The sequence below is a fragment of the Trachypithecus francoisi genome, unplaced genomic scaffold (assembly GCF_009764315.1).
Source record: "Trachypithecus francoisi isolate TF-2019V2 unplaced genomic scaffold, Tfra_2.0 Lachesis_group15, whole genome shotgun sequence".
NCBI lineage: Eukaryota > Metazoa > Chordata > Mammalia > Primates > Cercopithecidae > Trachypithecus > Trachypithecus francoisi.
Genome location: NW_022681460.1, coordinates 110,918,119 through 111,165,953, shown reverse-complemented (window position 1 = coordinate 111,165,953; position 247,835 = coordinate 110,918,119). Strand labels below are relative to the sequence as shown.

General features: G+C 48.1%; 1 protein-coding gene across 2 annotated transcripts; it reads right to left on the bottom strand.

Moving 5' to 3' along the window:
- Positions 1-9,428: 9,428 nt before the first annotated feature.
- ADCY9 (adenylate cyclase 9) lies at positions 9,429-168,234 on the bottom strand. Of its 2 annotated transcripts, none has more exons than XM_033235915.1 (11): positions 167,523-168,234; positions 165,585-167,320; positions 57,027-57,217; positions 40,883-40,987; positions 39,644-39,861; positions 35,879-35,981; positions 29,962-30,170; positions 25,538-25,697; positions 23,615-23,763; positions 20,535-20,576; positions 9,429-13,729 (listed from the first exon to the last, which is right to left on the bottom strand). In XM_033235915.1, the coding sequence occupies exons 2-11, from the start codon at positions 167,275-167,277 to the stop codon at positions 12,538-12,540; spliced, it is 4,062 nt and encodes a 1,353-aa protein (XP_033091806.1). In that variant the 5' UTR covers positions 167,278-167,320; positions 167,523-168,234; the 3' UTR covers positions 9,429-12,537. The 2 variants fall into 2 exon arrangements, with proteins under 2 accessions (XP_033091806.1, XP_033091805.1); XM_033235914.1 differs by having other exon boundaries at positions 40,826-40,987; positions 167,523-167,881.
- Positions 168,235-247,835: the final 79,601 nt, after the last annotated feature.

The window sequence follows — 247,835 nt, the reverse complement described above, 5'->3', positions numbered from 1 at the left end:
GCAGAGCTGCGGGATGGGGGTTGCCGAGCTGGCCGGGGCAGGCTGGGAGCTGAGCTCTGCAGACACTGGGTGCTGGTGAACAACGACACTTCCACATCCACTCTTCTGGGCATTCCCAGCCTGGTTCTCTGCTCTGTCCCTCCCCAGCCCTCCCCTAATTCCTATTGGTAGGATTGGGTGGGGCTCTCTGGGCCCCACACTGGCCTGGGAGCCTGGCGTGCTGCTGCTGGGCCAGCCCAGGAGTGAATGGATGAAGTTCCTCCTTCTGAGCTGGGATCAGGCCCAGAACTCCCAGCTCACAGTTTGGGCAGCTGCCTGGTGCTGAAACTAGAAGGGACCTCTGGGACTTAGTGGCAGCTTACGGGGAATGGATGGCTAGGAGTGTCTCCCTCTGGGCCAGTGTGTAAGTTCCAGACCAGGAAAAGCGTCAGAAACGGAACCCGAGGTTCACCAAGAAGCCAAGGGGGCAGGCTGGGGGGCAGGCTGAGGGCCAGCATCGCAGGTTGATGCTGGGAGGTTGCTGCCTGTGGCAGTAAGGAAAGGAAGAGGCCGCAACACTGCCGTCCACACAGGGGAGCTCTTGGCAGGAGTCATCCACAGGGACGATTGCTGTGGACACGGATGGGGAGGTCCTGTGTGTGAGGCAGTGACAGAGCCACTGGTTGGGAACACAGTTTTGGAGTTCTGTTAACTATCCCAAGGTAGAGGCCGAGGGGACACACATACATGTCATGCCACAAGGTTAGCGTATTAGAACATGCTAGATTTTCTCTCAAAGCATGCAGGTCTGACCCGTCATCATTCTGCCAATAAAATAGACAGGTGACTGAAGAGACGGGGGAACTGGGAAATGAGGAGCTGAAAAGGAGAGAAACTGGTCCCTGGTGCTGGCTGTGTAAGAAAAGTAAATAGTGACCCAGAAGAATTTGGGTCACTGTCTGATTCACACAATAAAATCATTTCGTCTCATTTGAAATATTTTAGGAAAAAGGCATGCTTTTATCCAAAATTATCTGGAAAATTGCCTCAAATGTCTCTCATTTAAAAAAAAAAAAAAGTCGTTGGACCAGGCGAGGTGGCTGAGGCCTGTAATCCCAGCACTTTGGGAGGTGGAGGAGAGAGGATCACCTGAGACCAGGAGTTTGGGACCAGCCTGAGCAACATAGTGAGATGTCATCTCTATAAAATAAATACATAAAATAGTTGCACCTTACCTTCTTAGGTCTTACTTGAATTAATGTCCTGAAAGTTCACATAAATGACATTCTTCAATATTTTTTTAAAAAAAGCCAAAACAAAACCCAAACGGTCTCCAGGCAGCAGGTTGGATGAGGACTTTAGAAGTCTATGGATTTCCTTTATTTAGGTTTGTTTGTTTTAGACAGAGTCTTGTCTGTTGCCCAGGCTGGAGTGCAGTGGTGCGATCTCCGGGCTCACTGCAACCTCTGCTTCCCAGAGGTTCCAAGCAATTTTCCTATCTCAACCTCCGGAGTAATTGGGATTACAGGCATGTGCCACCATACCCAGCTAATTTTTTTTTGTATTTTTAGTAGAGATGGGGTTTCATCATATTGGCCAGGCTGGTCTCAAACTCCTGACCTTGTGATTCACCTGCCTCGGCCTCCCAAAGTGCTGGGATTACAGGTGTGAGCCACTGCACCCGGCCAAAATTTATTTATTTTTTAATTAAAGTTAAAAAAAATGTTTTGGGGTCTTGCTCTGTTGCCTAGGCTGGAGGGCAGTGGTGAGAACATAGCTCACTGCAGCTTTGACCTCCTGCGCTCAAGCGATCCTCTCAACTCAGCCTCCCAAGTAGCTGGGATCACATGTGTACACCACCGTGCCTGGTTAATTTTGAAAAATGTTTTGTAGAAAAATCTATAGAGATGAGGTCTCACTATGTTGCCCAGGTCTCAAACTCCTGGGCTCAAGTGATCTTCCCATCTCAACCTTGCGAATGCTGGGATTACAGGCATGAGCAACTGCACCCAGGGCAAAGTCAGATTTTTTTCACCTGAGATCTCCAATTGCCACGAACACCTCAAATTATATTGTATGATAATTCAAGTTAAATGGGCAAGTAATATTTCTTTTCTTTCCTTCTAAGTGCCTGAAATACTGGAAATACACAATAAGGGCTTTTTAAAAAGTACCTAACACAATAAAGAGTTGTGAAAGAATTTATGGTGTAATGAACAAGTTAGGGAAAACCTTGATTTTGCATTAAAAGTACATCTTCTGTTTCTGTTAAATAGCAGGAAGGACAAGATGCCAAAGCGATGAGCTTTTTTTTTTTTTCCTTCTGAGATGGAGTCTCCCTCTGTCTCCCAGGCTGGAGTGCAGTGGCGTGATCTTGGCTCACTGCAACCTCTGTCTCCCAGGTTCAGGCAAGTCTTCTGCCTCAGCCTCCCAAGTAGCTGGGATTATAGGTGTGTGCCACCACACCCAGCTAATCTTTTTTTTTTTTAGTCGAGGTGGGATTTCACCATGTTGGCCAGGCTGGACTCAAACTCCTGGCCTCAAGTGATCTGCCTGCCTTGGCCTCCCAAAGTGCCGAGACTACAGGTCTGAGCCACCGCGCCCGGCCAGCAATCTATCTTTTCCATGGAGGCACAAATGTGCAGCAAACCTTGCCTCTCTCCTGTGACTGTCTGGATAATTTGGTTACTCTATGGACACCAAGTTTATGATTTTCAGAGATCAGGCTTATTTGAGCAATTTAAACATTTCTCCATTCTAAGCATACACTAGATAATAAATATTCCACACATAATTTAAGCAATGAGTCTTATGAAAAGAGTGACAGAGGGAAAAGGGGGAAAATACATTTTTCCTCGTGGTCACTTGATGAATGACCGGCTAATCCTGCCATTAAACTCACACCGTCCACGTCCCCCTGGATTTCGTTCTTTCCTTGAAAAGGAGGAAGGAAAAGAAAGTGCTTGGATGTAACAGTGTACTCTGTTTCTGGCTCTGCAACCAGCAGAAAGACTGCGGTCAATGAAGCTCAGGTTAGAACCTGAGCTTTCTAACCTGTTAAACAGAAAAGGCTTCTGCCAACACTTCAGTGGGGCATCTTGAAGCCAGATGAGGCTCCAGGGGTTTTGAGCTCGTTGGCAGAAAAGCATCGCATAACAGGAGACTACCTTCCAGGCAGGGGCATATTTACGAATGTGAAAACAGAATTTACCGGTGGAAAAGGCATTCTCTTGCAGTCAAAGCAGTGCCTGATAATCTTGTTGCTGAAGGTTTATCTATAGTCCTAGAGTCAGGGAGGGAGGACGACGCGGGAGGGGAGGACGATGGCCGAATGGGGGTGGAGGCCACAGGTGGAGTGGAGAACCCTGGCGTCCTGGGGCTTGAGGAAGGCAGGTGTGTCCCTGGAGAGGAATAAGTGTCCCTGCAGAACCAAAGCTGGAGCTGGGCTGAGCTGAGACCTGAGAGTTCCCACAGGCCGGTTCTGGAGGGGACAGAGAAGGCTAGAAAGCCGTGGAGACTACGGGATGGAGGGCCTGGGAGGGCAGGGCTGGGGAGCAGTTCAGGTGCGTCTTGGCACAAGCATGTCTGTGCCCCCGGGTGTCCTGAGCAGAGCGGGGTATCAGGGCGGGGCGGGGGTGCATTTCGCTCCTCTCTCCCTGAACCCTTTCACATCCTTCTTGATCCTGTTTGCATTCTCCCAGAATCACATGCACAAATCCAGACTCCTTCTGGTCCCGTTCATCTCCCTCCCATCCTAGAGGGCACGGATTTTGTTTGATGAGAAAATAAAGAAGGTCAGAGGGAGACTGGACACAGAAAGAGCAGCTCTCGGGAGGCCTGCTGGAGGCCGAGCCAGCGCTGCCTCCACTGTGCCTGGGCTGGGGGTGATTGGCAGAGATGAGTGGGTCATCAACCATCAGCTCTTCCCTCAAAGAGCAGCCGGGGCCCTGTGGGAGGGTACACTACCCTGAAAGGCTCTCACCAGCCAACCCAAGCCAGTGTTTGTTCTGCCTGGCTCTGGGACCCTCCTGCCGGAACCCCAAACACTGCTGGGGGAGGAGTTTTATTTTTTTTATTTTTATTTTATTTTATTTTTTTTTGAGACGGAGTCTCGCTCTGTCGCCCAGGCTGGAGTGCTGTGGCCGGATCTCGGCTCACTGCAAGCTCCGCCTCCCGGGTTCACGCCATTCTCCTGCCTCAGCCTCCCGAGCAGCTGGGACTACAGGCGCCCACCACCTCGCCCGGCTAGTTTTTTGTATTTTTTAGTAGAGACGGGGTTTCACCGTGTTAGCCAGGATGGTCTCGATCTCCTGACCTCGTGATCCACCCGACTCGGCCTCCCAAAGTGCTGGGATTACAGGCTTGAGCCACCGCGCCCGGCCGGGAGGAGTTTTAAAAATAAAATGGATGGGCTGTGGTGGCTCACGCCTGTAATCCCAGCACTTTGGGAGGCCGAGGTGGGTGGATCACGAGGTCAGGAGATTGAGACCATCCTGGATAACACCGTGAAACCCCGTCTCTAGTAAAAATACAAAAAGCCGGCGTGGTAGTGGGTGCCTGTAGTCCCAGCTACTCGGGAGGCTGAGGCAGGAGAACGGCATGAACCCGGGAGGCAGAGCTTGCAGTGAGCTGAGATTGCGCCACTGCACTCCAGCCTGGGTGACAGAGCAAGAATCCATCTCAAAAAAATAAAAAAATAAAAAAAATAAAATAAAATGGATGGGCTGGGCACAGTGGCTCACGCCTGTAATCTCAGCACTCTGGTAGGCTGAGGCAGGTGGATCACCTGAGGTCAGGAGTTCAAGACCAGCCTGGCCATGGTGAAACCCCATCTCTACTAAAAATACAAAAAATTAGCCAGATGTGGTGGTGCATACCTGTAATCCCAGCTACTTGGGAGGCTGAGGTGGAGAATCACTTGAACCTGGGAGGCAGAGGTTGCAGTGAGCCGAGATTGCGCCATTGCACTCCAGCCTGGGCAACAAGAGTGAAACTCCGTCTCAAAAAAAAAAAAACAAAACAAAACAGATGATCTTATGGGCAGCAGCTGGAATGAGCTCCTTCATCGAGGAATAAACACAGAAGTGGTGCAGTTGTTTTCTCTGAATCTTTCTCGTCGGTTACTTTTTTTTTTTTTTGAGAGAGTCTCGCTCTGTTGCCCAGAGTGCAGTGGTACAATCCTGACTCACTGCAACCTCTGCCTCCTGGGTTCAAGCGATTCTCGTGCCTTAGTCTCCCAAGTAGCTGGGACCACAGGCGCGCACCACCACGCCTGGCTGATTTGACTTTTGTATTTTTAGTAGAGACAGGGTTTCGCCATGTTGGCCAGGGTGGTCTTGAGCTCCTGACCTCAGGAGATCCTCCCGCCTCGGCCTCCCAAAGTGCTGGGACTACAGGCGGGAGCCACCGTGCCTGGCCCCAGTTACTTTTTATTCAGAGTTTGAATTCTCCATAAAGTCATGGACAAGAAAATCATCTCGCACGGCATTAGAGTTGACACTGAGAGCCCTATTTACAAATGTCAGCCAGGCATGGTGGCTCACGCCTGTAATCCCAGCACTTTGGGAGGCTGAGGTGGGTGGATCACTTGAGCCCAGGAGTTTGAGACCCGCCTGAGCAACATGGTGACCCATCTCCACAAAAAATACAAAAACTAGCAGGGCGTACGTAGTGGCACGCACTTGTAGTCCCAGCTACCTGGGAGGCAGAGATAGGAGGATCGCTTGAGCCCGGGGAGGTTGAGGCTTCCGTGAGCTGTGATTGAGCCAATGCATTCCAGCTTGGATGACAAAGACTCTAATCTCAAAAAAAAAAAAAAAAAAAAAAAAAAAAGTCACTCGATTCCTCGTATCTGGAAAGTCGCTTCAGTTTACTAGTGGAATTCATAGTGGTAAAGCCACCGGGAAAAGCACAGCTTCTAATCACAGCTGTTTCTCAAATGCTCTCATGTATTGCAGCAAATTTAACAACCTAGGTAAATTAAAAAACCTAAGTAAAGGGAGTTTAGGGCATTATTTGGCACACAATAGGCACTTACTGAATACTGGCTGGATGTTACTTATCTGTTGGAAACAATTCAGCTAATATTGTGTGTACTGAAATGTTTTTTAAGCAGCTCTTCAAATATATTTAGATAACTCACACATTAAATTCTAAAATATAATTTTGATTAAAAATGCATGTATCAAGGCTGGGCACAGTGGCTCATGGCTGTAATCCTAGCACTCTGGGAGGCTGAGGCGGGTGGATCACCTGAAGTCAGGAGTTCGAGACCAGCCTGGCCAACATGGTGAAACCCTGTCTCTATTAAAAAAACAAAATTTATCTGGGCGTGGTGGCACATGCCTGTAATCCCAGCTACTCAGGAGGCTGAGGCAGGAGAATTGTTTGAACCCAGGAGATGGAGGTTGTGGTGAGCTGAGATCGCGCCACTGCACTCCAGCCTAGGCAACAGAGTGAGGCTTTGTCTCAAAACAATAAATGAATAAAATAAAAATGCATGTATCAATGAGTAGCATTAACACGCCGAATCAAGTTTCCAACGGGGAGTTCAGAAACGCTAGGAAACCTCATCTGCAGAGAGTTGAAATGAAAAGTCATCCTTCTCTGGTTGCTGTGGATTAGGGACACTTTATTTGCATTCGTGGACTCCTGAAATTATATATAAAACCAAAAGATTTGGCCGGGCATGGTGGCTCATGCCTGTAATCCCAGCACTTTGGGAAGCTGAGGCAGGCGGATCCCCTGAGGTCTGGAGTTCGAGACCAGCCTGGCTAACATGGTGAAACCTCGTCTCTACTAAAAATATAAAAGTTAGCCAGGACTGGTGGCACGAGTGTATAGTCCCAGCTACTCGGGAAACTGAGGCAGGAGAATCACTTGAACCTGAGAGGCGGAGGTTGCAGTGAGCCGAGATCCCACCACTGCACTCCAGCCTGGGCGAGAGAGCCACACTCTGTCTCAAAAATAAAACAAAACAAAGAAAGAAAAAAAATCAAGAGTTGATTTTATGTGCATTTTTTTCTGGATAAAGGAACCATAACCTTCATCAAATTATCAAAGCCTTTGTGAGCCAAACCTCTCCTCCTGAAAAAAAAAAAAACAAAAAACAGAAAACAATTAAGAATGCCTGCTGTTGAACGAGATTCTAACAGGCACGTGGATTACTTAATTCACAGCTCCTTCAGACTTTCAGGCCCAGCAGGGATACGAGAACTCCCCAAGCTTAAATTACTCTAATATTCTAAATGACTCTTTAGAGTCATGTTATTTAAAAAACAACTTTTACAAAGGAATTTTGTATAAAAATAGACACTTGGGAAGATTTTATTTTTTTTTTTTTTTTTTTTTTTTTTTTTTTTTTTTTTTTTTTTTTTTTTTTTTTTTTTTTGAGGCGGAGTCTCGCTCTGTCGCCCGGACTGGAGTGCAGTGGCCGGATCTCAGCTCACTGCAAGCTCCGCCTCCCGGGTTTTTACGCCATTCTCCTGCCTCAGCCTCCCGAGTAGCTGGGACTACAGGCGCCCGCCACCTCACCCGGCTAGTTTTTTGTATTTTTAGTAGAGACGGGGTTTCACCGTGTTAGCCAGGATGGTCTCGATCTCCTGACCTCGTGATCCGCCCGTCTCGGCCTCCCATAGTGCTGGGATTACAGGCTTGAGCCACCGCGCCCGGCCAAGGAAGATTTTAAATGTACACATCCATCGCGTGCAAGTGTGTACTTTTTCTTGATCGCTTCCTCTTGGCTTTCTCCAGTTAGTTTCACTTTCCGAGTCCGCGGGATCTATTCCAGGTGGCCACGGCAGTAGATTCCCACCGTGGGGAAAAGCAACCATGTGGACAAGATTTCAGACGAAAGAGAAACCGCAAATGATCAGTTCTGGGGCTGACTGCAAAAACTAGAGGCTGCCTTTCTTGGCTGTTTGAGAAATCCTCTAAGTCCCTGGGTACCCTTTCCAGCAGAAAGACCCACGTTCTGGCTGGATGCGGTGGCTCACGCCTGTAATCCCAGCACTTTGGAAGGCTGAGGAGGACGGAGTACTTGAATCCAGGAGTTCGAGACCAGCCTGGCCAACATGGCAAGACCCTGTCTCTGCAAAAAACACAAAAATTAGCTGGGCATGGTGTTGCGCACCTGTAGTGCCAGCTACTCAGGAGGCTGAGGTGGGAGGATCACCTGAGCCAGGGGAGGTCAAGGCTGCACTGAGCCCTGATGGTCACTGTACTTCGGCCTGGGTGACAAAATGAGACCCTGTCTCCAAAAAAACCAACCAAACAAAACTTCCATTCTTACAAGACCCTCAAGGCAGCAAGGACGGTTATTCCCTGAACTGGGAAGGCGGCCAGGGAGGCCTTCAGTGACGACTCGGAGGGGAGTGACCTCATCCGATAGCATCTTCATTGGCCCGGGCTTCAGCAGAGGATCACCTGGAGGCTGCACCCCCGCAAGTCCGTGAGCAACCACCGGCATCCGTGAATTCAGCTCCCTCTGCGGAGTCTACAAGAGAATCTCTGTGCCCTGAAGTTGGTCATAAATACTTAACTCACGAGGCCGGGCACAGTAGCTCACACCTGTAATCCTAGCAGTTTGGGAGGTTGAGGCACACGGATCACTTGAGGCCAGGAGTTCGAGACTGGTCTGGCCAACATGGTGAAACCCTGTCTCTACTAAAAAAAACAAAAATTACCCGGGTGTGATGGTGTGTGCCTGTAATCCCAGCTGCTAGGGAGGCTGAGGCACAAGAATTGCTTGAACCCAGGAGGCAGAGGTTGCAGTGAGCTGAGATCGCACCACTGCACTCCAGCCTGGGTGACAGAGACTCTAAACAAACAAACAAACAAACAAACAAACTCATCAGGAAAACCCCTACAGGGGGAGAGGCTCTAACCCCTAGAAGGTCCATAGTTTGGCCTCAGATTTGGGAATGTGGTGAACACCCAAGAGGCGCAGAAAATGGCACGCGTGTTTTTCTGGGAAAAGGCTGTGTGACTTTAAACAGATTCTGAAGTGGCATTGTGACTTCCTCAAAACCCGGGGGACCCCAGTGATCTGTGTACCTGAAATCACTCTTTCCTATTCAGAAAACCTACTTTTTTTTCCTCCCCTCAATTCCTTCTCTAAAGATGTTGCAGAAAACTATTTAGAAGGCCTGACAGGGAAAATCTCACAAGCAGAACTTGTCCTGCAACCTTATTTTTATGGTTTAAAAAATTCTGTGTAAAAATACTTTTCAACTCAAGTTAACTGCAGCAAATATATCCTATTAAAAAAAAATAACATACACACAAACAGGGTTTTTCACTTGCCCTGTTTCTGGAGTCATGATGTGAAGGAGAGGCAAACCCACCCAGGCAGCCACAAATCGCAGAAAACACGAGATGTCCAAGGAAGACGGCCCTCCTCTCTGAAGCAGCGCTCATCTTTTCAATAAGAAAATACCAGGCATCAAATATTTAAATTTTAGAATATTTTAATGTCCATTTCTTCAGTGAATGCATTTTGAAATTATTAGAATTAACAATTTAAAAAGAGCAGATCAAAGGAAATATGGAAAATGCAAACAGTCGGTTCTTGCTAATTCAATTTCAGATTCTAGGCATGATGTGATTTTCCAAACAACCAATTTAAAAAAAACAAAATAAAACAACTCCTTACCTCGTAAATCTAGAAATTCAAATGCAGACGTGTCTTTGGAAACTACAAATGATTGCAGCCCATGTAACAGGAAGCACGCGGCCTTTGGCTCTCCGGAACGTGTGCAAATGTGCAGGTGGGGCCCCCGCGGGTGACATCGGTGTGGATGGAGTCACAGGTGTGGCAGAGCCCGTGGGACTCTCAAGCTATTCGAGGGTTTTGTAACTGATGCTCTACATTTGTTTGCATTGGATAAAATTGTGTGTGCTTGTTTACCATATATATATATGGATATATAATTCCATCTGAGCTGGGGCTGAGAAGAAAATAGCAATTGCAACTCAAAGCAACTATTTACACACATTCAATGCTGAAGTATTGCTTCCTGCCCTAAGTTCCTAAGAGGTATTGCCACCCTGAAGCACGACCCATGCCGTCAGCAGCCCTCGTGCCAGCTGCTTAGAAACTCGTGTCTCCAGCACGATGTGCTCACTGCCAACAGACGGAGATGCACGGCATTTCTGCTGCAGAGAGTCTGCGGTTCTGCACTGAGGTATGCTTCAGAGCAGGGGACGGGGAGGACCCGAGGGGCTTCGTGGCCCAGAGAGAACGTCTGCACTGGCTGGTTAGGAAGGCTCAGGGTGTTTTTAAAGACAACGTTAAGCTCTGGGTGAGTTTGCACGGGGCTGAACCAGATTCCACTTTGTAGCTCCTTGGGTTCCCGGGCTGAGGAATCACAAAGACCTTTGTGGTAGGGGAAGGAAAAGGGCTTGATGGGGACGTGTGTGCAGAGAAGAACTTTGCAGAGCATGTTCTGAGCGAGAGAGCAAGGACATGAGCGAACGCCGAGCCCCTCAAAGCTACACAGCCCGGAGGGGAAAGGGGTGGGGAGGACATTCAAATACACACCTTAATACTGATGCAGAAAGAGCTTCATGTGACCACAATCCCCACGAACAAGGAAAGCATCAGGTAGTGTTTTTTAAGGAAAAAAAAAATCTGCCGTGTTTCATAATATACATTCTTTAGAAGCAAGAGGTATTGTCACAACCACCCTTTCTTCGGTATTGGAAGACCAGCAAACTGACAGTCACACCTGACGGAAAACCTTACAGCTAATGGGGGTGCCCTGGACCCCCTGGACGCCGGGACCCCGGCTCTGGCTGTCCTGCTAGGTGGCTGTCCCGGGCACCGCCCCTGGAGAGGCGGTGGGTCAGAACTGTGACTTCTTCATGCCGGAGATGAGGGCAATCTGTATGTCTTTGGGGAGGAGGAGTGATGATGGGATGGGGACTGATGCGGTGTGAGAATGAGACAGTGAGATTTGACAGTGGAAAGCAAAATGCATAGGGACATCGGGCAAGAATGACAAGAAGCGTGCCCAGGGCCTCCTTAGCATCGCCGGGGTCCCCTGAAAGAGTGGCTACGACTCCGACCGGACAACTCGGGTGAGTTCACTTCCACATAAACTTCAGACTCAATGCGGCAAAACATAATCAGACAGGACCAGCAGCTGAGCGCCTGGAAGGAGCTCCCCTGGGTCTCTCACACCACCCTTGGGATTCCGCCCCCCACAAACCCCGCGTTTGCACCCAGATGACTCTGTCCCTAGATACGGTGTAAGAACTCCGTCTCAGAGGCTGGAATTCGCTCCCCAGATTAAATCCTGCCACAGATAGGCCCTGTGCCATCTGAGAGCGGGAGGGAGCCAAGAAACTTCTTGAATTTGTGGAAGCCAAGATGGTACTAGTGCTGCTGGCCCAGACCCCCGTGGTACTGAGCTGGACCCCGGCAGGGAGGAGCCACCGTGGGCGGCAGGGGCAGCTGCTGAGCTTCTATTCCCCTAGCCTCAAAATCGCACTGGCCATGCTTTGGGGTCTCACTCAGACCCCCCTTGGGGTGGTGAGGTTGGGGGTGGCCCCAGGTGGCCAACACACAAGAGAGACCTCTGGTTATCTTCCTGGGAACTGCCCTCCCTGTGGCTACGTCCCCCTACCCTGAGGACCCAGCACCCCTGCCCGGGAGCGCACATGCTTCTGGATAAATAAATAAATAAATAAATGCAACCTCGGATGTTTATTTGGTGTTCCCCTCTCCAATGAGTCAGCTTCCGGGACCAACGCCTCCATTCCCGACGGGAAGACCCCTTGGGTGGAGGGTCGGGGGTGAGCAGCGGCTCTGAGACCCCGAGGCCTGGCCACACAGGCATTGTGCCCGGCTGGCATTTGCTGTCTTGGCCTGCATGCATGTGGGGGAGCCCCTGAACTCGCTCAGTGCAGGGAGTGTGGATCACCCACAGCCCACGGGGCCCGGTGCTCCGGGAAAGTGCGGGTGGGCAATGGGGGGTGGCAGAGCTGTCATGATGCGCCCCCTTCGCGCCCCCTCTTGGTGGATTACTGGCACTTTATATCAGATTCACGAATGCAAGTGTGTGCGCATGTGTGCTTACATAGAGAGGTCAGGTCGCTGGGGAACACTGCGACGGAGACAGAAACAAAATAAACTCAAAAACAGGGTATTAGCCAGGGAACCGAAAACAGAGTCTCACGGGACGTCGGAAAAAGCAATAAAAATGAGATCTTAACCACAGCTTTTGTTCTTAAAAGTCAAATAATACCTAAAGCCATGATCTCCACTGGCGGCCTCTGTCCTGAAACTCGAGGCTGGGGCCAGCCCTGAAGGCACTTGTTCTCCACCACGTGCTGAACGGATGACCCAGAGGCAGCAGGGTTTCCAGGGAACGGGGCGAAAGAAATGGATGAAAATGAACCCTGAATAACTGTGATCCACACAGAAGTTAGGGCTGAAATGACCACATAACACCACGTCCAGGGAGGGGAAGTGTGGCACTTTGAAAGCACAACAGCCAAATACAAATATTATTGTGTTTCGACAAACAGCACCTCGGGCAGCGGGTGGGCGCCGCCTCACACACTCTTTGAAACGTTGAGCTTGGTGAGTTCGTTGGCTTCTTCTATTCCCGGTTCGTCGCAGTCGTCTTTCTCTATGGCTCTGCCAAATCGACCCCTTTCTTCGGCTTTGACGGGCTCCTTCCAGGGTCTCTTGGGGGACAGGTGGGCGTCCTTGGCCTGCGTGCTGCTGTCAGAACCCAGAGATGTCTTGTCCACATACTGGACAGAAGGCACCAGGTTGGCAATCTCGTCTGTGGGAGACCGTCCGATGCTACCATCCACCTGGACGCGGATGTCTGGGGAGATGGACAGCTGGTGCTGCGGGAAGACCCCGTGGTCCGTGCACTTTGGGTACAAGTAGGTTTTCATCTGGCCCTTCCCCTTGACGTTCACGGTCCCTCTGTAGTCGAAGTCGTAGCCCATCTTACTCAAGACACGGTAGCTCTCTTCGCTCACCTGGATGCGGCACTCCACGCCGGTGGTGTCCATCCTGCTGGCGATGTTGACGGTGTCTCCCCAGATGTCATACAGCAGCTTGGTGGTGCCGATGACCCCGGCCGTGAGGGGCCCGTGGTTGAAGCCGACGCGGAGCTTGAAGTTGAACCACAGCATGTTGCTGTTGAAGTCGTCCACCACCCGCATCATCTCCTTGGCGAACTCGAACAGGATCTGCAGATGCTCCTGGGGGTGGCTGCCATCCTGGGCCTGCGCAGTGTTCAGCCCTGACGCCGCCATGTACGTGGCTCCGATGGTCTTGATCTTCTCGATGCTGCTGTAGTCCGGCTTGCTTAGGAGCTCATCGAAGTCCCCGATGAGCTCGTTGAGGACCCGGTAGCACTCCTTGCCACCCTCGTAGTTCTCCTCGTAGAACTCGCTGAAGTTGACGATGCTGGCGAAGATCACCCCTCCGCTGTCGTGGTTCTTGGAGTAGGTCTGGGACACCTTCAGCTGCTCAGCCACGTGGTAGGGGATGATGTTTCTCAGCAGCCAGTCCGCCTGATCCCGCATGCTCTGGATCTTGGTGCGGTGAAGATCCGCTTCCACGTCCCCATGGTAGTGGAGACGGTAGCTGACTTCGAATTCGCGATTCAGGAACCAGACCAACAAGAGCAGGAGAAAGAAGACGAGAACCACCTCCTGGCCGATGAGGCTGGCCGGCCGCCGGAGGTCATGCGGCACCGAGCTATTGCACGGGTTCCTCCCGGAACTGGAGAGCAAAGACACGGGAAAGGGAGAGGTTACTGCTCGGCGCTTCCAAGTTCAGAACAGCCCCGCTAGCTATGCAAAGCCTTGTTGAGTCCAGGCCTTCAACAACCTGAAGCTGTGAAGTTGCCCATTTCTGGTTCGGGCTGGCTGAAGGTGTGGAGGAATAAAGACTAACTTTTGAAACTGATTTATTTGATTTTCTTAAATAGAGGTGGGGTCTCACCGTGTTGCCCAGGTGGGTCTTGCACTCCTGGGCTCCTCCTGCCTTGGCCTCCGAAAGTGCTGGAATTACAGGCATATGCTGCTGTGCCCAGCCCTGTAACTAACTTCTTTAATAAGTGTTTGGTAATTGTTTTTCTTTTTTTTTTTTAAGAAGTCTTTAGCTTCTTTTAAAAATCTTTTCTTTTCTCTCTCTCGTTTTTTTAGAGACACGGTCTCTGCTGTCCAGGCTGGAGTGCAATGGCACAGTCATGGCTCACTGCAGCCTTAAACTCCTGGGCTCAAACGATCCTCCTGCCTCAGCCTCCTAAGTAGCTGGGATTACAGGCATGCACCACCACACCTGGCTAATTAAAAAAAATTTTTTTGAAGAGACAGGGTCTTGCTTGTTGCCAAGGCTGGACTGAAACTCCTAACTTCAAGCCATCCTCCCACCTTGGCCTTCCAAAGTGCTGGGATGACAGACTTCAACTGTGCCTGGCCTACCATCTTTTTTTTTTTTTTTTTTTTTTAAGATTGAATCTTGCTCTGTTGCCCAGGCTGGAGTGCCGTGGTACGATCTTGGCTCACTGCAACCTCCACTTCCTGAGTTCAAGTGATCCTCCTGCCTCAGCCTCCCTCAGCTGGGACTATAGGCATGTGCCACCATGCCTGGCTAATTTTTGTATTTTTAGTAGAGACAGGGTTTCATCATGTTGGCCAGGCTGGTCTCAAACTCCTGACCTCAACGTGATCTGCCTGCCTCAAAGTGCTGGGAGGACAGGTGTGAGCCACTGTAGCCGGCTTTTTGCTGAATGAACATTTTGAAAATAAGTTGCTGACATGACACTTCGGCTCTAAATAGTTCATATATATCTCCCAAGAATAAGGATGTTTTCCTGTGTAACTACAATATCATCATCATACCCAAGAAATTTAACATTCTCTGATATATTTGGTTCTTAGATTTCTTTTCTTTTTTTTTTTTTGAGACGCAGTTTTGCTCTTGTTTACCAGGCTGGAGTGCAATGGCAAGATCTTGGCTCACTACAACCTCTGCCTCCCGGGTTCAAACGATTCTCCTGCCTCAGCCTCCTGAGTAGCTGAGTTTGCAGGCGTGTGCCACCATGCCTGGCTAATTTTGTATTTTTAGTAGAGACGGGGTTTCTCCATGTTGGTCAGGCTGGTCTCGAACTCCCGACCTCAGGTGACCCGCCCACCTCAGCCTCCCAAAGTGCTGGGATTACACGCGTGAGCCACCATGCCTGGCCTTGGTTCTTAAAGATTTCTAATCCAATAAACTTGTCATTTTACAAACAGCTTTTATGAGTTCTATACTCTCTACCTATATAAAAAAGTTTGACAAGACACCATTTCCCCGATTCTGGGTTAATTCTTTTTGCCGAAATCACTCAGGGCAATGCTAACATCTTACCCGGTGCCATTATTTCCTCACGGCTGTGCGGTGTTCTAGCACTCGGAAATTCTGTAATTTAACCAGATTCCTCCTGATGCAACTGGGCCCGAGTCTGTCTTTTTCTACCACAAACAGTGTCACAGGGAATATTCCTCTACCCCTATCTTTGTGCGTATGGAAGTGCTGAGGCATTTTAAATATTGCACATTTGGAATGTCCTTAGAAATTTCCAAATTGCCCTTCTAAACAAGGCTGACCCAGTTTCTGCCCCCCCCTCTTTTTTTTTGAGAAGGAGTCTTGCTCTGTCACAGGTTAAAGTGCAGTGGTGTGATCCCATCTCACCGCAAACTCTGCCTCCTGGGTTCAAGCAATTCTCCTGCCTCAGCCTTCTGCGTAGCTCGGACGACAGGTGCACATCACCATGCCCAGATTATTATTATTATTATTTTTTTGGTAGAAATGGGGTTTCACCACGTTGGCTGGGCTGGTCTCAAACTCCTGACCTCAAATGATCTGCCTGCCTTGGCCTCCCAAAGTGCTGGGATTATACGTGTGAGCCACCACACCTGGCTGAGTAGCATAATTTCTTAAAGTTTGTTTGGTATATATACACACACACACACACACACACACACACGTGTATGTATATGTATACACACACATATACACACATATATACATATATATATAATTTTTTTTTTTTTTTAAAAGAGGGTCTTTCTCTGTCACCCAAGTTGGACTGCAGTGGTGCGATCCTAGCTCACTGCAGCTTGGACCTCCCAGGCTAAAGTGATCCTCCCGCCTCAGTCTCCAGATTAGCTGGGCCTACAGGCATGCACCACCACACCTGGCTAATTTTTTGAAACTTCTGTAGAGATGAGGCCTTACTATGTTGCCCAGGCTGGTCTCAAAGTCTTGGGTTCAAACAATTCTGCTTCTGCCTCCCCAGTGTGCTGGAATACATTTTTTCCCATTTAAAAATACTATACACTCATCATAGGAAATGTAGAAATAAAACAGAAAAAAAAGATTCGTCCAACGTCCTGCCATCCAGAGGCAATCACTATTAACATTTGTTGAACTGCCTTCTAGTCTTTTTCTTTTTTACAACAACGTGACTGTTCTGTTCATGCAAACGTTGTATCCTGATGCATTCCTCCCATGCACAGAGTAGGCCACTTGATTTGATGCAATAATGGGCTTGGTCACTATATACTTCTATATGCAATAGGCGGATCCACAGTTTAGACAGCTCCATCACACTGGAAAGCTCAATTCTTTTTCTTTTAGAGACAGGGTCTCACCATATTGTCCAGGCTGGTCGTGAACTCCTGAGCTCAAGCAATCTGCCTGCCTTGGCCTCCCAAAGTGCTGGGATTACGGGGATGAGCCACCGCATCCGGCCAAAACTCATGTTTTTTTTTTTCTTGCTCTGTTGCCCTGGCTAGAGTGCAGTGGTGCAATCTTGGCTCACTGCAACCTCTGCCTCCAGGTTCAAGCGATTCTCCTGCCTCAGTCTCCCAAGTAGCTGGGGCTACAGGTGTGCACCAGCATAGCCTGGCTAATTTTTCTATTTTCAGTAGAAATGGGGTTTCACCATGTTGGCCAGGCTGGTCTTGAACTCCTGACCTCAGGTGATCCACCTGCCTTGGCCTCCCAAAGTGCTGGGATTACAGGCACGAGCCACCATGCCTGGCCAAAAGCTCAATTCTTTAATCAAAGGGTTTAATGAGTTTTACTAACTGTGACTTGGGATATTAAAAAACAATGAGCTTGACCTGTGTGGTCATCATGGTCCTCTGTGAAGCACAACCGTAAAAGCCCTGGCTGTGGGTGGAACAGAATCCCTGGGCTCCAGCCAGGCTCCACCCTGGCTGGACCACGGTGCAGTGCGGTTGGCTAGGCCAAGATTCTGGGTCTCGGTTTCCTTGCATGTGAGCTGTGAAGATGGACTGGAGTGTGGCTACCTCCCTTCTGGCCTAAGGTTCTGTGCAGGAAAGGCCTGCCTGCAAAGGTGGTGGCTGGCACCGGGGAGCTGAGATTTGGGGAGGGTTCCCGCCATTCTTTGACAAGAGTGGCTCACGATGCCTACGCTGCATGAACAAGGAGGTTTACACTGAATACCTGCTTTCCTGCTGGAAGTCTGGAATTTAGGCACATGCTAGGCAGAGGCTGCCGACCTGAACGGCCCCTAATACGAGCCTGGACACCGAGTCTTTAATGAGCTTCCCTGGTAGATAGCATGTTACAAGTGTTGTCACCACTTACTGCTGGAGGAAGTAAGCCCATCCCGTATGACTCCACGAAAACACTGTTGGAAGCTGGTGCTGGCTTCCTCCAAACATCAACCCAGACACCCTTCCCTTTGCTGATTCTGCTTTATGTCTTTTTACTGTAATAAATCACAGCCACGAGAGAGCGGATTGCGGAGTCCTGAGTCCACCCGGGGCTGGTCTTGGGAGCCCTGATACGACTTCTCTGACCCAATGCCTATGACCAGGAACCAAGAGTCCTCCGCGGGAAGACACCGTGTGCCTCACTGACTCATTTCGCGAACTGTTATTGAAACAAATGACACTACGTATCCTACATCTCAAGTACTAAGCAAAACAACCGTTTGTCATGATGATGACTCAAACATATTTCTGTCCAGCTCCTTGAGCCCTCTGGTTGGTTTTAAATAGAGCAGGAAGAGAATGTGGACTAGGGGGAAGGTTTTGTGAGCCCGTCTTGTTGGATTAGGAGTTGACCTTTGATTTCTCAAAGTGGTGACACCGAGAACAGTCCCCTTCAGGAGCAGGTGTCACCAAGGTCTCACAGCCCCATTACACGCAGGGGGGTGTTTCCAGTCTCTGTGGTGGAAACGGGAGACTGCGTCTGGGCTTCTCAATCGGTTATCGCTTGTGCGGCCTGCTCTAATCTGTGGGAGCTGGAGCCAGCAGCACGGCCAACTCTGGAGACGGGCGCAGGCCAGGCCCTTCCAGGCAGAGGAGGGACAGCCGCACATGGGCTGCTGCCAGAGGGAGAGGGAGGCAGAGCATGGCGTCTGCTTTCCACCTTTGCTTCCAAGGAGGAAAAGTTATCATCCACAGGACGTGCACTCAGAAACCAAGGGAGCTGCCTTGTCGCAGAAGGCATCTGTAACAAACAGGTACGAGGGAAGCTTCCCAGCTAGAACCTGCGTTTCCTGTTCTAATACCAAAGGAACAAACGAGCTGATCCTATTCCTCAATTCAAATAGCAAAGGTCCATTTCAAAAGAGGGATTTTTTTTTTTTTTTTTTTTGAGACGGAGTCTTGCTCTGTCCCCCAGGCTGGAGCGCAATGGTGCCATCTCAGCTCACTGCATCCTCTGCCTCCCGGGTTCTAGTGCTTCTCCTGCCTCAGCCTCCCGAGTAGCTGGGACTACAGGCGCCCGCCACCTCACCCGGCTAGTTTTTTGTATTTTTTTTTTAGTAGAGACGGGGTTTCACCGTGTTAGCCAGGATGGTCTCGATCTCCTGACCTCAATGATCCGCCCGTCTCGGCCTCCCGAAGTGCTGGGATTACGGGCTTGAGCCACCGCACCCAGCCACAGTGCCATTTAAAATCTACCCTAGGGATGTGGTCAGGTCAGGGGAGAGGGAGTCACCAGCGGTGGGGTTAGGGGCTTCTGGGGTGCTGGTAATGCTTTACTTCTTGGTGTGGGTTGTAGCTAAATGGGTGTGTTCTCTGGTGAAAATGTACTGAGCTATCCTTTTATGATCAGGTACTCTTCTGTGCATACTGACATATACATCAATAAAAGGTTAAAAAAAAGATGCTAGGTGCTTTACTTTTAAATACTACAGCTGTAATCATTACTCATTCATTATACCCTACGTATTACATCTCATACAAATCTCTACTATATATAAATACCTAGTTGTACCTACAGTACATAATTTCACCTAGTAAATGAAAATCTTACATGTTTTCCGTATTTGCTGCATTTTCACAGTTGTAATATTGGAATAAATGTAGAATCAATTTATTTATTATTATTGACAACTGTAGTTGCTAATGAATCTTTTTTTTTTTTTTTTTTTTTTGAGACAGACTCTCACTCTGTTGCCCAGGCTGGAGTGCAGTGGCCAATCTCGGCTCACTGCTACCTCCGCATCCCAGGTTCAAGCAATTCTCATGCCTCAGCCTCCCAAGTGGCTAGGATTCCAGATGCCCCCCCACCACCCCAGCTAATTTTTGTATTTTTAGTAGAGACGGGTTTTGCCATGTTGGCCAGGCTGGTCTTGAACTCCTGACCTCAGGTGATCCACCCACCTCAGCCTCCCAAAGTGCTGGGATTACAGGCGTGAGCCAGCATGCCTGGCCGTTTTCTTTTTTGAGACGGAGTCTTGCTGTGATAACCAGGCTGGGATGCAAGGGCACCATCACAGCTCAATACAGCCTCGAATTCCTGGCCTCAAGCCCACCTTAGCCTCCCGAGTAGCTGGGACTACACGTGCATACCACCACACCTGGCTAATTTTTTAATTTTTTTGCAGAAACAAGATTTTGCTATGCTGTCCAGCCTGGTCTAGAACTCCAGGCATCAAGTAATCTTCCCGCCTTGGCCTCCCAAAGTGCTGGGATTACAGGCGTGAGTTCCCACGTCCGGTCTTTTCCTGTTTGCTTTGTTTTTCTCTCCCTTCCTCTCAAATCTGTCCATCTTTTTTCTGTGGTACTAGTTAGTATTTGTAAGCCTGGAAAGTTATCTCAGTTTTAGGGGCTTGAAAACTATTGAATTTTACTTTTTCTAGATTTTATATCATTTGATTTTTATTTCCGACTCTTCGATTTATTTAGAATTTATTCTGATGTTTACAGTAAAGCAAGGTTCAAACATTTCGTATTCTGAATTTCAAGTCAGTTATTTTAAAATATTTTACAAAATAACTTTTTTCTTTGATTTGCGAGATTTCCTTTGTTGCATGTGAAAGTCTTACATAAAATTACTATGTCTTATTAAAATAATAAAACAAATTTTATTTTCCCCATTAGACATTATAACTATGATATATTTCAACAAGGAGATACTTTGCACTTTCTATTATAAGAATGCACATATTGTTCATTTTATTCAAGATCCCACTGTTTTCAGGAAGCTTAGAAATGGGTGGGGTAATATAGTCACTCTCGTTTATTCAGACAGAAGCACAATATTAAAAGCTTACCTGAAATTCTGTACTGCGTCAAGGGGCGAAGTTAATACAGAACTGAAATTAAAATGCAGAAAAATGTTATTATAAAGAGCAAAGAAGACATTCTACAAGACAACCTGAGGCGTCTGAACAAACTACGTTCCTGTTTTAGACGCGATTGTGACATCGACATAAAGCCACCTGCTTCTACCTCTTCCTTCACGCCTGCGTCTCCCAACGTGGGGCAGTTCCCTGGGTAAAGTTGAGTTGATGTCTTTGTTTACCATCCAGCATCCTCTCTATCCTTGTAAGGCTCAGCAACAGTGATGGGATTAGGGCCTCTGGGGGTCTCACGTGGATGGAGGAGTTCTGGGCCGAGGGGAACTTCAACCACCATCTCTATCCCAGATCTGCTATTTGAACTCTGGGCGCAAGGGCGGCAGAGGGGTCCCCCATCACTGTGGCTCTCCAGCTCCACGTGGAAAAGCCCCGCAGCCACGACTAAAGGCCCGACGAGGGACCTGTGATGGATTTAAAAGGTAACAAGCAGTTTGCTGGATTTCATACTCTCGAGAAAGAGCTTATCGTGACCATCGTTCTAGATGGCCACACCGTCAGAAAAATCCAAGTCTGCTTTATTTTGCTTAATCTATTCATTAAAGTTTCAAGTACTGAATGACAGTCCTATTTCAAATTCCCCTTTTGATCTCAATATGCAGGGAATTTAAATGTCTTCCATATTGTGATTCTTGAGTAAACTGAGGACGGATGCTCACGCGGCCCATGGCTGGACTGCTTAACCAAAGGTACCCACGCCTACTCCATCTGATACTGACAATACTGCGGCAAATGGAATCATTTTGTGCTTTTGAATTTATTCAAGCAGAGGTCCTTGGTGACAGTAATGCCACTCCAAGGGGGCATTTTGGAAATGCCAGGGGTCCCTCTGGTTCTCTTAATAACTCAGGGAGCCAGAATGTTAAATCTCCTGCAAGGACAAGGAAGAAATATCCCATGTGACTTCAAAATATTCTGTGCATCTAAACCCTCCGTAATTGTAAACAGGCGGTTCTTCAATACACACTAATAGTGAAACATTTTTATAAGCAGTTACAGAAAAAGCCTAATATTTGGGAGAAGTTTATTACATGAATGGAAGCTTAATGGGTTTAAGATATCACAAAATATTTGAATAAACTGTTTACTGCTTACACTCTGCTATCCAAGGTATTACTGGATTTCCAACAACATATTTAGTTGAAAAGGCCTAAAATACCCTGAAACCAGTTGCAAGTGTGCAATAGGCAATTTGGGACTTATTTTTTACTTTTATTTTTGGAGACAGAGTCTCGCTGTGTCACCCAGGCTGGAGTGCAGTGGCACGATCTCGGTTCACTGCAACCTCCACCTCCTGGGGTCAAGCAATTCTCCTGCCTCAGCCCCCCGAGTAGCTGGGATTACAGGTGCACAATGCCACACCTGGCTAATTTTTTATATTTTTAGTAGAGACAGGGTTTCACCATGTTGTCCAGGCTGGTCTTGAACTCCCGAGCTCAGACAATCCACCTGCTTCAGCCTCCCAAAAGTGCTACGATTATAGGTGTGAGCACCTTGACTGGCTGGGACTTATTTTTAACAAATCAATTAGTGTAACACATGAAAGATAGGGATCTTACTGGATGTCAGTAATGGAAAATATTTTAAATGCAGCACCTCCTATCACTGCCATCCTATATGTTTTTACTTTTTTCTTTTTTTTTTTTTTGAGACGGAGTCTTGCACTGTCACCCAGGCTGGAGTGCAGCGGCGTGATCTCGGCTCACTGCAAGCTCCGCCTCCTGGGTTCACGCCATTCTCCTGCCTCAGTCTCCCGAGTAGCTGGGACTACAGGCGCCCATCACCATGCCCGGCTAATTTTTTGTACTTTTTTTATTAGAGACGGGATTTCACCGTGTTAGCCAGGATGGTCTCGATCCCTTGACCTCATGATTCGCCTGCCTCGGCCTCCCAAAGTGCTGGGATTACAGGCGTGAGCCACCACACCCGGCCGTTTTTACATTTTTTGTAGTACAATGATCAGAACTGGGCTTGTCCCCAGAGATCTACCAGCCTCCCTGACTCCTGTTTCTGTGTCTGCGCCATTCCATTCCTCAGCATCTATCAGTGATATGGTTTTGAAGGCCAATGTCCTCCTCGGTATACAGAGGATTTCAAAATAAAACACCTATGTTCAATGACTGGTCATTGATCCTATGTCTCATGACATCATACGGGGAATCGTTTTGACCTATTTATTATTATTTGTTTTTGATATGGAATCTCACTCTTGTCACCCAGGCTGGAGTGCAGTGGCGCAATCTCATCTCACTGCAACCTCCGCCTCCTGGGTTCAACCAGTTCTCCTACCTTAGCCTCCCAAGTAGCTGGGATTACAGGTGCTCGCCATCATGCCCGACTAATTGTTGTATTTTTAGTAGAGATGGGGTTTCACCACGTTGGCCAGGCTGGTCTTGAACTCCTGAGCTCAGATGATCTGCCTGCCTCAGCCTCCTAAAGTACTGGGATTACAGGTGTGAGCCACTGTGCCCAGCCTGACATAATATTTAGAAATGAGGCCCAGGTGACTTGCCAGATCATCCTGCGTCTTCACTCCTCCTTCCAGGCTGTGACCTGTCCTGGTTCACGAACCCTACCCTACTCAAGGCAAGTCAGCACCAGCTTCCTGTCCGCCTTCACGTCCGCCTGTACCTCTGCCCTTTCGTGGCCTTGACCATCTTCTCTGAAATCCTTCAGGCCCCACTTTCTTAGATTTCATCCCATTCATCAGAAGTCACCTCACACCTGTAATGGCGGCATTACGTTTTTCAGGACGTCTACATTCAAACATCCAGAGTGCTGTTCTAAATGACACTCCTTTTCTTTCTTTTGCATATTATTCTAAGGGCATCTCATTAGCTCTTTGACGTGGTATGTGCTGAAAGCTATTTTGGGTCATGATGGGAAACATCTCCATCTAGATGTGAGAAGCAATGTGCAAATGCAGCGAGGCCCTAAGCGACTTCAGGAAAGATGGTCACGCACCCTGCTGCCCGCACACAGTGCTGGCCGCGTACCTGTCTGGGCACAGGGAGACGTAGAGCAGGAGCAGCGGCCCGGCCCCCACCACGGTGGCGAGAGAGGACCTCATCCAGGAGCTGAGCTGGCAGAAGTTACAGTAGTGCACGACGGCAATCAGCGCGGCAGAGCCTGTGAACACTGGGAACTGCAAGAGGGGAAGGGTTAGGACAGCCGCCCAGGGCTCCCCAACCACCACCGCTATACCTGGGCTGCCAAAACATTCGCCACTAATCCATGTTTCCTTTTTTTTGAGAAAGAGTCTCGCTCTGTCGCCCAGGCTGGAGTACGGCAGTGTGATCTCAGCTCACTGCAAACTCTGCCTCCCGGGTTCAAGTGATTCTCCTGCCTCAGCTTCCTGAGTAGCTGGGATGACAGGCTCCTGGCGCCATGCCTGCCTAATTTTTGTATTTTTAGTAGAGATGGGTTTTCACCATGTTGGCCAGGCTGGTCTCGAACTCCTGTCCTCAGGTGATCCACCTGCCTTGGCCTCCCAAAGTGTCTAGGATTACAGGCGTGAGCCACCGCGCCCGGCCTAATCCATGTTTCTGTGTAATCTAAAAATATCAGCGATACCATCTGATTGCTTACTATCCCCAGTCAGTCTTACTTTTGCTAGTGGGCAGTGTCAAGGACAGATCAAGCCTCTAGGTTCACTAGCCAGCATGAGGCTCCCTGTTCACACGGTACCACGCGCCTCTGCAGGCATGGGAAACGCCACATATCTCCATGGAAAGGGAAGGGAGGCCTCCCCGTTCGAGAACCACTGTGTGATCAGCTTCCTTCAAAAAGCTTTTCCTAGGGGCCCAATGAGATGTGATGTGGGGCTAAAGTGCCAAACACCATCAGCCCGCCCGGAAGCCCAAGCACCAGAAGCATCATCTCCCACGGCCGCGCTGGTTCCCTCTCCACGGAGTTGAGCAAAGGTCCCTTCCTGACCAGCAGCAGCCGATCCAGGCACAAGTCAATTCTGTCTGCCAGTTATGCTTCTCACATGGTTAGGAAACGTGGGGCAGACGCTTGTTTGTAAAGTGTAAAGGAAAATGACTGATTTGGAACTTGATGAAGAACAAGGCACATTGGCGGGGACCCATGTCCACTGGGGACTCCCTAGCCCGGCCACTGCCAGCGCATGAGCATCTGGGCAGCCCGGTGTTAAGTCGGCTCAGGACAGCAAAAGAGTTCGTGCCTCTTCGTGGGTTTATTTTTATTTTATTTTGCTTTTAATTTTATTTTTATTTTGTTTTGAGATGGAGTCTCACTCTGTCACCCAGGCTGGATGCAGTGGCGTGATCTCTGCTCACTGCAAGCTCCGCCTTCTGGGTTCAGGTCATTCTCCTGCCTCAGCCTCCCAAGTGGCTGGGACTACAGGCACCCGCCACCACGCCTGGCTAATTTTTTGTATTTTTAGTAGAGACTGGGTCTCACCGTGTTAGCCAGATGGTCTCGATCTCCTGACCTGGTGATCCACCCGCCTTGGCCTCCCAAAGTGCTAGGATTACAGGTGTGAGCCACTGTGCCCAGCCCCATTTTATTTTATTTAGTGACGGAGTCTCACTCTGTCACCCAGGCTGGAGTGCGGTGGTGCAATCTCAGCTCACTGCAACCTCCGCCTCCCGGGTTCAAGAGATTCTCCTGCCTCAGCCTCCTGAGTAACTGGGATTAAAGGTGAGCACCACAACGCCCAGCTAATTGTTTGTATTTTTTGTAGAAACAGGGTTTCACCATGTTGACCAGGATGGTCTCAATCTCTTGACCTCATGATCCGCCCGCCTTGGCCTCCCAAAGTGCTGGGATTACAGGTGTGAGACACTGTGCCCAGCCAAAGGGTTTATTTTTAAATTGCTATCCCAAGTGATTTAAAGAGAGAGATTAGGGAGTCCAGGAGAACGTGGAAATAAAACAGCTGAGCCTTTACTTACGTGTATGTTTGTCTCAAATTCGGAGGTAACATGGGAGTAGACGGCCAGTGCGGGGAGCGACACCAGGATGGCCCCGATGCAGTGACGCGGTAGCCAGCCGGCGATCCACTCCAGCAGGCGCTTGGTGCAGGCCATGACATCCTCCAGGAAGAACACCATCCTGCGAGACGGACAGGGGTTAGGGACATCACTCCCTGCAGGAGTGATGGGGCCTCGGGTGGGTCATGGGCCTGGAGACAGGCGCAAGGCTGCGGCCAGCACTGCCCTCCGCACTCTCCCATGCTGCCCCTGGGACGGGCATGGAAGCAGGCGTGGGGTAGGGGGTCTGCCTCCCTCACTTTTGGTAGAAGGCGAGGAAGCTGGGCTCAGCTCATTGTACCTGAGTCTAGGGTCACATGTTGCCTTCTGATAAAATATGCTTGTGCAAAGCACACGCTTTGCTTGTCTCAGAGAGCACGTGACAGTATTACAGGCCCCAAGGAGAGTCTCCTGGGGGTCACCACGCTGCCGTCACCTGCTCCCATCAGCTTCTGAGGCAGGAGGTCTTGATGGGGGTAGCTCTGGAGGCACCCCGGAATTCTGTGGAGCCCCTGCAGTTGTCGCAGCAGGAGAGATGGTCCTGGCATCTGGTGGGAAGGCACCAGGGACAGAGGCGTCCTGCATGTGGGCAGATGCCACCCAGGGAGGTTCTGCCCTGCACCCCACACAGCAGCCACGCCCCGGGCACCCACAAAGGCGGAAGGCTCTGACAGCATCTTAGCCCAGAGCCTGTCCCATCTACAAACAGAGAGTGCTCTGCGGTGACGCTGACACACTGGATTTCCTGGAGGGCAGCTCCTGTGGAAACTGAGTGGCGGTCATTTCTGCTCTGTTTGGTGCATCACCAAGGCCTGTTCCGTGTTTCGGAAAATCACATCCTAGGCCGAACCCGGCTCGTGGCGCCTGGACCACTAAACCCGCACACGCGTGCCGTCTGCATCTGGACTGTCACGTTCATCATGCGTGTGCAGCTTCAGGACTTCAGGCAGCGGGGCCCTGTCATACGTGAGGTCCAGCACCACGTATTTCATGTTAAAAGACTTCGTCCTTCTGAGTAGAGCGACGGTATGCACTGACTCGTTTTGCAGGTGTGTGTCTAGGCAGGCTCCATTTCAGGAGTGTGATGTTGACACAATAAAAAGTTCTGTATAAAGAAGCAGCGGAGCGTGTGGGCCAAGAACCATTGTGAGGAGGAGGAACAGGTCTTGGCTGAGCCCAGGGACCCCTGGGCCAATAGAGGGGGGCACATGGGGATATGAGAGGGTGTGGGGTCCTCGTGGGGAGAGAGTCCTTCTCTCAAGGTTGCTGCCAGGGAACTGGGGATGGGCCTGCTGTCCCTGCCTCAGGAGAGGCTGGGCGGGGGCCGCTGTTGTGAAGAGCCTCTGGCACAAAGCCCCTGCCCCGCCCGGTGGCCCGGCCTTCCGGCCTGAACACCTACCATGCCTCTGCCTCTTGGCTGCGTGGTGTGGCCAGGTGAGGAAACGCTCACTCTCCAGCCATTCCCCACACGGACGCAGGCACAGTCTCACCCTTTTAGGGTACTGGACAGCCCTGGTTTCCTGATATTTAAAGGATAATGAAGGCTTTGGAATATTTCCAAGAATAACCACAAATATGCAGAATACAGAGGCCCCAGGAGAGGGGACAGAGGGAACCGAGTTCCCAGTCAGGAGTAGGAAAGATGTGAGGTGGCGAGGGGCCTTCATGCTGGTCCCCGAGACTGCAGGGATCTGAAAACAAGACCTGCCATCCTCACGCCTGCCGGGGCAGAGTAGAGAGGGAGACGCAGGAAGCCTCCTGGAGGCGGCAGGCGGGGCCTGGGCCAGTCACTGAGAAGGCACCTGGCTTCCCTCCTGTACAGGAAAGGGATGGGGCGCCCGTACACCCCACAGCGCAGGCTCCCGTCACGCTGGGGTCAAAAACACGGCCCTCAGAGGGGCCAGGGAAGGCTTTCAGGGTCTGGGCCTCTCCCAGGCTTGACGATTCCTGGTAAATGGAACTAAATCCCACCAGAGGCCTGTTTAGGGGTGCAGCAGCCAGCACCTTCACCAGAGGTTTGGGGAGTGCGTCCGTGCAGGCGGGTCCAGCAACCTCACCCCAGCCCTCGGCAGTCTAGACCGGGGTTGGCCTCAATGCTTTAGAATTGGGTCTGAAGGAGTAGGGAATAACGGCTAAAGGGTGCAAGTAAAAAGGCGTGGAGACAATGCTGGCCTCAGAGCCCTCAAGACACCACAACCACCCATATTAGAGGAAAGCCTGGTGGTGGGCCAGGGAGGGCAGACCTGGGGGAGTGCCTGCCATGGGGACGGGTTTCTTTTTGGGGTGATGGAGGTGCCCGATAGTTACATAGTGGTGATATTCATACAATTCTTCAAATTTACTAAAAATCACTGAGTTTTGCCCACTTGCATGACTTTATTGTATGTAAATCATGTCACAATAAAGCTGATCCTGTTTTCTTTTTTGAGATGGAGTCACGCAGGCTGGAGTGCACTGGTGTGATCTCGGCTCACTGCAACCTCCACCTCCTGGGTTCAAGTGATTCTCCTGCCTTAGCCTCCCGAGTAGCTGGAATTACAAGCACCCACCACCAAGACTGGCTTTTTTGTGTGTGTGTATTTTTAGTAAAGACAGGGTTTCGCCATGTTGACCAGGCTGATCTCGAACTCCCAGCCTCGGGTGATCCACCTGCCTCGGCCTCCCAAAGTGCTGGGATTACAGGTATGAGTCACCACACCTGGCCTAAAGCTGATCTTTTTGGCCGGGTGCGGTGGCTCATGCCTGTAATCCCAGCACTTTGGGAGGCCGAGGCGGGTGGATCATGAGGTCAGGAGATCAAGACCATCCTGGCTAACACGGTGAAACCCCGTCTCTACTAAAAATACAAAAAATTAGCCAGGCGTGGTGGCGGGTGCCTGTAGTCCCAGCCACTTGGGAGGCTGAGGCAGGAGAATGACCTGAATCCAGAAGGTGGAGCTTGCAGTGAGCAGAGATCGTCCCACTGCACTCCAGCCTGGGCGACAGAGCGAGACTCCGTCTCAAAAAAAAAAAAAAAAAAAAAAAAAGCTGATCTTTTTAAAGAGGAAAAACAAACCAACCAGGGGCCTGAGGATGTCTGGTTTGGGTTCTGGGGAAGCAGGCCCTGGAAGGGCCTTCGGACGACGGCTCCTTTGGGAGGGGTCCCCAGAAGCACAAGAGGGCACTGAGGCAGGACGGGAGGCTGTGCCAGGAAGAGGGCTGCTCGCTGTAGGCGATGGGACGTGAGCCCAGAGAGGTCTGGGAAACAGTGAGCACGTGCCACAGAGAGCAGGACCCATGGCGAAAGGGTCCTGGGTACAGCACAGGTGGGAGAGAGGAGGCAGGAATCCCGGCCTGCCCACCTCAGATGGGAGAAGCCAGCATTCCGGAGCTTCGGGCCAGACTCAAAGCCATTCGTCTCTGCCCTGGGATGTTGGATAAGGGCAGCAGATACTCAAGGTCAGGGCTGCCTCCCCGTGTCTGTTTGAAGCCCAGCTCCTGCGCACAGTTGCGAGTGGGACTCTGCTAGGCTGGCAGCCGTCCTGTTGAGGGTGACAGGACCACGAAAGGGGCTTGTGGTGCCCAGGATGGGGACCACGCAGGGCCACGTGCCTGCTCAGGAATGCTGAGACACTGCAAGCCCCCTCAGGGAGCCGGCTTGGTCCCAAGGGCCCGGCTTCCCCAAGACGCACCTGTGGTCTGTTCGGAGCCTCTGTCCCCTTTAAAGTGAGCTTTTTATTATTGGGCTGTATGAGTTCTTTATCCATTCTAGATGTTAGACCTTGTCCGAGGCCTGATCTGCAAATGTTCCCTCCCATTCTGCGGGTTCTTTTGCTTTCCTGACGTTCTTTGTAGCACAACGGCTTAACTTTTGATGAAGTTGAGCTTGTCTCTTCTTTCTTCTGCTGGCATCATACCCAAGAGACCACCGCCTGAGGCAAGCACACGGAGATGCTGCTATGGGTCTATGTTTGGCTCCTGCACTCTGAAGAGGCGCCTGCTGACCCAGCCCCGCCTATCATCTGCCCCGACTCATGTCTTTTCCTCTCCTTCCTCCAGATCATTTCCTATCTTCTCACCTTCTCCTCTGCAGTCTCTCACCCTGGAGATCCGGGGACAAGCTGGCAGCGGTCGGGGCTGTGGGGCACTGCCCCCTCCAGTGAGGTGGTCCGCCCGCATCTAGGCCAATGTGAGGGAAGGAGGATGCCGGGGCACAGGGCCGGGGGAGGACACGGGGCCCCATCTCCAGAAATCAGCCAGCAGGGACAGCTGGCTGGAGACCAGTCCAACTGCTCAGCCATAAGCCATAGAGCCAGAAGAGGGAGCTAACGGCTCAGAGCTGAAGACCCAGCCCACATGGTGCTTACCTGATGGACACTGCGAGGGACAGCACCTCCAGCAGCAGGGCCGCGCTGAAGACAGCCAGGGCGGCGGGTGGGGGAGGCGTGGTGGCCGCCTCGTACTTCAGGAAGCAGGTGGTGGACAGCGTCAGAAACACTGTGGTCGACAGAAACACATCCAGGAGGGAGCTGAAGGTGGGACTAGCAAACGTCTTCACGGGGGAGTTCTTTATGACCTGTTTGGAGCAGGAGTGGAGCAGAATGACTGGGTGGCCACGGGTGGCCAGGAGTGCAGTTCGGATGGAGAAACAGGCAACACATTCTGAGCACTGCTGCTCCGGGCCAGGCACGGGGCGGGAAGGCTCTCGGAGGGCTGTCTCCCTCTACTACCCCATTTAATACTAGGGAGTCCAAGGCACAGAGATGTTAAACTTGTCCAGGGGGCTGGGCACGGTGGCTCACGCCTATAATCCCCACACTTTGGGAGACTGAGGCAGGAGGGTCGTTGGAGCCCAGGAGTTCAACGCCAGCCTGAGTAACACAGTGACACCCCATCTCTACAAAAAACGTTAAAATTAGCCAGGCATGGTAGTGCGTGACTGTGGTCCCAGCCACTCAGGAGGCTGAGGCAGGAGGATCGTGTGAACCCAGGAGTTTGAGGCTGCAGTGAGCTATAATCATGCCACAGCACTCCAGCCTGGGCAACAGAGAGAGACTCCGTCTACCAAAAAGAAAATGATTAGCCGGGCCTAGTGGTTTGTGCCTGTAGTCCCACGTACTTGAGGGGCTGAGGTGGGAGGATTGCTTGAGCCCAGGAGTTTGAAGCTGCAGTGAACTATGATCACACCACTGCAGAATGATACCCTGTTTCCAAAAAACAAACAAACAAAAAAACTCTGCCAGGGTCACAGAGCAATTGATTATGACCCAGCACATTCTCACAGACACGCTACATATGTAGCTGAAAGATGAGTTACTGACTGGCGCAGGTGAGGTCTCTACATCTGTAAGCCGTTGTGCGACAGCAATGTGCACGGAGGTCCTGCTGCGTGGCGGAGTCCTAGCTTCAGCAGGCGTGAAAGGGGGCTTCACGGCGGAACTGGCTGAGGGGGAGTTAAGCGGCACACCGTTGCCTGGGAACCTATGGGGCCTGGCTCTGTGCTTGGGGCCAGGACCTACACGAAATGATGCCCTTGGGCAGCTCACAGCGGGAGGTGGGAGGGTCAGGGAGAGGAAACACAGGCAGGTGTGCCAAGTACACTAGAGAGGACTGCACCAGTGTTCGGCAGTTGAGGGGGAGAAATAATGATGCTGACATGTCCAAGAGGTGTACCAGGCCCAGGCCCGGCAGGGCTCTGGGGGGGTGCGATCTCCACTGAGGCTCACAACACCCCACAGGCAGGAACCACCACCCATCTCGGGGTATAGATTGGGAGGCCAAGGCCAGGGGCTACCCCGAGGGCACACAGTGAACGAGGAGCCAGGCCAGGACTTGGTGTGGACCGGTTGACTCCTGAGTGTGCCCCTAACCTAGAGGAAGGAGCAGGACCCAAAGGCAGAGGCTGTGGTTGGGAGAGGGAGGGATGCAGAAAGTTCAGCTCCTTTCCATTTGGCCTTGCAACCTTCTGGCAACCCAAGAGGCCATGGGTGTTCACTTAGCATCCCAGCCGGGCTCGGGGCTGGGGCTGGAGACACAGGGAGCGGAAAGGTCTCATTGCAGCCCTGGGTGCACTGTGTGTTCCATGGCACAAACCAGCTCCAGGTGTCTTGACCACTCCCAGGAACTAGGCGGGAGGGGAGGAGGGGGAGTTTGGACGGTGGGAGCAAGGCTGCCAGTCAGCCCTGATGCCAGGCTGGACCCTGCCAGGGCAACCTGGGGGTGGGGTTTGGTTCCAAATTCCCTCCAAGGAACCTAGAGGCTCTGTAGGTGTCCATGTGCCCCGGAAGGGCAAGTCTGCTCCCAACCCTGGAATTCCCTCAGAAGGTGTGGGAATTTCTTTTTTTTTCGGGGGTGGCGGGGACAGAGACTCACTGTCGCCAGGCTGGAGTGCAGTGGCACGATCTCGGCTCACTGCAACCTCCGCCCCCCGGGTTCAAGCAATTCTCCTGCCTCAACCTCCAGAGTAGCTGGAACTGCAGGCGTGCGGTACCACGCCTGGCTAGTTTTTGTACTATTAGTAGAGACGGGGTTTCACCAAGTTGGCCAGAACGGTCTCTATTTCTTGACCTCGTGATCTGCCTGCCTCAGCCTCCCAAAGTGCTGGGATTACAGGTGTGAGCCACCGCGCCCGGCCAGTTGTGGGAATTTCAGGGGTGACACTGCCCATGCCCACCCGCCTTGGCAGAGGCACACACACGTCCCCTTTCTCTGGGGCTCCATCTAGTGCCCATCAGAGGTCCCAGTCAGGGCTGGGTGCACGCATGTCCCCCGAGACCTCACTGCCTTGCCTACGTGAGGCCAGAAGGTTTCCACACAGGCTGCTGTACTTCCGGGAGCCCACACCTCCCACCTTCCAAGCCAAGGGCTCGGGTGCAGGGCCTTTCCGTCTTGGGGCTACCATCTCCTCTGCAGAACTGCCCCATCCATGGACGCTGGCAGAGGCCCCGCTCCTCCCTCCACCTCCCTTGTGGTCTCTCCTGCCTGCCCTGCTGCCTCCCAGAGACACCTGTCCCGGCCCCAGCCTCTCCCTCTGGGCCACCCCCGGCCCTGATGCCAGAGGCTCCCCAGGCCCACCTGCCCTACCCCTGTGCATCCCGGCAGTGCCGCCTGTCCCAGTCCCACTGAGAACGATGCTCCTCCACGTCATGACACTCTTTCGCCCTCTCTCCCCATGGGCTCCAAACCAAGGGACAGTGCCACTGGCTCTGCCCTGCTCACTGCCCACATCCCAGGGCCTCCGGGTGTGGCCGTCCCACCATCCTCAGAGCACAGGCTCTGCAGCAGGGCTGCCAGGGCTCAAGTCACTCCACCATAACTAGTTGTGATACCCACCCAGCCATGCCTCAGTCTCTTTATCCAAAACCAGGGATAAACCAGTACTTGCATCTTGTGGGCGGTGGGATGTTAGGCTAGGAACGCACCCATGTGGAGCCCTCAGCACGATGAGTCCCCACATGCAGGCCAGCTGGGAGCCTCCCTGTCTCAGTGTCTGTCCTTTCCTACCCACCGGGACCCTGTGGCCACCTGCCCTGAGTTTCAGTAACAGCCTCCCACCTGTCATGTGGCCTCCTGTCTTGTCCACACTCTTATCACCCTCCAAAACTCAGCTGATACATGTTTTTCTTTTTTTTTCTTTTTTTGAGACAGAGTTTCACTCTTCTTGCCCAGGCTAGAGAGCAATAGTACAATGGTGTGGTCTTGGCTCACTGCAACCTCCGCCACCCAGGTTCAAGCGGTTCTCCTGTCTCGGTTTCCCAAGTAGCTGGGATTACAGGCACCCACCACCATATCTGGCTAAGTTTTGTGTTTTCAGTAGAGACGGGGTTTCACCATGTTGTCCAGGCTGGTCTCAAACTCCTGACCTCAGGCAATCCGCCCACCTCAGCCTCCCAAAGTGCTGAGAAACAGGCGTGAGCCACCGCGCCCGGCCATGTTTTTTTTCCTTTTGTTGGAAGAGACAGGGTCTCACTATGTTGCTCAGGCTGGTCTGTCTCCTGGCCTCAAGGGATCCTCCTGCCTCCGCTTCCTGAGTAATTGGGATTACAGGTGTGAGCTGTGTGATCTTAAAACACAACCTGTTCCAGATCCTTCAACAGCTCCCCGTGGCCTTTGGCATAAAGTCCATGGTGTGGGAGCCATAAACTAGCCCCTGCCACCTCCTGCCACTCCCGCCCTGGATGCACCTGCAACTCCCTGGACGCACCGGGCTCTTTGGTATCTCTAACGTTTGTGGATGCTTGCCCCACTCTCCAGAATGTTCTCTCATTCCTACATTCCATTAATTCCTAGTCTTCCCACCAAGGCAAGCTCAGGAGGTCCCCCCTTGGGGCCCCCAGCCTGGGCTTGGTGCCTCGCCGTGCGCTGGGAGGGCATTTACAGACCTCCAGCTTCGGATGTTGTTTCTAATTCCTCCTCCCTATCAGGCCACATCTTTCCCCCTTCCCCAGCACCAAGAACAGTCCCTGGCAGAGCAGAGGCTGAGCGTACATTTGGTGCCTTTAGAAGGGATGGCAGAGGTGTCTGCTGTTTGGGAGGTTCAGCAGTGCAGGGCGAGAAGCGGCCAGACGCCTGGCTTGGCAGCCAGACTGCTCGTGTCCAACCGTGGCTATGGGACCACGGCCACCTGTTCAGCCTTTCTCAGCCTCAGCTTTTTCTTTGGTAAATTGAGGATAATCATCAGCTTCCCTACAGCATTGCTATGAGGATTAAATGAGATGATATTGTGCCTTACAGGCCACCAACCAGCCAACTTGCAAGTCCACTCCAGGTGTCTGGGACATTATTCTGGGGTGTCTGGGACATTAATGGATATTCACTGTCCCTTGGAGGCTGACAGAAGGGGGCATCTGCCACCCCACGAGGCATAAACCGGCTCTACCAGGCTCACCAGGGTCTTTCTAGAGCCCAGGCCAGGACACCACAGAGTTTAATGAAGATCTGCTGGAGGAACCAAGGGAATCAGAATGAGAAATCCCTTTTGTTCTGGGTGGGGAGGGCACCCACTCTTGAGTTGGGAACACTCAGAGGTTAGGTTTGGGCCTGGAGGAGAGAATGCAGTCAGGAGGCCACCAGGATTCAAACCAGGCTCTACGTTCTTGTATTATTCCTTCCAGCAAGTCCCTACAGAGCACTGTGAGCGTTAGGACTGTGCTGGAGGCTGTGAGAAGGGGCTGCAGGAGAGAGACCGGGGTCCTACCTCACAGAGCTGAGCATCTAGGGAGGGAGGAACACGAATCCAGAACCACACAAGATTCCAAAATGGGGCACACATAGAGAAGGAAGTGTATGAAGGGAAGTACAATCCAGTATGGGGTCAGGGAGAGCTTCTTGGAGGAAGTGGAATTGGGTGAAGGTGGTGGGGGCAGGGGAGGAAACGTGGAGCTGGAGTTACAGAGGTGAAGGCCTCCTGGGTCCTTCTCAGGGCAAGAATGCAGGGAGGGCAACAGGTAGTAGAGAAGAGCCTCACCCAAGACTCCAGGACAGGTGCGGCGGGGGCTCCCTTTCCAGGACAGTGGGGCGGGGGCTCCCTTTCCAGGACAGGTTGGGGGGCCCTTCCAGGGTAGGTGGGGATCCCCTTTCCAGGGCAGGTGGGGGGCCTCCTTTCCAGGGCAGGTTGGGGGGGGTCCCTTCCAGGGCAGGTGTGGGGGGGTTCCCTTTCAGGAGAGGTGGGGGCGGTCCCTTCCAAGACTGGGGATAGCCACAGAGTCCTGGAGACGCCACCGCAGAGGAAAGGGTCTACGAATGGCGAAGTTGCACTTTAAGACAAAGGGCTAAAGAAAGGTTTTTTTCCTCCTTTGCAAAGAGACATTTCTTTTTTTTTTTTTTTTTTTTTTTGAGACAGAGTCTTGCTCTGTCGCCCAGGCTGGAGTGCAGTGGCCGGATCTCAGCTCACTGCAAGCTCCGCCTCCCGAGTTTACGCCATTCTCCTACCTCAGCCTCCGGAGTAGCTGGGACTACAGGTGCCTGCCACCTCGCCCGGCTAGTTTTTTATATTTTTTTAGTAGAGACGGGGTTTCACTGTGTTAGCCAGGATGGTCTCGATCTCCTGACCTCGTGATCCGCCCGTCTCGGCCTCCCAAAGTGCTGGGATTACAGGCTTGAGCCACCGCGCCCGGCCGCAAAGAGACATTTCACGTACAGTTGCCACTCAGGATTTACAGAGTGTGGGAAATGAATGTTAGCCTTCATGTTCCCATCCCTTGCTAAAGCACAAAACTAACAGTGAATGACCCCGTGAGAACAAGACACATCCTTCAGTAAAAGCACAAGGAAACACGAACACACCTCTTCTTGATAGCTGGTCCTGTAGGATCGCTCCAGCTCCTGATCCAGGAAGTTCAGGCTGAACTGATTAATGGGTGGCTTAAAAAAATAATCTTTCATCAGGCTGGAAGACACAACAAATGCAGTTGATCAGTTCCCAGCACCATCACTGTACTGATGTTTTCAGATCACAATTAGCAGCCAAAACGCTGCTCATTACCTCACTACAACAGCTGCGTCTCAAAGTGTCCGCAGACCAGACGCCGCTCAGCTGCCCCTTGTTCAAACAGATCTCTGGAAAGTCCTCTGTGCCTCTAAGCATAATCATATTTTGTGTTCCACCTCCATTAAAGAATGACCATCCACCATGATTACAACACACATCATTGGAACCTTGGGTTTTTGGGGTTTTTTTTGAGGCAGGGTCTCACTCCGTCGCCCAGGCTGGAGTGCAGTGGCACGGCAATCTCGGTTCACTGCAACCTCGGCCTCCCAGCTTCAAGCGATTCTCCTGCCTCAGGCTCCCGAGTAGCTGGGATTACAGGCGCCCGCCACCACACCTGGCTAATTTTTGTTTTTTTTTTTTTTTTTTTTTTGAGACGGAGTCTCGCTCTGTCACCTGGGCTGGAGTGCAGTGGCCAGATCTCAGCTCACTGCAAGCTCCGCCTCCCGGGTTTACGCCATTCTCCTGCCTCAGACTCCCGAGTAGCTGGGACTACAGGCGCCCGCCACCTCGCCTGGCTAGTTTTCTGTATTTTTTTTAGTAGAGACGGGGTTTCACCGTGTTAGCCAGGATGGTCTCGATCTCCTGACCTCGTGATCCGCCCGCCTCGGCCTCCCAAAGTACTGGGATTACAGGCTTGAGCCACCGCGCCCAGCCAATTTTTGTATTTTTTAGTAGACGCAGGGTTTCACCAGGTTGGTTAGGCTGGTCTTGAACTCCTGGGCTTAAGAGATCTCCCCGTCTTGGCCTCCCAAAGTGCTGGGGTGACAGACATGAGCCGCTGAGGTTTGTTTTTGAAAACACATTCCTCATGTCCAGGATTTGGAGATGAAGGCAGCTTTTCTGTTCTGTGAAACAGTCTTTCGTGAAGAACACGCAGATCACTGTGCTGAGAGTACTTACGCGGATTTGGAGGCTTCAAATGAAACCGTAATTCAGACCCGGCGGTCCTGTCATTCAGAGTACTGACAGTAATTGCCACCATACAAGCTAACAGGTTGTTATCACAAAATTGTGTTTATAGTTAGCGTAATTTTGGTGTTATTGTCACATATGCAGACTGCATGTGAAACCTGCAAAATGATAAAGCTCAGTGATTTTAATAGCAGGGAAATCAAACCCGCTTTCCATGACTCTTTCGTTCATTTATGAATTGCCAGCAAATAGTAATATCCTTTCTATACTGCAGAAAATTACTAGAAACTAAGGGAATGTTAACATGATTTCAGAAAGCAAATATAGCTGTGTTAGCCTCTCTGCCTCACACAGTCACTATCAGAAGTTAGATGAGGTTGGGCGTGTGGGCTCATCTTTGTAATCCCCAGCCCTTTGGGAGGCCGAGGCAGACGGATCACCTGAGGTCAGGAGTTTCAGACCAGCCTGACCAACATGGTGAAACCCCATTTCTACTAAAAACACAAAAATTAGCCGGGCGTGGTGGCAGGTGCCTGTAATTCCAGCTACTCGGGCGGCTGAGGCAGGAGAATCGCTTGAACCTGGGAGATGGAGGGTGCAGTGAGCCGAGATGGCGCCACTGTACTCCAGCCTGGGCAACAGAGCAAGACTACATTGCAAAAAAAAAAAAAAAAAAAAAGAAAAAATGAAGTAAATCAGGTGAAATACGTCAAGCGCCTCATGTGCACCCAACACAAAGTAGAGCTCATCACGTGTGCCCCGTCCTCTCCTTGCAGCACAGTGGGCACTCTCCTTTCTGTGACACGTATTCAGTAACTTCCTACATCCTCATACTCAGAAGAGAAATAATTCTGTGCCGGGACATTGACCCTCTCTCCTCCCGACTCAGGGACTGTGGATGGAGAGAAGAGCCACCACACTGCTGCAGAGAGGACATGCACAAGGCCACATTTTAGCAGCCAAGTGGCAGAAGTGGCCCTGCTATAAGCTGTGCTGCTCCATTTATTTATTTATTATTTATTTTTTGAGACAGAGTCTCGCTCTGTTGTCCAGGCTGGAGCGCAGTGGCGCAATCTTGGCTCACTGCAGCCTCTGCCTCCCAGGTTCAAGCGATTCTCCTAGCTCAGTCTCCTGAGTAGCTGGGATTACAGGCACCTGCCACCATACTCGGCTAATTTTTGTATTTTCAGTTGAGATGGGGGTTTCACCTTGTTGGCCAGGCTGGTCTTGAACTCCTGATTTCAGGTGATCTACCTGCCTCGGCCTCCCAAAGTGCTGGGATTACAGGCGTGAGCCACCGCACCTGGCTGAAAATCACCCTTTGAGGCATCATAGTGAAGACTGAGGCAAGAATCATCCGTGAATGCTAAATCTAGGGAATTCTGATGGGGAATGAAATCTTTACAAGATCTTCAAGTATCTTCCCACAGATTGCTTATTAGTCATAAGAGGAAGATAATAACCTTAGATCAGAGAACCTGGCACCACTTTGCCTAATTAATCAAAATTAGTATCACTAATGAGGAACACACGGGCACTGCGTGTCCCTGGAAAGGACACCCTGAGAAGGACACGGCATCCCTTCTGCAGTCTCTGCCTGGCCAGAGGGACAGCCTGAATCCAACCAACCCAACTTCAGGAATATTTGATAAAAGGACTGGGCCTGTATATTTCAAAATGTAAACATTAGGCCGGGCGGCCGGGCGCGGTGGCTCAAGCCTGTAATCCCAGCACTTTGGGAGGCCGAGACGGGCGGATCACAAGGTCGGGAGATCGAGACCATCCTGGCTAACACGGTGAAACCCCGTCTCTACTAAAAAAATACAAAAAACTAGCCAGGCAAGGTGGCGGGCACCTGTAGTCCCAGCTACTCGGGAGGCTGAGGCAGGAGAATGGCGGGAACCCGGGAGGCGAAGCTTGCAGTGAGCCGAGATCCGGCCACTGCACTCCAGCCTGGGCAACAGAGCGAGACTCCATCTCAAAAAAAAAAAAAAAAAAAAAAAACATTAGGCCGGACACAGATTCACACCTGTAATCCCAGCACTTTGGTAGCCAAGGTGGGCAGATCACCTGAGGCCAAGAGTTCAAGACCTGCCTGGCCAACATGTTAAAAATCTACCTCTACTAAAAACACAAAAATTAGCTGGGCATGGTTGTGTGTACCTGTAGTCCCAGCCACCTGAGAGGCTGATGCAGGAGAATCACTTGAACTCGGGAGGCAGAGGTTGCAGTGAGCTGATATTGAGCCACTGCACTACAGCCTGGGCAACACAGAAAAAAAAAAAAAAAAAGCCAGGTGTGGTGGCTTATGCCTGTAATCCCAGCTCTCTGGGAGGCTGGGGTAGGTGGATCACCTAGGTCAGGAGTTGGGAGACCAGCCTGGCCCACGGGTGAAATTCCGTCTCTATACTAAAAATACAAAAATTAGCCAGGCATGGTGGTGGGTGCCAGTAATCCCAGTTACTCAGGAGGCTGAGGCAGGAGAATCACTTGAACCTGGGAGGTGGAGGCTTCAGTGAGCTAAGATCGTGCCACTGCACTCCAGCCTGGGCGACAGAGGGAGACTCTGTCTTAAAAAAAAAGAAAAAAGAAAAAGGCAGAGTCTTCTGCCTGCAACCTTTGCTTTTTCCCAGATGGCCCCATCGTACCTGTCTTCTTTGATAACGTCCACAAAGTGGGCGTCCGTTCTCTCCCGGATGTTCTTGAACCTCAGCGGAAGGAGAGCCGACTGGTCCAGGCTCACCCCTGCCCACCTTCCCTTCTCCTGCAAGATCTCACACAGAGAGGTCTGACTGTTGGTGAGCTTCTCCTCTTGGGGAGGGCTCAGAAGCCCGTTCTGAGTTTTGGGATTAGGTCCTCCAGAAGCCTGCCTCGAGACAAAGAGGACGCAGACACGGCAAGTGAAGTGGCACCGGGCATGCATGCCAGTCCCACCCTGACCTCTGCTGCGGGCCCCCACTGCACTGGGCGTAGGACCTTCTGCCCTGCAGGGGCCCCCCAACCCCCTGCGCCTGCAGACCTGCTCCAATCCCAGCCCTGACTACCCGTCTGCTCCTCCCTGTTATCCAATAGCGCCCAGTGGTAATGCTGGGTGTTCACGCCGCCAGGAAAGTGAGACATGGGAAGCGTTGGTGAGGAGGTGGAGGGGAAGGGAGGAAAGTGAGGAGCCGAGGCCTCCAGAGTCTGCTTAGGCCAGTACCAGGGTTCCGGGGACAGGGTGCATGGGTTGGGGGGCCAGAAGTGTGACAAGGGGTCCAGGGCTGTCAGGGCATAGGAAAGGTGGATGGAAACAGGGGCTTGTGTCGGGGGTGTCTACTGTGGCTGTGGGAAGACACGGGGTGACCTGCGCCCACAATCCTTTGGCAGATGGAGGATGAGAGCCTGGGCCCCAGGGGAGCCGCCTGCATGAGCCCCCGACAGGCTCTCATGGGTGGGCTCAGTCCTGACCCTGCTGTCCAAGCCTGCTTTTCCTGGCAGCCTTCCTGCCGCCTGCCCTAACTCCTACCCTCTCTCTTCACTGAGCCTTTCTCACCGTGAAGACCCCCTCTTGTCTCCGCCCGTCTATATTCTATCATAAATTGAGTCCAGCTTCCAGTACCACAAATTTCCCCCAAAACACTCGAATCCACGCGTTTTAAACCCTTATTCGCCTTTAAGGGAGTCCCGCCCAGCTCCGCCCCTGAGCGCTGGATTCCACGTGGGTTTCTGCTGACCCTCCCACAAGCTCCCTGCCGGTCTCTTCAACACCCAGAGGACCCGTGGGTGCAGAGTGGTGTTACCCAAGAGGAGTTACTCTCAGAACTAAGAAGCCGACAAGACAGGAATGTCACCTTGGGTGGATGCGCCAGGAGAGGAACTGACAGGAACAACAGCCATGAGCTTGTTACCTTGGTGCTGTTTTTAGGCTCGTCTTGGCAGCCGTTTTGAGGTGCTCCTCCCTCGGCGCCGGCTTCAGATTTGGGAGCAAATGTGATTCCGCATGAAGGGCAGGTCTAGAGGAAAAACACAGACTGTGGGGACACACCCAGAAACCACGACTGCCCCCACGAATTCAGGCAGGCCCCGCTGTTGCAATCTGCCGTCACGCAGCATGGTGGTGAGCAAGGGGAAGGCGCGCAGAACCACTCGGGGAAGAGCTGAAAGCCACCTGTGACAATGAAAACACACAGAAACCCGTGCACGAACACAACATGACCTGAAACGTGGAACCGGGAATGTTCACTGCCTGCACAATGGATCAACCAACTGTGGTCTATTCGAACAAGGGGCTGTTAGCCACGAAAAAGATGGAAGCACTGACGCCTGCTGCAGCACAGTGAGGGAGGCCAGACACAGCACAGATACTACGTGATCCCATCTACGTGAAATATTCAGAAAAGGTGAATCCTCAGAGGGAAAAGGCAGATTCACGGTGACCAGGCGGGATGGGAGCAGGAAGGGTGAGTGGCTGCTAAGGGGTGTGGGGTTTGCTACGGTTCGAATGTTTGTGTCTCCTCAAAAGTCACATGCGGAAATCCTAATTCCCAAGGGGATGGCATTGGGGGGACAAGGCCTTGGGAGGTAATTAGGTCATGGGGGACAAGTCTTCAAAATGGGATTAGTGCCCTCATAAAGGAGGCCCCAGAGAAATCCCTCGTCCCTCCCACCCTGGGAGAAGGCACCATCCGGGAAACAGGAACGGGTCCTCACTGGACACCCAATCTTCTGGGACCTTGATCTCGGACTTCCCAGCCTCCAGAACTGTGAGAAATATATTTATGTTGTTTAAAAGCCACCTGGTTTGTGGTATTTCAACAGGGTTTCTCTTTGGGATGATAAAAATGTTCTAAAATTGACCATGGTGATGGTTGTACAACCTTTTGCTAAATATACTAAAAACCATTGAACTGTACACTTTAAAAAGATTGATTTTTTAATTTTTTTTGAGATGGAGTTTCACTCTTGTCACCCAGGCTGGAGTACAGTGGCATGATCTTGGCTCACTGCAACCTCCGCCTCCTGGGTTCAAGTGATTCTCCTGCCTCAGCCTCCCAAGTAGTTGGGATTACAGGCGCCTGCCACCACGCCTGACTAATTTTTTTGTATTTTTAGTAGAAACAGGGTTTTGCCATGTTGGCCAGGCTGGTCTTGAGCTCCTGACCTCAGTTGATCCACCCATCTCGGCCTCCCAAAGTGCTGGGATTACAGGCACGAGCCACCGTGCCTGGCCAAAAAGATCCACGTTATAGTATGTGAATTATATCTCAACAAAGCTGTTATTAAGTAAATAAACTGGTCACCAACCATGCTAGGACACAAACCCAAGGTTCTTAAGCTCCGTGTGATGGTGAGCTAGTCTCCTAAGATGGGCGGAATAATCAGAGGTACATGATTTCCAGATCTAGGAGTAATTAAAAGTTGATAGGAATTAATGGACCTAGAAAAGAGAAGGCAAGATTTAATACAGGTACACTAAAAAGAGCAAAGCCTTTATTTCTCACAAACTAGGATTCAAACCCTAGTCAAGTCCTTACTAGCTAGGAGACTGTTCAAATCACTTTACCTCAGTTCCCTCATCTATAAAACAAGAGTGAAGACATGTTGCTAAGAATGAAATGAAATTAACTGAAATTGGCCGGGTGTGGTGGCTCACATCTGTAATCCCAGCACTTTGGGAGGCTGGAGTGGGAGGATGGCTTGAGTCCAGGAATTTGAGGCCAGCCTGGGCAACATGGCAAAACCTTGCCTCAACAAAAAGTATAAAAATGAGCCTGGACTGGTGGCGTGTGCCTGTAGTCCCAGCTACTTGCGGGGCTGAGATGGGAGAGCTGTTTGAGTCTGGGAGGTCAAGGCTGCAGTGAGCTTTGATGGTGCTACTGCACTCCAGCCTGGGGCAAGAGAGAAAGATCCTGTCTTAAAAATAATAATAATAGGACGGGCGTGGTGGCTCAAGCCTGTAATCCCAGCACTTTGGGAGGCCGAGCTGGGCGGATCACGAGGTCAGGAGATCGAGATCATCCTGGCTAACACGGTGAAACCCCGTCTCTACTAAAAATAAAATACAAAAAACTAGCCGGGCGAGGTGGCGGCGCCTGTAGTCCCAGCTACTCGGGAGGCTGAGGCAGGAGAATGGCGGGAACCCGGGAGGCGGAGCTTGCAGTGAGCTGAGATCCGGCCACTGCACTCCAGTCCGGGTGACAGAGCGAGACTCCGTCTCAAAAAAAAAAAAAAAAAAAAAAAAATAATAATAATAATAGGACGGGCGTGGTGGCTCAAGCCTGTAATCCCAGCACTTTGGGAGGCCGAGACGGGCGGATCACGAGGTCAGGAGATCGAGACCATCCTGGCGAACACAGTGAAACCCCATCTCAACTAAAAAAAATACAAAAAACTAGCCGGGCGAGGTGGCGGGCGCCTGTAGTCCCAGCTACTTAGGAGGCGCAGGCAGGAGAATGGCTTAAACGCGGGAGGCGGAGCTTGCAATGAGCTGAGATCTGGCCACTGCACTCCAGCCCGGGTGACAGAGCGAAACTCCGTCTCAACAACAACAACAACAAAATAATAATAATAATAATTAAATAAGTATATATACAGCCTAGCACAGTTCCTGGCATACAGTATACCCTTAATAAACTCATTATTATTATTAATGTGACCCAGTAACCTAGGAACTGTCTAAGAAAGCAACTAACAGCTTCCAATGAAGAAGACAACTGTGGCAAGAAAGATTTTTTTTTTTTTTTAGGACTCAAAAGCAATTTCCTTGCAGCAAGAACTGTAAAACACTGAAATAAACTATGGGAGGCCACACATTATTTTGGAAATTCAAAATAAGTGTCACTACCTAAGGGCAAAGATATGACCCAGGTTGTATTTTAAGTCAAGCTGCAGGCCTGTACTATATTAAATAAAAGAAACAAAGATTCTACAGAGTTGTATAGTTTGGGAATCTGATGTAACACACAAGCTAAATTTGAACATTTGTATGCATTCAAAAAATGAAAATATACATGCCAAAACAGCTAGCGAAATCATTAACTAACCTATCTGAGCAAATAATGGCATCCACATAACATTTGCTTATAGCTCTTTAAAAACTGACATTAACAGAGGTCAAATGTTCTAGTTGTCAATAACATACAGTGAGTCTATCTGAAAGCATCTCTTGGTATTGACTGGCAGAGTTAAACTTCTAAACATTTTGCTGGCGTGCTGGCTCACACCTGTAATCCCAGAACTTTGGGAGGCTGAGGCGGGAGGATCGCTTGAGGACAGGAGTTCAAGACCAGCCTGGGCAACATAGGGAGACCTTGTCTCTATCAAAAGTAAAACAAATTAGCTGAGCGTGATGGCACATGCCTGTGGCCCTAGTTACTTGGGAGGCTGAGGCAGGAGGATTGCTTGAGCCCAGGAAGTCAAGGCTGCAGTGAACTGTGACTGTGCCACTGCACTCCAGCGTGGGTGACAGAGCAAACTCATTCTCAAAAATATATATATATATATGTGTGTGTGTATGTGTGTGTGTATATATGTGTGTGTATATATGTGTGTGTGTATATATGTGTATGTGTGTATATATGGGTAGGTGTATGTGTGGGTGTATGTGTGTGTATATATGTGTGTATATGTGTATGTGTGTGTGTATATGTGTATATATTTGTGTGTATATATGCGTGTGTATATATGTGTATATATATGTGTGTGTGTATGTGTGTGTATATGTGTGTATGTGTGTATATGTGTATATATGTGTGTGTATATATGTGTGTGTGTATATGTGTGTGTGTATATATGTGTATGTGTGTATATATGGGTAGGTGTATGTGTGGGTGTATGTGTGTGTATATATGTGTGTATATGTGTATGTGTGTGTATATGTGTATATATTTGTGTGTATATATGCGTGTGTATATATGTGTATATATGTGTGTGTGTATGTGTGTGTATATGTGTGTATGTGTGTATATGTGTATATATGTGTGTGTATATATGTGTGTGTGTATATGTGTGTGTGTATATATGTGTGTGTATGTGTGTATGTGTATATATGTGTGTATAAATATGTGTGTATATATGTGTGTATATATGTGTGTGTATATGTGTATATGTGTGTGTGTATATGTGTGTGTGTATATATATACACATACTTGCCAATGAGACCACTGATTTTATTAAATGAAAAAAAATCTAATACCAAGAGAAGAATAAAGTAGGCGTGCCTGATACCATGTGTAAACGATGCCTGAGGGAACTCTCTGGTGTGGCTAAGGTGGGGTGCTTGGTGCTTGATGGGGCACAGCAGCCATTTTGGGGGCCAACTGGTAGACCAGGAAAGGAAGCCGGAGGTGTGGAAGCATTTGCCACACTTGGCTCAGCCGAAGCCTGAAGTGTAAGTGAGTGCTTGGTAAATGCTGGCAGTGAATATGAAAACTTCTGTTAACTATGCTGTCTGGTCATTAAAGAGCTCATCTGGTAATTCAGTGTCCTTGATTACACACAGAACATCCCTTGGTATCATTCTTCTGTAGCCATTTAGTCACAGGAATCTCCTGGTAGGTATCAGTCTGTTTCAGGTATTTTTCTTGCCTCAAGTTTATCTGCTGTGCTTTTCTCTTTTTTTTCTTTTTTTTTGAGACTGAGTCTCCCTCTGTCACCCAGGCTGGAGTGCAGTGGGGCGATCTCGGCTCACTGCAACCTCCACCTCTACGGGTTCAAGCAGTTCTGCTGCCTCAGCCTCCTGAGTAGCTGGGATTACAGGCGCGCACCAACACGCCTGGCTATTTTTTGTATTTTCAGTAGAGATGGGGTTTCACCACGTTGGTCAGGCTGGTCTCAACTCCTGGCCTCAAGTGATCTGCCTGCCTCAGCCTCCCGAAGTGCTGGGATTACAGGTGTGAGCCACCATGCCCGGCCAAGCCTGCTGTGCTTTACGATGAGGCCACCTGCTTCTTCAGTGCCCCCCATGGCACACTGGCCTTCCTGGCTTTATGAGATTTTCTATGCATTTAGAGCCATGAATATGCCACTGTGACAGTCAAACCAACTTGGCACCAGAGGGCACACTGAGGACAGCGGGGGCTCCATGCCCTCTGCAGGGACTTCCCTCGGAGGGGCTGGAAAGCCGGTGGAGCCCGGGAGTGCCCATTGGGATGAAGTTGCTCTCTGGGGAGCCTGGGGCAGTGGTCTCTACAGGTGGGGAACTCAGTGCTTTGCTTACAATCCCCTTGAACGGAGGCCGAGGCCTGCACCCTGCGGTGATAAGAAGTTCTGATACAGAAGTGAGGTCTTGCAGAGCTGCCCACAAACGGCAAAAGAGGTTGTGCTTGCAGAAGGAAAAGGCTGTCTGGGTCACATGGCCAGCTGTAAACACCCAGGCTCCGGCCTCCTGAGGGCCAGGATAGTGCTCACTGCCTATTCCATTTCCAACAGGTTTGTCCAGGAAGTGGGGGTATGGGAAGTGCAGGGAGAGCCAGGTACAGACTCCAGGCCACATTGGGTGGCGCAGCCTCACGGACCTGTGTCACCCGGACCCAGCAGCTATCATTTTACTGCACTTTGAAAATGCGGATTTTGGCTGGGCGCGGTGGCTCATTCCTGTAATCCCAGCCTTTTGGGAGGCTGAGGTGGGTGGATCACCTGAGGTCAGGAGTTCAAGACCAGCCTGGTCAACATGGGAAAACCCTGTCTCTACTAAAAATACAAAAATTAGCTGGGCATGGTGGCACATGCCTGTAATCCCAGCTACTGGGAAGACGGAGGCAGGAGAGTCGTTTGGACCCGGGAGGCGGAGGTTGCAGTGAGCTCAGATTGTGCCATTGCACTCCAGCCTGGGCAACAGAGCAAGACTCCAGCTCAAAAAAAAAAAAAGTGGATTTCTGTTGTTCTGTTTCTTCCTCAGCTGCTTTCCTTTTGGGGGATAAATTTTCTAGATAAAAACTTTAAAACAAATGAAACAAAAGAAATCTTAGAGCTGGGTGTGATGGCTTGCTTGAGCCCAGGAGTTTGAGATCAACCTGGGCAATGCAGCAATACCCCATCTCTACAAAAGCTTTTTAAAAATTTTACAAATTAGCTGGGCATAGTGGTGTGTGCCTATAGTCCCAGCTACTCAGGAGGCTGAGGTGGGAGGGTCGCTTGAGCCCAGGAGGGAGAGGCTGCAGTGAGCTATGGTTGTGCCACTCCACTGCAAACTGGGTCACAGAGCAAGACCCTGTCTCTTTAAAAAAAAAAAAAAAAAGAGGCCGAGGGCGGTGTCTCACACCTGTAATCCCAGCACTTTGGAAGGCCAAGGTGGGTGGATCACGAGGTCAGGAGATTGAGACCATCCTGGTTAACATAGTGAAACCCTGTCTCTACTAAAATACAAAAAATTAGCCAGGCGTGGTGGTGCGCACCTGTAGTTTTAACTACTGGGGAGGCTGAGGCAGGGGAATCGCTTGAACCCGGGAGGTAGAGGTTGCCATGAGCCGAGATCACGCCACTGCACTCCAGCCTGGGCAACAAGAGCAAAACTCCATCTCAAAAAAAAAAAAAAGAAGAAAAAAGAGACGGACATCCATCTATCCAACGGAGAGATTCTCACATTTCAACATCCCCTTCTGAGCAGTAGTTAGAGGCCTCTTATGTACCAGGGGGGTCCTACCATGCAACGGTGGGTGGGTTTATTTCCCTCCCCTGGCCTCCTATCTCCCATCCCCCACAGCAATTTTCCTTGAGCAATCCGCTAGCTTAATTTTAATCTGGATTAAGACATTTCACGAACTGTTTTTTGCCAAATACAGATGCCTCTGTGAAACGTTTCCCAGCCGGCTAAACATCGTCTCCCCCTGCATAGCTGCAGGCCTCTCCACCCCTGCTGAGCCCTCCCTGAGAAGAGTATTTCCGACTCCAGGAAGCTCCAGGCATGGATGCACCTCACTGCCTTGGGAGACAAATGCTAGCGGCTGGCTCACAGGGAGCCGCACGGGCAGGCACATTAGAGAAAAAGCAGCGTCATAATGACAGCAGCTACTATGACTTAGGAATGTCTATGTGCCAAGGTCCTACCCAGGAACCAGTCGGGCCCCCATTCACGGGGTATCTGCAGTCTCGACTGTGTGATCTTGTCCTTTGCAGCGACACTGCGAGGCAGCGATGATCGCTCTGCAGACGGCCACAGGCTCCAGGGCCCTGGGACCCGGACCACCGTCATACGGCTCTGGCCCCCTTTCCTGGCACAAGGAGGACCCAGGAATAATCCTGGCACCTTGCTCTCCTGGGCCTTGTTCCCCTAGAGTGACCTGAGCAGCTATGCCTGTCCTCTTGGTTCTTCCAAGCAGCACCCTGGGCCCTTGGGCACCAAGGGAAGTTTCAAGACTTCTAAGATCCTCCCAGCAGCGCGCTTAGCGGGCCGAGGAGTTTGCTGGCTGTTGCCTGGGTAACCTGAGATTCCCTGGAGAACGCCCAAGCGCAAACTCTGCATTTTCCCGGATTATCTTTGCTCCTTCCCCCATGTGGACGTGGGCTTTGGAGGGAAGAGTGTAGCCATTTCTCTAACACACTTGGGCACATTTGCATTTGTTTTTAACACATTTCAGGACGTGCACCCTACATTCCGGTCAAAATATATGGCACAAAGCTATAAAACCGTTTTTTCTTCAAGGTTATTTCTCATCACAAGATAAATCATTTCTCAGCCAACAGCTGTCCCTTTTCAAAACTGTCAAGGGAGGGAGTGGGGAAACCTCTTTTCTCAGAAATGAGGAGGATACACCACTAGAAGAGCCCTGGCTTTGCCTGCTTCATCTTCTCAACAGGACTGTTTTGCAAGATGTCATGTTATCAGAAACATCCTTTGCTCCCAAACTCAAAATGATGTTGAACATGGCGAACAGGAATAGTCATGACATTGCAACCACAATAACCACAAATACAATTTCCTGAGGTGTTCTTTGAAACTCCTTGTATCTACTTAGCCCTCGCAAGCACCCACGATGCAGGTACTAGGATCGGTGCCATTTTACAGATGAGGACATTGAGACAGAGCAGGCACTGGCCCAGACCCACATGGTACGGCTGGAACCGCATAAAGAGGACGGCGAGCCCAGGCAGCAGAGGTCCCGGCCCTGGAAATCTCCAGGTGAACGGGGCAGCCCATCAGTGTGCAGAGCCACCAGGCTCACTCTATGTCCCTGGCATTGCTGTTTAAGCTAACGGGTTAGGTACAGGCATAAGTACTTCAAAATAGAGCATTTCTGCTAACGAAACATTAGGGAAAAATAGAAGTAGAATATTAGAAGAAAAGATAAGCAGTAATTATCACAGAAAAAGAAATTTTCTTACATCCCCAAAGCGGTAAGAACAGACAGCAGATGGCCTGAGAATACCAGACAACGCACCACACGGACACACACGTGTGAAAACACACACACGATCTCAGAACCACACGGGGCGGAGCCCTAAAGGACCACTAGGTTCAATAACCAGGCTGGTGATGACGACCCGAGTCAAAAATAGATGAAAATATACTCGGCAGACTGTCAGGCAGGAAGACTGTTACCAGCTGCGGCAAGAGTCCTTCATGAAGTCAAAATAAGAAACGATTTGGCATTTGGAGAAACTTCATGGAAGTGCAATATTTCACTCTCGGGCAATGCCAGTTCGATGATTCTGCACATCCATTTCCATCCCTCTCTCTACACAGATATATAATTTCTTACTTGGAAATAATTTTAGACTTGCAGAGAGTGGGAAAGACAGTTCAGGGACTCTGCGTATATTCTTCGTACAGACCCGCAGTACAGTTATCAAGACCAAAGCAACTCATGCTGCAGCGATACTGTTACCTAAGCTGCAGGCTTTATTCTGATGTCCCCGGTTTCCCCGATGTCCCTTTGCTGTTCAGGGTCTCCTCTAGGTCCCGCGTTGCATTTAGTCCTCACACCTCCTGCTCACCCCCAGCATATTGAGGGGGGGGGGGTCCTCTATCCTTCCCTGTCTCTCCTGGCCCTGCTGCGTTTGAAGTCCCAGCCAGGTATTTTGTCAGATGTCCAGATCTGGACCTGCCTGGTGCTTTCTCAGAGCAGACTGAGGTTTGGGGTTTGCGGAAAGAATGCCGCAGAGGTGACATGCCCTTCTCAGGACACCACACTGGGGTACAGGATGGCCATGTGTCTTCCTAGCAGGGAGGCTCACCTGGATCATTTGGTGAATGATCCAGGTGAGCCTGGTTTGTCCACTGTGTTTCTGCCTGGTTTGTTCACTGTGAAGTTCCTATTCCTCCCCCACCCCTTTCTTTTTTGAGACGAGGTCTCATTCTAGTGCCCAGGCTAGAGTGCAATGGTGCGCTCTTGGCTCACTGCAGCTTCTGCCTCCCAGGCTCAAGAGATCCTCCCACCTCAGCCTCCCAGGTAGCTAGGACTACAGGTGGATACCAACGTGCCTGGCTAATTTTTATAGTTTTTGTAGAGATGGGTTTTTTTTTTTTTAATTGTTTTTGTTTTTTGAGATGGAATCTCACTCTGTTGCCCAGGCTAGAGGGCAGTGACGTGATCTCAGATCACTGCAACCTCCGCCTCCAGGTTCAAGAGTCTTCTGCCTCAGTCTCCCAAGTAGCTGGGATTACAGGTGTGCGCCACCATACCTGGCTGATTTTTTATTTTTTTTATTTTTATTTTTATTTTTTTTGAGACGGAGTCTTGCTCTGTCGTCCGGGCTGGAGTGCAGTGGCCGGATCTCAGCTCACTGCAAGCTCCGCCTCCCAGGTTTACGCCATTCTCCTGCCTCAGCCTCCCGTGTAGCTGGGACTACAGGTGCCTGCCACCTCGCCCAGCTAGTTTTTTGTATTTTTTTTTTTTTTTTAGTAGAGACAGGGTTTCACCGTGTTAGCCAGGATGGTCTCGGTCTCCTGACCTCGTGATCCGCCCATCTTGGCCTCCCAAAGTGCTGGGATTACAGGCTTGAGCCACCGCGCCCGGCCTAATTTTTTATTTTTAGTAGACTTGGGGTTTCACCCTGTTGGCCAGGTTGGCCTTGAACTCCTGACCTCAGGTGATCCGTCTACCTTGGCCTCCCAAAGTGCTGGGATTATAGGCGTGATCACCTCACCTGGCAGAGACTACCCTTTAGTTTTACAACAGCTTTATTAAGATGTAATTCACATAGCGTATAATGTACCTATTTAAACTATATAACTCCAGGGTTTTTAGCATATTCACAGGGATGTGCAAGCATCACCACTATCAATTCAGACTACCGCTTATAATACATACCTATTTAATTTCTAAGCTGTATATAGTTATATATGTATGTGTCTATAAAATATAAAATCATTTTTTCAATTTCTATAATGAATGAAAAGCCCCTTCCTTCCTCAAATCGGGCTGGCTGAGCCTATTCATAATGACTTGACACACAGAAAACAAGTAGATAAAAGAAGTGATCATTTATTGAGGGTCATTTTCAAAATTCACTGTCACAAAAGGATGGTTCCTGAGGTGAGTGGCCTCAAAGGGGAAGGAGAAAGCTTTTGAAAGCAGGACAGGTCCTCTCTGAATCATCCCTGTATGGGTAAATACACATCATTAGCTTTGTTACTGACTGGTCCATGTAGAAACACCCAGTGGCCAAGCAGCCTGGGGTTCTGAATAATAGATGAAGGTAAACTTAGGAAGACCAGCCACGCAGGTGCGCTCCCAGGGAGGCCTTTCAGAGATGAACTAAGACGCTTTCACGACTCAAATGGTTCACTGATCAGAACTAATGTGATAAAAGTAATTCAATTTTGGGTTTTCTTTTCTTTTCAAGATGGAGTCTCACTCTGTTGTCCAGGCTGGAGTGCAGTGGCATGGTCTCGGCTCACTGCAACCTTCACCTCCTAGGTTCAAGGGATCCTCCTGCCTCAGCCTCCTGAGTAGCTAGGACTACAGGCATATGTCACCACACCTGGCTAATTTTTGTATTTTTAGTAGAGATGGGGTTTTACCATGTTGGCCAGGCTGGTCTTGAACTCCTGACCTCAGGTGATCTGTCTGCCTTGGCCTCCCAAAGTGCTGGGATTACAGGTGTGAGCCACGGAGCCCAGCTCGGTTTTCTTTTTCTTCATGAAGATGTTGGAAAAGCTGTTTTTATTGTCATATGGCAACTAGATCCACTCACCACCCACAGGGTTCATGAGAAAATGGAAAGCAAACGCCCGCTGGAGTGCTGACGTCACATTCAACAGGCCGAGGCACATACGCTCCCGTGTCATACGAGTGACTTGGTTATGGCCGAGAGCATCCAACCCACAGCAATGGTCAGCCACAATCACTGTGAGAATCTCTCTTGAATCGGAACCGCGGAGAAGATGGGACCTTCCCCAGAAAGTCAGTGACCTCTTGCAGGCGAGCCGGGACCGTCTCTTGGCCTCTCCCAGCCCTCCATGGCCCCGTCTGTGGTTACTGTCCCTGCTCTGCATAGAGTGAAGGAGTGCCGAGTGCGAGCAGGGCTGCTTCTCAGCCCTAGCATCTGCAGGCGCCACTCCAGCTAATTTCCCAGCAATCCCGAGAGGTCCCTTCCTCATCACCACTGCACTGATGAGGAAAACTCTTGCTTAGAGGAATTAAGTGTGTGTTTTCTCTTCCTTTTTTTCTTTCTTTCTTTTTTTTTTTTTTGAGACAGCATCTGGTTCTGTCACCCCAGTTGGAGTGTGGTGGCACCATCATATAGCTTACTGCAGCCTCAAACTCCCGGGCTCAAGCGATCCTCCCGCCTCAGCCATCTGAGTGGCTAGGACTACAGGCGTGAGCCACGGCACCTGGCTGCAATTTCTTCACAGTGGCAAAGCCAAGGCTTTGAGAAGGGTCTTGTTTCAAATTGTGGCCCTTCCCACCATGCTCCGCCTCCCCTCTGCAACGCTGACAGTAGCGTCCTCGCCTCTAATGCTCACTCCTTGGTTTCCTTCTTGACCCCTCCCTCCTTCACTTGGGCAGAATCTGTCCCCCACATTATGCAATATCAGGGCCCTTCGGGTAAGGATCTCTCACTGCTGGTCACTTCAAGAACCCAAGGGGCCAGACGCGGTGGCTCACGCCTGTAATCCCAGCACTTTGGGAGGCAGGCGGATCACAAGGTCAGGAGATTGAGACCATCCTGGCTAAGACGGTGAAACCCTGTCTCTACTAAAAATACAAAAAATTAGCCAGGCGTGGTGGCGGGCGCCTGTAGTCCCAGCTACTCGGGAGGTTGAGGCTGGAGAATGGTGTGAACCCGGGAGACGGAGCTTGAAGTGAGCAGAGATCGCGCCACTGCACTCCAGCCTGGGCGACAGAGTGAGACTCTGTCTCAAAAAAAAAAAAAAAAAAGAACTCAAGGCTAGGCACAGTGGTTCATGCCTGTAATCCCAGCATTTTAAGAGGCCAAGACAGGAAGATGGTATGACCCCAGGAGTTTGCAACCATCCCGGGCAATATAGCAAAAAAAGTTTAAAAATCAGCTAGGCATGGTGGCACATACCTGTGGCCCTAGCTACTCAGGAGGTTGACTTGGGAGGATCACTTGAGCCCGGGAGTCTGAGCTGCAGTGAGCTAAGATCATGCCACTGGTACTTTGGCCTGGGCAACAGAGCGAGACCCCATCTCTTAAACAAACAAAAAGAAGCCAACAGTTGGGTTCCCTTGGAGCTATGACGTCGGGACCGAAGTTCTGGTTTTTGACATCACTACCATTTCCTGGTAGGTCGTTACAGTACACAGCTTATGTCACATTAGGTAAGAATTTTCCAGCTATGACCTGGGAGATGACTTAAGGTCACAGAGGACACACATTCATGGAGGCTGCCCTGGTTCTACACAGTTCTGCTTGGGCTTCTGACTTCAGTCCTTCGCCTGGCTCTGCAGAGCTGCATCGCTCTGTGTGTTTAATTAAAGAATTAAAAACTTAAGCCAAAAAGAAACTGTTAATTACTACATGCCAGGCACCATGCTCGACACTTGGGAAATATTTAAGTTATTTAACACACAGTCTCTGAATGCAAAGAGCTCACAGGAAGGCGCATAGGAAACAAAGATTTAAGATCGTGTATGTTACAGCCAAGTGGGACAGACTGAAGGGACTGAGAATTTGGAGACGAGGGAACAGCGTTATTGGCTGGGGAGGCACACAGGAAAGCGTGGTGGAGCTGAACAGTGAATGCAGCCAGGAGTTCAGAGGGAAAGCGAAGCCATGTGTATCGCAAGTGAGCAGCAGCACGAACAGGACACAGACGAAAATCTACGCGTGTTCCTTCAGCGAACGCTTCCTGAACACCTTTTCTCTAACGTATTGGTCCTTGGCATGAAACTCCTTTTACTACATGAGCATTTCCCCAAAAGGTGAGACCACATTAGCCCTGCAAGGTGCAGCTTGAAGAAAACAACTGTGCTCAAAGAGGCCTGAGAGTGCGGCATACACCACGTCCTCCTCCGAAGGCCTAGATACTGTCTACTAGCGTAGTGAAGGCTCTGAGAAGTCCTGCAGTAAAGAAACCCTTTCTGTGTTGAATATCCAGAGTTTCTCGAATTTACTTTACCACTGAGTGCCACTCCCCCTCCTTTTTTTTGAGACAGGGCAAGGTCTCACTCCGTGGCCCAGGCTGGAGTGCAGCAGTACAATCACAGCTCCCTGCAGCCTTAAATTCCTGGGCTCAAGTGATCCTCTTGGCTCAGCCTCCCGAGTAGCTGGGATGGCAGGCACATGTCACCAAGCCCAGTTAATTAAAAAAATTTTTTTGTAGAGATGATGTCTTGCTACGATAACCAAGTTGGTCTCAAAATCCTAGCCTCAGCCGTTCCTCCCACCTCGGCCGCCCAAAGTGCCAGGATTACAGGCGTGAGCCACCCTGCCTGGCCTTCTGTCAACCTGAGATAGATTACAGGATTCTCAGAAACTTTCAACGATGTTTGGAAAATCTCCACATGCCAAGGAGACATGCTAAATGGTTTTTGCTCATTCCAAGCAAAACAAATACACAGATGAGTACAAAGCAGTGTAGCATCGCCATGGCTAAACCCGTGGCCACTAAACCCGTGGCCACTAAACCCGTGGCCACTAAACCCGTGGTCACTAAACCCGTGGCCACTAAACCCGTGAGTGTGTGATATGGGGAACTCTGCGACCACATCCCCTAACGGACAGAAACACACCTATGTGGACGCTAAAATGGCAGACACAACAAATTATTTATTTTTGGCTTGGGCTGTCTTTCACTACTTCAATACAGCTCAGTGTGCAGGCTGGAGGAAACCATTTTTCCCCAAATAGCAAAACCATTCCCGATTCCTCCCCATGCCAGCCCCTCCCTGCCCGGGTCCGCTGTCTAGGAGCCCAGAGCTCCATTTTCTGACTCCTGCAAAATGTCAGCCCAGGCAAGACGGCTGTCTCTGAAGTTTGCAGGCATGCAGGGAATCTTAGATACGTGAGCTTTACGCGTGTGCCAAGAGTACAGGGAAGAGAGGGTCCAACACCACTGTCCCGGTGGGTTTCACTCAGGGATGACTCTGCACCCCCAGGGGACACTGGGCCATGTCTGGAGACATTTTTGGTTGGCACAGTTGGGGAGTAGGGTACGGGTGGGTATGCTGGCATCTGGCAGGTGGAGGCTAGGGATGCTGCCAGCCATCTGACAGTGCACAGGACAGCCCCACCACACAGGACTACCTGGTCCAAAATGCCAGCAGTGCCAAGGCGAGAAGCCCTGCATCACACTAACAAAGCACCCAACCAACATGATCCATGAGCGCGGTTGACAGAACCCAGGTGTCAATCGTTACAGGTAACTGGGTGACAGGCACTACGTATCCTGACCCAGTAAATAATCTGGATACCCCGGCTGACTGCCACATAACGAAGGCTGTTCATCATAAACACCAACAGCAGCTTTCAAGCCTGTGAATGAACGTGGAGAGGCAGGGACACACTGGGTGAAGCCGTAACCACTGGCCACCATCCTCACGCATACCCCACTGTGTTATCTGACAACACGAAGCAGCGCAGGGGAGCTGTTTTGATTCTCTCTCTCTCATTTTAAGAATGGAGACAGGAGGCCGGGCGCGGTGGCTCAAGCCTGTAATCCCAGTACTTTGGGAGGCCGAGACGGGCGGATCATGAGGTCAGGAGATCGAGACCATCCTGGCTAACACGGTGAAATCCCTTCTCTACTAAAAAAATACAACAAACTAGCCAGGCGCGGTGGCGGGCGCCTGTAGTCCCAGCTACCCAGTGGCTGAGGCAGGAGAATGGCGTAAACCCGGGAGGCGGAGCTTGCAGTGAGCTGAGATCCGGCCATTGCACTCCAGCCTGGGCGACAGAGCGAGACTCCGTCTCAAAAAAAAAAAAAGAATGGAGACAGGAGATGTGTAAACTATAAAAATAAACAGAAGGTAACAGTGGGGAAACTAAATCAAACGTGAAAGCGGAGGAACAGCTCATGAACTGAAATGATTTCACACACCCAAGGTCGACCGCGCCAGTTCCTTGGTAATTTATGATGACAGGACAGTCCAGAAACAGGCACTTCTAGGCGGCCACCAGGAAATCCCCGTTCCAATAATGAAATACTACAATGTTCTCGGCAGCCTGTCCTCTCCGTGAGCTGTGTCCTAGGATTTACCCACACCAACATCATTTCAAACAATCATAAAATAATGGATTTCAAGAGACGTAGAAGTATTTGAGAAAGTGGGCTCTGAAATCAGATTATCAACTAGCTCTCCATCCAAGGTGCCAAGGACAGCCACCTTTACTGTCATTTATCACTAGCTTCTAGAAATGCCAAAACACCACAGGTCCCAGGAGGAGAAAATAACTCATAATTCAAATGAGAAGCATCCTTATGCAATGGAAAGGAAATGGAGGTGCGTAATATGTCAAAAAGCAAGGATATTAAAAATACAAAATGCTACTAACTTTAGACTAAATATTAAAATCACGAAAACCAAATAGAAGGTTATTCCAAGTTGTCTGCCTCAGACCTGGAGGCTGTTTATTATTTCACGTGCTCTACTGCAGAATTAATAGAAAGTTTTAGAAGTAGGAAAAAAAAAAAAAAAAACTAACCTTAAGGTTATCAAAGGTTTTGACAGTCTGCGCCAAGTCACTGACATTCCCTGATGACGCTGTCCCCTGTCCCCTAGGGCCTGAGGACACCTGTGAGCCGTCAATGATCTCAAAGCCAGAAAGCAAGGCCTCTGCACAGCTGCAGCGAGACTCCTTGGCTCTCTGACCCGATATCAGGTATGTCTTCAAACCTATGATGGATAAAAGTTACAGTCAGCACAGATTGAAAGCACCGTCTGTTGAAACGCAGCTCCATCTTGCTCTCTGGGGAGGACTCACTCCTGGAAAGTTGAGAGTAAAGTGAAAATGTGAACAGCTCATAGTTTACGACGGATGTCCACGATCTCTCCGGAGAGATGTGGCCTCAGGGAGACCGTGGGCCCCCGAGACACTCCAGTTACCCACATTACGTTTTCTTGGAGTAACGGCTGCATGTTTCCTGTTTCACCTTCAGGGTTAACATAAGCATTAAAAACTTCCTCCATAAAAGGGTCCCAGGACCTCCCTGTGAAGGCAGCAAAGCAGACTGGTTGACCCTAGACCCTGCTTGGGTTTATTTCTCTCTGTAAATACCAGTCCGGTGAGTACCTTCACAACGGTCAGTGTAGACGTCATGGCAGCCTTCGGCACTGACCATCTTACCTGTGTCAGAGATTGCAAAACTACCCCGAAAAACGAGACCCTACCATGCACCAACAGACCATGAAAACCTCCCCTGACTCAGAGTCGTCGAGCATCTATTTCCTGCTGGATTCAAACACTCACCCCAGGAACATTCAGCTTTTGTTAAGCTGAGGTCCACATGTGTATTATTCTCTCACAAAATCCCCCCATAGAAAAAAAAAAAAGGTGGTCAAAAGGACACTGGACATATATCTTTACAATTCTCCTTGGAGGCCGTGAATACCTGGACCCACGCCTCACCGGAAGGAGCTGTGAACAGGCGGGTGGATCCCGCCCCGGGAATCTGCTGGGAAGATGGCAAAGGAGCAGCTTTTCCGGGAGGAGCCCAAGGAATTTTTGAAAAAGAAGCAAACTTTATTTAAACAAATCCATCCTTTGTCTTCACTGGAATGTAACCAGATGGCAAGTGTATCGGAAGGAGGGACAATGTAAGTTAACATTTAAATAACATTTATTTCAGGCCTGGTGTATGCCACGCACTGAGAATAAAATCATGAACAAAGCAGGGTCCCTTCTTTGTTTCTTTAATTGAGATGGAGTCTCACTCTGTTGCCCAGGCTGGAGTGCCATGGTGCGATCTCAGTTCACTGCATCCTCCACCTCCTGGGTTCAAGCCATTCTCCTGACTCAGCCTCCTGAGCAGCGGGGATTACAGGTGTGCACCACTATGCCTGGCTAATTTGTGTATTTTTAGTAGAGATAGGGTTTCTCCATGTCGGCCAGACTGGTCTAGAACTCCTGACCTCAAGTGATCTGCCCACCTTGGCCTCCCAAAGATTACAGGTGCGAGCCACTGCACCCGGCTGCAGGGACCCTTCTTGAAGGGCTGAAGCTGCAGCTTCAGGTTGTAAAGCGTGTGGCACGGAAAGATTCCATCAAGAGGCCACGTGTCTATGACACAGATCGACTCTGGCTTCTTACACTGGGTACCTATTTGGTCAGTGCTTTAAAATTAATTCATCAGAAACCCAGGGACTACTTCATCAATGATCCCGAATGATTTTATAAGTATGGCCCCATCTCATCATTTCACCTCCCTCTCTACTTGTAAAAATACTACATGGCTTATCTTTTTAAGTCAAGTGTTCTGAGAATTTGCCAAGAGTCCTGGAAACATGTAAAGACATCTTAGAGCGTAGCCAGGTCATAGCTGAGAATCAAAAGACTTAGATATTTTTAGATGCCAACTGGCCCCAAGAAATCCTTCATGGTTTTTTTTTTTTTTTCCCTTTAGAGGTGGGGTCTTGCTCTGTTGCCCAGGCTGGAGAGCAGTGGTGCAACCATGGCTCCCTACAGCCTCCACCTCCTATAGCCTCAGCCTCCTGAGTAGCTGGGACTACAGACGTGTGCCACTATGCCTAGCTATTTCTTCTTTTTTTTTTTTTTGAGACGGGGTCTCACTGTGTTGGCCAGGCTGGTCTTGAACTCCTAGACTCAAGTGATCTGCCCACTTTGGCCTCCCAAAGTGCTGGGATTACAGGTGTGAGCCACCGCACCTGGTCAATGGAAATCTTTCACTCTTAGGTCCCGAACTTTTGTGCATTTTTTTCTCCAACAAAAACCCACATCCCAATTGATGTACAAGATCAACCACGGCTATAACATGTACACACTGAAATGGAAACGTGAACTGGAATATGATGTAGGAGTGAAGGCATCTTTATACCAATTTCTCAGACCTGTCCCAGGCAACACTGGACTGACTCTGCCATTTCACTTTGCCAGAGTTAAAAAATGCAACCGATGCGGACTCAAGAGAGGACAACGAGCTGGCAGGGCTTATTCCCGCCTTCCTCAAAGAAGTACACGCGAGAACTTCTGTCCCAGAACTGCTCTAAGGGTCTCCTTCCCGTGACTCCTGAGTGTGGCCCACAAGTCGCCAGGTGGCAGGGTGGTGACAGGAGCCACTGACAGCCAATGTGACGGTGGATGGCAGTCCACAGGGCACACGCAGCAGGGAGCACCCCGTAGTAGCATGGAGCAGTGGCGGCCACCTCTGCTCACAAGCTGGGCATGTGCCTCATGCACATCTCCAACGTCTGCTGTTGCTTGTTTGAACTGGGGTTACTGAGTCACTCTTAATTCATCAAACATTTATTAAGCACTTCCTGTTTACTAAACACTGATAGGTACAGGGACGATGTGTGACTCTTTTGGCCAAGATCATGACCTGTGTGGAGCCCGTCACCTGAAGAGGGGCCAAGAGGACAAGCAGGTGTGACTCTGGTCAGGCACGCCAAGTCCCAGGACGAGGAAGGACGGGTGCTCCAGGAAGCACAGGAGGGGGCATCTCAAGAAGCCTCGGGAAGGAAGGGGCTGTGGCTCGAATGTGTCCTCTCCAAATTTCAGGCGTTGTGGAGTGACAGTCTTAAGGAAGCAGGGCTTTAAGAGGTGACGAGGCCAGGAGGGCTCCTCCCCTGCAATGGGATCAAGCACCTGCATAAAGCGGCTTGCTGCAAGGGGTTCTCTCGCTTGCCCTCCCGTTTCTTCTCCCTTCCAGAAGATGCAGCCCTCTCCAGACACCTGAACCTGCTGGTGCCTTGATCTTGGACTTCCCAGCCTCCAGAAGCATGAGGACATACATTCCCGTGCTGTATTGATTACTCAGCCTGTGCTGTTCTGTTACTGCTTCCCAAGCAGATGGAGACAGATGGATCAGCGCCCTCCACACGGAGAACTGAAAGACGTGGGGAGGTCAGCCTGGCAACAGCAAACTGGGCTAGGGGCAGGGGTGGCTGATGCCAGGCAGGAGGGTTACTAGAACGGGTCATGAAAGGTCCTCTACAGAGGGGGCCTGCAGCAGGTACAGCTAAAGGATGGCTTTTAACTCAGTGTGGCTGGAACAGAGAATGTGTGCAGGGAATGGCCAGGGCTGAGCCGCAGCACCTGTGCAGGGCACTGTGTGGGCCATCCCGGGAAGCCTCCATCCTGGGGCCACCAGCGGCAGGGGCGCGGGAGCAGGAGGAAGAGCCACATAGGAGGCATGAGGCAGAGGACAAGCCAGGGAGCCGGTGGAAATGCCAGCCACAGCAGGTGGGAAGTTGGGAGGCACGGGAGTCAGAAAATAACGGTGGAAATGGGAAACCTACTCCTCGCAAACTGGCGGCGAGAGGCAAGGCTCCGATTACAAGCAATCAAGCGTGATGGGTGGAGACCTGGCTGCTGGAGGGGGCCTCGGAGTCAGGTCCAGGTCTGCCCCCTAATCCCGTGACCTAAGTGAGCTGCTTCATCTCTGCCTCTCAGTTTCCTCATCTCCAAGGCGAGGACAGGAGCAGGGCTTACCCCACGGCTCACATGTGAGGCTTAGATGACCAACACGCACACAGCCTCTACAACTGCCCGGCATGCAGCAAGCACTAGACATTAGCTGTGATTATCGACACGGTGTTTGATCTGCGTGTCACTAGAATCTTTTTCATGCACCTTCTGTGTACAAAAGCATTTGCAAAACTGTTAAATCAATAATTGCTCCTGACTTGAGTTTTTCTTTAGGAAGCACTGCTTTTATCAGCTTAATTTTACAAAGGCTACAGAGAGAGGCGGGCATTTCCTAATGGTTTCCTGTATGCGTGCGTGGAGGAGGTTAACGCAGTTAACATTCTTAAGTATTCTTAAGTATAGTGTCACTTCTCTGAAAACTAAAACTGCGCTTTGCACATAGTGGTGATCAGGTTTGGTGACCTGAGTATAGGAAGAGTCACTAACAAAGCCCATTTTGGAAAAGAAAGACAATTCTGGCCTCATTTGTCCTGGTCTCTTTCTGTGGGATTCTTGCCTTGGACTGAGATACCCTCAGCCACCAAGAATCAAGGACATGACTGCCAACTCAACAGAAAGAGAAAAACAGCTGGGCATGGGGTCACAGCTGAGACCCCAGCACTTTAGGAGGCCGAGGCAGGAGGATCACTTGAGCCCAGGAGTTTGAGACCAGCCTGGACAATATAGTGAAATTCCGTTTCTATAAAAAATTTAAACATCAGCTGGGTGTGGTGGCACCTGTGGTCCCAGCTACCCAGGAGGCTAAGACGGGAGGATCACTTGAGCCCAGGAGGTCAAGGGTGCACTGAGCTGTGACTGCACCACTGCACACCAGCCTGGGCAAGACAGCAAGACCCTGTCTCAAAAAAAAAAAGAAAAAAACAAGCTGAGTGTGGCAGTACATGCCTGTAAATGCCAGCTACTTCGGAGGCTGAGGCAGGAGAATTGCTTAAACTTGGGAGGCGGAGGTTGCGGTGAGCTGAGATCATGCCACTGCATTCCAGCTTGGGCAACAAGAATAAAACTCCATCTCAAAAAAAAAAAAAAGAAAAAGAAAAAGAAGAAAAACAAGAAGGAGAAGAATAATCAGGAAGGAAAGAATGTTTTAAGACATGACTTTGGGAGCCAGCCACATAGCATAACAAACGCCTAGAAGCTTACGTCACTTATGACTTAAAACAATAAACAGAAGAGAGGCAATCAGCTTGGGCTGGTTCAGAAACATTCCAGAAACGTCTTTCATTTTGCATTGCATTCTTCCTCATGACTAGGTCAGAAATGACCAAGCAGCATGAGAATTATTTAAACTAAACTGTAACCAGCCAATAAGAAAAATAAAGATAAAAAATGTTTTTAATCTACCAAATAGCCAAAGCCTATGGAGTTATAGATATATTTTATAATTATCTATTCTTTCTGCATAAGAAGAACAAAAGTTTTGGTACAAAAGAGAGAATATTTTTCACGTGTTCACATTACAATGCTCTCTGGAGGGGTGTAAGTCCTTCCTACTCATATGTACAATAAATAATCACAAGGACTGATTTGTTCTGGTTGTCCTAATATTTGATGATAAATCGCAAGTTCTTACTACAAATGGCTGCTGGCGAAACTTAACCTCTTCTTAACAAATGAAGTCCCAGGCCAGGCACGGTGGTTCACGCCTGTAATCCCAGCACTTTGGGAGGCCGAGACGGGAGGATCACTCGAGCTCAGGAGTTTGAGACCAGCCTGGCCAACATGGCGAAATCCCGTCTCTACTAAAAATACAAAAATTAACCGGGCATGGTGGTGCATGCCTGTAATCCCAGCTACTCAGGAGGTTGAGGCAGGAGAATTGCATGAACCCAGGAGGCGGAGCCTGCAGTCAGCCGAGATCGTGCCACTGCACTCCAGCCTCGGCGACAGAGTGAGACTTCGTCTCAAAAAAAAAAAAAAAGTTCCAAATAATAAAATATGAGATGGATTTACGGAAGACAGTGAAAGAAACAAAGAGTGTTCACTTTGCCTGTTTAACTGGATCTCCTGCCTAACCAAACAAATTTTTTTTGTTTTTTTGAGATGGAGTCTTGCTCTGTTGCCCAGGCTGGAGTGCAGTGGCACAATCTCAGCTCACTGCAACCTCTGCCTCCCGGGTTCAAGCAATTCTCCTGCCTCAGCCTCCGGAGTAGCTAGAATTACAGGTGTGCGCCATCAGGCCTGGCTAATTTTTCTGTTTTTAGTAGAGACGGGGTTTTGCCAAGCTGGACAGGCTGGTCTTAAACTCCTGACCTCAAGTGATCCGCCTGCCTCTGTCTCCCAAAGTGCTGGGATTAAAGACGTGAGCCACCACACCCAGCCAGAAAACAAAATTTTAGTGTGTGCACACATACTCTCTCTCTCTCTCTCTTCCCCACCTCTGCTTCTAAACAGGCACCTTCTATACCCAGCTTCCCTCTCTCTCCCAGTAATGGCTAAACAGCTGCCATTACAGCCAAATGGGAATGACAGGCACCCCCCTGAACAACCACATTCCCCTGTTCTGGCTTCTTTTTTTTGGAGACGGAGTCTCACTCTGTCACCCAGGCTGGAGTGCAGTGGCTCACTCAGCTCACTGCAAGCTCCGCCTCCTGGGTTCACGCCATTCTCCTGCCTCAGCCTCCCGAGTAGCTGGGACTACAGGCGCCCGTCACCACGTCCGGCTAATTTTTTTTTGTATTTTTAGTAGAGACGGGATTTCACCATGTTAGCCAGGACGGTCTCGATCTCCTGACCTCATGATCCGCCCGCCTCGGCCTCCCAGAGTGCTAGGATTACAGGCGTGAGCCACCGCACCTGGCCTGGCTTCTTATCTTCTGTATTCTGCGTTAATAAATATCCCACTGCTAAATGCTACATTCCAGAATGCTGATACAGGGAGAGTCCCGGAGTCACACACTTCAGAGACCCTCGCCTCCCACCTCTCAGAGACCTCTTGAATTAGGGTTTACCAGCACAAGCCTTCACAAAGACTGCAGAAGCGAGTCTCTGAGAGAGGACACCCAGCACATCCGGCACGTCTGTGAACAGCCCGCCAGGTGCTGTCTCTGTCATCCACTGGCTCATTTGCTCATTCACGCACCCAGAAAACTAAATGTTTACTGAGTACTTACCGAAGATTAGGATCTGGGCTAAGGGTTGAAAGAAATAAATAGGTTAAAAAAGAAAAAAAGCAACCTAGGTGACTTTCACTCCAATGCTTGACCTTAGTTCCCTTGTCTAGATAATGGAAATGCTAGTCGGCACGGTGGCTCATGCCTGTAATCCCAGAACTTTGGGAGGCCGAGGTGGGTGGATCACTTGAGGTCAGGAGTTTGAGACCAGCCTGGTCAACATAGCAAAACCCTGTCTCTACTAAAAATACAAAAAATAGCCAGGTGTGGCGGCAGGCGCCTGTAGTCCCAGCTACTCAGGAGGCTGAGGCAGGAAAATCTCTCGAACCCGGGAGACAGAAGTTGCAGATAGCCGAGATCACGCCACTGCACTCTGGCCTGAGTGACAGAGAGAGACCCTGTCTCAAAAAAAAAAACAAAAAGAAAAAGAAAAAAGAAAACGAAACTACTGTGATGTGATGGTCATACCACAGCACAGGGCTGTTGTGACGATTAAATGAGTTAATTCATGTAAACAGGGACATGCGAAAAAGGGAAAGACAGTGTTTGTCCTGAGAACAGCCATGAATGTGAGGACAGTGAGTGAGTGATGATCTGGACCCACAAGAAGAGAGACTCACACACATTCAAGTCCAAGTGTCCACGGGCTGTTCAGAAGCAACAAACAGCACTTCAACAATGAGTTGCCGACAACAAAATGGAAATGAAAGTCTGCAGTAACTATTAAGAATGCTGTCATGGAGCCGAGTTTAATAAAAATAAAAAAATAAACAACAACAACAACAACAAAGAATGCTATCATGAAGCCGAGTTTAAACAATGGGAAGAGGCTATGAAACAGGAGAGCTGGGGAAAGATACCAGAACTGAAACCGACCACCAGCTGATCAGTTTCTATCTGTGAAGTGACAGCACCAAATGCACCAGATGCCACAGACGGGAGGGAGGGCGATGAGTCACATCTGCAGAGGGAGGGGGTCGGGTCATATCTGCAGCAGGGACGGGGCGGGGGTGGGGGGGTCCCAGACCGCACTCATGTCCCTAGAGAGCTGACAGCTCATCCGAAGGTTTCTAAGAGGTGCTGATTCAAGTACAGAATGTAGATGATGAGAAATACATTACAGAAAGAAGAGAAATGAAAAACTAAATTTAAAATCGGAGACTAGGTAGCCGCTAAATACTTGAAAACAAACAAAAAAGGAATACATTGGAATTCCATTTGGAATACAATGGAAAGAAAGCTGTATGATGTTCAGTGAAAGAAACCAGTCCCAAAAGGCCACACACCATGTGATCCCATTTATATGAAATGTCGAGCATGGGGAGATCTGTAGACACAGAAAGCAGATGAGTGGCTGCCATGGGTTTAGGAGAGGGTGTGACTGCTAAACGGATGCAGGGTTACTTTTTGGGGTGATGAAAATGTAAAATTAGGTTGTGGTGATGGTTGCACAACACCATGAATACACTAAAAACCACCGAATTGTACACTTGAGAGGGTGAATTGCATCGTATGTGAATTATACTTCAATAAAGCTGTTTTCTGAAAAAGAAAAGGAAGCTCGGTGTGGTGGTGCATTTCTGTGGTCTCAGCTACTTGGGAGGCTGAGGCAGGAGGATGGCTTGAGCCCAGGAAGTGGAGGCTGCAGTAAGCTCTGACTGTGCCACTATGCTCCAGCCTAGGTGACGGGGTGAAACCCTGTCTCAAATATAATAATACAATAAAATAAACTAAATACAGCAATGTGAACATCAACAAGGTGCAATAATTCTGAGATTTAGAGAAGAAATAAAATAAAGCTGGGAAGAAATATACCCCCCTGAAGAACAGAAGGTAGAGTGGGCAGTAGCAGGTAAATGAAAAATACGACAGGCTTAGAAATAGATAATGTGGGCCAGGTACGGTGGCTCACACCTGTAATCCCAGCACTTTGGGAGGCTGAGGCTGGGGACATCGCTTGAGGTGAGGAGCTCGAGACCAGCCTGGCCAACATGGTAAAACCCTGTCTCTACTGAAAATACAAAAATTAGACCGGGCGCGGTGGCTCAAGCCTGTAATCCCAGCACTTTGGGAGGCCGAGATGGGCGGATCACGAGGTCAGGAGATCGAGACCATCCTGGCTAACACGGTGAAACCCCGTCTCTACCAAAAAATATAAAAAATTAGCCGGGCGAGGTGGCGGGCGCCTGTAGTCCCAGCTACTCGGGAGGCTGAGGCAGGAGAATAGCGTCAACCTGGGAGGCGGAGCTTGCAGTGAGCTGAGATCCGGCCACTGCACTCCAGCCTGGGCAACACAGCGAGACTCCGTCTCAAAAAAAAAAAAAATACAAAAATTAGCCGGGCACAGTGGTGCACGCCTGTAATCCCAGTTACTCGGGAAGCTGAGGCAGGAGGATCATTTGAACCCAGGAGGTGGAGGTTGCAGTCAGCCAAGATCGCACCATTGCACTCCAGCCTGGGCAGCAGAGTGAAACTCCTAAAAAATAATAATTAGATAATGTGGTAGAGCTAGGGCAGAAAAACATGTAAGTCAAGAATAAGGCCAAATAACCTTGAAGAACTAAAAATTCAACATGGCAGGAGTTCAGAAGTCTGGGAGAGATTAAATAAAACAAAACAAAAGAAAATTTGACCTTCATGAAATAGCTCCAAGAATCATTCAGTTTGCAGCTCTCACTATTGTAGTCCAACCTAAAAATGCTGGGCCGACACCCACATTGTCTTCGAGGACACACACACTTCTCCTGCCGCAGGTGCGGCCCGCACAGCACACCCACACGCCGGACGCTTGGCTACAGAAACAGAGAAAGGGCCACTGTCCTTGTCTGGAACACAGATGGGCCTTCTCATCCAGGAGGGCATTTACTTGCAGAGGTATTTTCTTCTGACCCACAGGTGGTTATTCCTCCACTGACACCTCCTGTGGGCATCTTCAGCTGGAAGAAAGGCCACCGAGGCCGTGGAGCCACCTCTCCCATAAACATCATATCATGCAAAGGAAAAAACAAGATGCTGAATATTCTTTTTTTTTGAGACAGAGTCTCGCTCTGTTGCCCAGGCTGGAGGGCAGTGGCGTGATCTCAGCTCACTGCAACCTGTGCCTCCTGGGTTCAAGCGATTCTCCTGCCTCAGCCTCCCGAGTAGCCGGGATTACAGGCACCTACCACCATGCCCGGCTAATTTTTGCATTTTTAGTAGAGATGGGGTTTCACCACGTTGGCCAGGCTGGTCTTGAACTTCTGACCTCAAGTGATCCGCCCGCCTCGGCCTCCCAAAGTGTTGGGATTACAGGCGTGAGCTACTGCGCCCGGTCGATGCTGAACATTCGTGACTAACCTTCCGTGGAAGCAGTCATGCCACTGCCTTCACCACCTGTTGCTTCCTGGAAATGTTGATCAGGCTCTTGGCTCTCTCCCAGATCATATTTGCAGCACAGGCACATGCTTGCTGTGAATTTCCACACTTGTCAGATCACCCGGTTTGCAACTTGTTTTCCAGTTTTCTCTCTTTTGAAGAGTATTTTGCACACTGGCTGGGGCAGAGGCTGACAGTTTCCCAGACTGTGTTTTCTTGTTTACAGAGCACATGCAGACTTGCTCAAGTCATCTAACAGAGAAACCCAAAAACCTCCATTTTCTCCCGAGATCTCTCTGCTGTCTTCAATTTCACTTCAGCAGTGCTAGTGGCTGAAATACTATGGACTATGTATTTTGGACTTTCTTTTTCTGACCTTTTCTGGAAGAATCAAACTTGTATTTGTATTTTTGTTTGTGTGTGTGTGTGTGTGTGTGTGTGTGTGGTTTTGTTTATTTAAGAGACAAGGTCTTTCTCTGTTACCCAGGCTGCAGTGCAGTGGCGCGATCACGGCTCACTGCAGCCTCGACCTCCTGGGCTCAAGCGATCCTCCCACCTCAACTTCCCAAATAGCTGGGATGACAGGTGTACACCACCAAGCCCACCTTTTTTTAAAAAAAATTTGTTTTGTAGAGATGGAGTCTCACTATGTTGCCCAGGCTGGGCTTGAACTCCTGGCCTGAAGTGATCCTCTGGCCTCAGCCTCCCAAAGTGCTGGAATAACAGGCATGAGCCACCATGCCCAGACTCAGGTATTTTTTAATAACCTCAAGGTGTTGCTGCACATTCCACAAGTTGAGAGCAGGACCACTCTGCCACCCAGGGATGTCCCAGGCTGGGCGATTTGTTCTCCCACTGCACACTGGGCAACTGTCATTTATGCCTTAAGAAAATCCCATTCAAGTTGTGGACTCAATGCACAATCAAAACTGAAAGCAAAAGCGAGGGAGCGAGTAGTGAGTGCCCGAGGAGGGGACAAAGGCTGGGTCCTGGGCCATCAACACATGGAGAGCTGGCTTATAAAACAGTGACCTGGAGCTTCAGTCAGCAGCCCACACTCCCAAAAGGGGTGAGGAATCTTCAGAAACTTGCCTGTCTTATGCCAGAAAGCTGAGCTCTGCACAGACCCTGGAAAAACCACTGTTGTCAAAGGAGAGATAGAAGTGGGCAGAAAGCCCAGGAAGGAGGGTTCCAGACTGGTGGAGGTACCGGCCTCAAACAAGACAGCAGGGTACTTAGAGAAGAAGAGATATACGCCAGGCATGGTAGCTCACGCCTGTAATCTCAGCACTTTGGCAGGCCAAGGTAGACAGATCACTTGAGGTCAAGAGTTTGAGACCAGTTTGGCCAACATGGTGAAACCCTGTCTCTACTAAAAATACAAAAATTAACTGGGCATGGTGGCGGGCACCTGTAATCCCAGCTACTCAGGAGGCCGAGGCACGAGAATCGCTTGAACCCAGGATGCGAAGGTTGCAGCGAGCCAAGATCACGTCACTGCACTCCAGCCTGGGCGACAGAGCAAGACTCCATCTCAAAAAAAAAAAAAAAAAAAAAAAAAAAAAAAAAAAACTAAAAGAACGAACTTTCTATGAACTTCCTGTGATGATGGGCATGTCCTGTAGCCGTCCAGTTCTGTACCTTCCAGCCACGTCTGGCTACTGACCACTCGAAATGTAGTTAGTATGAACAAAGGAACTAATTTTTTAAGGATTTCAATTATAATTTAAATCTTAAACAGCTACATGAGGCTGGCAGCTACGTATTAAGCAGTGATGATCTACCTCCCTCCTCACTGGTGAAAGGAATGAATTGGAAACAGAAAGCTCTTTTTTACCTTTATTAAATAAAGGCGAAGTGGTAAGAACTACTAAAAGAAAATGGGTGGGATAAAAGTAAAACTAAATATGAAAACAGTAAGTATTCACTGTTATTTATTATAGATGACATTTAGACCCAAATACAAGAGGGAGAGTGCCCTGTATATTAATAGCAGGAATAGCCAATTAGAAAGTGGAACAGGCCAGGCGTGGTGGCTCATGTCTATAATTCCAGCACTTTGAGAGGCCAAGGCGGGTGGATCACTTGAGGCCAGGAGTTTGAGACCAGCCTGGCCAACAAGGTGAAACCCCCTCTCTCCTAAAAGATATACAAAAAATTAGCCAGGCTTGGTGGCACATGTCTGTAGTCCCAGCTGCTCAGGAGGCTGAGGCAGGAGAATCGCTTGAACGCAGGAGGTGGAGGTTGCAGAGAGCCAAGATCATACCACTGCACTCCAGCCTGCGTAACAGAACAAGACTCTGTCTCAAAAAAAAAAAAGAAAGTGGAATAGAAACAGTTACTCTATCAAACAAAATAGTAGATAATCTTTAAGAATAAAGAAACAAAAGAGCTTGGAAACATTTGAATATTTTCCAAAAAAACCCTATAAGTGGGATAAGATATTAGTTCACAACTCTAATTTAGAGCCTACATAAACACATTAGCTTGACCTTGCTTGACATATATTATTTCTAAAAAACGTTTTAAATGTGAGTATTTAGAAGATATACCGTATTTTCTGCTTTTTATATACTTCCCATTTTACTGTGTGAGTTTAAAAAGCAGTTGGTAAAACACACACCCAAGCTGTCTGATCTTTCACATCCATTAAAAGCAACACATGTATTAAACACACCACTGCACAACGGGCGTGCCATGGGTGCCCTCTGACTGCATGGGGCTTGAATGTTTAACTAGGCTCGAAGCCACAGTGCTAACAGGATCTGGCAGAGACCGACAAGGCCACGCCGGCAGCAGGTGTTTCAGGAAAGGTATGACTCTACCGTCCCTTGCGCTGAAGCCTTAGCCTCAGGCAAATTCGTGAACCAGGGAGAATCTAACTCAGGTCACTTTGGCCAATCTCCACTTTCTACCAGCCTCTCCAGGACCCTACTGCCTTGGGAGGGCCCCTACCCACCTGCCAACCTAATCCCCTCACCATCCACCAGCACCAAAGCTGCGTGAGCACACTGTAGATACATGAGCTCCATCCCCACTCAGAGCTAGGAGAGCATCAGAGGCCAGACTCCTGCCCACTGCTTCCGCGCTCCACCAGCAGCCTCATGCAGCCACCCCCTGCAGCTGACTCATCTGCACACTGAGACTTCCTGACACAAATGGAGGTGACAATATTCGTTCCCTCCATCATATCCCAGAAATTCCCTTATTGCCGACATCCATTCTGAGTTTCTACAGCGCCTTACAGGAGGGCAATTCCAGGCTGAAGTGGCGGGTCCCCGCACCAGACTCCACTTCATCAGAACACTCCTGTTACAGTCTTTGAAACGCCCGAAATTCCCTTTAGGATCCATAATAACGCCTTCTGGAAACTGGATGGCAAGCCACTCACCCTCAACCTTACCAGACCCGGTGACTCCTTACCTTTCTGTGACATATTAATTTGCAATGTCCTCTTTTCCATCATGAAATAAAATTTAATTCATGGACAATATAATCTTTAATCACTGCGACCATAAAGGACACCTACAGCGCCTAAGGGCAGGGTGGCACCGGAGCCTCCATGCTTTAAAGGTGGCCACCAGGGCCCATCCCCCTTTTCATGCTTCTCCCTGCCCAGAGACAATCAGCCTGAGGACAGGTTAAAGACTAAATACAACCAGGCGTGGTGGCTCACGCTTGTAATTCCAGCACTTTGGAAGGCCAAGGTGGGAGGATCACTTGAGGCCAGGAGTTTGAGACCAGCCTGGCCAACATGGTGAAACCCCATCTCTACCAAAAATACAAAAATTAGCCAGGCTGGTGGTGCACGCTGTAATCACAGTTCCTCAGGAGGCTGAGGCAGGAGAATAGCTTGAACCCAGGAGGTGGAGGTTGCAGTGAACCCAGATCACACCACTGCACTCCAGCCTGGGCCACAGAGTGAGACTCTGTCTCAAAAAAAAAAAAAAGACCATGCCACAATTCTGTATATGTATGTATTTATTATATACATGTATGTATAAGGTACATATTTATATGTGTATATCTGTGCATATGTGTATATGTGTATATCTGCAGCAAGTTTTTTAAAAAGGAGAAAATAGGCCAGATCCAGTGGCTCGTGCCTGTAATCCCAGCAATTTGGGAGGCTGAGGCAGGAGGATTGCTTGAGCCCAGGAACTCAAAGCCTCAGTGAGCTGTGACTGCACCACTGCACTCCAGCCTGGGTGTCAGAGTAAGACCCTGTCTCTAAAATATACGTAAATAAATAAAAATTAAACGTAGAAAATTTCTTAATAACTTGTATCCTATTCATTCTTTCAACACATAATAAGCTCCTGAAATCTGTTAAGAATGAGATTAGGCCGGGCGCGGTGGCTCAAGCCTGTAATCCCAGCACTTTGGGAGGCCGAGACGGGCGGATCACGAGGTCAGGAGATCGAGACCATCCTGGCTAACACGGTGAAATCCCGTCTCTACTAAAAAATACAAAAACTAGCCGGGCGAGGTGGCGGGCGCCTGTAGTCCCAGCTACTCGGGAGGCTGAGGCAGGAGAATGGCGTAAACCCGGGAGGCGGAGCTTGCAGTGAGCTGAGATCCGGCCACTGCACTCCAGTCCGGGCGACAGAGCGAGACTCCGCCTCAAAAAAAAAAAAAAAAGAATGAGATTAGACCTATTCTAAATCCTACTAACACCTTACATTGACTCTGTCTTACTAACCTCAGTACTCTAGTACCTGGGAGTAGAAGTGGGGGCTCATTCCTAGCCTGTTGCTGTGGTCCAGGGAAAAGGTGGAGTGGCCTTAAGTCAGGTTCATGATTCAAGGTCTAGGCAGAGCCAACAGGATGTGAACAAAGGGAACAAGGACACTTCCCGAGTTCCTGGGTTTTGCGTTCAGTACGTGGATGGATGAGTGAGACCAGAAGAGGTGTAAGTTTAAGGGGCAAAATCAGGAGCTCAGTTCTGGACCTCTCAAGCTGAAGACGCCAGTGACATGTTCAAGTGACGGGGACAAGGAGGAGGCTACACCATGAGATCAGAAGGGAGCTCAGAGCCAGAGATCTGCTGTCCATAATATCACCACGGAGAAGACGGCAGGTTGGGGAGGCCTGGGAAGCAGCCTTGGAGCTGCAATGGTTTGAACGGCCAGGGAGGTAGGCCAGCAGGGCTCTGAGGAGGGACAAAGGGGTGGGGAGCGGGGCTGGGTGCGGTGGCTCATGCCTGTAATCCCAGCACTTTGGGAGGCCAAGGCAGGTGAATCACCTGCAGTCAGGAGTTTGAGACCAGCCTGGCTAACATGGTGAAACCCCCCGTCTCTATTAAAAAAAAAAAAATACAAAAATTAGCCAGGCATGCTGGCATGCACATGTAATCCCAGCTGGTCAAGAGACTGAAGCAGGAGAATCACTTGAACCCAGGAGGTGGAGGATGCAGTGAGCGGAGATGGTGCCACTGCAGTCCAGCCTGGGCGATAGAGCAAGACTCTGTCTCAAAAAAAAAAAAAAAGAATTGATCACTGCGAATACTGCAGAGAAAAGATGAGGCCACTAGGAAAGCCAGCCTGGGTTTGGCCACATGAAGACTGTCAGTGACCACACCAGGGAGAGGTGCATTTGGGCAGCAAAGTGCACGGGCCAGGTTGGGTGGGTTGGCGTGCGAGTGTGAGCAAGGTGGAGAAGGCACACGTGGTCAGTCCTTTGCAAAAGTCTGGCATGAGCCCTGGCGAGGAAGTGGCCCGGGGGGTGTGGCAGAACAGAGGTGCTGCACCATGTCCTGCACTGACCAGGAGGGTCCAGTGGAAGGCGGCTGCAGAGAAGGCGGAACCCATAGCTCCAGAAGGTTTGGGGCATGACCAGCAGAGGCCAACTTCTATTGTGAAGAAGAAACAGACTCCCAGACTTTCAGGGAAGGGGGTGTGTTTGATCTGGTGGCAGTGCAGACAGCAAAGTAGGACCCTTGGGTGTGGCTATGACTGAGAGGATGTTGGGTGGTGTGAGAGTCAGGCTGCTGTAGATTCACTCATGAGGAAGCATCTAAAATCTTTCAGATGACAGTGCTACCAGCTGGACAGCTGACAGTCTCTTTCAAAACAGTGCTCCAAAGGCAAAGAAATAGCAAAGGTACAAGTAAGGCACTTAACTATTTGTTGGGTGAATATAGAAATGAAGGAATGAATGGATGGATGAGCAGATGTATCAAGAAGTTAATTCAAAAATTAAAGCCCATAATGAAAGTAAAGTAGAGGCCGGGCGCGGTGGCTCACGCCTGTCATCCCAGCACTTTGGGAGGTCAAGGCGGGTGGATCACCCAAGGTCAGGAGTTTGAGACCAGCCTGGCCAACATGGTGAAACCCTGTCTCTACTAAAAATACAAAAATTAGCTGGGCGTGGTGTTGTGCACCTGTAGTCCCAGCTACTTGGGAGGCTGAGGCAGGAGAATTACTTGAACCTTGGAGGTGGACATTGCAGTGAGCCAAGATCACACCATTGCATTCCAGCCTGGGCCAACAACAGCAAGACTCCATCTCAAAAAAAAAAAAAAAAAAAAAAAAAAAATTAATCATGCAATGACCATACAGCCAGAAACCCCAATCCCGGATATTTACCCTAGAGAAATCAAACCTTATGTTTACAAAAAATGCTGTATGCAGATGTTTGTAGTGGCACTATTCATAATTGCCAAAACCTGGAAACCAATCTAATATCCTTCCCAGGACGAGTGGATAAACACACTGTGGTCCCTCCCCACAACGGAGCGCTACTCAGCACCACAAGGAAGGAACTAGAGACCCACGCAGCACCCAGGACGAATCTGAATAGCTCTAGACTAAGTGGAAGAAACCAGTCTTCAAAGGATACATGCTGTGTGGTTCCATTTTAATGAGAGGCTCCCAAAGGCAAAACTACAGGGAATGGATAGTTGTCACAGGCTCGGCAGGGGCCTGGAGGCAGGGAACCTAAGGCTGATTCATCCTGACTTTTTTTTTTTTTTTTTTTGAGACGGAGTCTCACTCTGTTGCCCGGGCTGGAGTGCAGTGGCCAGATCTCAGCTCACTGCAAGCTCCGCCTCCCAGGTTTACGCCATTCTCCTGCCTCAGCCTCCCGAGTAGCTAGGACTACAGGCGCCCGCCACCTCGCCCGGCTAATTTTTTGCATTTTTTAGTAGAGACGGGGTTTCACCGTATTAGCCAGGATGGTCTTGATCTCCTGATCTCATGATCCACCCGTCTCGGCCTCCCAAAGTGCTGGGATTACAGGCTTGAGCCACCGCGCCCAGCCATCATCCTGACTTTTTAGAACTGAATCAAAAGGAATACCACACCCAGGTAACAAAAGGATCAGAGGCTCCTCCCTTTGTACCTTGTGGCAGATGAAAAACGTAAAGTACCTCTGATTGGTTCCCTCCTGCAAGAAACCAGACTGGTCCCAGGCCAGGTCTTCAGATGTAACTTTGCAACTTCACTTCAGCCTCTGATTGGTCGCCTCCTGCAACCAATCAGACTTGTCACAGGCCACTCCTTCACTTACATAGGGTGTAACCAGGTAACAAATGGGAAACCTCTGCAGGGTATTTAAGCTCCAGAAAATTCTCTAATCAGCTGCTTGCTCCTGCTGGAGCCCGCTCCCACTCTGTGGAGTGTACTTTCATTTCAGTAAATCTGTGCTTCCCTTGCTTCATTTTCTTGTTGCTTTGTTTGTGCATTTTGTCCAATTCTTTGTGCAAAATGCCAAGAACCTGGCCAAGAGCCTGGCCAAGAACCAGGCCAAGAACCCAGACAACCTGTAGTCAAGACCCTCTGCTGGTAACACCTGTAAAGGGTGTATTAGTCTGTTTTCACGCTGCAATAAAGACTTTATAATTATCTGAGACTGGGTAATTATGAAGGAAAGACGTTTAACTGACTCGCAGTTCCCCATGGCTAGGGAGGCCTCATAATTATGGCAGAGGGCAAGGAGGAGTAAGTCACATCCTCCATGACCGCAGGGAAGAGAGAGAGCATGTGCAGGGGAACTCCTCTTTATAAAACCATCAGGGCCGGGCGCGGTGGCTCAAGCCTGTAATCTCAGCACTTTGGGAGGCCGAGACAGGCAGATCATGAGGTCAGGAGATCGAGACCATCCTGGCTAACATGGCAAAACCCCGTCTCTACTAAAAAAATACAAAAAACTAGCCAGGCGTGGTGGCGGGCGCCTGTAGTCCCAGCTACTAGGGAGGCTGAGGCAGGAGAATGGCGTAAACCCGGGAGGCGGAGCTTGCAGTGAGCTGAGATCCGGCCACTGCACTCCAGCCTGGGCGACAGAGTGAGACTCCGTCTCAAGAAAAAAAAAAAAAACCATCAGATCGGCCGGGCGCAGTGGCTCAAGCTTGTAATCCCAGCACTTTGGGAGGTCAAGACGGACGGATCACGAGGTCAGGAGATCGAGACCATCCTGGCTAACACGGTGAAACCCCGTCTCTACTAAAAAATACAAAAAAACTAGCCAGGCGAGGTGGCGGGCGCCTCTAGTCCCAGCTACTCGGGAGGCTGAGGCAGGAGAATGGCGTGAACCCGGGAGGCAGAGCTTGCAGTGAGCTGAGATCCAGCCACTGCACTCCAGCCTGGGCAACAGAGTGAGACTCTGTCTCAAAAAAAAAAAAACACAAAAAAACCATCAGATCAACTGGGCCTGGTGGCTCACATCTGTAATCCCTGCACTGTGGGAGGCCAAAGTGGGCGGATCACCTGAGCTCAAGAGTTCGAGACCAGCCTGGCCAACATGGTGAAACCCCATCTCTACTAATAATACAAAAATTAGCTGGGTGTGGTGGTCCATGCCTGTAATCCCAGCTACTAGGGAGGCTGAGACAGGAGAATCACTTGAACCCAGGAGGCGGAGGTTGCGGTGAGCCAAGATTGTGCCATTGAACTCCAGCCTGGGTGACAAGAGCAAAACTCTGTTTCCAAAAAAAAAAAAAAACCATCAGATCTCGAGAGACTTCTTCACTATCCAGAGAACAGCATGGGAATGACCTGCCCCATGATTCAATTACCAGCCACTGGGTCCTTCCCACAACACATGGGAACTGTGGGAGTCACAATTCAAGAGGAAATGTGGGTGGGGACACAGCCAAACCATACTAAAAGGTCTACACCAGGGGGTGATGAAACTGTTCTGTACCCTGATTGTACTGGTGGCTACAAAACCTATCCATGTGTTATGACCCTTAGAACCGTATAGCAAGAGAAAAAAGTCAATTTACAAATGATAATTAGCAAAATAAAATTATATGTTACCATATGATCTTGCAAGTCCAATCCAAGCCTCTACTCACTAGAAATGGAAACAACTAAGACTTGCACACAACATTCAGAGCAGCTCTGTTTATCACAGACAAGATATGGGAATAATCCACGTGTCCAGCAGCTGGTGAACGGATAGACACACTGTGGTATATCCACACCACTGAATCTAACTCAATAAAAAAGACCTAAATACTGGATCTGTGCTACAACACAGAAGAACCTCAAAAACAATACGCTAAGTGAGAAGTCAGTCAGCTACAAAAGACCACAATAGTGCATAATTCCAATTATATGAAATGTCTAGAAAAAGCAAATCTATAGAGACAGAAAGTAGATTCGTGGTTTGGTGCTGGGAGCAGGTACTGCCTGAAACCAGGTATGATGGACCTCATGGGATGATGCAAATGTTCTAAAACCAGATGACACCCTAAATTTTCTAAAAATAAAATTGTATACTTTTCAGAGCTGAGTTTCATAGTGTGCAAATGATACTTTAATAAAACCTTTTAATAAAAAGTGCTCAATTCGCTATCTACTTTTTTCTTTTTTTTTTTCCTTTGAGACAGAGTCTTGCTCTGTCGCCCAGGCTGGAGTGCTGTGGTGCGATCTCAGCTCACTGCAACCTCCGCCTCCCAGATTCAAGCAATTCTCCTGCCTCAGCCTCCCAAGTAGTTGGGATTACAGGCACCTGCCACTACACATGGCTAATTTTTGTATTTTTAGTAGAGACGAGGTTTTACCATCTTGGTCAGGCTGGTCTCGAACTCCTCACCTCATGATCCACCCGCCTCAGCCTACCGAAGTGCTGGGATTACAGACATGAGCCACCGCGCCCAGCCTAACTAAAGTAAAACTTTTTTAAAGTAAAACTTGATCCCTACCTCATAGTGTACACAAAAAATACCAGTTCACATTTCACGTGGATTACAGATATAAATCTGAAAAGCAAAACAATAGAGTATCTAGGAAATAATATGATAGCTTCATGACCTCAGAAGTAGAGAAATAGGACGAGAAAAAGCCCTCGCCTAACAAAGGAAAAAGTGGATCAATTTTTTTTTTTTTTTTTTTTTTTTTTTGAGACGGAGTCTCGCTCTGTCGCCTGGGCTGGAGTGCAGTGGCCGGATCTCAGCTCACTGCAAGCTCCGCCTCCCGGATTTACACCATTCTCCTGCCTCAGCCTCCCGAGTAGCTGGGACTACAGGCGCCCGCCACATCGCCCGGCTAGTTTTTTGTATTTTTTAGTAGAGACGGGGTTTCACCGTGTTAGCCAGGATGGTCTCGATCTCCTGACCTTGTGATCCGCCCGTCTCGGCCTCCCAAAGTGCTGGGATTACAGGCTTGAGCCACCGCGCCCGGCCAAGTGGATCAATTTTATGGTAGGCTGAACTATATGCCAATTGCCAATATTTAACCATTTTGATCCTCAAAAATGGCAATTTCATAGTAAAAAGGCAAGACTAGAGTGGTAGAAGGTATTTGCCTCCCATATAACTGACAGAGGGCTGGTAGCCTGAATATAAAGAACTCCTCAAAATCAGTAAGAGGCTAGGCCCTGGGGCTCACACTTGTAATCCCAGCACTTTAGGAGGCCAAGGTGGGTGGATCACCTGAGGTCGGGAGTTCAAGAGCAGCCTGGCCAACATGGTAAAACCCTGTCTCTAGTAAAAATACAAATATTAGCCAGGCGTGGTGGCATGCACCTGTAATCCCAGCTACTTGGAAGACTGAGGCAAGAGAATCTGTTGAACCCGGGAGGCAGAAGTTGCAATGAGCCTAGATCGTGCCACTGCACTCCAGCCTGGGTGACAGTGAAACTCTGTCTCAGAAAACAAAAACAAAGACAAACAAAACCCAACAATAAGAAAACAAAACCAGACCACTTAGTAGAAAAATGTGTAAGAAAGCTGAACAGGCGGCTGGGAGTGGTGGCTCACACCTGTAATCCCAGCACTTTGGGAGGCCGAGAAGGGTGGATCATGAGGTCAGGAGATCAAGACCATCCTGGCTAACACGGTGAAACCCCGTCTCTACTAAGAATACAAAAAAATGGCCGGGCGTGGTGGCGGGCACCTGTAGTCCCAGCTACTTTGGAGGCTGAGGCAGGAGAACGACGTGAACCCGGGAGGCAGAGCTTGCAGCGAGCCGAGATCGCACCACTGCGCTCCAGCCTGGGTGACAGACTGATACTCCGTCTCAAAAAAAAAAAAAAAGAAAGCTGAACAGGCACTTCACTGAAGAGTCAACCCAGGTGGCCAGCAGACACAGGAAAAGACACACAGCCAGGGAAAGGCAAATCAAACACAGAATCACAAATGAAAATGACCAAAAGAAACCGCCCCCACCCACCAGAGTGGCTGAAATTCAACAGACAAGCACTGGTGAGGATGCAGAGCCACAGGAACTCTCATGCCCTGCTGAGGGGTGTATACATTGGCATCATCATTTGTAAGACACGTCGGTATTACCGATGGAAGGTGAAGACACTCACACTCTATGGCTCAATAATCCCCCTTCTAGACATTGATTTCCGCCAAAGAAATGCACGCAAGTGTGCACCAGGATACAGCATGGAAATATCTACAGGGACTACTGTAAAAGCCAAAGGCCGGAAACCACCCACATGTCCGTCAAGAGGACAAGAGGATGGATGGACACATTGTGATGTGACAGAGAAGGCACAACAGCAGTGACGATGAAGGAACCCTAGCATAAGCAACAGGCAACAGGAACGAAGCTCACAAACTTAACACTGAGTGACAGAGGCAGCCACAAAAGAACTGGCCGGGCGCGGTGGCTCAAGTCTGTAATCCCAGCACTTTGGGAGGCTGAGCCGGGCGGATCACCTGAGATCACAAGTTTGAGACCAGCCTGGCCAACATGGTGAAACCCTGTCTCTACTAAAAATACAAAAAATCAGCCAGGCATGGTGGTGGGTGCCTGTAGTCCCAGCTCCTCAGGAGGCTGAGGCAGGAGAATTGCTTGAACCTGGGAGGCGGAGGTTGCAGTGAGCCGAGGTCAGCATCGCACGCCAGCCTGGGCAACAAGAGCGAAACTCTGTCTCAAAAAAACAAAACAAAACAAAACAAAACAGAATACACACTGCAGGTTCCACTTGTATGAAATTCAAACACAGGCAAATGCAATTTATGGTGCTGGCAGTCAGGACAGAGTTACCTTTAGGAGCAGGAAGTGGGTAGCACTGGGAGGACACAAGGGAGGCTTCTGGGATGTTCTGTGTCCTCTGGGTGCTGGTTTAGTGGGTGTGTTTCTTTTGTGATAATTCTTCAAACCGTACGCTTATAACTCCTGCATTTTTATGTATGCATGTTACACTTCAACGCAAAATTTATTTTAAAAAACAGGAAACAAAACTCTTCAAAAATGCCAGCAGCAGTAAAGAAAAAAAACGTGGGGAACTGTTCTAGATCTAGATCTTGAGTGTCCTCTTTCTAGGAAAAGATCATCCCTGATTGGATCCTGGATGAACATCATAAAAGCTCTAAAGGATATGGTTAGACGCTGGGGAAATTTGAATATGAACTATATATTTTATAAGAGGATTTTGTCCATGTTAAATTTCTTGAGTAGGGCATTTTGTTTTGTCTGTACAGGAGAATGTCCTTGTTCTTAGGAGATACATGCTGAAGAATTTAAGGGTGCGGGGCCACAATGCCTGCAATTTAGTCAGTAATAGTTCAATGGCTCAGCAAAGAAAAAAGAGGACAAATACAGACAGATACACACACACGCACATATGCACATACATATGTGTGTACTGTATTATATCCCGCTCAGGGTTCTTGCACAAATGTGTGTACAATTATATACACACATACACCAAGAGAGCCAAAGAAATTTGGCAAAATGTTAACCACGGGTCAATCAGGTGAAGTGGGATATTAGTGTTCATTATACTATTATTTCAACTTTTCTGTAGGTTTGAAATTTATCAAAATTAAAAGTTGGGAAGGCCAGGCACAGTGGCTCGTATCTGGAATCTCAGCACTTTGGGAGGCCGAGGTGGGTGTTTGAGACCAGGAGTTTGAGACCAGCCTGGGCAACGTGGCGAAACCACTGGCTAATACAAAAATTAACCAGGCATGGTCGTGCACACCTGCAGTTCCAGTTCCGCAGGAGGCACAGGTGGGAGGATCACCTGAGCCTGGGAGGTCGAGGCATCAGTAAGACATCATCGTGCCACTGCACTCCAGCCTGGGTGACACAGTGAGACCCTGTCTCAATAAATAAATAAAATTAATTAATTAAAATAAAAAGTCGGAGAAAAAAGCAAAAGCAAGCCAAAAAACAGGCAAGCCAAACACCCCACGCCAAGTGTTGAAGGCATCACAGTTGGATAAGAAAACCAAGAAGAAGTCCAGGCACAGTGGCTCACACCTGTAATCCCAGCATTTTGGGAGGCCGAGCCAGGCAGATCACAGGGTCAGCAGTTCAAGACCAGCCTGGCCAACATGGTGAAACCCCATCTCTACTAAAAATACAAAAATTAGCTAGGTGTGGTGGCCTGCACCTGTAGTCCCAGCTACTTGGGAGGCTGAGGCAATAGAATTGCTTGAACTCAGGAGGTGGAGGTTGTGGTGAGCAGAGATGGTGCCACTGCACTCCAGCCTGGGCAGCAGAGCAAGACTCTGTCTAAAAAAAAAGAAAGAAAGATGGCCAGGCGCGGTGGCTCAAGCCTGTAATCCCAGCACTTTGGGAGGCCGAGACGGGCGGATCACGAGGTCAGGAGATCGAGACCATCCTGGCTAACACGGTGAAACCCCATTTCTACTAAAAAGTACAAAAAACTAGCCAGGCGAGGTGGCGGGCACCTGTAGTCCCAGCTACTTGGGAGGCTGAGGCAGGAGAATGGCGTAAACCCAGGAGGCGGAGCTTGCAGTGAGCTGAGATTCGGCCACTGCACTCCAGCCCGGGAGACAGAGCGAGACTCTGTCTCCAAAAAAAAAAAAAAAAAAAAGGAAGAAAAGAAAGAAAGAAGAAAAGAAAGAAAAAGAAAGAAAGAAAACCAAGAACAGCAGAGATGGGACCACCAGGAATGGTAAGACCTGGCCCCCTGTGTCAGGTGGAGGGCAGGATGGCTGCTGGGTGGCTGGCTGTGTTCTCCTGCAACCTGCCTGGTAGATATGCAAAGGTGGTCACCTTATAATAAAAAGATTATACATTTATTTTATAGGATCTTCCATCTATATTGTACAACTTTTTTTTTTTGAGATGGAGTTTTGCTCTTGTTGCCCAGGCCAGAGTGCAATGGCGAGGTCTTGGCTCACTGCAATCTCTGCCTCCCTGCTTCAAGCGATACTCGTGCCTCAGCCTCCCATGTAGCTGGGATTACAGGTGCCCACCACCAGGTCCGGCTAATTTTTTGTATTTTTAGTAGAGTCAAGGTTTCACCATGTTGGCCAGGCTGGTCTTGAACTCCTGACCTCAAGTGATCCACCTGCCTCGGCCTCCCAAAGTGCTTGGATTACAGGCACGAGCCACCGTGCCCAGCCTGTATCATACACTTTTTAAAAAAGAGACTTTACAGAAAAACAGACTGAGCAAGTCGAGCTGCATGCCCGTGCATGAGCAACAAGTTATAATCGGACACTGGAGGAAGAAAGAGGAAGCAGTCGGCCATGCAGCTCCGCTCTGCCAAGGCTCTGCTGCCGTCCCTCACCCGCCCCACCACATGGCAACCCAATCACAGCAATGCCACCGTCCCCTAGCTGCTAAATGCTCTCGCTATTTGGTTGCTGTTCAAACACACCTAACTTAGACTTCAGACTAATGTCCTGGAGGTGTTGCAAGATGGCCATGCTTTATGAGTAAGTTTGTCTTCCAGGGTGAAAATTATGATTTTCCCATAAATCATATATAAGCACTTAGCAAAACATATTTAAAACTCTCACAAGTTTTGGTCCTAAATTCTTTTCTCTTGCTATTTTTTTTTTTTTTTGAGATGGAGTCTCGCTCTGTCGCCCAGGCTGGAGTGCAGTGGCCGGATCTCAGCTCACAGCAAGCTCCGCCTCCCGGGTACACGCCATTCTCCTGCCTCAGCCTCCCGAGTAGCTGGGACTACAGGCGCCCGCCACCTCGCCCGGCTAGTTTTTTTTGTATTTTTTAGTAGAGACGGGGTTTCACCATGTTAGCCAGGATGGTCTCGATCTCCTGACCTCGCGATCCGCCCGTCTCGGCCTCCCAAAGTGCTGGGATTACAGGCTTGAGCCACCGCACCCGGCCTTCTCTTGCTATTACTACAAAAATGCCAGAGACAAAAAATATATTATGTATGACAGCTTGGAATCTAATTCCAAATGAGTTGCTTCCATAGATTCACTTACTGCAGAACTAAATATGCAAGATTCCAAATGGAGGCCAAATTCTGTCCACACATGAGACGGAGGAACCCTCAGGAGTCTCCCCTTGAAGTAATTTTTTTTTTGAGACAGAGTCTTGCTCTGTCACCAGCCTGGAGTGCAGTGGCACGATCTCAGCTCACTGCAACCTCCACCTCCCAGCTTCAAGCGATTCCCCTGCCTCAGCCTCCTGGGACTACAGACGCATGTCCCAATGCCCGGCTAATTTTTTGTATTTTAGTAGAGATGGGGTTTCACCGTGGTGGCCAGGATGAGGCTGGTCTCGACCTCCTGACCTTGTGATCTGCCTGCCTCGGCCTCCCAAAGTGCTGGGATTACAGGCGTGAGCCTTGTCAAGCTGACAACAGTATCTACGTTCTTTTTCAGTTTGTGGACTCCACGCCAAAATGCCTAGTTTCAGATCCCAATTCCTCTACCTGTACACAATTACTTAACCTCTTTGTGCCTCAGTTTCTGAGTCTGAGAGATTCTGGCAACATCAGCGACTTCACAGGGTTGCTGAGGATTAAATGAGTAAATACTCTAAACGGCTCAGATCTGTGCCTGGCACATATTAGCACCGACTCTGGCCTGATTAAAAATTCTATTATTATTTGCTTAACAATTGCCTGAACACATAGAAAAGCCGTCTGCCACATATGCAGATGAGGGGAACCACCAAAGATTTGGTGGGTTTCAGAAGAGGCACAGGCCTGACGCCTGCCACATGCCAACAAGGTGAGCCTGCAAATCAGAGACCACGGGCATGAGCCACAGTGCATGTGGCTGCTGTGTCACCTCTGCCTTCTCAGTCTTATACAAATGGTCTCTTGTGGCTCAAGTTACATACAGAGCTCCAGCTTAGCCAAGGTGATGCAATAGGAATTCACTACACTCGCCTCTTGTCAACTTGCTGTCCACATCTACTCCTCTTTTCGCCGCACTTAACTTCCAAATCAAGTAAACAGCAACTAGGCTTCCATGTCGTTTTAATGCTACTATCCCTCTTACAACCAAAACCATGCTAACCCTCTCCCCAGAAGAGGAGCCAAAGTCCTTTTCTTGAGACAAGGTCTCCCTCTGTCACCCAGGCTGGAGTGCAATGGTACGACTTCGCCTCACTACAACCTCCGCCTCCCAGGTGAAGCCTCCCAAGTAGCTGGGATTATAGGCACCTGCCACCACACCCAGTTAATTTTTGTATTTTTTGTAGAGATGGGGTTTCACCGTGTTGACCAGGCTGGTCTCAAACTCCTGACCTCAAGTGATCCGCCTACCTCAGCCTCCCAAAGCACTGGGATTACAGGCGTGAGCCAAGGCACCTGGCCCAAAGTCCTTTTGCATTCTATCTGAGTGGTTAGCCGTTGGCACCCTGTGGAATGAAGAAGGAGACTGAAGTGATGGCATAAGGCTGGGAGCTGACAGACCGCTGAAGTGCAACTATGAAGGCAGGCTGTGGACCCTGCTGGCTGGAAGCAAGACCCTCTGGTCATATTTACTACCAGGTGGAGAAGGAGAAGACAGTCGCCGCATACCAGGTGCCAGGAAACACGTTAATTTGTTCCAGCAACAGAAACTCAACTGGTACAGCAGCTGTAACTGGGGTCACCGCCCAGTTACGTTTATGACAACCTGCTGTCATTCTCTAAGATCCGTCTGTCTTCTAGACAAGCCAAACATGGGTTAAACGGAGATGTGACAGGATCACCACCCTTGCATCTTGCAAGTCCCTGACAGTGGCACTAATCTCTGCCATCCTTCCAGGAATGTGATAATTGCTTTGGGTTGACTATTTTGGTAGATAGAGGCAGGTCTGGCAGCTTCCACTTGGCCTTTGCTACCATAACAGCCCTCACTCCAGGGAACCAATGTCAGAATTCTGCTAGTTGCTTAGTAGACGTATATTTAATTATGCATTCCAGAACTGCAGAAAGAATCACAAGATAGCTATTATATCTTAATAATTACTTAATATAGAATACGCAATGATATGTGGGTAACAAATATTATATGAGTCATTACTCTGAAATGGATTAAAGTTAATATAAGTGTAATTGACATACTGAGTGATTATGGGTGCCCACTCAAAAGTCAACCATACTCAATTATACACAAAAACACAAAACGCACGTGCACACATGCTCAGATTGCCTCACAAAACCTATATGCATGGGAAGCCAATGACACACATGAGGAAAGACAGGAACACAGAGCTGCTTCTTGGTTTCAGGGAATCCTCACTTCTTTCTTCCTTCTCAGGGAAATTTCACTTCGTTTCATGCTTAACCTCCAGCCTCCCAGGCCTTGGCCTTACAGATTCCAAGTGGGCCAGGCGTGGTGGGTCACGCCTGTAATCCCAACACTTTGGGATGCTGAGGCAGGCTGATTACCTGAGGTCGGGAGCTTTGAGACCAGCCTGACCAACATGGAAAAACCCTGTCTCTACTGAAAATACAGAATTAGCCAGGCGTGGTGGCACATGCCTGTAATCCCAGATACTTGGGAGGCTGAGGGTAGAGAATCGCTTGAACCTGAGAGGCGGAGGTTGCGGTGAGCCGAAATCGTGCCACTGCACTCCAGCCTGGGCAAATGAGTGAAACTCTGTCTCACACAAAAAAAAAAAGAAAAGAAAAGAAAAGAAAAAAGATTCCAAGGGGCCCCACCCCACTGTCTTCACTAAAGACAAGCCAGCTCCTTAGAACCCATGATGTCAGAGCTGTGATCTCCCAGCACAATGGAGAAGCTCCTTGTATCTTCATATCTCCTAGTAGGCTGATCTCATCCACCAGCAGCCACAGCATCTCGAAACAACCCAGGAGCTGCTGTTTCCCACGATCATGTGGTCAACCCTGGTCCTTCAAACTTCTTTCAGAACTCACATACATACCACACGCCCTTCTGAGTTTTGAGCAAAACTTTTTCTTCAAAAGTCTTTATTCAATGCCCCCTTTTCATTGATACAAACTTGGAGGGTAGATGAGAAATTTTATGGCACGTATATAATGCATAGTGATGAAGTCAGGGCATTCAGGGTGTCCATCACTCAAATACAATATATTTTGGTTTTGGTCTTTTTTTTTTTTTTTAAGACAATCTCACTCTGTCACCCAGGCTGGAGTGCAGTGGTGTAATCTTGGCGCACTGCAACCTCCGCCTTCCAGGTTCAAGCAATTCTCCTGCCTCAGCCTCCAGACTAGCTGGGATTACAGGCACCCACCACCCACCTAATTTTTGTATTTTTAGTAGAGACAGGGTTTCGCCATGTTGGCCAGGCTGGTCTCGAATTCCTGACCTCAAGTGATCTGCCCACCTCGGCCTCCCAAAGCGTTGGGATTACAGGTGTGAGCCACCACGCCTGGCTGCAATACATTTTTGTTAGGTTAGAATGTATATATAATATTAGAATTATTAGAATAATATTACTCTGCTCTCAAGCCTTGAACTTATTCTTTCTACTTTACTGCATGCTTGTACCCTTTAACCGACTTCTCCTGGCCCGTCCCCTCCCCGTCACTCACCCTTCCCAGCCTCTGTCATCCATCTTTCCACTCTACCTCCATGTGATCAAACCTTTTAGCTTCCACATATAAGAACATGCAATATTGTCTTTTGTGTCTGGCTTCTCTCACTTAACAACTTCCAAGCTGGGCATGGGGGCTCATGCCTGTAACTCCAAAACTTCAGGAGGCCAAGGTGGGAGGACTGCTTGAGCCCCAGGAGTTCAAGACCAGCCTGGGCAACATAGTGAGACCCCATCTCTACAAAAAATAAACAAAATTAGACAGGCGTGGTGGCAGATGCCTGTGGTTCCAACTACTCGGGTAGCTGAGGTGGGAGGATCACTTGAGCCCAGGAGGTCAAGGCGCAGTGAGCTGTGATTGTGCCACTGCACTCTAACCTGGGCAACAGAGCAAGAATCTGTCTCTAAAAAATAAAAATAATAAAAATAATCGTAATAATAACGACCTTCCGTTCCATCCACGTTATTGTAAATAACAGGGTTTTGTTCTCCCTGATGGCTGGACAGTATTCCACTGCATACACATATACCACATTTTCTTTACCCATCCATTTGATGATGGATGTGTTGACTCCATGTCTTTGCTATTGTGACCAGTGCTATGATGAACACACGAGCGCAGGCATCCCTTTGATAGACTGATTTCTGTTCCTCTGGGAAGATATCTAGTAGTGGGATTAATAATAGCTATTGTGCCCAGTAAGGCCCCACTTCTTAATATTATTCTAATATAATTCTAATAGCCATTCTGACCTGCGTAAGGTGGTATCTCATTCTGGTTTTGATTTGCATTTCTCTGTGATGAGTGATGTGGAGCATTTTTTATTGTAATGCTTTTGACTAACTGTGCCACGTTTACAACTATCTTTGACCAGAGACCTGTACTACAGAGTACTACACAGGATTAAGGAGGAGCATCAGAAGGCAGTGGAACAGATGTGAGGCCGATCAGCTGGTACTAGAAAAGAGACAATCCATTTAAGGCTTTTACTCATTTTTGAAACCTATGTGCTATGGTCTAAATGTCCCCCAAAATTGACGTGTTTAAACTTCATCACTAAGGGATAGTATTAAGTGGGGTCTTATGGGCACAGTGGCTCACACCTGTAATCCCAACACTTTGGGAGGCTGAGGTGGAAGAATCCCTTGAGTCTAGGAGTCCAAGACCAGCCTAGGCAACATAGCGAAGACTCCATCTCTACAAAAAAAAAAAAATGGTTTTTAATTAGCCAGACGTGGTGGCACACACTTGTGGTCTCAGCTACACAGGAGGCTGAGGTGGGAGGATCGCTTGAGCCCAGGAGGTTCAGGCTGCAGGCTGCAGTGAGCCGTGACTGCACCCCTGCACTCCAGCCTGGGCGACAGAGTAAGATTCTGTCTCCAAAAAAAAAAAAAAAGCGGGGTCTTTAAGAAGTGATGAAGTCATGAGTACTCCACCTTTTCAAATGGGATGAAGGCCCTAAGACGAGAGGACTTAGGGGTGAGCAACCTCATGAAAGGCCTGAGGGAACAAGTCTGTAGCCTTGGCACATGACGACGTCAGGACATGGCACCCGACACCCAATGCCACGGCCTCGATCCTGGACTTCTCGGCCTCCAGAACTGCCTCCAGAACTGTAAGAAATTAATTTCTATTGTTTGGAAATCACCCAGTTGCAGGTATTTTGTTGCAGCAGCAAAACGGACTGAGACACCGTGTCACTGTACAGTCTTTGCAGTCAGCATACTTCAGCTGAGCAAAGAGGAACAGAATAGCTGGGTCTCATCCTCACAACCTTGTTTCTCTCCTCTCTTATCTCGGGCTCATCACTCCCCAACCATCCACACCAGAAGCCTCCAGGTCACTTTCTTCTCCTTCCTCTCCCTCACCATCAAGCCCTGCCAAGTCTCCCTGTGGAATCCACCACCTTCTCTCCACTCCCACTGCCTGAACCCTTAATGTCTCCTGGGCCCTGGCAAAGAGCTTCCAAACCATTCTCCAGGCTTCCAGTTTCTCCTCCTCCAATTCATCCTCTATTACATTATCACCCCATAAGTCTTACTCTGCAACTTGTAATGCTTGCCCTTTCATAAAAATAACAGCAACAATATCTCCTACAACTAAGATTTAGAGAACACGGATTGTGTGTCAAACACTGTTCTAAGCACCTTACATGCATTACAAACTCCTGCTAACAGAACAGAGCAGAGACTCTAACGTGGCAGGCAAAGTCTTTCACTATCAGGCCCCAAGCCCCTTTCCACCCCCATCTCCCATGTCCTCCATCTTTGCCGCTTCCCCATGTACTTCCGGTGCTGTTTCTCAAACACCTACCCCTTTCCGCATTACACGTCCTCGTGCTGTTTCTTTGCCGTTTTAGGTGTTCTGCTACTGTTTCAATTCTTGTCTTTTTAAGTGTTCCGACGACACTTTAAAAATGCTTTAAATGCAGGTTTGCAGGCCAGTACAGTGGCTCACGTCTGTAATCCCAGCACTTTGGGAGGCTGAGGCGGGCAGATGACCTGAGGTCTGAAACCCCGTCTCTACTAAAAATACAAACATTAGCCGGGCATGGTGGCATGCACCTGTAATCTCAACTACTTGGGAGGCTGAGACAGGAGAATCACTTGAATCTGGAAGGCAGAAGTTGCAGTGAGCCGAGATTGCACCATTTCATTCCGGCCTGGGCAACAAGAGCAAAACTCTGTCTCAAAAAAAAAAAAAAAGCAGGATTGCACCCTTGAAAATTAAATTTTTACTTTAACTGAAAGGAAGAACTGAGGTCAGGTGCAAGAACTCAGGCCTGTAATCCCAGCACTCCGGGAGGTCGAGGCAGGTGGATCGCTTGAGCCCAGGTGTTCAAGACCAGCCTGGGATAACATAGTTGAGACCCCATCTCTACAAAAAATGCAAAAATTAGCTGGGCATGGTGGTGCACGCCTGTAGTCCCAGCTACTCGGGAGGCTGAAGTGGGAGGATCACCTGAGCCCAGGAGGTGGGGGCTGCAGTGACCCATGATTGTGCCACTGCACTCCAGGCTTGGTGGAAGAAAAGCAAAAAGAAAAGAAAATCATTGAGCTTAACACGCCTTTTCATATAAATAACTCCACTGATGGCTTTCATCTAGGCTAAAATTTTGGTTTCTGTGAACAAATCATTTTGTTAATAATTCAGTGGGCATTTATGCTCCAATACAGACAGAGCCCCTAAATCTGCGGGTGCATGAAGAGTCCAGGTGTGAGCACGTTACACTACACAATTATCGCAGACCAGTGTGCTTTGCTGTGGTGACGTTGGGTTTTCTTTCTTTCCTTTTAAATTTTTAATCAAAAAAGCTTCTTTTAAGACAAACACTCAGTAAGGTGGCCAAGCACTAGCACATTTCTGGTTTCTTCTTCTGCTTTACTTAACAAAGAACTGCTCATTAAAATGACATCTTTTTTTTTTTTTTTTTTTGAGATAGAGTCTTGCTCTGTCGCCCAAGCTAGACTGCAGTGATGCAATCTCGGCTCACCACAATCTCCGTCTCCTGGGTTCAGGCATTCCTCCCACTTAGGCCTCCCAAGAAGCTGGGATTACAGGTAGCCACCACCACATCTGGTTAATTTTTGTATTTTTAGTAGAGATGAGGTTTCGCCATGTTGGCCAGGCTGGTCTCGAACTCCTGACCTCAGGTGATGCGTCCACCTTGGCCTCCCAAAGTGCTGGGATTACAGGAGTGCGCCATGGTGCCTGGCCCAATGACATCTTTTTAAACTCACATCTAAGGAGTGTCTACTGAGTATACGATATTGATTCCAGGTTAAATAAAGTATCTACATGAGATACTTTTCACCTGTTGATTGAACTGTCTTTAATAATCACACTTGTGTAGCACTTTTCATTTCCATTACCTCATTTGATTTTCCAACGAGACAGTGAACATTCTGCTTCCAGTAGACATGGGAGGGTGGAAACAGCACGGACACTACTTAACTGTAGTGGTCAGTTTTAAGTTGAAGGTAAATATCCCTTCAAAATTTCAGGATGGAAAAGACCACAAGAAATAAGGCAGAGAATCAAAGCCCAGGGAGGAAAATTATATAGGGAGCATAAGGACCAGCAGGGTCATAAGACTTCCCAAGAAATGGCATGTTCTAGAAATAGAGTAAGGAAGCCACCCCACACTCATCCTTCTCTGAATTTCTATCCTCATTTTTTCCTTCTAAAGAGCTAGACTTGGGCCGGGCGTGGTGGCTCACACCTGTAATCCCAGCACTGTGGGAGGCCGAGGCAGGTGGATCACCTGAGGTCAGGAGTTTGAGACCAGCCTGGCCAACACGGTGAAACCCCATCTCTACTAAAAATACAAAATGTAGCTGGGCATAGCAGCTCACGCCTGTCATCCCAGCTACTTGGGAGGCTGAGGCAGGAGGACCACCTGAACCCACGAGGCAGAGGTTGCAGTGAGCCGAGATCACTGGGTGATCGAGCAAGGGTGACAGAGCAAGGTCCCGTCTTAAAACCAAAAAAAAAAAAGCTAGGCTTTTTCTAAACTTTTACATCTATTGCTGAATTCAAGGAAGACTTGATTGCAGTAGCATAGAACTCTGGAATCACAAATAAAGTATTAGCAAATTCCATCTTTATACACTACTACTCTAATGCTACACTAATACTAAAAAAAGAAAACGGGCAAACAAAAAGTTGATGACTCATGAGTTGAAACAATTTTTTGTTTTTATTTATCTGATTTTTTTTTTTTTTTTGAGACAAGGTTTCACTGTGTTGCACATGCTGGAGTACAGTGGCATAATCATAGCTCACTGCAGCCTACATCACCTGGGCCCAAGCCATCTTCCCGCCTCGGCCTGCCAAGTAGCTGGGACCTCAGGGATGTGTCCCTGCGCCCAGGTAAGTTTCCTTTTTTTTTTTTTTTGAAATGGAGTTTCGCTCTGTCGTCCAGGCTGAAGTATAGTGGCGTGATCTCGAGTCGCTGCAACCTCCGCCTCCCGGTTTCAAACAATTCTCCTGCCTCAGCCTCCTGAGTAGCTGGGACTACAGGTGCCCACCACCACGCCTGGCTAATTTTTGTGTTTTTAGTAGAGACAGGGTTTCTCCATGCTGGCCAGGCTGGTCTTGAACTCCTGACCTTGTGATCCATCCACCTCGGCCTCCCAAAGTGCTCGGATTACAGGCGTGAGCCATGGCGCCCGGCTGACCCGGCTAAGTTTTTAAATTTTTTGTAGAGACAGGGTTTTCCTAGGTTGCCCAGGCTGGTCTCAAACTCTTGGGCTTAAGCAATTCTCCCGCTTGGCCTCCCAAAGTGCTGGGATTACAGGTGTGAACTACCATGCCTGGCCTTGACTTCATTTCTAAAAAGAGAGGAAAAATATATGACTCTTTCCCCGCCCCATTGTTATTTGATTAAATTATTTACAAAACGAATTCTTAGGATATTTCGCATTTTCATTTCCTTCTGAAAAATCAATTTTTACACCATGACCTTAATCTAGCTAATTCTGTTAAAACAGGATTTGATTTTAGTAAGTTCCCAGAGGACCTGCATTCAATTCAATTGTCGGTTGAACTGTATTTCCTAGTGACTAGGATTCATAAATATTAATTATCGGAAAGAGTGGAAATGAACATATAGTTATTTTTAGTGTATACAGTGATAACAACAACAAAAAATCCTGGAAAATGGAGCTAGACGAGCACTGAGATGAAAATCCAACAGCCACCTGGTGAACTCTGTGTTCCAAGAGGTTTTTATTTACAGTGTAGGATGTGACTTTACCTATAAAATACATGCTTTTTCAAGGCTTTCTGGGTGCCACTCCATTAGGACGATTCTGGTTGTGGTCCGCTAACTTATCAACTGTCCGATTTTGGCAAGTTCCTAAACTTCTCTGTGCTTCGTTTCTCCCCTTTGTAAAACAGGACTAAAAATATTAAAACTCTTCCCTGTGGGGTTGCTTTCAAAATCATATAATGTGTTACATGTAAACATAAAGCATTATAACAAGACAGAGGAATACACCACTGGAACAAAATCAGAAGTGGTTCCCTCGTTTTCTCATAACATGGAGTCTGGCTAGGTGCGGTGACTCACGCCTGTAATCCCAGCACTTTGGCAGGCCGAGGCAGGAGGATCACTTGAGGTCAGGAGTTTGAGACCAGCTTGGCCAACATCATGAAACCCTGTCTCTACTAAAAATACAAAAATTAGCCGGGCGTGGTGGCGCACGCCTGTAATCTCAGCTACTTGGGAGGCTGAGGCAGGAGAATCACTTGAATCTGGGAGGCAGAAGTTGCAGTGAGCCTAGATTGTGCCACTGCACTCCAGCCTGGGCAACAGAGCAAGACTGTATCTCAAAAACAATAATAATAGTAAGTAATAATGTGAAGTCTTTTTTTCTTTGCTTAGAATTTTCTGTGCGTTGCAGGAATGAGTACATTCAGAATTTATTCCAAAGTTTATTAAGAAAAGTACAGTTAAGCTTTGGTAAAATAGTCTGCCAAAATTGAAAAAAAAGAAGAGAGAGGAGAAGAAAAGTACATTAAAAAATAACATCACTAAGAACTCTGTAACCTTGAGCAGGGCACTTAAGTGCCACAGACCTCAGTTTCTTCCTTTTTTGTTGTTTTTTAATTTTTGTTTTCTAGGCAGACACTGAATGCTAGTTTCTTCCTTTTTAAAAAAATGAAATAGCTTAACTAGGACCATCTAAACTACAAAGAATCTTTTTAAAATTCTAGGCCAGGCGCAGTGGCTCATGCCTGTAATCCCAGCACTTTGGGAGGCCTAGGTGGGAAGATCACCTGAGATCAGGAGTTTGACACCAGTGTGGCCAACATGGTGAAACCCCGTCTCTACTAAAAATATAAAAATTAGCCGGGTGTGGTGGCGTGCGCCTATAATCCCAACTACTTGGGAGGCTGAGGCAGGAGAATCGCTTGAACCTAGGAGGCGGAGGTTGCAGTGGGCCGAGATTGCACCACTGCACTCCAGCATGAGCGACACAGTGAGACTCCATCTAAAAAAAAAAAAATTCTAAAACACTGGGATTTATGAAGTAAATAATAAAATTCTATGACAGGACAGAGCCATTTTCGTCCAGGCTACTTACCAAAAGCAGTAAAGGAAATCAAAAAAAAAGGTTCCCAAATAATAAAACACATTTTGGAGATCTGGACTTCTCTGTCATAAACCTATGGAATCAGATCATTTAAAATCTAGTTACCAGACAAACCTTGGTTTAATAGTAACAAACATACTTCCTTTAACCACGAGCCACTTTAATGTATATCAGTTTTATCTCTGGAGCTTCATAAATCCCAACAGAGAAGGCTGATCTATTTTAACAGAAACATAGCAAGAGAGTGTCACTTCTGAACCATTATATATTTAAATAATGTCTCTAGATGGAGAGCCTGCATCTAAATCCCAGCAATGTTTCAGGACCTAGCTCTGAGGCCACATCAGCACTCCAGGCAGGCAGACGGACTCTCCACTTCGCCTCTTTTGCCCCCAGAAAATATCTTTCCCCAGACCAACAATCCACTTCCTGGCCTCACGGCGACTGCTTCCCCACCGCGGCACGTGACTGTCAATTCTTTGTGAGATGAGGCTGTGCTAGCTTGGTATGGCTCATAAGACAAGCATGCAAGCAATATTTATTAATGTAAACTCATACAAATTTGTATCATCTGAGTTTATGGGAATAAGGATAAATCACAAAAGCATTATAAGTGAGGCTCTGAACCAAGTCCTGAATGGAAGAGTCCAGTACCATTTTTAGAGCTTTTTTTTTTTCTTTTTTAAATTCCTTTTACTATCATTCCCAGCCTTGGTAGACACTTGACAAATATTTGAGGGGAAGCTAAGGATAAAAAGATGAAAATAAAGTGACTGCGATGAAAAAATTAAAGCCCAGGTAAGAACAAACAGTTTAATCTCTGTTTAGTTAGGAAGGAGCCAAACGCGGCTGGGCATGGTGGTTCACGCCTGTAATCCCAGCACTTTCAGAGGCCAAGGCGGGCAGATCACAAGGTCAGGAGTACGAGACCAGCCTAACATGGTGAAACCCAGTCTCTATCAAAAATACAAAAATTAGCCGGGTACAGTGGCACATACCTCTACTCCCAGCCACTCAGGAGGCTGAGGTAGGAGAATCACTTGAATCCAGGAGGCTAAGGTTGCAGTAAGCCAAGATCACACCACTGCACTCCAGCCTGGGCGACAGAGTATAGACCCTGTCTTTAAAGAAAATAAAAAAAAAAAAAAAAAAGAAGGAGTCAAATAATTTTGCCTCCCAATTTTCTTGCTCCATGCAAGAGGGCAAGATGGTCTCAGGTAGTAACTAGCTTTGAAAATCCTTGTGGATTTTTTGAGACAGGGTCTCACTCTGTCGCCCAGGCTGGAGTACAGTGGTACAATCTTGGCTCACTGCAGCCTCGACCTCCTGGGCTCAAGTGATCCTCCCACCTCAGCCTCCCGAGTAGCTGGGACTACAGACATGCGGCACCATGCCTTTTTTTTTTTTTTTTTTTTTTTTTGAGACATGAGGTTTCATCCTGTTGCCCTGGCTGGTCTTGAACTCCTAGGCTAAAGCGATCCTCCCATCTCAGCCTCCCCAGTAGTTGGAACACAGGTGCATACCACCACACCTGGCTAAACTTTTTTTCATATTTTTTGTAGAGATGGGGGTCTTCCTATGTTTCCCAGGCTGGCCTCAAAATCCTGGGCTCAAGTGATGCTCCTGCCTCGGCCTCCCAAAGTGCTGGGATCACAGGCATGAGCCACGGCACTGGGTCTGAATTTGTGATTCATGTTAATGATGAACCTGAGCTGAGCCTTAAGTATCCGTCTGGGGTCGCAGAAGCAATCAGCACAGAGCTCAGCACTCAACCACAGCAGAGAGTACCCAGCACTGAACCACAGCACAGAGCGCCCAGCACTGAACCGCAGCACAGAGCGCCCAGCACTGAACCACAGCACAGAGCACCCAGCACTGAACCACAGCACAGAGTACCCAGCACTGAATCGCAACACGCAGTGCCCAGCACACAGCGCCCAGCACTGAACTGCAGCACAGAGTGCCCAGCACTGGACCGCAGCACAGAGTGCCCAGCACTGAACCGCAGCACACGGCGCCCAGCACTGTACCACAGCACATGCGCCCTCACCCCATGGCCCTGAACTTATATTCGTCAACATATGTCATGCAGATGCATGAATGAGCAGAGCCACAATTCTCACGTGAGCTTTGTAAATAAGGAAAAACTGCATGGGCCAGCACACATTGCTTGTGTGTATGTGTCCTAAGCACTGATGACATAAATGCAGAACCAACAACATTTTCACTCATCCAAAGGGAAAGTGAGTTCTCAACGAGAGGGCTGGGAGTCACTTAGAAGTCATTTCCAAAGCACTGTGAAACTTGTCTACTTCATGAAAAAATACTGAGGCTGTTTTACAGTCCTTTAACTTAAATCTAGTAATTGTGCCTATCAGAGTTCTGAAGAAAATAAGACTCTTAAAAATCTAGGCTACTAGTTCATGCAGATGATCTTAAACCAAGATTTTCCACAGACCTCACATATCGAGGTGTTATGGTCCTTTTCTACAATGAAAGAGCTTCGCTAGAGCCCAGAAGCTCAAGACCAGCCTTGGCAACATAAATGAGACCCCAACTCAACAAAACAACAACAATTTTTTTTTTTTTAATTATCCAAGTGTGGTGGCATCCACCTGCAGTCCCAGCGACTCGGGAGGCTGACGTATAGGAGGACTGACTGAGCTCTGGAGGTCAAGGCTACAGTAAGCTATGAGTGCACCACTGGACTCCAACCTGGTCAACAGAGCAAGACCCAATCTGAAAAAACAAAAACAAAAACACGAAAACATATTCCACAAAAAAGATCTGTATATAAGCACTGTATATAAGATCATTTTCGGCCGGGTGCGGTGGCTCAAACCTGTAATCCCAGCACTTTGGGAGGCCGAGGCGGGTGGATCACGAGGTCAGGAGATCAAGACCATCCTGGCTAACACGGTGAAACCCCGTCTCTACTAAAAAAAAAAAAAAACAAAAATCTAGCCGGGGGAGGTGGCAGGCGCCTGTAGTCCCAGCTGCTCGGGAGGCTGAGGCAGGAGAATGGCGTAAACCTGGGAGGCGTAGCTTGCAGTGAGCTGAGATCCGGCCACTGCACTCCAGCCTGGGCGACAGAGCGAGACTCCGTCTCAAAAAAAAAAAAAAAAGATCATTTTCTAGGCAGACATTGGATGCTCATTTCTTCCTTTTAAAAAAAATGAAATAGCTCAACTAAAACCATCGAAACTACAAAGTATCTTTTTAAAATTCTAAAATATTAGGATTTATAAAGTAAATAAAATTCTATGATAGGATGGAGCCATTTTCATCCAGGATGTTTGGAAACGCTTCTCCCTTTTTTTTGAGACTCTGTCAAAGAAAGAAGGAAAAGAGAGAAAGGAAGAGAGAAAAGGAGAGAACTAGCTTAACAAAAATCATCTAAACTACAAAGTATCTTAATTCTAAAATATTAGAATTTATAAAGTAAATAAAATTCTGTGATGTGGTTTCTCTAGTTAATGGCCGGGGGACTTATATAACTGTTACAAAGACGTTATTTAAAAATCTTCTGTTCTCTTTTGGGGGCAATTGGATTGACAATCGCAACTCCTTTGTAACCAATGGGCTTCTGTGTGAGCTGTTAGACACACAATGGTATTCGTTCAAGATGGAAAACGAAATGACATGGACACAACTCATGACAGCCTTCAAAGTTCTGTCTGCTTGACTAATCAGGTCCTTTGGTTGAAATACATGACCAATCAGGTCCTCTGGTTGAAATCCATGACCAATCAGGTCCTCTGGTTGAAATCCATGACCATTCAGGTCCTTGGTTGAGATCCATGACCAATCAGGTCCTTGGTTGAGATCCATGACCATTCAGGTCCTTTGGTTGAGATCCATGACCAATCAGGTCCTTTGGTTGAGATCCATGACCAATCAGGTCCTTGGTTGAAACCCACACCCAATCAGGTCCTTTGGTTGAAGTCTTTTGCTGTAACATCAGCCAGATGATCACAGTCCTCCCTGTCCTTGTCCCTTCTCCAGGTACAGAGGCACCCAACACACAATTAAAAATACATAGAATTTTGGACATCTTTCCTTCTTTGCTTCTGATACCGTACACACGTGGGTTCAAGTCCTTGCAGAGGGCACAGTTATCCTCCATGGTGAGGATGGGCATTCCCTAATGATTAGTTTTTCTAGTGGGGAAGACTAAAGGAAGCACGTTTCTTTTAAAAAATACACTGAAATGCTGCTGTGGCACGATTGTGTCCAAAACTCATGCTGAAATTAAACCCCCAGTGTGGCAGCATTGAGAGGTGGGGCCTCTAAGAGGTGATGCCTGGCAGGTGGGTTAATGGATGAATGAGTTAACAGACGAATGGGTTCTCATGGGAGTGGGACTGGTAGCTTTATGAGAGGAGGAAGAGAGTCCTGAGTGAGCAGTCAGCCTCCTGGCCATGTGATGTCCTGAACCTTCTCGGACCGTGCAGAGTCTTTACACATTTCCCGGTTTCAGGTATTCTGTTATAAGCAACAGGAAGCAAACTGAGAAGCGCAGAGCCAGTTCCTGGGCGCAAATGGAAGCAGAGTGCCAGCGCCAAGCTTAGGCGGCATGTGGAGGTTAGGGAATTTGGCCGGGATCTTGCTCTTGGGTCCGTGCTGGCCCGGATGGTGCGTGGGCCATGCAGAGACAGATGGGCTGCTGCGGGACAGAGGGACAGAGGTGGGAGACGACTCCCTGGTGACTTAAGAGACTTTGCTTACAGAGTCTGAAAATTGCAGAACAAGTTCCAAGAATGCAACAGAAAAGACCTTTTTTTTTGGATGGTGTCTCATCCCCTCCGGAGTGTGTTGATTTTGTTTTTTCTTCTTCTTCTTCTCCTTTTGTTTTTGAGACGGAGTTTCACTCTGTTGCCCAGGCTGGAGCGCAGTGGTGTGATCTCGACTCACTGCAACTTCTGCCTCCCGGGTTCAAGCGATTCTCCTGTCTCAGCCTCCTGAGTAGCTATGATTACAGGCACAGGCATGCGCCACCACATCCAGCTAATTTTTGTATTTTGTATTTTTGTAATGGTGAAACATGGTTTCACCATGTTGGCCCAGGCTGGTCCCAAACTCCTGACCTCAAGTGATCCACCCGCCTCGGCCTCCCAAAGGGCTGGGATTACAGGCGTGAGCCACCACATCCGGGCAGAGTGGGTTGTTTTCTCATTGTAGACAGTCCCTAACTTGCCCTGAACCTTCCCTTACCTAGGTAGCCACGAAGCCTCTGGCGACTGAGGCTTGGGAGTGAGCCCTGGCAGTTCTGGCTGACACTCCGCCCTGACCCACTTGAGGCTTGTGTGATGTCCCCTTCGGCCTGACAAGAGGACCCAGTTCTCCTCTGTGCTCCTCCTGAACAAAACAGGTCCCAGTCTGGGAAGGCCGCCAAAGAGAGATCTTTTCACTGGTTTCTGTTCCCTGTCATTTTGGGGGGAGGGTGGGCTGGGGAACACAAACACCCAATAATTGGAAATTGTCAGACATACAAAACAGAAAGGTACTGAGTCATAAATCCTATTTTAAGGTTATATTTGCACTGCCATTTGAAAATGAGAAAACACTAATAACATTAAATGAAGTCTTTGTTAAAAGAAAAGTCACCACGCATTGTTCAAATTTCCATTTGTTCTTTGTTTGACAATGAAAAATCATCCTCAATTAGTTCCATACACTTACTGCGAAACACAACAGTTTACTCCTGGATCACATTCTGCCCCTTCTGTGGTTTATGTAACTCCTCCTTGTTCCGCCAATGGCAGTACAATGGCAAACAAAATAAAATGGAGTTTATTATGAAAATGGATCCATTAAAGCTACCGAAGAATAACACGGCCCTACAACTCCGGCACTCGCAAGGGACATGGGTGAGACGAAAGGGACGTCAGCACCCCTGCGACAATCACACAGATGGGCCCCTCAGTGCACCTGGAGAGGGAGGCCACAGTGGCAAATAGTAGGGAACACAGCCATGCCCCACTCCCTTCTTTCCCAAGAGTTGCCATTTCTGCCCTTGCTGGATAAGCTCAGCGTCTCACGCAGAGCGAGCGTCCGATAGATGCTGGCTTGGACAGGCGATGTGGAGTGTTCCCATCGACGGTACTCTAGTGGGGCTGCTCAAGTCCCTCCTCCCAATCCAGAGGGTCCCACCTAGGCAAGGCCCATGGTCACTCCCCAGGAGAAGAGCCAGTAATGTCCCCATCAAGCAAAACCCCTGGTCTCCAGCTCACAACTCAAAACCCAAGCAAATAAAGGAAAAGCTCCTGGGACCGTCAGGACTCGCAACGACGGAGGGTCGGTCACGGTATCAGGAAATCGTAATCATGGCTCAGAAAGGCTTTAAATAGAGAAGCGGAGGGCTGGGGCAGCAAAGGATACTACTAAGAGCAAGTGACTCACAGGACTCACCTGAAAGGTATTACAAACTTGAATTTCTAAGAGTGGTCGCCAAGCTCACCCAGAAGATGAGGTCCTACTGGTCCCTGTGTCTGCTCCAAACGGCCACGCATGGCGTGGGCATCCTCTCCCCTGCCTTCCACTGCTGTGCGGAACCTCATCTGGGACCACAGAGTAAACGCCGCTGAAGGCTTCATCTCTGCAGTGGAGAGAAAGTCGGAAGGGGCGGCACCCACCCCTAGCTGCCCACAGATGACCAGGAAGGGGCAGCCACCACTGACACTGGCACAGTCCCCCAACACGTTCGCAGACCAGACCAAGACCTCAGCTGAGCCCAAAGATGCTGGCTAATCAAACAGTAAACACCTTAAATTATCCTTAAAACGTCACTGGAATGTAAACTTCAGTCTCTGTGGTCTACTCTCTAAGATACTTCTGAGCCAAAACCAGGTGAGAAGATTTTTCTTCTGGGTACAAGGCAGAACAATAAAAGTGACCCTCTGAGTCATAAACAGCTCATGAAACTCACCTCCTGCCTCCAACCCAGCCCTGCTGCATCCTTCATGCCCACAGTCCCTTCACCAACAGCTAGCTGATTCTTCAAAATGTCAGTCTTTCAGATTAACCCAGAAATATCGACGAGGGAGGCCTTTTTCTTAGCTTATGTTGGATATGTTTTTCTGTGTAGGCTACTGCTATAAAGAACTATCCACCAGCCTGGGCAACAAGGTAAGACCCTGTTTCCACAAAAAATACAAAAATTAGCCGCATATGATGGTGTAACCCTGTAGTCCCAGCTACTCAGCAAGCCAGGGTGGGAGGATCGCTTGAACCCTGGAGTCCGAGGCTGCAGTGAGCCATAATCACACCACTATACTCCAGCCTGGGTGACAGAGTGAGACTGTCTCTCAAAAAAAAAAAAAAAAAAAAAAAAAAAAAAACTATCCTGAGAGTCCACTGCTGGGGGCCAAAGTGGGGGTGGGGACTCTTGGCTGCCATGTTCCTGGGCCGGGAACATGGACTGGATGGCCTGCATGTCAGAAGACTGGTTACATACAAGGGGACCAGTCAATAAATACAAATAGTTAATATAGTAGGAGCTATCTGCTACTGTTATTGTTAGAAAAGAGGGGCACAGCCGAGGAAAGAGGAGAAAGCTAAAACAAACCATGTGATTCAGATGGTATCATGGTTTCTATATTAGATGAATGGATAGATAGATACTAGAGGGACAGATGGATAGACAGAACTATAAATGTATGTGTGCCCGTGTGTGTATGTACAAATATATGTGTACATGTAGGGAAGTACATGCATATGTTTAATTTCCTAGCTACACCAGGCGTGGTGGCTCATGCCTGTAATCCCAGCACTCTGGGAGGTCGAGGCAGGCAGATCACCTGAGGTCAGGAGTTTGAGACCCAGCCTGACCAACATGGTGAAATCCTATCTCTACTAAAAATACAAAATTAGCCAGATGTGGTGGTGCATGCCTGTAATCCCAGGTACTTGGGAGGCTAAGGCAGGAGGATTGTTTGAACCCAGGAGGCGGAGATTGCGGTAAGCCAAGTTCATGCCATTGCATGCCAGCCTTGGCAACAATAGCAAAACTCCATCTCAAAAAAGAAAAAAAAAAAAAATTCCTAACTACGCTGCTTGAGAAGCCCTTGTAGCCGTAATAGCCCAGTAGCATGAACGCACCTAATGCTTAGATCCTGGTTTCTAAAAACCACTTTCTACTAAAAGGAACCAGGGCTTATTGGAGAAATGGTTGATTCCAGGGCTGGAGCGAGTTCCAGATGAGCCTAGAACCAATAACTAAAGATGCGACTGGACGCAGTGGCTCACGCCTGTCATCCCAGCACTTTGGGAGGGAAAGGCGGGCAGATCACCTGAGGTTAGGAGTTGGAGATCAGCCTGGCCAACATGCTGAAACCTCATCTCTACTAAATATACAAAAATTAGCTGGGTGTGGTGGCGCGCTCCAGCTACACGCAGGAGAGCTGCTTGAACCCAGGAGGTGGAGGTTGCAGTGAGCCGAGATCACACCACTGCACTCCAGCCTGGGCAACAGAGTGAGACTCCATCTCAAAAAAAAAAAAAAAAAAAAAAGAAGTAGAGATGTGCTCAAAGAACGACATGAACATATCAAAAGGACACAGAGGCCGGCTCAGAGGCGCTCCTGTTGGCCAGATCAGGGACAATCTGGGTATTGAAGCAAATGATGACGGCAATGAATTATAACCCAATGGGTAAAATAGGAGTCTATGAGTGTATGGACAGGAAGGAGGGAAAGACAGCAGGCAAGCTCCAGCTTGCAGTGGAATGCCGACGAATAAATGCAAAAGAAACAATGCAACTAGAAACATCACCATTTGGCAAAACTCATACTGATCCCCTCAGGCAAGAATCATCCAAGGATGCCAAAACAAATGGGCGAAAGCTTAATGAGAAACAGGATATCTTCCGAGTCCCCAAAAAGTCTCCCCACCAAAAACAGTAATTTTTCACCGACAATTACAAAACACCAACTAATTAATTTCACAGTGAAGAAACCCGGTAGACACCACCTCAACCAAATGAGAAGAGTTAACGCCTCTAGAAATGGGACTGATCAGACCTGTGTGTGTTCCTGTCGTGACATCCCTGGGACATCCCTGCAGGGACTCTCCTGCCAGGAACCTACAGCCTGATTCTAATCACAAAGGAATATGAGACCAGCCCAAACCGAGGGACACTCTACAAAGTAACTGGCCTGTTCTCTTCAAAAATGTCAAGGTCGCGAAAGACAGAGACGAAGGAACGGCCCAGATGGAAGGAGACTCGAGAGCCATTGACATGGACGGCGCCCGTGGTCCTGAGTGGGCTCCGGGGCCTCTGGATTTGGTGGCGTGGCGTGACAGTGCCCACGTCCTGATTTGGACAGGTCGGTGCAGGCTATATAGGAGGGCGTCCTTGTTTTCAGGAAACTCACCCAGAGGAATCTACGGGCACTCTGCAGTCTATTCTCAAATTATTCCGGAAAAAAGGGATGTGTGTATGTGGAGAGACAGGCACACATGTCAGAATGTTAATTCAGGGAATCCGGGTGAAGAGCATTTGGGAGTTCTTTATACTGTTTGGGAGCTCCTCTGTAAATCTGAACTTATTTCAAAATTAGAACAGGACGCCACCAAAACCCCTTTATTGCTCACTCAGCATTCCTAGGTATCAACGGGTGTGGAATTCTGTTGTTTGAATCACTAGATAGCAATGAAGCGTGTAACTCTGTTGTTTGAAGCCACCTGGTTTGAGGTACTTTGGTACAGTAGCCCTAGGAAATGAATATGCTACTCAAAGAATATTGAATGTGGCTTTTTCTACAATACTAAAATCTCACTCACCACGTTAACTTAGTAAGGTAAACTGCTGGGACGGGGTCCCGTTTCAGCCAAACACATCTGACAATGTCTGAAGTCACACACTGCATAATCACAAGTTTCTTCTTGACAGGAGCAGCTCTTCAAGTGCACGAGGAACAATGGATTCTTTGTCAGGGACTCACAAGACTCACATGCTGTTATTCTTTTTTTCCTTAAGAGACAAACTGATTTTTTAATCATGAGAGCCTACTACATGAATGGCATAGTTTAAAAATGTCTTGACATGTCACACGTAAATGACAATAAAAGTTTCTCGGAAGAGGGGCTAAGATACGGGACGAACGTGATTATTTAACGGGCATGCGCTTCTGGCCACGAATCACACGTAGGTACGCTCGCGCGGTTATCCATAACTCGACCATTTCAACTGAGCCGCGTGAGACTATAAAACGCAGTCATTACTAAATAAGCACGGGAAACATCCCAGATTAACAGTGGAGAGAGAAGATGCGTTTGGAGTAGAATCCTGGAGACAGTTAAGTTACTCGGCGCTTTCACAGTCGTCGTTTTTTCAAATTCACTCGCTGAGACATAAAATAATATTGATCTTTGAGAAGGGCTCTCGACGGAAACAGCAGTTGGCAGCCTCCCCAGACCACTTGCCCTTCCTCTGGAGCGCTTCACGTGCGAGCCCGCCGCCTATTTATAGCAGTTGGGCACTCGTGGCCACAATGGCTGATTGTGTGGTCCAGCTGCCTGTGTCTATCAAGAAGGGCAGGAGTGGACAGCCTGCACTTTGATGTTTCCCTTTTTTGGAGACTGAAAATAACATTTAAAAAAAACTGCCAACGGGCAAGGTCACAAAATATTTTTGGATGGCATGGGGACCGATTGCAAAGCTGTGGTTCACATCAGATGCAGAGGCCTGGGACGCCGCCAGTGAGCCCCATTGCACAATATCCTGCTCATGCCAACTTCAAAAGTTATTTGCCTCGGAGAGCTCCCAGACGACTCTTTCTCGGTAATAAAACACAGCATTTTATAAATTTGCAAGGGTCTTCCGGATAGGGCATTACCCACAGGAGCAAGGATTTCCCTGGCCACTCTGGTTACAATTGCAACCAGCAGCCCTGGGCCTCTTACCGCCCTCGCCCCGTCCCGCCCCACATCCCTCACCCCCACTCCACGAACCCCTGCCCTTCCCTGATGAGCTCTCAAGCACTTACCAGCGACACGCTACATATTTTTCTAATGCATGTGTCCACTTCTTGACTCACCCATTCTATTACAGATGGCTCACGAAAGCAGGATTAGCGTCTGTTTTGTTCACTGATGCAACCACAGAGCCGAGAATAGTGCCTGGCTCACAATATTTACTGAGTGCATACTTGTGGAATTAATTAATTTAAATAGCAGAGACAATGGGATCAGGAAACACATGGAAATACCGATGACCAGTATTAGATGTCAGGGTTCTGTCGCCCTTCCCCCCACTCCCGACGAAGATCTCAGCTTTGTTTACATATTTGTGGTGCACAAAAATAGAAATGGACTAAACAAAATTCTCGATTTTCCCAAAGTGTGGTGGAATGCAGAAACCAAGACTTCGCAGAGCTCGGTTCTGAAATGATTTTCACTCACACGATCTTCCGGAAACTCTTCAGATTACTCTCTGCCCATTTCACAAACCTTCTTGCTGGAGGTATTAGACGTGGGAAGCACCTGTGCTAATCAACAAGTATGGCTCTGATAAATGAATATTTTTTCTTTTTTTCTTTTTTTTTTTTTTTTTGAGACGGAGTCTAGCTCTGTCACCCAGGCTGGAGTGCAGTGGCACAATCTCGGCTCACTGCAACCTCCACCTCCCGAGTTCAAACAATTCTCCTGCCTCAGCCTCCTGAGTAGCTGGGATTACAGGTGCCCGCCAACACACCCAGCTAACTTTTGTGTTTTTAGTAGAGATGGGGTTTAACTGTGTTAGCCAGGATGGTCTAAATCTCCTGACCTCGTGATCCACCTGCCTCGACCTCCTAAAGTGCTGAGATTACAGGCATGAGCCACCGTGCCCGGACTAAATGGATATTTTGAAAATCATCAAGTTATACAAAAGAATCCCACATGCTGTACAACAACACAAGAGATTTTAGGGTTTTTGTGGGTTTTACATAAGTAGATCATGAAACCCTGACTCTAATTATTATGTAAATGAAATCCAACAATACACTTACACCTCAAAAACTCTGGAAGGTCAGAAAGAGGCAGAGAGCAGGGCCCCCAGGGAAGGGGAGGTGCACAAGGCAGAGAGAGGCAGGGGAGGCGCAAGTACAGGTCCCAGCACGGTGGCAGTCAACAGCAGAGCCATTCTTCCACACTGGGAAGGGCCTCCGGGCCTCAGGAAGCTGGCTCGATTCAGCAGAATTCACAAGTGAAGAAGGCTTTTTACATGTCTTTTGGGACCAGGCGCGGTGGCTGACACCTATTTAATCCCAGCACTTTGGGAGGCTGAGGCGAGCAGATCACTTGAGGTCAGGAGTTCAAGACCAACCTGGCCAACATGGTGAAACCCCATCTCTACTAAACATGCAAAAACTTAGCCAGGCATAGTGGTGCGCACCTATAATCCCAGCTACTCGGGAGGCTGAGGCAGGAGAATTGCTTGAAGCCAGGAGGTGGAGGTTGCAGTGAGCCAAGATCAGGCCATTATACTCCTGCCTGGGTGACAGAGCAGGACTGTCTCACACATACAAAAAAAAGATGTATTTGGGGAACAATTCGCTAGCAAAACAAAGGTGCCACTTCTACGTATGAGGAATTCCTTATCAAAGACGCCTGAGCCTGCAAAACAGCTCCTACAAGTACAAGCGCCGCAACGACTGGGTGACTGCGCATCTCTGGCAAGTGGTTTTGAAGCCACTTCCTTAGCTCCCATAGACAGGCAGTGCTGGAAACACACGCAGGGAGCTCCCAGCCAGTGTTGCGCGATATGGAACCCGAAAGCTGCAACCAAGAAGGAGCCAGTCAGGTTCACCTGCAGGTTCATTTCTCCCTGCAAGGAGGCTGTCTTCAGAAAACTCTGTGACATCAGGATTCTTCAATAATCTCTTCAACATCAGATCTCAACACATTTATAGAAGATCTCCAGGCCCAGCAGTTTTCCTACCTGTGCAAAAATGCTGTGGCTTCAAAGTAATGTTTTGTTTTGTTTTTGAGACGGAGTCTCGCTCTCTTGTCCAGGCTGGAGTGCAATGGTGCAATCTCAGCTCACTGCGACCTCCGCTCCCGGGCTCCAGCGATTCTCTTGTCTCAGCCTCCCAAGCAGCTGGGACTATAGGCGTGTGCCACCACGCTCAGGTAATTTTTGTCTTTTTAGTAGAGATGGTGTTTCACCACGTTGGCCAGGCTGGTCTCTAACTCCTGACCTCAAGTGATCCACCTGCCTCGGCCTCCCAAAGTGCTGGGATTACAGGTGTGAGCCACCACACCCAGCCAAAGTAAATTTAAAAGGGGCTTTCATCCTCCCAGGAGTCAGAATCAGTCCTCACTGTGAGAAGCAGAATTCTAACCTCAAAACTCATCTCCTGGGAACACTGGAAAGCAGTGTGTGATCTGCGGGGGCAGAAATGACTGACACCCAAATTCCTCTCTGCATCACGGGCACTCAGCAGCGTGCCTAGTGCATAGTAGGACTTCAACAAATACGTGCTGTTGTTATAATTTGGCATGACGATGGAGGTGCAGAGGTTTACCTGTGTGTTTGTATTATCTCCGGTTGACACGGCGGCCACACCCTGGTTGCCTGTTCTCAAGCTGTGTCATGACAGTGACCATCACCCACGTCGGGCCCCGGGTGATGCGAGTGCAAAGTGCTCAAACTCTCCTTCGGGTGCCAGGCCTGCCATGACACATGGTGAGTCCCAGCAGAGGTCAGACCAACAACTCAGTTCTTTCGGGTAACCTGTACTAATGAACCCCACCCCTGGCCACACACAAATCTTACTCTTCTGTTATTTCATGTCTATGAAGGGTTTTGGCAGAAAAACAAAAAACAAAAAACAAAAAACCTCCTTTTTAAAAAATCTACAATTGTTTAGGTTTTTGTTTAAAGAGACTGGGTCTGGTTCTGTTCCCTAGGCTGGAGTCCTGTGGTGCAATCTCAGCTCACTGCAGCCTCCAACCCCTGGCCTCAAGCAATTCTCCTGCCTCAGATTCCTGAGTAGCTGGGACTGTCCATCATTTTTTTAAATAACAGCTTTATTGAGATATAATTCACATACCATACAATTCACCCATTTCCAGGGTACAATTCAGTGGTGCCTAGCATATTCACACAGAACCAACCTAGAACACTTTCATCACCCCAGAAAGAAACTCCACACCCAGTTGCAGTGACTCCATCATCCTGGCTTATCTCGTGTGTCTGCCGGCCACAGTTCTGTCTCTTTCCTTCCCAACACCAGCCTCTCTTTTCACCCACTATCTCCCTGCCAGCCCTGCTCCCTGCAATCTGTAGGAAATGCTTGGCTCCTACGTGGTTGAACGAATACCAAAGCTTCTGTGAGCACGCCAGAGGCCCCCTCAAAGCTCTCTCCTCTGTCTGAAATGTTACTCTGAAGGAGTGATTTCTTGTTCGTTCTGAATAAGGATGACGACACCATGAAGCGGAGGCCTGGGGAGCATTTATGGCGTGTTCTCGATGTGTGAGCACCACGGCCAGCACGTTCCACACAGTGCCCTGCTAAACTCTGAACACAACCCAGTGCTGCAAGGGTTGCTCCCGGCCCCACTTCAGAGATGAGAACACCAAGGCCCAGGGAGCCCAAGGTCACAAAGGACTGTAAGGAGAGTTGAGTAATCCCAGCACTTTGGGAGGCCGAGGTGGGCAGATCGCTTCAGGTCAGGAGTTTGAGACCAGCCTGGCCAACATAGTGAAACACCGTCTCTACTAAAAATACAAAAATTAGCTGGGCGTGGTCGTGGGCACCTGTAATCCCAGCTACTTGGGAGGCCGAGGCAGAAGAATCGCTTGAACCCAGGAGGTGGAGGTTGCAGTGAGCTGAGATCGTGCCACTGCACTCCAGCCTGGGTGACAGAGTGAGACTGTCAAAAAAAAAAAGGAGAGTTATAAACCCAGCACTTTGGGAGGCCGAGACGGGCGGATCACGAGGTCAGGAGATCGAGACCATCCTGGCTAATACGGTGAAACCCCGTCTCTACTAAAAAATACAAAAATCTAGCCGGGCGAGGTGGCGGACGCCTGTAGTCCCAGCTACTCGGGAGGCTGAGGCAGGAGAATGGCGTAAACCCAGGAGGCAGAGCTTGCAGTGAGGTGAGATCCGGCCACTGCACTCCAGCCTGGGTGACAGAGCCAGACTCCGTCTCAAAAAAAAAAAAAAAAAAAGGAGAGTTGAGGCTGGGCACAGTGGCTCATGCCTGTAATCCCAACACTTTGGGAGGCCAAGGTGAGGAGATCACTTGAGGTCAGGGGTTCAAAAACACCCTGGCCAACATGGTGAAACCCTGTCTCTACTAAAAATACAAAAAATTAGCCAGGCGTGGTGGCATGCTCCTGTAGTATCAGCTACTCGGGAGGCTGAGGCAGGAGAATGGCATGAACCTGGGAGGTAGAGGTTGCAGTGAGCCGAGATCGCCCCACTATACTCCAGTCTGGGTGACAGAGAAACTCTTGTCTACAAGGAAAAAAAAAAACAAAAAAACGGAGAATTGAAAATTGAACTCCAAGCAATGCGACAGCAGAGCTCAGGCGTGGAACCCCATGCTACACTGACTCTTGTTCAGAGAACGCTTCAAGATGTAATCACGCCTACAATGACGTCACAGGGGAAGTGACTTATCCGCTACCTTCCTGGAGAACCTGGGAAGGTATGTGTGATCAGGAGGGTAAAAGGCCAGGGAATGAGAAAACTGCAGAGAGGAGACCCAGCAGGCACAATGCTGAGAAAGGTGCAGCAGAACTGAGTCCACTGAGGATCTAAAACTCCCTCCATCTTAGAATTCTGTCCTCATCTTCTGATTGCTAATTAACTTTATCTCCTTGAATCAAGAGAGCTAAAGGAAGTCTCTGAATTAGAAACCTTTGTGGTAAGGTGTAAAGGAATTTTTGGTAAGAGGATATAATAAAAAATATGATGATTAAAGAAAGACCTTAGCCTGGAAAGCAATTCACTAACTTATTAACAGTGGCTATCTTTAAGGGATGGGATTAGTAAAGATTTTCATTTCCATTTACATTTCTATATTGCCAAATTTTACAACAAGCTTATAGTACTTAGAAAGTTGGAAGAAAAACCGGCTGGGCACGATGGCTCACATCTGTAATCCCAGCACTCTGGGAGGCCGAGGCGGGCAGATCACCTGAGGTCAGGAGTTCGAGACCAGCCTGGCCAACATGGTGAAACCCCATCCCTACTAAAAAATACAAAAATCAGCTGGGCATGGTGGCAGGTGCCTGTAATCCCACGACCTGGGACACTGAGGCAGGAGATCTGCTAGAACCTGGAAGGCGAAGGCTGCAGTGAGCCGAGATCATGCCACTGCACTTCCAGCCTGGGCAACAAAGCAAGACTCCATCTCAAAAAAAAAAAAAAAGAAAGAAAGAAAGAAAGTTAGAAGAAAAAAACAAAAAGATGACCTGGGAGAGGGGCAGTACTTCTGGAATAATGAAGTGAGAAGCTTGGCAAAACCGCTCCTCAAAAAGTAACAATAAAACTAGACAAGTCTGTCAAAACAACCACTACAGGGCTGGAAATCAACCAAAGACGCACAAAATATTGAAAAATGTTTATTCAAGAAAAAATACGCCGCTGGGCACGGTGGTTCCCACGTGCAATCGCAGCACTTTGGGAGGCCGAGGCCATGGGATTGCTTGAGGCTGGGAGTTCGAGACCAGCCTGGGCAACGTATCAAGACCCCGTCTTGACAAAAAACAAAAAGTCAGCCTGGCATGGTGGTGCACACCTGTAGTCCTAGCCACTCAGGAGGCTCCTTTTTTAAAAAGGAGGAAAATATCTTGGGCCTGGGAGTTTGAGGCTACAGTGAGCTATGATTGTGCCACTGCACGCCAGCTTGAGTGACAGAGCAAGGCCTCATCTCAAGAATTAAAAAATAAAATGAAGAAAAATGACCAAACCTTGAGTTGGAGCAGTGGTGTTCTATGATGCTTTGGCCTGAGGGGCTCCTCTCCTTCCCCTCAGTTCACCCGTGCTGGTACATCTACCAGGCTGGGACAAGCTGTGAAAATTGGTGGCTCCACTGCTGGAGGGGTTGACTTGATTTGAGGAGAGCACATGCCCAAAGGCACTGACATAAACCACAGTGATTTCCTGTAAACAACAGGAAATGTACAGAAGGTCAACATCTCAGCCACCCTGAGCCTGGAATACTGGTTGTGGCAGCCGACAGATCAGCAGACCAGCCAAAAACCTAGCCAGAAGATACAGAGAATAAGGGAGCTATCATGGGCAGTGGTAAAGTCCCACACATTCTTCATGCTCTGGAAGGCTGCACACAGGCAGGAAAGACTGAAGAGGGTCCTAGTTATCCACTCATCCCTGGCTAAAGTGAGGCCTACCCCATGCACAAAGGAGGCCAGAAAAGGCCTGGCAAAAAGAAAAACCAAGGCAGACTCATATAATATATGTCTGAATTCTGAACATGTCCCTAAACCCACACACATATCCACTGCAAATTGTGAGAAGCGTTAGTAGCTCAAGGTGTTTCAGCACACCTCTGAACAATCACTGCCTGACCACTAAGCTATGCTGACCTAGGGGTAACCTGGCTTAAACACATTTTAAAAATAAGAAAAGAAAATGAGCAGGATCATCAGCAGCTGCTATAGAAACATACTTCACAGAATTAGTCCAGGAAAGTCACAAACAAAAAGAAACAATAAACCTGCATTTTGCCAAAGGTGATCATAATCCAGAGTTGCTACAATGTATTAACTAAAATACAGAGTTTAAAAAAATAAAATACAAGACATGCAAAGAAACATAAAGTATTGTGAATTATACTCAGGCAAGAGTCACAACTAGAAACTCTAAAGGGGCCCAGATATTGGACTTAACAAAGATTTCAAAGTTATAAGAAACTGCTTTAAGAATGGAACTGAAGGAATTCATGTTTAAAGAATTAAAGGAAAGTATGACAACAATGACTCATCAAATAGAGAATACTAGTAAAGAGACAGAAATTATAAAAAGAAAACAAACAGAAATCCTAGAGTTCAAAAGTATAATAACTGTAATGAAAAGTTCACTAGAGTGGCTATGACATGGGAGAAGAAAGAATCAGTGATCTTAAAATTATCCAATCTGAAGAAGAAATAAAAAAGCATAAAGAAAAATAAAAAGAACCTCAGAAACACATGGGATACCATCAAGCATACCAACGTATATATAAAGGAAGTCTCAAAAGAAGCAGCAGCAAAAGGAAACAGAAAAAAAATTTTGAAAAACTAACGGCTTAAACTTCTCAAATTTCATTTTAAAAAATTAATCTTCACATCTAACAAACTCAAAGTGAGCTCAAAATACACCAACTCAATAAAGTGAGCCACCATGACACATCATAGCCAAACTGTTGAAAGCCAAAAACAGAGAAAATCCTGACTGCATCAAGACAAAACGGTTCTTCATATAAAGGAGCACTATAAGGAGCTGATAAGATTAACAGCTGACTTCACGTTAGAAACTAACAGAGACCAGAAAACAGTAAAATGACATATTCAAAGCACTGAAAGAAAAACTTCCAATCCAGAAGTCCATATCCATCAAAACTATACCCCAAAACTAAAAAGCAGAAATAAAGATATTCCTTTTATCTAAAAGACAGAAAATATGTTACTGGCAGCCCCTGCTTACAAGAAATACTAAAGGAAGACCTTCAAGATGGAAGAAAAGAAAACACCAGATTATATCCTGAATCCACATGAAGAAATAAAGAATGCTAGTAATACTAATTACACAAGCAAATATATACCAGATTTATAAATATTCTCTTTTTTACACTTAGCTGATTTAAAAGACAAGTACACACAACAATAACTGCAGACTTTTACTACTGGGCTTATAACATATAAAGATATAATATATATGACATATTACCACAAAAGAGGTAGATAGACATAGATATTTAATGGAACAAAGTTTCTATATTTTATTGAAAATGAATTAGCATTAATCTAAAGTAGACTGTGGGCTGGGCATGGTGGCTCATGCCTGTAATCCCAGCACTTTGGGAGGCTGAGATGGGAGGATCACTTGAATCTAGGAGTTTGAAACCAGCCTGGGCAACATGGCAAAACCCCATCTCTACTTTTTAAAAACCATATATAGATATTTAAAAAGTAGACTGTGATGAGACGCATATTGCAATCCTTAAAGTAACCACTAAAAATATAACAAAGAAGTATTAAAAACCTCACCAAACAGATGAAAACAGAACACTAGAAAATATCTATTTAACACAAAAGAAAATAGTAAGGAGAAATAGAACAAAAAGATGTGAGACAGAGAAAACATAGCAAAATGTTAGATGTAATCCAAGCATATCAATAATTACATTAAATGTAAATGGATTAAACACTCCAATAAAAGGTGAAGACTGTCAGACTAAATTTTTTAGAAGTCCCAACCATGTGCTGTCTGCAAGAGATGCAGATGGAGAAAAATGTACTATGCAAACAAAACCATAAGAAATTTGCAGTGGCTATAATAATATCAGAGAAAGTATGGGAGGTTATGGCAGGAGGATTGCTTGAGTACAGGAATTCAAGGTTACAGTAAGCTATGATTGTGCCACTGCACTCCAGCCTGGGTGGCAGAGTGATACCCTGTCTCAAAACAAACAAACAAACAAAAACACAAAAAGTCCCACAGACTAAATAAACTGTAAGACAAAAAAGTTATAAGAGAAAAAGAAGAAATTTTGTAACAATAAAAGGGTCAATTCATGAGGAATATGTAAAAATATAAACATATAAGCACTTAATAATAGAGCCCAAAATACAATGAAGCAAACACTGACTGAACTGAAGGGAGAAATAGATAATTCACAATAATGTTTGGAGATTTCAATATCCCACTCTCAATAATTGACATTAACAGTTAAACAGAAAATCAGCACTTTGAACAGCATCGTCAACCAACTTGACCTAACTAACATCTGTAGACCATGTCAAGCAACAACAAATAGAATATATATTATTTTCAAGTGTACATACTGCATTGTTTAGAATGCATCATGGGCTAGGTCATAATATAAGTGTCAATAAATTTAAAAGAATTAAAATCATATAAAGCATGTTCTCTACCAAAATGGAATTTTTAAAAATCAAGAACAGAAAGAAATTTGTAGACTCCTCAACTACTTAGAAATGAGAAAACATATCTAAATAATTCAAAGGTCAAAGAAGAAATCACAAGGGAAGTTTAAAAATACTTCAAACTGTAGGAAAAGAAAAACACAGCAGATTAAAATTCATGGATGCAGCTATATGAGAAGTTTTTAGGGAGAAATGTATAATGTTAAAAGCCTGTATCAGGAAAAAAAGAAAAGTCTCAAGTTAATAACCTGAGCATCAGCAGGGCACAGTGGCTCACACCTGTCATCTCAACACTTTGGAAGGCCAGGGTGGGACGACTGCTCGAGCACAGGAGTTCAAGAAGAGCCTGGGTAATATAGTGAGACCCCGTGTCTACAAAAATCCAAAATAAAAATTAGCTGGCCCAATGGTATACACCTGTAGTCTCGGCTACTTAGGGGCTGAGGTGAGAGAATCTCTTGAGCCTAGAAGGTGGAAGCTGCAGCGAGTCAGTATTGTGCCACTGCATTCCAGCCTGGGCCACAGGGCGAGATCCTGTCTCAAAAAACAAACAAACTTGAGTTTCTACCTTAAGAAACTATAAAAAGGAGAGTAAACTAAACCCCCAAAAAAGCAGAAGGAAGGCAATAATAAATACTAGACCAGAAATCAATGAATGAGGGACAGTAATAGAGAAAACTGATGAAACCAGAAGTTGGTTCTTTGGTCAGGAACAAGACAAGGATGTCTACTCTCACCACTTCTACTCAACATTGTACTGGAGGTGCTATCTAGAACATTAAGGCAGGAAAAAGAAATTTAAAATACACAGATTGGAAAAGAAGTAAAACTGTTCATATTCACTAGCTCTATATATAGAAAATCTTCAGGAGTCTACAAAAAACTACTAGAACAAATAAGCAAGTTTAGCACGTTCATAAGATACAAAATGACTATCAACAGTTTTGTGTATAGCAGCAATGAACAATCCAAAAACAAAATTAAGAAATAATTCCATTTGTAATAGCATCAAAATTAATAAGACTATAAAACATTTTTGATATATTAAATAATATCTAAACAAATAGGAGATACCAGGTTCTTGGATTGAAGGACTCAGTATTGTTAAGATGGAATTTCTTCCCAAGTTGATCGACAGATTCAACAAGATCCAGCAAGCTTTTTGTAGAAATTAACAAGAACGGTCACAAGTGGGTAACTGAAGCTGGGTAACGTGTACCCGAGCATTGATTATACTATTCTCTTCACTTTTGTTTATATTTGAAGTCATCCATAATAAAGTGTTGTTTTTTGTTTTTGAAAGGCAGGGTCTCACACTGTCACTTGGGATGGAGTACAAAGACACAATCATAGCTCGCTGTAGCCTCAGTTTCCTGGACTCAAGCAATCCTCCCACCTCAGTCTCCCCATTAGCTGGGACTCCAGGTGGGTGCCACTATGTCCAGCTAATTTTTTTAATTTAATTTTTTATAGAGACAGGATCTCACCATGTTGCCCAGGCTGGTCTCAAACTCCTGGACTCAAGCAATCCTTCCACATGGACCTCCCAAAGTGCTGGAATCACAGGCATGAGCCGCTACACTTGGCCAGCAACGTGGTTTCTGTTTGCTTGCTTAAAAAAAAAAAAAAGACTAGAGAAAAGAAAAAAAAATGTACAACTAATTCAAGGGCTGCCTTAATTTATTCCTCACTCTTTACCCTCGGCCCACATCACTTCCTTACAGGCTGATCCTTGCCCAGTCCACTCCTGATTCATGGCTGGTGAATAGGTAAGGGAGGAAAATGGAGAGAGCGAATACGCAGAGTGACAGAGGAAGGAGAAGTGAAAGGTCATGAGCATTGGCTGCAGCCATGCCTGTAGTATGTCCATCACCAGGCTTCAATTTATAGCAGCTCCCCGACTGCCTGTGTCAATCTCTAACTGGCCCACATGCCAGACCTGAAGCTACTATTGGAAAGTGCCCCAAGAGTCATGTCATTTGCACAGTAATTAACTTAGCTCTGAACTGAGTACAAATGAGGGGTGCTCTAAGATCAAAGCACCAGGGTCTTTAAAATTATCTTCACTCTCCCTCCACCCGCCCCAAACACCTGCATGCTCCTTTCACTTTCAGTTCCAAAGTGCACCCCCCTAACGCCGGCCAAAACGGAAAGTAAGCCCTGTTTTCGTTTCCTTTCAAATATTTGATGCTTTCCCATTGTATTCCTATTTTCCCTAATGGAACATTACTACTTGGAAAGCATCATTCATCTCCTCTCAAGATCTCACCGCAACACCACGTTGCCAGAAGGGCAGGTGTGAAATCTGAAATAATGGCAGAAGTCTAATGTCACATGTCAACGTACAGCCTCCCATCGAGGCCCATGACTTTATTTTTATTTATTTACGTATTTATTTTTTGAGATGGAGTCTCACTCTGTTGCCCAGGCTGGAGTGCAATAGCACGATCTCAGCTCACCACCACCTCAGCCTCCCGCGTTTAAGCGATTCTCCTGCCTCAGCCTCCCGAGTAGCTGGGATTACAGGTGTGTGCCACCACACCCGGCTAATTTTTGCATTTTCAGTAGAGGTAGGGTTTCTCCATGTTGGTCAGGCTGGTCTGGAACTCCTGACCTCAGGTGATTTGCCCACCTCGGCCTCCCAAAGTGCTGGTATTACAGGCGCCCGCCACCATACCCAGCTCAGTTTTGTATTTTTAGTAGTGACTGGATTTCTCCATGTTGGACAGGCTAGTATCGAACTCCTGACCTCAGGTGATCCACCCGCCTTGGCCTCCCAAAGTGCTGGGATTACGGGCGTGAGCCACCGCGCCTGGCCTAAGGTCCATGACTTTAACAAGCGGGATGTTGTGTTCCACCTCCTGCCGCTGCCTCTTAAGGAACAGGGGCACTTCCTCACCACAGAGCAGGGGACCCTTCTCCATTCTAGGAGTGGGTATGAACTTGCCCAAATAATCTGTGATGGGCAATGGGAACGTTCCATCTACATCTCATTATGAAAATCCCCAAAAACCTTACAAAACGACACAATCGTGAAGTGTTAAGAAGTCTTAAATAGTTCTAATATATAATTCCCCATAAATCTTTTGTCTGTAAAAAAACTATTTTTTTTTCATTTTGATATGCCACTTCAAAGCTTTTCCCACTCTTTGAGTATATTTACTTTTCTCTCTCCTCTCCCTAGTAACTGATCAGCGATTTTACCTTTATTTATTTATTTAGAGCTGGGGGGTCTCACTCTGCTGCCCAGGCTGGAGTGCAGTGGCATGATCAGGGCTCACTGCAGGCTCCACCTCCCAGGTTCAAACAATCCTCCTACCTTAGCCTCCAGAGTAGCTTGGACCAAAGGTGCAAGACACCACATCCAGCTAATTTTTTTTTATTATTTGTAGAAATGAGGTCTCGCTGTTGCCCAGGCTGGTCTCAAATGCCTGGGCTCAAGTGATCCTCCTGCCTCAGCCTCCCAAAGTGCTAGGATTATAAGTGCGAGCCACAGCTCCTGGCTAACAATTTCACTTTTTTTTTTTTTTTTTTTTTTTTCCTGAGACGGAGTCTTGCTCTGTCGCCCAGGCTGGAGTGCAGTGGCCGGATCTCAGCTCACTGCAAGCTCCGCCTCCCGGGTTCACGCCATTCTCCTGCCTCAGCCTCCCGAGTAGCTGGGACTACAGGCGCCCGCCACCTTGCCCGGCTAGGTTTTGTATTTTTTTAGTAGAGACGGGGTTCACCATTTTGGCCAGGATGGTCTCGATCTCCTGACCTCGTGATCCGCCCGTCTCGGCCTCCCAAAGTGCTGGGATTACAGGCTTGAGCCACCGCGCCCGGCCACAATTTCACTTTTTAAAGAGATGGGTCATATTGTCCAATAACATTTACATGAGATCCAGGAAAAAAAAAAAAAGTGAATATTATTCTTTAGAATAATAAATAATTCATATCAAAAAATTAGCTTTAAAAGATTCCCACTTGTAGGAACTATTAGAATTTCAAAACTGCCCAGTTAAACATAACCTGGTCCAGCCCAACATTTTCATTTACATATAATTCAAAGAAAAGATTTACTTTTCCGTAAATTTCAAATGTTCTTCAGATGAAGGAAACATTCATTAATACATCAAAGCAAGTACAACTTCACTATGGCATTTTCTGATCTTTTAGACAATTAGGCTGCAAGTGCTCATCTGGGACAGATTCAGAGAAAATTGCGGCTGATGCCCGGCTCTAGGAAAGAGTTTTAAGAACCGAAATAACTTTAAAAAAAATTAGAATCACAGAATGGGGGGAGATGAGAAAAAATTCACCCTAAATTAGAAATATGAACTCCTGCCTAAAGTGTAAGGTTTTTAAAAAATGGAACTGTGAAACAGATTGAAATAATATTTAGAATCAACACCAGCTCACAAGGGTAGTAAAATATTAATTCTTAAAATCGTTCAACAGATTGAAATAATATTTGTCAACACCACCAGTTCAGAAGGATAGTAAAATACTAGGATTTTACTATATTTATTACAGAGTAAAATTATTAAAATCCTCCTCCTCGTGCTATGCCTGTTTCTGAGTTGACTGAACAAGTTCCTTCCCTTCCCCAGGCTTCTAACAGTGAACATGACCTGGCAGCATTAGAGACCCCACAACTCCACTCCAGACCAAGATGGGTCTGGGTCAAACCCAGGACTTCTGGCTCCAATTAGGAGAGTTACCGAATTAAGACAGTTCTGCCTCAACTGAGTCACCCTCCAGGGACGGCTGAGTCCATTTCAAGGGTAAGTAATGGGGTAGCTCTACCCACCCTAGAGAGATGTATTTTATGGTCTGTCCTAAACAGAACCCTCAGAGGCGTTCCGAGATCAACACAGCCTGCAGCTGACCCTCGGGAGCGGGTCAATTCAGAGCCTTTGCTGACCAAGAGGACGGATCTCCCTCCCCGGGAGGTGGGCTGCAACCTCCCAAACACTTTGCCGCTGTAGCTAATGTGTGCAAACATTTACTTTGTGAATTTGTATCTTAGTAGCTTCACTAAGTCAGCAAAATCCAATCTCTGAATCTTTCTGTGGTGACTGAACTAACTCTATGTTGCACTTTTGGTGAAAAACTGCAACATAGAATTTAATTAATTCTTTAATTAAATGGGTTAAGGGAAAAAAACGCAGCAATAATTTTTATTTTCCTCTTTCACTTTTGGGATTTGAGGTCTTCAAACAAGTTTTTCTAACTGTAGGGAAAACAAAGTCTTTTAATAATTATCATTAATGATTTATAATCTAAGCAGTTTAGGAAATAAAAAAATGCATAGAACATGATACTCCCATACCCAGACAAGTTCATATTCCACCTGCACCCCTTATACAGCCAAGGCTGATTTTGCATCTCTTTTCCTCACTTAAGTGCCTTAAACATGCATTTTTGCCAACTAGGATAATTCATATAATGGCTTTTTAAAAATCTTATTTTTCTGATAATAAAATCATATCTTTAAAAAAAAAAAGAAACAACAAAACAAAAAATATTAGTACAAGATGCACTAATCCCACTGTAGAGGACACTTACTATATATAAATTTGTATATATCCTTCAACGCATGTATTATTCTCTCTCTCGACCCACGTTATCAAACATACTCTTTTATGGAAAATGAGATCATGTTTTACATATGGTACAGTTGCCTGCTTTTTTCAATTAACAATTCACAATGGCTCTTTTGCCCATATGGGTACACACAGATCTACCTCATTCTTACAAATGGTTACAAGTATTCTACCATAAGGACAGACCATAATTTCCACCTGATAGATGTTCAAGTGATTTCTAATTTTCTGCTATTACAAGAAAGACAGTAACCAAGATTCTCATAAATACATTTTTGCACTTAGGCAAATATCACCATAGGGTAAATCCCTAAAAGTGAAAGGACTTGGTGAAACGGTGACATGTGAGATTCTGAAGAAAGAATGTCCTCCAGAAAGGTTTCAGCAATTCGTAGTCCCACCAACAGTGTTTCAGAGCACCTGGGTTCCCTTTCCTTGCACCACCAACAACTAGAATCAATTTTTTCATCTTTATGAATCAAAGAGATTTTTTGAATTTTTATTCTTATTTCAATATGCTGCTGTTGTAATTCATTATTATTATTAGTGGGATTGTACATTTAGCCCACCACACACTAGCTGCATGACCTAGGGAAGTAATTTAATATTTCTGTGCCTTGGTTCCTTGGTTGTAAAATGGAGATAATGAAACTAATGTCTACTTCTCGGGGTAGCCGTGAAGATGTAATGAGAGAAGGCATCTCGGACACTTCGTGCCGAGTCTGACACAGAGTGGGGCTTCAACAAAGGTTGGAAGAGCAACGAATAAAGAGAATATATTCTATGAACAATGAATAAATGGAATATATTCTATCAGGTTGACTTGCCAGAGTTATCTCACTGATCACCTATTGGCAGGAATTTGGCTGCTGTTCAATTTTTGCTATTCTCAATTATATTCGTATCATTGAGTAAACTGTTCTCTTGTATCCATAGGACCATCTTCTAAGGCTCCTCTTCCAGGATTCGGACAGCATTATAGTTCTTACTTCTGTTCTTTAGAAGAAGTGAACCAGCAACAATAGTCCACCCATCAAGTTTTGGAAAATTTTCTCTGCCTTAAAAAGTATATAATGCGGCTGGCTGTGGTGGCTCACACTTGTCATCCCAGCACTTTGGGAGGCTGAGGCAGGTGGATCACTTGAGGGCAGGAGTTGGCAACTAGTCTGGCCAAGATGGTGAAACCCTGTCTCTACTAAAAGTACAAAAAAATTAGCCAGGTGTGGTGGCACATGCCTGTAACCCCAGTCACTCAGGAGGGTGAGGCACAAGAATTGCTTGAACCCAGGAGGCAAAGGTTGCAGTAAGTCGAGATTGCGCCACTGCACTCCAGCCTGGGCAACAGAGTGAGCCTCTGTCTCAAAAAAAATGTGTGTGTGTGTGTGTATACTTTTAAGGCACTCTCTTTTGTACTTTTAAAACTACTAGTAAGGACATACATTTCCATCTCACTCACTGTTTGTCATATAGAAAATAAGCTTTATTGTTATCATTTTCACACATATATTTTTCTCTAAATTATGACCTGGAAAAAAAACTTGCAGCTAGTAACTGGAAAACTAGGTAACATATATTTATAAAAGACAAACACACATGTATTTCTTACACGTGGCTTTTCTCTATCAGTAAAGAATAGGACGTGGACAAAAGTTTCAAATAATATTATGTGATCAATCTCACATAATTACTGAACTCAACAAAATTTCTGAAAAATAACCAAGTAGAAGTTGTTTTTAGAAACCTGGAATGTCATTCCACCTAACAAAAATCAAAACTGGCTGGGCCTGGTGGCTCATACCTGTAATCTCAGTGCTTTCAAAGGCCAAGGCAGGAGGATCGCTTGAGTCCAGGAGGTCAAGTCCAGCCTGGGCAACATAGAAAGATCCTTTCTCTTTAAAAAGAAAAAAGCCAAGTGCAATGGCTCACACCTGTAATCCTATCACTTTGGGAGGCCAAGGTAGGAGGATTACTTGACCCCAGGAGTTCAAGACCAGCCTAAGCAACATAGTAGGACCCCATCGACACACAAAAATACATAAAAATTAGCTGGGTGTTGTGATGCATGCCTATAGTTCTAGCTACTCAAGAGTCTGAGATGGGAGGATTACTTTGAGCCCAGAAGGTCAAGGCTGCAGTGAGCCATGATCAGATCACTGCACTCCAGCCTGGGCAACAGAGAGAGGCTCTGCCTCAAAAAATAAAATAATAATACTAATAAAAACCAAGATAAACAATATAACCACAACTTTTCTTGACCCATCAAAGAGGTGGGGTTACAAAGTAACCAAGTAGTGGTCAGGCCTCTTGGCTCACACCTGTAATCCCAGCACTTTGGGAGGCCCAGGTGGGTGGATGACTTGAGGCCAGGAGTTTGAGGCCAGCCTGGCCAATATGGTAAAATCCCATCTCTACTAAAAATACAAAAATTAGCCAGCCATGGTGATCCATGTCTGTAATCCCGGCTACTCGGGAGGCTGAGGCAGGAGAATCAATCGAACTTGAGAGGTGGAAGTTGCAGTGAGCCAAGATGGTGCTACTGCACTCCAGCCTGGGCAACAAGAGCGAAACTCTCTCTCTAAATAAATAAATAAATCGAAAAAGTTGAAAACAGATCAGTATCTGGCCTTGAGGCTTTTAAAAAGTCAAATTCCTTATAAAGGTTCCTACAAAGTCAACTTAAAAAGGGCCCGTATGGCAGATCATGATTCTTGCTACATTTGATGCAAATCATCAGGCCAAGTATAAAGCAATTAAAATTTGTTTTGCAAATAAATTGGTCTTACTATCATATATATAATGTATCCTTGGTAGAAATGGGGAAACTGGAGAAAGAAAAATTTAGATTGTAGCCTTAACCATTGTTTTTGAGTTTTTATTATCTGCCTACAATTTGGGGTAATCCTGAATCATTTCCTGGCTGCAACAAGTCTCTAAAGAAGACCCGAGTTTTGATTTTCGTCATGATGCATTTTAGTTGGCTCCCTTAACAGAACACCTTCTTTTTTCACTGTTGTTCTAGCACACAAGTTCTGGGTTTTGTTTGTTTGTTTGTTTGTTTGTTTGAGATGGAGTCTCACTGTCATCCAGGCTGGAGTGCAGTAGTGTGATCTTGGCTCACTGCAACCTCCACCTCCTGGGTTCAAGTGGTTCTCATGGCTTAACCTCCTGAGTAGCTGGGATTCTCTTTCTATTGTAATCTCTGTGTGCACAGTATTCTACTATTCAAGTGATTGATGTTCTGTATCTCACATTGTTTTGCCTATTCTGAGAGAACCAAAGCCACGGGATTCTGAGAACTGAAGGTAATTCAACAGCCCATGAATCTCCCCCGTTTGGAATCCCACTGGGCCCGATCTGTTTTCCAGGACCAAGGCACTGCTGCTAAAGCCATACCGTGTCAAGCACCCTCCTTAAAGGCTCAGGGACCCATCAAGGAAGAAGAGGGCATGTGAGATTACAACAGCTGGATTACAGGAGTGGACTGTGGAGGCTGAAGTAGCTCCGTCTTGGATACTACTCCGACATGCTGGCTTCTAATTAACCCCAGTTCCAGGAAGCCCTCTAAGATTTCCAGTTGATGCACTGTTCCTTGTGTAAGACCAAGTTCTTACCATAAATCCTGACCTTAGGTCAAACAACTTTGAGGTTATTGTACTCACACTGACCTACACATCCCTCTGAATCACCCCTTCCCTACCGTATACAAGCCCTGGGGCCGGGGAATAATGGTGCAGGGATCCACTGTCTCGTCTTGCTGCAGCTGCAGTTCACAGACTAATGAACAGAAGCCTGAGAACAGACATAGCTTCTGTTCACAAGCCCCTATTAACTGTTTCTAAGAAAAAGAAAATGCTTGAAGAAGAAAGAATAGAAGGAAATATTTGAAGAGATAATGGCCAATCATTTTTTAAACATAATAAAAGACATCAAAGCACAGATCCAAGAAGTTTAGAAGACGCCAAAAAAGAGAAATACCAAAACCACACCATGCCCAAATTGTCGAAAACTAAAAATAAAGAGAAAATCTTAAAAGCTGCCAGGGTGAGAGTGGGAATTGGGAAACACATTACATTCAGAGGAACAAAGAGAAGAATTATAGCAGACTTCTCATCAAAACAACACAAGCCAGAAGGCAGCGGTGTGATATCTTTAAAGTACTAAAAGAATAAGTTGCAAAAAAATTTTTTCAACACAAACTTCCATATCCTAAAAAAAAAAAAAAAAAAAAAAAACAGAAACAAACAAAAGCCCAACTCTTAAAAACGAGTGTCTCTTGGATCTGCTTGGTATGAAATTTTTTCTTAACTTTTTTTTTTAAGAAAGGGTCTCACTCTATTGCCCAGGCTGGAATGCGGTGACGTGATCTCGGCTCTCCACAACCTCCACCTCCTGGGTTCAAGCAATTCTCCTGCCTCGGCCTCCCAAGTAGCTGGAACTACAGGCATGCGCCACCATGCCCAGCTAATTTTTGGTAGAGACGGGGTTTCGCCTTGTCGGCCAGGCAGGTCTCCAACTCCTGGCCTCAAGTGATCAACTCGCCTCACCCTCCCAAAGTGCTGGAATTACAAGCGTGAGTCACCGCGCCCGGCCCTATTTAAAAACATTTTTTTTTTTTTTTTGAGACAGAAGTCTCACTCAGTTGCCCAGACTGGAGTGCAATGACGTGATCTCAGCTCACTGCAACCTCTGCCTCCCGGGTTCAAGTGATTCTCCTGCCTCAGCCTCCTGAGTAGCTGGGATTACAGGCACCCACCACCACACCCAGCTGATTTTTGTATTTTTAGTAGAGACGGGGGGGTTGCCATGTTGGCCAGGCTGGTCTTGAACTCCTGACTGAAGGTGATCCACCTACCTCGGCTTCCCAAAGTGCTGGGATTACAGGCGTGAGCCATTGTGCCCGGCCTAAAAACATTTTTTAATGGTAGGGAAATAAAAACTTTTTCAGACAGACAAAGGCTGAGATCATTTATTCCCAGAAGACCTATAACATAAAAAATGTTAAAGGAAGTTTTTCAGTCAGAAGATGATATGAGACAGAAATCTATAGATCTACACAAAGAAACGAAGAGTTCCTAAAGTGGACTAAAAAGAAGAAAGATTTTCAAATCTTTCATTGTTCTAAAACTACACTGTCTATATGGTAGCCACTTAAATTTAAATTATTATTATTTTTTTTTTTTTTGAGACAGAGTCTTGCTCTGTGCCCCAGGCTGGAGTACAGTGGCACAATCTCGGCTCACTGCAAGCTCTGTGCCCCCAGGTTCACGCCATTCTCCTGCCTCAGCCTCCCGAGTAGCTGGGACTACAGGCGCCCGCCACCATGCCCGGCTAATTTTCTTGTATTTTTAGTAGAGACGGGGTTTCACCGTGTTAGCCAGGATGGTCTCGATCTCCTGACCTCGTGATCCGCCTGCCTCGGCCTCCCAAAGTGCTGGGATTACAGGCTTGAGCCACCGCGCCCGGCCAAATTTAAATTATTTAAATTAAACTAGTTTATTTAAAATTCAGTTGTTTTCTGGTACTCAATGTTCACACATAGATAGTGGCTACCATATTGTATAGTCTAGATACAAACCATTTCCATCATTGCAGGAAGTTTAATCGAACAACATTGCTCTAAAAGGTAATTTCCTGTAAAAACAGCAACAACGTATTATGGGTTTATAATATATATAAAACACATTATTATGACACTATTAGCATCACAAATGTTTACAAGGTTCTTATAGAACTTTGTAGTAACTTACAGTTATGAAGAATTCTTACAAGCTTCTTATATAATAAATGGTATAATATTTGGAGGCAGACTGATAAAAAATGTACATTGTAAATTTTGGGCAATCACTTAAATTAAGTGAGAAAAAAGATGTAAGAAAAAAATTCATAGAAGAGATAAAAATAGAATCATGACAAAAATTCTGGCTGGGCACAGTGGCTCACACCTGTAATCCCAGCACTTTGGGAGGTCGAGGTGGGAGGAGCACTTGAGGCCAGGAGTTCAAGACCAGGCTGGGCAACACAGTGAGGTTCTGTCTCTACAAAAAAAAAAAAAATTAAATTAAAAAAACAATTAGCCAGGCTTGGTGGTGTATGCCTAGAATCCCAGCTACTTGGGCGACAGAGGCGGGTGGGTCATTTGAACCTAGGAGGTCAAAGCTTCAGTGAGCTACGATCACGCCACTGTACCCGGGTCCGGATGACAGGGCAACACCCTGTGGCAAGAAAAAAAAAGAAAAAAGAAAAAGAAAACACACTAGCAAATTGTCTACCAAGTGGAAGGTTAAAAAGTGATTGAGGGAAAAAAAATAAGTTCAGTATTTCTTTACATGGAAAATTCAAAAGGTTATTCTGAATCTAACAAAGATTTAAGTAAAAGTGTTATACTTTTAAGTACTACTTTATGGCCAGGTATAGTGGCTCACACCTGTAATCCCTTTGAGAGGCTGAGACAGGAGGATCGCTTGAGCACAGGAGTTCAAGACCAGCCTGGGCAACATGGTGAGACCCTGTCTCCACAAAAAAATAGAAAAATTAGCCAGCTATGGTGGTGCATGTCTGTAGTCCCAGCTACTCAGGAGGCTGAGGTGGGAGGATCACTTCAGCCCAGGAAGCTGAGGCTACAGTGAGCTGTGATCATGCCACTCCACTCCAGCCTGGGTGACAAGGTGAGACCTGTATGTGTATATATATATATACACACACATATACATATATATGGAGTGCAGTGGCACCATCTCGGCTCATTGCAACCTCCACCTCCCGGGTTCAAGTGATTCTCCTGTCTCAGCCTCCCAAGCAGCTGGGATTACAGGCACGTGCCACCACGCCCGGATAACTTTCGTATTTTTAGTAGAGACAGGGCTTCGCCATGTTGGCCAGGCTGGTCTCGAACTCCTGACCTCTGCGGATCCGTCCGCATCAGCCTCCCAAAGTGCTGGGATTACAGGCATGAGCCACCGCGCCTGGTCAGTGCCTAATTTTAATCTCTTACTTTAACCACTGAGTTAATTTTTTTTTTTTTTTGAGACGGAGTCTTGCTCTGTCGCCCAGGCTGGAGTGCAGTGGCACAATCTCGGCTCACTGCAACCTCCGCCTCCCAGGTTCACGCCATTCTCCTGCCTCAGCCTCCCGAGTAGCTGGGACTACAGGCACCTGCCATCATGCCCGGCTAATTTTTTATATTCTTCAGTAGAGACGGGGTTTCACTGTGTTAGCCAGGATGGTCTAGATCTCCTGACCTCGTGATCCACCCACCTCGGCCTCCCAAAGTGCTGGGATTACAGGCGTGAGCCACCGCGCCCGGCCAACCACTGAGTTAATTTTTTAAATCCCAGAGGAACATTAATTTACAGCAGAAGAGGTGAGGGAAAACTGGATGTACTGGCGAGAAATTTACTTGGTCTCATGTGTGCAATCTGTCAACGTGTAAATACTGAGCGTCTGCTAAGTACAATACACCAGGGACACAAAAATGTTGCAAAATGTGTCCTGGAGAGCTCAGTGAAGGAAAGACACAATTCCAAAGACCCATTAAGGCGAAAGGAGCTAAACAGAGAACTGGCAAGGAATGGCGGCTGGGGCCGGTGGGGGGGGGAGGGGGACGTGGCGGGCGGGGATGGGGGTGGGGGCCGGGGGAGGAGTCAGGAAAAACTTTCCAAAGGAAATGTTACTGGATCTTGTAAGGTAGGCAGGGGTCCAACCTGCAGATACCCGGCTAATGAGAGCGTCTGGCTTATCTGGGAAAAATGCAGGCAGGGTTTTTTGGAGAAAAGGATGAAAGTCTGGAAGAGTTCATAGGGGTTCTACTATCCTGAAACGCATCAGGGTTATTTCTTTAAGTGACAGATACCTAGTTAATGAGGAGAAAAGGAAGGCACAAAAGCACAAAGTCATGACAGAGCAAATGCAAAATACAGCTGGGTGGGGTAGCACATGCCTGTGGTCCTAGCTACTTGGGAGGCTGAGGTGGGAGGACTACTTGAGGCTGAGGTGGGAGGACTACTTGAGCCCAGGAGTTCGTGTCCGGCCCAGACATCGATAATTAAGAATCAGCCTCCTGGCTGGGTGCAGTGGCTCACACCTGTAATCCCAGCACTTTGAGAGGCAGAGGCGGGCAGATCACCTGAGGTCAGGAGTCCGAGACCAGCCTGGCCAACATGGCAAAACGCTGTATCTACTAAAAATACAAAAATCAGCCAGGCATGGTGGCCGGTGCCTGTTATCCCAGCTGCTCAGGGGGCTGAGGCAGAAGAATCACCTGAACCCGGGACGTGGGGTTGCAATGAGCCGAGACTGCGCCACTGCACTTCAGCCTGGGTGACAAGAACGAGACTTCGTCTCAAAAAACAAAATCAGCCTCCTTTCTGTACATGCTCTCCACGGCTAGCGTGCCGACTCACTGGACTATGGGGTGTAAGATGAGGACAACTGTAAGCCCTATGCAGGGAAGTTATAGCTTTGTTCAAAACTCACTCGCAATTGGGAACAGCTTGAGACTGTGCCGGCATGGAACAGCACAGCCTCGTCGCCCCCGGAGGACAGTTCCTGTGACATCTGGAGAGACGAGCAAATTTGTGAGGCCCAGGAGGGTTTTCAGGTGGTCTTTTTGGCTGTAAAGAGATCAAACAGCCTTCCCCAAGGTCCTTTAGGAGTAAATGGCCAATTTAGCAACAATGAGCACTCAACAAGTACGCCAGCATTTTCTTTATTATGATTATTCCCTGCACATTACATCCTGCTTCCTTTTCTTACAGAGGGAAAACACCCACACACACGCACACAGGTATGTACACACACACACACACACACAGGTATGTACACACACACACGCACACAGGTATGTACACACACACACAGGTATGTACACACACACACACACAGGTATGTACACACACACACGCACACAGGTATGTACACACACACACACACACACACAGGTATGTACACACACACAGGTGTGTACACACACACACAGGTATGTACACACACACGCACACAGGTATGTACACACACACACACACACACAGGTATGTACACACACACAGGTATGTACACACACACAGGTATGTACACACACACACACACACAGGTATGTACACACACACACAGGTATGTACACACACACACATACATCAAATGTTACTGTAACTCCTCAGCAGAGAACAGGCATATATTTGGCCTTTACCTTTCAGTCCAATTTTTTTAAATGAGATGTAAAAACTAAAAGGAGGGGATTTCAAATGTGTACGATTTTCTGCCAAGAAAAATCTAAGGCTCTCTGATTTTCAAAAATCAGACACAGGCCAGGCGCGGTGACTCACCCCTGTAATCCCAGTACTTTGGGAGGCTGAGGTGGTGGATCACTTGATGTCAGGAGTTTGAGACCAGCCTGGTCAGCATGGCAAAATGCCATCTCTATTAAAAATACGAAAGAAATTAGCCAGGCATGGTGGCGCATACCTGTAATCCTAGGTACTTGGGAGCCTTAGGCAGGAGAATTGCTTAAACCCAGGAGGCAGAGGTGGCAGTGAGCCAAGATAGTGCCACTGCACTCCAGCCTGGGCAATAAAGTGAGACTCTGTCTCAGGAAAAAAAAAAAAACAGAATAAGCATTCAATTAAGTGGCCAGTTACAAGGAAACAACACTTTCAGCTTCATGGTTTCCTATAAAGTTAAACACACTCAACACACAACCCAGCCTCTCCACTCCTATGCATTTAACCAAAAGAAATAAAAACATACATGCACAAAAGACTTCTGAATGTTCACAGCAACTCTATTCATAATAGCCCAAAACTGGAAACAACTCAAATATTCATCAACTGATAAACTGAATTTTTTAACTTGTGGTATACCCAGTCCAGGCACAACGGTTCATGCTTGTTATCCTAGCACTTTGGGAGGCCAAGGTGGGAGGATAGCTTGAATCCAGAAGTTCGAGACCAGACTGGGCAATATAATGAGACCCTCATCTCTACAAAATACTTAAAAATTAGTTGGGTGTGGTGGCGTACCATGAAGCCATCTCCACCTCCCACTGTCACCACCCTCAGAACCAGGAGCGGCTCCGTGGCTCCGTGGCTCCAGAGGAGCTGGCCACACGGAAGACCCTCTGTCACTCCTGCAGAACAGCTAAAGCTTTGCAGAGCTCCAGATGTAAGTTTAAGAAATACATTTGTTACAAGGTTTCTTAACAAGACACATCAGTGAAATCTAAGACTCTTAACAGGTGACTGTTAAAGGAATAAACCTTTTCCACACGTTAAAACCACATCCCAGCTACTTGGCAGGCTGAGGTGGGAAGATCACCTAAACCCAGGAGATGATAGCTGCAGTGAGATCACGCCACTGCACTCCAGCCTGCCCAGAGTGAGACCCTGCCTCAAGAAAGAAAAAAAAAGAAAAGAAAAGAAAAACATAAAAATATTAGAAGAAAATACAGGTTAATATTTTACATAGTCCTCAGGTGGGAAAGGCTTTTCTAACCATGTTACCAAAGGTAGAAAACATAAACAATGATGGATAGATAAGACCAACATAAAGATTTTAAATTTCCACATATCAAGAAGTATCACAATTGAAAGACAAATGAGAAAATGGGAGACATTTTACAACATATATGGAAAATGAAGATTTAAGATACTTACATAAATAAAGAACTTTCACAAATCAATAAGGAAAAGACAAGCAATTTACAGGCAACTCATAAAGAAATACAAAAGGGCAACACACATATGAAAAAGGGATTTGGCCCCGCTACTAATTATTGTGGACAAAGACAACGGCAAATACGGATATTCGTCACACTGTTATAACTGACAATATTATATTTCATCGAGTCTAAGACGTTAATGATTATAAGATGTTTCATTACTTTTTGTTCTATTAAAAAACAATACAGGCCGGGCGCGGTGGCTCAAGCCTGTAATCCCAGCACTTTGGGAGGCCGAGGCGGGCGGATCACGAGGTCAGGAGATCGAGACCATCCTGGCTAACATGGTGAAACCCCGTCTCTACTAAAAAATGCAAAACACTAGCCGGGCGAGGTGGTGGGCGCCTGTAGTCCCAGCTACTCGGGAGGCTGAGGCAGGAGAATGGCGTGAACCCGGGAGGCGGAGCTTGCCGTGAGCTGAGATCCGGCCACTGCACTCCAGCCCCGGCCACAGAGCGAGACTCCGTCTCAAAAAAAAAAAAAAAAAAACAATACAAAGTGCTGCCAGTTAAACTATGACATACCATTAAATTATAAAATGTATCCTGATTTGAGGGATGGCTGGATTATCAACAGCTTGGTATTGTGATATACAATGATTCAAAATTGGAAACCATCTACATTTCCAGCAAGAGATATTTCCTGAATAAATTATAGTACATCCCCAGAATAAAATATTAGTCATTTAAAATGACGACACAGATGTACATACAGACTTGGCCAGGCACGGTGGCTCATGCCTGTAATCCCAGCACTTTGGGAGGCTGAGGTGGGTGGATCACCTGAGGTCAGGAGTTGGAGACCATCCTGGCCCACATGGTGAAACCCCATCTCTACTAAAAATACAAAAATTAGCTGGGTGTGGTGGTGGATGCCTGTAGTCCCAGCTACTGGGGAGTCTGAGGCAGGAGAATCTCTTGAACCCAGGAGGCAGAGGTTGCAGTGAGCCAAGATCACGCCCCTGCACTCCAGCCTGGGTGACAGAGCAAGACTCGGTCTCAAAAATAAACTAAAATAAAATAAAAAAATAAGATAAAATAAAATAAACAAAGATGTATATACAAATGTAAGTGGAAAGGTATTCATGATCCATGAGGTTAAAAAAAGGGGTTATAAGACAGTGTGTTTAATATGACACCATTATATCTATATATATTTATATGCACTGACATATATTTGATTTTGAATAAATATTTGATATATATTGTATATGCACTGAAAGAGTCTAAAAACCTCATGTTGAAACATTCAAAATGGCTATCTCTAGTTGGTAAATGTTTTTTAATCTTCTTTTTGCTTATCTGTCTTTTCTAAAACACCAAAAGCATGTTTTACTTTTATAATAAAAAATTAATAAAAATAAGATGGTCACTCCTTTGCCATCTGCCTAAACAGAGAGCTTCAAAAGTCACAAATTCCTTAAAGTTGCAATATTTACAAAGGAAAGAAAAATCTTCAAGCAATCTAAAAAGCTCAAACAGGAAATGATTAAACTATAGCATATTAATTCAAAGAAATACTACTATATTATGTAGATGCATAGAAAAATTCCCAAGAAATAGCAAAAGAAAACTGAAACACAAAATGACTTGACATCAATTTTAACAAAGAAAAAAATTACCACCTGTACCTAAGAATTTAAAGAAGTTAACAGAGGTAATTTCTCTTTTCTTTACTTTTTTCTGAGATAGTCTTGCTCCGTTGCCCAGGCTCTAGTGCAGTGGCTCAATCTCGGCTCACTGCAACCTCCACCTCCCAGGCTCAAGTGATTCTCCTGCCTTAGCCTCCCAAGTAGCTGAGACTACAGGCATGTGCCACTACACCCAACTAATTTTTGTGTCTGTGTATATATATATACACACACACACACATATATATATATACACATGTATATATATAATTTTTTTTTATAGACATGGGGTTTTGCCATGTTGGCCAGGCTAGTCTCAAACTCTTGGCCTCAAGAGTGATCCTCCCACCTCAGCCTCCCAAAGTTCTGGGATTACAGGCATGACCCACCGTTCCCAGCCCAACAGAAGTAATTTTTCTAATAGGCTTCAGAGCATTATGTGTTTTGACCTTTTCATTAATGTCTTATATAAAATTAGTTTGATAGGAACAATAAAAAATATATACACCTTCAGAACCATGACAGCGTTCTCCAGGCCTCTACCAGAAACACTTTTTTTTTTTTGTAAAATATCAATTTTACACTCCAAAAAACATTCCACATGGCAACCAAAGTCCCATAGAGAGCACTTTTTCCCCCTTGCCTCTTCTTTAAATCCCTAATTCAAAATTTTGGTTTTAAATAACCTGCTCAAGAAAAAAAGAAAATCTCACACAGAAATGCCTGCACTACAGGGAAATGGAGCAAGAAATTGCCCTTGTCTCTGTGAGTGCTTTTCTCTGTTTTCTGGTTAAGGAAAACATTTCCAAGTTCATAAAAACAAGGAACTAAAATTAGAGAGATGAGAACTGAACCTTGACTCGAGATAGGGAAAACACTATTTTTAAACAGAGAAATATTTCTAGGTCTGTGCTTTATGAGAAAGGAAGGCGGGCGTGCTCATGTGTGCGGATGGCATGGCCTGGGGAGGGACAGGAGCAGGAGAAAACCAACTCCTGCAGGGGGGTGTTCCCTGCACCTCACACACATCTGCTCTCGTAGAATACACATTGGAACTAATCAGTAGCCAGCACTTGGGAAATCTAGTTACTTAACAGCAGGGAGGAGGTTGCACGTTGCTTACACCAGACCATGAAGTCATCCCCACCTCCGGATGCTGTCACCATCCTCAGAACCAGGAGCGGCTCCGTGGCTCCCTGACTCCAGAGGAGCTGGCCACACAGGAGACCCTCTGTCATTCCTGCAGAACAGCTAACGCTTTGCAGAGCTCCAGATGTAAGTTTAAGAAATACGTTTGTTATAAGGTTTCTTAACAAGACACATCAGTGAAATCTAAGACTCTTAACAGGTGACTATTAAAGGAATAAATCTGTTCCACACATTAAAACCACATTCATCTTGACAGTCATAGCTCCGCTCGAAAGCCTTCAAGAGTTCTTTTACCTCCCACCACATCAAATCTAGATTTCTTCCTTTCATCCTGACACCCACACCTTCAACACCACAGCACATGCGAGGAGCCCAGGGTGTGGCAGGGGTGGAGGGCGCTGTGTCTGCAGGGGCGTGTGGGTAAGAGCAAGAGAGGGGATGGCAGGGCAGTCTTGGAGAGGGGAGGGGTGTAGAGGGGCATTGCCTTGTGAGGTAACTGGTGGAAATGTGGGTTCCAAGCCGCAAGGAGAAGGGATTGAGGCCAAGCTGGAGAACTGAAGGCAAGTCACGCACAGGCAGAGTGGGTTAAATGATCCAATTTCACAAGTTTCTCCTAGAACAAGCACCTACATTTTCATTTTTTAAATGCTGCATGAAGGTTGGGCAGTGGCTCACACCTGTAATCCCAGCACTTTGGGAGGCTGAGGCAACAGTATCACTTGAGGTCAGTTCAAGACCAGCCTGGGCAACACAGCGAGACCCTGTCCTTATAAAAAAAATTTTTTTTTAATTAGCCAGGCATGGTGTTACGCGCCTGTATTCCAAGCTACTCAAGAGGCTAAGGCAGGAGGATCGCTAGAACCCAGGAGATCAAGGCTACAGTGAGCCACTATTGCCACTGCACACCAGCCTGGGCAACAGAACAGGACCCTGTCTCAAAAGAAAAAAACAAACAAACAAAATTCCACGTTTTAACTAAAGTCACAGCCACTAATGCATTGCATCCCTAAGAATCATTTTCTTTCTTCATGTCCTGCCTGTTTCCATACACCTATCTTCCTTACTAGCAGAAGCCTGATTCTGCTTGGGGGATCTCCTTTCTACCTGCTTAGGAAGGAGATGCACACATGCACACACACATGCACGCATGCACACACATGCACACCCATGCATGCACACACACACATGCATGCGCACACACAGCCATGCATGCACACACAAACATGCATGCGCACACACAGCCCACCCGCAGTAAGTAGATGGAGCAGGGTAAATACACCCCAATGGGGCTTCCCTCCCCTTTCCAGTGACTGAGGAGGATGTGGCACATGGCCCCGCCTTGGCCAAAGGCAGCTGAGAGATGTCTACTTGGGGACATCTGGGAAGTTTCCGTGCTAGTAAAACAAGACATGCAGGATTGGAAAAGGCCCTCTTCTTTACTAGATGTCACTGTGTCATTCGGAATGGCTGCAGCCACCTTGTGCCACAAGGGAAGACATTTCCCACATGGCAAGGACAGCAGAGAGCAAAGATGAAAAGCACCTGGGGTCCTGGAAATGTCATCAAACCTCTGAATTAATCAATCCCGGAACTGCCGTACTTCTTGTTATGTGAGACAACAAATTCATGTTTTTGTTTCTTTGTTTCAGGGAATTTTAGTTAGGCGTTCATTAACTCACAACAAAAACCATCTTAACCAACACAATATGCTTATTTTATCAAAACGTAAAGTCTTGTTTTTAGAAAAATCACCAATACGTAAGTTTTCTGTTTGTGTTTGATACAAAAGTGTCTTTCCAGTAGTGTGGCTATAATCAAAAAGACAAACAGCAACAACTGTGTGTGGAGACGTGGGGAAATCAGGGCCCGCACACACTCTGGTGGGAAGAGAAAATGGCACAGCCACTTTGAAACACACTCTGGATGTTCTTCAAAAAGTTAAACATAGAGGTACCATATGACCCAGCAATTCCACTCCAAGGTACATACCCAAGAGAAATGAAAACATATGTCCGCAGGAAAACGTGTCTGCCAACATTCATAGAAACACTATTCATCACAGTCAACAAGTGAAACTACCCAAACGTCCATCAACTGAGGAATGGATAATCAACAAAGATAAACCAAATGCAATGGAATAGTATTCAGCCATGAAAAGGAAGAAAGCGCGAATACACGCTATGCCGTGGGTGGATCCGGAAAACATGAGGCTCGGTGAGAGAAGCCAGTCATGAAGGGCCACATACGATGTGATTTCCATTTTGCTGAAATGTCCAGAACAGGCAAATGCATCGAGACAGAAGGCAGCTTAGGGCTATCGGGGCTGGGAGCACTGGGGGTGGCAGCTCAGGGGTGCCGGGCTTCTCTGTCGAGTGAAGAAACCATCCCCAAATTGTGTGTGGTGATGGATGTCAAAGTATAGGAACTGTACACTTAAACTGCTGAATTGTGTGGCATGTGAATTACATCTCAGTAAAGCTTTTTTTTTTTTTTGTGACACAGGGTCTTCCTGTCACCCAGGCTAGAGTTCAGTGGTGCAATCTTGGCTCACAGCAACCTCCATCTCCTGGGTTCAAGTGAATCTCCTGCCTCAGCCTCCCAAGTAGCTGGGACTACAGGCATCCACCACCATACCCGGCTAATTTTTATATTTTTGGTAGAGACAGGGTTTTACCACGTTGGCCAGGCTGGTCTTGAACTCCTGACCTCAAGTGATCTGCCTGCCTCAGCCTCCCAAAGTGCTGGGATTACAGGCATGAGCCACCAGGCCCAGCCTCAATAAAACATTTTTTAAAAAATGAAATGTTGGCTGGGTATGGTGGCTCCCACCTGTAATCTCAATACTTTGGGAGGCCAAGGTGGGGTTACTGCTTGAGGTCAGGAGTTTGAAACTAGACTGGGCAACACAGTGAGACCCCATATCTACAAAAAATGCAGAAAGTTTAAAAATTAGATGGTCCACACCTGTAGCTCCAGCTACCCCGGAGGCTGAGGTGGGAGGATCACTTGAGCCTCAGTGGTTGAGGCTGCAGTGAGCCATGATTGCACCACTGCACTCCAGCCTGGATGACAGAGTGAGACTGTCTCAAAAACAAAAACAAACAAACAAACAGGAAATGTTGTGACAGAATTAGTGGCAATCTCTGTGTTTCTATTATAATATAGCCAAACTGAGCTGCATGCTGGTTATCAGAAAACCACCAAGGGACGACCCACATTCCTGTGACTTCTTAAGTAACTACTTAACTTGGGCATTTATAATACATCAACTTCAACTCCTGGCTTTCTAACTGGTTTAGCTACAGGCCAAATAAAGGACACATTTTTACAAGTCTTCACACGCCTGTCTCTTCATTTACCCATTGGTGCCTTAGGTATAAACAGGGCTGAGTGATGGCACTGGCTGCCAACACCCAGAGGATGAAAGAGAGGACACTGGAGGCTGGATGCAGTGGCTCATGCCTGTAATCCCAGCACTTTGGGAGGTCAAGGTGAGCAGATAGCTTGAGGTCAGGAGTTCGAGACCGGCCTGGCCAACACGGCGAAACTCCGTCTCCACTAAAAATACAAAAATTAGCTGGGTGCGGTGGCGCATACCTGTAGCCCCAGCTACTCGGGAGGCTGAGGTGGGAGAATCACTTGAGCCTGGGACGCGGAGATTGCCGTGAGCCGCAATCGCATCCCTGCCCTCCAGCCTGGGTGACAGAGCAAGACTCTGTCTCAAAAATGAAAAAGAGAGAGAAGACACCCAGTTCCAAAAGAGAGCAGCGGAAAGTGCACGCACCCAGCACCCAGGAGCCCTCCGCGAATGTGTGTTAAATGAATGTATGTGTGAACACCATCAACTGAGGCGGTATAGGAAAAGCAATTCCCGGTCAGAGCGGGGGGACTCATCTCAAGTGGAGGCTCCCAAGAGCTGCAGCAGAGGGTCGCCAAAGGAGGGGAGGTCTGCATTGCCTCCGAGCAGTGCTTCTTGAAATGGGATCCCCCCAGCAGCCGCCTCAGGATCACCTGGGAACTCGCAGGAATGCACATTCTTGCCCCACCCTGGACCTGCTGAGCCAGACTCTCGGGGGTGGGGCCCAGACATCTGTGTTTTAACTCAGATGACATCGATACAGGCTCGAGGGTGAGCTACTCTTCCGGGGACAACCAGCGTGGTCCTTCCACCCATGCATGTCCAGGGATGACCAGTGGGTGCTGGTGTTCAGGGTGGTGTCCGGACATCCAATCACTTATTCCGTAATTTAAAAAAACTACACACACACTCGCTGAGTATCTACTGTGTCCTAAAAAAAATGAGAAAGACTCCACTAATGCGTAGGGCGTCATCCAGCCCAGGTCAGGGTACTCAAAGGTAGGCAGACAGCCGCACGGAGAGCACCAAGGGGTAGAGGGATGCTGCTTGGGGGTGGGGAAGGTGACGACGCAGTGAAAACAGATGAAAGACGAGAAGAAAAAAATCAAGTGCTGCCAGACCCTGGCACAAAGCAGGAAGGGAGGCCACGTCTATCGAGGGGGAGGAGGGCGACACAGAAGGAGAAGTGACAGGGAAACCGCCTCTCCAGTTCCTTCCACAGAGGGTCTATTGCAAGCAAGTGGAAAATCAGCCACGTGCCATGCACTACGTGGCAGGGGTGGCAGCATGAGCCCTGAGATCAGAGAGCCTATCCCATGTGATGCACGTCAGCCATACATCACCCAACAGGCCTGTGACGAAGGACAAGCACGTGCTCTGCTCCAATGACACGTGCAGCTGGCACCGACCCAGGAGGGATCATGGACGTGAGGAGACTGAGTCACTGTCCAAAGAGGGCCCATCAGCCCAGAGAAAGGTGACACAGAATCGTGACACGTAATCTACTTAGGGGACGGACGGCTCACTCTCAGCACCAGTGCAAAACGTAGATTTGATCCATTAATACGTCCGTAAGTATCTCAAAAACATTGGACTGCTTTTTATTTTTATTGATTTTTTTAAGACAGGATCTCACTCTGTCACCCAGGCTGAAGTGCAATGGCATGATCTCGGCTCACTGAAACTTCTGCCTCCCAGGTTCCAGCGATCCTCCTGCCTCAGCCTCCCTAGTAGCTGGGATTACATGCATGCGCCACCATGCCCAGCTAATTTTTGTATTTTTAGTAGAGATGGGGTTTCACCATGTTCTCAGGCTGGTCTCAAACCCCTGACCTCAGGTCATCCTCCCACCTCGGCCTCCCAGAGTGCTGGGATTATAGGCGTGAGCCACCACACCCGGCCCTCCAAAGTTTCTTCATTCTCCCCTAATCAAGGCACTGCTCCTTCTTCAAATCCTGCCATCCTAGGAGCTCACCTGAACCCTATTCCATTCTGATACCGCACCCTACATCCCAACAAGGTACATCTTTTACCTGCATTCTATCAACGTAAAATCCATTCTGGCTTTCTTGGTGAGCCTTTTCTACATTTACCTGCATCCCTCAGGAAGCGAGGAGTTTCCTCGTTTATGGTGAGGTTTTGTTTTGCATGGAGCTTCGTTTGTTCTGTAACATCTCCTTCTTTAAGAACAAGGAAGGCCGGGCGCGGTGGCTCACGTCTGTCATCCCAGCACTTTGGGAGGCTGAGGCAGGCAGACTAGCCTGGCCAACATGGCAAAACGCTGTCTCTACAAAAATACAAAAAATTAGCCAGGCGTGGTGGCACATGCCTGTAATCCCAGCTTCTTGGGAGGCTGAGACATGAGAATTGCTTGAACCCAAGAGGTGGAGGCTATAGTGAGCTATGATCACGTCACTGCACTCCAGCCTGGGCAACAGAGTGAGATTCCATCTCAAAAAAAAAAAAAAAAAAGAACAAGAGCTAAGAGCTTGGCAGAGTTTCCTCTGCACAGTTCAGGGAGGGCACTGACTCTGGTGGGCATAAGCACTCAGTCCCTCATGGGAAGTGCTGGATAAAATCAGATCCTTTGCTCGGATACTACAGTCCTGAAGCCATCCTGTTACTACTTATTTTCTTTCTCTTTCTTTCTTTTTTCCTTCCTTCTTCCCTTTTTTCTTTTCTTTCTGTTTCTCTCTCTCCCTTCTCCTTTTCTTTCCTTTCTTCCTTTCTTTCCTTCTTTTTTTTTTTTTTTTTGTTGTTTTTTTTTTTTTGCGACAGAGTGTCGCTCTGTCACTCAGGCTGGTGTGCAGCAGTGTGAGCTCGAGAGATGCTCCTGCCTCAACCTCCCCAGTAGCTGAGACTATAGGCATGTGCCACCATGCCCGGCTAACTTGTTACTATTAATTAGGCCTCCCAGATACCTTGATCTCATGGAGGAAGTGCCTTGGGAAGTAGATATTAATATTCTAGCCACTGGAAAAGTACATCATATTCCCCAAAGTAACTTAATACACTGGCACCTGCTTTATACATCGGTCTCATGGTTAGCATGAATCACGACTCCTAAACTCACACAATTCTGAAGACTGATGGAAATGAAGATTCTGGTTTGTTTTTGTTCTTGTTTTAGGTAGGGTCTTGCTGTGCTGCCCAGACTGGAGTGCAGTGGCATGATCTCAGTTCACTGCAGCCTCAATCTGCCAGGCTCAAGCGACCCTCCCACCTCAGCCTCCAGAGTAGCTGGGACTACAGGCACATGCCACCATTCCCATGTAGTTTTTGCATTTTGTAGAGACAGGATTTCACCACGTGACCCAGGCTGGTCTCGAACTCCTGAGCTCAAGCGATCTGCCCACCTCGGCCTCCCAAAGTGCTAGGATGACAGGCATGGGATTCCAAACCAAGATTCTTTTTTTTTGAGACGGAGTCTCGCTGTCTCCAGGCTGGAGTGCAGTGGCACAATCTCGGCTCACTGCAAGCTCCGCCTCCTGGGTTCATGCCATTCTGCTGCCTCAGCCTCCCGAGTAACTGGTACTACAGGCGCCCACCAGCACCCCAGTTAATTTTTTTTGTATTTTTAGTAGAGATGGGGTTTCACTGTGCTAGTCAGGATGATCTCGATCTCCTGACCTCTTGATCCACCCGCCTCGGCCTCCCAAAGTGCTGGGATTACAGGCGTGAGCCACTGCACCTGGCCCAAACCAAGATTCTTAATATTAAAATTACGAACAAGATCCTGAAGCTCAGTGATCACCTGAGGATCTCTGTCCCTCCTAAGAGGCTGCAACAGCACCGTCCACCTCATCCCTCTCTGCTCCACAAACTACAAAATCTCTATGTCCAATCTTATCTTGCCAATCTACAACTGTCTTGCACTACAATATACTCTAATTGTTAATGTTGGTCTGGTAGGTTCGCTTTTCATAACAGCTTTATATAGAGAGAATTCATATACCATGTAATTCTCTCATTTATGGTTTATAATTCAGTGAGGTTTCGCACACACAGTTGTGCAGCCATCACAATAGCCGATTCGAGAACATTTTCATCACCCCAGAAGGAAACCCCATGCCGTACATCGGCAGTCACCTCCCATTTCCCTTCAGTTCCCCAGCCCTGGCCATCACTAATCTGCTTTCTGTGTCAGTAGTTCTAGAGTTCCTAGAAATTGAATCATATAAAACGTGGCATTTTGGGTTTTTGTTTTGTTTTGTTTTGAAACAGAGTCTTGCTTTGTCACCCAGACTGGAGTGCAGTGGTGCAATCTCAGCTCACTGCAACTGCCACCTCCTGGGCTCAGGTGTTCCTCCCACCTCAGCCTCCTGAGTAGCTGGGACCACAGGTGCATGCCACCATGCCTGGCTAATTTTGGGTTTTGTTTTGTTTTTTTTTTTTTCAGTAGAGATGGGATTTTGACATGTTGCCCAGGCTGGTCTCAAATGCCTGGGCTCAAGCGATCCAAAAGTGGCCTTTGTGGTCTGGCTTTTCTCACTTGGCATGTTTTCAGTATTCGTCCATGTTATCACATGTATCAGAACTTCATTCCTTTTTAAGGCTGAATCGTATGCTATCCTATGGAGGCGTTACGTTTTGTTGATGTGTTACTTGTTTTGTTTATGTGTTCATCAGCAGACAGGCATTTGGGCGGTTTCCACTTTTTGGCAATTGTGGATAATGCTGCTATGAGCATTCCTGTAAGTTTTGTGTGGATGTGCGTTTTCACCTCTCAGACACAAACCCAGGAGTGGCATTGCTGCGCCCTACAGTAGCTCCGTGCTTAACCTTTTGGGGACCTGCCCGACTGTCTTTTGCAGCAAGTATACCATTTCATGTTCCCACCAGCCATGAAGGGGAAAGTCTGGGAGGTCCCCGAGACAAGGCCTATGGTTCCTTCATGCTCACGTCTTCAACCTCCCGCAGGTACTCCAAAACTTTTCAACCAGTGCATGCGTGCCAAGGTTGCTTTCAAAGAGAGAGCAAACCAAGCCTGGCTGCAGAGGACTAGGCCACTTTCCAGAACAGTCCTCTCCCTGGTGGGATCCTTTTGTTCCCTGGAAAAGCCAACCCCCCTTATCCTGGGTAGTTTTACCTACCCACAGGCTTGAATTACATCCTAACAAACAATCAACCACACTTGCTGGGACTCCGCGGCCCCCGGGCTGCCTAACAGCCTGGCAGGCATCCCCGGCAGCCACTGGGACCCAGCTGCCCCACAGGCCATTCCAAGCTCTCCCCACAAGGGCACTTTTCAGGTGAACTCATACAAATGCGCGAGGAGCGACACCCCTGACTGGGAGGGGACTCCAGCCGAGGTCAGCCCTGGAGCAGACCCCCCACACCCTATGGACACTTCCAAGCCCCCCAACTTAGCAAACACAGCTAGAGGCCTCCAAGCTCACCCAGTTAATCAAGGAGAGACCTTACCCCTTCCTTTGCCTTTAAGGACGAACAGATTTTTTTCTGCTTAGAAACTCAATGTTTTCCTCTTCTATCCTAAACACTACTGATGTTTGGTAACGCAGACATGTTTACATGCTATTTCTTGTTTTAACAACATGAAAACAAAATAAAAATGAACTATGAACTGATGACCGTGTTTGGGAGTTGAGCTTTTTCGGTGGCCAGTGCTGCTTTTAAAAACGTTCTATATTAAGGAAGTGCTGTGGGAACACTGCTGGCCGTGGAAACCGTCCCACCTCCCTGTGCTCCAAAGCCAGCCAGCAGGCAAAGTCCTGGCTGGGCACGAGAGGCTCAGGGCTCACTCGACCCCACGGAAACCAGAGGGGAAGCCTAATTTTACCACGCTGTATTTAGACGGTGTGGATTCATTTGAACAAGAAAGTTCCTAGAGTTGTTTGGGATTTTTTTTTTTTTTTTTGGTCAATATTTAAATACTACTTTTTTTTCAAGCTTGCCCTAGATACCAACTGTTTATCTAACACACAATTCCAATGTCACCAAGCCTCAGGCCAGTTGGAAGGGAACAGTCAAAACTCATGCGTTCACATAAAGAGTCGCTAGGCTCTTCTATCTACATTATAATTTTTATCCTAATCACAAAACTATTCTGAAGGGTAGTGAACAAAGTAATTATTTCCATCAAGAAAACACAATGGCCAGCCACATCTATTACCAACTTGACCTAAGCTTTCGGATGTGTTTTCCAAAACGTCGGACTGCCGTAGGTAACTTTTTACACGGTCTTCATACAAGTTCCTATTTTATTTTATTTCATTTTATTATTTTGTGAGACAGAGTCTCACTCTGTCACCCAGGCTGGAGTGCGGTGGCATGACCTTGGCTCACGGCAACCTCTGCCTTCCAGGTTCAAGCGATTCTCCTGCCTCAGCCTCCCGAGTAGCTGGGATCATAGGCGCCTGCCACCATGCTCAGCTGATTTTTCTATTTTTAGTAGAGACGGAGTTTCACCCTATTGGCCAGGCTGGTCTCGAACTCCTGACCTCAAGTGATCCTCCTGCCTCCCAAAGTGCTGGGATTACAGGCGTGAGCCACTGTGCCCAGCCCAAGTTCCTCACTTTAAAAGTGGCAGAGGTTTGTCAAAAAGTTAACAGATTGACTGTGCAACCCAGCAACTCCATGCCCAGGTCTGCGCCCCAAAGAACTGAGAAAACAGACACTCAAACAAAAACACGAACACGACTGCTCCCAGCAGCACTGTTCACAATAGCCAAAAGGCAGAAACAGCCCGTGTCCATCAGTGGATGATGGAAAAACAAAATGCGGACTATCCAGACAATGGAATGTTATGCACGCATCATCAAAAGGAGGTGCTACTCCATGCCACAACACGAATGAACCTTGAAAATACGCTGAGTGGAAGAATCCACATACCCTATGATTCCAAGTATATGAAACGTCCAGACTAGGTAAATCCTGCAGGTGGAAAGCGCAGCACAGCAGTTGCCAGGTGCTAGGGTTTGGGAACTGGCAAATGGCGGCTTAGAAGGTGTAGGGTTTCCTTCTGGGGGTGATGAAAACGCTTCGGAATTAGACCCAGGGGATGGTTGCACAACACTGTGAATGTTCGATATGCCACTGAACTGTTCACCTTAAAAATCATTAAGTTATGTGAATTTAGCCTCAATTAAAAATAAATCAGGTTGGGTACCGTGGCTCGCGCCTGTAATCCCAGCACTCTGGGAGGCCGAGGCGGGTGGACCATCTGAGGACAGGAGTACAAGGCCAGCCTGGCCAACATGGTGAAACCCTGTCTCTACTAAAAATACAAAAAATTAGCCAGGTGTGTTGGCGGGTGCCTGTAATTACCAGTAGTTGGGAGGCTGAGGCACAAGAATTGCTTGAATCCAGGAGGCAGAGGTTGCAGTGAGCCGAGATCATACCACTGCATTCTGGTCTAGGTGACAGAGCAAGACCCTGTCTCAAAAAACAAACAAACAAAAGAACCAAGCAGGAAGAAATGTGGCCAGTTCCTCCTGGGCAGTGTTGTAGAGAACACACAAAATTTCTACAGTGACTCCTACCAGATGTTTCTTGGGACAGTAAGCAAAGTCCTTTCCTGAACTTCAGGTAAATTTTCATAAAAATCAATACTTTCCTAATTTAACATTCACATTTTAGCTTATAATATAACTAGTTATAGAATTGTTCATTAATTATAATTGACGTTCAATTATACAATCTAATCTCTAATTCCCATTTTCCATTTCTAGTACACAAGCACAAGAAATGTCCTTTTGGTCTTGTAGAAAACATGCCCTATTTAATAAGACACAAATTTGATTCAAATTTCTCTTTCTCCTCCTCCCCCTTAATAATACACTAAAAATAACTGTAATAACATCTTTTCATCCTGAATGCATGTACCTAGCAACCTCACTTACTCAGACTATAGCTGACAACCAAAAACCTGCACAAAGGCTGAATCCTTAGCCCTTTCCATCAAACGATATCTGCAGGCTAAAGGAGCTTAATTACTTGTTGGTTTGGTTTTTTAATGTAACAAAGTAAAAACCAGGAGCAAATGTGTTACAAGAAAGCACACTAACAGCTACATAGGTTGATAGCAAAAGAAGCCCAAAAAATTATTTTTAAAAACATAAGAACTGGAAAAACAGAACGATCTCAGTTTTTTTAAAAAAGCAAAGATTCCTATTTTTATAGAGAAACTGCTATATTAGTAAAAGCCAAGTAACAAGAAGCAAAAATAACTGAGTCATCAAGAAAATTACATCTTATTTGGCATAGTCCATTTTTATGAAAGTGTTTTATCTATTTCAGAAACAAAAAATCAAACATTTGAATTGGTTGAAACAGAAAATTATCTGATTGACTAAAAGAGAAAATCCTCTGCTTTTCAGAAAATTCAACCATCCAGAAAGTGCTATCACTGACATTTATATCTAACAACATGGCAAACGAGGTTGGCTTCATATTCAACCATTTGCTACCCCTGAAGCTCTCTATTAAGAATCTGGCTGATCAGAAAACTTAATATTTAATCAACCTAGAGCAGGCCTAGAAAAGAGGCTACTGTTTAAAAAAGTAAAACTGATTATATAAAACATTTACATCAAATTATAATTCAGTATTAAATCTTATGGAATCATGCCTTTCAGGAAAACATCTGGACACTAGTGAAAACGAAACGGCTAAATCTCAAAGTATATGATTAAGTCATAAAAGACTTTTTTATCATTCAACTTTTTTTTTGTCTCTACATAAAAAAAGTATTTTTTGTCTCTACAAAAAATACAAAAATTAGTCAGTCACGGTGGCATGCGCCCGTAGTCCCAGCTACTCGGAGGCTGAAGCTGGAGAATCGCTTGAACCCAGGAGGCGGAGGCTGCAATGAGCTGAGAGCGGGCCACTGCACTCCAGCCTGGGCGACAGAGCCAGACCCTGTTTCAAAATAATTAATTAATTAATTGTTTAAAAAAGCAAAGAATAGCTTAAAATGATTACTAAGCTAACAACGTTGTTGCTATTTCTTGTTCAGGAACGCTCCGCACACCATAGACAGTGGTGCTAAATGCAACAGAAGCCTTAGTGCGAACTGGAACACCTCCCAGGAGTCTATGGAATCGGAAACTTAATAGCTACTAAATAAAGTAACATCATGACTGGAGCTATGAAAGCAAACATTTCCATTTGAACTTCAAGTGGCAGAAGGGACAAAGTTGATCTCTTAGACTCATCAGCCCTGAAAGTGTTCCCAATCACAGTTTCTTTCGGGAGCCAGAAAGAACACAGCGTTAATTATGTTAATCCAGCTGAGACATTCACTGTGAAATTTGTGTTACAGAAACGTCCTTTGAAATTTCTCATTTGCATGGTAGTTCTGAAAGTTTTTAACCTCCTGCAATTCCTGGCACACGAGTCAGTCACTCACTTGTCCTCAGGAAGCACAGGACGGCAGCGGGTTCGCAATCACACTTTCTCTATGTGATTTCAAAACTTGGGTCTTCGTCCAGGTGAGATTCTCACTCGGGGCAGAGAGCAAAGGTATCCAGTGACAACCCTGTCCTTCAAAACCAAGTTTTGTTTTCCCATCAGCCGTGCAAATCACAGTAAATGGCATGTGGCTTTCCAGGAGCCTCTTTGCTGTTTGCTGAAGAAGGGTAAGAAAACCATGGAGGATTAAAATCACCACAATTCAAATTGCTATAAAGAAAAGGAGGCCGGGCGCTGTGGCTCATGCCTGTAAATCCTAGCACTTTGGGAGGCCAAAGTGGGACGATCGCTTGAGGCCAGGCAACATAGCAAGACTCTATCTCTGCTAAGAGAAAAAAAAAAAAAAAAAAGGAGAAAGAAAAGGAAAAATGCAGACAAGCCAGAAAATAAAATTGAAGAGATTAATACAATATAATAATCAGATACTGCAGACCACACCTGGAACACCACCTCACCCAGGCAAAGGAGGAAAAGCTTTCATGTGTGCTCCCCATTTGAGCAAAAAGGAAGAAAACACACACAGAAACTCAGGAGATCCAGAAGAGACGCTCCGAACAAAGAAAATGGAAATGACAGGGAACCAAATGATCCACATCAGGGATTTTAAGAGGGAAAGTATGCTTCTGAGTGAAAAAAATAAAGAAAATCATTCAAAACTTTTTATAAATCTTTGACAAAATCCAAGTTTCCTGTAAACATCGGTGACATTTAATTTTTTTTTTTTGAGACCGTCTCTGTCACTCAGGCTGTAGTGCAATGGCGTGATCTCAGCCCACGGCAATCTCTGCTTCCCAGGTTCAAGTGATTCTCCTGTCTCAGCCTCTGAGTAACTGGGATTACTCAGGTGTCCGCCACCACACCCGGCTAATTTTTGTGTTTTTACTAGAGACAGGGTTTCGCCATGTTAGTCAGGCTGGTCTCGAACTCCTGACCTCAGGTGATCCGCCTGCCTTTGCCTCCAAAGTGCTGGGATGACAGGCATGAGCCACCACGCCCAGCCCTCTAATTTCTAATTACAAGATCTAAGGTAGACACTTTCCAGATGCATTAATGTGGGGGACAACTAGAGGACTAACACGTCCCCTTGAACCTCAATACAGGGCCAGTAGATCCAGAAGCTCACCGTCAAGAGCAACAAGAGCAAGCAAGTCCTTCCTCAATGGAATCATAGGTGAGAAGACCGTCAGTCCAGGATTCGCTCCGTCCTACGAGTGAAAAACTTGCCAACGCAGTGAAATTCATTTTACTGGCAACTAACCTTCCAATCTCTCTCTAAACTAATGTTCACATGGAAACTGAAGCACATGTTAAAAATCATAATTATTCACTTCACATTTTCTCCAAGCCATTTCAAAAGTGTTTCTCAGACTTTCAAAATCAAACGGGGTTCCCAGGCCAGGTGCCGTGGGTCACGCCTGTAATCCCAGCACTTTTGGAGGCCAAGGCAGTTAGATTGCTTGAGCTCCGGAGTTCAAGACCAGCCTGGGCAACATGATGAAATCCCATCTCTACAAAATATACAAAAATTAGGCCGGGCGCGGTGGCTCAAGCCTGTAATCCCAGCACTTTGGGAGGCCGAGACGGGCGGATCACCAGGTCAGGAGATCGAGACCATCCTAGCTAACACGGTGAAACCCCGTCTCTACTAAAAAATACAAAAAACTAGCCGGGCGAGGTGGCGGGCGCTTGTAGTCCCAGCTACTCGGGAGGCTGAGGCAGGAGAATGGCGTAAACCCGGGAGGCGGAGCTTGCAGTGAGCCGAGATCCGGCCACTGCACTCCAGCCTGGGCGACAGAGCGAGACTCCGTCTCAAAAAAAAAAAAAAAAGAAAAAAGAAAAAAAAAAATTAGATGGACATGATGTTGCATGCCTATAGTTCCAGCTACCCGAGACGCTGAGGCACAAGAATCACTTGAACCCAGGAGGCGGAGGTTGCAGTGAGCTGAGATCGCACCACTGCACTCTACCCTGGGTGACAGAGCAAGACTCTGTCTCAAAACAAAACAAAACAACAACCAAACCAAAAAAATATCAAATGGGGTTCCTTTAACGATACTCAGCTTTATTTAGGAAACGTGATCCTCAGGAAACCATGTGTAAATTATACTACTAGAACTCAATCTTACGTATTTATATTTAAATGAAGTAAAGAATCTTTTATGAAGTTACGAATGTCACACATGACCTGTAATTTAGTGGTTCTATAGATCAGAACTTCCCTGTGTTACATGTGTCTAAAGGAGGGTTCGTAGTTTAAACAAGTGGACAAAGAAAACACCACTCTTCACATTAAGAACAAGCACTATGTCCCAATCATGTGAGAATCTCAGCTATTCTTAGATAATGGTGGAGATTTTAAGCATATCTAGCTCAAACTTTGTATTTTACCAATACGAAAAAAACAGAACCAGAGAGGTTAAATTATTTGCCCAAAAGTGCTTGTTAGTGGAGGAAATGTATTAAGACCAAAAGCTAATTTACAAAAACAAATTAAATAAGATCATGCTATAAAAGTGCTTCCCTTTCAGAAACCACCCTCACCACACCCAGTTTTTAGGCAGCTCATTTACACACACAAAAATCACATTAATGAACATCAGCAGCAGTGGCCTTTTCTCATGGGAAAAAAAACTCATTTATGAGGTTCCAGAATGCAATGCAATCCACACTTTAAATTGTAACACAATAGGGTAAAACTAACTGAATCAACATGCAATAAACCCTTTCACTCAAAATGTCATAGCCTTAATGGTATGTTGCATTTAATATCCATACACAAGGAAATGAATCACACACATGTGGGGTTTCTTCCTTTCTCCAGACTAGAGCATTAGAAAATGTAGTTAATATTTCCCAAACAACTCAAACACGAAAATAACCGATTCAAAAGCTGCTTCTTCCCCTCTTTGGAAGGGGAAAAAAAACAGATTTTAATAGCATTATATAAAAATCCTGGAAATTATGCACAAAGACTACCCTGGAGTTTGCCAGAAAAAGGTATGCTGGTTTTCCATGTGTATAAATGGTAATCAAATCAGAATTACCAGGAGCTACAATATTATTAAAGATAAATAATACTTCTTGAAATCTCCATCTTACAAAGCTTAAAAATAATTGCCAGAACTAAGCCGTTCAACCCCACATTTCCCGGACCTTCCCTAAGCACTCAGTCCTCTGTGTTTCCGCCCTACGCCCCACGCCCTCAATGCAGCACCTCGGAGCCCACAGTCCCAAGCTGTCCACACTCAGGCGCCCCTGGGCCCATTCACGTTCCCAGGCACCGTGCACTGGTCAGCTCTCTCCACCACCACCTTTACTAGAGCCTCTCAACACCTTCCCGGAGTGTCTATTTAAATGAACCACTCAGTCATTCCAGCAAAGTGGGTATTGCCTTTCCTCTACTTTCTGGCTTGTTCCATGTAGATGTTTGGGGTGTGGTTTCACACATAACAGGGTACTCACATGTGGAGTTATAGTTTTGTTTTTTTTTTAAGACAGAACATCGCTCTGTCACCCAGGCTGGAGTACAGGGTTGCAGTCTCAGCAACCTCCATCTCCCAGGTTCAAGCGATTCTCCTGCCTCAGCTTCCCAAGTAACTGGGATTACAGGTGCCCGCCACCATGCCCAGCTAATTTTTGTATTTTTAGTAGAGATGGGGTTTCTCCATGTTGGTCAGGCTGTTCTTGAACTCCAGACCTCAGGTGATCTGCCTGCCTTGGCCTCCCAAAGTACTGGGATTACAGGCGTGAGCCACCGTGCCCGGCTTACATTTATTTATTTATTCATTCATTTATCAGCAAATATTATCACACATGGCTATATTCCCAGCACTAGGAACACAGCAGGAAGTAAAACATGGAAAATTCCTGCTCTTAAGATGCATTCCAGTGGCGTGGAAACAGATTATAAACAAAATTAAGTCAAATACATATGATGCAAGACGGAAAAGAGAGTGGCCGGCCCATCGTTCCAGGAGGCACTGTTGAAAGCAAGGCTCCTACTAAGGAATTCCTGGAGTTGGGCCTTCTGGAATGTTCCACAGCTGTCCTGAGGGATGGGGTTTGCTGGACTAGGGGAGGACTCCTCAATCTGCAAACAGGTCATCTATATTTTGGTTTGGGATTTCTTTTTACTGTTTCTTTGGGTTTTTTTTTTTTTTTTTTTTTTGGGAGACAGAGTCTCACTCTGTCACCCAGGCTGGAGCGCAGTGGTGCAGTCTCAGCAACCTCTGCCTCCCAGGTTCAAGCAATTCTCCTGTCTCAGTTTCCTGAGTAGCTGGGACTACAGGCACCCGCCACCACGCCCAGCTAATTTTTGTACTTTTAGTAGAGACGGGGTTTCACCAGGTTGGCTAGGCTGGTCTTGAACTCTCGACCTCAGGTGATCCGCCAGCCTCGGCCTCCCCAAGTGCTGGGATTATAGGCGTGAGCCACTGTGTATGGCCTATAATATTCATTCATTCGTTCAGCCAGTATTATCAGGCATGTATTATATGCCTGGCTATATTCCCAGCACTAGGAACACAGCAGGAAGTAAAAACATGGAAAATTCCTTCTCTTAAGATGCATTCCAGTGACGTAGAAACAGATTATAAACAAAGTAAGTCAAAGACATATGATGCGAGATGTAAAAGACAGAGGCCGGCCCATCGTTCCAGGAGGCACTGTTGAGAGCAAGGCTCCTACTAAGGGAATTCCTGGAGTTGGGCGTTCTAGAACATTCCACAGCTGTCCTGGAGGATGGAGTTTACTGCAGGACTCCTCAGTCTGCAAACAGGTCATCTACATTTTGGTTTGGGATTTTTTTTTAATTGGTTTGTTGTTTTGTTTTGTTTCGTTTTTGGAGACACAGCTCTCACTCTGTTGCCCAGGCTGGAGTGCAGTGGTGCGATCTCGGCTCTCTGCAACCTCTGCCTCCCAGGTTGAAACAATTCTCCTGCCTCAGCTTCCCAAGTAGCTGTGACTACAGGCGCGTGCCACCACACCCGGCTAATTTTTGCATTTTTAGTAGAGAAGGGGTTTCACCATGTTGGCCAGGCTGGTCTCAAACTCCTGACCTCAAGTGATCTGCCCGCCTCGGCTTCCCAAAGTGCTGGGATTACAGACGTGAGCCACCACACCCTGGCCTTTTTATTGTTTTTTATCACGATTTACCTACAGTCACAGGCACCTGCCCCTCAACAGGCATCAGTGGGAAGATACAGAAAGAAATTCTACATTGCTCTCAATTGTAGGAATGCAAATTAAAGCTTCCAAGGAACTCGAAGATGCACGAACCGTTTCTTGGGTGGCATTATTTCCTCATAGAAACATGCATATTCTATTCATTTTCTTTTCAAAAAAGATGAGGGTAAACTTTAGCTCAGTCTCTCTGAATAAACATACCAGACAAACAGAATTAAGGAGATTTTAATACCTGTAATTTCTCAACTCTTTAAAAATGTTACTAAATGGGCATGAAGGTTATCAAAGACCACTGCGGTTGCATGAAGAGGACTCAGCAGCCAACTTAAAGGGGCTCCCATGGGCCCCAAATGGGACAATTTGAGCATCAAAAATAATATATCTGTAATGGAATGAAATACATCAAACAAGTTAAAATCCAAGAGTTTATAGCGATTCTTGAAAAAAAAATCACCTTTGCGGGATGTTAAGAAACCAACTCAGCTGGGTGCCTTGGCTCACGCCTGTAATCCCAGCACTTTGGGAGGCAAGTGCTGGGATTACAAGCACAGAAGGCCAAGGCAGGAGGACGGCTTGAGCCCAGGAGTTTGAGACCAGCCTAGGCAACATGGCAAGACCCTGTCTCTACCAAAAATTTTTAAAAATCAGCTGGCTGTGGTGGTGCACATCTGTAGTCCCATCTACTGGGGAGGCTGAGGCAGGAGGAGCACTGGACCCTGGGAGGTTGATATGGTTTAGCTCCGTGTCCCCACCCAAATCTCATCTTGAATTGTAATTCCCACATGTCGAGAGAGGGAGCTGGTGGGAGGGGATTAGATCATGGGATGGTTCCCCCCATTCTGTTCGCCTGATACTGAGGGAGTTCTCACAAGATCTGATGGTTTAAAAGTGGCAGTTTGCCCTGCGTGTGCTCTCTCTCTCACTCTCTCTCCTGACACCATGTGAGAGGTGCCTTGCTTCCCCTTCATCTTCTGTCATGATTGGAAGTTTCCTGATGCCTCCCTAGCCATGCAGAACTGTGCCAATTAAACCTGCTTTCTTTATAAATTACCCCATCTCAGGTAGCATCTTTTTTGTTTGTTTGTTTCTGAGATGGAGTCTCACTCTGTTGCCCAGGCTGGAGGTACAGTGGCGCCATCTTGGCTCACTGGAACCTCCACCTCCTAGGTTCTAGTGATTCTCCTGCCTCAGCCTTCCAAGTAGCTGGGATTAGAAGTGTATGCCACCACGTCTGGCTAATTTTCTGTATTTTTAGTAGACACGGGGTTTTGCCATGTTGGACAAGCTGGTCTTGAACTCCTGACCTCAAGTGATCCGCCCGACTCAGCCTCCGAAAGTGCTGGGATTACAGGCATGAGCCACTGCACCTGGCCTCAGGTAGCATCTCTACAGCAGTGTGAGCATGGTCTGATACAGGTGGAGGCTACAGTGAGCTGAGATTGCGCTACTGCACTCCAGCCTGGGCAAAGGAGTGAGTGAGATCCTGTCTCAAAAAAAGAAACAGAAAAAAACAAACTCAGTCTGTAAATGGTATAGAAAGGGAAAGAACCAAGCAAATAAAAGCATCTAAACATACACGGCTCCCAGGATCCTAGGATTTCACCATGGCTGAGACAGCAGCGTACGTGAGAGCACCTTGTAAATGGAGAGAGCTAAAGACAGGTATAGATGTTTTGGCTGTTGCTGCCGCTGCTCAGAAAATTATTCCTACTTTCAGTAACACTAGCTCTTCTCTACTGAGAGGTACTATGTGCCAAGAACTTTTCTAAGAACTTGTATTTTCTCATTTAATCCTCCCAGCAATTCTGTGAGATGGGTGCTAGTGTTTTCTAACACAGCCTTTGGGTTTAAACACTGGCTCCACTTTAGTATCCCTTTCTGGCTGTGTGATCATTACAAGTTATCTAACCTCTCTGTGCTTTAGTCCTCGCATCTATAAAATGGAGATCATCTCAGCCGTATCTGTAATACAATCAAGAAGTCTAGCACAATATTTGTTCAGGTGATTTTTTTTTTTTTTTTTGAGACAGAGTCTTGCTCTGTCACCCAGGCTGAGTACAGTGGTGCAATCACAGCTCACTGCAGCCTCGACCTCCCGGGCTCAAACGATCCTCCCACTTCAGCTTTCCAAGTAGCTTGGAATACAGGCATATGCCATCATGCGTGGCTAACTGTTTATTGTTTTTGGAGACAGGGTCTCGCTATGTTGCCTAGACGGGTCTCGAGCTCCTGGACTCAAGTGATCCTCCTACCTTGGCCTTCCAAAGTACTGGGATTACAGACATGAGCCACTGCACCTGGCCTGTACAGATTATTTGATCACTGTCTACTTCCCTTTCTAGGCGTCATGCCCCAAAAGGGCAGGGGCCACCCCTCTATCTCCAGAACCTAGTCCTGGCCTTGCCAATGGTAAGAACCCATTCCATATTTAATGAATTAACAAATGAGTTTACAGTAGGATAGAGTACAGTTGAAAAAACCGCTCTAGTTCAAACCACAGCCAATAGCTCCCGTTGCAAAGCTGAAGATTTGCTCCTAATTCCTCAACCATCGAGGGGCCCATCATTTTAAGAACTCTGGGGACCTGAAGCAGCCTAGGAACAAGACTGCTGAAGCCCCGAGGGTTTTCAGTAAAGCAGCAGCCAAGTTCAGCAGCGAGAGTTTAAGCAGGGCGAGCTATCAGCGTTTTGTATTTTGGACACTTGCCCTTTTTAGTACGAGAAACTGACACAGTCACAGTCCCTAGTGTGTTGTAGGTTTCGGTACTGAATGATACAAGATGTGCGCCAGACTGAGCGCAGGAAGAAAGAAACACCCTTCAGTGCAATACAAAATGTGACTCAGCCAGCGGGGACTGTGAGTTATTGATGGAACGGCTGTCCGCCATCGAGTCACTATGCACATAAGCGCTTGTCTTGAATTATCTCCGTTGATTCTCCCAACAACCCTGTGACAGAGACGCCATCATTCCTATAAATGGCAGAGCCTCTAGGAAGCTTCCCACAGTTGGGAAACCATACAACCGAGAATTCAGCCCGAATGTATCAGAAATCAAAATCCAAGCACCTAACCATTCAAGGGTGAGCCCTTCCCAAAAAAATTCACAGGAACAAAGCTGACGGTCGTATCTTTCTTTCTTTGTTTTTGAGATGGAGTTTCGCTCTTGTTGCCCATGCTGGAGCACAGTGGCATGATCTCAGCTCACTGCAACCTCCGCCTTCTGGATTCAAGCAATTCTCCTACCTCAGCCTCCTGAGTACATGGGACCACAGGCATGTGCCACCACGCCTGGCTAATTTTGTGTTTTTAGTAGAGACAGGGTTTCTTCATGTTGGTCAGGCTGGTCTCGAACTCCTGACCTCAGGTGATCCGCCCGCCTCGGCCTCCCAAAGTGCTGGGATTACAAGCGTGAGTCACTGCACGCAGCCGTTGTTTTGTTTTTTGAGACAGAGTCTCGCTCTGTTGCCCAGGCTGGAGTGCAGTGGCACCATCTCGGCTCACTGCAGCCTCTGCCTCTCAAGTTCAAGTAATTCTCCTGCCTCAGCCTCCTGAGTAGCTGGGATTACAGGTGCCCACCACCATGCCTGGCTAATTTTAGTATTTTTAGGAGAGACGGAGCTTCACCATGTTGGCCAGGCTGGTCTCCAACTCTTGATCTCAGGTGATCCACCCGCCTCGGCCCCACCAAGTGCTTGAATTACAGGCATGAGCCGTGGACAGTTCAAAGTTGATGGTCTTTATCACACACCTTGAACATGAGCAACAAAGACATACCAGCATCACAAAGGATTTTTAAGGATTTTGTAAGAAAACGTCAATATATGAACTAAGGTCAATGAACTAAGGTCACTTGCTATTTCCACAAGAAACATGTAATGTGTGTCACAACTCCAGCTGGCGTTGTTCCACATGCACGAGAATGCATGTTTGGGTGGCATATACAAAACCCTCAGTCTTCCCGTATTGCAGCCCAGCTAGGGAAGCAGTTCTCAAAGTGTGGTCCTCAGATCCTCAGACGTCCTTGAGGCCTTTGCAAGGCATCTGTGGAGTCTAAACTATTTGCACAACGACACTAAGACAGCATTTGCCTTCTTCAGTGTTGACATTTGCAGTGACAGTGCAGAAGAAGCCATGGGTGAAACTGCTAGTGCCTGAGCACGTCCTGAGGCAGGGGCACCAAACTGCGCTAGTCCTCAGCATGTCCTTCACCACCCCACACTTACGAAAAGAAAGGCAGATAGCTTCGCTTAAGAATGTCCCTGATGGGCCAGGCGCAGTGGCTCATGCCTGTAATCCCAGCACTTTGGGAGGCCGAGGTGGGCAGATCACCTGAGGTCAGGAGTTCAAGACCAGCCTGGCCAATATGGCGAAACCCTGACTCTACTATAAGTACAAAAATTAGCCAGGCGTGGTGGCACACACCTGTAAATTCCAGCTACGTGGGAGGCTGAGGCACGAGAATCACATGAACCCAGGAGGCGGAGGCTGCAGTGAGCCAAGATCGCACCACTGCACTCCAGACCGGGCGACACAGCGAGACTCTATCTCAAAAAAAGAAAAAAAAAAAAGAAAGAATGTCCCTGATGAAGCTGTCAACATGAACGACTGTGTTAAATAGCAAGCGTAAGTAGGTGTCTTTTGAATAGTCTGAGGGATAAAATGAGAGGCACGCCTACGACGATGCTGCCGGTCAAAGCACAGTGGTCTTCAAGAAAAGCAGCTGTGCAGCTGTTCGGGTTGCAGGCTGAATTGGCCACCTTTTTGGTAGAACGTCACTTATACTTGACCTACAGACAAACTAAGGTTGTTCAGACTTGAGTACGGGCAGACCATTCCTGGGGATATGGATGAGTCTGTCACTTCCAGGAAAACAGCTGACAGTTTTTGCTGCCAGTGATAAAAATTCCAATTTTCAAGTAGGGTTTTGGAAAACTTACATCAGCCACTGCGATGAAGTCAATCTCTTCAGACTATTAGAACTAACTGATGTCAACATGTGGAAGAGCTGCATCATTCAAAAGACCAATATTTTCCAAATGACTAGTGCATTATACAATCACACCTGGGTAAAAACCCAACAGCGTTTAATATAATTGTGCACACACAAAAAAAAGATAATACAATTTCAGATTCCACATTGCAACTAACCTTTAAGAAACTACCACTCAGAATAAAAAATCAGCAGGGTGTGGTGGTGCATGCCTGTAGTTCCAGCTACTTGGTAGGCCAAGGCAGGAGAATCACTTGAGCCCAGGCTGCAGTGAGCTATGGCAGCACCACTGCACTCCAGCACGGGTGACAGAGCAGGACCCCATCTCAGAAAAAGAAAAAGAAACTACCACTCACGTGTTGAATGTTTCTACAGAATCAAAGAAAAAAATCCAGAATTACACAAAAAGGCTAGGAAAATGCTCTTCCAACTACGTATCTCTATAAAACCAGATTTTCTACACACTGTCCAACATATTGCAACAAACTGAAGGCCAAAGCAGCTAAGAAAATTCAGCAAACACACCTAAAAGTGTTTAACATGGTAGATTTCTGTTGTGTATATTTCATCACTTAAAAAACTTCAGTCATGGGTCAGGCGAGGTGGCTAACATGGTGAAACCTCGTTTCTACTAAAAATACAAAAAATTAGCCGGGCGTGGTGATGCGCACCTGTAATCCCAGCTACTTGAGAGGCTGAGGCAGGAGAATTGCTTGAAACTGGGAGGCAGAGGTTGCAATAAGCCACGATCGTGCCATTGCACTCCAACGTGGGCAACAAGAGGGAAAAAAATCCATCAAAAAAAAAAAAAAAAAAAAAAACTTCAACCATTTATTGATCCAGACATTAAAGAGATTTGCAAAAATGTGTGGCAGTGCCACCCTTCTCATCAAATTTTTTCATTTTAAAAAATAGTTACTTTTATAAAAATGTTACTTATTATTACCATGCAATGAGTGAAATGAATTCATTATTATTTTGAAATAAATTAAGAAAATATTTTTAAGCTTCTCAATTTGTTTCAATTTCTAATACTGTAAATATCAATAGACAACCTATATAAATAACGTACATAAGCCTGGGCAACATAGGAAGACGTAATCTCTACAAATAATTTTTAAAATTAGGCCGGGCGCAGTGGCTCACACCTATAATCCTAGCACTTTGGGAGGCTGAGGCGGGTGGATCACTTGAGGCCAAGAGTTCGACACCACCCTGGCCAACATGGTGAAACCCCATCTCTACTAAAAATACAAAAAGAAAAAATTGGCTGGGCATGGTGGTATGCATCTGTAATCCCAGCTACAGGGGAGGCTGAGACATGAGAATTGCTTGAACACGGGAGGCAGAGGTTGCAGTGAGTTAAGATCACACCGGCCGGGCGCAGTGGCTCAAGCCTGTAATCCCAGCACTTCGGGAGGCCGAGACAGGCAGATCACAAGGTCAGGAGATCGAAATCATCCTGGCTAACTCAGTGAAACCCCATCTCTACTAAAAAATACAAAAAACTAGCCGGGCGAGGTGGCGGGTGCCTGTAGTCCCAGCTAATCGGGAGGCTGAGGCAGGAGAATGACGTAAACCTAGGAGGCGGAGATTGCAGTGAGCTGAGATCGTGCCACTGCACTCCAGGCTGGGTGACAGAGCAAGACTCCGTCTCAAAAAAAAAACAAAAAAAAAAGATCACACCACTGCTCTCCAGCCTGGGCAAGAATGAGACTCTGTCTCAAAAAAAAAATAAAATAAAATAAAATTAGTTGGGTGTGGTGGCATGCACCTGTGGTCCCAGCTACTCAAGAGGCTGACAAGGGAGGCTTATCTGAGTGCAGGAGGTCGAGGCTGCAGTGAGCTGTGACTGTACCACTGCACTCCAGCCTGGGCGACACAGCAAGACCCTGTCTCAAAAAGAAAAGAAAAAAATCTACAGAAACAACAATTTCTACCGGATTAGAGGAAGGCATATAAACTAGGTGCAGCTATCCCTGAGAGTCAGGGGCCCAGCATTTCACCCTGTTTCCCAGCTTCTGCCCTCTAGGTCACACTCCTGCCACCACTACTGCTACAACTCGTTCTGCCTCCACCACCACCACCAGCCTCTAGCGGTTCGATGCTCCCCCCTATCCCAGAACACTGAGCCTCCCCACTTAACTCTACAGAAAGGATGCCAGGAATTTTTTACAAGTGCAACGCTAGCAAAGACTGGAGAAAATGAGATCAAAAACCTAATTTCCAATTAGGTAATTCGTGCATTACTGCTAGTCCACATGAATATTATATATTCATGGTTTTACAAGGAGCAATCTTCTTTGCCTAAGTTGACTAAAATTTAGCCACAGGTTGGCTTGGCTGGCGTGGCTCACTGGGTACATCCACAAGACTACAAGAATATCACTGCTGTCTGGACTCTTCCCGGGGAGGACCATCCTACCCTTGGCCCACACCCATGGGGTAGGGGCTCCACCTCCACCCTCTGATGCAGCCCAGTCCCTCCCCTCCTGTTCCGCGGCGGCACCGGTGCCTGGCCACTTCCCTTGCCAGTTCCCTTCCTGTTTCAAAAACTCTCATCTCTTCACAAAATTTCCTGGAGGGGTGCTAGTTCCTGTTGGAAAAGGTCTTGAGGTGTGTCACAGGCAAAGTACAAATGATATGCCCAGGGCCAGATGGATGACAGGGCCCTCAGCTCAGCCAGTCCAGAGTCAGGAGGGGACCTGCAGAACTCTAATGGTGAATGATCACACTCTTCCAATATTGAAATTCCAGCAAACATGCCAATACGGAAATCACCAACCAAGACAAAGACAAGACTTACAGCCCACGCAGGCTCGTGCACACTCTGTGCCCAGGCATGGACAGATTAATGTCGGTTTGTTTTTTTCCAAGATTACTATTCCACAGCAAAGTACATAGGCAACACTGACCAATATGCAGACACATAATTACTATCTAACCAAGCTGGCCAGCAGACAAAAATCTTGAAACTTCTTGACTTGCTCTAATTGTTCCTTCTCCATGTTTTCCTTCCTTAGGCACTCTACCTGAAAAGACAGCCTCCCCTTCCTTCTTCATCCCGTGGGCAATGCAGCAAACCTTAACTTTCTCTTGCTTCACCAGAGGTTACTTCTACTCAAAAGCCTGTCTTCAGAATTAACAGCTCTGTCCTTGTCACTGGAAGCCAGGTCTCAAAGAGCCTGAACAAATGGTCAGTGGGGGCGGCCTGAGTGTCGACTCTATAGCTGTTTTCTGTCTCCCATCCCAGCTGTGAGGGGAACTGTGTGCTTCATGTCATCTCTGCCATTTGGTATCTGAGAGGCTGCATTTCCACGTGCACAAGAGATCCTGCTCAAGAATGCAGGTCAAGGCTGGCTCATGCCTATAATCCCAGCACGTTGGGAGGTTGAGGCGGATGGATTACCTGAGGTCAGGAGTTCGAGACCAGCCTGGTCTACATGGTGAAACCCCATCTCTACTAAAAATACAAAAATTAGCTGGGCGTAGTGGCACTTGCCTGTAATCCCAGCTACTCAGGAGGCTGAGGCAGGAGAACTGCTTGAACCCAGGAGGCAGAGGTTGCAGTGAGCTGAGATCGCACCACTGCACTCCAGCCTGGGCGACACAGCAAGACTCTGTCTCAAAAAAAAAAAAAAAAAAAAAAAAAAAAAAAGAATGCAGGTCATCGCAGAATTTCCAAGCAAGGAGACTGGGCTGTGCTAACAGGTTAGCATCCCAGTGGCAAGGGTTGCAGGCTCAGGTGGGGACAAGCTACCCAAGCTAACGGGGGAAGGAAGGGGAACACGTGAGCATGCAACTGAACCCCAAACCAACACCTGGCTAGGGTTCTGTCAGCTAGCAGGCCCGTGACCACAGTTAACAGGGCACCCAGATTTCCAGCATGAGATGGGTGTTTGCAGAGGCTAACACATACAGAATGCCTCCATCCACCATCAGTCTGTCGGTCCACCAGACAGAGTCTACATAGGAACTCCTTTAAGGCGGAGGTCTTGGTCACAGAAGTGGCCAACAGGTGACAATCTGACCAAATGCACACCAGTGGGTCTCTTCCCTCACTTACTCCACAAGCATAAAGTTTGGCTGGGGAAAAAAGGCTTTTTTAATTTCTGCAGCTGACAACGTGATTGCTACCCAGTGTTCCCTTCTTCAGAGCTATGACCATGGGTGTGGATGGGAGTGGCGGAGCATCCGCATTCTGTCTTCCTCATATTTACAGGGGAAAAGAAGATGCCTGTAGATATTTTCTAACGGTTTCACTTTCTGTCTTTGTGACCCTGTATCTATGACAGGAAAAGCCAACAGCTCAAGATAACACGTCTCACCATTTTTTGCTTGTGGCCCAAGGCAGAATACAACAGCCACGGTTCCCTCAGGCCTAGCAGTTTCACCTCAAATGCTGTGGAAGGTCTCTCACCTGAATCAGACCTTTTTTTTTTTTTTTTGCGATTAAGTCTCACCCTATCACCCAGGCTGGAGTGCAGTGGCGCCATCTCGGCTCACTGCAACCTCCGCCTCCCAGGTTCCAATGATTCTCCTGCCTCAGCTTCCCAAGTAGCTGGGACTACAGGCACCTGCCACCATGCCCAGTCAATTATTGCATTTTCAGTAGAGATGGCGTTTCACCATGTTAGCCAGGCTGGTCTTGAACTACTGACCTCGTGATCTGCCCACTTCGGCCTCCCAAAGTGCTGGGATTACAGGCATGAGCCACTACACCCCGCCCATTTCTCCATATCTTTAATAACTGTCCTTCACTTTTTTTTTTTTTTGAGACAGGGTCTCATTCTTGTCGCCCAGGCTGGAGTGCAATGGTGCAATCTTGGCTCACTGCAACCTCCACCTCCCAGGTTCAAGCAATTCTCCTGTCTCAGTCTCCTGAGTAGCTGGGATTACCTGCCACCACACCTGTATTTTTAGTACAGATGGGGTTTCACCATATTGGCCAGGCTGGTCTCAAACTCCTGACCTCAAGTGATCTGCCTACCTCGGCCTCCCAAGGTGTTGGGATTACAGGCGTGAGCCACCATGCCGGGCCCCTCACTTTTTAGATTATTTCCAAAATCCTAGCAGTATGCTAAAAATTCCTGCAACCTTCTCCCAGTGCCAGGCCACCCTAGATTTCTCACACTCACGTACACCCCATCTTCTATATCCCCTTCCTGCTTTATGTTTTTTCACAAAACACTTTTTCTATCTTACTTATGGTTTGACTCCCCTGTTGTCCCCTCTATTAGATTTCCCCTATTAGAAGGCCTGGTTTTCGTTTCTTAGAGACAGGGTCTCACTCTGTCGCCCAGGCTGGAATGCAGTGGTGCAATCACGGCTCTCTGCAGCCTCGACTTCCTGGGCTCCAGCGATCCTCCTATAATATTGACTTAAAAATTCTTGTCCCCTATTACAAGAGCAGGAATCTGTTTTGTTTACAGCTGTATTGCCAGAACCCAGAACCGTGCCTGGCACGGAGTAAATGATTCGCTGAATGAATAAGCAAGCCGGGGGTTCCGGGCCTCCTTCCGCAAGTCCATCCTGCATTCTCCATTCATATCATAGCAACTTCAAAGGCCCCTCAGCCATTCCTGACTCCACATTGTCGTCAAGTCACGTCCAGAAACTTAAAATGCCATTTCCCATTCATATGTTAGTTAAGCCCTTCCCCTTCTGCCAGTCGTCTGTTTAAATCTGGCTTGCAGTCTCATCAAGCTGGTCTTCCTAACGCCACTCAGATCCCATCACCTCCATCACTGCTACTGTGACCTTGGGTTGGGCCACCATCAACCCACCTGCGATTTACTCAACACCTCATTAATCTCCTTCCAACCCACACTCACTAGCTCTGAAAGAGTGAACTTTCTAAAACTGCAAGTCAGATCACCTAAGTCCCCTGTTGAGTGGCTCCCTGACACCCACAGGATCCAATCCAAACTCCTTCCCACGTTACCCGTGGCCTTCCTTGTCCTGACGAACGACTAACCATTGCCTGCCCCCAGAGAGAAGCACAGAGCCCAGCCATGCCCACCTCTCCACTCTGCCCCTTGCTCTTCTGTCCACCTGGAGAGCCATGGCCTGATATCAGGACCCAGCTCCAGCAGGAGCCCTCTCTAAAGCACTCCCCACTCCCAGACATACTCCACAACATTTTTAACTGTGAGCTCACGGAGGTCGGGAACTATTAGCGCAGGGCAGGCAAGCCCCAAAGTGGGGCCGAGCACAAGAGGGTTCTTGGCTTTGCCCAGGAAAGAATTCAAGAGTGAGCCGGTGGCAGGAAAGAAAACAGCTTTATTGAAGAGGCAGGCAGTGTGACAGCTCCGTGACTGCTCCTGCAGAACTGAGCTCCCCCAAAGGCAGAAAGTAGCAGCTCAGGGCAGTTTTGCAATCATACTTATATCTTTTTTTTTTTTTTTTTTGAGACACAGCCTCGCCTAGGCTGTTGCCCAGGCTGGAGTGCAGTGGCCATGATCACAGCTCACTGCAACCTCCACCTCCTGGGTTCAAGTGATTCTTCTGCCTCAGACTCCCAAGCAGCTGGGATTACAGGCGTGCACCACCACACCTGCCTAATTTTTGTATTTTTGGTAGAGATGGGGTTTCACTATGTTGGCCACACTGGTCTCGAATTCATGACTACAGGTGATCCACCCACCTTGGCCTCCCAAAGTGCTGGGGTTATAGGCGTGAACCACTGTGCCTGGCCTTACCTTCTACCTATTTTTAATTTCATGTAGAGTAAGGGGCGGCTTAGGCAGAAATTTCTAGGAAAAGGGTGGTAGCTTCTGGGTTGTCAGGTCATGGCCACGGAATGAGGCAGTAACTCCAGGTGTGGCCATGGTGACAGTAAACTAACATGGCACACTGGTGGGCATGCCTTGCAGAACGCTGCTTCTGCCCCATCCCTGTATTAGCTAGTCCTCAGTTCGGTCTGGCATCTGGGCCCCGCTTCTGGAGTCGAGTCCCACCTCCTACGTCATGATCACAGATCCTCCTCCACATCCACAGCGCCAGGTGCACAGTCGGTGCCAGGGCACAGCACAGATTTCAGAGTGAGGGAATGTGCAGAAATCATGAAACTACCTTCCGCAAAGCCTGTTCAGATAAATTCGAATGACAGGAGCTTCCTTCTGTGCTCCCAGGCTAGTTCTAGAAACCCCTTCTCATTCTACGGATGCCCACTCCTGCAGGGCCGCTACTGGGTGCTTTTTAACCCTGGGATCAGAAAAGCGGGTAAAAGGGAAAGGATAATACCCAATATTGGGGTTTTTTTGTTTTTTGTTGTTGCTGTTTTTTAAGACAGAGTCTTGCTCTGTTGCCCAGGCCGGAGCGCAGTGGCACAGCCTCGGCTCACTACAACCTTCTCCTCCCGGGTTCAAACAATTCTCCCGCCTCAGCCTCCCATAATACCCAATATTGTATAGAGAAAACATTTGCCACCAGCCTAAAGGCAGAGGCGAAAATCGATCTTACATGTAGATAAGCTTAACGATGTGGGTGAAAGGGTCTTCTACAAACTGTGCTATCATCTGAATTTAGCTTTGTAAGGACAGTTTCCAAAAGGGCCAGGAAGTTGTGTAGACATGCTCTATTCCTGGAGTCCTATCCACAGAGGTTTGCAAAATGAGCTCAAGAAAACAAAATCATGGTCTCAGGGAAACAGCTACAGGGAAGAATATCACATTTTAAAAATCAGCAGCTTGGCTAAGCCTTCTTTCTTCCCTACTCCCTACAGTACTGAAACTTTTATAAATGTACAACGTACACAAATGTCAAGAAAAGTTAATTTACCAAATTTACACTATTTGAGGTTTAAAAACACACACACACACTCTCTAGTATTTTTTTCTTTCTTTTTTTTTATTGCCTCAGTGTCTGAGTCCCTGATCTATAAACTTAAAATAAAACTACTCATAAATTCACAAAATAGGTATTCAATGACTTGGTAATTTCCAAATAATTACACCCTTTTCATTTTTGAAATTCGAGTAATACAGCATACAAAGTACAGCTCACAAAACTGTTCTCATTGTCCTGTGGGCCAACATATTTAATTTAACGTACTGCCGCCCAGCTCCACCGTCCCACAGTCCCCAGGACAGAGCTCACAACACCTGGGCCCTAAAAATGCCAAGGTGTCAAGCAGGGGTTACACCCACAGCCCCATCCACTGACACCTTCAGGCTCAAGAGCAAGTGCCACCACTCTGAACAGAAAGAACTTGTCACGGCAGCATCTTTCAAGTGAACGGCAAAGTGTAGTTTCTGACCTCGTCAACATAGTCCTGAAAGCGCTCTAGGTTATGGGAATTCTTGGTGAAAATAGTTTTCGTCTACATCCATAAAATCTTCATCAGCAAAGTTAGCAAAATAAAGAAAAATCAGAAGAAAGATGATGTTCCCCTGCCAGATAACAAATACATAAAAGATACAGGAGCTCAGATCCCAAGCCAGAGAAAGAGAATGCCAATTGGGCATACAGGATGATCTCACACCAATGACCTATGCAGGCCCTACCTCAACCACTGGCCGCCTCTGACTGACATTATCACTTCTGCCGTCTCTGACTGGAGCTATTCACTACTTCTCCTTCCGAGGATTCCCTTTCCTGAGGCTGTTCACTGTGTAAGTATGCAGTGTAGGGAGGCCACAAAATACAGTACAGCTTAACAAAAGCAGGCTTTAAAAAAAATCAGCGTTATTTTCTCTACATACTTCCAAAATAGATGTTCCCCTCAATCCTGAAGATTTTGCTAAAACATAAGGGCTGTTTAAAAAGGAGGAAGGAGGGGAAGAAACGTAGCAGATTACTTAAAATCCTTCTTTTTCGTCCTACTTATTTTAACATCATTTTTCAGATCTCAAAGACTTTTGTCCTGTATTAGAAAAAAGCAGCAGCCCAGTAAAAACATCAAGAACGGCAATAAGGAGCTTGAAACCAGGGACCAGGCACCAGATCCAAACCTGAGAAGATGAGGGAGGAGAACACCAGTTCTTCTGTGGGTACGTTTCTCCCTTCCACATCACCTGGTGGCTGCAGAAGCTCAATATTCTAAAATGCCTGGTTCTTCACTTAAGGCAAATACTGTGATAATAAAATATCCTTAAACAAATGACGGCTGAAAGCTGAAAATGCAAACTTTTTTAAAAAGACCTAGATAAAAGGCAGTGTGCACTCAGAGGTAAGTAACTCCGTCCAGTTCTCCAGAGTCCTGCAGGACTGCGCCGACTTCCTAGCCCTATTTTGAGGACAAGCAAAGTGAGGCCCAGAGAGGAGAAAGGTTTTATTCTCCACGTTTTCACAAAAAGGGCACAGAGAAACATTTGGATGGGACTTTGGGGTGACCAAATGAAATGCAAAGGCAATTTCCTTAAGTGCTAAAAAGTGCTGAATGCTGAACGGCTCCATACCCTTACGTTCACCAGACGTACCCTCCCGCCCCCGTATTTCAGCCAACCAGTGGTTATGCACGTTCAAAGTTCTCCTTCCTTCTACAGGTCGCATCTAGGTCATGTCTGCACAGCGTCCCTTTCTGCAGTGCGAAGAGATCTGTGATATCTGACCCGCTGGAGGAAAGTCACACTGACCCTGAGATCCCCCCTGGGAAGGCATTCTGAGATACATGAGCTGCCTCTACACACTGAGGTTGAATGTGTGTGTGTGTGTGTGTGTGTGCGTGTGTGTGTGTGTGTGTTTTAATACAACCAGGATCGGGGAGAGGGGATACCGAGATAAAGAAGTGCACATACCTTTCAACTGGTCAGCAACCACGCTGTGGCCCAGCCGTTCGGTAACTTTCCCGTCTTCCATTTCGTACCGGTCATCTAAGTATTTTGCAGTGGCCTCAGAAATGTGAACTTTGCCAGCCACTCCCAGCTGCTCCATGAGATTGGCCAGGTTCACATCGTTGGACCACACATCAAATTTAAACCTCCTCATGCCCAGGATGCCGCACAGGACGGTACCCGTGTGCACCCCGACTCGCATGTTCACCATCTCCTTCTTCTCCTGGCAGAACTGCTCGATGGCCTTGATCATGCCCAGGCCCATCTCGATGCAGCAGTAGGCATGGTCGGCCCGGGGCTCGGGACAGCCCGCCACGCAATAGTAACAGTCTCCCAGAGTGCTGATTTTCTCACACTTGGTTTCCTCACACAGGCGGTCAAAGCGACCAAACAGATCGTTCAGGAGACCCACCAGGGCGTGGGCGGACTTGTTGGCACTCATCTTGGTGAAGCCCACGATATCCGCAAATAAAATACTGACTTCTTCGATCTGCTGCATCTTGAAAGGGCGGAAGGCTATAGGCGCTTTTTGGATGGAAGACTTTTTCTTCCTGTTCTTGGGGCTCGAGGTGGCATGCCTCTTGACAGAATTCTCACTCTCCTCATCCCCCTGCTTCATTAAGTCATCGGCTATGATTCTTGGCATCACGGAATGAATCATCCTCTCTTTGAGGGCTTTTTCCACTTCCAGGTCCTTCCCGTGCATAATGGATTGCCCCACCTTGAGGAAGGTGCTCCTGGACCTCACCTGGGACATGATGAACAGGTGGACCCCGACGGCGTGGATGCAGCCGTGGAGCAGCGCCCTGCTCAGCAGCTCCCAGTGCAGGGCCCCGGCTCCGGGCGAGGGGAAGCAGGCTTCATCCCGGAAATGGTAGCCAAAGGTCTCGAAAAGGACAGAGTAGGCCACCCCCAGACACAAGCTCAGGTACAAAGGTAAGTGCATGACGGTATAGAGCAAAAAGAGCACTTCGATGCACATGGAGAAGCTCCCCACTTGAGATAAGCAAGTTTCTGTGGGCTGGGCTGTGGCTGTAAGGTTGGAGCTGTCGCCGCGTCCTGAGACAGGCGTCAAGACCTGGAACTGCGCAGCCAGGGTCAGGGCGAACACTAGCAGGGTGAGAGCCAGCGAGGTCCACGCGTAATGCCGGGCGTACAGCTTGGTGAAAGTAAACAGAAAGAAGCCCACACACACCACGAGGAAGCACAGCGCGGGGGCGACCATCACGATCAGTCTGGATCTCATGTGGACCGCAAAATAGATGCTCCACAGAAGGCAGGCGAAACCGATGTAGAAGAGCGCATACCGGAACCGGCGCTGGGTCTGCGGGAAGCAGCGCTCCAGGCAGGCCTCCTCCAGGTTCACCGAGTCGAACTTGGGGTCCCACCAGCGGCTGGAGGCCCTCTCGAACAGCTGGGGCAGCTTCTTCTGCCTGCGCAGCCGGCCTCCGCCGCCCACTCGCCGGGGGACGCCCCCGGAATCCCCGGAGCTGCTGCAGCTGGAGGAGATGCTGTATTTGCAGTGCTTGGGGTGGCTGTTGGAGGACAGCTGCTTGGGGTTGATCTTGACGCGCACGCTGTTGCTGTCCCCGCTGGAGTCGCAACTCACCTCGGTGCTGTGGTGATGCAGCAGCTGCTGGTGGGGCGGGGAAGCCATGTTGTCGAGTCCCGGGGCCTGCCCGGGCCGGGGTCACCAGTACCTGCCAGCAAAACGGGGAGAGTTAGCTGCGCTCCCACCTAGGCATGCACATCTGGAGGCCGGGAACCTGCTCCCGTCCTAGGTGGCGGCTCCAGCACGCGACTTGGACAGGCACCATCTGCTCCCCGAAACTGTGGATCCCGGCTCAGCCGTACCCCCACCGCCCCCACCTTCGAGGCGGACGAGAACCGCTCGGGACGGACCTAGAGCGCCCGGGGGTCCCCGCCGCGTGGCCGCCGTGGGTCCAGGACCGCTGTGCTCGCTCGCTTTCCGCGCCGCTCGCCCCGAGGGTGGCCTCCGCGCCGCGCGGCTTCTCCTCCTTGCGCGCTCGTCTCCTCCAGCTGCGGCTCCGGAGGGAAGTTCAGACCTTGAGCGCTCCCAGCCCTGCGAGCCGCCTGCGCACAAACAACTCCGCCGGCGGCGCGGAGCCCTCCATCCTGCAGGAGCCGCGCTCCGATGCGTCAAAGGCGGCGCGCGGCCGGCCCCGGCCCCAACCCGGAGCCGCGAGCTTCGGCGGGCGCCCCCGGCCCGCGCTCCCCGGCCGCCTCCCGCACTCCGGGCCGGCCCTGCCCGCGGCGGCGGGCGCCGGGGGTGGGGGCGCCCCGGGCTGCGAGTGCGCGGAACCCGTCGGCGCGGCCCGTCTAGCGGGGCCTGCTTCCCCTCGAGCGCGCCGCCGCCCCCGCCGGGACCGCCGCTGTCCCGGGACCGAGCGCGTGGAACCACTGACGCGGGCCCCTCGCCGGGCGGCGGTGCAGACACTGCCGCAGAGCCGGGCTCCCGCGACGCCAGCCGGGACGCCCGCCCGCCCGCGCCCACGCCGGGGGCAGCCTCCCAGAGCTAGAGATGCGGCCGCCGCCGCGCCCGCCGCCGTGTCCCCCGCGGCCGCTGCCTCATGTCGGAAGAGCCGCGGCCGCCACCACCTCCGGCCCCTGCCCCGCCCGCTGTCACTGACAGACGCGCGCCCGCGCCGCCCCTCGCCCCGCCGCAGCGCGCACGCGCGGCCCGCGCACGCCGCCGCCGCCTCCTGGCCCCGGACACGCGCACGGGCCGCGCGCTGCCCCGCCTTGGTGCGCGCGCTGGGCTCAGGGCTGCGGGGCGGGGCGGGGCGCGCACTCGGCTCCGCCCTCCGCCCCGGGCGGCGCCGCTCCTCGGCCGCGCGCTGCGTACTCTGCGGGCGCTCAGGGCGCTGCGGGCCGGGCCTCTCTGGGCGCCCCAGAGGCCGCTCGCTGCATGGGGTCACGGCGCTGCGGAGAGACCTGAAGGCGCGTGCCGTGGAAGGGAGCCGCTGGGCGCAACGTTTGGGAAATCAAAATGTTGCCTTACCACTCGGCACACCTTTGGGATAAATCGAAGTTTCCAACCGTTGGATTTCCCTCCCGGGAGGCTCCCTTTGCTCTGTAAGCAATGAATGCGGGCCCCGAGGCACTCGGCCTGCCCTGGACCTGCTCACGGGGCGACCTTCGCGGGCCAACCCTCCATAGCTGGGCCCACCGACGACCACGTTCCCCCTCCCCAAGGGGAGTTTCCCTTGCTGTCCTTAAGCCCTTCTCCCCCTCCTCATGAACTACTGCTTTTCCTTTTACGCAAATGAGACTTTCAAAGGCGTCCATGTCCCATAACAGCAGTTCTTCATTGGCCTCCATAAACATTGCCACGTGTAAATAGAATTCTATTCTCCCTAGCATGCAGACCCCGACCCCTTCTCCCCACACTCCGCAGTGCCTCCTGCCAGTCACGGGGCTCTCTTCCATCCCCTCCGTCGCCTCCCAGGCCCAGCGCCAGGGCCCACACCAGGTCTCACTGTTGAATTAGAAAATAAAAGTAAAATGTGGTCTGCCCATGCAGTGGAATATTATTCGGCTACAAAAAAGAATGGAGCACCGATGCGTACTGCAGTGTGGAGGAACCCGGGAAACATTATGCTAGTAAAAAAAGCCAAACACAAAAGGTCACATATCGTATGATTCTATCCAGATGAAGTGTCTCGAATTGGCAAATCCATAGAGGCAATACAGATTGGTGGTTGCTGGGTGCTAGGGGAGGAAGATAAGGAGCTTGGGGTTTCCTTTTAGGATGATGAAAAAGTTTAGAAATGATCCAACAGGATGAATCTACATAGTGTCCTTGAATCACACTTTAAAGTGGGTTTAAGAGGCCGGGCGCAGTGGCTCAAGCCTGTAATCCCAGCACTTGGGAGGCCGAGACGGGCGGATCACAAGGTCAGGAGATCGAGACCATCCTGGCTAACACGGTGAAACCCCGTCTCTACTAAAAAGTACAAAAAACTAGCCGGGCGAGGTGGCGGGCGCCTGTAGTCCCAGCTACTCAGGAGGCTGAGGCAGGAGAATGGCGTGAACCCGGGAGGTGGAGATTGCAGTGAGCTGAGATCCGGCCACTGCACTCCAGCTTGGGCGACAGAGCGAGACTCCGTCTCAAAAAAAAAAAAATAAAGTGGGTTTAAGCCGGGCGCGGTGGCTCACGCCTGTAATCCCAGCACTTTGGAAGGCTGAGGCGGGCGGATCACCTGAGGTCGGGAGTTCGAGACCAGCCTGACCAACATGGAGAAACCCCGTCTCTACTAAAAATACAAAAATTACCTGGACGTGGTGGCATGTGCCTGTAATCCCAGCTATTCGAGAGCCTGAGGCAGGAGAATTGCTTGAACCCAGGAGGCGGAGGTTGTGGTGAGCCAAGATCGCACCATTGCACTCCAGCCTGGGCAACAAGAGTGAAACTCCGTCTCAAAAAAATAAATTAATTAAATAAAGTGGTTTAAATGGTAAATGTTATGTTGAGTGTATTTTACTACAACAAAGGAGGAAAAAACTAAAAGTAACATATTGCTGTGGTATTCCTGCAGAAGTGTGTAATCTCAATCAAATCACAAGAAAACACCAAACCCCGATTAAGACCTGTTCTACAAAGTGATCAACCAGTACGCATCACAAGTGTCTTTGGACACTTACGAGACATGAAAGACAAAGACTGAGAAACTGTCACAAACTAGGAATCGTCCCTAAGGGGATAGATACAACAACCAAATGGAACATGGGATCCTGGTTGGGAACATGCAACAAGAAAGGACAGTGGCAGGAGAGCGGGCAAAATTCACGTGAGATCTGCAATTTAGTTAAAAGCATTGTACCATTGTTAATTTCCTGGTTCTGATCCTCTTACTATAGTTAGGTAAGACGTTAATATAAGGGGAAGCTGAGCCCGGTGCAGTGGCTCACACCTGTAATCCCAGCACTTTGGGAAGCTGAGGCAGGCACACCACCTGAGGTTAGGAGTTCAAGACCAGCCTGGTCAGCATGGTGAAACCCCGTCTCTACTAAAAATACAAAAATTAGTTGAGCGTGGTGGCATGCGCCCGTAATCCCAGTTACTCGGGAGGCTGAGGCACGAGAATCACTTGAATCCAGGAGATGGAGGTTGCAGTGAGCCGAGATAGTGGCACTGTACTCTAGTCTGGGCGACAGAGCAAGACCCCATCTCGGGGAAAAAAAAACATAAGGGAAGCTGGATGTAGGATATAGGGAAACTCGCTAGTATTTTTGCAACTCTTCAAGTCTAAAACTATTTCAAAATAAGTTTATCTAAACATTTTAAAAATAAACCTTTAATGAACATCAACTCTATGCCAGGCACTCTCACATATGAGGTTCAGAAACGCGTGGTGCTTCACAGGCATTTGCTTAGTAAATGGGATAATAATAGTGAACTATCATTGACAGAACATGTCATAAATGCCAGAAACCACTGGACATTTTCACCTGTGACACATTTGGTCATTGCCGCAACCCTCTGAGGTAGATGCTATTGTCCCTTGTTTAAAGATGTGAAATGAAACCCAGGATTGAAGAGAAACGGATCCTAGGTTTCCCACTAAGGGTGATGAGTTCAGATTGAAAACCAGATCTCAGACTTCTGAGGCCATGATGCCCTATGTGACCCTGGCACTACCCTCTGCAAGCCTCACGATGGCCCAGCACAGACTGTACCCGTCTCCTCCATCAGCCAAGCTGGAAGGGAGTCCCTCAGAGCCAGGGCTCACAGCTTCCATCTCCCCTCGCTGGCTGCAATGCTATGCTCCCCGCTTCCTGGTTTGCTGAAACCATCTGAAAGGTCGCCTGTCTGCACTTTTCTTCTCCTCCCCAAATCTTTTGCGGTGACTTGTGTGTTTGTAAATTGGTCCTGTTGGATTTTTAAACACAAGTAATGATCATACTCACCTCCCTACTTCTCTGGAAACAATTCGGCCACTTTCCCTGCTATTGAAACTGCTGTTGAAACCTGTAAGCTGGCAACGCCTCTACAGTCTCCAGGTCAGAGTGTGTATCATGCCATCAACCTCGGGGGACTGGGGATGTGGTGCCTGGCACTGTGTGTCAGGCCCTGGAGGTATAAGGATATGCCATCCTTATCTTTGTTTTCTTTTTTTTCTTTTCTTTATTTTTTTTCTTTTTTGAGATGGAGTCTCGCTTTGTCACCCAGGCTAGAGTGCAATGGTGCAATCTTGGCTCACTGCAACCTTTGCCTCCCGGGTTCAAGCAATTCTCCTGCCTCAGCCTCCAGTGTAGCTGGGACTACAGGCACCCGCCACCATGCCTGGCTAATTTTTGTATTTTTAGTAGAGACAGGGTTTCACCATATTGATCAGGCTGGTCTCGAACTTCTGACCTCATGATTCGCGCGCCTCTGCCTCCCAAAGTGCTGGGATTACAGGTGTGACCTACCGTGCCTGGCTGTCACCCATATCTTTAAGGGGCTTGGGAACGATGTCCAGGGGAGGGATTGGGTTAAGAAGATGGGATCAGTTAGGCCGTCTGAAGGACTGGATGTGAAGCAGAGTTCTATAAAGGAGGTTAACCATCTTCTCATAGTGCCAGGATCCAAAGGGAAGTCACCGGAGGGTTCTGGGTTCTCTCCTTGACCTCCCAGAAGCATAAAGGTACCTGATCCACAGAAGACATGGGGCAGATGCAACAGCTTTCTTCAAACATCCAATCCAGGGTGCTGCCAAATCCACAGAGATTTTCTTTTTTCCATCTGTGATGTGTACAGAACTCCCACCTGGACACAGTGGGAATCAGAATGTGTCCATGCAAACTCTGCAAAAGCTTGCAGAACGCCTTGCCGGCCTCAGTGTCTCCTGCTCACCCTCCCTCACATGCAAATTCACATGATGGGTGAGGACCTTGGCTCCAGGATATCAGAGGTCAGACTGGGTGGCAACCATGATAGGCTTTGAGATAAGTTGCCTAACGATTGAGCTGTAGCCATTCTCATCACACCGGCCCCTGAGGACTTGGCAGTGTCTACGTGATTTTCATTTGTCAGGTAGACAACAATCTTGGAGCACCATCTGCTAGAAGATGGGATTCCCTGCTATTGCCTGATCATGCATCCAAAGCTGCAGTTATAAGCTTTGAGTCTTTTTCTCTTTCAGCTGATGAGGGTGAGTGTGTAGGAATGTACCCACTTTTTTTTTTTTTTTTCGAGATGGAGTCTCACTCTGTCGCCCAGGCTAGAGTGTAGTAGCATGATCTCAGCTCACTGCAACCTGCGTTTCCCAGGTTCAAGCAATTGTCCTGCCTCAGCCTCCAAAGTAGCTGAGACTATGAGCATACGCCACCACACACAGCTAATTTTTGTATTTTTAGTAGAGGAGGGGTTTCACCATGTTGGCCAGGCTAGTCTTGAACTCCTGACCTCAAATGATCCTCCTGCCTCAGCCTCCCAAAGTGCTGGGATTACAGGCGTGAGCCACGTGCTTAGCCTGTACCCACATTTTTTCCCACGCAGGAGAATGGCGTGAACCCGGGAGGCGGAGCTTGCAGTGAGCTGAGATCAAGACCTCCTTGATCCTGGTGGTTGTTCACAAGTCTCCAGCAGCTGCCTTCATATTGACAAGAGGATCAGGCGTCTCAGCAAAGCAAAAGATCTTTTGGAGAAGATCACCAAAATACCTCGCAGGTGCCTCCATAACCAGGTGTATTCCGTCTAGCCACAGTCATAGATTCTAAATCCAGCTGTGCCCAGTTCAGAGGCCAATACATATTCATTGAATGACTGCATATGGGAGTTATATTAATATATTTTTATTTTTTTTAAATGGGTTCAAGCAATTCTCCATCTTATCCTCCGAGTAGCTGGGAATATAGGCATGCGCCACCACACGCAGCTAATTTTTGCATTTTTTTTTTTTTTTTTTTTTTTTGAGAGTGGAGTCTCACTGTGTCGCCCAGGCTGGAGTGCAGTGGCCGGATCTCAGCTCACTGCAAGCTCCGCCTCCCGGGTTCCCGCCATTCTCCCGCCTCAGCCTCCGAGTAGCTGGGACTACAGGCACCCGCCACTGCGCCCGGCTAGTTTTTTTTGTATTTTTAGTAGAGACGGGGTTTCACCGTGTTAGCCAGGATGGTCTCGATCTCCTGACCTCGTGATCCACCCGCCTCGGCCTCCCAAAGTGCTGGGATTACAGGCTTGAGCCACTGCGCCCGGCCTAATTTTTGTATTTTTAGTAGAGACAGGGTTTCGCCGTGTTGGCCAGGCTGCTCTCAAACTCCTGACTTCAAGTGATCCACCTGCTTCCACCTCCCAAAGTGCTGGGATTACAGGCGTGAGCCACCGCACCCAGCCGGCAATCACATTTTAAGGTAAGGAGGAGCCTATTGGTGGCCCCAACCAGATGAGCTTATTTGAAAGAGCAGATGGGAAGATTCGAAGTAAAGCATGGTGTCTGTCACTCAGCTTTGCCACCCGGCGCAGGTCCTGCTGGAGCTTCTGTCCCATCCTGTGTGGAATAATGGTGAGGAGCCCAGGATTGGGTGTAGGAAAAACTATGCAAGAGCTGTGAAGTGTGTTGAACAATGTCCCCTCAAAATTCATGTCCACCAGGATCCTCAGAATGTGACCTTATTTGGCACACATACTTAGTTAAGATACCGTTGTACCGGACTACATGGTCCTAAATCCGATGGCTGGCATCATTTGAAGAAGAGGAACCAAGCACTGTGGCTCATGCCTATCCTTAAGGCTTTGGGAGGCCAAGGCAGGAGGATCACTTGAGCCCAAGAGTTTGAGACCAACACAGACAACAGAGTGAGCCCTGCACGGTTTTGTTTTGTTTTGTTTTGTTTTGTTTTGTTTTGTTTTGTTTTGTTTGATGGGGCCTTGCTCTGTTGCCCAGGCTGGAGTGCAGTGGCATGATCTTGGTTCACTGCAATGTCCTCCTCCCAGGCTCAAGTGATCCCTCCACCTCAGCCTCCCGAGCAGCTGGGACCACAGGCATGCACCACCGTGACTGGCTAATTTTTGTATTTTTAGGGAGACAGCGTTTTGCCATGTCACCTAGGCTGGTTTCAAACTCCTGGGCTAAAGCGATCCACCTACCTTGGCCTCCGAGAGCGCTGGGATTACAGGTATGAGCCACCGCACCCAACCCAAAAATGTTTTTTTTTAATTAGCTGGGTGTGATGGCACGCACCTGTGGTCCCAGCTACTCAGAAGGTTCAGGTGGGAAGATCACTTAACCCAGGAGTTCAAGGGTGCAGTGAGTTGTGATTACGCCACTGTATTCCAGCCTGGGCGCCCTGTCTCAAAATAAACAATTAAACTGAAAGCCAGCGTGGTGGCTCATGCCTGTAGTCCCAGCACTTTGGGAGGCTGAGGCAGGTGGATCACGAGGTCAGGAGATCGAGACCATCCTGGCTAACATGGTGAAACCCTGTCTCTACTAAAAATACAAAAAAATTAGCCGGGCAAGGTGGCGGGTGCCTGTAGTCCCAGCTACTCAGGAGGCTGAGGCAGGAGAATGGTGTGAACCCGGGAGGCGGAGCTTGCAGTGAGCTGAGATCCGGCCACTGCACTCCAGCCTGGGCGACAGAGTGAGACAGAGTCTCAAAATAAAAAATTAAAGATAAAAAAAGAAAAAGAAGAGGAGAAGACACAGAGACACAAGACATGCAGGGAAGAAGACAGATAAGACAGAAGATATATAAAGACAGGGGCAGAGATAAGAGTGATGCAGCCACCAGCCAAGGAACCCCAACCGGTCCTGGAAGCCTCCAGAGGCCAAAAGAGACAAGGCGGGATCCTGCCCTAGAACTTTCAGAAGAAACGTGGCTCTGCGGACACTTTGATTTCATACTTCTGGCCTCTAGAACTGTGAGAGAGAGAAATAAGAGAAATGGGGCCAGGCACAGTGGCTCACACGTGTAATCCCAGCACTTTGGGAGGCCAAGGCGGGTGGATCACCTGAAGTCAAGAGTCTGAGACCAGCCTGGCCAACATGGAGAAACCCCATCTCTACTAAAAATACAAAAATTAGCCAGGAGTGGTGGTGGGCACCTATAATCTCAGCTACTCGGGAGGCTGAGGCAGGAGAATCACGTGAGCCCGGGAGGCAGAGATTGCAGTGAACTGAGATTGTACCACTGTGCTCCAACCTGGGAAACAGAGCAAGACTCCGGCTCAAAAAAAAAAGAGTAATGGAATTTTCTCGTCTCTACAAGAAAATGAGAAGAACAGCCCAAGAAACCCAGCATCCAAATAATAGTTTCAGAAAGAAGAGGGAACACAGAAGGGAGAAACTACTGAGGAACCATTCAAGAAATGTTTTCCTAAATGAAGGAAGTGATCGAAAAGGACCAGCAAGTGGCCAACACAATGACTGGAAATAGACCCACACCAAGACACAGCGCGGCGCAACTTCAGAGCTACAGAGAGCTACAGGGAGAAGTTCCGGAGAGAAAAAGCAGGTTTCAAACAGAGGGTGGAGAATGAGCATGACACCTGGACGCAACCATCTGGGGATGGGGAAGGGGCGCAGACATGTAAATCTGCCAGGATGATTCTCATAATCACGTGTTCTTCCGAATAACCAGGCCAGGTCATTCTGCAGGGGATCCCACCCCTGTGTCACCATCTGCTGGTATTTTTCTTTGGATTAATTAGTCAGATTTTCCAGAGAAGACCCTTCCCGCCTGCTGCCACTCAGCGGAGAGGGGCAGGAGGCTGGAAGTCTCAGCCTTCAGTATCAAAACCTTCGCTTAGCAAACCATCATTAGGGATAGCTTCAATCCTATTGGTGTGCTGCCAACCTTTGCCCTGAAGTTCTGTGGCCGTCACTTAAAGACAGGGCTGGATCTACCATGATGAACCTGAACTTCCTTGGAAGCACCCCTCTGTAGCCAGCATGGGAGAAACTTGCAGGCTTGTTAGGAAGATGTATGTTTGTTTTAGCCACAGGGTAGTACCAAAATATCATTAACATTACTCAAAAATAAGTTTACTGGTTGTGTGCAGTGGCTCATGACTGTAATCCCAGTACTCTGGGAGGCTGAGGAGGGCAGATCGCCTGAGGTCAGGAGTTCAAGACCAGCCTGGCCAACATGATGAAACCCCATCTCTCCTAAAAATAACTAAAAATGCAAAAGTTAGCTGGGCATGGTGGCACACACCTATAATCCCAGCTACTTAGGAGGCTGAGGCAGGAGAATTACTTGAACCCAGGAGGCGAAGGCAGCAGTGAGCCGAGATCATGACTCTGCACTCCAGCCTGGGTGACAAAGGGAGACCCCATCTCAAAAAAACATAAAATAAGTTTGTGAGCCAGACAGATATGATTGCAAGGCCAATAGATTTTTTTTCAAACATAAAAACTCCAGGAGAAGCCAGGCACGGTGGCTCACGCCTGTAATCCCGACACTTTGGGAGGCCGAGGCAGGAGGATCTCTTGATCCCAGAAATTCCAGACCAGCCTGGGCAACATGATGAGATCCTGTCTCTATAAAAACTTCAAAAATCACTCGGTCATGGTGGCACATGCCTGCAGTCTCAGCTGCTCAGGAGGCTGAGGTGCGAGGATAGCTTGAGTCCAGGAGGTAGAGGCTACAGTGAGATGTGATTGCATCGCTGCACTCCAGCCTGGGTGACAGAGTGAGACTTTGTTTCAAAGAATACAAATAAAATCAATAAATAATAAAAGTCTTATTGCTCTTGGTAGCCATAAGCTTACGGTTTTCTAGGTATCATGTTTTCATTTGGAACAGCACCCACATGCTCTCAGACGCAGCCATGAGCAGCTGTCCAGGAGGAGGGGACAGTGGGTCCGCATTCTGTATTCTCTCTGGTCCCTCCCCATCTTGGGGTGTTTAGGCAGGGGACTGCTTTGGCAATTGGTAGTGTTGCTGAGAGACACACATGCTGCTGGAATACATCACTGGGCGTCTACGCTGTGAACTCAGCCCCGAGGAGTGTGCAGTTCACGGACCTTACTTCAACACTCTGAGTCAGTCTGAGAGAAGCGTTCTCCCTTCCCAGCATGTAGCGGGTTCCAGGGACGAGGTGAGCAGGGGCAGGAGGTGGAAGCTGGATGGCTTCCCAGCTTCTTCAGGGCCAGGTCTTCATTCGTGTGGCTTCACTATCGCATTTGCAGTGCTTTCCCAGAATATCTCACACATCCATGCTCAAACGTAAGTACAGGAATGAATCCGTAAGGCAGATGGGACTTACTGCAAACTTTCTGCAAGGACCCCATTTGACCCCTCTGCCCTTCGTAACCTAGGGCACGCATCATCCCATTTGGAGGGAACCTTAAGGCCATCACGGCTGGAAATGAAACCGAGAGTATCTCAAAGTAGCCTCAAGTCCAAGCCTCGTTCTACATCTCCAAAGGCCTAGGGGATTTGGGGCCTTGACGGGAAAAATCAAACCCCTGCCTCACACCACCATGCCCAGGCACTGAACGCTTCACTGTCGCTCTCTCTGGCTCAGTCCATGGGAGCCGTGGAAGGAGAGGTATGGGACTCTGAGTTTCCACTGTGTTGACACAATCCCTTCTTACTCCAAAGAGCTATTCAGACCAAAAAGAGTTGACTAGGGCTTGCAAGGTCTATAAGTTTTTTCTAGTCAATCTAATGCTTTTTTTTTTTTTTTTTGAGACAGAGTCCTGCTCTGTTATCCAGGCTGGAGTGCAGTGGCATGATCTCGGCTCACTGCAACCGCTGCCTCCCAGGTTCACGCCATTCTCCTACCTCAGCCTCCCGAGTAGATGGGATTACAGGCGTGTGCCACCACGCCCGGCTAATTTTTGTGTTTTTAGTAGAGATGGGGTTTCACCATATTGCCCAGGCTGGTCTCGAACTCCTGACCTCGAGTGATCTGCCCGCCTCGGCCTCCCAGAGTGCTGGGATTACAGGCATGAGCCACCATGCCTGGCCAACCTAATACTTTTTGGGCCTTAATTCCCTGATAAAAACTGGAACTCTACTTTTAGGCTATGTCTAAAATACTTTAGGGACTCTCAAAATAGCTTTGTATTGATATTGAAAAAAGAAAGTCTGAGTTCTAGGAATGACAGCTGAGTACCACAGAGTTCTTCCTAGACCCCATTCTCCACCCCAGCCCTTCAGGTAGATTAACCCAATTTAATGAAACAAATCCTGATTGTATGTTGGCTCACTGCAATGTGGGTGACAAAGCAATGTGGTAAATTGCTGAATACTATGTCAAAGCAATGTCGTAAATCACTGAATACTACAGATAAATGTAAAGCTAACTTGCTTTCCTATGTATAATATTGTTTAGCCTTAAAAAGGAATGGAATTCTGACATGCTATAACACGGATTAACCTGGAGGACATTATGCTGAGTGAAACATGCCAGACACAAAAAAACACATACTATACGATTTCTCTTATATGAGGCACTTAAAGTAGTCACACTCACAGAGACAGGAAAGAAACTGCTGGTTGCCAGGGACCAGGGTGGGGGTCATGGGGAGTTATTTAACCAATAAAGAGTTTCAGGTTTGTAAGATGAAAACAGGTCTGGAGACAGATGGTGGTAATCACTGCACAACAACATGGATATACTTAATGCCACTGAACTGTACACTTAAAAATGGTTATAGACCCGGCCGGGCGCGGGGGCTCACGCCTGGAATCCCAGCCCTTTGGGAGGCCAAGGCAGGCAGATCACGAGGTCAGGAGATCGAGACCATCCTGGCTAACACGGTGAAACCCCGTCTCTACTAAAAATACAAAAACTAGCCGGGCGAGGTGGCGGGCGCCTGTAGTCCCAGCTACTCAGAAGGGTGAGGTAGGAGAATGGCGTGAACCCGGGAGGCGGAACTTGCAGTGAGCCAAGATCACGACACTACACTCCAGCCTGGCAGAGCCAGACTCTGTCTCAAAAAAAAAAAAAAAAAAAAAAGAAAAGGTGCAGTGGCTCACGCCTGTAATCTCAATACTTTGGGAAGCCAAAGCAGGGCGGGGGGGCGGGGGGGCGGGGGGGTGCCGGGTATCACTTGAGGCCAGGAGTTCAAGACCAGCCTGGGCAACATGGTGATGAGACCCCATCTCTACAAAAAAAAAAAATTTTTTTTTTGAGACTGAGTCTCACTCTGTTGCTCAGGCTGGATTGCAGTGGCACAATCTCGGCTCAGTGCAACCTCCACCTGCCGGGTTCAAACAATTTCTGGCTAATTTTTGTATTTTTAGTAGAGACGGGGTTTCGCCATGTTGGCCAGGTTGGTCTTGAACTATGTTGGCCAGGTTGGTCTTGAACTCTTGACCTCAAGTGATCTGCCTACCTCGGCCTCCCAAAGTGCTAGGATTACAGGTATGAGCCACCACGCCTGGCTAAAAAGTTTTTTAAAAAATTAGCCGGGTGTGGTGGCATGCACCTGTGGTCCTGGCACCTCAGGAGGCTAAGGCAGGAGGATCACTTGAACCTGGGATTTTGAGGCTGCAGTGAGCCGTCATCACACCTCTGCATCCCAAGTTGGGCGACAGAGTGAGACCCTGTCTCAGAAAAAATGTTTTAATGGTTATGGTGATGGTAAGAGCAGAATTGTATCCTTCCAAATTCCAGATGACAAAGTCCCCAACCCCGGTACCTGAGAATGTGACCACATTTGGAGATAAGGTCTTTGAAGAGGTGATTAAGTTAAAATGAGGTCATTAGGATGGACCCTCATTCATTATGACTGTTATTCTTTTTTTTTCAGATGGAGTCTCACTCTGTTGCCCAGCCTCCGTCTCTCAGGTTCAGGTGATTCTCCTGCCTCAGCCTCCCGAGTAGCTGGAATTACAGGCTCATCCCACCACGTCTGGCTAATTTTTGTGTTTTTAGTAGAGACGGGGCTTCACCATGTTGGCCAGGCTGGTCTCGAACCCCTGACCTCAGTTGGTCCACCTGCCTCAGCCTCCCAAAGTGCTGGGATTACAGGCATGAGCCACCGCGCCTGGCCTATGACTGGTATTCTTTTTTTTTTTTTTTTTTTTGTGACGGAGTCTCGCTCTGCCACCGAGGCTGGAGTGTGGTGGCACAATCTCAGCTCACTGCAACCTCTGCCTCCCGGGTTCAAACGAGTGTCCTGCCTCAGCCTCCCAAGTAGCTGGGACTACAGGCATACACCACCACGCCTGGCTAATTTTGTATTTTTCATAGAAACAGGGTTTTGCCATGTTGGCCAGGCTAGTCTCCAACTCCTGACCTCAGGTGATCCACCCAACTCAGCCTCCCAAAGTGCTGTCTGTGCCCAGCCTATGACTGGTGTCCTTTTTTTTTTGAGACGAAGTCTTGCTCTGTCACCCAGACTGAAGTGCAGTGGCATGATCTCAGCTCACTGCAACCTCTGCCGCCCAGATTCATGCAATTCTCCTGCCTCAGCCTCCCAAGTAGCTGGGATTACAGGCACGTGACACCAAACCTGGCTAATTTTTGTGTTTTTAGTAGAGATGGGGTTTCAGCATCTTGGCCAGGCTGGCCTTGAACTCCTGACCTCATGATCCACCCATATGACTGGTATTCTAATAAGAGGAGGAAATTATGGACCAGGCACGGCGGCTCTAGCCTGTAATCCCAGCACTTTGGGAGGCAGAGGCGGGCAGATCACAAGGTCAGGAGTTTGAGACCAGCCTGGCCAACATAGTGAAACCCCGTCTCTACTAAAAATATAAAAATTAGCCAGGCATAGTGGCGAATGCCAGTACCTGTGGTCCCAGCTACTGGGGAGGCCGAGGCAAGAAAATCACTTGCACCCGGGAGATGGAGGTTGCAGTGAGCCGAGATCAAGCCACTGCCCTCCAGCCTGGCAACAGAGCAAGGCTCTGTCTCAAGGAAAAAAAAAAAAAAAAAAAGAGGAGGAAATTAGGACATACACAGGCACAGAAGGAAGATGATGAGGAGACACAGGGAAAAGACAGCCATCTACGAGCAGAGGAGAGAGGCCTCAGAAGAAACCAACCCCATCCACACCATGCTGTCAGCCTTCTAGGCCCCAGAACTGTGAGAACGTACATTTCTGTTGTTTAAGCCGCTTCATCAGCAATACTTAGATCCGGCAGCCCTAACAAACTAATCCGGTGGTAAACCTTCTGGTATGTGTGTTTTACCACAATTAATAATAGGCTGGGCATGGTCGCCTGTGCCTATAATCCCAGTGCTTTGGGACATAAGGCAGGAGGATTGCTTGAGGCCAGTTGAAGACCAGCCTGGGCAATGACACAAGATTCCATCTCTACAAAAATATTTTTTCTTTCTTTTTGAGACAAGGTCTCTCTCTGTCTACCAGGCTGGAGTGCAGTGTGGCACCATCTCGGCTCACTGCAACCTCTGCCTCCCGAGTAGCTGAGATTACAGGTGTGTGCCACCACGCCCAGCTAAATTTTTTTTTTTTTTTTGAGATAGAGTCTCAGTCTGTCACCCACGCTGGAGTACAGTGGCACAATATCTGCTCACTGCAACCTCAGCCTCCTGGGTTCAAGCCATCCTCCCAACCTCAGCCTCCCAAGTAGCTAGCATTACAGGTGTGTGCTACCATGCCTGGCTAATTTTTTTTTGCATTTTTAGTAGAGATGGAGTTTCACCGTGTTGGCCAGGCTGGTCTCAAGCTCCTGACCTCAAGTGGTCCGCCCACCTCAGCCTCTCAAAGTGCTGGGATTACAGGCATGAGGTACTGCACCTAGACTAAAAAATTTTAAAAAATAAAAAACAGGTAGGTGTGGTGGTTTCTGTCTGTAGTCCCACCTACTCAGGAGGCTGAGGCAGGAGGATCACTTAAGCTCAGGAATTGAAGGCTGCTGTGAGCTATGATTGCACCCCTGCCCTCCAGCCTGGGCAACAGAGCAAGACTCTGTCTCTAAATAATAATAATGAAAAAAAAATCACAGGCCTAAGAACATGCAAGTGGAAAACAACCAACACCTGCCTTCCTAGACCGCACAGACTTCCCACAGCTCAGAACAGAGCAGGCTATCGTGAGTGTTATTAGAAAGGGACCGGGGCGGGGGGGCACAGAAAGACAGGAGGTTCATGTGGACAGAGCAGATTTGGAAAAGCATCTTTGGTACAGGAAGGGTGAGAACGGTGTCTTGAAAGAGGTGGTAGGACCCTGCCAGGCAGCCATGGCGCTAAGAGGGAAGAGTTCCAGAAAGAAAGGCACTGAGGGCCAGGGAGCAGGGTGCATTGTGAGAAACAGCACGTGGTGTGGCCTGGACAGATAAGTGGCCAAGCCAGCAGATACAGGACTAGATAAGCAGGCCAAGGGGTCGGTGGGTAGGGCCAGGCTGAAAGGTCAGGATGAAAGTCATTCCATATTCTGCCCCATCATGCAAGGAAAGCTTTTTATTTATTTTTATTTTATTAGTATTTTATTTTTTTACTTTTTTTGAGACAGAATCTCACTCTGTAGCCCAGGCTGAGTACAGTGGCACGATCACGGCTCACTGCAACCTCACCTTTCCCAGGCTCAAGTAATCCTCCCACTTTAACTTCCTGAGTAGCTGAGACTGCACCTGCACACACCATGCCCAGCATTTTCTTTTTTTTGAAGAGGCATGGTCTCACTATGTTGCCCAGGTGGTCCTCCCACCTCGGCCACCCAAAGTGCTGGGATTACAAGTATCAGCCACTGCACCTGGCCTGAGAAACACTATTTTTAAATTTCTACTTCCCGAGCAGGGTTGGAGAGCATGGGACTGCGCCTCCCCTAAAGGCGCTTGCCAGTGCAGTCCTAGCAATCGCGTCCTGCTCCTTATCTCCTCCTCCGGCTCCCTGGAGTCCTTGCAAGTCAGTCTCAGGCTGAGTTTCAGAAACTTGTGGAGGGCCGGGTGTGGTGGCTCACACCTGTAATCCCAGCATTTTGGGAGGCCAAGGCAGGTGGATTACCTGAGGTCAGGAGTTCCAGACCAGCCTGTCCAACATGGTGAAACCCGTCTCTACTAAAAATACAAAAATTAGCGGGGCATGGCTGGCATGCACCTGTAATCAAAGCTATTTGGGAGGCTGAGGCAGGAGAATCACCTGAGCCCGGAAGGAGGAGGTTGCAGTGAGCTGAGATGGCACCACTGCACTCCAGCCTGGGCGACAGAGTGAGACCCTGTCTCCAAAAAAGAAAAAGAAAAAGCTGTGCAGGATATTAAGCACTTCAAGACGAAGCCAGCGTATGATGAAATGCTGTCCTCTATGGACGCTACACACCAGTGACTGCGGGCAACATCAATACACAGTGGCCCAGGATGCTGGACTTCAAGGGCAAGGCCAAGTGAGATCCCTGGAACGCGCTGAAAGCGGCTGCCGAGGAAGATCCCACGAAAGCTAAAGCTTACGTCAACAAAGTAGAAGAGTTAAAGAAAAATTTCAGAATACGAGAGACTGGAATTGGTTGCCAGCCATGCCTTTGTCCTAAACTGAGACAATGCCTTGTTTTTTTCTAACACAGTGGATGGTGGGAACAAGGGGAAAGAATCAGCTAACCCAGCCTCAAGGCTACTCAGGATAAAGTTCTAACAGATTACGGGCTGAAACGATTACTGACCTTCCCTGAGTAGTTTTTATCTAAGATCAATTAAAAGTGCATTTGTGGCCGACTGCAGTGGCTCACGCCTGTTATCCCAGCACTTTGGGAGGCTAAGGCAGGTGGATCACCCAAGGTCAGGAGTTTAAGACCAGCCTGGTCAACATGGTGAACCTCGTCTCTACTGAAAATACAAAAATTAGCCGGGTAGGGTGGTGGGCGCCTGTAATCCCAGCTACTAGGGAGGCTGAGGCAGGAGAATCGCTTGAACCTGGGAGGCAGAGGTTGTAGTGAGCCAAGATTGCACCACTGCATTCCAGCCTGGGCGACACAGCAGGACTCCATCTCAAAAATAAAAATAAAATGTATTTGTTACTTTAAATTTAATTTTTTTTTCTACTTCCACTGCACAGTCATTTTTCTGGTTCTCCCAACCACACCCCTCACCCTGCACAATTACCCCTCTTGCATGTACCTCTCTCGTCATGAATCTTCAGGGATGGCAATATGAGGTTCTTGGGATGGGATTCATCACGGGAATAACTCCAAGGAAAGCTGCCAGGTGAGGCTTTCATTCACTTCCCCAAGATGAAAAAGCTCATCTCTCGCCTGTGTTCCCCTCTCGGTTTGGACCTGCGTCTGTTATTTACCACCATGCAATTTAAAATTAGGTGCGTGTCACCTGAGGCTCTAACAGCTGGAAGGCAGTGATTCCCTCAGGTGGCACATTGATGCCACCTGAGGGAATAATCCTGGGTAAGTAGTCCCAACAGGGCTCAGAGGTTCAGGCTCGTCCCACACGGGGTGCAGGAAGGGCCGGCAATGGGGCAGCCTGGCTCCTGGGCTCTGGGGCTTCAGTGCAGACTGTCTGCACTTCAGTGTCCCTCATCATACCTGCTACCAGAAGCCCATCGGTGACCACAGTTGGAGAGAGGGAAAGCCACACGAAGCAAGAAGCAGCTGCAAAATCATGCAGTGCTGAAAAGGGAATGCCTGTTTGCAGTTTCGTTCTCCCTGGTTGAGAGCCAACTTTCTGTAGTAAACACAGTTCAAATCCTGGTAAAATCCAAAGCCTGGAAGCCACCTTTTCCCACCTCTTGTAAAGCACAAGTCAAATCCTGGTAACATCCAAAGCCTGAAACCACAAAGGCGCATTCACAGATGCCAGGGTGCAACACGCTGGGACATTGTATTATGCGAAATCATCATACAAACACTCTGGGCTTTTGAAAAAATGGCTTGCAAGAGGGTTGCACCCAAACTCTTGGGCCAGGCACAGTGGCTCACGCCTGTAATCCCAGCACTTTGGGAGGCTGAGGTGAGGAGTTCACTTGACATCAGGAGTTCAAGACCAGCCTGGCCAACATGGTGAAACTCTGTTTCTACTAAAAATACAAAAATTAGCTGTGCATGGTGGCAGGTATGTGTAATCCCAGCTGCTTGGGAGGCTGAGGCAGGAGAATCACTTGAACCTGGGAGGCGGAGGGTGCAGTGAGCTGAGATCGCGCCACTGCGCTCCAGCCTGGGCAACAGAGTGATACTCGGTCTCAAAAAAAAAAAAAAAAAAAAAGAGCCCAGGCGTGGTGGCTCATGCCTATAATCCCAGCACTTTGAGAGGCTAAGGTGGGTGGATCACCTGAGGTCAGGAGTTCAAAACCAGCCTGGCCAACATGGCAAAACCCCTTCTCTACTGAAAATAGAAAAAATTAGCTGAGCATGTAATACAAAAAATAAGCTGAAAATACAAAAAATTAGCAGGTGCCTGTAATCCCAGCTACTTGGGAGGCTGAGGCAGGAGAATTGCTTGAACTCAGGAGGCAGAGGTCGCAGTGAACTGAGATTACGTCATTGCACTCCAGCCTGGGCGACAAAGCAAGACTCTGTCTCAAAAGAAAAAAGAGGGTTGCACCCAAAGTCCTGCGAGTCTCACAGTAGTCCTGCAAGTAAGAGGACAGGACAAACCAGCCCCCTCGGACAGACAGATGCAGGCTCCGAGACTCAGAGCCAGTGTAAATGCCTCCCGGAAAGTCACAGCCGTCCCATGATAGAGGAGGAATCTGGGGCTCGAACCCCAGGTTTCTATCCCAGTGTTCCTCTCTGCTTGACCCTTAGAATAATAACCACCATTTATGGTCACTTACTCTGTGACAGTCATTTTCCACTTATTATTTCCTTCGATCCACAACCACCCAATGAGGAAATCAAATTTAGCCAACAAATACTAGAGGAAGCATTGAACTCAGGTGTGTCCTTGAAGGCTGCCTTCTAATCAGCTGCATTAATTACTTCTCTTTTTTTTTTTGAGACAGAGTCTCGCTCTGTCACCTAGGCTGAAGTGCAGTGGCACGATCTTGGCTCACTGTAACCTCTGCCTCCCAGGCTCAAGCAATCCTCCCACCTCAGCCTTCCAAGTAGCTGGGACCACAGGTGCACACCACCACGTCTGGCTAATTTTTTGTATTTTTGGTAGAGACAGAGTTTTGCCATGTTGGCCACTCTTAAAAGGACACCTGTCATTGGATTTAGGACCCACCCAGGTAATCACATCTCGAGATCCTTAGGCTAATTATATCCACAAAGACCTCATTTCCAAATAATCTCATATTCACAGGGACCGGGTTTAGGAATTGCACACGTCCTTTTGGGGGAATACTGTCCAACCTGATTCAGGGACGAAGCAGATTCGGGCCTACAGCACCCCCAGTCCTCAGGGGTAGCTGCCCCTGCCACAACCCTAGGAAGGGTCAGGCCTGGGGCAGGCAGGCAGGCAGTGGGAAGCAGAATCAGCCCTGGGCAGGTCTGGGCAACCCGTCCATCCAAGAATCAGAGAACAGGGCCAGCATGCTGATTCCCTGGGCAGCAAGTAGGCAGAACGCAGGGCCAGGCAGGGCAGAAATCAGTGGTTTGTGAGGCTCAGGGAGGTCGAGAAAAGCAAGCAAAGCCCAGAGAGCTAGGGCAGCACTGCCAGGACAGTGCTAACATCACATTCCTGGGCTCCTTAAGTCTCCCGAGAAGGTGGAAATCGTGGAAATTGCGTTAATCGCCTCTGCCGAGGCCAGGCCACGGTGCCCTGCTGGGGGCTAATCTTGTGTGACCCCCTCAGACCAGAGCTGGGCTTGCTCCTGGTTTGGTATCCGCTGGAGCTATAAGGGCCGGGGGTTCACAATGCCTTTTGCAGGAGGTATGACCTCAGCAGTACCCAGCCAGGGACAGTGGCCATTCAGGAGTGCCCAGGCTTCCAGAGTGATAGAGGTCAGAGGTGCCTGGCTACAGGCAATTCTGGGCTTCATTTAAATGCAACAAACCCATTATCTGCTCCCAGCAAACAGGGAAGGAGGATAAGATGTAGGCATCTTATAGATAGGTGAAGAGAAAGTGCCTCCAAAACCTGCAAGTTAGAAGACAGCTGGGAGCCAGGGATTAGATAAGCGGAAGGAGTCCCTGCGGGTTCTGGAAGAGGACTGTGTGCAGCTAAAGCAGCGGGCTCTGCAGTGGGAGTGCCTGGCTTCACACCTTGGCTCTTCAGCTTGCTGTGCAACCTTGGGATAGTTACTCAACCTCTCTCAACCTCAGGTCTCTTCCCTGTCAACCGAAGACCAAAATAGAACCTACATCATAGGGCTATTATGAGGATTACATCAAACAAGCCAAAAAAAGCACTTCACACAATTCCTGGTATGCCGTAAATACTCAACTAACACCGGCTTATTATCAACCAGCCACACTGGAGGGAAGCCTTGAAGGAGGGTGTGGTTTTATGTGTCAGCTTGACCAGGCTATGGTATTTGGCTGTTTGGTCAAACGCCAGTCCGGATGCTGCTGCGAAGCTATTGTTTTAGGTGTGATTAATTAATATTTAAATTAGTAGACTCTGGGCCGGGCGCGGTGGCTCAAGCCTGTAATCCCAGCACTTTGGGAGGCCGAGGTGGGCGGATCACAAGGTCAGGAGATCGAGACCATCCTGGCTAACACGGTGAAACCCCGTCTCTACTAAAAAATACAAAAAAAACTAGCTGGGCGAGGTGATGGGTGCCTGTAGTCCCAGCTACTCGGGAGCCTGAGGCAGGAGAATGGCGTAAACCCGGGAGGTGGAGCTTGCAGTGAGCTGAGATCCAGCCACTGCACTCCAGCCTGGGCGACAGAGCGAGACTCCGTCTCAAAATAAATAAATAAATAAATAAATAAATAGACTCTGAGTAAAAGAAATCACCCTTCACCTTGTGGGTGGGCTTTATCCAATCAGTTGAAGGCCTTAAGAGAAAAGACTGAGGTTCCCAGACAAAGAGATTCTGCCTCCAGGCTCAAGGCTGCAGCATTGGCTGGGTGCGGTGGCTCATGCCTGTAATCCCAGCACTTTGGTAGGCTGAGGTGGGCAGATCACCTGAGGTCAGAAGTTCAAGACCAGCCTAGTCAACATGCTGAAACCCTGTCTCTACGAAAAATAGAAAAATTAGCCGGGTATGGTGGCACACTCCTGTAGTCCCAGCTACTCAGGAGGCTGAGGCAGGAGAATTGCTTGAACGTGGGAGACAAAGGTTGCAGTGAGCCAAGATCATGCCACTGGACTCCAGCCTGAGTGACAGAGTGAGACTCCGTCTCAAAAAAAAACACAAAAAACCAAGACTGCAGCATCAGCTCTTCCCTGAGTCTCCAGCCTGCTGAGCTGCTGTACAGATTTCACACTTGCCGGCCCCCCAATCCCACGAAACGATTTATTTATTTAGAGACAGGGTCTCACTCTGTCACCTAGGCCAGACTGCAGCAGTATGATCATAGCTCATTGCAGCCTTGACCTCCCAGGCTCAAGCAATCCTCCTGCCTCAGCCTGCAGAGTAGTTGGGACTACAGGTTCATGCCACCATACTCAAATAATGTCAAAATTTTTTGTAGAGATGGGGTCCCATTATGTTGTATAGGCTGGTCTCAAACTTCTGGGTTCAAGAGATTCTCCCATCTCAGCATCCCAAATTGCTGGGATTATAGGCATAAGCCACTGCACCCAACTGACAATTCCTTTAGGTAGGTAGGTAGAGGATAGGGATGGATGGATGGATGAATGGATAGATGGATGGATGGATGGTTGGTTGGATTGGTGGTTGGGTGGATGGTTGGTTGGTTGGATTGGTGGGTGGGTGGGTGGATGGATGGATGGATGGATGGATGGATGGATAGGTGGGTGGGTGGATGGCTGGCTGGCTGGCTGGATGGATGGATGGACGGTTGGTTGGATGGGTGAGTCGGTGGATGGATGGATAGGTGGGTGGATGGATAGACACATATAGATCTAGCTAGCTATCCATCTATCTGTCTACATATCCTATCAGCTCTGTTTCTCCACAGAACTCTAATATAGTCAGATTAGTGGCCAGAAGACACAAGGACAAATGTCCCAGGCAAAGCCCAAGAGCGTGGGCTGTGCTATGGAGGATCAAGCAGACCAGTGAAGCCACCTGGCACAGGGCGCAAGAGAAGACATCAGGAAATGAAGCAGAACTGCAGGTTGCAGTCATGGTGCAAGGCAGCTCAGCACCCAGCTGGAAGCCTTTGGAAGATGGAGAGGCAGAGAGTGAGCTTAGGGCTGTCCTTGAGGAAGAGGCGTGCACAAAGCCAGCCATGCACACTCCCCAGCTGTATCTGCTGCCAAAGCAAAACCAGGACGGCTGTAGAAATTTGCTTCAAATGAAGAAAGCTGTCCCTCGACAGGGACAAATGATGTCACGCACAAGTGCAGAAGCAGACCACATTCCTGCCACACCACGGCTCAAAATCACAAGGCAGAAACACCTGAGAAGAGGGGAAGGCCTGAAGGAGGAGCCGAGTCTGCCCAGGTTCTCCTTTGGAATCTGGGTGTGGCCGCCCTACATGGGGATCTGGAATGTGCCGTGCTGCAAAGTGAATTCCTGGTGCATTTTTGAGGCTCAGGTGATCCCGAAGTTATGGCTGTCGTGAGAGAGCAGCACCCTGCTGACAAAAGGTTCTGGAAGGTGGGCAGTGCAAGCAGGCTTCATCCACGAGACCTGTTCACAACCTGGTGCTCAATGGATATTATCCCCCCCAGAAGTTCTAGGAGCTGCCCTTGGTTAGTGAGCCTGGCTCAAACACGGCAGCTAAATGGCATCACTTGCCAGGTCACATGGGCAAATGGCCAGCGCCTTGTTCCTGGAGACAAGGCGGAGTCATTCAGTTCTTTTGCTGTTATTGCTAGAGACGGAGTTTCACTCTTACCGCCCAGGCTGGAGTGCAATGGTGTAATCTCAGCTCACTGTAACCTCTGCCTCCCGGGTTCAAGCGATTATATTGCCTCAGCTTCCTGAGTAGCTGGGATTATAGGCACCCGCCACCACACCCGGCTAATATTTGTATTTTTGGTAGAGATGGGGTTTCGCCATGTTGGCCAGGCTGGTCTCAAACTCCTGACCTCGTGATCTGCCCGCCTTAAGCCTCCTAAAGTGCTGTGACTACAGGCATGAGCCACCATGCCTGGCCTAATTTTTGTATTTTCAGTAGAGATGGGGTTTCACCATGTTGTCCGGGCTGGTCTTGAACTCCGACCTCAGGTGATCTGCCCACCTCAGCCTCCCAAAGGGCTGGGATTACAGGCTTGAGCCACTGTGCCCGGCCTGGAGTCATTCAGCTCTAGGGGCTTCTGTCTTCCTTATTAACAGGCTTTGCGCAGGGAGCAGGAGTTCTGCCTGCCCTTTCTAATGGCTGGTGCAATTGTATCATTCCTATTGATGACTGCATAATATTCCACTGCATGGATAGGGCACATTTTGTTTATTCACTCATTTGCTGATGGAAATTTGGTTTGTTTCACCTTTTGGCTACTGTAAATATTACTGCTATGAACATGCATGTATAGATATCTGTTTTAAGTCTCTGCTCTTTTTTGGCTTGGTGAGGTGGCTCATGCCTATAATCCCAGCACTTTGGTAGGCTGAGGTGGAAGGATCACTTGAACCTAGGAGTTTGAGATCAGCCTGGGTAACACAAAAAGACCTCATCAGAGAGAGAGAGAGAGAAGAAAGTAAAAGAAAAAGAGAAAGAAAGAAGGAAGAAAGAGAGAGAGAAAGAAAGAAAGAAAGAAGGAAGGAAGGAAGGAAGGAAGGAAGGAAGGAAGGAAGGAAGGAAGGGAAAAGAAAAGAAAGAAAGAGAAAGAAAGAAGAGGAAGGAAGGAAGGGGAGGAGAGAAACAGAAAGAAAAGATAAAGAAAGAAAAAGAAAGAAAGAAAGGAAAGAAAGGAAGGAAGGAGAGAGAGAAAGAAAGAGAAAGAAGGAAGGAAAAAGAAAGGAAAGAGAGAGAGAAAGAAAGAAAAGAAAAGAAAGAAAGAGAAAAGAAAAAAGAAAGAAAGAAAGAAAGAAAGAAGGCACTTCAAGATGATGCAGGTTGGAACAAAAAACAGATTATGCAGCTCATTATTAAACAGCACCTAGTTTGACAACACATGGAGTTTACAAAATACACGGACTCTCTTTCTTGGTTGACAAACAGAAAGGTGATTCTTCCCCAGTTGCTTCCACTGTACACTGGACAGCAAGTGGTTGTGACCGCCTAAACGCCCTCCTCCCAAGTCACATCCAGCAGTGCCCTGCCTGCCACACCACATCATTCATTTATGTCATTTCTCCCACAGGCAGCCCCCTCCTTTGGGTCAATCAAAAGCTGATGGGCACCCAGCAGGCAGCCCGCTCGCTTCTGTCAGCACCAAATGCTGTCCACATTTCACACCACTAGTGAAAGTGGAAAAGAAATGATTACCATAGGAAGTTTCCTTGATGAAAGCAGATTTAAATTCAGCCTTCATCCCCTGATTTTTAACACTACTTTGACAGTGGTTTATTTTATTTATTCCATTTTATTTATTTATTTTTTTTGAGACGGAGTTTCACTCTTGTTGCCCAGGCTGGAATGCAATGGCACAATCTCAGCTCACTGGAAACTCCGTCTCCCGGTCTCAAGTGATTCTCCTGCCTTGGCCTCCCAAGTAGCTGCAATTACAGGTGTGTGCCACCATGCCCGGCTAATTTTGTATTTTTAGTAGAGATGGGGTTTCACCATGTTGGCCAGGCTGGTCTCGAACTCCTGACCTCAGGTGATCCACCCGCCTCAGCCTCCTAAAGTTGACAGTGGTTTATTTTAACACATAACTTTGAGTCATGGAATAACCGCAGAATATGCAACATATTTTTAAATTGTTTATCTGATTGTGGTGTCAAAATCCCAGTGATCAATTCGTTAGGTTTGCTTGACTCCCAGAATTAATACATGTTAATAAACATTTTATTGAGTACCACTATGGTCTGAATGTTTCTGTCTCCAACAAAATCCATAACCTCAGAGGTGATAGTGTTAGGAGGTGGGATTTTTGAGAGGTGATCAGGTCATGAGGATGATGCCTTTATGAATGGGATTAGTGCCCTTATAAGAGGCTCCAGAGCTGCCAAGCCCCGCCCACCATCTGAGATCTCAGCAAGAAGGCACGTCTATGAACCAGGAAGCAGCCCTCACCAGACACTGAATCTGCCAGCATTTAATCATGGACTTCCTAGCCTCCAGAACTGCAAGAAAAAAAAAAAAATTAAGAGATACGTTCCAGCTTTGTCCCCCAGGCTGGAATGCAGTGGTGCAATCACTGTGGCTTACTGCTGCCTCAAGCTCCTAGACTCAACAGATCCTCCCCGCTCAGTCTCCCCAGTAGCAGGGACCACAGATGTGCACTGCTGCACCCAGCTAATGTTTTTTATTTTTTATTTTTATTTTTATTTTTTTTTGAGACGGAGTCTCGCTCTGTCACCCAGGTTAGAGTGCAGTGGCGCGATCTCAGCTCACTGCAAGCTCCGCCTCCCGGGTTTACGCCATTCTCCTGCCTCAGCCTCCCGAGTAGCTGGGACTACAGGCACCTGCCACCTCACCCGGCTAGTTTTCTTGTATTTTTTTAGTAGAGACGGGGTTTCACCATGTTAGCCAGGAAGGTCTCGATCTCTTGACTTCGTGATCCGCCCGTCTCGGCCTCCCAAAGTGCTGGGATTACAGGCTTGAGCCACCGCGCCCGGCATGTTTTTTATTCTTTATTTTTGTAGAGATGGGGTCTTGCCATCTTGCCCAGGCCTACAGGCGTGCACCACTGTGCCTGGCTTCCAACCATAATTAATTCTATCAAGACAAGCAGAAAACTCACTTGGACATGGGAGTTTTTTCATTTATTTTGCCATATGACTAGACTGGGTTGTCAAGAAACATCCATTTCTCTGTGCTACCTGTGTTCAAGGAGAGGAAGATAATAATTGGGATAAAGTCTGACTTTTCGATCTAGAAAAATACTAGTGTGGCAGCAAGGCTGGAAAACGCACACACAAAAGGCGTAAGATCAGTTGGTAGAAAAAGGTAATGCAGACCACGTCTGTGTGCAAGGCTGAGTCCAAGACCAAGTGTTGGCTCATCACCCTGTGGTCCCAGATACACCTGTCATCCCCGCCAGAGAAATGACAAAAACACCACAAAAAGCTGTGCCAGGCCAGGAGTGTTGGCTCACGCCTGTACTCCCAGCACTTTGGGAGGCTGAGGGAGGTGTATCACTTGAGGCCAGGAGTTCAAGACCAGCCTGGGAAACATGATGAAACCCCAACTCTACAAAAAATACAAAAATTAGCTGAGCATGGTGGTGTGTGCCTGTAGTCCCAACTGCTAGGGAGGCCGAGGTGAGAGGATCACCAGAGCCTGGGGAGTTAGAGGCTGCAGTGAGCCATGATCGCACCACTGCACTACAGCCTGAGCAACAGAGTGAGACCCTGTCTCAAAAAAAAAAAAAAAGTAGGCTCGTGCAAAACTGAAGCACGTGAAGTCCATCTGTCCCTTTTGCTTCTGTGTGTCTGTATCTCTCAGTGAGTTGATTGCCGGTTGATCACACCCAGCCAGTGGGGTCCAGAAGACAGGACACTGGACCTGAGATTGAATCCCAGCTCTGAAAGTTGCCACCTGGGTACCTCAGGCAAGGCCTGGTTTACTTCTTTGGGTCTGCAGTTCCTCGTCTGGAAAATGAGGATATTCTAATACCTGCCTTGCCCATCTCAAAGAGTTCTGGGAGACCCAAAAGAAAACATGAATGAGCAGGTGCTTTATGTATAAAGAGGAAACACAGGCTAGAAAGAAACATCGTCTGTTCTCGTTAGTCTTAGGTCTGCCACTTATGGTGTGACCTTGGGCACATTCCACAAGTACTCTAAGTTTCTTCATCTGTAAGGCAGAGAAAATATTTATTTACTTTATTTTTTGAGACAGAGTTTCACTCTTATCGCCCAGGCTGGAGTGCAGTGGCGCAATCCTGGCTCACTGCAACCTCCACCTCCCAGGTTCAAGTGATCCTGCCTCAGCCTCCTGAGTAGCTGGGACTACAGGCGCCCGCCACCACACCCGGCTAATTTTTTGTATTTTTAGTAGAGACAGGGTTTCGCCATGCCAGCCAGGCTGGTCTCTAACTCCTGACCTCAGGAGACCCACCCACCTCGGCCTCCCAAAGTGCTGGGATTATAGGAATGAGGCACCACGCCCAGCCTAAGAAAAGATTACCTAAAACCTGGTGTCGTTTTAGGTAATCTTTTACCTAAAATAATCTGTAATCCCAGCACTTTGGGAGGCTGAGGTGGGCGGAGTTCCATAACACCCTGGCCAGCATGGCGAAACCCTGTCTCTACTAAAAATACAAAAAATTAGCTGGGCATAGTAGCAGGTGCCTATAATTCCAGCTACTCAGGAGGGTGAGGCAGAAGAATTGCTTGAACCCTCAAGAGGTGGAGGTTGCAGTGAGCCAAGATTGCGCCACTGCACTCCAGCCTGGGTGACAGAGTGAGACCCCAACTCAAGAAAAAAAAAATTCCCTACCTCAGGGGTTAAAATAGGGATTAAATGAGATAGTTACTATAAAACAGACACTGTTGATGGGCTCATCCAAGCTCTGGGGAGGATTTCCCCCTCCTGAATAAGGTAAGGACTTGCTAAGGGAAAGCCTTTCACCTCTTCGCCCTTCCTCTTCTTTCTGCCTAGAACATCAGTGTGAGGTGTGGAGGTGCAGCAGCCATCTTGCAACCATGAGACAAGAGGCTTGAGAATGAGGTCTATGCTAAGGACAGAGGAACAGAAAAATGGGAAGAGCCTGGGTTCTTGAAGTCATCAATGGTCATTAATACTGATATGGTTTGAATCTGTGTCCCCACTCAAATCTCATGTTGAAATATAATCCCCAGGCTGTACCTGAACGCTGGTCCTAGCCCTGATCAACCAGCTTCTCACCAGAGACCTGGGCGTGGACAGAAAGGTACGATTTCGAAGTATACAATCCCCCAGGCAAGGGGTTATCAGCCCACATTCTGAAGCCTAGAATCAGGTTTCTAAAGTAACCCAGGACACCTCACTCAGGTCTTAGCAAACCGCCAGCATGTCTCTCCTTGCTGCCCAGTGCTGGAAGTGGGGCCTGGTGGGAGGTGATTGGATCATCGGGCAGTTTCTCACAGTTTAACACCATCCCCCTTTGGTGCTGTTGTTTCGATAGTGACAGTGATCGGTGGAGCAGGAACGAGACAGAAAACACCTCCCCTCTCTCTTTCTCTTGCTCCTGCTCCAACCATGTAGGACAAGCCTGCTTCCCCTTCACCTTCCACCATAATTGTAGGTTTCCTAAGGCCTCCTTGAAAGCTGAGCAGATGCCAGCACTGTGCTTCCTGTACAGTCTGTGGAACTGTGAACAAATTCAATCTCTTTTCTTTATAAATTACCCAGCCTCAGGCATTTCTTTATAGCAATGTGAGAATTAACCAATACAGATACCAGCCCCAAAGTGCCTACCATGAACTTTTTCCTACCCAGCAAAGAGGACTTCTTTATTGTCATCAGCCTCTAAAACAGGGCTTTCTGTTACTTGCCTCCGTATGCACTCCAAATTGATACAGTATCTAAGTTATGCTGAGAGCACAGCTAGGGAACATGCCCAGGCATGCCACTTTTACCTACTGAGCTGGACAAGATTGTGGAAGTGAAAGTAAAATTTGAAGATTGGATGAAAGATGTTAAAATTACGTGAAGGCTGAGTAATTTGAGAATACTCAGACATCTCATAGGTAAGGAAAATGACAGTATTAACATTAACACAAAGAAGGTGATTAGTCAAAACTTTCCTCATGAGAAAAGGTCCTTTGGCAAATACTTTCCTTTAAAGTAAATGAATATAACAGGCCAAGTGCAGTGGCTCACACCTGTAATCCCAGCACTTTGGGAGGCCGAGGTGGGTGGATCACCTGAGGTTAGGAGTTGGAGACCAGCCTGGCCAACATGGCAAAACCTCATCTCTACTAAAAAATACAAAAATTAGCCAGGTGTGGTGGCGTGCACCTGTAGTCCCAGCTACTTAGGAGGCTAAGGTGGGAGAATCGCTTGAATCCAGGAGGTGGAGGTTGCAGTGAGTTGAGATCTCGCCACTGCACTCCAGCCTGGGTGACAGAGTGAGACTGCATCTCAGGAAAAAAAAAAAAGTGAATGAGACTGACTAGTTAATCAAGCCTTTCCAGCCTTCCACATGAACCCAATAAATTGACCTCTCAGCCTGAAGACGCATCTGTGGAAATTTCCACCAATGATAACCTGAAGTGTTTGCTCCTGATGCCTCGTGGGCAGCACACCAGGCATCTTCCCTTAACAGTTAAGTAGACATGGCTCATAAGGCAACGGAACAAATGCCATTTGTGTCCCCATATCTCGCAGAAGCCAAAGTAGAGAAGATAGCCTAGATCTTTTCACTGATTTTCCACGTCAGTCTTCTTTGATTAAGTATCTGTGCTATCCACTTCAATGAAGCTATGGCCCCATAAATAATACTGTGGTCTGTTGCCATACTCATAATGGAAGGACATAAAAATGTCCTTATTTGGAATTCATAAAAATGAAGATGCAATTTTTTTCCATCCAAAAATGGCTAATAGAGGTTCGTGAGTTGACTCCATTTTCCTCCCTCAACGATCTGTTCCTGAGCAAATCGTTTCTTTGGGCTCTATCACATTTACGTCATTCACACGTGACACCCATGCAGGTGTGAGAATGCACCATCTTTCATTGATGAAAATGATCCAATTGTCTGGGCGTGGTGGCTCACGCCTATAATCCCAGCACCTTGGGAGGCCAAGGCAGGCAGATCGCTTGAGCCCAGGAGTTCGAGACCAGCCTGCACAACCTGGCAAAACCCTATCTCTGTTTTTTAAAAAGAAATAAAAATAAAATGATCCAATTGCCTCCCAACCTGCTTTTCCAGGAAGCAGGTGAATGGATCGTGCTGAGATGGTGAGGTTTCTGTGGCGGCAAGTCAAATTGGGCCACACAAAGGATTAGACTTCTCACCTGGGCCCCAATATGGTAACCCATGAAAGAACCAGTCTTAGGCTTCCCTGGCCTCAACACCCATGCTTGCTGCCACTCCCAGGCCCCACCCATCCCCTCTGTCCTTGGTTCCACACCCCCAGCTACACTCTGACAAAGATGCTGGGCTGGAGACACCCAGGGCGCCAGACACACCCAAGATGTTCTCACCACTTCCCAGAGCCAAATGCCCTGGCTGCAAAACAGAGAAGCAAAACCTATACATAATCAAGGCTTGTTTCCAAACCTTCAGAGTTCTCGTACCCTGCCCCGTCTTGTGTGTATGTGTACATACAGATATAGACAAGATGGTATCATCTGTAGGTAGAGATGTAAATATAGATATATCTCAGCTATTACGTGGGAGGCTGAGGGATGACAATCGCTTGAACCCGGGAGGTGGAGGTTACAGTGAGCCAAGATTGCACCACTGCAGTCCAGCATGGGCAACAGAGTGAGACTCCGTTTCAGGAAAAAAAAAAGATGTATCTCAGCTAAACACTTTACACAGATTCTCTGATTTAATCCTATCAGTGTGAGAAGTATTATCTGTTTTATTGATGAGAAAAACAGATTTACAGAGTTTCGTTTGTTCATTTTTTTGGTAGGTGGACAGTCTCTTGCTCTGTTGCCCAGGCTGGTGTACAGTGGTGTGATCACGGCTCACTGCAGCCTCAAACTATTGGGCTCAAGAGATCCTCCTGTCTCAGCTTCCCAAGTACCTGGGACCACAGGCATATGCCACCATGCCTGGCTTTTTATTATTATTATTATCTTTTGTAGAGATGGGGTCTTGCTATGTTGCCTAGGCTGGACTCAAACTCCTGGCCTCAAGCAATCCACCTGCCTCGTCCTCCCAAAGCATTGGGATTACAGGCATGAGCCACCATGTTCAGCCCCAAGAGATTTTTCAACCTTACCAAGGTCACAAGCTGACAGGAGGTGGAGGTGAGGGTAGCAGTTGAGGACTCTGCAGTCACCACGATGCACTCCCTCCATCTCACTTGCATCAGGCACCTAGAGCCCCACCCTATGCCATGCCAGGTTTCCTGCTATTTCTCAGGCTGGCCCGACACCGTCACGAATCCATGTCTGTGTCCAGGGCTGGCCACAGGTTCCTCTCCCAGGGCTCCCCGCTGGTTCTTTTGAGATCCTCCTCATACAAGACGCTCCAGATAAGTGCTGCCTCAGATGCCAGGCCAGATGTTCTGCCAGAGTACAAGCTTCATGCACCAAATCAGCGGTTCATGGGCTGGCTCTTGATCCTCACCCTCAGAACCTAGTTCGGAAACAGTAGGCATCTGAGTGATTCTATTTTTTTTTTTTTTTTTTTTACAGAGGGGTCTTGCTGTGTTGCCCAGGCTGGTCTCAAACTCCTGACCTCAACTGTTCCTCCATGGCCTCCCAAAGTGGTGAGATGATTGACTTTATATCTTCAAGCTTAGCTCAGGAGATCCGACAGAGGAGGCAGCCAAGGCATGTTGGCTGAATAAATGAACAAACCCAGCAATGTTTTTACACCTCACGAATATTGGTGGACTGTATCACCTTTGAAAAATCATTGATTATATAATAATTGCAAAAATTAGGTCGCCGATTAGATTACAAACATATAATTTTGATTGTGGTAAAATATATGTAACCTAAAATTTACCACTGTAACCATTTTTAAAATATGCAATTCAGTGACATTAAGTATATTCACATTGTTGGCAGGGCGTGGTGGCTCACACCTGTAATCCAGCACTTTGGTAGGCCAAGGCTGGCGGATCTCTTGAGGCCATGAGTTAGAGACCAGCCTGGCCAACATGGAAAAACCCATCTCTACTAAAATACAAAAATTAGCCGGGCGTGGTGGCGGGCACCTATAATCCCAGCTACTCAGGAGACTGAGGCAGGAGAATCACTTGAACCCGGGAGGCAGAAGTTGCAGTGAGCCGAGATCACGCCACTGTACTTCAGCCTGGGCGACAGAGAGTGACTCCATCTCAAAAAAAAAAAGAAAAGAAAAAGTATATTCACATTGTTGTGCAACCATTACCACCATCTATCTTCAGATTTTTTCATCATCTCAAACTGAACCTTTGTCCCCATTAAACACTAACTCCTCACCCCTCCTCCCCATTCCCTGACAAACATCATTCCATTTTCTGTCTCCATGAGTTTAATTATTCTAGGTCCTTCCTGTAAGTGAAATTACACAATATTGTCCTTTTGTATCTGGCTTATTTCACTTACCACAGTGTCCTCAAGGTTCATTCATCTTATAGCCTGTCTCAGGAATCCTGTAATTTGTAAAAGATACTCACTGGATCATCAAAAAACATTGATGAGCTTCTGCTGTGGGCAGGGCCTGTACTTTCCAGTCCAACTAAAAAGGGGTAAATGACAAGAGTCTCTGCACCAAGGTGTCAGCCAACCAATTTCACTTTTAATTCTTTTTTTTTTTTTTTTTTGAGATTTCTGGAATCTCTTCTGCAATGAATAGGTTCACCTGGAGAAATCGTCTGTAGTCTACAGGCTAGTGTGGAAAGTCATTTTCAAAGGTGAAGAGGAAGGCCAGGTAGGCCAGGTATGTTGGCTGCCTCTCATATAGCAGCATGGGACCCCTTAAAGTGAAATTGGCCGGGTGCAGCGGCTCACACCTGTCATCTCAGTGCTTTAGGAGGCCAAGACAGGAGAACTCCTTGAACCCAGCAGTTCAAGACCAGTCTGGGCAACACAGTGAGAACCCATCTCTAAATACACACACACAAACACACACACACACACACACACACATACAAAAATTAACCAGGCATGGGCTGGGCTCAGTGGCTCACGCCTATAATCCCAGCACTTTGGGAGGCCAAAGCAGGTGGATCACGAGGTCAGGAGATGGAGACCATCCTGGCTAACACAGTGAAACCCCATTTCTGCTAAAAATACAAAAAATTAGCCAGGCGTGGTGGCGGGCGCCTGTAGTCCCAGCTACTCAGGAGGCTGAGGCAGGAGAATGGTGTGAACCTGGGAGGCGGAGCTTGCAGTGAGCTGAGATCCCGCCACTGCACTCCAGTCTGAGCGAGACTCCATCTCAAAAAAAAAAAAAAAATTAGCCAGGCGTGGTGACATGTGCCTGTGGCCCCAGTTGCTCAGGAGACTGACAAAGAAGAATCTCTTGAACCTGGGTGGCAGAGGTTACAGTGAGCCGAGATCACGCCACTGCACTCCAGGCTGTGTGACAGAATGAGACTCCGTCTCAAAAAAACAAACAAACAAACACAAAATGTCTTTCTGGGGCACGGTGGCTGACACCTAGAATCCCAGAACTTTGGCAGGTCAAAGTATGAGAATCACTTGAGGCCAGGAGTTCAACATCAGCCTGGGCAATATAGCAAGACTCTTGTCTCTATACAATTTTTTAAAAACTTAACCAGACCAGGCATGGTGACTCACACCTGTAATCCCAACACTTTGGGAGGCTGAGATGGGAGAATCACTTGGGCTCAAGAGTTTGAGACCAACTTGGCCAACACGGTAAAACCCTGTCTCTACTAAAAACACAAAAATTAGTCAGGCATGGTGGCAGGCACTTATAATCCCAGCTACTTGGGAGGCTGAGGCAGGAGAATTGCTTGAACCCAGGAGGCAGAGGCTGCAGTTAGCCAAGATCTAGCCACTGCACTCCAGCCTGGGGAACAGAGAGACTCTGTCTCAAAAGTAAATAAATAATAATTAACCAGACCACAGGCCTGCAGTCCCAGCTACTCAGGGAGGCTGAAGAAGGAGGATCTCTTGAGCCTAGGGGGTAAAGGCTGCAGTGAACCATGACCCCACCACTGCATTCACTTCCACCTGGGTGACAGAGGGAGACTCTGCCTCCAAAAACAAAAAATTAATTCTGGGGGGCTCCTCCCCTGAAGAGCTTTTCTTGAGAGCTCATGAATTGACTCATGGTAAAGTGTTAGAAACAGTGTCAAATGGATCTTGAAGAGTTCATGACCCTGCCCAATGCAGGTGTCTCTGTCAGCATCTGCTTGTTTATTCCAGGGATACAGAAATCAGAGTGCCAGGAAGCCTGTCCCATGACTGTACAGCTCCTAGAAAGCTCCTCTCCTCCCCATATGGCATTGGGAGCAAATGTTCTCCTACTTCAAGGCAGTCTCGCAAGCTCCCCAAGCATCTGTCCTGCGAACCCCAGCTTTCCCAGGCCTTCCTTGCAGCCTTTTTTTTTTTTTTAATCAGGGTCTCACTCTGTCACCCAGGCTGGAGTGCAGTAGCATGAACGTGGCTCATTGCAGTCTCAACCTACTGGGCAAGGAGAGATTCGCCTGCCTCAGCCTCCTAAGTAGCTGGGACCACAGGTATGCACCATCACGTCCAGTTAATTTTTTTTTTGGTGGGGTGGGGGTGGAGTTTCGCTCTTGTCACCCAGGCTGGAGTACAGTGGTGCAATTTGGCTCGCTGCTACCTCCGCCTCCTGGGTTCAAGTGATTCTCCTGCCTCAGCCTCCCGAGTAGCTGGGGTTACAGGCATGCGCCACCACACCCGGCTAATCTTTGTATTTTTAGTAGAGACGGGGTTTCACTTTGTTGGCCAGCCTGGTCTCGAACTCCTGAGCTCAGACAATCCATTTGCCTTAGCTCCCAAAGTCCCTCAGCTGGGATTACAGGCGTGAGCCACCACACCCAGCCCCAGCAAATTTTTATAGAAATGGGGTCTCCCTTTGTTGCCCAGGCTGGTCTCAAACTCCTGGGCTCAAAAGATCCTCCCACCTCAGCCTCCTGAAGTGCTGGGATGATGGGTGTGAGCTGCCTTGCCTGGCCTGGCCTGCCTTTCAGACTCCCCGCTATCCAGGATGCCTCTGATTGGCCCACTCCAAATTATCAGTAAGACCTCTGCCTGTGCGTGACAAAACTGTAAAGACAAAATGTGTTGTCTCAATTATTTTTGTGTATGCACCCGCACATTGACATAGCCTAGTAACCTAGAGAAAACAAAAGGCTTCCAACTGAGGGAACACAAGAGCCCTGAGAGCAGTCACAGTTGTGTGAGTGTGGCACTCCTGGATAGCAGCAGCAGCGATTCCGAGTCAGTTCTCACAGTGGGTGGGCAGCACGGTGGGGATGCTTGTGGAATAAGGAAGACAGGAAGCTTAGCCACGGCGCCAGCCCTCAAAGGAGCCTTGGGAAAGTCAAAACACCTAAGCCTTCTGGGGAAAGCAAGAGTCCCAGGAAAGCGAGGCCCCCCACCAGGCACCAGAACCAGAAGTCCATTGGAAGCCCAAGGCTGTTCGGAGAGCAGCCTGTCTGGTAGACCCTCAGGCAGCTGCCATTCATGGGCCCCCTCCCCAGTGCTCTGCCATTAAAGCACTCAGCTCCCCTCTCATGCTCTGCCTCTTCTTATCTATTTCTTGGCTTCTCCTCTCCTACCAAGTCCGTGGATGTTACTACATTTTCTAGTCCCCTAGGGCAGGGCTGTCCAAGCCTGGGTCTCACTGAGGCCACTGGCCACTGTTTGTCAGGGGAAAGCCTGACAGTGTGCATCAGAAGCTGGAGACACTGAAGCTTCTCTCAGGAGGGGACTGTAAGCACAGCCAGCCTGTGGCTGACCTGTGTGGGACACCCAGGGTCGAGAAGACAGGACCAAGAAGGTGTTCACTGCAATGGAACACAGCCTTCCTAGCTGTCATGTCCCCCAGACAGCAAATTGGCTTGATTGTGACATCCACACGGAGAGGACAAAGTGAGAATCACCCCACATGACCAGCTGCTTCCTGACAGTGATCATTTTGGGTGCTGCATCGAGCTCCAACCCCAAATATCAGCCCCATAATTGTCCATCTACCATTTTACCTTCACCTCTCGGGGGCTTCCAGTTTCCTTCATTAAAATAAAAAATGCTATTTGGGAATAAATTTAATAAAAGATATGCAAATCTTCTCCACTGAAAGCTGTAACACATTATTGAAAGAAATTAAAGAAAATCTAAATAAATGAAGAAATGTACCATGTTCATGGACTGGAAGATTCAATATTGTGAGGGTCAATTATCTCAAATTGATCTATAGACTCAATGTAATCCCAAGTAAAATTCCAGAAGGCAGCCCGGCATGGCCAAAGCAGAAGGATCACTTGAGCTCAGGAGTTTGAGACCAGCCTAGGCAACATGACAACATCTCATCTCTACAAAAAAATAGAAGTATTAACCAGTCATGGTGGAATATGCCTATAGTCCCAGCTACTCAGGAGACTGAGGTGGGAGGATTGCTTGAGCCCAGGAGGTTGAAGCTGCAGTGACTATGATCATGCCACTGCACTCCAGCCTGGGTGACAGAAAAAGACCCTCTCTCATAAAAAAAAAAAAAAAAAAAAAAAAAAAAAAAAGCTTTTTTTAGAAATTGGCAAGCAGATTCTAAACTGTAAGTGGAAATGAAAAGGATCTAGAATAGCCAAAATAATCCCAATGAGGAAAAAATTCAGAGGACTTACACTGGCTGATTTGAAGGCCTACTATAAATAGCAGTAGCTAAGATCACTTGGTAGTGGCATTAGGATACACAAAATAGAATCAACGGAGCAGAAAACAGAGTCCAAAAATAGACCTACATAAATACGGCCAACTGATTCTCAACAAATATACCAAGGTAATTCAATGGAGAAAGAAAACCCTTTCAACAAATGGGCTAGAATAATTGTCTATTTGTAAGGAAAAACAAATTGTCTATTTGTAAGGAAAACAAATGAACCTCAACTCCTTACGTCACACTAAAAACTTAAATTGAAATGGATCCAAGACCCAAATAAAAATTTAAATTCATAAAGCATCTAAAAGAAAACATAGGAAAGTATCTTCACGACTTTGAGACAGGCAAATATTTCTAAGGTAAAACACAAAAAGCATTCCATAGGCCGGGCGCAGTGGCTCATGCCTGTAATCCCAGCACTTTGGGAGGCCGAGACGGGCGGATCACGAGGTCAGGAGATCCAGACCATCCTGGCGAACACGGTGAAACCCCGTCTCTACTAAAAAATACAAAAACTAGCCGGGCGAGGTGGCGGGCGCCTGTACTCCCAGCTACTCGGGAGGCTGAGGCAGGAGAATGGCATAAACCCGGGAGGCGGAGCTTGCAGTGAGCTGAGATCTGGCCACTGCACTCCAGCCTGGGCGACAGAGCGAGACTCCCTCTCAAAAAAAAAAAAAAAAAAAAAAAAAAATGAATGAACAGGCCGGGAACAGTGGCTCAAGCCTGTAATCCCAACACTTTGGGAGGCCGAGACGGGTGGATCACGAGCTCAGGAGATCGAGACCATCCTGGCTAACACCGTGAAACCCCATCTCTAATAAAAAATACAAAAAACTAGGCCGGGCGCGGTGGCTCAAGCCTGTAATCCCAGCACTTTGGGAGGTCGAGACGGGCGGATCACGAGGTCAGGAGATCGAGACCATCCTGGCTAATACGGTGAAACCCTGTCTCTACTTAAAAATACAAAAAACTAGCCGGGCGAGGTGGCGGGCGCCTGTAGTCCCAGCTACTCGGGAGGCTGAGGCAGGAGAATGGCGTAAACCCGGAGGCGGAGCTTGCAGTGAGCTGAGATCCGGCCACTGCACTCCAGCCTGGGTGGCAGAGCAAGACTCCGTCTCAAAAAAAAAAAAAAAAAAAAAAAACTAGCCGGGCGAGGTGGTGGGCGCCTGTAGTCCCAGCTACTCGGAGGCTGAGGCAGGAGAATGGCGTGAACCCGGGAGGCGGAGCTTGCAGTGAGCTGAGATCCGGCCACTGCGCTCCAGCCTGGGCGATAGAGCGAGACTCCGTCTCAAAAAAAAAAAAAAAGAATAAACGAATTCATCAAAATTTTAAATTTTGAATACAGTCACCAGAATGGCTACAATTAAGCAGACTGACACCATCAAATGTTGGCAAAAATATGGAGTAACTAGAACCGTAGTATGTTGTTGATGGGAGTGTAAAATAATAAAACCGCTTTGGGCCGGGTGGGATGGCTCACGCCTGTAATCCCAGCACTTTGGGAGGCCGAGGTGGGTGGATCGCGAGGTCAGGAGATAAGACCATCCTGGCAAACATGGTGAAACCCTGTCTCTACTAAAAACACAAAAAAAATTAGCCGGGCATGGTGGCAGGCGCCTGTAGTCCCAGCTACTCTGGAGGCTGAGGAAGGAGAATTGCTTGAACTCGGGAGGCGGAGACTGCAGTGAGCCAAGATCGTGCCACTGCACTCTAGCCCGGCGACAGAGAGAGACTCCGTCTCAAAAACAAAACAAAACAAAAACTGCTTTGGAAAACTGTCTATCAGTTTCTCTCTTTTTTTTTTTTTTTTGAGACAGGGTCTCTTTCTGTTGCCCAGGCTGGAGTGTGATGGTGCAATCACTGCTCACTGCAGCCTCAACCTCCTGGCCTCAAGCCATCCTCCTGTCTAAGCTTCCCTAGTAGCTGGGACTATAGGCACGTGACACCAGGCCCAACTAAAGTTTTCTTTCTCTTTTCTTTTTTTCTTTTTCTTTTTTTTTTGAGATGGAGTCTCACTCTGTTGCACAGGCTGGAGTGCAGTAGCATGATCTTGGATCACTGCAACCTCCACCTCCTGGGTTCAGGCTATTCTCCTGCCTCAGCCTCCCAGGTAGCTGGAAGTACAGGCGTGCATCACCACACTCAGCAAATTTTTGTATTTTTAGTAGAGATGGGGTTTCACCATGTTGGCCAGGCTGGTCTCGAACTCCTGACCTCAGGTGATCAGTCTGTCTCGGCCTCCCAAAGTGTTGGGATTACAGGCGTGAGCCACCGCACCCTGCCTTTCTTTTTGCGTTTTGTAGAGATGGCATCCCACGATGTTGCCCAGGCTGGCCTTGAATTCCCGGGCTCAAGCAATCCTCCTGCCTCAACCTCCCAAAGAGGCAGGTGAACCACTGTGCCCAACCTGGTTTCTTTATTAAACTAAAAAGTACAATCTTATGACCCAGCAATTTCGTTTTTTCAGCAACTCCGTTTCAAATGTCCATGAAAAGCCTCGTGCAAAATTATTTGTAATTGTCAAAAAACAGAAGTGGCCCCTAGTGTCTGTTTATAAGAAAATGGATAAACTGTGGTAAAGTCACATATTTGGGTGGTGGGAAAGGCAAAAGGTACTATCACAATGACACAGACAAATCTCAAAGACATAACACTAGGCGGGGCACGGTGGCTCACACCTGTAATCCCAGTACTTTGGGAGGCCAAGATGGGCAGATTACCCAAGGTCAGGAGTTTGAGACCAGCCTGGCCAACATGGTGAAACCTCGTCTCTACTAAAAAATACAAAATTAGCTGGGCATGGTGACACATGCCTGTAGTCCCAGCTACTAGGGAGGCTGAGGCACAAGAGTTGCTTGAACCTGGGAGGCAGAGGTTGCAGTGAGCCGAGAACGTGCCACTGCACTCCAGCCTGGGCAACAGAGTAAATGAGTACCTATTATATGTTTCCAACTATATGGAGTTTGGGAACAAGCACCATGAATCAACGTGGAAAAGAAAAAAAAGAAAACAGTGGCAGGCTCTGGCACATGGGGACTGACTGGGACACACTGTGAAGGCATTTTCAGGAATGATGACGATGTTCAATATTTTCTTAAAAAATAACAGCTTTGGCCAGGCACGGTGGCTCATGCCTATAATCCTAGCACTTTGAGAGGCTGAGGCAGAAGGACTGCTTGAGGCCAAGAATTTAAGACTAACCTGGCCAACATAGTGAGACCCCCATCTCTTTAAATAAATACATAATAAAACAAAATAACAGCTTTCTTAAGATACATTTCACATACCATAAAATTCACCCTTTTAGGCCAGGTGCAATGGCTCATGCCTATAATCTCAGCACTTTAGGAGGCCAAGACAGGTGGATCGCTTAAGCCTAGGAGTTCAAGACCAGCTTGGGCAAAATGGCGAAACCCCATGTCTCTACAAAAATACAAATCTCGGCTGGGCGAGGTGGCTCACACTTGTAATCCCAACATTGTGGGAGGCCAAGGCAGGTGGGTCACCTGAAGTCAGATGTTTGAGACCACCCTGGCCAATGTGGAGAAACCCTTTGTCTACTAAAAATACAAAAATAAGCATGGCACGGTGGCACACACCTGTAATCCCAGCTACTCAGGAGGCTGAGGCAGGAGAATTGCTTGAACCTGGGAGGCACATGGTACAGTGAGCCGAGATCGTGCCATTGCGCTCTAGCCTGGGTGACAGAGCAAGACTCCGACTAAAAAAAAAAAAAAAAACTCTACAACAAATACAAAAAAACTTAGCCAGGCATGGTGGTGTGCGCCTGTAGTCCCAGCTACTTGAGAGGCTGAGCCAGGGGGATTGCTTGAGCCCAGGAGGTCAAGGTTGCAGTGAGCTATGATCATGTCACTGCATTCCAGCCTGGGCGATAACCAAGACCCTGTCTCAAAAAAAAAAAAAAAAAAGCAGGGCGTGATGGCTCACACCTATAATCCCAGCACTTTGGGAGGCCGAGACAGACTGATAACCTGAGGTCAGGAGTTTGAGACCAGCCTGGCCAACATGGTGAAACCCTGTCTCTATTAAAAATATAAAAATTAGCTAAGTGTGGTGGTGCATGCCTGTAATCCCAGCTACTCGGGAAGCTGAGGCAGGAGGACGACTTGAACCCGGGAGGCAGAGGTTGCAGTGGGCCAAGATCGCAACCCCTGCACTCCAGCCTGGCAACAGAGTGAGACTCCATCTCCAAAAAAAAAAAAAAAAAAAAAAAAATCATACAACATGTGACCCTTTGTGACTGGCTTCTTTCACTCAGCATCATGTTTTCAAGGTTCCTCCATGCTGTAGTATGTGTCACGACATCCTTCTGTTTACATCTCAGTCATATTCTGTTGTATTGATAGACCATGTTATGCTTATTTATTCATTTACCATTTCAGTAGGTGGACATCTGGGAAGGGGCTTGACTGGAAAAGGTACAAGGGAACCTTCTAGAGTGATGGAGATATTTTACATCTTGATTGACATGGGAATTACACGCGTGTACATACTTGTTAAAACGTTTTGAGCTGTACCTTTTAAATATGTGCGTTTTAGCCTAGAAATCAAGGATCGCTTGAGTCTAGGAGTTAGAGACTGTAGTGAGCTGTGCTCACGCCTGTGAGTAGCCCCCGTACTTCAGCCTGGGCAACATAGCAAGACCCTATCCCTAAAATATGATATATAGCCCAGGCATGGTTGCTCACACCTGTAATCCCAGCACTTTGAGAGGCCAAGGCAGGTGGATCACTTGAGGCCAGGAGTTTGAGACCAGCCTGGGCAATATGATGAAACCCCATCTCTATTAAAAATACAAAAATTAGCCATGGATGGTAGCACACATCTGTAATCCTAGCTACTTGGGAGGCTGAGGCAGGAGAATCGCTTGAATCTGGGAGGCAGAAGTTGCAGTGGGCTGAGCTCACGCCACTGCACTCCAGCCTGGGCGACAAAGTGAGACATCATGTCAAAAAATAAAATAGGCCGGGCATGGTGGCTCAGGCCTGTAATCCCAGCACTTTGGGAGGCCAAGACGGGCGGATCACGAGGTCAGGAGATCGAGACCATCCTGGCTAACATGGTGAAACCCCGTCTCTACTGAAAAAAAAAATACAAAATACTAGCCGGGCGAGGTGGCAGGCGCCTGTAGTCCCAGCTACTCAGGAGGCTGAGGCAGGAGAATGGCGTGAACCCGGGAGGCGGAGCTTGCAGTGAGCTGAGATCTGGCCACTGCACTCCAGCCCGGGCGACAGAGCGAGAATCCATCTCAAAAAAATAAATAAATAAATAAAATAAAATAAAATAAGGCCGGCCATAGTGGCTCACACCTGTGATCCCAGCACTTTGGGAGGCCGAGGCGGGCAGATCACCTGAGGTCAGGAGATCGAGGCCAGCCTGGCCAACATGGTGAAACTCTGTCTCTACTAAAAATACAAAAATTAGCCAGGCGTGGTGGTGGGTGCCTGTAATCCCAGCTACTCGGGAGGCTGAGGCAGGAGAATCGCTTGAACCCGGGAGGCAGAAGTTTCAGTGAGCCGAGATTGTGCCACTGCACTCCAGCCTGGGCTACAGAGTGAGACTCTGTCTCAAAAATAAAATAAAATAACAGAAACAAATAAAAATTAAAAATATATAATATCCATTTTATTGTGAGTAAATTACAATTAGAAAAAAAAAAAACAAACAGCCCCCAAAGGAAAGGAATAAAGACAGAACACAGGAAGAAGGGCAGGGAGACAGGGAGGGAAGGAGGGCCAGCATGAGTTACTTCAGGGGTGAAAAATCACGTAGTCAAACACCACAGGTATCCCCAGTAGGCTGCAAACTGCTCTCCATAGGGACCAAGCTGTGCCCAGGATCACCCCACAACCCTGAGATTATCTGGTATGCTCACCAATCAGTTCTCATGATCTGCAACAGGGCACATTCGGTCCTGCGAAGACGACCTAGTTGTCACCCTGTCCTCCTTGCTGAAGAAGGGACCCTGCGGGGCTGCAGCCCGTCTGCTTCAGGCTGGCCCAGCCCTGCGCAGGCCCCTGAGTCTGAGCATGCGTCCTGGGAGTTTCTCACAGAGCAACTTCGTCATGGCAAATTGACCTCCAGGGTAGATTTTCCTGCTCCGAGAGAGATGATATCTGGTTAGTCTGGCGGTTCTATTTCTCATTGTGAATCAGTACATTGACATCTGATTTCACATTTCAAAAACAGTTTGTTTTCAGCCAGAACGCAGGCAGTGTCCAGGAGCGGTGAGGGATGGGATGTGAAGTGCGGTAGTGCACAGGGACTCCAGCACTGGGAAGGAGGCCTCAGGCCAAGGCCCCGGGTCAGGACATCTCAGCAATGAATACCATGTCTCCTTGTCCAAAGATACGTAGCATTATGTAGGTTAAAAACAGCCAAATCGGCCAGGTGCAGTGGCTCATGCCAGTAATCCCAGCACTTTGGGAGGCCGAGGCGGGCAGATCACAAAGTCAGGAGATCGAGACCAGCCTGGCCAACATGGTGAAACCCTATCTCTACTAAAAATACAAAAATTAGCCAGGCATGGTGGCGCATGCCTGTAATCCCAGCTACTTGGGAGGCTGAGGCAGGAGAATCGCTTAAACCCAGAAGTTGCAGTGAGCCGAGATCATGCCATTGCACTCCAGCCTGGGCAACAGAGCTAGACTCCGTCTCCAAAAAAAAAAAAAAAAAAAAAAAAAAAAAGAGGATAGGTGTGGTGGCCCAAGCCTGTAATCCCAGCACTTTGGGAGGCCAAGGCAGGTGGATCACCTCAAGTCAGGAGTTCAAGACCAGCCTGGCCAACATAGCAAAAGCCCGTCTCTACTGAAAATACAAAAATTAGCCAGACATGGTGGCATGTGTCTATAGTCCCAGCTACTCAGGAGGCTGAGGCAGGAGAATCACTTGAACCTGGGAGATGGAGGTTGCAGTGGGCTGAGATCGCGCCACTGTACTCCAGCCTAGGTGGCAGGGCAAGACTCCGTCTTGGAAAAAAAACCAAAAAACAGCCAAATCATGGCATTTTCATGCAGCTCGACCTAGTAGACATCTAGTGGTTGCAAACCCCTGTGTACAGCACTGGAGACCTCAGCCCTGTTGTTTGTGGGGGGCGGGCAGGGCAGCAGAGCACATGCCAAAAACAAAAACTGATCAGGTAGGGCGTGGTGGCTCATGCCTGTAATCCCAGAACTTTGGGAGGCCGAGGCGGGCGGATCACGACGTCAGGAGATTGATACCATCTTGGCTAACACAGTGAAACCCTGTTTCTACTAAAAATGCAAAAAATTAGCGGGGCATGGTGGTGGGTGCCTGTAGTCCCGGCTAATCTGGAGGCTGAGGCAGGAGAATGGCGTGAACCCAGGAGGCAGCGCTTGCAGAGTGAGCCAAGATCATGCCACTGTACTCCAGCCTGGGCGATAGAACGAGACTCCATCTCAAAAAATAAAAATAAAAATAAAAACAAGGCCCGGCGCGGTGGCTCAAGCCTGTAATCCCAGCACTTTGGGAGGCCGAGACGGGCGGATCACGAGGTCAGGAGATCGAGACCATCCTGGCGAACACGGTGAAACCCCGTCTCTACTAAAAAATACAAAAAAAAACTAGCCGGGCGAGGTGGCGGCGCCTGTAGTCCCAGCTACTCGGAGGCTGAGGCAGGAGAATGGCGTAAACCCGGGAGGCGGAGCTTGCAGTGAGCTGAGATCTGGCCACTGCACTCCAGTCCGGGCGACAGAGCGAGACTCCGCCTCAAAAAAAAAAAAAAAAACAAAATATTAGCTGGGTGTGGTGGTGGGCACCTGTAATCCCAGCTACTCAGGAGGCTGAGGCAGGAGAGTCACTTGAACCCAGGAAGTGGAGGTTGCAGTGAGCCGAGATCACGCCACTGCACTCCAGCCTGGGTGACAGAGAGAGACTCTGTCTAAAAAAATAAAATAAAATAGGCTGGGCGCGGTGGCTCAACCCTGTAATCCCAGCACTTTGGGAGGCCGAGACGGGTGGATCACGAGGTCAGGAGATCGAGACCATCCTGGCTAACACCGTGAAACCCCGTCTCTACTAAAAAAAAAAAAATACAAAAAACTAGCCGGCGAGGTGGCGGGCGCCTGTAGTCCCAGCTACTCGGGAGGCTGAGGTAGGAGAATGGCGTAAACCCGGGAGGCGGAGCTTGCAGTGAGCTGAGATCCGGCCACTGCACTCCAGCCTGGGCGATAGAGCGAGACTCCATCTCAAAAAATAAAATAAAATAAAATAGGAAGCCACGTCAGGAGCTTTCTGAATGTGGTAAACTGGACAACTTCCTCCTCAGAGATGTCCAACTTCCAATCCCCAAAACCTGTGAAGATGTCACCTTATATGATCAAAGGGACTTTGCAGATGTGAGATCAAGTTAAGGATCTTGAGAGATCAGCCTGCGTTATTCAACTGGGCTCAATTTAATCACAAGGGCCCTTATAAGTGGGAGGCAGGAGAGCAGAGTGAGTACCAGCAAGAGACTGGAGTCGTGTGAGGAAGGGGCCATGAGCCAAGAAATACAGGCAGACTCTAGAAGCTGCAAAGGCAAGGAGACTGATTCTCTCTGAAGCCTCCAGAAGGAGAACAGACCTGCAGACACCTTGATTTTAGCTCCATTTTTTTTTTTTTTTTTTTTTTTTGAGACGGAGTCTGGCTCTGTCGCCCAGGCTGGAGTGCAGTGGCCGGATCTCAGCTCACTGCAAGCTCCACCTCCCGGGTTTACGCCATTCTCCTGCCTCAGCCTCCCGAGTAGCTGGGACTACAGGTGCCCGCCACCTCGCCCGGCTAGTTTTTTTGTATTTTTTTAGTAGAGACGGGGTTTCACCACGTTCGCCAGGATGGTCTCAATCTCCTGACCTCATGATCCGCCCGTCTCAGCCTCCCAAAGTGCTGGGATTACAGGCTTGAGCCACCGCGCCCAGCCTAGCTCCATTTTTTAAGACTCACTTCAGACTTCTGAGCTTCAGAACTGCAGAACAACAAACGAGTGTGTGGTGTTTTTTTGTTGTTGTTGTTGTTGTTTGAGACGGAGTCTCACTCTATTGCCCAGGCTGGAGTGCAGTGGCGTGATCTCAGTTCACTTCAACCTCTGCCTCCCAGGTTGAAGTGATTCATCTGCCTCAGCCTCCCAAGTAGCTGGGATTACAGGCACCCTCCAGTACGCCCAGCAAATGTTTGTATTTTCAGTAGAGATGGGGTTTCCTGGTCTGGAACTTCTGACCTGAGGTAATCCACCTGCCTGGGCCTGCCAAAGTGCTGGAATTACAGGCGTGGGCCACCATGCCCAGCCTCATGTTTTGTTTTGAGCCATTCCATTTGTATAACTTGTTACAGTGGCAGTGGAAAACTAGCACCCCACAGAATCAGTGGAAATTCAATTCACACATCTGACCTACACAGTCCCCTTCTCAACACCTCAAGTACATACATTTCCCTCTGGAGATTTCATTCGATCAGAAAGAGCTGGAATGCACATGCATGTTTGGCAAACATGGGTGCATTTGCCATTCCATTCATTCATTCACCCAGCAAATGACAGGAATGGAGTTAAGACCATGATTCATATCAACACCCCTGCCATCAGAGAGCCCAGAATCTAGTGGGGGACACAGACTTGTCAACAGGTAGTTGCAACACAAGGAGATAAAAGCTTTTTTTTTTTTTTTTTTAAGATCATCATCACTGGTCATTAGAGAAATGCAAATTGAAACCACAATGAGATACCATCTCATGCCAGTTAGAATGGAGATCATTAAAAAGTCAGGAAACAACAGATGTTGGAGAGGATGTGGAGAAATAGGAATGCTTTTACATTGTTGGTGGGAGTGTAAATTAGTTCAAACATTGTGGAAGACAGTGTGGCGAATCCTCAAGGATCCAGAATCAGAAATACCATTTGACCCAGCAATCCCATTACTGGGTATACACCCAAAGGATCATAAATCATTCTACTATAAAGACACATGCGGCCGGGCGTGGTGGCTCACGCCTGTAATCCCAGCACTTTGGGAGGCTGAGACGGGCGGATCACGAGGTCAGGAGATCGAGACCATCCTGGCTAACATGGTGAAACCCTGTCTCTACTAAACTAAGAAAAAAACTAGCCGGGCGTGGTAGCGGCGCCTGTAGTCCCAGCTACTTGGGAGACTGAGGCAGGAGAATGGCATAAACCCGGGAGGCGGAGCTTGCAGTGAGCCGAGATTGAGCCACTGCACTCCAGCCTGGGTGACAGAGCAAGACTCTGTCTCAAAAAAAAAAAAAAAGACACATGCACACGTATGTATATTGCAGCACTGTTCACAATAGCAAAGACTTGGAACCAACCCAAATGCCCATCAATGACAGACTGGATAAAGAAAATGTGGCACATATACACCATGGAATACTATGCAGCCATAAAAAAGGATGAGTTCATGTCCTTTGCAGGGACATGGATGAAGCTGGAAACCATCATTCTCAGCAAACTAACACAGGAACAGAAAACTGAACACCACATGTTCTCACTCATAAGTGGGAGTTGAACAATGAGAACACATGGACACAGTGAGGGGAACATCACATACCACAGTCTGTCGGGGGGTGAGGGGCTAGGGGAGGGATAGCATTAGGAGAAATACCTAATGTAGATGACAGGTTGATGGGTACAGCAAACCACTATGGCATGTGTATACCTATGCAACAAACCTGCACATTCTGCACATGTATCCCAGAACTTAAAGTGTAATAAATTTTTTAAAGGCTTTTTTTTTTTTTTTTGAGACAGAGTCTCGCTCTGTCACCAAGGCTGGAGTGCAGTGGCGCGATCTCAGCTCACTGCAACCTCCACCTCCCAAGTTCAAGCAATTCTCCTGTCTCAGCCTCCTGAGTATCTGGGACTATAGGTGCACGCTACCACACCCAGCTAAGAGATAAAAGCTTTGAAGAAGGTAGGCAGAGGAAAATGCAGCACAGAAGAGAGCCAACAAATCCAGCTTCCCAGATGACACAGTGTTGCAGCACAACAGGTCTTACTCAGCTGGGCAAAGAGCTGAGAGAGCAAAGGGAATCCAATCAGATGGAACCATATATTTTTTCTTTTTTTGAGACAGTCTCACTCTGTTGCCCAGGCTGGAGTGCAGTGCAATGATCACAGCTCACAGCAACCTTGAGCTTCTGGGCTCAAGCAATCCTCCCACCTCAGTCTCCCGAGTAGCTAGGACTACAGGCACATGTGCCTGGATAATTTTTTTTATTTTTAGTTTTTTGTAGAGACAAGGTCTTGGACCTTGGAACCATGTTTACCAAATGGAGGCTAGAGGAGATATGGGGACCTACGGACTAATTGGGTATGACCGGAACAGAGGTCAGAGGCTGGGATAGGTGGTTCCTGATTACAAAGTGGAGACAATTGCTGCATAGCTGCTTCTTAGACCCTTTCTTTTTTTTTTTTTTTTTTTTTTTTTTGAGGCGGAGTCTCGCTCTGTCGCCCAGGCTGGAGTGCAGTGGCCGGATCTCAACTCACTGCAAGCTCCGCCTCCGGGTTTACGCCATTCTCCTGCCTCAGCCTCCCGAGTAGCTGGGACTACAGGCGCCCGCCACGTCGCCCGGCTAGTTTTTGTATTTTTAGTAGAGACGGGGTTTCACCGTGTTCGCCAGGATGGTCTCGATCTCCTGACCTCGTGATCCGCCCGTCTCGGCCTCCCAAAGTGCTGGGATTACAGGCTTGAGCCACCGCGCCCGGCCGCTTCTTAGACCCTTTCTTAGTCAAATAAATATGCCAGCCCAGGCACGGTGGCTCATGCCTGTCATCCCAGCACTTTGGGAGGCCGAGGTGGGCAGATCACCTGAGGTCAGGAGTTCGAGACCAGCCTGGCCAACATGGTGAAACTCCCATCTCTACTAAAAATACAAAAATTAGCTGGGCATGGTAGCACGTGCCTGTAATCCCAGCTACTCAGGACCCTGAGGCAGGAGAATTGCTTGAACCCAGGAGGTGGAGACTGCAGTGAGCCTAGATCGCACCACTGCACTCCAACCTGGGTGATAGAGTGAGACTTCACCTCAAAAAAAAAAAAAAAAGGCAAATACAGGGGCCAATGCAGGAAGATTCATGGCAAAGACAGGGAAAGCTCTGGGGACACCCTTCCTACATATCCTGAATCTGTGTTCATCGTCATAAAGAGGAGCTCCAGGTGAAAAAAAAAAAACAAAAAACACTGGGCTGAGCACCTCTGCCCCTGTTTCTCCTGGGTGACACCTTACCTGGAATTTCTCTCCCTTTGAATGCCAGTGCCACTACCAGGGACACCTCCATGTGCATTGCTCCCGTCACACCCTGCGCCAAGAGGCAACAAAACCCTTTCATTTCCACCTTCATGAGTAAAATAAAGAGAAAGAGATTTCTGCCTGAACACCTTAACTTCTCCAGCTGGTTTCTGGTCCGAGACATTGCCAGATGGTTTGTATTCCAAATGAAATGAACGAGCCAACTGTATGATCATAGCTGCATGCGGAAAATAGCCACATCTTTGAGACAGCGTTACCCATGGATAGTAAGTGGATGATGTTTGCTCACAAGGGTGAGAAAATCTGGAGATGAAAAGAAGATGCCAGCCTGGACAACCCATCTCCACGATAATAAACAAAACATTAGTTGGGCGTCAAAGTGTACACATGTAGTCCCAGCTACTCAGGAGGCTGAGGTTGGAGGATTGCTTGAGCCCAGGAGGTTAATGTTGTGGTGAGCTATGACTGCACCACTGCACTCCAGCCTGGGTGACAGAACAATACCCTGTCTCAAAAAAAGAAGAAGGAGAAGGAGAAGAAAGAAGAAGAACAAAAGGAAGGAAGGAAGGAAGGAAGAAGCAAGAAGGAAAGGAGAGGAAAAGATGGTGGGGTCGGGCCAGGCGCAGTGGCTCACATCTGTAATCGCAGCACTTTGGGAGGCCAAGGTGGGTGGATCACTTGAGGTCTGGAGTTCAAGACCAGCCTGGCCAAGGTGGTTAAACCCCATCTCTACTAAAAATACAAAAATTAGCCGGGTGTAGTGGCACACGTCTGTAGTCCCATCTACTCGGGAGGCTGAGGCAGGAAAATCGCTTGAACCCGGGAGGCGGAGATAGCACCACTGCACTCCAGCCTGGGCAACAGAGTGAGACAGCATCTCAAAAAACAAAAGAAGAAGAAGAAGGAGAAGGAGAAGAAGAAGGGGTTGGAGAGGAGAGGGGATGGATCATCCCCCCTTTGCAGAAGGACTGAGTTACAGGCCAGACTTTCCAAGATTATGTAGAGCTCTCCAGGACTCCTGACGTCAGAGAATAAGATCAGGGCTGTGGCAGAGGAGCAGTCTATGAGGCTGAGGGGACAGAATCGCCCCCCTTGTAGCCCAGGGATCAAACTCCTTTAAACCACTAACCTTGTCCCTGATGCAGGTCTGGGCCAGGGACCGTGTGTAGGCAGAGGAGGCCTGTAGTTCAGACCAAGGGGAAGATTTTGCAAATTTGTTCTTAGTTGTCACTACTTATGTGCAAAGATTCTGAAGCTTGAGAAGTAACATTTTTTCCTCCCTGAGCAATCAGAAACAAATAAAAGGAGAACTCTCTGTACTTAGGAGATCCGTGTTGGTGTGGGCCCACACTCAGCAGAACATGGCGGAGCGGGTGGGCAAAGTGTGGAGAGCCCTAGCCGCATTCCAGATGGTGCAGGAAAGGGGTTGCAGCTGAGTGCGAACAGGCGAGAATGCTGCTCCAATGAAAGCTGCCGGAACCACATGGGCGGAAAGTCAGACATTTGCAGTGCGCATGGACAGAGGCCCTCTGGAGAGGGCTGCAGTTGGTATCCGTCACCCCACTCCTCCTCAGCAGCTGATGCTCTGGTGACAGAGGCTGTTGGCTGGACTAGATTGGATGCGTGGAGCTTGAATGAAGCTGCCCAGGCAAGAGAGGTAGAGGCTCTGGCTCTGCTACTAATTGGCCATGCACCTAGGCCCAGTCATTTCCTCTCTCTGGATCCATTTCCTCATTCTGTCTGTTTGTTTGTTTGTTTTGAGACAGACTCTCACTCTGTCACCCAGGCTGGAGTTCAGTGGTATGATCTTGGCTCACTGCAACCTCTGCCTCCTGGCTTCAAGTGATTCTAATGCCTCAGCCTCCCGAGTAGGTGGGACTACGGGCATGCGCCACCACGCCCAGCAAATTTTTGTATTTTTAGTAGATGGGGTTTCACCATGTTGACCAGGATGGTCTCGATCTCTTGACCTCGTGATCTGCCCGCCTTGGCCTCCCAAAGTGCTGGGATTACAGGTGTAATCTACTGCGCCTGGCCTAATTTTTGTATTTTCAGTAGAGACAGGGTTTCGCCATGTTGGCCAGGCTGGTCTGGAACTCCTGACCTCAGGCGATCCACTGGCAGCCTCTCAAACTGCTGGGATTACAGGCATGAGCCACGGCGCCCAGCCCTTTCCTCATTTTGAAAAGGACAGAGAGGAGGTGTGAAGGGGCGATGTTCTCTTCGGTAACACCTGAGGTCTCTGACCATATCACTGTTGGAAAGGGGCCTTGACACCCTCTACCCCAAACTCTACTAAAATGTGTTTCTAGCACCTCTAAACTCAAATCATTTGTGGTCTTTCCTCTAGCTTTATTAGTCACTGATCTTTCTCACTGGTCCAGGAAGTGAGCTTGCAAGGGGGCACTCCTCCAGATTTTCCAAGGAGAGAACCTCTCGGTTGTAAATTCACCAAAAATGTGGAACATTCCCTCCTACTGGGTGAAGTTGGCCAATGAAGTGGCAACCTTTGCTACCTAGCATCACTGCTACTGTTTTAGGTCTATTTTCAAAAAAAAGCATATTAGAGCAGCTTTATTGAGACATCAGAGAACATAAAATTCACCCATTTAAAGTGTACAATTAGGCCGGGCGCGGTGGCTCAAGCCTGTAATCCCAGCACTTTGGGAGGCCGAGACGGGCGGATCACGAGGTCAGGAGATGGAGACCATCCTGGCTAACACAGTGAAACCCCGTCTCTACTAAAAAATACAAAAAACTAGCCGGGCGAGGTGGCGGGCGCCTGTAGTCCCAGCTACTCGGGAGGCTGAGGCAGGAGAATGGCGTAAAACCCGGGAGGCGGAGCTTGCAGTGAGCTGAAATCTGGCCACTGCACTCCAGCCTGGGCGATAGAGCAAGACTCCGCCTCAAAAAAAAAAAAAAAAAATTAAAGTGTACAATTCAATGGTTTTTAGTATGTTCTTAGAATTGTATTGTCATCACTACCACCATCTAATTCACTATGTTTCACCATTTGCAGAAAGCGGCCCCTGCCCATTAGTAGTCACTCTCATTTTGCCCCAGCCCTAGGCAACCACCAGTCTACTTCCTGTCTCTAGAAATGTAAAACATAGCATTTTGCCCCATTAGGGACATTTCCTACAACTAAGTATAGCATCATCATATAGCACTGTCTAATCAGGAACTCACAACCCATATATAAATGGCCAAAAAAAAACATGAAAATATGCTCAACATCACTGGTCATTAGGGAAATGCAAATCGAAAACCACAATGAGATACCATCTTGCATCCATCTGGTTGGCTACTGTCAAAAAAACAGAAAATAACAAGTATTGGCCAGGATGTGGAGAAATTGGAACCCTTGTACATTGTTGGTGGAAGTGGAAAATAGTTCAGCTGCGGTGAAAAACAGCATGGCGGTTCCTTGAAAAACTAATAATAGAACTATTTGTCAGCGATTCCACTTCCAGGTATGTACCCAAAAGAATGGAAGGCAGGGCCTCTAGGAGATATCTGTACACCCTGTCCATAGCATTATTCTCAATAGCCAGCTGTCCATCAACCCAGCTGTCCATCCACAGATGAATGAATAAACAAATAAACAAAATGTGGTCTATACAAACAAAAAAAAATTTTTTTTTTTTGGCCAACATGGTGAAACCCCATCTCTACTAAAAAGTAAAGGGTTTTTGTTTTTTTTTTTCAGACAGAGTCTCGCTCTGTCACACCGGCTAGAGTGCAGTGGCACTATCTCGGCTCACTGCAACCTTTACCTCCTAGGTTCAAGCAATTCTCCCACCTCAGCCTCCTGAGTAGCTGGATCACAGGCATCCGCCACCATGCCTGGCTAATTTTTATACTTTCAGTAGAGACGGGGTTTCACCATGTTGGCCAAGCTGGTCTCGAACTCCTGACCTCAAGTGATCCGCCCACCTCGGCCTCCTAAACCGCTGGGATTACAGGTGTGAGCCAACATACCTGGCCAAAAAGTAAAGAAATTCTATGGCCGGGTGTGGTGGTTCACACCTGTAATACCAGCACTTCGGGAGGCCAAGGCAGGCGGATCGCTTGAGCTCAGGAGTTCAAGTCCAGCATCCTGGGCAACAAAGTGAGATCTTGTCTCTACAAAAAATACAAAAATTAGCCAGGCATGGTGACGCACACCTGTAGTCCCAGGTACTCAGGAGGCTGAGGTAGAAGGATGGCTTGAGCTTGAGGGGCAGAGGTTCCAGTGAGCCAAGATCACACCACTGCACTCCATTCTGGGTGACAGAGCCAGATCCTGTCTCAAAAAATAACACAAACAAACAAACAAACAGGCTGGGCATGGTAGCTCATGCCTGTAATCCCAGCACTTTGGGATGCCGAGGCAGGTGGATTACCTGAGGTCAGGAGTTTGAGACCAGCCTGATCAACATGGGGAAACCTCATCTCTACTAAAAATACAAAAATTAGCTGAGGGTAGTAGTGCACGCCTGTAGTCCCAGCTATTTGGGAGGCTGAGGCAGGAGAATCGCTTGAACCCAGTAGGCAGAGGTTGCAGTGAGCCGAGATTGCACCATTGCACTCTAGCCTGGACAATGAGAGCAAAATCCATCTCAAAACAAACAAACAAAAAGCAGGGAAATTCTAGCTGGATATGGTGGTGCACACCTGTAGTCCCAGCTACTGGGAAGGCTGAGGTAGGAGAATAGCTTAAAGCCAGGAGTTCAAGACTAGCCTGGGCAACATAACACATGCTACAATGTGCATGAACCTTGAGGACATTATCTTAAATGAAGACAAATGCTGTATGAGTCCACTTATATGAGTTACCTAGAAAAGTCAAATTCCTACAGACCGAAAGTAGGATGGTGATTGCCAAAGAGAAGGATGGGGAGATACTGTTTATTTTATTTTATTTTTGAGGCAGGGTATCACTTTATCACCCAGGCTGGAGTGCAGTGGTACAATCACAGCTCAATGCAGCCTCAACCTCCTGGGTCCAAGCGATCCTCCCACCTCAGCCTCCCAGTAGCTGAGATTATAGACATGTGCCACCACACCTGGCTAATTTTTAGACTTTTTTTTTTTTTTTTTTTTTTTGAGATGGAGTCTTGCTCTGTCACCCAGGCTGGAGTGCAGTGGCTGGATCTCAGCTCACTGCAAGCTCCGCCTCCCGGGTTTATGCCATTCTCCTGCCTCAGCCTCCGGAGTAGCTGGGACTATAGGCGCCCGCCACCTCGCCCGGCTAGTTTTTTGTATTTTTAGTAGAGATGGGGTTTCACCACGTTAGCCAGGATGGTCTTGATCTCCTGACCTCGTGATCCGCCCGTCTCAGCCTCCCAAAGTGCTGGGATTACAGGCTTGAGCCACCGCGCCCGGCCTTTTAGACTTTTTTGTAGAGATGAGGTCTCACTATGTTACCCAGGCTGATCCTGAACTCCTGAGCTCAAGGGACCCTCCTGCCTCAACCTCCCAGGTGTGCAGCACCTGGCTGAGTTATGGTTTAATGGGTAGAGAGTTTCAGTTTTGCAAGATGAAAAGAGTTCTGGAGATAGATTGGTGATGGTTACACAACAATGTGAATGTTGTTACTACCATTTAGCTATACACTTTAAAATGCTTGAGGTAGTAAATTTTTTTGTTTTTTTGGTTTTTGTTTTTTGTTTTTGTGAGACAGAGTCTTACTCTGTCACCCAGGCTGGAGTGCAGTGCAGTGGCACAATCTCGGCTCACTGCAACCTCCGCCTCCCAGGTTCAAGTGCTTCTTCTGCCTCAGCCTCCTGAGTAGCTGGGACTACAGGCATGCACCACCACGCCCAGCTAATTTTTTGTATTTTTAGTAGAGATGGGATTTCACCATGTTGGCCAGGCTGATCTTGATCTCCTGACCTTGTGATCCACCCACCTCAGCCTCCCAAAGTGCTGGACTTACAGGTGTGAGCCACCACACCCAGCCGAGTTAGTAAGCTTTATGTCATGTGTATTTTATTATAATTTAAAACAAAAAAAATTGACTGGGTGTGGTGGCTCACACCTGTAATCTCAACACTTTGGGAGGCTAAAGCGAGTGGATCACCTGAGGTCAGAAGTTTGAGACCAGCCTGGCCAATATGGCAAAACCCCATCTCTACTAAAAATACAAAATTAGCTGGGCATGGTGGTTCATGCGTGTAATCCCAGCTACTCAGGAGGCTGAAGCAGGAGAATTGCCTGAGCCTGGGAGGCAGAGGTTGCAGGTAGCCGAGATTGTACTGCTGTACTCCAGCCTGGGCAACAGAGCAAAACTCTGTTTCAAAAATAAAATAAAATCAAACAATAAATCTCATGACCCATATCAAAAGGCATAGGCCAGGGGTGCCTTTCTTATGACACACAAAACGCTCACTTTTTTTCCTTTTAAAAATAAAAATATAACTTTTTATTAAACAGCTAAACATAGACAACATTAGCAAAATGCTTTTTAAAGAAATATTATTCACAGAATATGCTTTAAAAAATTAACACTCAAGCACAATTTGATCTTTTCTCATTAACCCGTCACTAATATCAAACAGGTGTCATCATTTTTGTAAGAGTATTTACTGAATGCTTAAGCGCAAAGAAGAATGCCAAGTACATAAACGTGCATTAATTCATCTACTCTTCCTGACACCAGGAAGTAGATTTTAATATGATACTTATCTCACTTCTCAGAATTAGAACTGAGGTGTAGAGATAAAATAACTTGTCCAAAGCCACAAACCTGGTGCAGAGTTGAGACCCAATCTAGTCTTCTGACTCCAGAATCGATGCTGTCTCTATTAAAAGACAACGGTTCTCAAGGAACATGAAAACAGCCATTCTCCCATCAGTTAGGGGCCTGTTTAAACAAATCCACCCCAAAAAGCTTCTTCTTAGTATTCTCTACTAATAGTTTGCAAACTGTCTTCCAAAAATAATTTTTAAGTCTGCATCCTTTACAACAACAACAACAAACCTTCAAACAATTCAGTGTGAGTACCTTTTTTTAGTAGAATGTGGTTTTAGAGCAGAGGCAGATGATGAATTCTTGGCCATGTCTTACATCTTTCAAGTTCTCTTCTGTAAAATTGGACAACTCGGAAGTGGTAAGGACCAGAAACACGACAAGTCCATGTTTTTTATACATGGCCCTTCCAGACATAGATCCCGCCTCCGCCACCATCTCTGCAGAGTCCTCTAGTTCCTTCTGAAATAGAAAGGTCATCCCAACAGCAATGATTCTGGTTTAGCAGGGGGGATATTTGAAGCAGGTGCCTTTGGAGGAAGTGGACCCCTCCTACAGGCCAGGCTTCCAACAGCTGGAGTTTGTGTTTTGCGACTCCACACTGACTACTGTTGACTGCACTAACGTTGGTTCTCCAGGACACATTTGGAAATGAGACAAACAGATCCTCACTGAGTCTTGGTCAGTCTCCTGATCTATCTTTTTTTTTTTAAGATGGTCTTGCTCTGTCACCCACGCTGGCACAATCACTGCTCACTGCAGCCTCTGACTTCCCAGGCTGAAGCAATCCTCCCACCTCAGCCTCTTGAGTAGCTGGAACTACAGGCGTGTGCCACCATGCTTAGCTAATTTTTTTGTATTTTTTGTAGAGGTGGGGTCTCACTATGTTGCCCAGGCTGGTCTCACATTCCTGGACTCAAATGATCCTTCCACCTCGGCCTTCCAAAGTGCTGGGATAAGCCATGAGCCACCACAGACAGCCTTGGCTGTTCTCTTGAATGAAGGGGATTACAATCTGAGGGTCTCAGGCTGGCCCTTTCTTGCCTTCTGGGCGGACTGGAAGCAGGGACAGCCACTCTGCACAGAGTGCACGTCGCAGCAAGCACACCGAGGGGATGCCTGGCTTCTTGCTGGTTTTCCCGTTCCTCCTTAAAGTCCCCTCCTGAGTCCCAGTTGTATTCCTGACCTTAGATCTCATATGTCCCTGAATCTTTTAAATAAATTCTTCTCGGCCGGGCGCGGTGGCTCAAGCCTGTAATCCCAGCACTTTGGGAGGCCGAGACGGGCGGATCACGAGCTCAGGAGATCGAGACCATCCTGGCTAACACGGTGAAACCTCGTCTCTACTAAAAAATACAAAAAACTAGCCGGGCGAGCTGGCGGGCCCCTGTAGTCCCAGCTACTGGGGAGGCTGAGTCAGGAGAATGGCGTGAACCCGGGAGGCGGAGCTTGTAGTGAGCTGAGATCCGGCCACTGCACTCCAGCCTGGGCCACAGAGCGAGACTCCGTCTCAAAAAATAAATAAATAAATAAATAAATAAATTCTTCTCTTTGGCTTAAACTATTTCCAGATGATTTGGGTACATGTCATAACAGAATCCTAACTGATACACTATTAAATTCATTTCTTCATGACTTGCATGACCACTGGAGTTAATTTGTCCTATTGTAGTCCGGATTCAAAGAACAGAAAAGAATCTCCAGCCAAGTGTGGCCCACCAGCATGAAGAGGAAAGCTCTCCAAGACATGAGGACCAAAAACAGGCCCCATCCCGCTATGCTCCTCTAGAAAATGTGCAACAACATAATATATATCAAATACTGTTTAGTTGCCAAAGAGGTCAAATGTTGAACTATGGACAGTAATGGCATTCAAACGCATTCAACTTTAATACTGCATCTGTCTGCAAAAACGAAAACAAAGCAAGTAAAGTTCCTTGGTTAAAAATAGTGCTTTTTAATTGGCTGGGCCCAGTGGCTCATGCTTGTAATCCCAGCACTTTGGGAGGGCAAGGCAAGCGGATCACCTGAGGTCAGGAGTTCGAGACCAGCCTGGTCAATACGGTGAAACCCCGTCTCTACTAAAATATAAAAATTAGCGAGGTGTGGTGGCGCACACCTGTAATCCGAGCTACTCAGGAGGCTGAGGCAGGAGAATCACATGAACCAAAAAAAACAAACAAAAAAAGTAGTGCTTTTTAAAGCACACAGGTAAGGCCAAGGGAAAAGACCTTGACTGGGAGGCAAGGAGTAAACTTAAAGGGAAAACAGCATCCCACAGATGTGCCCCTGATGTTGAGGCCAAGCCAGAGAGGGTGGTTCCCTACAAATTCATCTGGACCCCTAGGGAAGGGAGAAAAGTTCAGAAATCCTAAGCTTTAATATAAGGGAGAAGGAAGAGGGCAGGGAGTCACTTTCTTTCTTTTCCTTTTTTTTTTTTTTTCTTTGAGACAGAGTCTTGCTCGCCACCAAGACTGGAGCGCAGTGGTGTGATATCACCGCGTTGCAACCTCTGCCTCCCGAGTTCAAGCAATTCTCCTGCCTCAGCCTCCCAAGTAGCTGGGACTACAGGCACGCGCCACCACACCTAGCTAATTAGCTAATTTATTTTTAGTAGACATGGGATTTCACCATGTTGGTCAGGCTGGTCTCAAATTCCTGACCTCAACTGATCTACCCGCCTCAGCCTCCCAAAGTGCTGGGATTATAGGCATGAGCCACTGCGCCCGGCCCATTTTCTTAGATTAAGAAGAAACACCTCCCTTGGTCCAAGCCAGCCGCCTCACACTCCATAAATAAACCATGCTGATTCAAATCTGAATGGCTTTACTCAACTCTCACCAAGCCTGCAACGTCTTCCTTTCTTCTGTCTACTTAATCCAGTCCCAGCCATCTCTTAACACCTAGCATAAAAGGTTCCTTCCTCGCTGTCATCTTTCTGATGTCCCTCTCAACCAGACTCCCATTGCACAGAGAATCACAGCTGGAATGGTCCTGATGGAAAGCATCCAACTTGGCCATCCTTCCCGCTGAAGCTCTTGATTACGTGTCTGATGTTGACTGTTGTTTTAGGGGTGTTGGCATTGTTGAGATGGTAACTCTCCCAATAGTGCAAGAACAGAACACAAAGAAGTTCCCTCCTCCTGTGAGTGATCAAGTCCCAGCCATCTGGAGAAACCAAGGTGAAAAAGTGACTGAGAAGCGTGTCAACAGATAAATTACCCAACTTAGCAAGCCATACTCGCAGAACGGGATCTTCTCTTTACAGAGATCCCATATTTTCCATGAAAGCACCTTTATTATCATCAGCTGTTGAAAACAGAATGGGTAGAGAGAGATAGGGAAATAAAAATATAAATGACCAATGATCTAATTTGCCAGCAGATACGCCCGGAAATGACTGTCCTGGAGGAACAGCTGGGAGGCGCGACGACTGCTCACAACCCCACCGACATCGCAGTGTGACCGTCTGTCTGTGTGAGCTCCCAGGCAGTGTCCAAAAAGTCAGTCCCACCTGCACATGGATGCTGCCCAGAACATTCAGCCAAGAGGGGTCTCTGTATTCAGCTCTAGATGCTGATGTCGGTTGGTGGTGATTCTCACCCCCTCACCCTCACCCTGTTTGGATCTTAACACCTGCAGGGTCTCAGCTGTTCCTAGGCCTCAAAACAGTAACCAGGAGTCAAGGCATAAAGCTGGGTGGCCCTGACTTGCTGGGGGAACTGACTTCTCTGAAGGCAAAAGACATGGATTAACAAAGCCTGAGGATACAGAATATTTGAAATCCACACAGAAACTTGGTGTCCTTCCTGTCACCGTGGAATTAGCCCTGGGGTTTACAGTCACACACTGGATACTGATGTTTTAGTCAATGATGAACCGCATATGCAACGGTGGTTTTTTTTTTTCTTTTTCTTTTTTCCTGAGACAGGGTCTCACTCTGTCACCCAGGCTGGAGTGGGAATGCAGTGTGGCACACTCTCGGTTCAATGCAGCCTCAACCTCCCAGGCTCAAGCAATCCTCCCACCTCAATATCCTGAGTAGCTGAGACTATAGGCATGCATCACCACGCCCAGCTAATCTGTGTATTTTTTGTAGAGACAGGGGTTTCACTATGTTGCCCAGGCTGGTCTCAAACTACTGGACTCAAGCAATCTGCCCATCCCAGCCTCCCAAAGTGCTGGGATTACAGGCGTAAGCCACCACGCCCAGCCTGCAACAGTGGCTCTATAAGGTTATAAAACAGTATATTTTCTGTATCTTTTCTATGTTTAAATGTGTTCAGATACACAAATACATACCATTATGTTATAGTTGCCTACGGTATTTACCACAGTAGCCTGCTGTACAGGTTTGAACTGCTCGCCATATAGCAGTGGTGTGCAGTAGGCTGTGCCATCTACGTTTGTGTAAGTGCACTTGGTGATGTTTGCACAATGACTAAATCACCTAATGATGCATTTCTTAGAACATACATATTCCCATCATTAAGCGACGTGTGACTATATTTCTATTAAGGATCCTGCCATCTTCTTCCCCATGCTCTAGACTTGCTGATCATCTTGGATTCCACCTTTTTTTTTTGAGATGGAGTCTCACTCTCACTCAGGTTGGAGTGTAGTAGCAAGATCTTGACTCTCTGCAACCTTCACCTCCCGGGTTTAAGCAATTCTCCTGCCTCAGCCTCCCAAGTAGGTGGGACTACAAGTGCACACCACCACGCCTGGGTAATTTTTGTATTTTTAGTAGAGACGGGGTTTTGCCATGTTGACCAGGCTGGTCTCCTGACCTCAGGTGATCCACCCACCTCAGCCTCCCAAAGTGTTGGGATTACAGGCATTAGCCACCGTGCCCAGCCGAAATTTTCTTTTTAAAAAGTAGACTATTTTCTCCAGGTGGTAACAGAAGAGGAAGTCAGGTACTCAAAATAGGAGGGGGATTTGATGCACTGTTGCTACACTGGAAATGGAGGGGCCACACGGAAAGGATCAGAGAGTGGCCTCTAGGAGTGGAGAGCAGCACCCTGAGGACAGCCAGCAGGGACACCGGGGACCTCACCCTACAGCTGAAAGGATGGGATCGCCGCCACCTCCATGAGCTCAGCAGTGGGTTCTCTCCTGGAACCTCTGGATGAGTGCCTGGCCAGCTCACACCTTGATTTCAGCCTTTGCAGGTCCTAAGCAGAGGGCCCGGCAGAGCCTGCCTGGACTTCTGACCTATGGAACTGTGAGATGATAAATGGACGCCAGTTTAAGCTGCCACCTTGTGTGGGCATATGTTACGCAGCAATAGAAAACTAATATAGTCTCCTAACTGGGGCCAGTTACCAAAACCAGACATTTCACGGGCAGAGGTGAGTCTCCACGACTAACTATGTCTTCTTCACACATCTCCTTCCCCTCTAGAAGCCTTCCCAGCCCCAGTGGGTACTGTCCTCTGTCACTGAGTATCTCCCACTCCCTTGGCCCTGGGCAAACACTGCCTGGGGCCCTGTAGGCAGGAATTCCCTGCTCCTCTTTGACTTGACCTTATTCTTATTCTCCAGAGCACCCAACACAGAGCAGGCACACAATAAATATTTGCTGATTCCACCATTTTCTTTCAGCTCCTGTGGCCAGCAGGACCAATGAAGGGGTTCAAAAACTGCCTGGCCACAGGCAGACAGAAAGCCTTTCCCATCAGACTCTGGCTTTGTGACTTCCCAGGATTCACAAAGCGCCTGGATGGTAACATGCCATTTGTGAAGCTTGGCCTTTTTTTTTTCTGAGGCGGAGTCTCACTCTGCCACCCAGGCTGGAGTGCAGTCGTGTGATCTTGGCTCACTGCAACCTTTGCCTCCCAGGTTCAAGCAATTCTCCTGCCTCAGTCTCCCAAGTAGCTGGGACTACAGGTGCACACCACCATGGCCAGCAAATTTTTTGTATTTTAGTAGAGACAGGGTTTCACCCTGTTGCCTAGGCTGGTCGTGAACTCCTGAGCTCAGGCAATCCACCCGCCTCAACTTCCCAAAGTGCCGGGATTACAGGTGTGAGCCACCGTGCCCAGTCGCTTGGCCTTTGATTAATATTGACCAGTCATGCTTTCAAGCTCCATTTCTGTGAATCATGTCCTGGGTTTTTAGGGTGATGTGCAACTGACTTTGTAAAACAAAGGAAGTGAGAATGAGGTCTCACAAATGCATTACTTGTATTTTGTTCAACAACAAACTTATCCTGAATGTCTCCTGTGTCCATGCCCCAAGCTCAACCCTGGAGACAGAAAAAAACTAGAGTGACCCTTACTCTAGAGCTTTAATCAAAGTAACCCCTGATCACAGAGGTCATGGTGGAGTCTGTGACAGTTTGGAAACCCGGAGACCAAATTTCCTCAAGTCAGACAAATGAGTGACAACAGAATCAGGCCTTCTACAGGCAGACAATGGGTGGGGTTCCCTTCTGTGTTCTTCCTTGCCCCCATGACTCTGGGCCTGTCTTCTGTGCCCCACCCTGGACCTCAATAACATGTATATGATGTCACTGTCTAGATGTGTAACAGCCTTGGCAAATTTCATTCAGAGCCCTCAAACACAGATTAAAAAATAAATCCAGGCCACAGTGGCTCATGCCTATAATCCCAGCACTTTGGGAGGCCAAGGCAGGTGGATCACTTGAGGCCAAAGATTTTGAGACCAGCCTGGGCAACATGGTGAAACTCTGTCTCTACTAAAAATACAAAAATTAGCTGACTGGGGTGGCAAGTGCCTGTAATCGCAGGTCCCTGTAATCCTAGCTACTCAAGAGGCTGAGGCACGAGAATCCCTTGAACCCGGGAGACAGAGGTTACAGTGAGCCAAGATTACGCCACTGCACTCCAGCCTGGGCGACAGCACAAGACTCTGCCCTAAAAATAAATAAATTAATTAAAAATAAATGCATAGCATTTGCACAGGCCCTTATAGTTTACAAGGCAGTGTCATATTCATTATCAGTTAATCCTCCTAAGGAGCCCAAGAAATTAGGCGGGGTAGAGATTATTATTATTATTATTACTATTATTGTTTTGAGACGGAGTTTGCTCTGTTGCCCAGGCTGGAGTGCAGTGGTGCGATCTAGGCTCACTGCAAGCTCCGCCTCCCGGGTTCACGCCATTCTCCTGCCTCAGCCTCCTAAGTAGCTGGGACTACAGGCGCTGCCACCACGCCTGGCTAATTTTTTTTTTTTTTTTTTTTTTGTATTTTTAGTAGACACGGGGTTTCACTGTGATAGCCAGGAATGGTCTTGATCTCCTGACCTTGTGATCCACCCACCTCACCCTCCCAAAGTGCTGGGATTACAGGCGTGAGCCCCCGCGAGCGGCCTAGGTGGGGTACAGATTATTATCTCAGTTTCACAAATAAGAAAACTGATGCTCACAGACTAGAAGGGATTTACCCAAGTCACACAGTGTTCTTCTCTTTTTACCATCCGGATCTAGTCTTGGGACCAGATCCGAATTCAAATGGAGATGGGCCAAGCTCAAGCTGACCTTAGTAGCTGGTGATCTGAGAGTTCAAAGAATTCACATCTTTCTTATCTCACTTGGTTCTCAGAACAAACTCATCAGGTTAACAAAGCAAATAATGTCACCACAGATTGGATCAGAACTAATCCCCAATTCTGATTCCAATGCTCTTTCCATACACTAGAGAAGGCCTTCCCACCACTCACACTCTACTGTTGCTCCTTTGGTCTTAAAGGGTCAAAACCAAAAGAAGACTGACACTCTTCTTTTGTGTGTCCACATAAGTCCTACTTAAAATGACTTTTAATCTCACTATGTGTTCCTCTGCCAAAAACTGACCCTACAAACAACCCTTCTCCTTTCTGGTTTTAGGATTACTTTACTGTCACCCACCCAAGTGGGAGTGCAGTGGGGCCATCATAGCTCACCGCAGCCTCAACCTCCTGGGCCAAGGGATCCTCCCACTTCAGCCTCCTGAGTAGCTAGAACTACAGGCATGCACCAGCACACCCAGCTAATTTTTTTTTTTTTTTTTTTTTGAGATAAGAGTCTTGCTCTGTCTCCCAGGTTGGAGTGTAGTGGTGTGATCTTGGCTCACTGCAATCTCCGCCTCCTGGGTTCAAGCCATTCTCCTGCCTCAGCCTCATGAGTAGCTGGGATTACAGGCATGCACCGCCATGCCCAGCTAATTTTTGTATTTTTAGTAGAGATGGGGTTTCACCATGTTGGTCAGGCTGGTCTCAAACTCCTGACCTTGTGATCCGCCCGCCTCAGCCTCCCAAAGTGCTAGGATTACAGGTGTGAGCCACCACGCCTGGCCAACACATTGCTAATTTTTTTTTATTTCTTCTATTTTTATTATTTTATTATTTGTATTGTTTTATTTGTTGCCCAGTCTGGTCTCGAATTTCTGGCCTTAAATTTCTGGCGTCAAGGGAACCTTCTGCCTCAGCCTCCCAAATCACTGAGATTACAGGCATGAGCCATGGCGCCCAGCCTAGAACTGATTCTTTAGGACTCAAATACCAGAGGGAATAGAATCTGTTCACTCGTTTAGCAAACATTTTCTGAGCAGAATAACCCTCTAAGCTAGTCATCAGGAGTTAGGGAAATGAATCAGATAGAGTCCCTGCTAACAAGATGCTCACAGTCTTGTGGAACTGATGAAAACACTCATAAATACATGATGAGATAAAATAAATATCACAATAAAGTTGTAAACAAAGGACTGCAGAGGAACACAGAAGACAGCAACAATCCTAACTGATGAGAAGAAAGTGTCTTCATGAAAAAATAGGCATTTGGGCTGGGCTGTGAAGGATGAATAGGGACTCTTGATGAGTAGGAAGATGCAGGCTGAGAAAAGAGCATAAACATTTGGATGATAGGGATGTCTCCCAAGGAAGGCCACATAAAGTGCTGCTTGGCCCCCAACACCACACTAAGACTAGCTGGGATCCAGCTCAGACCCTCAGGCTAGATCTAGGTGGATCCAACCCCAAACTTGAGGAAACCCAAGACACCTAGAGACAACTAGACACCACTTGCTCCTTTTTGTTTCTTTTGTTGAGACAGGGTCTCACGCTGTTGCCCAGGCTGGAGTGCAGTGGCACCATCTCAGCTCACTGCAACCTCCTCCTCCTGGGTTCAAGAGATTCTCCTACCTCAGCCTCCCAAGTAGCTAGGACAACAGGCACATGCCACCACACCCGGCTAATTTTTGTATGTTTAGTAGAGACAGGGTTTCACTATGTTAGCCATTCTGGTCTTGAACTCTTGACTTCGTGATCCACCCACCTCAGCCTTCCAAAGTGCCGAGATTACAGGTGTGAGCCACTGCGCCTGGACTCAAATTCTTTTTTTTTTTTTTTCTTTTTTGAAACAGGGTCTTGCTCCATCACCCAGACTGGAGTGCAGTGGCGCAATCACGGCTCACTGTAGCCTCAACCTCCTGGGCTCAAGCAATTATCCCACCTTAGCCTCTCGAGTAGCTGGGATTGCAGGCACATGCAACCAAGCCTGGCTAATTTTTTTTTTTTTTTTTTTTTGAGATGGAGTCTCCCTCTGTCACCCAGAGTGCAGTGGTGCGACCTTGGTTCACTGCAACCTCAGTCTCCTGGGTTCAAGTGATTCTCCTGCCTCAGCCTCCCCAAGTAGCTGGGACTACAGGCGCATGCCATCACACGCAGCTAATTTTTTTTGTATTTTTGGTAGAGACAAGGCTTCACCATGTTGGCCAGGCTGGTCTCGAACTGTTGACCTCAGGTGATCCACCTGCCTCAGCCTCCCAAAGTGCTGAGATTACAGGCGTGAGCCACTGTGCCTGGCCAATTTTTGTATTTTTTGTAGACAGGATTTCACCATGCTGCCCAGGTTAGTCTCAAACTCCTGAGCTTAAGCCATCCACCCACCTTGGCCTCCCAAAGTGCTAGGATTATAGGCAAGAGCCACCGTGTCCGGCCTGTATCACCAAATTCTAAACACCCTTTTAACTACTCTCATTTTCTTTTCTATAATTAGCTCTTGTGTTTTGCTTTCCCAACTAATCTAAAATACCAGTCTCCTGATTCCTTGAGAACATAGCCAGGGGGTGTATATATCCTGTCACAGCTACTATCAGGCTAGGCACACCATAGGCACTCCCAACCTATTTGTTGACTGCTAAAGTCTACAGGTCTAAGAATCATAAGATGGACAGGGCACAGTGGCTCACACCTGTAATCCCAGCACTTTGAGAGGCCGAAGCAGGGTGGATCACCTGAGGTCAAGAGTTCAAGACCAGCCTGGCCAACATGGTGAAACCCTGTTCCTACTAAAAATACAAAAATTAGCCAGGCGTGGTGGTGGGAGCCTAAGGCAGGAGAATCTCTTGAACCCGAGAGGCAGAGGTTGCAGTGAGCCGAAAGTATGCCATTGCATTCCAGCCTGGTTGACAGAGCAAGATTCTGTCTCAAAAACAAACAAACAAACAACAAACAAAAAAGAACCACAAGATGACTGTTTTACAAACAATAAGAGCAAGAAGAGGCAGGATGTGTAACTTTGGCCACGAACAGAAACAGTGAAGGAATTAGAAGAAGGGATGTACTTTTGTTTTTTGGATTACATTTTACAGAAATGGTCTAAATTTAGGTCAAGGTACTCAGACTTGCTCGATGACTGCCCTGTATCTCACCTTCTGCTCTTAGACCAAGGTCACAAACTCAGTCTTTAAACCATTTTCCTACTTCCTGTTCATCAACATCTTCCAATGAGACCTGGTATCTCATCTTTCCTCCTGGAAAGAGTAATGGGAAGGATGGCATAGACGCCAGTACCAATCTGCAGACCTCAAATCCAATGCCAGAGGAGAGAGGGGGCTGGAGGTGGGGGTGGGAAGGACTCTGAGACAGATAACAGCTTCCTCCTAGTTGGTCTCCAATGAGCTGAGTCTCATCTGTAGTAAGACTTCAGGGATGAACAGAACAGATAAACAGGGAAATTGGATTGGTTCAAAACCCAAACAGGTCACCGTCCCCCAGGGATGGGTCATGAGCAAGCAATCAGGACAATCAGCTAGGGGTGGGGTGGGAGGAGGCAGGTACGAAAAGTGCCAAAGCAGCCGGGCGTGGTGTCTCACACCTGTAATCCCAGCACTTTGGGAGGCCGAGGTGGGTGGATCACGAGGTCAAGAGTTTGAGACCAGCCTGGCCAACATGGTAAAACCCCATCTCTACTAAAGATACAAAAAATTAGCCAGGCATGGTGGCACGTGCCTGTAGTCCCAGCTACTCGGGAGGCTGAGGCAGGAGAATCGCTTGAACCCAAGAGGCGGAGGTTGCAGTGAGCCAAGATCACGCCACTGCACTCCAGCCTGGCTAATGGCGAGACTCTGTCTCAAAAAAAAAAAAAAAAAGATACAAAAAAAAAAATGAGCTGGGCGTGGTGGTGTGTGCCTGTAATCCCAGCTACCTGGGAGACTGAGGCAGGAGAACCGCTTGAACCCAGGAGGCCAGAGGTTGCAGTGAGCTGAGATTGCACCATTGTACGCAGGCCTGGGCAACAGTATGAGACTCCATCTCAAGAAAAAAAAAAAAAAAGAAAGAAAGAGAGAGAGAGATAAAGAAAGAAAGAAAAAAAAAAAAAAAAAACACAAGCACCAAAGCACTGGTGGGTTCAGGAGCACAAAACTTTGGTTTTAGGGATTATCTAGAGCAATTCTCTTCTGTAATACCCTAGTTGAGGTCCTCAAACTTTCCCGCCTGTAATAGTCTAAACTTCTTCTACCTGGTGTCTCTCTCTTCATCTTTGACCCTTTTAATTCATCCTCCACATTGCAGCCACAGTGATCTTTCTACAACACAGATCTGATCACGTCTTGCTGCCTTCAAGATAAGGTCCGAAGTTCATATGTTCTACCAAGGCCCTTGACTCGTGAGACCCGACGGACCTTCAAATCTTGTCTCTCTTTACCCTCACCCTCTTCTACATTCCTCTGACAATATTCTCCAGAGATGCAACAGACTTACTCCAGTCAGCCAAAGGAATTCCAGTTTCAAGGGCTAGCTCAAATGTCATCTCTTCAATTACATCTAACCTGACTCACTCATTTCCCCTAGGATATTAGTTTCTCTTCCACACTTCAAAACACCTTCGTGCAGTATTACATTCATTACCCTGACTTGTATTCATTTCCAGAGACTGAGAGACCATCATGGTGAGGGACAGATTTGGATTTCTCATAACCCTCTCTGTCCTTAGTTAGCACAGCAGAAGGCAGGGGTCCCCACACAAAAAAAAGAAAAAAAAAAAAAAGGTTTAAGCCTTGTGCAGTGGCACGTTCCTGTAATCCAAGCACTTTGGTTGGCCGAGGCAGGAGGATCGCTTGAGCTCAGGAGTTGGAGACCAGCCTGAGCAAGATGGTGAGATCCCATCCCTAAAAAAAAAAAATTTTTTTTTTTTTTTAATTAGCCAGGTGTGGCGGGACTGTAGTCCCAGCTTCCTGAAGAGGCTGAGGTGGGAGGATAGCTTGAGCCCATTATGGCATCACTTCACTGTAGCCTGGGCGACAAAACAAGACTCTGTCAAGAAAAAAAAAAAGTTTACTTAAAGGATGAATGCTCTTAGACCAGGCGTGGTGGCTCACGCCTGTAATCCCAGCACTTTGGGAGGTCAAGGCAGGTGGATCACCTGAGGTTAGGAGTTCGAGACCACCCTGGCCAACATGGTGAAACCCTGTCTACTAAAAACACAAAAATAAGCCAGGTGTGGTGGCATGCACCTATAATCCCAGCTACTCAGGACGCTGAGGCAGGAGAATCGCTTGAACCCGGAGGGTGCAGGTTGCAGTGAGTCAAGATCACACGATTGCACTCCAGCCTTGGCAACAAGAGCAAAACTACATCTCAAAAAAAGAAAAAAAAAATCGAATGATCTTCCTTTATCAACATACAGTAAGCTCCTGAAAGAGCCCAGGTTGAGACCTGGGTCATCTGATAACCAGATCAGGGCACTGCTTTCTGAGGCTGCTGATTCTGCCTGTTCTCCATGTCCATCCAGCTGGATGGCTCCTCACTGACCTGGACTTTGAAGCATCAGTACCGTGACAGGCATTTGCAGAAGCAGGAACCCAAACTGCTGTCTCTAAGGAGAGCCTCTGTGCCTGTCCTAGGGAAGTGTTTTGATTCCCAAGGGCTTTGAGCTGCACTGTAGGCGGCCACAGAGCAGGTGAGTCATCCCAGCCCACACCAGTTCTCTGCCGAAGGGCGCTAGCATCTGTCTGTCTTGGGTGTTATGGAAAATAGGTCCTCTGAACTGACTGGGGTCCCAGGGAGGGAGGACTGCCACTATGGCCAAGGTCTCCCTCATCCCCAGTGGTGAACACAGGAGGAGCGATGGCCTTTGTTGATCAGAACAAACATAAAGGGACTTGGGAGCACAAGTGGTGGCCTCAGAAAAGCTGCAGCATGTGATAAAAGTCAAAGGACACAGCTCAACATTCTGCTGGGCCCCATCTGGAGAGTCGAATACGTGGGGTCTGGGGGGCCTTTTACCTAAGCAGCCTGTTCTCCACTGCCTGCCCTCAATGGTGTCTCTTCACTTCCCCACATTCGAAGCTCTCTTGCCAGACGCAGTGGCTTATGCCTCTAATCCCAGCACTTTGGGAGGACAAGATGGGTGGATTATCTGAGGTCAGGAGTTCGAGAGCACCCTGGTCAACATGGTGAAACCCTGTTTCCACTAAAAATACAAAAATTAGCTAGGCATGGTGGTGCGTGCCTGTGGTCCCAGCTACTCGGGAGGCTGAGGCAGGAGAATCGCTTGAGCCTGGGAGGTGGAGGTTGCGGTGGGCCAAGATCACACCACTGCACTCCAGCCTGGGTGATAGAGTGAGACCCTGTCTCAAAAAAAAAACCCCAAAAAACAATTCAAAGCTCTCAAGGAAAACACAAGGAATTTCTCCCTAGGAGTGCTCTACTATCACCCTAGACTCAACCAGGACATTTATCATACAGCCGAATACTGTTTTTAAGCAAAGTTAACATGTGAAGAAGAGGAAGACATCTTCACTTTACAAACCCTTTTCCCCATAAAGGGCTCCCCTGATGTGTGTATTCGCTGGCGGCTTGCTAGTTTAAGGTCCTGGAGAGATTCAAGTACTAATGCAGAATAATCCCTGCCTCCCACAACAAGGAAAATTAATTACACGCCCAGATTACTGTCACACAGGGAGTAACGTAAGAAATCCTTCAGGGAAGGGTAACAAAGGTAAGTTTGGGAATCCAGAGGCAAATGAGATCCAAGGGAGACAATGGCGGAGGTGGCATTTGAACTGGGCTTGGATGTTGCCATTCAAAAACAGATGAAATGGCCTCCCAGACGGAGGAGCCATCAGCAGCAAAGGAATAGATGGATGGAATGACAGCCGATGGATGGCATGAAATGGTAGGCACTCCCCATGGAAACCCACAAGAGTGAGCTGAAACAGCACCTTCCACACACCTGAGCCCCAGGGATACAGGTAACGGCACAAGGAAAAGGCTCTGACTCACAAAGGTACAAGATAAACCCAAATACTGCAGCAGCAGGGTTTATTCTTTCTTTTTTTTTCAAGACAGGGTCTTGCTCTGTCACCCAGGCTGGAGTGCAGTGGCGCAGTCTCGGCTCACTGCAAGCTCCGCCTCCCGGGTTCACGCCATTCTCCTGCCTCAGCCTCCCGAGTAGCTGGGACTACAGGCGCCCGCCACCGCGCCCAGCTAATTTTTTGTATTTTTAGTAGAGACGGGGTTTCACCGTGTTAGCCAGGATGGTCTCGATCTCCTGACCTCGTGATCCACCCGTCTCAGCCTCCCAAAGTGCTGGGATTATAGGTGTGAGCCACCGTGCCCGGCCAAATTTTTATTTTTTTATTTTTTTATTTTTTTGAGGTGGAGTCTTGCTTTGTCACCCAGGGTGGAATGCAGTGGGGCAATCTCTGCTTACTGCAAGCTCCCCTTCCCGGGTTCAGGCCATTCTCCTGCCTCAGCCTCCCGAGTAGCTGGGACCACAGGCACCCCCACCATGCCCGGCTAATTTTTTTGTATTTTTAGTAGAGATGGGGTTTCACCGTGTTAGCCAGGAGGGTCTCATCTCCTGACCTCGTGATCCACCCGCTTGAGCCTCCCAAAGTGCATGAGCCACCGTGCCTGGCTATGCCCAGCTAATTTTGTTTTTAATTTTTTGTAGAGATGGGGATCTCACTGTTGCCCAGGCACAGGGTTTATTCTGAGTGTGAAGTGTGTCAGAATGGACTTTGGGATTAGACCAGAGTTCTAATGCCAGCTCCCCTCTTAACAGCTGTGTAATCTTCCACACGTTCCCTAACCAGTCTTAGTTTTCTCAGCTGTGAGCTCTCTGCCTTTTTTACCTAATAAATTGCTATGAAATTAAATGAGATCTAGATATGAAGCATCTGGCACAGTGTGTCAGGCACATAGCATGTGATCAATATATATCAGGTTCCTTTTCTATGCTTGAGGGGCTTAGATTATGAACAACAACTGAAAGACTTCATGGGACCCTCTGGGAAAGAAGAGGCCAGTAACAAGGGGAAAAGGCAGTAAAGCAAGAGGAAGGCATGGAAGAAATGGCTCGGCGCTTTACAGTAGAGGTTTCTGCTCCACAGCAGGCCACTTGCAGGGTGCTGGTGAAACACCCACCAAACTGGTTGTTGGTTCATCCCTGAACGCTGTGTTCCAGCAGCAGCACCAGTAATGCAATTAGCAGAACTGAGCTCGTGGGTGGAGCCATGGGGATGAGTTGAGCAGGGAGAGAGGTAGCACCTTGGGTTCCTGCCCAAACTGTAGGGGTATTAGGAATCAAGGCGTGGGTAAAGATGGCTTCAGAGAGACTTTTTTTGTTTGTTTGTTTTGAGACAGAATCTCACTCTCTTGTCTAGGTGGGAGTGCAGTGGTGCAGTCTCGGCTCACTGCAAACTCCATCTCCCAGGCTCAAGCAATTCTCCTGCCTCAGCCTCCCAAGTAGCTGGAATTACAGGTGCCCGCTACCACGCCCGGCTAATTTTTGTATTTTTAGTAGAGACAGGGTTTCGCCATGTTAGCCAGGCTGGTCTCAAACTCCCGACCTCAGGTGATCCACACACCTCGGGATTACAGGTGTGAGCCACCATGCCCAGCCCAGACTTTTTTAATTCCAAAAGCCAACCTCCACTAGGAAAGTCAAGCACGAGTCCGAGGGTTTTTTTCAGACTTTCACGCCTGCCCTTTTAACCTGAAGAAGCTGGCCTATTACAAGCCGACAGGAGACATAGCAAAAGGCACAGGGCTGATCTCTGCAGAGACCCTCCGAGGTCAGCTTAGCTGTCCATACCTCCGTCCCTGAACCTGTTTCACTAGTCAGTTTCTTCATCTGTCCAATGGAGGAAACCGGGTTTATGGGAAGACGCAATGAGATAATGGACATGGCTGACACAGACTAAGTGCTCAAGAAACGTAAACTATTTTTACGGTAGTAGAAGCAAGATTGCCTGTGATGCTGGATATCTTTCATTTGCCTCTTCAGGTACATTCCTCTTTTTCCATCGTGCACTGCACCCTGGAATCGGTCTGTATGCCGTGCATCAAGACGCTCTTGCCCTCTGACTGCCAGCTGGGTTTGGTCCATGTGGAGCCTGGAACCAAAACCAGAGGGAGGGAGAAGGTGGGGACAGGGTTTGGTTTTTATTCCTCCACGTCCCTTTTTGAGTTCCTTGACTTAAAGTCCCAGCTCTAATAAGCCTGCCCTCCACACAGCCTGCCTCCAGGTGCAGAGGTGGTAAGATCCCACTGTCACCAGCCCCAGACTATTCCATGTTCCACAGCAGTTTCCCTATATCCTACCTCAAAGCCCCCACTTTAAATGTCCCCAATTTAATCCGTTTTCTGCTGGATCCTGACTAATACACAGGGTGTAGAACAAGGGGAGGCCTGGGAATCAGGAGACCTGAATTTAAGTTTCATCTTTGCCACCAGCTCCCTCTGTGACCCTAGGTCACATTTTTCCATTTCCAGGCCTCAAGTTTCCTCACCTTTAAAACGAGTGGGTTGGAGCCGGGCACAGTGGCTCATGCTTGTAATCCCAGCCCTTTGGGAGGCTGAGGTAGGAGTATTGCTTGAGGCCAAGAGTTTAAGCCTAGACAACACAGTCAGACCCTGTCTCTAAAAAAATATATATATATATATACACACACACACACATACATATAGATAGACACAGTTACACACACACACAGATGAGTGGGTTGGACTACATGGCTCTTTCATGATCCAATTCCCTGCCACTTCTGGGTGTTAAGTTACAGGAGGAGGACACAGATGAGAATAAAAGCTCCCTAGTGAAGAGGGCAATGATGGTCAGGTTGGCCACGAAGCAGCCCTCCCCACCCTCCACCCTTGTATCAGCTCATTCTTACCCAGAAGTCACCTAACTCCTTTCCAAGGACTTTCCTTCTCCTCTCAGGTCATCAGGGTACCAGATGCCTAAATGATCTCCACTCCAAAGCAACAGCCAAAAAAACCCAGGAAATTAAAAATAAATTCCTTTTTCTTTCAGTAACTCACTGCCCAGCCCTGGGTTAGCTGCAGAGGTCCCTTCCCAGGTTCCAGTATACCCAGGGGGGCAAACAGGGAAGCCATTCCACGCTGACACCAAAATACTCTCACAGGGAGTGATCTGTCTCTGCCCTGGGAAACGCTGGGGACACAGCTGGCTTGCAGGGCAGAGCGAGTGACCTAAACCAGCATCCTGTCAGAAGACATGCAATGCCCTGCATTGAGATCCCTGTCACTGGGCAGGTTTCAAAGAGAGGCCAGGCGGGTCCAGTGGCTCATACCTGTAATCCCAGCACAGAGGCTGTGGTGGGAGAATTGCTTGAGATAAGAAGTTTGAGACCAGCCTGGCGACAGAGCGAGAAGCCCAATTTATTGTATTTTTGAGATGGAGTTTCACTCTCGTTGCCCAGGCTGGAGTGCAGGGGCATGATCTCGGCTCACTGCAGCCTCCACCTCCTGTTTTTAAGCGATCTCCCTGTCTAAGCCTCCTGAGTGGCTGGGACCACAGGTTTGTGCCTCCATACCTGGCTAATTTTGTATTTTTAGTAGAGACGGGTTTTACCATGTTGGTCAGGCTGGTCTCGAACTCCCAATCTCAAGTGATCCACCTGCCTTAGCCTCCCAAAGTACTGGGATTACAGGCGTGAGCCACCGCGCCCAGTCAAGTTTTTTTGTTGTTGTTTTTGTGTTTGAGACGGAGTCTCGCCTTGTCGGGCAGGCTGGAGTGCAGTGGCTCGATCTCGGCTCACTGCAGCCTCTGCCTCCCGGCTTCAAGCAATTCCCCTGCCTCAGCCTCCCCGAGTAGCTGCGACTACAGGCGCCCGCCACCACGTCCGGCTAATTTTTGTATTTTTAGTAGAGACAGGGTTTCACTATATTGGCCAGGCTGCTCTCGAACTCCCGACTTTGTGATCCGCCCGCCTCGGCGTCTCATAAGAGCTGGGATTACAGGCATGAGCCACCATGCGCCGCGTTAGCAAAAATTCTTTTAAATAAAAAATTAGCCAGGCGTAATGATGCATACCTGTTGTCCCAGTTGCTGGGAAGGCTGGGGTAGGAGGATCCCTCCAGCCTGGGAGTTTGAGGCTGCAGTGAGCTGAGATAGGGCTACTACTGCCTTCCAGCCTGGGCGACAGAGCAAGACTCCGTCTCAAAAAAGATTAAAAAAGTAAAAACAAATTAGCCAGGCATGGTGGCGCGCGCCTGTAATTCCAAGTACTCGGGAGGCTGAGGCAGGAGGATTACCTGAGCCCAGGGAGTTCGAGTCTCAAAAAATAAAAGAAAAAAAAAGGAAGGAAGGAGGGAGACAGGCAGGCAGGCAGGCGGGCGGGCGGGCAGGCAGGCAAAGAGAGGCCAATGACTACTTGATCCTCGAAGGTAAGGCCTTTTCAGTTCCTAAAATGACTGATTCCGGGAGGGAGGGAGGGAGGGAGAGGCTAATGACTACTTGATCCTGGAGGGTAAGGCCTAAAATGAATGATTCAGGGAACCCCAGGAGCCACAAGAGTCATTCTGTTCAGATGATGACCCTCCTTGACCCTGCTGGTTTGGGTAGTTTTCATTCGCCCTAACGGCTGCCCTTCGGTTTTCAATTACAGGAGAAGAGGGCGGTTCGTTTCTGGCGGGGAAGGGAGATGACATTCCGGTTGGAGAATCTCCTAAAACTCTCATTTCCTGTTTGCCCTGGGCGCTGGCCTCAGGTGGAAACCTCACCCCAATAACTGAGGGCAGCAGTCGGCCTTGGGTGTTCCTTCCGTCTCCCGTGTCTCCAGAACCTCGCGGACTCAATGGGAAGTCACTGCGCAAGTTCAGGGCTTTTTCGGTCCTGATCGAGGATCTGGAGATCTCGGGGCTTCCCGGTCGTCCGCCCCACCGCCCACGAGGCGGACCGACCTGCGGGGTGAGGCACCGGCAGCACACGGTAGCCCAGGCCTCGGCCTCCTGGCGCCCTCCCAACCGCGCGGTGACGGGCTGAGAGGACAGAGGTTCGCTGCCCTCCCCACCCCACAGGCAGCGCCCGCAAGGCCCGGGAGCTGAGTCCGCGGCGTGAGGCAGAGGAGGCTGGGAGCGGCTTCCTCAGCTGAGGGGGCAGGGCTGGCCCTGGCGGCCACGGAGCTTGCGCGCCGCTGGGCTCGGAACCCAGGGACGCGAGCCAGCGCTGGGAGAGGGCGGAGGGGCGGCTCTGCCATCCGGCTCAGGCAGTGGGCGCCTGCCCTGCCCGGCCCGGCCCGCCCCGCCCCGCCCCCAGCGCCGAGGCGCCGCCCGCCCCGAGGCTTTCCCTAGTGCAGCGCTCAGGAAGCGCCGCCGCTACTCGTCTGCGTCTGCGCCTGCGCTGACCTCAGCCCTGGACTCGGTCCGAAGAGCGCGGCCCGGAGGGGGCGGGGCCGAGCCCGGAGGGAAGGCGGTGCGCATGCGCGAGGCGAGCTGGCCGGTGGGCAATGTGTCACTGCTGTGTGGTCGCGGGATCGATCCCTGTCCGCAGGGTCGGGTAATGGCCCCCACGGGGACAGCGTGTGAGGATCTGGGCGCGAAGGATAAGGCCAGGTTCAGCCAGGTGCCCACTTTCCCCACCGTCACGACCCTGGTCCAGAACTGCCCTGCCCCGGGCCTCAGTTTCCCCACTAAGGAGAGGACGCGTGCCGGGGAAATCTGAGGCCCTCCCCAGGCGCGACGTTTTCCCTCAGACGAAGGAAGAGTGGCCGGACCCGGCCGTGGTCACCGAAGCCTCCAGCCCTGTCCCCACACGGATGCCGGAAGCCCGTCCACGCCGCGCGGGGAGCGGCGGTCTGGGTCCTCCTACGGCCTGGGGGCCCTGTCACCGCGATCTTAATTGATGCCCGAAGGATCCAGAGAAAGGACACATTGGCGCCTGCCTACGGCGGGCGGGGTCCCCCGGCGAGGCCAGGCCGATGGGGTGGATGGGCTTCTGCTCGCGACCGCCTTGTGGGGCGCTGGCATCGGATTGGAGTGGGGCAGCATCGGGGGAGGACAGAGACCCCACGCAGCAGGCCCAGGGGCAGGCGCTCGGCTCCTGCGTGCCACGCTCCGGCCTCCCCAGATCGCCCGAGCACAGCTGCCCGCTGGATCTTCCCTTCTCAGAAACCTGCAGTGGCCTCAGACCCAGACTCCCTGGACTTCCCCTTAAGGCCCACTATTCCCTAATTCATCTCGTCTCACCTTGACTGCTCTTCCATTCCCTTATCCCCGCCATACACAGCGGTCTTCCCTTGCCTGCGTCTGGGCGCCCTCGATCTTCCCCTGTGCTCCATCCCCCTAATCTGTGACCCACCAAACGTGCCCATCCCTCAAAGTGTAGCTAAAACTCCACTCCTTCTCCAACCAAACTCCATAGCCTCTTTAGTGTGTCTCAGTATTCTCAGAAGAGCCCTGAGGTTGTGCCAATTGATTCTTCTCAATAGAAATAATCCATTATTGGCCGGGCGCGGTGGCTCAAGCCTGTAATCCCAGCACTTTGGAAGGCCGAGACGGGCGGATCACGAGGTCAGGAGATCGAGACCATCCTGGCTAATACGGTGAAACCCCGTCTCTACTAAAAAATACAAAAAAAAACTAGCCGGGCGACGAGGCGGGCGCCTGTAGTCCCAGCTACTCGGGAGGCTGAGACAGGAGAATGGCGTGAACCCCGGAGGCGGAGCTTGCAGTGAGCTGAGAGCTGGCCACTGCACTCCAGCCTGGGCGGCAGAGCAAGACTCCGTCTCAAAAAAAAAAAAAAAAAGAAAAGAAATAATCGGCCGGGCGCGGTGGCTCAAGCCTGTAATCCCAGCACTTTGGGAGGCCGAGACGGGCGGATCACGAGGTCAGGAGATCGAGACCATCCTGGCTAACATGGTGAAACCCCGTCTCTACTAAAAAATACAAAAAACTAGCCGGGCGAGGTGGCGGGCGCCTGTAGTCCCAGCTACTCGGGAGGCTGAGGCAGGAGAATGGCATAAACCCGGGAGGCAGAGCTTGCAGTGAGCTGAGATCCGGCCACTGCACTCCAGCCTGGGCGACAGAGCGAGACTCCGTCTAAAAAAAAAAAAAAAAAGAAATAATCCATTACATAATTTAACAATTTATATGCATTGATCAGACTTTGCAAATAATTATATTTGCAAATGAGAAAGAAAGTTCTTTGCCAGACCCATGTATCCTCATTTACAATTGTGCGTTGTATCCTTTACTAGATGGCTGCATCCCCCAGGTGAGAGACTATGCCTTAATATGCAGAATATCTAAATTTTTTTGGAATCCTGGTGAGAAAAAAATTCAGAAGTTTGGAGAAAATGGAAATATAACAAATCTTTTTGCACCCTTCACAATACAAAATCTCATCTTTTAGTGTGTCTGAAAAATATACAGTGCACAATTTGCTGTCAGCTCCAGATTACCACAAATCAATGCGATGGATAGAGTAGAAAGGATATTGGGATGGGTAGGAAATTGGCCTTTTGGTGTGGTTTGTCTTACATTTAGCAGAGTGAATTCAGGCCGAACTCAGGCAAAACTGCACCTCTGTAGATGCAGTTTCCCCATGTTAGATTTGGGTTTAGGAATAGGAAATATCCCTGCCCCCATCTATTTTACAAGATCATGGTAAAGATCAAATATGAAATGGAGATGGAGTTAAGATTTTTTTTTAAGTAATTTTTGTTCAGGAAAAATCCTCAATAAATTTTCTAACAAAAATTACTTTAAAAATATATATATATATGTTTTGAGACAAGAGTTTCGCTCTGTCACCCAGGCTGACACTGCATCCTCCACCTCCCAGGCTTAAGCTATTCTCTTGCTTCAGCCTATGAGTAGCTGGGACCACCGGCATGCACCACCACGCCCAGCTAATTTTTGTATTTTTGGCAGAGACGGGGTTTCGCCATGTTGGCCAAGCTGGTCAGCATTCTACAGACAACCTCATGTCACATCATAATACTCTCAGTTTCTATTTCTTTTGTTTTTTAACTGAGACAGGTTCTTGCTCTGTTGCCCAGGCTGGAGTGCAGTGGTGGGATCATGGCTCACCACAGCCTCTACCTCCCGGGCTCAAGCGATCCTTCAACCGCAGCCACCTGAGTAGCTGGGGCTACAGGCGCATGCCACCACACCCAGCTAATTTTTTTGTTGTAGAGAGGTGGTCCCACTATGTTTCCCAGGCCAGTCTTGAACTGCTTCCTAAAGTGTTGGGATTACAGGCGTGAACCACCTAGCCCAGCCAGTTTCTGTTATTATAATGCTTTTTTATTGCCTTTACTTTCTTGTAAAGAAAAATTACCTGAGGTGAGAGGATCACTTGAGCCCAGGGGTTTGAGACTAGCCTGGGAAAGATGACAAGACCCCATCTCTCTAAAAAACACTCAGCCTGGAATATAATGGCGCGATCTCAGCTCACTGCAACCTCTGCCTCCTGGGTTCAAGTGATTCTCCTGCCTTGGCCTCCCGAGTAGCTGGGATGACAGGCGCCCTCCAAGATGCCTGGCTAATTTTTGTATTTTTAGTAGAGACTGGGTTTCACCATGTTGACCAGGCTGGTCTTGAACTCCTGACCTAAAGTGATCTGCCAGCCTCGGCCTCCCAAAGTGCTAGGACTGCAGACATGAGCCACCGCACCCAGCTAAAAAAAATTTTTTTTAAATTAACTGAGTGTGCTGATCTGCACCTGTAGTCCCAGCTACTTGGGAAGCTGAGCTGAGGCAGGAGGATCATTGCAGGCTGCAGTGAGCTGTGATTGCATCACGTCACCCAGCCTGGGTGACAGAGCGAGACCCTGTCTCAAAAACCCTCACAGACACCTTTACTCCCCCAAACCCCACTTATTCACTCTGATGGCACACAGGTGATGAGCTCTGCATGTCAGGCACTGTGCTAAGTACCTGGGCACCTGTTTCCCCACATGCATGGGCTTTACATATGTATTTGCACACACCTTACGCATATAACCATGTGTAACCCCCATGGATTCAGATGACACATCCACTTACCCTTAAAAACACTCCATTCGTGTCCCTCACTTCATGTTTATCCTGGTCCCTGATTATCCTTTCTCCATTTTCTGTTTCTGTTTCCCTATCATCTTAATGGCAGGCAACGTGAAGATGGTGAGGCTTGTGAAACAGCACAATTTTGAGGCAGATTCTGGCATATTCCTTCACATTTATCTTTAAAACAGACCCCTCTTCCAGGCAAGAGCTCTGGATTTCTCCCGTGAAAGGGTGGAAGAGGGACACAGGGTTGGGTGGGTGATCAGGAGTGGCCTTAGTTGGGTCAGGTTGCTCAGTTGCTCAAAGACCGTGGACTGCAGACTCTCCCTTTCTCCCCAGGGCCCAGTTTTTTCCCTTTCAAAACCTGCTCTCTACCTGCGAGATGGCTCACATCCCTAATCCCAACACTTTGGGAGGCTGAGGCAGGAGGATGGAATGAGGCCAGGAGTTTGAGACCAGCCTGGGCAACATAATGAAACCTCATCCCTACAAAAAAAATTTTTTTCAATTAGTCAGACATGGTGGCATGTGCTTGTAGTCCCAGCTACTCAGAAGGCTGAGGCGGGAGGATTGCTTGAGCCCAGGAGGTGAAGGCTGCAATGAACTATGATCACGCTGCTGCACTTCAGCCTGGGTGCCAGAGTGTCTCAAAAAAAAAAAAAAAAAAAAATTTGGGTAGATGTGGTGGCTCACGCCTGTAATCCCAGCACTTTGGGAGGCTGAGGCAGGCAGATCACTTGAGGTGAGGAGTACAAGATCAGCCTGGCCAATATGGTAAAACTCTGTCTCTACCAAAAATACAAAAATGAGCCAAGCATGGTGGTGTGTGCCTGTAGTCCCAGCTACTCAGGAGATTGAGGCAGGAGAACTGCTTGAACCCGAGAGGCGGAGGTTGCAGTGAGCCGAGATGGCACCACTGCACTCCAGCCTGGGCGACAGAGCGAAACTCCATCTCAGAAAAAAAAAAAAAGATCGAAAACAACAAAAAAACCTGTTCTCAAGCAAGATGTGAAACTCCTTCGAAGACCCCAGAAGTAAAACATAAAAATTAAAGGACCTCTGCTCTGAAGAGGACACTAGAAACAGCAAAATGTGGTAGAAAGGGCTCAGGGAGTCGAGGGACACGTTCAGGTTTCTCTAAAGACAGGTCCAAGCGGGAGGCTCAAGTCCACACTTCGTGGAGGAGGAAATCACTTTCTAGTGAAGCCAAGAGGTGGCAGCCTTATCATTCAGGAAACCTTTGTGCCCGCCTCCACTGGAGCCCTCAGGTAT

Excerpts from the sequence above, each read along its gene's own strand:
- ADCY9 (XM_033235914.1), bottom strand. The coding sequence starts at position 167,277 with ATGGCTTCCCCGCCCCACCAGCAGCTGCTGCATCACCACAGCACCGAG. Across the intron at positions 57,218-165,584 it reads GGTTGCTGACCAGTTGAAAG|GTTTGAAGACATACCTGATA; the intron begins GTATGTGCACTT and ends TATCCATCATAG. Across the intron at positions 25,698-29,961 it reads TCCCTCGCAGTGTCCATCAG|GATGGTGTTCTTCCTGGAGG; the intron begins GTAAGCACCATG and ends TCCGTCTCGCAG.